This window comes from Dendrobates tinctorius, unplaced genomic scaffold (genome assembly GCF_039654945.1).
Source record: "Dendrobates tinctorius isolate UK_male_01 unplaced genomic scaffold, ASM3965494v1 ptg000159l, whole genome shotgun sequence".
Lineage (NCBI taxonomy): Eukaryota > Metazoa > Chordata > Amphibia > Anura > Dendrobatidae > Dendrobates > Dendrobates tinctorius.
In genome coordinates this window covers 12,558,196-12,818,270 of record NW_027361826.1, presented here as the reverse complement: position 1 = coordinate 12,818,270, position 260,075 = coordinate 12,558,196, and the positions used below count along the sequence as shown (strand labels likewise).

General features: G+C 45.4%; 2 protein-coding genes, 1 long non-coding RNA gene and 1 pseudogene across 6 annotated transcripts; 2 read left to right on the top strand and 2 right to left on the bottom strand.

Moving 5' to 3' along the window:
* Window positions 1-42,351: 42,351 nt before the first annotated feature.
* ANKRD54 (ankyrin repeat domain 54) lies at window positions 42,352-64,456 on the bottom strand. The gene is made up of 8 exons (XM_073549539.1): window positions 64,064-64,456; window positions 62,400-62,447; window positions 54,092-54,190; window positions 51,083-51,154; window positions 50,949-50,996; window positions 50,720-50,844; window positions 46,184-46,291; window positions 42,352-44,416 (listed from the first exon to the last, which is right to left on the bottom strand). Exons 1-8 carry the CDS (start codon window positions 64,239-64,241, stop codon window positions 44,342-44,344), a joined length of 753 nt encoding a protein of 250 aa, XP_073405640.1. The 5' UTR covers window positions 64,242-64,456; the 3' UTR covers window positions 42,352-44,341.
* On the top strand, window positions 64,229-181,437 carry LOC141052328 (uncharacterized). The gene is made up of 3 exons (XR_012220782.1): window positions 64,229-64,338; window positions 76,362-76,432; window positions 181,337-181,437. It is a non-coding gene; the product is annotated as an uncharacterized lncRNA (long non-coding RNA).
* LOC141052230 (SPOC domain-containing protein 1-like) lies at window positions 92,088-94,197 on the top strand (annotated as a pseudogene).
* Window positions 109,750-246,268, bottom strand: LOC141052323 (uncharacterized). Of its 4 annotated transcripts, none has more exons than XM_073549534.1 (9): window positions 246,097-246,268; window positions 211,777-211,878; window positions 170,198-170,264; window positions 164,398-164,441; window positions 117,144-117,213; window positions 114,252-115,600; window positions 113,868-113,925; window positions 113,404-113,455; window positions 109,750-113,133 (listed from the first exon to the last, which is right to left on the bottom strand). In XM_073549534.1, the coding sequence occupies exons 1-9, from the start codon at window positions 246,127-246,129 to the stop codon at window positions 113,094-113,096; spliced, it is 1,815 nt and encodes a 604-aa protein (XP_073405635.1). In that variant the 5' UTR covers window positions 246,130-246,268; the 3' UTR covers window positions 109,750-113,093. The 4 variants fall into 4 exon arrangements, with proteins under 4 accessions (XP_073405635.1, XP_073405637.1, XP_073405638.1 ...); XM_073549536.1 differs by lacking the exon at window positions 211,777-211,878 and adding an exon at window positions 165,578-165,711; XM_073549537.1 differs by lacking the exon at window positions 246,097-246,268 and adding an exon at window positions 165,578-165,711 and having other exon boundaries at window positions 211,777-211,847.
* Between the last annotated feature and the right edge of the window lie 13,807 nt (window positions 246,269-260,075).

The window sequence follows — 260,075 nt, the reverse complement described above, 5'->3', positions numbered from 1 at the left end:
TGTGTCCATGTACTGATGGATGTGATGATATCGGGGAGGAGGACAGTGACTGCTGTGCTCTGTGTCCATGTACTGATGGATGTGATGATATCGGGGGAGGAGGACACTGACTGCTGCTCTCTGTGTCCATGTACTGATGGATGTGATGATATCGGGGAGGAGGACAGTGACTGCTGCTCTCTGTGTCCATGTACTGGTGGTTGTGATATCGGGGGAGGAGGACAGTGACTGCTGCGCTCTGTGTCCATGTACTGGTGGATGTGATGATATCGGGGGAGGAGAACAGTGACTGCTGCGCTCTGTGTCCATGTACTGGTGGTTGTGATGATATCGGGGGAGGAGGACAGTGACTGCTGCTCTCTGTGTCCATGTACTGATGGATGTGATGATATCGGGGAGGAGGACAGTGACTGCTGCTCTCTGTGTCCATGTACTGGTGGTTGTGATATCGGGGGAGGAGGACAGTGACTGCTGCGCTCTGTGTCCATGTACTGGTGGATGTGATGATATCGGGGGAGGAGAACAGTGACTGCTGTGCTCTGTGTCCATGTACTGATGGATGTGATGATATCGGGGAGGAGGACAGTGACTGCTGTGCTCTGTGTCCATGTACTGATGGATGTGATGATATCGGGGAGGAGGACACTGACTGCTGCTCTCTGTGTCCATGTACTGATGGATGTGATGATATCGGGGAGGAGGACAGTGACTGCTGCTCTCTGTGTCCATGTACTGGTGGTTGTGATATCGGGGGAGGAGGACAGTGACTGCTGCGCTCTGTGTCCATGTACTGGTGGATGTGATGATATCGGGGGGAGGAGGACAGTGACTGCTGCGCTCTGTGTCCATGTACTGGTGGTTGTGATGATATCGGGGGAGGAGGACAGTGACTGCTGTGCTCTGTGTCCATGTACTGATGGATGTGATGATATCGGGGAGGAGGACAGTGACTGCTGTGCTCTGTGTCCATGTACTGATGGATGTGATGATATCGGGGGAGGAGGACACTGACTGCTGCTCTCTGTGTCCATGTACTGATGGATGTGATGATATCGGGGAGGAGGACAGTGACTGCTGTGCTCTGTGTCCATGTACTGGTGGTTGTGATATCGGGGTAGGAGGACAGTGACTGCTGCTCTCTGTGGCCATGTACTGGTGGATGTGATGATATCGGGGAGGACAGTGACTGCTGCGCTCTGTGTCCATGTACTGGTGGTTGTGATGATATCGGGGGAGGAGGACAGTGACTGCTGCGCTCTGTGTCCATGTACTGGTGGATGTGATGATATCGGGGGAGGAGGACAGTGACTGCTGCGCTCTGTGTCCATGTACTGGTGGTTGTGATGATATCGGGGGAGGAGGACAGTGACTGCTGTGCTCTGTGTCCATGTACTGATGGATGTGATGATATCGGGGAGGAGGACAGTGACTGCTGTGCTCTGTGTCCATGTACTGATGGATGTGATGATATCGGGGGAGGAGGACACTGACTGCTGCTCTCTGTGTCCATGTACTGATGGATGTGATGATATCGGGGAGGAGGACAGTGACTGCTGTGCTCTGTGTCCATGTACTGGTGGTTGTGATATCGGGGGAGGAGGACAGTGACTGCTGCGCTCTGTGTATATGTGGGTCGCCCTCCCAGGGCCGTGGGGTACTCGGTACCGGGTCGGTGTCAGGGGAATGTGTCACAGCAGCGGTGACCCGGTCCGTGGCCCTGGGCGCCCAAGTTATCAAAGGGAGTTTGTAATGTAGTTTAAGTGGAATGGAATAGTTTGTGATGCCACCTGTGGTGCTCGGCAAGGGAGGTGTTTTATGTATCTAAACTCCACCCACCTCCCAGCACATCCAGTTTTCCAAGCAGGGAACCACCAAAGGTGCTCTGCTACTCTCTAAGCATTGAGCCGCAATGTGGTTGTGCAGAACTACCCTGTTGTGTAGGGTGCGAGTGTTGGAGCGTGGAAAGGAGTTCCCACCTTACCTGGATGGTGGGGCACTACACCTTAGGAGAAGGTGCAGTACCTCTGTGGCTACTGAGCCTCAGGGGCGCCACATACCCCCCTGTTAAACACAGCACGTCCGCGGGTTGCAAGACAACAAAGCTGACGGTACAGGAACATACAAAATTTTATAATGCTGCATAAACATTTCTTATACTAAAACTTCCTAATATAGGAGGCATTGTTTCTTGAACGTTACAAACAATTCTTAATTAGCTAAATTTCAAGTCAAAAGTGCAATTTTTCATTCTAAGTGCTGTTCTCTGTGACTCACTATCACTTAAGTATTATTCATCTTTCCTTCTCTAGTACACGTTTCCTTTCTCCTTCTAGTGTACATTTTCTATTCTCTTTCAAGTGACACCTGTGATACCTGGTCACATTTTCAACTCTTTATTTAAATCTCTCATATCAAAACATCTCTCACTCTATATAAAAGCCATTTCCTAGTTGCTAATCTCATAAGATACATCATTATCAAAAATACTTTGCATTAAAACTTTCAACAATTATTCTTGTTAGTGCTGGACACCGCTCCGAGCCGGGATCTCTTGCAGTAGCCTTTGAGGTAGACATCATCTTCGCAAAGTGTCCTTATGTAAAACCAAGAGAGGGCGCCTAAAGAGGTGCAACTATTTACAGTAAAAGTTTTGGATCATACAGCGCTCATGATCTCCTCAGTTCCAAATGTAGAAAACGCTGCCAATCAAACAGGAGAACTCTGGGAAAACCAAAAAACTAAACCATGATGAGCAAACAAAAAGGCACAACAGTGCTAAACAAACCCTCCTGGGTCATGAGAGTTACAACTTATTTTTAATGCTGGTCCCCTCCTGGGCTTCTGGAAGCTAATTGGGTACTGCTACCAGATGTGAAGAATGCATTTACAGTCCTCAAATATTCCTCCTCCAGCGGGGTGAAGCTTGTGGCTTTCTGTACCTTTGGTACACTCTGACCAATGGGAGCAGTAGGTGGTTTCTGCCGAGATGCAAACAGCTTGGGGTACCGCAGAGGTGGGAACTGGTACCGGTGGGGATACACGCACTTGCTCCTTCAGGTACGTGGACAGTAAGTCCTCCGGGATGCGTACGTTTAAAGCGTATCAACCGCGTAGGCCCTCATGCCGGGTATCGGTGACATATTCCCCTGGCTGCAGGTCTCGCGCTGGGTGCCCCTTCCGGAGGTGAGACTCCACATCCCTCCGGCTGAAAAACAAATCTGAGATCCTCTAGGGGTCTGCAATGAATCCAAACCCCCGTTTCCGGTTCACATTGAGGACCTGTCCCCATCCAGCCGAGTCCCGGGGACCGTAGCGACCTGTGCGGGCCTTCTCTTTCCCATCCAGATCTGGGCCTAATACCACTAGCCACAAATATGAACCTAGCACTCAACTTAAAGGTATTTGTAAGGCGGTTTATTGTAGTACACGAAAAAAGACGTTTCGGCTCAGCCCGAGCCTTTATCATATTATCGCTTATTCCAATATTGGAGGTTTGTATAGGGTGAAGAAGGAGAGGAGAATCTCTCAAGAAGAAATACCAAGATAAATGGCTGATGTGTGCTGAGAGAAGGAAGCGCTCCCGCGCCTGTCAGTGGTCACCACTGACACCACTCGGGCTGAGCCGAAACGTCTTTTATTTATATCGCTTGCACTGTGTGCTATATTCCTGTTTGGCTCCCACATGTAATAAAATGAACACCTATTTGCATAAAGTCTGTTTGAGTGTGCGGTGAATTTAATTAACTTGTAATTAGGACCTACTGGTCCGTTGCACCTGCACCTCGTCTATATTTGACTAGAGTGCACGCTAACAACCCAGTTTTCCCCCTTGGGACTGGCATCCCGGTCCCAGACAAGGTCCAGCACGACCTGTCCTGCCGCTACTACAGGCGTACACCCCAGGGCCTTCCCAGGTGCAGGGGCTGCAGTCATACCTGGGACCTCCTGACGGTGCTACGGCTACGGTACAGGCCTGAGACGGTGGGCCGCTGCCGGGATATCCACCGGAATGGCGAGTCTGGGTGCTGGCGGTGGTGGAGCGGTTAATGGCTTCAGGTCCGCAGGGGCCTCCGGTGGGACCTGCGCAGCCGCGTCAGGTCCAGGCGAGAGCGCGGCCTCTGCTCCCGGGGCCTCCGATGACTCCTCTGGGCAGGCCACGACCAACTGTATGGACAGCGTGGAGGTGTACACCGGCGCTGCCTGGGGACAGTCCGGTGCAGCGATGGCAGGTACCGTTGGTGCAGGTACCAGGGCCAGAGGCGCCGGTGGTGTAGGCCCCTCCTGGGCGTGCGGCCTGCTCAACCTCAATAAGGCCTCCTGCCTCAGTCGCAGACGGCACGTCAGCTGGGCGATGTCATCTTCTAGTTGCTGGCGGCTCATCTCAGAGACGGGGTCGGAGCCTTCAGCCATGGCGCCGGGGAGATCCGACTTAACCTCCGTGCGCTCTCCAGGCCTCCTTCCCTCACTCTCCAAAATGGCGTTCTTCCTGCCACTGGCTGCTACTGCCCCTCCTTCCGGGGGCGTCGTCTTCTTCCAGCACCTCCATACCAAGCCAGTATACGAACCCCTCGGGGGTGGGCCATGTCGCTGCTACATAGTAATTCAGGCAGGGGAGGCCCAAGACTCTTTGCGGTCTTTTCCTAGGACCTCCTATCTCTTCACGCCCTTCTCCTCGCCAGCGGCCATTTTCAATATCCATGTCACAGTCTATTAAATTGGGTCTTCTGCACATCCTCAAAAGCTCAAAGTCCAACAAATCTCAGGCACACAGAACCCGATGGCATCGGGTCCCTTCATCCTGTTCGTGACGCCAAATTGGGTCGCCCTCCCAGGGCCGTGGGGTACTCGGTACCAGGCCAGCGTCAGGGGAATGTGTCACAGCAGCGGTGACCCGGTCCGTGGCCCTGGGCGCCCAAGTAATCAAAGGGAGTTTGTAATGTAGTTTAAGTGGAATGGAATAGTTTGTGACGCCACCTGTGGTGCTCGGCAAGGAAGGTGTTAAGCTGACGCTGCAGACAGATCCTCTGGGACAGATGGTAGGATGCAGCAGTGATGGTATAACCCTCCACAGGCAGGGCTGATGTCCCAGGGCAGTGTAGTTGTAATGGTTGTGGAAAGGCGCAGGCAGTGTAAAGGATGGTACCCAGGTGTAGCGGTGCTGGGTGTGTTGGCGCGAGAATGAATGGAGGACACCGAGGCTTGCAGTTCCAAAGCTTTACTCACAGTCTGTAGTACACAAGGGTGCCTGCCTCCGGGCCGTGTCCTCCGGGTCAGAGACTCAGCCAACCTCCAGGCCAGATGGAAAGCTCCTCTCCAACACTCCGCCAACATGTACCTTTCCTGAACGACTCCTCTATTGCGCCTTAAAGTGTGAAGATCTCCAGTACCGTGGTACTCTGGAGTTCCTCTTGTCAGATATTCCCAAGAACTCTACTCATGGCAGAGAGCTGTGGCCTGCTTTGGGGACTCCCTTCTCCTGAGTCCCGGCTCGCTATCCAGTTGCTGTTGTGCCCCAAGTCTTAGATGGGAGCAGTGCAATTACAGCCCGGTGTCTGCTGCAGAACTATAAGTGTCCATACAACCTCGGGGAGGAGGACACTGACTACTGCGCTCTGTGTCCATGTACTGATGGATGTGATGATATCGGGGGAGGAGGACAGTGACTGCTGCTCTCTGTGGCCATGTACTGGTGGATGTGATGATATTGGGGGTGGAGGACAGTGACTGCTGCTCTCTGTGTATATGCACTGATGGATGTGATGATATCGGGGGAGAAGGACAGTGACTGCTGTGCTCTGTGTCCATGCACTGGTGGATGTGATGATATCGGGGGGGAGAAGGACAGTGACTGCTGCTCTCTGTGTCCATGTACTGATGGATGTGATGATATCGGGGGAGGAGGACACTGACTGCTGCTCTCTGTGTCCATGTACTGATGGATGTGATGATATCGGGGGAGGAGGACACTGACTGCTGCTCTGTGTCCATGTACTGGTGGATGTGATGATATCGGGGTAGGAGGACAGTGACTGCTGCGCTCTGTGTCCATGTACTGGTGGTTGTGATGATATCGGGGGAGGAGGACAGTGACTGCTGTGCTCTGTGTCCATGAACTGGTGGATGTGATGATATCGGGGAGGAGGACAGTGACTGCTGCGCTCTGTGTCCATGTACTGGTGGATGTGATGATATCAGGGGAGGAGGACAGTGACTGCTGTGCTCTGTGTCCATGAACTGGTGGATGTGATGATATCGGGGAGGAGGACAGTGACTGCTGCGCTCTGTGTCCATGTACTGGTGGATGTGATGATATCAGGGGAGGACAGTGACTGCTGCTCTCTGTGTCCATGAACTGGTGGATGTGATATCGGGGGAGGAGGACAGTGACTGCTGCTCTCTGTGTCCATGAACTGGTGGATGTGATATCGGGGGAGGAGGACAGTGACTGCTGCGCTCTGTGTCCATGTACTGGTGGATGTGGTGATATCGGGGAGGAGGACAGTGACTGCTGCGCTCTGTGTATATGCCCTGGTGGATGTGGTGATATCGGGGAGGAGGACAGTGACTGCTGCGCTCTGTGTATATGCCCTGGTGGATGTGGTGACTGTGGCGCAGTAGTCAGCAGTGTTGTGGTCTGTAGGTCACACATCTTCATAGTTTCTTCTCTCTGGAGTATCCGTTCTGATCCCTTCCCGGGGGGTAAATGCAGGAATTTAGGGTTAAGTGACGACTTAGAGTTTTTTGTTATAGTATCTGGTTGGCATGGCCCCCTTCCTAGTTCCCTGTGTTCACATATCCTCATCCTGTTTGTTTTTTTCTCAGGCCTTACACAGACCCATAGTCTTATTGATTCAGACAGATTAGTTTTAAGAAGAGATCGACATCTTCGCTCCGTGAGGCTCGGAGCAGCTCCTGTTCTGTTTTGTGCATCAGACTCGGCCATTGAAGTCTATGGGGATCTGTGGTAAATGGATGACACACAGAAGGCTTCCTGCCTCAAAGGGTTGTCTGGTGTCTGCAGTCACTCTACACCGGGTGCAGAATTATGAGGCAGATGAGTATTTTGATCACATCATCCTTTTTATACTTGTTGTCCTACTGCAAGATGTATAGGCTTGAAGGCCAACTGCCAATTATGTAAATCAGGTGATTTGCATCTCTGTAATGAGGAGGGGTGTGGTCTAATGACATCCACACCTTATATAAGGTGTGCTTAATTATTAGGCAACTTCCTTTCCTTTGGCAAAATGGGTCTGTTTTGTTTTAAACATCTTTTTATTGGTTTAATAACATTACATGTGACTGATATGATCGAGCATTATTAGTTTCTCACATTTCCAGTTTGGTCTTACTAATCGTATAGTCACATCTCATATATTACTGCTTGATCCTTGTTGCTATGCAGTAAACCAGGTAGTGTCCGTCTACGTTTTATTGCTTAAACTCATGAGTCCCAGACAAAATCTTTGACGTAGATCCCTGGAAGAGATGTGCACATCAGTCATAACAAAATACAAACTTTTAACTGAGTAGAAAGAATAAAAGTTAGATAGAGAAGTAGAGTGGATAGAAGGGGGAGCAATTAAGGGTGGGGTGGAGTAGGGATTCCAGTCAGGGGGTGTTACTCTATTGTCTGAATGGTCAACCAATGTTGCTCCAAGATTAGTTGGCCTTAAGGCCCCGTCTCACTAAGCGATCTCGGTAGTGAGATCGCTGTGTGTGAGGGTATGTGCACACACTGCGGATTCTGCTGCGTTTCCGCGTTTTTGGCTCTGCAGAAACGCAGCAGATCCTGCTGCGTTGTACAGTACCTTTATTTCTTATGGAAATAAAAAAAAGCTGTGCACATGCTGCGTTTTTTGCCGCGCGGTTTTGCTGCGGTTTACAATCCGCAGCATGTCAATTGTTTGGTGCAGAAATGCTGCGGTTTTACACCTCATCCATTATGAGGTGTAAAACCGCAGGGCAAAAACGCAGAAAAAACACAGATAATCCGCAGCACTTTGTCCTGCGGATTTCCTGCGGTTTTCTCTACAAAATCCGCAGAGACTAAAAACTACGTGGGAACATACCCTGACAGCGATCAGCGAGCGGCCCCCCTGCCGGTATCGCTGATCGCTGGAAGAAACCTCTGGACATTTCTTTGATCACTGGTCTCCCGCTGACCAGCACGCATCGCTGTGTGTGACAGCGGGAGACCAGCGATCAGGTGTAAAAAAATAATAAAAAAAAATATAGTTATTCTCACCTTCCAACGTCCCGTTCAGCCATCCCGCCTCTCTCCACGCTCCGGTCCCAGTTAGGGCAACTTGATAAATTTTACTAAGGGTTTAGTAGTTTTAAGTATTGATCTGTTTCTCTAAAGATTGTCCACGGCGCCCAGGTCAATCTGAATTCACCTATCTTAAAGGTCGTGCTGGCCATTATTTCTTCTATGTAATATATTTGGTTCACCTTGTGCCACCATTCTGCCAGGGTAGGACAGTCCTGGGATAACCAATGTAAGGGGATAAGCATTTTGGTTGCTGCTAACAAATACATAAGACTTTTTTTATGTTTGTATTGTGCAAGATCGTTTGACCAGTTTAGAAAAATCAATTTCAAGGACGGGGGGGTTTGGAAGCTGACAAAGTCTTGTTGGAATTTTAAGCCCTTTCCTCCAGAATGGTTGAATATTTTCGCACTGCCACCATATGTGTAAATAAGATCCCCTCTCCCCGAAACATCTCCAACAATTAGAGGGTGCATCAGGCTGCCACTTCTTTCTAGTGTCAGGGGTGGTGTACCACCTAGTAAGGATTTTGTAAGAATTTTCTTGGACCCTCACACAGCCAGAAGGACCATGCGAGTTTTTACATATCTTTTCAACCTCCCAATCTTGCAATACAACCTCAAGGTCCCTTTCCCATTTCAATATAAACGCTCGTTTAATCGAGGTTGAGTGGGCCAGGAGCATCTGGTAAAGCTTACCCAACACGCCCCTTGGTTTATTTCTCTGAGTCAGCAACTTTTCAAAAGTGGTCAACTCTCTGTGCGGAAGTCCAGATTGTAAATACGATCTGATCGAGTTTTTGAGCCTGTTGTAATGAAGAAAGTTAATATGATAGTGTGGAAATCTCATTTGTAAATCTTGCAGAGGGAGGATCACACCGTCCTCCATGAAAGCATCTAGACTTCCGTTTATTTTATGTAGAGAGTCTGTGTCCTTAAGAAAAGGGTGATCCAAATAGAGGCCAGGTAGGTCCCCTACCCTTATCAGGGGTGATGGAAGTGGCATTAGTGAGGATAAGAATCTGGCCCAGGTCCTGATTAAAGTTTTTGTTATTGCATTTGGGGAGAGAACCTTCTTTATAAAACCCGTTGGCGAGTGAAGGATAGTAGAGATTGGTACTGACAGTGACTCGCTAGCAATCCCTGTCCAAAGTTTGTGATTACTCTCTCTCGTCCAATCGATTAATAGCGACAAAGTTGCCGCTGCGTGGTATTTTTGTGGGTCCGGTAATCCTTTACCCCCTTTATGTTTAGGTAGGGAAAGAGTATTATAGCTTATTCTAGGTCTTAAGCCCCCCATGTATACTTCCCAAAAAGAGATCGGACCTTCTGAATAACCGTGTCAGGGACTTTAATTGGTAGCATTCTGGATATAGAACTATACTTGGGTAAAATAAATCCTTTGAGATTTTTTCTTCCTACCCAGGAAATATAGGGTGCTCTCCACGACTTAATGGCTTCAAGAGTATCATCGAGAAGGGATACAAAGTTGAGTGAGAAAAGGGAGTTCCAGTGAGGACTCAGTTTAATACCTAAATACTTAATATATTTAGAGTTCCATTTTATTGGGAATTTAGCTTTCAAATTTTGGATTGTTGTATGTCGAATATTTATCCCCATCGCCTCAGACTTCTCTAGATTAATCTTAAAGTTCGATAACTCTCCAAATGCCTCAAACCTCTCCAACACCGCCGGAATTTCTTCTTCAGGGTCCGATAGGAACAAGAGAAGGTTGTCTGCGAATGCTGCTACTACATGTGAGGAGTCCGAGATCTCGATACCCCCTACTGCCGGGTGCTGTCTAATACTCTGAATTAACGTCTCAATGGTTTGGACAAATAAAGCTGGTGAAAGGGGGCAACCCTGACATGTGCCGTTTTTGATCTCAAAGGGTGGAGAAAAATCCCCGTTTACCCTGACTGTTGCAGACGGTGACTTGTACATTTGAAGAATGGCGTCTAGAACTGTGGGAGGAAAACCAAACCTCGCGAGAGTCTCACGCATGAATGTCCAGTCCACCCTGTCAAACGCTTTCTCTGCGTTGGTGCCCATTAAGACTAGGGGTTTGTGGTGGCTGTGCGCATGCTGCATCAGGTACAGTGCTCTAAGGGAGTGGTCTCTTCCCACCCTACCCCTGACAAAACCTACTTGCTCAGGTGAGATGAGTGTGTCGAGGATCAGGCCTGTCCGTGTGGCTAACATCTTTGCACATATTTTAGGTCATTATTTAATAGTGAGATCGGCCTGTAATTACTGCATAGTTCGGGGTCTCTACCTTCTTTGTGTATTAATGATATGTGTGCCGCACCCCCCAATACACCATTGCACAGCTTCAGTAAAAACGGACTCAACGTGTCCTGAAAAGTCTTATAATAGGATGCCAGGAGGCCATCTGGACCAGGACTCTTGCCCATAGGACAGTCCGACAGGGTAGACTGGAGTTCCCCTATCGTGAAAGGGGCTGTCAGTTCCTGTTGTGTTTCAGATAAGGGAGGTTTATAGATTGTAGGAATTCCTTTATATTCACTCGTCTTTTTTCTAACAGTTCTACATTCTCTCCCGGTCGCAAATCATACAAGGTGGAATAGTACTCACTGAAAGCTGAAGCTATCCCGTCTGGGTTTGTCATTTTGGCTCCATCCGACCCCTTTACCGTATATATAAGAGACCTAGCCTTACGCTTTTTAATCAAGGTTGTCATAAATTTTGACATTTTGTCTCCATGAGCAAATACCCTGTGTTTCCATCTAGTATAACTTTTTATTGAGTCTTTGATTAGTAAGTCTCTAAGAGATTGTCTCTTCTGTGAGAGGAGAGCTAAGGCATCAGGGTCCAGTGTCATTCTATGATCTCGTTCTAGTGTTTGGATATCTTTATAAAGAGTGTCGTTTTTTTCTTTTCTGCTTTTATTCTTATGCGAGGCCATAGAAACCAATTCACCTCTTATTACGGCCTTGTGAGCCTCCCAGATAGTAGAAAATTGAATATTTTCACTCAGGTTGATCTTAAAGTACTCTGCTGTGGGCGAGACGAAGACCAGGCAGCGAGTCGAGTTGAACACTCAGCTCTGCACGTACTTTGGCAATGTCGGAAGATGACTTAACTGTAAATCTCTTGCCATCTGCTGTGGTGAATAGACCGAATGGGAAAAGCCATCTGAAAGGGACTGTCTCTGCTTGAGGGCGTCCGTAAAGGGTTTCAATAAGAATCTCTTAGACAAGGTTGATGGTGCCAGATCCTGGAAAACACGAATTGTAGAGCCGTTATATTCCAATGAGCTTAGTGTCCTTGTCTTTTTGAGAATTTTCTCTTTCATGTGGAAGTCGAGAATTCTGCAAATTATATCTCTAGGGAATTCTGATTGTTTGGGCTTGGGTTTTAGTGCCCTATGTGCTCTCTCAATAATTAACATCTTTCCTTCTTCTGTGTCCAGCATAGGCAGAAAGCGTTCATAAAGAATGGCTGGTACATCCTCTCGGTCGGTCGCCTCCGGCACTCCCCGGACTCTGAGATTGTTTCTTCTGTTCCTGTTTTCAATATCTTCCATTGCAGTATAGAGGGAATTGATATGATCTTCCTGTTGCTGAAGGCCCGTTTTTAGATCCCCAGCAAAGGCAGACAGCTTCGACTGCGCCTCCTCCAGTTCCTCCACTCTGCTGCCAATCTGCTGAATGTCCTTTTTAATTGTAGATAAATCTTTTGCATGGGGGGCCAAGGCTGAGGACAAAATACTTTTAATGAAGCTTCTAGAAGTAGGTTTATCTGAGTCCGCAAAGTCAGAAGGATCCTCCTGCGATTCCTCCAAATCTGGGCCATCACCTGGGACCCTATACTGCAATGGCCCTTGTTTAGGTCCACTTTGTTTTGTGATAAATTTTTCCATCTTTTTGGTTGTTTGTGACCCACTATTAGCGTTTGTGTCAGCTGATCTACCAATCTTGACCATGGTCCGTTTTTGCTGAAAAAAAAAACTGGTGATGTAGTAAGTTTCGCCACTAAAAACCGTGGGCAGGTATCCGGACTGTTAAATATATCATCTCTCGGCAGAAGTGGGACGAGAGATCAGAGAGATTTCTCAACTCGCACTTTCCAAATGCACCACTAGATGGGGCTCACTCCCCTTTTTCTCACAAGCTTTTCAGTGGCCTAGCCACTAGTGTGCGTTATAGCATGGATAAGAAAGAAAAAAAAAATTGCCTAACAGCAGCTTGGCGGTTCATTCAGCAGTGAGCATTATTTTATGAGAGAGAAAGTAGCTCCCCTATGACTCATGAGAGTCCCAGGTCTCCCCATCTCCATGGAACTTTCATATATGTACCTCCCCGGTGGGCATAATGTCAGTTCTTTAAATCATGACAGGAACGGAAAGACTGAGCGGTTGTTCAGAGAAATAGTGCTTAACTAGGCAGAGATAGGTGTCGTGCATAGCGTTGCCTCTAATAAATGTTGAAAATGAATGCTCTTATTTGGAGCTTCCAGCTATGATCGCTGCTGCATATATCTTCCCCCAGGGGAGGGGGAGAGCAACTGTCGCTGGGGTGAGTGGGCTTTATATATCGCCATGAAAATACAAGTCAATTTGGCATCAGGGCCTAATGGTGGGTCTATTAGTGGGTCCCAGCGGCACCTGTTTCTTCCCACTTTACTCGGGCAGATTGTCGCCCCTCTGCTTCACCCGTCACCCACCTAGTGGATGTTGGTCAATCCTCTGTGTTTCTGCTCCTCTGTAAAGGCTGCGAGCAGGCAGAGCACAGTTCAGTAATTGGCAAAATGGGTCTGAAGAAAGATTTGACAGACTCTGAAAAGTCAAAAATTGTGAGATGTCTTGCAGAGGGATGCAGCAGGATAGAAATTGGCAAACTTTTGAAGCGTGATGACCAAACAATCAAGCGTTTCATGGCAAATAGCCAACAGGGTCGCAAGAAGCGTGTTGATAATTCATGGGCAGTTATTTTGCGCCTTTTTTTGAGGAAAATCAAGAGTGAAGCTGCCAAGATGCCATTTGCCACCAGTTTTGCCATATTTCAGAGCTGCAACGTTACTGGAGTATCAAAAAGCTCAAGGTGTGCCATACTCAGGGACATGGCCAAGGTAAGGAAGGCTGAAAAACGACCACCTTTCAACAAGAAGCACAAGATAAAACGTCAAGACTGGGCCAAGAAATATCTTAAGACTGATTTTTCTAAGGTTCTATGGACTGATGAAATGAGAGCGACTCTTGATTGGCCAGATGGATGGGCCCGAGGCTGGATCAGTAAAGGGCAGAGAGCTCCACTCCGACTCAGACGCCAGCAAGGTGGAGGTGGGGTACTGGTATGGGCTGGTATCATCAAAGATGAACTTGTGGGATCTTTTCAGGTTGAGGATGGAGTGAAGCTCAACTCCCAGACCTACTGGCAGTTTCTGGAAGACACCTTCTTCAAGCAGTGGTACAGGAAGAAGTTGGTATCGTTCAAGAAAAACATGATTTTCATGCAGGACAATGCTCCATCACATGCATCCAAATACTCCACAGCGTGGCTGGCCAGTAAAGGTCTAAAAGAAGAAAATAATGACATGGCCCCCTTGTTCACCTGATCTGAACCCCATAGAGAACCTGTGGTCCCTCATAAAATGTGAGATCTACAGGGAGGGAAAACAGTACACCTCTCGGAACATTGTCTAGGAGGCTGTGGTGGCTGCGGCACGCAATGTTGATCGTAAACAGATCAAGCAACTGACAATCTATGGATGGAAGGTGTGTGTCATCGTAAAGAAAGGTGGCTATATTGGTCACTAATTTGTTTTATGTTTTTGAATGTCAGAAATGTTTATTTCTAAATTTTGTGTTGCTCTATTGGTTTACCTGGTGAAAATAAACAAGTGAGATGGGTATATATTTGGTTTTTATTAAGTTGCCTAATAAATCTGCACAGTAATAGTGACCTGCACAAACAGATATCCTGCTAAGATAGCCAAATCTAAAAAAAAACCCACTCCGACTTCCAAAAATATTACGCTTTGATATCTATGAATCTTTTGGGATGATTGAGAATATAGTTGTTGTTCAATAATAAAAAGAATCCTCTCAAATACAACTTGCCTAATAATTCTGCACACAGTGTATGCCTCTCGATGTGACTGCAGACGTGTGAATTCTCACATCTTACCCACTGCGCGCTCTGAGGATTCTCCAGGGTCGGCGCTCATATGACCATAAGTATGAGATAAGCCTAATGTGAGAATTCACAAGTCTGCAGTTACATGGAGAGACATAGACTAACGGCAGACTTGTAGTTTTACACCAGACAACCCCTTTAAGCACTCAGGAAGCTTTCAAATGTCATGTCCCTGCCTTTGATGTGACTCCAGCGCTGAGCTGACATCTGTTCCAGTTGATTCAATCAGCCATATTATGTGCCTTTAAATGTTAATCTGTTAAATCCCACTGTCAATCACTGACAGTGGGATTTAATACTCCCTGGCCAGAAGCACGTCACCAATCCTGCCCATCGGTGCCTCTGTCACGTGATCTCGGGGCGCTGATACATTGTCATGACAGCCGGGGGGTAAGCAGGAGACACCCATGCCTGTCATGGTACTCCTGTGAACTTGGATAAATTGGCTGATTCATAGGAGAATGTGATTTCTGCTCCACGTAGTGCTGATGCGCAGCTTATCTGTGATGTGACAGATCAGCGATCTGTCACAGGACAGTGATGTCCCACCTGGGACAAGGTAATAAAGTTAAAAAAAAAAGTGTTAAAATAATTTTAAAAAAAAAATCGCCAAATAAATTAGAAAAAAAAAAAATATTCCCCAGTAAATTCATTTTTTGGAAATAAAAAAAACAAAACAAAAGTACACATATTTGGTATCGCCGCGTCCGTAATGACCTGCCCTATAAAACTGTCCCATTAGTTAACCCCTTTAGCGAACCCCTTAAAAAATAAAAATAAAATACGGAGCAAAAAATAATGATTTATTATCATACCGCCGAACAAAAAGTGCAATAACGCGCGATCAAAAAGACGCATATAAATATCCATGGTACCGCTGAAAACATCATCTTGTCCCGCAAAAAACAAGCTGCCATACAGCATCATCAGCGAAAAAATAAAAAAAAGTTATAGCTCACAGAGTAAAGCGATGCAAAAATGATTATTTTTTATATAAAATAGTTTTCATTGCATAAAACCGCCAAAACATAAAAAAAACAACCTAAATGAGATATCGCTGTAACCGTACTGACCCGAAAAATAAAACCGCTTTATCAATTTTATCGCACGCGGAACGGTGTAAACGCACCCCCCCAAAAGAAATTCATGAAACGCTCGTTTTTGTTCATTCTGCGTCCCAAAAATCGGAATAAATAGCGATCAAAAAATGTCACGTGCCCGAAAATGATACCAATAAAAACGTCAACTCGTCCCGCAAAAAATAAGACCTCACATGACTCGGTGTGTCAAAATACGGAAAAATTATAGCTCTCAATATGTGGTGATGCAAAAACTATTTTTACAATAAAAAGCGTCTTTTAGCGTGTGACAGCTGCCAAACATAAAAACCGCCATAAATAGTAAATCAAACCCCCCATTATCACCCCCTTAGTTAGGGAAAAATAATAAAATTAAAAGAAAATGTATTTATTTCCATTTTCCCATTAGGGTTAGGGCCAGGGCTAGGGTTAGGGCTGAGATTAGGGTTAGGGGTGTATTGGGGTTAGGGTTGGAGTTAGAATTGGGGGGTTTCCACTGTTTGGGCACATCAGGTGCTCTCCAAATGCAACATGGCGTCTTATCTCAATTCCAGCCAATTCTGAGTTGAAAAAGTCAAATGGTGCTCCTTCCCTTCCAAGCTCTGCCATGCACCCAAACAGTGTTTTACCCCCACATATGGGGTATTAGCCTACTCAGGACAAATTGCAAAACAACTTTTGGGGTCCAATTTCTCCTGTTACCCTTAGGAAAATAAAAAATTGGGGGCAAAAATATCATTTTTGTGGAAAAAAATGATTTTTTTTATTTTCACGCCTGGGCGTTATAAACTTCTGTGAAGCACTTGGGGGTTCAAAGTGCTCACCACACATCTAGATAAGTTCCGTGGGGGGTCTAGTTTCCAAAATGGGGTCACTTGTGGGGAGTTTCAATAGTTTAGTTACATCAGGGGCTCTCCAAACGCACATGACACCCGCAGACCATTCCGTCAAAGTCTGCATTCCAAAACGTCACTGCTTCCCTTCCAAGCCCCGACGTGTGCCCATACAGTAGTTTTATCCAACATATGGGGTGTCAGCGTACTCAGGACAAATTGGACAACAACTTTTGGGGTTCAATTTCTCCTGTTACCCTTGGGAAAATAAAAAAAATGGGGACTAAAAGATCATGTTTGTTGAAGAAATACGATTTTTTTTTATTTTCACGCCCGGTCGTTATAAACTTCTGTGAAGCACTGAAGGGTTCAAAGTGCTCACCACACATCTAGATAAGTTCCTTAGAGGGTCTAGTTTCCAAAATGGTGTCATTTGTGGGGGGGTTCCACTGTTTTGGTACATCAGGGGCTTTCCAAACGCGACATGGTGTCCGATCTCAATTCCAGCCAAAAACGTCAAATGGCGCTGCTTCCCTTCCGAGCTCTGCCATGCGCCCAAATAGTGGTCTACTCCCACATATGGGGTATCAGCGTACTCAGGACAAATTGCACAATAACTTTTAGGGTCCTGTTACCCTTGGAAAAATAAGAATTGAGGGTGAAAAGATCATTTTTGTGGAAAAAATATTATTTTTTAATTGTACGGCTGTATGTTATAAACTTCTGTGAAACCCTTGGGGGTTCAAAGTTCTCACCACAGAGCTAGATAAGTTCCTTGGGGGGTCTAGTTTCCAAAATGGTGTCATTTGTGGGGGGTTTCCACTGTTTTGGTACATCAGGGGTTTTCCAATCGCGACATGGTGTCCGATCTCAATTCCAGCCAAAAACGTCAAATGGCGCTGCTTCCCTTCTGAGCTCTGCCATGCACCCAAATAGTGGTTTACCCCCACATGTGGGGTATCAGCGTACTCAGGACAAATTGCACAATAACTTTTAGGGTCCTGTTACCCTTGGGAAAATAAAAATTGGGGGTGAAAGGATCATTTTTGTGGAAAAAAATATTTTTTTTTAATTGTACCGCTGTACGTTGTAAACTTCTGTGAAGCCCTTGTGGGTTCAAAGTTCTCACCACATACAGTGGCATGCAAAAGTTTAGGCACCCCTGGTCAAAATTACTGTTATTGTGAACAGTTAAGCAAGTTGAAGATAAAATGATCTCTAAAAGGCCTAAAGTTAAAGATGACACATTTGTTTTGTATTTTAGGCTAAAAAGTAATACACATTTGTCATTTTGTCACATTTTAAAAATTACAAAAAGAAAAATGGTCCGATGCTAAAGTTTGGGCACTTTTGGAGATTTGTGTGCTCAGATAACTTTGACCAAGGTTTCAGACCTTAATTAGCCTGTAAGGGATATGGCTTGTTCACCCTCAATGTTAGGAAAGGCCAGCTCATGCAGATTCCACAGGTTTAGAAACACATAGCCTCCTCTAACCTTGTGCGAAAAAACAGAGCCACCATGGGTTCTTTTAAGCAGCTGCCTAGCACTCTGAAAATGGTGGAGGCCCACAAAGCAGGAGAAGGCTATAAGAAGATAGCAAAGCGTTTTCAAGTTGTCCTTTCCTCAGTTCAATATGTAATTCAGAAATAGCAGTTTACAGGAACAGTGGAGGTCAAGATAAGGTCTGGAAGGCCAAGCAAAATTTCAGAGAGAGCTGCTTGTAGGATTGCTAGAAAGGCATATCAGAACCCCCACTTGACTGCAAAAGACCTTCAGAAAGATTTAGCAGATTCTGGAGTTGTGGTAATTGTTCTACTGTTCAGAGACACCTTATCAAATATGGCCTTCCTGGAAGAGTCATCAGAAAAAAACCTCTCCTGCACCCTCACCATAAAATCTAGCATCAGAGGTATGCAAAAGAACATCTAAACAAGCCCAATGCATTTTATAAACAAGTCCTGTGAATCGTTGAACTTAAAATAAAACTCTGTTCGCAATGATCAAAGGTATGTGCAGAGAAAAAATTGCATAGAATTTCAGGAAAAGAACATCTCTCCAACCATTAAGCATGGGGATGGATCAATCATGCTTTGGAGTTGTGTTGCAGACAATGGTACAGGGAACATTTCACAGGTAGAGGGAAGAATGGAGTCAATGAAATTTCAACAAATTCTTGATGCAAACATAACACCATGTGTAAAAAAGCTGAATTTGAAAACAGGATGGCTTCTACAAATGGATAATGATCACACACATCAAAATCCACAATAGACTACCTCAAAAGGCAATAGCTAAAGGTTTTTCAATCATCATTGAAAATCTGTAGCTAGTCCTCAAACTAGCAGTGCATGCAAGACGACCCAGGAATCTCACAGAAATGGAAGAATTTTCCAAGGAAGAATGGATGAAAATCCATCAAACAGAATTGAAAGACTCTTGGCTGGCTACTAAAAGCGTTTACAAGCTGTGATATTTTTAAAAGGGAGTGGTACTAGGTACTAACTATGCAGGGTGCGCAAACTTTTGCATTGGCCAGAGAAAATGTGTCATCTTTAACTTTAGCCCTTTTAGAGATCATTCCATCTTCAACTTGCTTAACTGGTCACAATAACAGTAATTTTGACCAGAGGAGCCCAAACTTTTAAATGCCACTGTATCTAGATAAGTTCCTTGGGGGGTCTAGTTTCCAAAATGGGGTCACTTGTAGGGGGTTTCCACTGTTTAGGTACATCAGGGACTCTCCAAACGTGACATGGCGTCCGATCTGAATTCCAGCCAATTTTGCATTGAAAAAGTCAAACGGCGCTCCTTCCCTTCTGAGCTCTGCCATGCTCCGAAACAGTGGTTCCCCCCCACATATCAGGTATCAGCGTACTCAGGACAAATTGCACAATAACTTTTGCCGTCCAATTTCTCCTGTTACCCTTGGTAAAATAAAAAAAAATTGAACCTGAAGTATTTTTTTTGTGAAAAAGTTAAATGTTCATTTTTTTTTTTTAAATATTCAAAAAATTCCTGTGACGCACCTAAAGGGTTAATAAACTTCTTGAATGTGGTTTTGAGCACCTTAAGGGGTGCAGTTTTTAGAATGGTGTCACTTTTGGGTATTTTCTATCATATAGACCCCTCAAAGTGGCTTCAAATGTGATGTGTGCGTAAAAATAAAATGGTGTTGCAAAAATGAGAAATTGCTGGTCAATTTTTAACCCTTATAACTTCCTAACAAAAAAAAATTTTGGTTCCAAAATTGTGCTGATGTAAAGTAAACATGTGGGAAATGTTACTTATCAAGTTTTTTGTGTGCCATATCTCTGTGATTTAAGGGCATAAAAATTCAATGTTGGAAAATTGCGAAATTTTCAAATTTTTTGCCAAATTTCCGTTTTTTTCACAAATAAACGCAAGTTATTTGAATGAAATTTTACCACTAGCATGAAGTACAATATGTCACGAGAAAACAATGTCAGAATCACCGGATCCATGGAAGCGTTTCAGAGTTATTACCTCATAAAGGGACAGTGGTCAGAATTGTAAAAATTGGCCCGGTCATGAACGTGCAAACCACCCTTGGGGGTGAAGGGGTTAAATACTGTAAAGTAAGTTAAAAAAAAAAGAAAAACAATAAGGCTGTGTGCCCACGTAGCGATATTCTGAAGCAGAATAAACCTGAGCAGAATCGCACACCCTGCTCCCGTGACAACGCATGCGTTTTTTTATGCGCTTTTGTAAGCGTTTGTCAAGCATTTTTTCATGAGTTTTCCTAAGTGTTTTTGCCCATATAATTGATGGTATGCGGAATCACGTGCGATTCCGCAAAATTAATGAACATGCTGCGTTTTTAACCGCTAAGTGTTTCCGCAGCGGTTAACAACGCACCATTGGAACAATGTGTGCGTTTTTCATTGCAAATAAATTGGATGCTTTTCTTAAGCGTTTCTGCAGCAGAATCGCTTGTCTAAAAGCGCTGCAGAAACGCTTAAAAAACGCTACGTGGGCACACAGCCTGAAAATTCAAATCACCCCTCTTTTGACTAATAAAAAAAAAGTACATTTGGTATCGCATTCAGAAATGTCCAATCTGTCAAAACATAAATTAACCGGATCAGTAAATGGCATAACGGGAAATACAACTGAAAGGCCAGAAAGATGACAAATTCTGAATCAGCATTTTGTAACTATAGACCTTGGAAATGTGACATATTATCTAAGAATTCAGGTTCAAATAGAAGATGGAAGCTTTCCTATAAACCAAAGCATAAAAATCAACTCAATTCTGAATCCGTTTGGAATGTCAGATGCCAAAGGTATATCACCCCCAATGGAACCTTCTACTCAACATTGGAAGGAGAAGATGATCTGTTACCTAAGGCCAGTTTCATACGTCTTGATATTTCCGGTACCAGAAATAACGGTACCAGAGCTGTCCGAGTTTCCGTGCGTGTAATACTTGTGGCACACATTTGTCATCCATGTGCCACATCAGTACCACACGCATCAGCTCCATGGAAGCAGCGGTACAGGTAACGCTGTTCCTCGGCACTAGGTGCCGAAGACAGCTCTCATCATTCTCCCCTGCTCTGCCGGCAATCAGCGCAAGCAGGGGAGAATGATGAGAGTTATATTCAACTGATAATAGTGACAGTAGTCATGGCTAATGGTACTACTACTCCCATCAGCCTACACCTGCTGCCGCTAATACCAGTGAGAGCAGGCGGCGGCTGATGGGAGTATTCCTCACCCGCCGCCTGCACTAGAAATAAATAAAAAAAATCTGGTGTATGTTCCCCTGTATTTTCTATAACCAGTCAAGCAAAACTCACAGCTGAGGGCTGCAGCCCTCAGATGTCAGCTTTAACAAGGCTAGTTATTAAGAATAAAGGGGTCCCCACGCCGTATTTTTTAAGGCTGGGGGGGTCAATATCTGTGGCCCCTTACCAGCCTGATAATATCATTTGTGTTAGGGCTGGCGGAACGCACCAAATTATAAAATAATAGTAGGTGCGTTCGCAGCCCGAGGTCCACCGTGCAGAGGTGGTACACTGCTGCTAGGTAATGGCGGGAGTATAAAGCGGTGTGGAAAGGTCACACATGGGTTAACGTCACCCAGTGTGAACAGGAGCGAACTCTTAACTCACAGAGCCGCACTACTGCTGAACATAAATGCCGGAGCCTGTTTAGCACACAGAGCTCGGCCAATGAGCGCACAGAAAGCAGTCACAGAACTCTGCCCCAAGGACACGGGGTCAGAGTCCCTCTAGACCTTCTGAGAGTGCGGCATCGCAACTGCGGATGCCGCTATAGACGCTGACTACGGAGTGTAGAGCACGTACACTGAGGCGTGCCGAGTCACTGATGGAGACTTATGCCTGTCTCAGATTCTGTCCTACCTTCACCTAAGCCTGGGCGCTTAACGGGCTAGGCTGCACAACACATGCGTATCAAGGGTAGAGGTTTCTTAAGGAGTCATTCACCAGAGACATTCATACATGCATACAACACTCACTTCTCATAGTCTGATAATGCACTCTATACTAGCGCATGGCCGAGCGGCCATGCGAACCTATTATAGCCGCGTGCTTCCGGGACCTTCCTGGCTTTTCGGATGGACCAATCCGAGCTGGAGAAGGATCTGAGCACGTGACCTTCGATCTCCATTGGGAGATCACTCCACGGGCATGCTCAGTGGACCGAAAGGAAGACTTAGTCTTTTGAGAGACTCGCTGCTGACCAGCATGTGTTGCTATAGTTGGGCCAGAGGTGGCAGCAGCAACCAAACCCACGGAGCTAGTCTGGGCAGAGCGCCCTCCTCTGTGGCTGGAGAGGAATGGGAGACCGCCGGAAGCAAGGCTCGGGATTCCCGCTGTGCAGCGACAGGAACCCGACGCCTAACAATCTGTCAGCTTTAACTTGGCTGGTTGTCAAAAATTGAGGAGACCCCACTCTGTTTTTTTAAAAAAAATTTTTTTATTTAAATACAGAAAGAAAACAATATATCCACGCTATAGGACAAAATACATTGATCAAACACAAAATATATATTAAATACCTGTTAAATGAGAGTGATGCTTGAAATTGTTTAGCAATGGGGAAGGTTGAATCAAAGATATGTGAGATCAGACTAGAATAAGGAAAAAAAGGAATATTCGTATAATCGCAGTGTGTTAGGCTGTGTGCCCATGTTGCGTTTTTTAAGCGTTTCCGCCCCATTTTTCCCGCAGTGGAAACGCTTAAACGCATTCCCATACAATCCTATGGGATTCCGCAGTTGCTGTGCCCATGCTGCAGATTTTTCCGCTGCGGAATCGCATAGTGGTAAAATCCGCAGCATGTCCATTTCTTACTGCGGAATCGCGGCGATTCCGCCGCCATAGGATTGCATTGAAATGCTCACTTTACGCATGATATACCTACCCTCTGTCGGCCCCCGGAGTTCTCCCGCCTCTCAGCCACGCTGCCAGCATCTTCCGATCCCAGGGATGCATTGCGCAAGTCACCTGAGATGACGCTGCGGTCTCGTGAGCGTGACGTCACAAAGGTCCTTCGCGCAAAGCATCCCTGGGAACGGAACGTACCGGGAGCGCCGCTAAGGACATCGGGGGCTATCAGCTGGTGAGAATAACCATATTTTTAATTTTTGTAAATATTTTTTACATTCTATCTTTTACTACTGATGCTGCATAGGTAAAAAGGTGGTCACATTTGTCAAGCACTATGCTTGATAAGTGTGACAAACCTGTCAATCACTTTTTCAAGCGATGCTTCAAATTGCTTTGAAAAGTGCAAGCATTCCGCAAGCTAAAAACGCTTGTGTTTTGCGGGAAAAAGCATGCGAATTCCGCATGCGTTTTACCTGCGACAGGGAGTTGTGGAAATGCTGCGGACATTTCCGCAGCATTTCTGCAACGTCGGCACATAGCCTTAGGGCACTATATTATGTCTTCAGTATATTGGTGCTCCCTTTAACAATAAAATAGTCATGTGCTACCAGTAGGTACTATTAAATAAAGCTTAATGTCTGTGAGATAACAACATATACCATAAAAAACACTTGGCAACCCTTCAGGTTGTGACTTATCAACATAGGGGAAGTACTACAAGTAGCAGAATTGTTTAACTGAAGACTCAGTACCTGTAGCAGAGGTACAGACGTGGACTGTTCAAAACCTTTCAGTCAGAGCTTGACAGTAGCAGTGATAAAAGGTTTAATTAGCTTATAGTCCTTATTTTTCAGCTTGCAGGCGGGTTCTGCGAGCGCTGTCCCGGCCAGTGACAAGCGCTCACTCAGCCTGGAGTGTAGAGATCCTTGCGCAATACTTGGTAGGACCATGCGACTTGTGGTTTAGGGCTTTACCCGCAGCAGACTTTAAGCGCTTACACTAGCGCTGCTATTCATCAAACCTATTCATTTAAATAATTTTAAAAATAGCGTGGGGACCCATCTGTTTATTTTACCAGCCTTGCTGAAGCTGACAGCTGAGGGTTGCAGCCCGCAGCTTCAGTTTTACCTGGCTTGTTATCAAAAATAAAGAGGAACCCACGCCGTTTTATTTATTTATAGCACAGGCGCCGGCTGATGAATACTCCCATCAGCCGCGCCCTGAACTCGCTGTTGTTAGCAGCAACAGGTGTAGGCTGATGGGAGTAATAGTAATTCTCGCTTGAATATAACTCTTATCATTCTCCCCTGCTCGCACTGATTGCCGGTTGAGCAGGGGAGAATGATGAGAGCCGTCTTCAGCACCCGGCGCCGAGGAACAGTGGTAATTGTAACATTGCTTCTCAGGCGCCTGGACATGTCACACGGATGACAGCCATGTGTGTTCTCCGTGTGCAGGACGTTTTGTGGCCCATGCTGCTGGTAAAAAAAAGGACATGGGCCCGTACAAGTCAATGGGTCCATGTAAACACGTACTGCACATGGATGCCATCCGTGTGCCGCATCAGTACCACACGGACTGCCGCCGGGGAAGAGCTACAGTAAGCGCTGTTCCCTGGCGGCGGGGGCTGAAGACGGCTCTCATCATTCTCCCTTGCTCTGCCGGCAATCGGCGCAAGCAGAAAAGAATGATCAGAGATTTATTAAAGTCAGAACAATGACAGCAGGTGGAGGCTTTTGGGACTATTACTCCCATCATCCAACACCTGCTACCGCTAATAATAGTGACAGCAGAAGCGGATGATCAGGGTATTCCTCCTCCGCCACCTGCGATATAACTGAATAAGTGAATGAAAAACCCGACGTGGGTTCCCCCTATATCCTTTAACCAACCAGGCAAAACTCACAGCTGGGGGCTGCAACCCTCAGCTGTCAGCAAGGTTGGTTATCAAGAATAGAGGGGTCACCACACTGTTTTTTGAATTACATAAGTAATTAAAAAAACAGCGTGGGGTCCCCCTCATTTTTGATAACCAACCCTGCTACAATGCACCGCTGGGGGCTGGTATTCCCAGGCTGGTAAGGGGCCATGGATATAGCCTCCCCAGCCTAAAAACAGCAGCCCACAGCTGCCCAGAAAAGGCGCATCTATTAGATGCACGATTACTGGCGCTTTGCCCGGCTCTTCCCACTTGCCCTGTAGTGGTGGCAACTGGGGTTCATATTTGTGGGGTTGATATCACCTTTTGTATTGTCAGGTAACAACAGGCCCACGGATTAGTAATGCAGAGGTGTCTATAAAACTAATCCTATAGTTACATAGTAAATAAAGACACAGCCAGAATAAAGCCCTTTAATTGAAAAAAATGACACAAACTCTATTAATATTCTCAATTAAACTATACTTATGACCTCACATAACTCCATCAAAGCCCTCAATCTCCTGTAATAAAAATAAAATAAATAAACAACAATATACCATACCTGTCTGTCGTTCTGTCCCACACCGTAAACCATGTCTTGGGGTGAAATAGTTCTCAACCTGGATAGTGCCAAGATGCAACCGTCCTGGCTGAGAACCACTGGTGAATGAGCTGCTGCAAGCGCAGCCTCATTGACCAGCGGTGACATAATCGAGGTTCCCAGCCGGCCTGAACTGCAGTGACCTCATGACCGTGGGAAATTGGCCCAGAAGGTCTTGGTTCGCGGACATTGTCAACCTTCTCGCGGACGCCCCCTGGAAGCTTCCAGACAGAACAGATCTGCTGTCTCAGGGACCGATTTGCCACCCCAATTCTCGGCCGCTCAATTTAACGGCGTGGCTGTTGAGACCGAGGTTCTGAAACGGGCAGGATTTTCCGACCAGGTAGTTCAGACCATGATCCGAGCCAGAAAGCCATCATCTTCCAAGATCTACTACCGTACTTGGAAGGCCTATTTCACTTGGTGTGAGACCAGTGACATCGCGCCCATGTCCTTTTCGCTCCCTTCAGTCCTAGCGTTTCTTCAGGCAGGATTGGATGCGGGCCTTGCCCTCAGTTCCCTGAAGGGTCAAGTTTCGGCGCTGTCCATTCTATTTCAGAAAACATTGGCTTCCTGTCCTCAGGTTAAGACCTTTCTTCAGGGCGTGGCTCACACGGTTCCGCCGTACCGGGCGCCCGTGGATCCATGGGATCTCAATCTGGTTCTTGAGGTTCTGCAAGGTCCTCCCTTTGAACCCCTCAGGGATATTTCCCTTTCTCTCCTTTCTTGGAAGGTAGCCTTTCTGGTGGCCATCACCTCCGTCCGGCGCGTGTCGGAATTGGCAGCTCTTTCGTGCCGCTCCCCTTTTCTGGTGCTCCACCAGGATAAGGTAGTTCTGCGGCCTCCGCCCTCTTTCCTGCCGAAGGTGGTGTCCTCGTTTCACCTCAACGAGGATATCGTGCTACCATCCTTTTGTCCGTATCCAACTCATCCCCGAGAGCGGTCCTTGAACAAGCTGGACCTGGTTAGGGCGATAAGAGTCTGTCTAGGACGACTTCCTTGCGAAAGACAGAGTCTCTTGTCATTATCCCTGATGGGGTGCGGAAGGGTCACTCGGCGTCAAAGGCCACTATTGCTCGCTGGATCAGATCGGCAATTTTGGAAGCCTACCGAGTTAAGCGTCGCGGAGCCCCTCCGGGGATCAGGGCCCACTCTACTCGGGCAGTGGGTGCCTCCTGGGCGGTGCGCCACAGAGCTTCCGCGCTGCAGCTTTGCAAAGCTGCAACATGGTCATCGGTTCACACGTTTGTGAAATTCTACAGAGTCTACACCTACGCTTCGGCGGACGCCAGCCTAGGTAGACGGATTCTGCAGGCCGCGGTGGTGAGTCCGCTGGCCTGATGGAAGTTTGTTTCCCACCCCAGGGACTGCTTTGGGACGTCCCATGGTCTCTGTGTCCCCCAATAAGGCGAACGAGAAAACAGGATTTTTTGGGTTGCTTACCGTAAAATCTGTTTCTCGGAGCCTTCATTGGGGGACACAGCACCCTCCCATGTTTTACAACTCCTGTTCTTATGGTTGTCGGTTGGTTACAGTTGAGTTGTCTGTTCTGTTTTCATTCTGTTTTGTTACTTCTCCTACTGCTTTCTCACTAACTGAGGAAATTGGTGCCGGTCGGTGGGGTGTATACTGCGGAGGAGGAGCTAACATTTTTTTGTGCATAGTGTCAGCCTCCTAGTGGCAGCAAAGCATACACCCCTCATCCTCCGAAAAACCTGGAGCTATCCCCTGAATCCTACCGGAAAGGTCAGGTGCGGGGGGAAGCGGCGGGGCATGAGCCCCGCGCTGAGGGGAGCTGGCTGCTGCCCACCGTCACCTATTCTGCTGAATAGGGTACGAGCTGGGGGAAGCCTGAAGTGATCTGCCGGCAGGAGATGAGCTCTTCACATGTGCGGCAGGAGAGCGGCCAGATGAGGGGAGGACTAGGCCCGATTAAGCCGGCCAAGACTAAAAGGGGTTTCCTCTTCTTTATCCCATCTTCTTATGCGAAGTTCTTTCCTAGGAAAAAATGGTACCTTTTCTCCCTGTGGTGTCCGACGTCCGGAAAAAGGTTTCAGGACGTCACGTCTCATCCAACAAACAGGCTCTGGTGGGCGAGTAGGTGGGAGACGAAGGGCCAGTACCGGGTCTGCCTCACCTAAGCACGCTTCTGTGCTAGGCGTCTGGGTCCTGCCGGCTAGACGTAAGAGGATACGGGGTGGCAGTACACGCTGTACTCCTAGTCTCTTGTGGGAGTACAGATGTGACTATTCACTCTGTATCCCTTCTGTACCTGAAAAGGAATGACGCACATTGAGGTAGATAGGGGTCTAATGAAAGACCCGTGTCCACCTCTTACTGACACTAAGCTAAACTGAACATCCTACTTCCTGTCGGAGGGGTGTACACTGCGGAGAAGGAGCTAACTTTTTTTCTGCATAGTGTCAGCCTCCTAGTGGCAGCAGCATACACTGTGTTGCAGCCCTTCAACAAGCTTTATTCGGGCTGCCGAACCTGAGTAGTAACATGAACTTACGTGAGAAATCTTTGTTCTGGTCCATAAACGACCACTAGGTGCTCGGGTTCACCCATCAGTATGTGAGAGTACAGTGTTGGAGGTTTTCTCCACAGGTTGGAATTGTCCATTTATAAAAGATCCACCATTTTCTTTTGAGGACTCCTTTTGGGTTCTCAATATGAATATATCTTGGAGCAGCACCTGCTTCTGTGCTTTGGGATCCTGCATGTCCCATGTAACGTAATAAGTATAGTTGAAGGACTTTCAACTTAATTCCCAGAGCTTAGGCTTCAGGAATTTTTTTTTCTATCTTTTTTTCTCTCTAATCCATATTTCTAAACCTGATACTGTATTGCCCAGGGCTGTGGCGTCGGTAAGCCATACCTCCTACTCCTCAATTTCCATGACACTGACACCACCAAAATGGGCTCCGACTCCACAGTCCTGGTATTGCCTTGGTCATTGGTTCAGTCATACATCACCCCAGTGGATCAGTTTTGCTTTTGGGTAGCTCCTTGATGCTGTGTGATGCACAGTGGTGCCCATTGGGCAGGGGCCAATCACTCTGGCTTATAGGGCAAATTAAGCCTCCTGAATGCACCAGAAAATCAAATCTGAGTCTGCTAGTAGGATTGAGGCGCACCTCCTCCCTCCCAGCAATTTCTAGATGGTTAGGATGGCAGGAGGAAGAGGTGTTAGCAGTTCCTAGCCAGCATTCGCTCAAATCATTTCTGTCTTCTCTATGCAATTGATGGTGGGCTCCCTGCACCTGCAGCCCCACGGTCTCTGTGCAGCTGCCAACTCTACAATGACATTATAGAACGTCACTGCAGGGTTATACAGTATGTCGACCTTCCAGACGTGCCAACATTTTAAGTCATTGGGTAGTCCACAAACCTATAGCTATTAAGATCCTACAAAGATTTGTGCAATATAGACAGAATAATAAAATAGCAATTGAAATATATTTTATTAGAGTATTTGATAAATAATACAATAAAATAGAACAGCTGAAATCAATGGAGTACGTTGAGAAATTATATGAAATCCAAACAGGATAATAGTAAACAAGCCAAAAATAGCCAAAATAAGACACCCAAAAGCAACATATAAAGATGGTTATATATATATAATTCATAAGAGCACGTCAATAAACGAACCACAGGAGTCTACCATGATGAGCAAGATATGCAAAAAAAAAAAGTGAAATTAATAAACTAAAATATATAATACATTTTATTTATTTATATATATATATATATATATATATATATATATATATATATATATATATGTGCAAAGCAATGATCCACAATAAAGTGACTGATGCAAATACTATTCCAGTAAAACAAAATAATCGAAATAAAGACGCAGTCAAAAGTTATAAACCAAAAGAAGCAATACAGCAATGAAAAACACGTGGGTGTGGTTACGTGGTCTTGTTTGCGCGTTGTCGTGGTGACGCCTTGGGTGGATGTAGCGGTGGCTCTGGGCATTTGCGCATGCGCCATCTCCACATTGGCGCACATGATATCTTTTATAAACCTCTAATTGGATAATGGCCCTATAAGTATTCATTATTCCCTGCTCATGATTGTACACGCCCCCCGGAAGAAAGCTAGCGCCGAAACACGTGTAGGGACCTGGCAGCACGTTTGATCTTGGTAAATAATGCCTTTTGATTAACCTTGCATACTTTATGGCAGCACCTTTAATTCATGTACTACAGCACTTTCAGCAGTGACTTTGGAAACTTATTCTTCTGGTATGGCTTCGGACAGAGTGACACTTGTAGCGTTGTATTATAGATAAGCCGGTTTACTTACCGGTAATGCTCTTTTAATGAGTCCACGACAGCACCCACTGGAGAGAGGGATCCGCCCATAGGAACAGGAAACCTACAGACATAAAAGGGGCGGTCCAACTCTCCTCCTCAGTTGGATTTCAGAGTACCCGGAGGACCACCAATCATTAGGCAATTATATCGTTCAATGTTTAATTTATCAATTCTATATCTAAGCAAGTTTACACACACTATGTTAACTTCTAGGGAGGGTAGTGAGTGGGTGCTGTCGTGGACTCATTAAAAGAGCATTACCGGTAAGTAATCCGGCTTTTTTGCTATTCGCCATGACAGCACCCATGACATTCAGAGACGTTCACCTGGGAGGGACCACCGTGCTGAGGACAGCTCTACCAAAGGCTAGGTCAGAGGAGGATGATAAATCGAGCCTGTAGTGGTTATAAAAGGTAGAAGAAGCTGACCAAGTTGCGGCCTTACATATAGACTCGATTGCGACGTCTCCCCTTTCCGCCCAGGAGGATGCCATAGCTCTGGCGGAATGTGCCGATACCCTCCGGAGGATCTTCATTTCTGGCAGAGTATGCCAGACAGATCGCGTCCCTAATCCCCGGGATAAGGTACCCCTCGTGACTCCATATCCGCTCTTTCGGCCCTGGAAGGATATAAATAGAGCCCTACTCTTCTTCCAGCTGCTGGACCTCTCACTGTATTTTAATACTACTCTTCTCACGTCTAGTGTATGGAATTTTTCTTCTGGAGTGAAGGGTCTCTAAAGAACGAGGGGAGGTGGATTTCTTGTGATCTGTGAAATCTCTCTGCTACCTCTGGTAGATATGAGGGGTCTGGTTTTAGTATCAACTGATCTTGGAATGTTAGTAGGAACGGAGGATCTATACATCGTGCCAGTATATCGCTGACTCTCCTTGCAGAAGTTAGTGCTACTCTCAGTGTATTGACAGATAGTCATAGATCTCTTCCCTTTTGTAGGAATTCTAGGATGGGTACTATCGGAATTTCTCTAGAGTCGGGATTTGTGTGGAACTCTAGGAATTTCCTCCATATCCTGGTATAGATTTTTGTGGTAGTCAACTTTCGACTTTGTAGGAGTGTGCTGACTAACCCCTCCGTGAACTACCTTGATCTCAACATCTGCCTCTCAAATTCCAAGCCGTCAAGTGGAGGCTGTCCACTTGAGGATGGAAGAATGGCCTCTGCAAGAGCAGCCTGGGGGATGAAGGGAGAACACAAGGATCTGACATTGACATGGTCTGTAGCCATGAGAACTATGGTCTCATGGGCCAAAATGGTGCTTTCAAAATTATCCTGGCCTTCTCTGCCCTGATATTGCTGATGACTTGTGGCAGCAGTATAGCCGGAGGGAAGGCATATGCCAGTTTGAATTGTCAAGGGGCTTGAAGAGCGTCTAGGATTTCCGGATCGTTCGTCACATTCAGGGAGGCGAACCTTCGCACTTGTCTGTTTTCTCTTGTGGTGAAGAGATCTATCTGGGGAAGGCCCCATAGTGACACGATGTCTTTGAGTATTTGGTGACTCAGACACCACTCCCCTTGCCTCAATATGTGTCGGCTTAGGAAATCTGCCTCCAAATTGTCTCTTCCCCTGATGTGGAGAGCCGAAAGAGACAATTGCTTTTCGGCTAAGGTAAAAATCCTTCTTGCGGAAGACATTAGGGTATGTGCACACGCTGCGGAATGGGGTGCGGATTTGGCCGCACGGATTTTGTAAAATCTGCAGGTCAAAAGATCTGCGGTTTTACCTGCGGATTGCTCTGCGGTTTTTCATCTCCACAATGGAGGAGATGGCAAACGGCAGCGGAATCCGCAGAAAGAATTGACATGTCAATTCTTTTTGCGGTTTCAAAACTACAGAAAAACCACGCGGAAAAATCCGCACAGTCTGCACTGCGTTTTTTTATTCCCATAGGGAATAATGGTACTGTACACCACAGCAAAAACTGCTGCGGACCCGCAGCGGCCAAATCCGCTGCGGAACCGCAGCAGAATCCGCAGCGTGTGCACACACCCTTAGACTGTCCGATCGAGTTCCGCCCTGCTTGTTCAGATATGCCACCACTGTGGTGTTGTTAGAGAGGATTCTCACGTTTTCTCCTCGAAGCTGCGGAAGAAAGTGACATAGCGCATAACTAACCGCGTTTAGTTCTTTTTAGTTTGAGGAATCCTGCAACTCTTCAATACCCCACCGACCTTGGGAGAACGTTTTTCCCATGTGAGCCCCCCATCCTGTAGGGCTGGCGTCGGTAGTAACAATATGGGAAGGTGTTATTACCCACGGGACCCCTCCTGATAGGTGATGGTCATCTAACCACCATGTTAAGGAAGTTAGGACTATTTAAGACAAGGTAATTTTCTTTTCAAGATGACCTTGTGCGCGAGTCTCGTCTAGGAGAATTTGGTGTTGTAATTCCTGGGTATGGAACTGGGCCCACTGGACTGCCAGGATACAGGAAGGGAGCCTAACAGGGTCATGGCTTCCCTTAAGGACATGCATGGCTTGTCCATTGCTGTTCTAACCTTTGTTTTGATCATTGAGACTTTTACCTGTGGCAGCAGACACTTTTGTTTTATGGAGTCCAGCTGAAGGCCTAAGAAGGACTGGATAGTTTGTGGCATGGTCCTGGATTTCTTGAAGTTTATGATCCAACCTAGAGCCTGTAGGGATGAGATCATATCAGCTACTCGGTTGCTGCATTGTATAGCTGAGTTCCCTACTATTAAAAAGTCGTCAAGATAAGGAATTATCAAGGTGTCCTTCTGACGTAGGAAGGCCATCACCTCCAGTATCACCTTTGTGAAGATTCGTGGCGCGATAGAGAGGCTGAAGGGCACCGCTGTAAACTCGAAATGATGTATGACGCCACCGAGGGAGACTGCCACTCTGAGATATTTCTGGCATCTGTAATGCATGGGAAAATGATAATAGGCATCTTTTAAATCTAAGCCGGCAATCATACATTTAGGGAAGATAAGCTTAATGGCAGATCTGATTGATTCCATCTTGAATCTATGGTTATAAATGAATGTATTTAGTTTCTTGAAATTGATGATTGTCCTGAATGAGCCATCAGGTTTAGGGACCAGGAATAGAGGGGAATAAAATCCTCTCCCTTCCTGTTCTTTTGGAACATGGATTAGTACATACTTTGTCAATAAGCTATGAATTTCAACTTCGAGGGCCTGCTGTTGTATTGGTGAGTTGAGAGATGTTATTATGAATGAGTCATGGGGAACATGATGAAATTCTATCTTTAACCCATGTGTCACGATCCATTTCTTGGATCTGTGTCAGATCTGGATTTCCTCATATAAACTTTTTTTCCTTTCAGGCCATTGGGGGTTAATGTCAGTTTTGCCCCCCCAGTGGCCGCTGGTGTTATTGAATGGCTGGTCTGTTTTGCTATGCAGGTGGTTGACCACTCCCAGCTTCCTTTAAAAGCTCACCAGGTGCTGCTGCTCATTGTTGGTGATACACTTGCTCTTGGGAGACCAACCAAGCTGGAGTTCAGGAGCTGACAGAGTTCTGTGGCGCTTCAGTTGTTTGTTGTTGTCAAGTGGCTATCGCTGCTGTCCAGGAGCATTGCAGCGTAGCAAGCTAAGTTTTGTTTTACCCTGTCTGTTTTATCTTTCCTTTTGGTTTTGTGCAGTACACTTTTTCCCTGTCTCACCTCCTGGGGAGGGGGTTGGGGCCTTTTAGCTTAGGGCTAAACAGGAGACAGGGACAGGTCGGGAACTTGGGCCTCACTACCTTAAGTGTACCCCCAAGATAAGGAAAGACAGGGCACGCCGTTAGCCTGAGGGGCAGTTCAGGGGCCCTGGTTCCGCATCACCTTTTTTCCCCTTACGGCCCCGTGAGACCATGTTTAATTATATTCAGAATCCAAGAACTGGCTGTAATTTTTTCCCATTCTTGGAAAAAGAACTTCAGTCTTCCTCCTACTGGGGGGGACTGGTTCTTCAGTATTTATCCTTACGGAAGGAGGATCCTTTAAATATGGCACCTTTATTTTTGTCCTCCTTCGTGGACCAACAATTTTGATTTTGTGCTGTTCTTCGTCTACCAAATGGCTGCCTTCTGAATGCTCTCCTATAAGATGGAAGGGAGGGGTTAGGAAAAGGAGATTTGTGTGTACTCACAGTAAAATCTCTTTCTCTTAGCCTCTAATTGGGGGACACAGAACCATGGGTGTTATGCTGCTGTCCACTAGGAGACGACACTATGCATAATCTGAAAAAGATTAACTATGGCTCCTCCTCTGCAGTATACACCCCTGGACGGCATCAGCCTTCTCCAGTTTTGTGCAAAAGCATTAGGAGTAACATAACAGAAACAACATAACCATGCCTGTAAGAAGGCTACTATGAACAAGCTCAAAGAACAATATGAGAACCCAACCATAACAACGGCCAATTAAGGACAACAGGGTGGAAGCTGTGTCCCCCAATTAGAGGCTAAGAGAGATTTTACGGTGAGTACACAAAAATCTCCTTTACTCTGTCGCCTCATTGGGGGACACAGAATCATGGGACATCCCAAAGCAGTCCCTGGGTAGGAAGCAATGGACGAATATTGTGCTAGCAGGACCCTAAACTTGGGGCATTGCCGCCTGCAGAACCCGTCTACCCAGGCTCGCGTCCGCTGAGGACTGGGTATGAACACTGTAGTGTTTCGTAAACGTGTGTAGGCTAGTCCAAGTGGCCGCCTTGCACACTTGTTGTGCCGAAGCCTGGTGCCGAATGGCCGAAGAGGCCCCTACTACCCATGTAGAGTGCCATGATACCGGCCGGAAGGATGGAACTGTTGAGTCGGTAGGCCTCATGTATGGTGGACTTGATCCACCTGGCAAGGGTAGCCTTGGAGGCCAGCAGGTCCTTGCGACCGCCTTCCGGAAGAATGAAGAGGGAATCAGACTTCCGGAAGGGGGCAGTCCTGGACACGTAAATCAGCAATGCTCTGACGAGGTCAAGCGTATGCAGAGCTTTCTCCACTCTATGAACCGGAACCGGACAAAGGGATGGCAGTGAGATTTCCTCATTGAGGTGAAAGGCGGACACAACCTTCGGAAGGAAGGATGGTACAGTACGGAGGACCACCTTGTCCTGGTGAAAAGCTAGGAAAGGCCTTCTGCAGGAAAGTGCTGACAATTCCGACACCCTGCGTAACGAGGTGATTGCCACTAGGAAAACCACTTTCTGTGACAGAACGCAGAGTGGAACTTCTTTAAGGGGTTTGAAGGGAGGTGCCTGCAATGCTGTCAAGACCAGGTTGAGGTCCCACGTTTCCATTGGACGTCTGTAGGGGGGAACCAATCGGGAAACTCCCTGGAGAAAAGTCCTTACTTGCGGTTTGGTAGCAATGCACCTTTGAAAAAGGACTGAAAGCGCTGACATCTGGCTCTTAAGCAAGCCTAGGGATAGCTTGGCGTCTAGGCCCAACTGAAGGAAACCTAGTACCTTCGGTAGAGAATAAGGGAGTGGGACCTTGTAACGGTTAAGTTATCTATGGACTGTGTCATAGACTGCGACATCTGAGTAGCCCATTCCGGCGTGGTATCCGATACTGAAGCATTGGTAGGGACTCCCTGGGGCTCTAACCCAGAGTTCTGGGTGCAATCCCGGCAGTGCGGATACGTGCTGCCACTGGGGAGAGTGGTTTTGCAGGCTGTGCAGCACTTTTCTTCATCTGTATTCCGGACGAAAAAAAAACGGAAGGAAAAAAAGGTGTGCCTCCTTGCGACACTAAGCAAAAACTGGAGAAGGCTGGCGCCGTCCAGGGGTGTATACTGCAGAGGAGGAGCCATAGTTAATCTTTTTCAGATTATGCATAGTGTCGTCTCCTAGTGGACAGCAGCATAACACCCATGGTTCTGTGTCCCCCAATGAGGCGACAGAGTAAGCCTTTTTTCCTTTCCTTTGCCTTGGTGAGGATTTCATCTAGGGTCTTTCCGAAGAGAAACTCACCCTCACAAGGGATAGCACAGAGCTTTGATTTGGACTGCGTGTCACCTTTCCAACTTTTGAGCCAGAGGGCACGCCTGGCATTGTTAAGCCCGCTGTCCTGGCTGCTAGGCGCAATGAGTCCGTCAGCTTTGAAAGCTGCAGCACCCTGGTTTAAGGAATGGCGGCTTGTAACTTGTCCCTGGAGATCTTCTGATCTATCTGCTGATCGAGTTTATCAATCCAGACCAGCATTGAACGGGCCATACAAGTGCTGGCTGTTGTGAATTCCCTGGCTCAGACTTCTGAGCTGAAGCCCCCCCTGCTCCCTCCGGTGGTTACTGGAGGTAGTGGAGCTGGCCAGATTGACAGAGGTCTGCCACCTGAGGATGATGACGACGATTGGAGATCTGGGGTTACTGATTGGAGTATTTAAGTCTGCAGACTTCCTGCAGTCCCTGCTGGTGATTACTTTCCTGTGCATTCTGAAGTCTGATGTCTCCTGCCCTGATCCTGCATTGTTCAGCTAAGTGGTTCATTTGCTAATCCTTTGCATCTGATTTGGTTTTGTCTCTCTCTGCTTGTTGTGCGGGTTCAGCTTCCTCCTCTGGGGGCTGTGCTGGACCACCACTCCATGTTACAGCCTGTGTCAGTTTGTTCAGTCCCGTTATATTGGTCTCTTTTGCTTTGCTTCCAGTTCATACCGGAGTGCTGATATAGTGGGGGCGAAGTCGTGTGACTTCAGTGCTTTTTTGTACATCAGACGTGTTGGATTTTTCAGGGTTTTTGCGTGATTGCAGACAGTGTCTTTTCTTTCCTATCTAGTCAGTTTGAGCCCCATCATTTGCTCAGTCTATTTTTCTGCCTGCGTTTGTGTTTCATCTTGTCTCACCGACAATATATGGTTGGGGGCTATCTATTCCTTTTGGGGTCTGTTCCGGGGCAGTTTAGATTTCACCTTTCTTGCTTTAGGCTTAGTTAGCTCTCCAGCTGTGCCGAGGCATCTAGGGCATCGTAGGTACGCTCCACGGCTACTGCTAGTTGTGTGGATAGCATCAGGGGTCTGCAATCCGCTTAGATACCAACCTCTCAGTTTTTCTGGTGGCTTAGCCTGTTGTTCCTGCCATCCTCCTCGGTGACCCATTCATAATTCATAACAGCTGGCCACTGCTGGCTTAAATGTGCCGGTAGCTGCTTCCCAAGCTCTTTTTAGCGAGGCATCTGCTTTGCGGTCGGGTCTTTTAATATTCCTGCATCCTCTACCAGTAAAGATGATAGCTTTGAGGTAGGGGTGACCGCTGCATCAACTTTCGGAACCTTAGTCCAAGTTAGCAGCTCCTCATCACTCTTTGAGGCTGAAGGGAGGTAACCTCTTTGGTCTTGTTTTTCCCACTCTTTTTTAATCAAGGATTTGACTGCCAGAATCACAGGACTCTTCAATGAGGAATCGGACGCTACTCCCTGATCATCCTCAGAGTCTGAGCTGGGTATGATCAGCTTTTTGTTTTTAGTGTGAGTAGGTACAATACTTGACTGGCTTAGGGCTTGTAACTCCTCTCTTATCATAGCCCGTATGTCTGTGGCTGACACCGCTGCTTGCTGCATGGTTTCGGTAATACATTTTTTACACAGCCTTTTGGAGTAGGAGTCAGGGAGGGGGCATCTACAAAGGGCACACTCATTTTTTGCTTTTTGTTTTTCCTTAGTCTTAGGGAAGGAGAGATGTAGCGAGAGAAGGGGAGAGAGAAAGAGAGAGAGACTGTCAGCTTGATAGGCAGAGCGACACACTCACCCAGTGAAGCTGTAGGTACTGGATCAAGAAGCTGAGGTACAGACTTGGCGTGGCTTCTGTCCGTGGAGCCCCTATTGGAATCGTCCTTGGACAAGCCTGCTGCAGTATCACCTGTTGGGGGATGCGTGCTCTGTCCTGGAGACGACATACTTGCACCCTTCAGCCCAGCACTGCTGTCCCACCTTCTGGTTAACCCCCCCCCCCCCCCCCGGAAGTTCTCTCAGCCTTTTTTTTTTTTTGGAGGTAGGGCGCTATACTGTGCGCACGTGCAACCCGGTATTCAGCTTCCCGGGCCCGCGCAGCGCTCCTTGGGAACTCCCTCTATAATCCAGAAATTCCCTCTTTACTTCCGGGGGCAGGAGCGTTTCTCTACATATGCGCGGGACCCTGCTGAAGAACCCACGGTGACCCGGAAGCTCTCCTTCAGCATTTCCCGCAATGCTCCCGGGACCGCGCTGAAGCCAACCAGGGGGCCGGAGGTCAGGATGGCCGGGACTGCTACATCCGGACCCTGACGGCGCGTCTCCAGTGTGAACCCTAGGTGGCCTCCCCCCGCGTTCAGCTACTGATCAGACGAGGGGGGAGCCGGACCACAGCACTCCCCCGACGCCGCTTCTAGACCGAAGCCCCTGCCGTTCTCACGGATACTGCACAGGCGGCTTGCTGGTCCAGGTACATTTTCTCTTGTAGGGAATATTCCTGCGGTTCCCAGAGGAATAGGAAACCAACTGAGAGGCGGACCGCCCCTTTTATTTCTGTAGGTTTCCTGTTCCTATGGGCGGATTCCTCTCTCCAGTGGGTGCTGTCGTGACGAAGAGTAAAATAAAATTATATACAGTGCCTACAAGTAGTATTCAACCCCCTGCAGATTTAGCAGGTTTGATAAGATGCAAATAAGTTAGAGCCTTCAAACTTCACACAAGAGCAGGATTTATTAACAGATGCATAAATCTTACAAACCAAAAAGTTATGTTGCTCAGTTAAATTTTAAGAAATTTTAAACATACAAGTGTGGGTCAATTATTATTCAACCCCTAGGTTTAATATTTTGTGGAATAACCCTTGTTTGCAATTACAGCTAATAATCGTCTTTTATAAGACCTGATCAGGCCGGCACAGGTCTCTGGAGTTATCTTGGCCCACTCCTCCATGCAGATCTTCTCCAAGTTATCTAGGTTCTTTGGGTGTCTCATGTGGACTTTAATCTTGAGCTCCTTCCACAAGTTTTCAATTGGGTTAAGGTCAGGAGACTGACTAGGCCACTCCAACACCTTGATTTTTTTGCCTCTTGAACCAGGCCTTGGTTTTCTTGGCTGTGTGCTTTGGGTCGTTGTCTTGTTGGAAGATGAAATGACGACCCATCTTAAGATCCTTGATGGAGGAGCAGAGGTTCTTGGCCAAAATCTCCAGGTAGGCCGTGCTATCCATCTTCCCATGGATGCGGACCAGATGGCCAGGCCCCTTGGCTGAGAAACAGCCCCACAGCATGATGCTGCCACCACCATGCTTGACTGTAGGGATGGTATTCTTGGGGTCGTATGCAGTGCCATCCAGTCTCCAAACGTCACGTGTGTGGTTGGCACCAAAGATCTCGATCTTGGTCTCATCAGACCAGAGAACCTTGAACCAGTCTGTCTCAGAGTCCTCCAAGTGATCATGAGCAAACTGTAGACGAGCCTTGACATGACGCTTTGAAAGTAAAGGTACCTTACGGGCTCGTCTGGAATGGAGACCATTGCGGTGGAGTACGTTACTTATGGTATTGACTGAAACCAATGTCCCCACTGCCATGAGATCTTCCCGGAGCTCCTTCCTTGTTGTCCTTGGGTTAGCCTTGACTCTTAGGACAAGCCTGGCCTCGGCACGGGAGGAAACTTTCAAAGGCTATCCAGGCCGTGGAAGGCTAACAGTAGTTCCATAAGCCTTCCACTTCCAGATGATGCTCCCAACAGTGGAGACAGGTAGGCCCAACTCCTTGGAAAGGGTTTTGTACCCCTTGCCAGCCTTGTGACCCTCCACGATCTTGTCTCTGATGGCCTTGGAATGCTCCTTTGTCTTTCCCATGTTGACCATATATGAGTGCTGTTCACAAGTTTGGGGAGGGTCTTAAATAGTCAGAAAAGGCTGGAAAAAGAGATAATTAATCCAAACATGTGAAGCTCATTGTTCTTTGTGCCTGAAATACTTCTTAATACTTTAGGGGAACCAAACAGAATTCTGGTGGTTTGAGGGGTTGAATAATAAATGACCCTCTGAATAAACTTTTCACAATTTAAAAAAAAAATTAAACAAAGAAATAACATTCTTTTTTGCTGCAGTGCATTTCACACTTCCAGGCTGATCTACAGTCCAAATGTCACAATGCCAAGTTAATTCCGAATGTGTAAACCTGCTAAATCTGCAGGGGGTTGAATACTACTTGTAGGCACTGTATATATATACACTCACTGGCCACTTTATTAGGTACACCATGCTAGTAACGGGTTGGACCCCCTTTTGCCTTCAGAACTGCCTCAATTCTTCGTGGCAGAGATTCAACAAGGTGCTGGAAGCATTCCTCAGAGATTTTGGACCATATTGACATGATGGCATCACACAGTTGGCGCAGATTTGTCGGCTGCACATCCCTGATGCGAATCTCCCGTTCCACCACATCCCAAAGATGCTCTATTGGATTGAGATCTGGTGACTGAGGAGGCCATTTGAGTACAGTGAACTCATTGTCATGTTCAAGAAACCAATCTGAGATGATTCGAGCTTTATGTCATGGCGCATTATCCTGCTGAAAGTAGCCATCAGATGTTGGGTACATTGTGGTCATAAAGGGATGGACATGGTCAGCAACAATACTCAGGTAGGCTGTGGCGTTGCAACGATGCTCAATTGGTACCAAGGGGCCCAAAGATTGGCAAGAAAAAATTCCCCACACCATGACACCACCACCACCAGCCTGAACCGTTGATACAAGGCAGGATGGATCCATGCTTTCATGTTGTTTACGCCAAATTCTGACCCTACCATCCGAATGTCGCAGCAGAAATCGAGACTCATCAGACCAGGCAACGTTTTTCCAATCTTCTACTGTCCAATTTCGATGAGCTTGTGCAAATTGTAGCCTCAGTTTCCTGTTCTTAGCTGAGAGGAGTGGTACCCGGTGTGGTCTTCTGCTGCTGTAGCCCATCTGCCTCAAAGTTCGACGCACTGTGCGTTCAGAGATGCTCTTCTGCCTACCTTGGTTGTAACGGGTGGCAATTTGAGTCACTGTTGCCTTTCTATCAGCTCGAGCCAGTCTGCCCATTCTCCTCTGACCTCTGGCATCAACAAGGCATTTCCGGCCACAGAACTGCCGCTCACTGGATTTTTTTTCTTTTTCGGACCATTCTCTGTAAACCCTAGAGATGGTTGTGCGTGAAAATCCTAGTAGATCAGCAGTTTCTGAAATACTCAGACCAGCCCTTCTGGCACCAACAATCATGCCACGTTCAAAGGCACTCAAATCACCTTTCTTCCCCATACTGATGCTCGGTTTGAACTGCAGGAGATTGTCTTGACCATGTCTACATGCCTAAATGCACTGAGTTGCCGCCATGTGATTGGCAGATTAGAAATTAAGTCTTAACACACAGTTGGACAGGTGTACCTAATAAAGTGGCCAGTGAGTGTATATATATATATATATATATATATATATATATATATATACACATACACACACACTCACTGGCCACTTTATTAGGTACACCATGCTAGTAACGGGTTGGACCCCCTTTTGCCTTCAGAACTGCCTCAATTCTTCGTGGCAGAGATTCAACAAGGTGCTGGAAGCATTCCTCAGAGATTTTGGACCATATTGACATGATGGCATCACACAGTTGGCGCAGATTTGTCGGCTGCACATCCCTGATGCGAATCTCCCGTTCCACCACATCCCAAAGATGCTCTATTGGATTGAGATCTGGTGACTGAGGAGGCCATTTGAGTACAGTGAACTCATTGTCATGTTCAAGAAACCAATCTGAGATGATTCGAGCTTTATGACATGGCGCATTATCCTGCTGAAAGTAGCCATCAGATGCCTGTTCTTAGCTGAGAGGAGTGGTACCCAGTGTGGTCTTCTGCTGCTGTAGCCCATCTGCCTCAAAGTTCGACGCACTGTGCGTTCAGAGATGCTCTTCTGCCTACCTTGGTTGTAACGGGTGGCAATTTGAGTCACTGTTGCCTTTCTATCAGCTCGAACCAGTATGCCCATTCTCCTCTGACCTCAACAAGGCATTTCCGGCCACAGAACTGCCGCTCACTGGATTTTTTTTCTTTTTCGGACCATTCTCTGTAAACCCTAGAGATGGTTGTGCGTGAAAATCCCAGTAGATCAGCAGTTTCTGAAATACTCAGACCAGCCCTTCTGGCACCAACAATCATGCCACGTTCAAAGGCACTCAAATCACCTTTCTTCCCCATACTGATGCTCGGTTTGAACTGCAGGAGATTGTCTTGACCATGTCTACATGCCTAAATGCACTGAGTTGCCGCCATGTGATTGGCTGATTAGAAATTAAGTCTTAACACACAGTTGGACAGGTGTACCTAATAAAGTGGCCAGTGAGTGAGTGTATATATATATATATATATATATAATATTTTTTTTTTTTTTTTTTTTTAGTTTATTAATTTCACTTTTATTTTTTTTGCATATCTTGCTCATCATAGTAGATTCCTGTGGTTCATTGAAGTGCTCTTATGAATTATATATGGCCATCTTTATATGTTGCTTTTGGGTGTATTATTTTGGCTTGTTTACTATTATCCTATTTGGATTTTATATCATATTTCTCAACGTGCTCCACTGATTTCAGCTGTTCTATTTTACTGTATTTATCAAATACTCTTAATAAAATATATTTCTATTTTATTCTGTCTTCATTGCACAAATCTTTGTAGGATCTTATTCACTTTGTGCTTGACATTTGATTTTATATACAATTTGTTCCATTTTGATAAAACTATCTATTGTAAAAATAAACCTATAGATATTGTAGAAAACAGGACAGATTTTTCTTTTCCTTTTTAATACAACATTACAGTGTAATTTTCACAGCACAACAAATTGGATTGTAGAACAAGACAAAAAAAAATGAATACATTTTCTCAGGATAAAAAAAAAAAAAAAAAAAAAAGCACACAGATATGATTGTTCTCAATGGTTAAACATTCATATAAAAAGAATAGTGCATAACATACAACACGTCCTGCGATCATTCATCAAGCTCAGCAATATTAATGCACAGTAAGAGAAAAGATTACCAGATTATCTCAGCGTCTGGGGAAAAGAAAGCCCTAACTGAATTCTAGTCTGGGGGGTGCTACACCTGAAGTGCTCTTACCCGATATCTCAGTATGAAGGTCAGCTACGTGAGGACAACAAAATAATACCTGTTTTATAGTAATCCAAGAGACATCAAGCTTTGAAGCCACATGCACGTTAGCCTCAAGTATGCTGGGGTGGTGTTGAAGCAATCTGAGTACCCCGACAGCCCCCGCTGCACTACCAGGCTAATTTGCATGCATCTCGAGAGTTAATTTTTCACCTCTGGCACACTGGATCACTATAAGGGTATGTGCACATGTTGCGGATTTGTGGGCGGATTTTTCCACGCAGAATCTGCAGGTCAAAATGCCTGCAGTTTACCTGCGGATTTAGTGTGGATTTCGCCTGTGTTTTTACACCTGCGGATTCCTAGAATGGAATAGGTGTAAAAAACGCTGCGGAATCCGCACAATGATTGACATGCTGCAGAAAATAAACCGCTGCGTTTCCGCAACATGTGCACAGCGGTGTTTGTTTTCCATAGGATAACATGGTACTGTACATCCCTTGGAAAACTGCTGCGGATCCGCAGGGCCAAATCTGCTGCCGATCTGCAGACGAATCCGCAACGTTTGCACATACCTTTAGGCGGGTATCATTTTTATTATTGTACGAGCACATATACAGACATAATAAGGTCATTAATAAAATAGTCTTGACAGATTCCCTTTAAGGTGATATTAGCAGAATAAAGAGAGAAATTCTTAGGTTCCGTGAAGAGTCCGTTGCAGACATAACTGCTCCTCGTCACATCCACAGCATGGAGTTTCCTGGAACAGTTCAATGGAGACTGATTAGCAGGGTTTATACAGGTGTATGACGCTGTTCACACTTACATTATGGTGTCCAACTGCTGGGCAGAATGAGAACTTTGATCCCCATAAGAAGTGAGTGCTCCTGCTCGACTACAGCTCCATTCATTCCCTGTGAGGCTGTGTAGAGCGGCACTTGCACTTTTCCTGCATCCTCATATAGAAGGACTGGAGCCACATGCAGGCATCCAATAAAAAGTGCCCCATCAGCATTAAAAATTAACTGTTCCGCCAATTGGTGCAGGTTCCAGCAGTAGGAATCCAATGATCAGTAAGTTATTACCTATCCAGTAAAAAGGTGATAAGTTATTTTCACCAGACAACCGCTTTAATGTCAGCTGCCTGGATAGGAGGCCCCATATCCATAGTGCAGCCTCCAAATGACAGGAAATAATTTACAGCTATAATGGATAGGGAAATAAGATGAGATTCCTGATTAATATAAATGGATACAGTAAAAATACAGCTGAAATGTGCAGAAATCCAGAGACATTTCTAAAAGAGACAGACCATCACATAGCACAAAGATTAAAAAAAAATGGAATTCAACAGAAATTCTGAAAATATATAGCACCGCCAGCCAGGAAAAAAATAGGCTTCAAAAAAAGAAGATTGTCAGAATAGCATAGGAGCTATGTTCGTCACCTTCAAATGCAAATTGGGACCATTAAAAGCAAAAACCTCCGTGATGAAGTTTTATGATGGACAATCCATGCAAGAGCGGTTACTCGTACACTGGGTGACCGTCAGATGTCAGGACGATGCAATTCTTGTGGCAGACTGGTTACATCAGGGCAAGATTGACACAGAGCAGATCCTGATGTAGTTACTCGGGTAGGGAGAGCTCTGCACTCCTGGCTACCTATTCTCCATGTTCTGCATCTGAATACTCAGTGATGTGAAGCTAGCCAGCAACTCTGTCACCTCATCCACCTGGAAAAGAAAGAATTATTGTATACCACAAGATAATGGATCTTGAGAAGAGTGAATGTAATGACTCAGCCGCATACTGAATACAACAACATTATTTTACAGGGAATCTGTCAGCAGATTTTTGCTATATAATCTGAGGACAGCATGTGGTAGGGGCCAAGACACCAGTTTCATCAATGTGTCATTTATTAGGCTGCGTGCTGTTTCATGAGTGTTTTATCAGAAGGAGATCATCACTTCTGGGACTACACCTTATGCGAGTTCTGGTCCAACTCTGCTCCCAGCACTGATTGGAAATTTACAAATAGCTACTAAAATTAGGGGTGTGAGCAGGGATTAGCTTTCTGAGCTCTGCTACATCTAAAATCTTTGATATACTGGGTGTAGCAGTTGTGATATAAAGTGACATTGCTGGAATCAGGGTCTCTATCCCTATATTATGCTGCTCTCAGTAAGGTAGCAAAACCCTGGTGAAAGATTCCCTTCAATACAGCAGAATATAACAGTGACATTTTCACCACAGAGTGTGACTGGCATTTTTCTAAATCCTATTCACTGCCATGTAATAGCTGCTTGCATTGGTACATTTCTGTCAAAGCCAACTGCACACCATTCTCAGCAGCTGAGCCCGTCAAGTTTGGCTGCAGTGGTGAAGCCACGACTACAACTATGTAGACGGCAAGAGCTGCTGAACGCACTGGTTGGCTGCAATGGTCATGCGTTTCGTAATCAAGATGTCACTGCTGCAGCCTGTCAACAAAGACAGCAGCAGCGGCCGAAACGAGGGGCTAGATCTGGGTATGGTGAGTAAAATCTCATAGGGTGAAATAAAATAACTGGAAAATCCCTTTAAGGCTATGGGCCCACGTAGCGTTTTAAAACGCACAATGAAAACCGGACTCCTTCCCAGAAATCGCAAGTTTTTTTCAGCGCGATTTCACCGCGATCCTGTTCGCGATTTTGCTGCGATTTTCTCAAGCACTTTCCAAGCGATATCGCTTGGAAAGTGATTGACAGGTTGGTCACACTCGTCAAACATAGTGTTTGACAAGTGTGACCAGCTTTTTACTATTGAGGCTGCCTGTGCGGCATCAATAGTAAAAGATAAAATGTTAAAAATGATTAAAAAAAAAAAGAACGGGGTATATTTACCTTCCGACGTCCCGCGCTGCCATCCCGGGCCTCAGCGTTCCCATCAATGCCTTGCGAGACCTGTGATGACGTTGGTCTCGCGTTACTATAGCGATCGCGCGAGACCGCTAGAGTCACGCGAGACTACGTCATCACAGGACCTTGCCGCAAGGCATTACTGGGAACGCTGAGGCCCAGGAATGCAGCGCGGGACGTCGGAAGGTAAATATACCCCGATTTTTTATTTTTTTATTCTTTTTTTTACAGGGGTATGGTACCCAGGGCCTGGAGGACAGTCTCCTCTCCTCCACACCGTGGGTACCAACCGCACATGAGACGCTTAACGTCCCGCATGGTGGGCATAGCCACATGCGGGAAGTAAGCGATTCTCATGCATTCCTATGGGTGCGGAATCTCGGCAATTCTTTGCGATTCCGCACAAAAGAATGATCATGCTGCGATTTTTTCCGCGATGCGATTCCGCCGCGGAAAAAAGCGCAGCATTAGTGCAGCATGCCATAGGAATGCATGGGGTGCGTCATGTACAAGATTTTTAAAAATTTTCGCGCCGAAAACGCTTAAAAATCGCATCGTGGGCACACAGCTTAAAGGCAAATATAAAGTGCAAGTCACAACCTGCTCCTTGGTGCTCGTTCTCTGCAGTCTGGAACAGATGTGGTCTAGCTGTTCGGTCTGCTCCTGCTGACCCAGCCTTTCCAGGTATTCTCGCAACATCTGAATAATCTACAGATGGAAAAAAAAAAAGAAGTCAATTCAGAGCAAATAAATATCCCAAATAAAACTGATCCTGCTAGTTGATTTCATATGACAGGCCTCCTATCTAACCTCTTCACGCTGTGCACAGAGAAGGTCAGCGCCTCAGCCTACTCAAGAAAATTGTATCTGACCCATCACAAATGAAAGGTTCTGCAGCAGAAAGCTAGGAGATGGACTCCATATTGGATTCCAAATTCCAACTCTTGTTTTCTGCAGGTTAATTTTAGGAACCTGAACAAGACGTTGCCGGCTGACAATGTTCCTGCTCATTCATTGCTAATTGCACGGAACCTTTAGGCTATGTGCACACTTGGCGGAATTGCCGTGGAAATTTCAGCGGCAATTCCGCAACTCCCTGCCGCGGGAAATACGCTAGAATTTTGCATTCGTAATTGCCGCGTTTTAACTAGCGTAATTAGCTTGCAGAATGCTAGCATTTTCCCAGCTATCTGTAGCATCGCTTGGAAAACTGATTGACAGGTTGGTAACATAGTAACAGTTTTGAAGGCTGAAGGAAGACCTTATGTCCATCTAGTTCAGCCTATTTTTAGTGCAGCTGTTTTGCATTGTTGATCCTGGGGAAGGCAAAAAACCCACAGAGTAGAAGCCAATTTTCTCCATAGGAAAAAAAAAATTCCTTCCCCTAAGCTGGGTCAACCATCTACCTATAATATTCTGTTATTCGTAACCATCTTCTATACTGTTACTCACAAGAAAAGCATCCATTCCTTTCTTAAATTCATTCAGTGAGTCGGCCATCACCACTTCCTCAGGAAGAGAATTCCAGAGCCTCACTGCTCTTACCGTGAAGAACCCTCTTTTATGCTGGTGCAGAAATTGTCTTTCCTCCAAACATAGTTTTTGACAAGTGTGACCAACTTTTTACTATGAGGCTGCCTATGCAGCATCAATAGTAAATAGATATTTTTAACTTTATAAGAAAAAAAAATAAATCGTTTTTTTCTCACCTTCCGGCGTCCCCGATCCTCGCGATGCTCCTGGCACGTTCAGTTCCCAGCGACGCCTTGCGACAATGACCTTTGATGACGTAGCGGTCTTGCGAGACCGCTACGTCAAAGGTCATTGTCGCAAGGCATCGCTGGGACCGGAAGATGCCGGGAGCGTGGCTGACAGGCGAGAAGGCTGCGGGGGCCGCCGGAAGGTGAGAATATCAAGATTTTTTTACTCTTTTTTTTTTTTTTTTAAACAGGGATATGGTACCCAGGGCCTGGAGGACAGGTCTCCTCTCCTCCAGACCCTAGGTACCATTCGCACATTTTCCGCTTACTTTGTGCATGGTGGGCTTAGCCACATGTGGAAAGTAAGCGGAACAATGCATTCCTATGTGTGCGGAATTCCCGCGTTTCCGCACAAAGAATGAGCATGGTGCGTATTTTTAAGCGATGCGATTTTGCCGCTGAAAAATAAGCATTAGCACAGCATGTGCGCAATGCCATTGAATACAATGGCTTGCTTATTTTATGCGTTTTCATGGGAATTCCGGACGTGTGCACATAGCCTTACCCTTTTGTTGTCAATTTTGTGGACAATTTTCTAGTGTTGCCCAACTCCGGTCCTCAAGAGCCACCAATGGGTCATGTCTTCAGGATTTCCTTAGTATTGCCCAGATAGGTGGAATTATTGCCTGTGCAGGTGATGGAATCACCTGGGCCATACTAAGGAAATCCCGAAAACAACCTGTTGTGGCTCTTGAGGACTGGAGATGGGGAACATTCTTTTATTTTTTTTTTTGTTTGTCAAAAGAAAAGAACATTGAAAATAAAAGATAAACGATACCCATACCCAAACCTATTGTACTGAAATAATGGATTAAAAGTTATGGAACGTGTGAAAAAAGTCTGATCCCAGCTGAGACTGCACAATAATGAACAATGACTACACAAGATGAATACCCTCATACTAATGTCTCCATGCACAAAACTGCGCAGATTCACCAGATCAAAATCTCTGCAATCCAGATGCCAGTATACAGCCATCATCAGACTACAGACCATAGAGGAACCAGAGTACTGATGATATACGGCACGCTGGTGTGGATAGGTTGGTGACTGAGTAGGGTTACAATCTTTAAGAGTAGATCGATGAAAACTTGGCACTCAGGAAGATAAAGTGAAATAAAACAACAAATAAGATTTCCGGTTCTGATCATGTAAAGATACGTCTCTCTGAGCTCCCGATATCCTCGCAGTCCAGAGCAAACCAACTGCCTCAAACACCTGAACGATATCTGTTGAGCAGAGGATCAAAAGCAAAAAGAACGTTGGCTGTGGTCCCAGCAACACAGGGGAAACATGGTGCCGACACACAGTATTTGGACATGGCCAATACTGCCTAACTTCTGGGGGCCAACCCCCCTTACTAAATTATTCCACTATTGGCCAAGAGAGTAGGCCAAAAAAAAGATGGCCCCCTGGTACATGTGATAATCCTGTTGGCCATAACAATGCTGTTGGGATGTTGGCGGAGACCTTCGATCTCAAAATTTCATTTCACAGAGAGATTAGACGCAGAAAAAATAAATAAAAAGAACAAATTTCTAAATACTTTTGACAAGTGGAAACAATTTAGGCTACTTTCAGATTTGCGTTCGGAGGCGCAGCGCAGGGCTGCCGCTAAGCTCCGCCCCCGGCCGCGCCTCCTCCGGTCAGCTCCTCCTCTGATAGCATGACGCTGCATGCGATCAGCGTACCCTATAGTTAGCATTGGGTACGCTGGTACACTTTTGCCGGTGCTGCGCCGAGCGCAGAAAAACGCACCGTGTTGCATTTTTGTGCGCTCGGCGCAGCACCAAAAGGGCACCAACGCACGACCAGCGTACCCAATGCTAACTATAGGGTACGCTGATCGCAAGCAGCGTCATGCGATCAGAGGAGGAGCTGACCAGAGGAGGCGTGGCCGGGGGCAGAGCTTAGCGCCGGCCCTGCGCCTCCGAACGCAAATCTGAAAGTAGCCTTATTGAGAATTTTTGTGACACAGAAGAAATATCACAGATTATTACATCGTTTATTGCATCCACATGGTATCACACCAAAAATACAAAATTGAATGGTTCTTTGGGAAAACTTTTACAGGATGTTTAAAGAAAGATGATTACAAGCTCCAGGTCTCCTAAAGAGATAATTGAAGAGCGTAAAATAAATAATAAAAACACGAGAACCCCCCCCCCCCAACAAAAGTTCAAATCACCCCCCTTTTTCCCCCCCCATTAAAAATAAAGCAATTTAATAAATTAATCTGATAGGTAAATCATGTAGCGAGAAAGGAAAATGCTAGAATTATGCTTTTTTTGCCTGCCACAACAATGCAATAACAGGTGATCAAAATGTTGTATCTACCCCCAAAAGGTATCAATAAAATTGTCGGCTCTGAGCACAAAAAAGATGGATTTTTGGTTCTTACCGTAAAATCTCTTTCTTGGAGCCTTCATTGGAGGACACAGATTACCAAGGTTTTCCTCCATTCACAGCCTGGACAGGGATTTCAAGGGAATCTGCGGGCATAGTGCCTTAATATCGGCGTTTTTATTGTCGTGAGTAGTTATCAGGCATGGGGCTGCGGCGACATCAGTTTCACTTTCGTTTCATGGCAAGGTAAAAGAGAAAGGAGCCCTGTCATGGGCTAGGAAATGCGCGAAGGAAAGCGCGCTCAGAAGCAGGAGGGAGCGCGCTGAGAGTGGGATGAAACGAGAGTGAAACTGATGTCGCTGCAGCCCGGTGCCTGATAACTACTCAGGACAATAAAAACGCCGATATTAAGGCACTATGCCCGCAGATTCCCTTGAAATCCCTGCCCAGGCTGTGAATGGAGGAAAACCTTGGTAATCTGTGTTCCCCAATAAGGCGATAAAGAAATAAGCCCTCACCCAGCCCGAAACTTGAAAAATGAATATGTTACGAGTCTCGGGAAATGGCAACAAAAACAAATTTTTTTTTAACAAAATTTCCAAATTTCTTTTCACCACCTATATAAAAAAGACAGAAATAATTATACATGTTTGGTATCTGTATACTTGTACTGACCAGGGGAATCATATTTGCCTGGTAAGTTTTACCATAGAATGAACATAGTAAATAAAAAAAACAAACAATAAAGCAATTGTGAGATTGCATGTTTTTGCAATTTCAAGGCACTCAGAAATTTTTTTTTCCTGTTTTCCATTGCATCACATATTAAAATGAATGGTTTCATTCCAAAGTACAACGTGTCCCACAAAAAACAAGGTCTCATACAGCTATATGGCCAGAAAAAATGGGACCTGGCCGACTGTTCCTGGTAGCAATAGATGCCATTTTTTGTGTCCCAAGTGATCTCTAAATCAGTCTATATGTAGAAGATGGTACAATTAATTGAAAGTTATAGTTCCCAAGAACTTACCTGTTTCACCTCAAGCCGCAGGGATTCCAAAGTCTGGGACTTGCCATCTTGTAATATGTTTAGCTTAGACTTCGCTAAATGAAGAGGGGTCCGGCCTGCACGGTCTAAAGCATCTACTCTGGCTCCTCAAGACAAAAAAAGAAAATGACATCTTCAAAATAAAAAACAACAAATAAAAATAATAATAATGTATATAAATTTCTTTCCAAAGCATGAATAAGATTCTTACCGCCCCGTAAAAGGGTTGTAATTACTGGAACATGACTGGTGCAGGCAGCTAGAAAAACAAAATAAAATGTGCAGCTCATACAATGTAATGTTAATCAATGTAGGAAAAATGTAGAAAATTCTAAAAACACTTACCCAAGTGTAGTGGGGTGTTCCCCAACCCATCTCTCTGATTTGGATCAGCACCATGGTCCAAGAGCAAATGCACTGAAATAATATGAGAAGAGGAAATAATACTAAAATTATCTTCTAACTTTGCACTAATTACATCAAGGGCAATAAAACAGTCATGTAAAAATTACAGGATTACTGCTACTCGTACCTGTTCTGCTGAAATGAAGACAATAAGTAGAAGATTTTGACCTTGCAAAAAGTCATTGTGACTATTTTACCTATTAAAAAAAACCATTAGGGTCACTGTCACGGTGATTCCATGGTACTCACCCAGGGGATACACCCTAATTGTACGCTGAATCTTCAACTTTTTCCCAAGGACTAAAATTCTGTGACAACCAATTTTCTAAAATATTGTCAGACAGATGTGGTGCCTCCGTTTTTCTAATACAGAGCCCGAAGTCCTCCACACAGGTTTCAACTTAAGGCCCTGTCACACTAAGCAATATTGCTAACAATATCGCTATAATGTCACTGTTTTTTGTGACGTTATAGCGATATCGCTATGTCTGATACTTACCTCCGACCGCTCCCCCGCTGGTTATCGCTGATCGCGAGAGAACGTCCTGGACTGTTTCTCGTCGTCAGCTTCCTGCTGTGGAGACGAGCGACGTGTGGACACGGGCGGGAGGACGCAGGATCGCCTCGTCTGACAGGTAAGTAGCGACCTCCGACACCTGCTATGTCGCTGGTGAGATCTGCCTGTGTGGCAGCTCACTAGCGACCACTTAGCGATGCACCAGCGATCCTGACCGCGTCATATCGCTGGTCGGGATCGCTGGTGCATCGCTAAGTGTGACAGTACCTTAAAAAGAACAAATCTTAAAACAATCTTTTATTTTAAACATGTTTAAGTCTTTGAAGATATTTTTTCTGGAAAATTGCCATACCGCAGGTCAATTATCGAGTGGAGAATTTCTACAAAATGTACAGGAGATTTCAGATCTGTGCCGCCATTATACTCCATGGTACATGTCGGACACAATTAGATGGACGTATGGGTACATTTTATGCCATGAAAGAAAAAGTAGAGAAGATGGGGTGCAACCTGGTGAAGTACTGTCAAATAAACATTCATCGGGCTATAGGGAGTCATCATCTGCCCACCTTAGAAGTGATGCATATACACACACAGTATATCTCATTTTGGGAATGCTGCCATCTCGCCCTTTACCTGACACTCTTGTGGGATTGTTGGTAGAATCATATGTACAGGAACATAAGCAGGAGCTTTCAGTGTATTTAGCATTACCAAATACATACTTACATTTTATTATCTTCGAATAAGCTATTTAAAGTGTACATATTCAAGTTTGGACTTTAACAATGAGAGTCAGGAAGTGCCAAAAACTCCTTTTGTTCCTAAGTGTCCATAGACACTGGATTTATGGCTAACGGAGTTGACTATAGATTTTTTTCCAGATGAAAAATCCGCAGTGGTACGCGTCTACACACCCATAATCCGCAGTGGTACGCGTCTACACACCCATAATCCGCAGTGGTACGCGTCTACACACCCATAATCCGCAGTGGTACGCGTCTACACCCATAATCCGCAGTGGTACGCGTCTACACACCCATAATCCGCAGTGGTACGCGTCTACACACCCATAATCCGCAGTGGTACGCGTCTACACACCCATAATCCGCAGGTTCTGTAAACATTCCTGCAGCGCACAAAGAGTTTGCGCTTTCATTCATTCGTTTTCATTTTTGGCTGGTCACTGGGGCCTAAAGAAAGGGATTGAACTTAACATTTGTATCCTATTACAATTACAGCCGAGGGGAAGCTCATTCCACAGCGCATCTACCTAGGCTGTGTGCACACACTGCATTTTTGTTGTGTTTTTTTCTGCGCAGTTGTCACAAAACCTGAAGGATTTTCAGCACAGTGAATAAGGTTCCCGATGTCTTATGCAGACGGTGGTTATTTTATCCATGAAGGTTTGCAGCAGATTTAAATCTGCAGCATGTCCTTTCTCTTTCATCATTTTTGCTGCAGATTTCACCAATAATGAGTGGGGAAAAATCTGCAACAAAAATGAAAGAAAAAAAAAAGGCCCAGATTCTAAGTTATTTTATGTCAAGTTTTTAATGCCAAGTGATGTTGAGGACGTTCATTCTGCAGATATTTATTGTTCAATATATTTTTATTAAACAGGTAAAATGATATTAAACATTACCATTTTGAATGCTCATTAGTAGAGTAAGGATATTCAACCCTCCCACCCTCCATCAGTAGTATCACCACTACTAAGATTCCCCATCCCATTTACATCATTATACATTCTCAAATGGCTAAATCAAGAGAAGAGGGAGACAGTCCAAGTATAATAGAGGAAAGGAGAGAGAAAAAGTAGAAGAAAGTATAGAGAAGAAAAAAAAAAAAAAAAAGAGAGAAAAAGAAAAAGAAAAACAAAAAAGGAGAGGAAAACGAGACAGAACACAGATATTGATAAGATTCCTGAGGTCTGACACCCCAGTATTGCTTCTTTGCTATGGGGGACAGGGTAGTGTCCCTTTTGTTAGCCAAGACTGAAAATGTTGTGACTCTTTAAATTGAACCCAACATTCTGCAGATATTTAAAGGGTTGTCTGATCTAAAATGAGAAGTCTGCAGTCACACAGAGTGACTGCAGACTTCTCAATTTAGACTGAACAACCCCTTTAACGTGTGCACATACCCAAATTAAACACAGTACAGAAGAGAAAATAGCTGCAATGCAATATTTTCCATCTTCTGGTTCCTTTACAGTGAAGCAGTAAGTTGTGCCTTCCCTCCGTGACCATGTTTGTAATTTATATCTACCCAAGACACCTTGAGTTTGGAGCAAGCAAAAGGTGCTTAGTGGAGGACATTTCTTTCATCTCTGCATCTTGCTGTGCAGTTCTTCCTCTTAGTTTCTATACCAATATTTATATTTCCATACAAATAAAGCTATAAACTACACATTCCGCCACATCCCATACCAATTTTATCATTTCCATTGCAAGATGCAAAGTGCAATGCTGTCCGCCCCTTGTCATCGGCTGCACAAGGATCTGCTCCTTCATCTAGCAGGCGTTGTACTGTAGAGAAAAAAAAAAAAAAAAAAGGACAACCTTTATGCTGTATTTGTATTAAAATGCATAATAAGCCGACCCATTATTTGACCCCTTAGGGAACGAGCCAATTTTGACCTTAATGACCAAGTCAAATTTTACCATTCTGATCACTGTCACGCTTCAATGGATCCTGGTGATTCAGAGATCGTTTTTTTTGTGACATACGGTACTTCATGATAGTGGATACAATTCTTCGACATGACTTGCGTTTATTTGGGGAAAAAAATAGGGATTTTTGTGTACTCACCGTAAAATCCTTTTCTCCGAGCCAGTCACTGGGGGACACAGACAGTGGGTGTTATGCTGCTAGCCACTAGGAGGACACTAAGTAAACCAGAAAAAAGAAAAAAAAAAAAAAGTTCTCCTCACCTGCAGTATACACCCTCTCGCTGGCTGAGATTTCTCCAGTTCGGTGAAAAAAGCAGTAGGAGCATAAACAGTCATAATAACCATAACTAAGTCAAAGCCTAAGAATGTTACAGTGAGCCAATAGGCTAAACCGGGTGGGTGCTGTGTCCCCCCAACGATTGGCTCGGAGAAAAGGATTTTACGGTGAGTACACAAAAATCCCTATTTCTCCTACGCCTCATTGGGGGACACAGACAGTGGGGCGTCCTAAAGCAGTTCCTGGGTGAGGAGCATACATCTGCTAATACCCCATGTACCACTGAGTCAACAGTGAGGTACTGCCGATTGCAGGCTGCATACGCAGAGGCCTGAGAATGAATTAGGCAATGTTTGTAAAGGTATGCAGACTGGACCAAGTCGCAGCCTTGCAGACCTGTTCTGCCGAGGTCTGGTGCCGAATGGCTGAAGAGGCGCCCACTGACCAGGTAGAGTGCGCCTTAATCCCCACTGGGACAGGCGCGTTCCTGATACAGTACGACTACTGAATCGCCAGGGGAATCCACCTGGCTAGCGTTGCTTTGACACGGCTAGACCCTTCTTATGCCCCTCTGGAAGCATGAACAGGGCATCTTGTGGAAGGGAGCCGTCCGCGAGATGTACTGTCTCAGCGCCCTAACCACATCCAGGGTGTTGAGGGCCTTCTCAATGCGATAGACTGGCGCCGGACAAAACGAAAGGCAAAACAATTTCCTCGTTGAGATGGAAAGAGACGAAATTGGGCAGGAAGGACGGGGGACGTCCTGAGAACTACCTTTTCCTGAAGAAAAATTCAGGAACAGAGAACGGCAGGACAGAGCTGCCATTTCCAAAACTCGTCTGATTGACGTAATTGCCACTAGAAAAACCACCTTCCAAGAGAGAACGGACAGTGACACGCCCTGCGACGGTTCGAAAGGAGCCTCCTGTAAGGCCCCGAGAACCAGGTTAAGGTCCCATGATTCCAATGGTCTTCTATAAGGAGGCGCCACATGGGAAACTCTCTGAATGAATGTCTTGGCCTGAAGTTTGGTGGCAATTTTGCGTCAGAAAAGCACTGACAAGGGCGAAATTTGGCCCTTGAGCTAGCTAAGCACGAAGCCTGATTTTAAACCAGATGGAAGAAATTCCAATATGGCCGGAATGGAAAAACACCAGAGGTGATGGACCATGATCCTTGCACCACGAAAAGAAGGTTGTCCAGGTGCGGTGAGAGATGCACATGGACACAGGCTTCCTAGCACTAATCATGGTGGAAATCACGCCGTGAGAAAACCCAGCCTGTGCTAAAATCCAGGATTCAACGGCCACGCCGTCAAAGACAGGGCCCCGGAGTACTGGTGGTAAATCAGGCCCTGCGAGTGTAGATCCATGCAATCTGGAAGTCGCCAGGGGAAGTCGGCAACTAGTTGTATTAGTTCTGCATACCATGCTTGGCCAATCTGGCGCGACAAGGATCACTGGTACTCCCTCCGCTCTGATCTTCTTAATGACCCTTGGAAGCAAGTGAAGAGGAGGGAAGATGTACGGGAGCCGGAACCGGTGCCATGGCAGAACTAGGGCGTCCACTCCTGTGGCGCATGGATCACGCGATCGGGCAATGAACCGAGGAACCTTGTTATTTAGTCTTGAGGCCATGAGAACCACATCCGGAGTCCCCCAACGATGACAAATCTGTTGAAAGACTTCCGGATGAAGAGACCACTTCCCCGAGGCAATGCCTTGGCGACTGAGAAAATCTGCTGGCCCGTTTTCTACGCTCGGCCCAATGGAGGATGTGACTCGCTTCGTGCACGGCTATCCTGCTCTGGGTAACTCCCTGACGGTTGATATGCGCTACAGCCGTGGTGTTGTCGGATTGGATCCTGATGAGACCTGCGAGGAGACGGTGGAAACTCCGTAGAGCCAATCTGATTGACTGCAACTCCAAAATGTTGATGGGGAGGCTGACTCTCGGGTTGACCAATGACCCTGTGCCGTGTGGCGACAAAAGACCGCTCTCCAGCCGAGGAGACTTGCGTCGGTGGTTACTACCAACCATCTTACTGGGAGAAAAGACCTCCCTTGATTCAGGGAGGACCTCAGTGTCCACCACCTGAGAGATTGCCTGACCAGCAGGGACAGAGGGATCCAACGGTCCAGGGAGAACGGGTACTTGTCCTAAGCTAACAGCAACGCGTGTTGTAAGGGACAGAGGTAGAACCGTGCAAATGGAACTGCTTCCATCGCTGACACCAACTTTCCTAGAACTCTCATGCGAAACGAATGGAGTGAGAAAACAGTCACGCTGCCTGTTGTAAGGCTTCGGTCTCTCCTGGAGGGAGAATGACCAACCCGCGGGAAGTGTCCAAGATCATCCCTAAAAGGGAAATCTGCTGAGCCGGTTTTGGGAAAGACTTTTCAAAGTTTATCTTCCACCCCAGGTGAGAAAGTTATTTACTGTTATCCATGGATTCCTCGCAGGCTGGAAGGGATGGACCCTTGATGAGCAGGTCGACCGGATACGGTAACACCACCACTCCTCGAGAGTGGAGAATGGCCATGACAGCCGCCATGACCTTGGTAAAGACCCTGGGGGCGGTGGCGAGTCCGAAGGGCAAGACAACGAACTGGCAGTGTTCCTTGTGAATTGCAAAACGCAGGAACTGCTGGAGGAACAGGCAGATCGTAATGTGAAGGTAAGCGTCCTTGATGTCGATAGATGCTAGGAACTCTCCTTTTTCCATGGAAGCGACAACTGATCGGGAGAAATTCCATTCGGAATCACTGTAGCCTGACAAACTGATTTAACAGTTTGAGATCCAGAATGGGTCACATCGTCCCGTCCTTTTTTGGAAACACAAAAAGTTTTGAATATAATCCTCTGAACCTTTTGTGATGAGGGACCGGAATGATGACTCCGGCCCTTAACAGAGCCTGAACAGCTCGAAGGAAGGCTCTTGTCTTTCTCTTGGGAGGAGAGGAAAGGAAAAACCGAGTTGGAGGAGGAGGAGAAGAAAATGCTATCTTGTATCCGGAGGACACCAGCTCCCTGACCCACTTGTCATTGGGTAGATCTATGAGATCTGGTTCCCCTAGATCCAGAAGCCCTAGGCCTGGCTTTCCAAGAGCGGTTAGGTCTGTATGAGACCTGGGAGCTTCTGTCTCCGCGCGGGGACCGACCTGATCCGGAAGAGAAGGTAGAAGAGGACCAACCGGAATTGTTGCGAGAAGATCGAAAACTTGTCGGCTGTTGATTGCGAAACGGCCGAACAGCCCCTATTGTTGAGGAAGGAATTTACTTCCCCCCCCGGTAGTATCAGAAATGAGTTGATCCAGTTTCTCTCCAAAACAACGACCCGTTTGAAAGGGGAGAGAAGACAACGATCTTTTTGGTGTGGCATCCGCCCGCCAGCCGCGGAGCCATAGGGCTCTTCTAATGGAGTTCGCATTAGCGGCAGTTTGAGCCGCGCAATTGGCGGCATCAAAAGAAGCGTCTACTACAAAGTCAGCTGCGGGAACTATCTGCCTGGCGACAATGGTTGCCTCCGGAGGAAGATTAGTACCTTGGAAGGAAGTAATCAGAACTTCTGCCCAAGCGGCCATTGCCTTAGTGACCCAAAATGCCGCGAAAGATAGAAAAAACTCTGCTCCTGAAGCTTCAAAAACTGAACGGGCAAGGTAGTTAATTTGACAATTGGAGGGGTTTCTGACTGAGGAGCCCTCAGAAACAGATAGGAGCATTTTAGAAGCAAGACGCGATACATTAGGTCTGGATGAAAAGGGTATTTAGCCTGAGTAGACTTTTGCCCTGTGAACCGCTCATGTGGCCGATCCCTATGTTTCAGGACGGCTGGTAAATAACGTGCGCACCAGCTAGGTTTTCTTAAATGAGCTAGGGTGTGCTGGAGCGAGAATATTTTCCTCATCCAACCTCAGAATCCTGTTGACTGATTCTATAAGAATCAAGCGACTCTTGATCAGTTGGGGGATTCTGAGGGGCTGACGTGTCAGATTCGAATTCAGAGCCGTGCTCGCTGTGAACCTCAGGAGAGGGCGAGCGAGAGACAGGAGTCGCCGATGCTGAGGCGCTGACCGTCCCTTGGACGAGTATGGCCCCTGCTGGGGGACAGTTCCTGGCCGACGCCAAAGCCCTCCTTGGGAGGTAAGGACGCTGTCTGCCTGGGTCAGAGACTCCACCGACCATGATGACAGGGACGCAGCCCACTCAGGGTTACTAAACGTAGGAGGCCCGTCAGCAGCGGCGGCGAGGGACATTGGAGCGCAGGTCAGGGCGCAGTGCGGGTCGCAGTCAGTGTATAACGGATTAGTCTGTGCACTGGGTAAGGCAGACTTGCAAGTGGTACACACAGTAAAAAACGCAGTGTGCTTTTTAACAGCCCATTTAGCCTCCTTAGATTGAGGCATAGCGCTCCTGAAAGGGTTAACGGCAGTCTGTCTGCAGCTGCAGGGAATGTGCCGTCAAGGGGTAAAGCTTTAATCTGAGGGCAGATGCAGCTTACCCGGTCCTGTGCTGGGTCCCCCCGGGAGGAAAAAACGGTGGCCTTGTGGTGTCACCCGGTATCCGGCTGTCCGGCAATGTAGCAGAGCTGGAGGAGGTCTTAAAGGGGTATACTCAATCGATCCACCCTGTGGTAGGGGGATGGAGAGCTCTGGGGCTGATTCTGGGCATCCGAAAAAGCGCTGCTCTCGTCCTTCTCCATGCACTCCTGTGCTACGTCTTGTTGCGCTTGCCCTCGTACCCGTGGAGTACCGACCATAAGGGAACTGTTGTCAGAGGAATCAGCCCCATTCGTCGCAGGAAAGTGTACGGGGAGGTATACTCCGAGTGCTTGCCTGTTGTTGGTTCGGGGGAGAGCGGGCCGTAGAAAGGAACCGTCGCCCCCTTCACTCCGTAAAATAAAAATTTACAGAAAATTAAAAAATAAGAACGGTGGGGTCTGAAACCAGACCCAAGTGCCTCCTGCAGACACTAAGCAAAGAACTGGAGAAATCTAATCCATCGAGAAAGTGTATACTGCGGGGGAGGAGCTAACTTTTTTTTTTTCTGGTTTACTTAGTGTCCTCCTAGTGGCCAACAGCATAACAGCCACTGTCTCTGTGTCCCCCAATGAGGTGTAGGAGAAAAGGATATTTTGCAAACATTTTGAAAATTTTGCAAACATTTTGAAAATTTTGCAATTTTCAAACTTTCATTTTTATGCCCTTAAATCAGAGCATTATGTCACACAAAATATATAATAAATAACATTTCTCACATCAGCACAATTTTTGAAACATTTTTGTTAGGATGTTAGAAGGGTTAAAAGTTGACCAACGTTTTCTCACTTTTCCAACAAAATTTACTGAAAGATTATTTTTTTCAGGGACCAGCTCACATTTGAAGTGACTTTGAGGGGCCTATGTGACAGAAAGTACCCAAAAGTGACACCATTTTAAAAACTGCACCCCTCAAGGTGCTCAAAACCAAATTCAAGAAGTGTATTAACCCTTCAGTTACTTCACAGGAACTGAAGCAATGTGGAAGGAAAACAATTAACATATATTTTTTTTCACAAAGGGTAACAGGTAAAAATGGACCACAAAATTTGTTGTGCAATTTTCTCCTGAGTACGCAGATACCCCATTTGTGGGGAAAATCTACTGTCTGGGCGCACGGCAGGGCACAGGAAGGAGCGCCATTTGCCTTATTGAATGTAAAATTTGCTGGAACTATGATCGGATGCCATGTTGCATTTGGAGAGCCCCTGATGTGCCTAAACAGTGGAAACTCCCCCAAGTGACACCATTTTGGAAACCACACCCCTCAAGGATTTTATCCAGTGGTATAGTGAGCATTTTGAACCGACAAGTGTGACACAGAATTTGATAACATTAGGTTGCTATATTGAATATGCCATCATCAGTGTTGAGCACAACTGCTCGCTACTCCAGTTTGCATCGGGTGCTCAGGTATGCACCAAATATCGTGCGTGCTCCAGTAACATGCTCGGTCCCTGCCCTCATGTTTTGCGACTGTTAGACACCAAGAAAAAAAACCATGTGGGGGATCCGTGATATTCGGTGCAAACCCGATGCAAACTCGAGTAGTGAGCACTTGCACTCAACACTAGCCGTGATATCGTCATTTTTTGTTTTACTTTTGAAAAAAAAAAAAAAAATTCTACCCCAACCAATGGAATAAAAAAGTATTTGTTTTAGCATTTTTATCTAACTAAGGGGCATTTGATTTACTAATTTTTTTTTTCCTTTTGATCACTGTGATAGACTCTATCACAGTGCTCAAAAGGGACCAATAATAAAAATTTCCTATTGTTGCGGAGTACCGGCCGACAGATCTTCTTTCTTCAGGAAGAGGACGCGGCAGGCCGAGGGATAGTGGAGGTATCAGTGGGTTTCGGAGGGCATCATTTCTCTCTCCTCTGACATGTGTATCATGTCAGAAGAGAGAGAAATCATTGTATCTGCGGGCACACTTTTTTGTCATCGCACACTGGAAAATCTGGCCCTGATTATGTTCTCCTGGGCCTCAGCTACTCAGATAGCAGAGACCCTGGAGATTTTTTGCCCCTTTGAGTGGGGCGGGGATCAGGGGATTTGCTACAGCCATATTCCCGAGCGCCGTTTTAAAACGGCAATGAGGGAATAAATATAATTGGCTGCTGCCGTTTTAATGCGTATCAGTGGTCGTTTAGGAGTTTAAAAAAAAACACTTAAAGGGGTTGTGCCATTATACACTTTTGCTGTTAAAAGCTCATAAGCAGGTATAAATGTTCACAGAAAATGTTTAGAGCAGATAAATAATAAATATGCTGTAATGAGGCAGGTATATAGTACATAGATCTGAACTCGTCTTTCCCTCATCTCACAGATCTTCCTTACCTGACCTATCACAATTCATGAAATCACGCTTTCCCCTGTACCAGAAGTCTGCTGCCTCGGAGTGACACTTGACACTGCCCTGTCCTTCAAACCACACATCCAAGCTCTTTCCACCTCCTGTCGCCTCCAGCTCAAAATTATTTCCAGGATCCGTCCTTTCCTCAATCTACCAAAATGCTTGTGCATGCCCTCATCATCTCCCACCTTGACTACTGCAACATTCCTTTCTGTGGCCTCCCTGCTATAACCCTCGCACCTCTCCAGTCCATCCTTAACTCTGCTGCCTGACTAATTCATCTCTATCCTCGCTACTCCTCCGCTTCTCCCCTCTGTAAATCACTTCACTGGCTCCCATTCCCTCAGCGTATCCAGTTCAAATTACTAATACTGACCTACAAGGACATCTATAACCTGTCTCCTCCATATGTCTCTGAACTAATCTCCCGATATCTTCCCTCACGTAATCTCCGTTCCTCCCAAGACCTCCGTCTCTCCTCCACACTTATTCGCTCCTCACCGAACCGCCTCCAAGACTTCTCCCGAATATCCCCCATCCTCTGGAATTCTGTGCCCCAACACGTCTATCAACCACATTTGGATCCTTCAGACGGAACCTGAAAACCCACCTCTTCAGGAAAGCTTACAGCCTGCAATGAATCCTGCTACCTCCTCACCACTACCGGAGCTGCCGCAACTCCCCAACCTACTGCCTCCTTTCCCACCATCCTGTAGCATGTAAGCCCGAAAGGGCAGGGTCCTCCCCCCTCTGTTTCAGTCTGTGATTGTTAGTTTGTTTATTGTAAGTTATACCTGTATTTTTATGTAATCCCTTCTCATGTACAGCACCATGGAATCAATGGTGCTATATAACTAATAATAATAATAAATGATCTAAGTAAACCAGTACCTGTGTCTAGATCATTTCCATTGGCCGCTTCTCGTAACTTGCGAAGAGCTGTTAAGAGATAAATACATTGTTAACCAAGTATAAAATTGTTTAACAGGTGGTGGGAATATAATCTTATCTCCACTCTGCGCCCCTGAATTTAAAGAGGATGTGTCAGCAGGTGTAAAGTAGCCGGCGTCTTCTTCCTTTCATATTTCTGCTGCTCCTTTGAGTATTTTGGGCTTAGTGTCTTTTGTTTTGTTTTTAATCTGCCATAGAGTTGCAGAAATCTGGGCCTTTTCATTTAGTGCTGATTTTCCTGGTCTTCACCAATTGTAAGTGGCTGACCCGACCCTTTGGGGGGTTTTAGGCTGTTGTGTGTAATCACTGAGCGCCCCCCTTGGAATAACATAACAAGCATCAATAGAACTGAGGGACCCCATATCGAGTCCTGTGGAGCAGGGGATACACAGTGCAGGCCGGCACTCCTCCCCTGGTGACAGCTCCCAGCACACTGCCATACATTGTTCTGGGGTCACTGCATACTGCCTGGGGGTCCGGGCTCTGAGGCCCCAGCGCGGCCCTGCTGACAGGACACTGGGGGTCCGCGCACAGAGCTGCTGACGGGACACTGGGGGTCCCCCCGCACAGAGCTGCTGACGGGACACTGGGGGTCCCCCCGCACAGAGCTGCTGACGGGACACTGGGGGTCCCCCCCGCACAGAGCTGCTGACGGGACACTGGGGGTCCCCCCCGCACAGAGCTGCTGACGGGACACTGGGGGTCCCCCCCGCACAGAGCTGCTGACGGGACACTGGGGGTCCCCCCGCACAGAGCTGCTGACGGGACACTGGGGGTCCCCCCGCACAGAGCTGCTGACGGGACACTGGGGGTCCCCCCGCACAGAGCTGCTGACGGGACACTGGGGGTCCCCCCGCACAGAGCTGCTGACGGGACACTGGGGGTCCCCCCGCACAGAGCTGCTGACGGGACACTGGGGGTCCCCCCGCACAGAGCTGCTGACGGGACACTGGGGGTCCCCCCGCACAGAGCTGCTGACGGGACACTGGGGGTCCCCCCGCACAGAGCTGCTGACGGGACACTGGGGGTCCCCCCGCACAGAGCTGCTGACGGGACACTGGGGGTCCCCCCGCACAGAGCTGCTGACGGGACACTGGGGGTCCCCCCGCACAGAGCTGCTGACGGGACACTGGGGGTCCCCCCGCACAGAGCTGCTGACGGGACACTGGGGGTCCCCCCGCACAGAGCTGCTGACGGGACACTGGGGGTCCCCCCGCACAGAGCTGCTGACGGGACACTGGGGGTCCCCCCGCACAGAGCTGCTGACGGGACACTGGGGGTCCCCCCGCACAGAGCTGCTGACGGGACACTGGGGGTCCCCCCGCACAGAGCTGCTGACGGGACACTGGGGGTCCCCCCGCACAGAGCTGCTGACGGGACACTGGGGGTCCCCCGCACAGAGCTGCTGACGGGACACTGGGGGTCCCCACACAGAGCTGCTGACGGGACACTGGGGGTCCCCACACAGAGCTGCTGACAGGACACTGGGGCCCCGCCCATCTCTTGTCTGCAGTATACACATACTGCGCACATAGGCTCCTGAGTGCGGTCTGCACACTGTAGAGGAGGGGTTCTCCGTATCTCCAGCAGTGACAGCCGCTTACCGTAGCTCTCCCTGGCCAGCGGGCACAGCCTGTGCCGATGCTGCCGGAGGGACTTGACGCGGCCTCCGGGACTCCTCCGGGGTTTCTCGGGCTCTTCCCACAGCGCCTTCAACAGCTCGGGCACTCCCGCGGCCAGCTCTCCGGGGAGAGACGCCTTCCCCTGCTCTTCACGCTCCATTCGCTCCACGGGTTCCAGTTAGTGATGTGTCGGTCGTGAACGATCCTATACAAAGAGCCGGCTCCTTGCTGTGAACGAAATGAGCCGACTCTGCAAGGTGAATGAGCCGGGTTTTTTTTTTTCTGGCGCCTGGAAGCAGTGAATCCTGACTGTGACTCATCTGGGGGGGGCAGATGTGAATAAATGCATGAGTTAACCCTTCAGTCCCAAATATATCCTGCCAGTTCCTCCATGGCACATATAGTGTGTGACTGTGTGTGAGAGGAGGGACGCAGCACATTGTCGTCATCATCATCATCTGCAATGACCTGTGCGTTACCTCTAGTCCCAAATAAAGCTCCACTTTCCTGGCCCCTCCTCCCTGGCGTATACATACAGTATATGGTGTGTGTAGGAGGAGAGGATCCGCACATTGTTTGGTATATCATCTTCTCACAGTGTTAGGCCGGGTTCACACTGCGTTTATGGCCCTGCGATCACCGGGATCGTTACATAGCGGCACTAACGCTGTAACAGATGAGGTAACGCCCCCATTGGCCGCAATGCTACTAACGCATCCAAGATCGGCCTGATGCGTTACTTCATGGCGCCCCCACAAATGCTGCAGACCGCGCTCCAGGGGGTGTCATGAAGTAACGCATCAGGCCGATCTTGGATGCGTTAGTAGCATTGCAGCCAATGGGGCGTTACCTCATCCGTTACAGCGTTAGTGCCGCTATGTAATGATCCCGGTGATCGCAGGGCCAGGAGGATTCAGGACAACACTACAGGGAGGAGGAGAGACGGCGGCAGTTGTTGCTGCTAACGGTTACACTCACTTGTGAGGGACGCTCGTGATTCTCGTACAAGTCTCTCGCATGGAAACCCGGCACTGCCACCAGCACTCGGACCGGAGCGTGTGGTTACATGTATTTCTATGCAGCCGCACGCTCCATTCCCAATGCCGGCGGTGGCAGCGCCAGGTTTCCATGCGTGAGACTCGCACAAGAATCGTCGGAGTCTCTCGCTAGTGAGTATGAGCCCTAAGGGTAGGGGAAGGAATATAAAGTGATTTTAGGTAAAACCTGTGGAGAGATCCCAGCCCCAATCATATAGGGTAAGCTGGTGTCGCACTTGCATATTTTGGCTGCACACGGATCCGTTTTCGTCTCCATTGACTTTCAGTGGTGACGGATGGGACTTGCGTGTGCATCCAGTTGTCACCGTTTTCCCACAGATCCGTGTGTCTGCATATTTTATCAGGTGCACAAAAACGCAACTTGTTGCAGTTTTGTGTCATCTGAAAAACACGCAGGCGCAGGGAGACGCACGGATCCGCGGCTACACGTCTGGAATTAACATGGAGCTCTATGGAGCACGGATCCAGGACAACACGGGTCCATGTGCTTCCGTGTGCAGGGATCGGCTTTGCGGCACTGAGCATGCTCGGAAGCGAGGGATGTGCTGTGTGGGACCAGTCTGCAGACATAATATAGACTATGCCCGCGTGCTGCTCTGTCATACAGTGATCTTTCCTGCCTCACTAGAAGGGCTTGTGCCCTGTGCTATGCTGTGATGATGATAACAAAATGTATTGGGAGCATGTATGGGGGCTCCTGGTTAGGGGCTGCATGAGTGGGGCTGCGTTCACACTAGTGCAGGGGCGGACATAAACTGTAGTGGGCCCCTGTGCAAGAAATTTTTCGGGCCCCCCCTCCCCCTTCATAAGGCAACAAAGTTATTTGCTATTTGTTATCTAATATTGAGTCTATGCAGCACTGGATATAATATCTGTATAGAATATAATGTAACCCCCCCCATAGAATATAATGCAGTCCCCCCCATATAGTATAACGCAGCGCCTCCATAGAATATATGGCAACCCCCTCATAGGATATAATGCAGCCCCTTATATAGTATAATGTAGCCCCTCCATAGAATATAATGCAGCCCCCATAGAATATAATATAATACAGCCCCCCTATAGAATATAATGTAGCCCCAAATAGAATATAATACAGCCCACCTCCCCATAGAATATAAGGTGGCCCCCCCATATTATATAACACAGCCTCCCCTTATAAAATATAATGTAAAATGTACCCCCATGGTATATAACACAGCCACATAGTGTATAGCCCAGCAACACATGGTATACAACCCACCATGGTATATAGCCCACCATGGTATAATACAGCCCAGCATGGTATATGGCCCCCCCAGCATGGTATAATACAGCCCAGCATGGTATATGGCCCCCCCAGAATGGTATAATACAGCCCAGCATGGTATATGGCCCCCCCAGAATGGTATAATACAGCCCAGCATGGTATATAGCCCCCCCAGCATGGTATAATACAGCCCAGGATGGTATATAGCCCCCCAGCATGGTACAATACAGCCCAGCATGGTATATAGCCCCAGCATGGTACAATACAGCCCAGCATGGTATATAGCCCCAGCATGGTACAATACAGCCCAGCATGGTATATAGCCCCCCAGCATGGTATAATACAGCCCAGCATGGTATATAGCCCCTAGCATGGTATAAAACAGCCCAGCATGGTACAATACAGCCCAGCATGGTATATAGCCCCCCCAACATGGTATAATACATCCCAGCATGGTATATAGCCCCCCAGCATTGTATAATACAGCCCAGCATGGTATATAGCCCCCCCAGCATGGTATAATACAGCCCAGCATGGTATATAGCCCCCCAGCATGGTAAAATACAGCCCAGCATGGTATAATACATCCCAGCATGGTATATAGCCCCCCCAGCATGGTATGATACAGCCCAGCATGGTATATAGCCCCCCCCCCAGCATGGTATGATACAGCCCAGCATTGTATATAGCCCCCCCCAGCATGGTATGATACAGCCCAGCATTGTATATAGCCCCCCCCAGCATTGTATGATACAGCCCAGCATGGTATATAGCCCCCCCAGCATGGTATAATACAGCCCAGCATGGTATATAGCCCCCCAGCATGGTATAATACAGCCCAGCATGGTATATAGCCCCCCCAGCATGGTATAATACAGTCCAGCATGGTATATAGCCCCTCAGCATGGTATAATACAGCCCAGCATGGTATATAGCCCCCCCAGCATGGTATAATACAGCCGAGCATGGTATGATACAGCCCATCATGGTATATAGCCCCCCCAGCATGGTATAATACAGCCCAGCATGGTATATAGCCCCCCTCCAGCATGGTATAATACAGCCCAGCATGGTATATAGCCCCCCCAACATGGTATAATACATCCCAGCATGGTATATAGCCCCCAGCATTGTATAATACAGCCCAGCATGGTATATAGCCCCCCCAGCATGGTATAATACAGCCCAGCATGGTATATAGCCCCCCCAGCATGGTATAATACAGCCCAGCATGGTATAATACAGCCCAGCATGGCATATAGCCCCCCCAGCATGGTATGATACAGGCCAGCATGGTATAATACAGCCCAGCATGGTATATAGCCCCCCCCAGCATGGTATAATACAGCCCAGCATGGCATATAGCCCCCCCAGCATGGTATGATACAGGCCAGCATGGTATGATACAGCCCAGCATGGTATATAGCCCCCCCAGCATGGTATAATACAGCCCAGCATGGTATATAGCCCCTCAGCATGGTATAATACAGCCCAGCATGGTATATAGCCCCCCCAGCATGGTATAATACAGCCGAGCATGGTATGATACAGCCCATCATGGTATATAGCCCCCCCCAGCATGGTATAATACAGCCCAGCATGGTATATAGCCCCCCCAGCATGGTATAATACAGCCCAGCATGGTATATAGCCCCCCCAACATGGTATAATACAGCCCAGCATGGTATATAGCCCCCCAGCATTGTATAATACAGCCCAGCATGGTATATAGCCCCCCCAGCATGGTATAATACAGCCCAGCATGGTATATAGCCCCCCCCAGCATGGTATAATACAGCCCAGCATGGTATATAGCCCCCCCAGCATGGTATAATACAGCCCAGCATGGTATATAGCCCCCCCAACATGGTATAATACAGCCCAGCATGGTATATAGCCCCCCAGCATGGTATAATACAGCCCAGCAAGGCATATAGCCCCCCCAGCATGGTATGATACAGGCCAGCATGGTATAATACAGCCCAGCATGGTATATAGCCCCCCCAGCATGGTATAATACAGCCCAGCATGGCATATAGCCCCCCCAGCATGGTATGATACAGGCCAGCATGGTATAATACAACCCAGCATAGTATATAGCCCCCCAGCATGGTATAATACAGCCCAGCATGGTATATAGCCCCCCAGCATGGTATAATACAGCACAGCTTGGTATATAGCCCTCAGCATGGTATAATACAGCACAGCTTGGTATATAGCCCCCAGCATGGTACAATACAGCCCAGCATGGTATATAGCCCCCCCAGCATGGTATGATACAGCCCACTAGTGTTTTGCTACGGTGCGTTGTGATGTGTAGCAATCCTGATGCATCCTGATCCAGATTAGATCCCTATACTTCACATAGGGACTCACGGACCTGCGTTTGCATCAGGATGCATCAGGTGCACCAACACACCTGCACCCCACACACAGGATAGCTCAGTAGGGACCCATCCATGCTTTATGCTGGAAAGGTCATAGGGTGCCTTTTGTGGTCCCTGGCTTCGTAACACGAGAGGTGCTGGGGAGGCGGGTGGAATTAGATATAAAAGAGAGGGAAGGTGTAGGATTTCAGGTCAGTCTGGGGTGAGTCCCAGAGAAGGAGGTCAGTCTGGGGTGAGTCCCGGAGAAGGAGGTCAGTCAGACGAGGGTCTGAGAGAGAGAGAGAGAGCAGGCTGACGGCAGGTCAGCCTGAGAGGAGCTCAAGGCGGAGGAAGGCAGTCAGTCAGGAGAGGCTGAGGACTGGTCTTAGTGGAACGAGCTCCCTAGGGAAGGAAGAGAAGGCGAAAGAGACGTAGACTGGAGACTACAGATTCCATAAGAGAGATAGAACAGATCGGAGCGAAGGAGAATAGAAGGACGGTGGGAAGCTGGTTGAAGAAAGATAGAGAACCCTTCCAGTCCAGAGAGCGCAAAGGCCGGGGCCTGGTCCCCGAGGTTGATTGGATCTTTATGTCCGGCAACAGACACCGGAGGAGTAGTGAGCCACTAACGCCTTCCTCCCATTATAGACTTGGGACACAACAGCAACTGAATAGAGAGCCGGGACGCAGTGAGGAGTCCCCGAAGCAGGCTACAGCTGTCTGTCATACAAGTAAAGACTAGGAACACCTAGAGAGAGGCATTCCAGGGTAACTAAGTACTGGAGTGCTTCGCACCTAAAGGCGCATTGGAGGAGTCGTTCAGTAAGGTACATGTTGGCGGAGTGTGGAAGGGAGAATCCTATCCTGCCGGGAGGTTGGCTGGAGCCCTGACCTGGAGAACACAGTACGGAGGCAGGCAGTTGTGTGAACTGCAAACAGTGAGTAAAGCTTTGGAACCACATACTCAGGTGTCCTCCAGTTATTCCCGCACCACTACACCTGGGTACCAGCCTCCATACCATTCTGCGCCTCTCCTCATCCATTGCACCTACACTGCCCTGGGACTACAGCTCCACCAGTGGGGAGCTATACCATCTCTGCTGCACCACACCATCAGTCCCAGCGGATCTGTATGCAGCGTTGGCTTACCATCTTATTTGCCAAACACCACGGGTGGCGTCACGAACTATTCATATAAACTTTAACACCATTAACATCACCGCCATTGATATTGGGCGCCCAGGGCCACGGACCGGGTCACCGCTGCTGTGACACATTCCCACCTTGACACCGGCCCGATGCCGAGTACCCCACAGCCCTGGGTGTGCGAAGGCGACCCAACAGCACTTACTAATTCACAAAGGACATTAACAAAAAATGCCAAAATACATGTTAAGACTACAACCGAGGAGGAGTTGGGGCCTGATCACAAGAGCTGACAATCTGAGGAAGCAGCAATGCTGAATAACAGTCTACACTGCATCACACAGGGGGAGAATGAGGCCCTCACTTCACAGGCAAAGACCTAGAACGAGGACTGTGGAAAACGGATTTCTATTTAAAAAAAGCCGTTTAAAGAGCCAAAAGAGCCGGCTCTTTATGGTGAGCGGAGCCGAATGAGCAGGATCACTAAAAAGAGCCGAACTTCCCATCACTCGTCTGATCATGTCTACAAAGTATTCAACCATCAGGCTTAAAGGGTTGACCCACTGTTTAGGCTGTGTTCACACTGAAGTTTATTTAGCAGGTTTTTACAGCTGTTCCACTCCGAATTCCTCTTCAGGACTGCTGAGAAAAGTTATTTTTTGATAGGAAACCCATTTTGCTTTTCATCTGAGTTTTTGTTTCCCCTAAGGCCTCTTTCACACTTAAGTTTTTTACAATCAGTCACAATCCGCCAGGTTTTGAAAAAAACGGATCCTCAATTTTCTTTTGAGGATCCGTTTTTTTTCCCCATTGACTTGCATTAATGGCGGATTGTGACGGACTGCTGTCCGTTGCATCCGTTTTATTTGAGGATCCGCCAAAAGTTGCTGTCCGTCATCATCCTCAAAGATTTCAAAATGGAGCTTGCAACGTTTTTTTTCTCTGGCGGATCCTCCAGGCACTCATTTAACCCGAATTTCTTTCTGGGTGCCGGACAAAACAAGAAAAAAATTTTTCTCTCTCTCTCTCTCTCTCGCCAGCAGTTACTTTATTTCCTCATTTTCAGGATCCGTCTGAAAACGGATCCTGTACCATCCGTTCACATCAGTTGAAAACGGATCTGCTTCTCTGACTTTTTGGCGGATTTGAACTGATGCAAAAAAACTGAAGTGTGAAAGAGGCCTTATGGCTACGTTTCCATCATGAGCTTTTGTTGAGGTTCTGACGCTGCACTTTTCCCTTCACCCATGACAGCACCACATGAGAGAGGGATCCGCCCCACCAGGACAGGAACCTACTGAAACAAGGGGCGGCACCTCTCCCCCGCTTCAGTTGGGTTCCTGTCCTGGAACGGGATCCCAGTCTGACAGCGGTGGTGCCAGTCATGGATGAAGATGGACCCAGGGCCTTCCCGGCGCGGGAAGAGCAGGTTCAGCTTTCTTGCAGCGCTGGCCGTCGTTATCCTGGAAGAGCAGTCCCCGGGGTTCCTCCTGCAGGCCCCGGGTTCGTGCGGGTGCGGTATGGGGTCCTCAGTGCGGGGCTCTCCTCTGTGCCTCCCCCCCCCCGCGCGCGCCAGATCCTTCCTCCCTGGGCGTCAGGGGAAGCCGGGGGCGGTTTCCGGCGTGTGGCGCGGTGCACATTGGGAATGCAACCGCTGATGTCACAGATGCGACGAAACATGGCGCCTGGTGCGGCGCCGGCCACAGAAGATGGAAAACGACCGGCGGTCGCAGGGGGGAGGGGTACCACTCACCGGATCACTCACCGGAGGCATCTATAAAAGAGAGAGCAGGAAGCAGGATGGCCAGGTGTGACAATGGAGTCTCAGGAGGAGCGTTCACCGTCTTCAGTGTCTCTGCCTCAGTCGCAGACCTCTGCACGCAAACATGGGAGCCGTTCAAGCGGCAAGAGCAGCAGCCGCCCGAGCCATAGATCGAGGGATTCCTCGAGGTCAAGAGAGCGCAGGCCGCATGCTCCAACACAGCCTCCGAGTCTGGTATTCGACTTCTGGGTCTCCGTGAATGTTAGACCAATATTAATAGGGTCCCTCTTGTGTGTTATTTTTTCCTTAAGGAAAAGGCAAAAAAGCAGTGAGCAAAATAAATAATAGAGAGTGTGCTATATGCGAGAGCCCCCTAGCAAAAGATTGGCAAAAGGACCTTTGCGCCAGCTGTATCCAGCGGACTATGGCGGAGGAGGTGCCGAGCCTGGCAACTAACCTCAGATCGGTCATAAGGTCCGAGGTAGAAGGCTCACTTAAAATATTATTAAAGAAAAAGGAAAAAAGTAGGAGAGTCTCCCCAAGTTCTTCATCAGGCTCTTCCTCGTCTGAATATCAGATTGAACACGGATCTTCCTCCTCCTCGGATAGTGATACGGGGGCTAGGCCATGTCTCCCAGTAGAGGATATAGACGCTCTCCTTAAGTCCATTAGGACAACCATGGGCCTACAGGAGGAGAAAGTAACTAAATCCCTAGAAGACAATGTTTGGGGGGTTGCAGGAAAGGAAAAAGCGCACCTTTCCGGTCAACGACAAAATCCAAGCACTCATTGAAAGAGAGTGGAGGAAGCCTGAAAGATGGGGTAGTCTTCCCTCCTCCTCAAAAAGGAGATATCCCTTTGAGCCTAAAGATACAGACATCTGGGACAAGGTCCCAAAAATTGATGCAGCTGCATCCAGATCATCAAAATAGTCAGCCCTGCCCCTAGAAGACTCAGGAGTACTGAGAGATCCGCTAGATAAGAAAGCAGGCTCCTACCTAAGACATACATGGGAAGCAACGGCAGGGGGCCTGAAACCGGCAATAGCCGGCACCTGCACAGCCCGATCCTTAATTATCTGGTTTCAGCTGCTGGAAGAAAAACTCGCATCCAAGGTGTCAAGGGAAAAAAATTTGGGAGAAATGTATCTGCTACACGGAGCAGCCGCCTTTTTGGCTGACACCTCTGCCGATTCCATGAGGTTGACGGCGAGGGCAGCGGGGTTATCAAACGCCGCAAGGCGGGCATTATGGCTTAAAGGCTGTCCAGGAGATATACAGTCAAAAGCTAAATTATGCTCTCTGCCGTGTGATGGACAATTTCTTTTCGGAAAAAAATTAGACATCCTCGAAAAAGCTGGGGATAAGAAGAAGGGCTTCCCCAGATTTATGGGAGATCAAAGAAGGCCACCCTTTCGGAGGGGAAAATTCAATAGAGTCCTTCCCCCGGGGGATCGGAAGAGATGGAAGGACAAAAGAAAGAAAGAATCCGTATTCATGTTTGGAGGAGCCACTTCATCCGCAAAAAAGTACCCTCAATGACGCCAATGTCCCTGTGGGGGGGGGGACTGATGCTCTTTTATCAGGAATGGGAAAATATATCTTCCAACACTTGGATTTTAAACATCATCAAAAAAGGCCTAAAATTTCCTTTTTTTCAACGGCCGAGCGCATCGTTTGTGGTGACCCCGTCAGGAAAGGGTTAGAAGAGCAGTCAGCCCTAGAAGCAGAGATCCTAGGTCTGCTGGACAAACATGTTCTGATCGAGGTTCCAAGCGAACAGGAAAGGAGGGGTTTCTACTCACCCCTCTTCCTAATAAAAAAACCGGATCATTCATTCAGAACAATTATAAATCTCAGAGGCCTCAACCAATGGATAGAAAACCAGACTTTCAAAATGGAGTCAGTCGCTTAGGCCATAAAGCTGTTACACCACAATTGCTTTATGGCCGTAGTCGACTTAAAGGATGCCTATTACCACATCCCGATCCATCCAGAGTACCAGAAGTACTTAAGGGTAGCTCTCTACATCCAGGGCAACCTCAGACATTTTCAGTTCAGAGCCCTTCCATTCGGCATATCCCATAGCCCCGAGAGTTTACGAAGGCAGTAGCAGAGATGACAGCCTTCCTCCGAATCCACAACACAATTATAATACCCTACTTAGACGATTTTCGAATTGTGGGCAACTCGGAACGTCACTGCGTAGAACAAGTGGAAAGGGTAACAGAGACCCTGCAGAGACTGGGCTGGATGGTAAATATCAAGAAGTCAAGGCTAAACCCCTAAAAAGACAAACATTTTTGGGATTCATCTTGGACTCAGAACAGCAAATTTGTCTCTTACCAGATGCAAAGGTGGAAAAGATGAGGAATATGACCTTGGCAACAATAGACCAACCTCACACGACCCTAAGAGGGGCAATGTCCTTACTAGGCACTCTGACAGCCTGTATCCCAGCGGTCAGATGGGCACAATTTCATACCCGTCAACTACAAGCAGAGATCCTATCAGCACAGAAATTTCTAAGAGGGCATTTAGAAGGAAGGCTGGAACTTTCCAGAAAAGTCAAAAACTCTCTCAGATGGTGGCTGGACAGAACAAACCTAGCAGCAGGTACATTGTGGCAAAGGCCAGTATCCGATGTGATTCTAACGGACGCAAGCTCCTCGGGGTGGGGAGCATACCTGAGAGGACAGGCAGCCCAGGGGTCCTGGGGACGCCAAGAACAAAATGCATCCTCCAACCTAAGAGAATTAAGGACAGTAAACAAAGCCCTAAAGACATTCATCCCCAGTCTAGAAGGTCGCAATGTCCGGATTATGTCGGACAACAGAGTGACAGTGACTTATATCAACTACCAGGGAGGGACAAGGTAACACTCCCTAATGAACAAAACCAGCAAGATCTTTCACAGAGCGGAACAACACCTACACTATCTACCGGTCTTACACATCAGAGGGGCAGAGAACATACAGGCTGATTTTCTAAGCCGCAACACGTTAAGACAGGGAGAATGGGCCCTAAATCACTTAGTGTTCCAAAAGATGGTACAACTCTGGGGAGAGCCAGTAATAGACCTCTTTGCCAACAAAAGCAACAGGCAGGTAAAGAGATTCTGTTCATTGAACCCAAAAGAAGACCCATGGGCAGTAGACGCATTGCAAATTCCGTGGAAATTCAAACTGAGTTACGCCTTTCCCCCGGTAGCTCTAATCCCAGCGGTAGTGAAGAAAATAAGAGAGGATCAGGCCAGAGTGATCTTGATAGCCCCGTTCTGGCCAAAAAGGCCCTGGTTTTCGCTACTACAGATGATGTCCCTCTCAGACCCGTGGGTGCTGCCAGAGATTCCAGACCTGCTAGCTCAGGGTCCGGTATTCCACAACCAAGTCAAGGGGTTCCATCTGACGGCGTGGAATTTGAGAGATCACTTTTTAAAAATAGAGGGTTCTCCCCGGGGTTGGTGGCTACACTGATGAAAAGTAGAAAGCCAGTAACAACCAATATATACGGTAGGACATGGAATAAGTTTCTGCAGTTCCTAGGAAAACCGTTAGCCTTGATCGGGGGTTCTTGATCTATCTTAGAATTCTTGCAGGCAGGACTACAACTAGGCCTAGCGGTAAACACACTCAAAGTACAAGTTTCAGCACTAGGCGCTCTACATAACTGTAATATAGCAGCAAACAGATGGGTAGCTAGATTCATTAAATCCTGCACCAGGTCTAGACCAATCCCCTTGCCAAAAATAGCTCCTTGGGATCTAAAACTGGTGTTAGAAGCTCTCACGAAGGAGCCAATTGAACCTGTCCAACAAATACCAGTGAAATACCTTACCCTAAAAACCATTATTTTAGCGGCCCTTACATTGGCACGTAGAGTGAGTGACTTGCAGGCCCTCTCAGTTAACCCACCTTATACCCAGGTGTACCAAGACAGGGTTGTCCTAAAAACAGACCCTGCTTATTTACCGTAAGTTGTATCAGATTTCCATCGTAGCCAGGAAATTGTCCTCCCCTCCTTCTGTGACAATCCAAAAAACCCGGGAGAGGAGAAATTCCTTAATCTAGACGTCAAAAGAGCCCTCTTAGAGTACAAATCAGTGACTAGCCAGTGGAGGAGGTCCCAGTCCCTATTTGTAGCCTTCCAGGGTGCCAGGAAGGGCTATGGAGTATCAAAAGGGACTATTGCCAGATGGATTAGGGAGGCCATTAGTGTAACCTACTCAGCTAGTGGCGTTCCGATTCCTGACGGCATCAAGGCTCATTCCACCAGAGCCGTGGCGACCTCCTGGGCTGAAAAAGCAGAGGTATCAATTGAGCAAATTTGTAAGGCCACTACCTGGGCCTCACCCTCAACCTTCTTTAAACACTATAGATTAAATCTATCCTCCTCTGCTGACTTAACCTTTGGTAGAAGGGTGCTGCAAGCGGTGGTCCCTCCCTAAGGTGTTTCGAAGTCTCCAAAAATCTCTCATGTGGTGCTGTCATGGGTGAAGGGAAAACCACCATGGTTACTTACCGGTAGCCGGTTTTTCCGGAACCCATGATAGCACCCGTATATTCCCCCCCCTTTTCACCGTATGGGTGTGCACAATAGTCGGGTGCATTTGTGTGATGTGGTGATGGATAAACGTGTAACTAACCGGGAAGTCCTCTCAATGCTCTGTAATCTAACTGAAGCTTATGTTTCAGTAGGTTCCTGTCCTGGCGGGGCGGATCCCTCTCTCATGTGGTGCTGTCATGGGTTCCGGAAAAACCGGCTACCGGTAGGTAACCATGGAGGTTTTTCTGCTCTGTTTCTGAATCTTATGTAAATTAGGTTACTTTTGTTTTTAGCTTGTTTAGTGTGCCTGTTGTTGGTTTGCCATGCTTTGTGTAAAGCTGCTTTGTTTTATGATGCTGAAGTTGGTTTCTTATTCAGCAATCTTTTTTTTTTTTTTCTGTTTTTTACAGGTTTAATGACAAAAATAAAACAATACAATAATAAAATACAATGCAGCAAATGTCCTGGTGTGAATATGCTTAAAAACCACTTCAAAAGTTATAAAATTGGCACAAAATTAGGTATCAAGGTGGGCACTGAAGGGCATGATTGAAAAGGTTAAATGACTTTGGACCACTGATGTTGCTATCTATTACATACATAGTGATGGTCCACATCAAATTCAGGTCTCTCAAGCATGGCCCATCTGTGTTCTGGGCATCAAAGTAACTGGTGTTTTTGAAGGGTTAAACGACTTTGTGCCTCTGATCTCACACCAGCATTATATACATAGTGATGGACTCTATCAAGTTCAGGTTACTCCAGCCTGGCCTAAATGGGTCCTGGGCATCAGAACAGGCATCAAAGTGGGCAAACCACCCCTTTCACAGATTTGAATAACGTGTTTTTCAGGGGTTAAATAAGTGACCTGAATTTGACGCTGGATATCACTATATATGTAATGCTGGTCTGAGATCAGTGGCCCAAAGTCATTTAAAGGGAACCTGTCAGCAGGATTGTGAACAGTAGCCTACACAGTGTCAGGTCACCACTGTTATACTGATTACAATGATAACTGGGGTAATATTTGTGGGGTTAATGTCACCTTTGTATTGTCAGGTGACATCAAGCCCACAGCTTAGAAATGAAGAGGCGTCTGTAAGGCCTGTTTCACACTTCCGTTTTTGACCATCAGTCAAAATCCGCCGTTTTGCAAAAAAAACGGATCAGTCATTTTTTTCCCCATTGATTTGCATTACAGGCGGATCTTGACGGATGGCCATCCGTTGGACCCGTTTTTTTTGCGGATCCGCCAAATTTTTGCGTCCGCCGACATGCCCGGACGGACCATGCAATGTTTTTTTTTGCTGCAGGATCCACATTTTATAGTGCGCATGCCCGGAGGAATGAAGTCAGCTGGAAATTTAACCCTGAAATCATTTCTGGCGGACAGAAAAAAAATCTCATTCCCCCCCCCCCCGGCTACGTTTCCTTTAAAATTCTTCATTCATCGGATCCGTTCACATCAGTTTTGCAACGGATCCGCCTTCTGCCATTTTGGCGAATTTTAACTGACACAAAAAACTGAAGTGTGAAACAGGCCTAAGACACCCATTCATTACTAAACCTATAGTTATCTAGAAAATAAAGACACAGCCAGAATAAAGTCCTTTATTTGAAACAATGACACAGACTCCTTTATTAATCTCAATTAAACCATACTTACAACCATGCCTAATTTCAGTGAAGCCCTCGATCTCCTGTAATAAAAATAAAAAAAACAACAATGTACCATACCTGTCCGTTGTTCTGTCCCATGCCGTAATCCATGTCTGGGGGTTAAATGATTTTCAACCTGGACTGTGCCAAGATGCGACCATCCCGACTGAGAACCACTGGTGACTGAGCTGCTGAGAACAGCATCATTTCTCCAGAAATGACCTCTCTTCTTCCTAAGCTTGCTCCAGCCTCCATCTTCTACTTGAAGGGTGTGTGCACACCTTGCAGGTTCTGCAGCGGTGTACAGTACCATTTAACTCAAAGCAAAATGAAAAACACAGTGCCCACGGTACGGAATTTTCCGCGAGGATATGCTGCAGTTTTAAATCTGCAGCATGTCACTTTGTGCGGATTCCATAGCGGTTTGGCACCTGCTCCATGACAGGTGTCAAACCGCAGGGGAAAACCGCAGGCTAATCCGCGGAAAATCTGCAGATAAACCGTAGGTCTTTTGACCTGCGGATTTAGATAAATCCGCGCGGAAAATTCCGCAGCAGATTTCGCAACGTGTGCACACACACGAAGGGGTCGTCTTGATGAAAGAGCTTAGTTCTCGGAAGCTTCAAGGTCTTGTCATGGGGAGTAGCACTTCTTAGGCCAGGGTCACACTAACCGACGAGTAATACGGTCCGTATTTTACATGTGTAATACGGAGAAATGTCCCCTAAATAGTGATCCGTAATCAAGGTGTGGTCACGTATTTTGCGTATGTAATCCGTATGCCGAGATTTTCTCGCAGGCTTGCAAAATGGACATATAATGGATCCCTATGACAGGTTAAAACCCAAATGAAAGAATAGATATATACACACATATTAGTAAAGCAGCGGCGTCCAAGCTGTGCAGAGATGAGGCAGTAACCCAGCAAGTTCAAACAAAAAAAATGTGTTTAATGTCCACAAAAAAAAACAAACAGTGCACAACATGCTGTATCCTCCGGATCGCAGCCGGGAAGCAACAAAACAGTCCGTGGCCAGTTGCCGTGAGCGACCGCGTTGCCCGGGTATGAAAGGGGTGCCAGACCTTGGCTCAGCTTGGCCCTGTGTTGCCTCACACAGGGAATGCTCTGCAGACTACTGCTCTCTCTCTGTGCAACTCAGAACTGACACACCCAAACCCTTTCTGCAGGTTTTTTTTTCCTTTCTCCAATCTGTGGCCATAGGCCACTTATAAGACCTGGGCTGGAGGAAACGGACCGGACCCCACTACCTTCCTGCAGTCCGTTTCAAAAATAAAAGCCCATGCCGGGTTTTCCTGAATAAACTCCTTGGTCCAAATAACTTGACCAGGCTCAAACTCACTTTTATTCTGCCCTGAGTCACAGGCACACTGCTGCGACGACAGGGCACTCCAGCGGATTTAATTAACTTCTGAGCGCATTCTGGGGGACACATAGCGACCCTCACATATGACTCCGGTCGCTGCCTCACATACCCCCCTCTGTTCAAGCTTGTGGGGTTGAACATTTGTCACCATACAGGGGACCCGTGACAGGGCATCCGCATTTCCCTGTGCCTTCCCCGACCTATATTCCACTGAGAAACTGAAGTTTTGTAGGGACAGGAACCATCTGATGACTCGGGCATTCCTCTCTTTTGCATTTCTCATCCAGACGAGGGGGGAATAGTCTGTTACCAAACGAAACTGACGTCCAAGCAAATAATAGCGTAGGGACTCCAAGGCCCATTTAATCGCCAAGCACTCCTCCACTATGCTATAATTTTTCTCTGCCGGGATCAATTTCCTGCTCAAGTAGGTGACTGGATGCTCATCCCTGTGCACCTCTTGCGACAGCACCGCTCCTAGACCTACCTCTGAGGCATCGGTTTGTACAATAAAGGTCTTTTTGAAGTCCGGGCTGATGAGGACCGGCTGTCCACACAACGCCGACTTCAGAGACTCGAATGCTTTTTCCGCCTGAGGATTCCATCGGACCATCAATATCCTTTTACCTTTTAAGAGGTCCATTAGGGGTGTTGATTCCCCCGCAAAATTGGGTATAAACCGGCGGTAGTAACCAATGATGCCAAGGAATGCCCTCACCTGCTTAGTACTTAAGGGCTTGGGCCAGTTTTGGATGGCCTCAATCTTGTTTACTTGGGGTTTGATCACCCCGCGTCCGATCACGTAACCCAAGTACCGAGCTTCTGTGAGCCCTATCGCACATTTCTTTGGGTTTGCTGTTAACCCCGCGACTCTGAGCGAGTCTAACACGGCTTGTACCTGGGACAGGTGGGTCTCCCAGTTGGTACTAAAGATGACTATGTCATCTAAATAGGCCGATGCGTATTTCTGATGAGGTTCTAATACTATGTCCATCAGCCTCTGGAATGTGGCCGGAGCCCCATGTAAACCAAAGGGTTAGACAACATAGTGAAACAAACCCTCTGGCGTGATAAATGCGGTCTTCTCTTTAGCCGATTCTGTCAGGGGTACCTGCCAGTACCCTTTAGTGAGGTAGAGCATGGTGAAGTACTGGGCCTTTCCCAGTCTTTCAATTAGCTCATGCACCCGAGGCATTGGGTAGAGGTCAAATTTTGAAACCTCATTCAACTTCCGGAAGTCATTACAGAAGCGTAACGACCCGTCTGGTTTCGATATTAACACAATGGGGCTAGCCCACTCACTTCGGGACTCTTCAATGATTCCCAATTGAAGCATTTGCTTCACTTCAGCCGCTATCGCTTGCCTCCTGACACTCGGTATGGTTTCATCCGTACCCTAACCTGGGGGCTCGGTGATAATGTCATGCTGTATCACAGAGGTTTGTCCCGGCAGCTCTGCGAATACATCCGTATTCTGCTGCACTAAAGCTCGAGCCTCCCATCTCTGCTGTTTTGTGAGGGCGTCATTTACTTTTACCTCACACCCAGCCGGGTCCTTGGCCATAGTCAGAGGAACCCCCGTTTGTATGACCGGAGTCGCCTCGTTAACCAAACATTCTCGGTCCTTCCAGACCTTTAGCAGGTTTGCATGGTACAGCTGCTCGGGTTTCCTTTTCCCACGTTGGAACACCTTATAATTCACTTCCCCCACTTTCCCCCGTATCTCATAAGGCCCTTGCTACTTGGCCATGAGTTTACTCTCTGGGGTGGGTACTAGTACCAACACCCAGTCTCCTTCTTTAAAGGTCCTGACCGTGGCCCTTTTATTATACGTGCGTCTCTGAGTGGCCTGGGCATCCAACAGATGCTCCTTTACTATGGGCCGCACGATGGCAATCCGATCCTGCAGTTTTGTCACATACTCAATGACACTCTTATGGGGAGTGGGCTCCTGTTTCCACGTCTCTTTGGCTACATCTAGCAATCCTTTTGGGTGCCTGCCATACAATAGCTCAAACGGGGAGAACCCTGTTGACGCCTGCGGTACCTCGCGAATGGCGAACATTAGATAGGGCAGTAACATGTCCCAATCTCTCCCATCCTTGGCGATTACCTTTTTTAGCATGGCTTAGAGGGTCTTATTAAACCTCTCCACCAATCCGTCGGTTTGTGGATGGTACACCTACGTGCGCAGCTGTTTGATTTGGAGCAGCTTACACAGCTCCTTGGTCACCTTAGACATAAATGGAGTACCTTAATCGGGAAGGATCTCCTTGGGTAGCCCTAAGCGACAGAACATGGCGAACAGTTCACGGGCTATTAGTTTAGCCGAAGTGTGGTGGAGGGGTATGGCCTCTGGGTACCGGGTGGTGTAATCTACGACTACTAATATGTGCTGGTGACCCTGGACGGACTTTACTAATGGCCCTACCAGATCCATCACAATCCGCTCAAAAGGTACCTCTATAATGGGCAGAGGCACCAAAGGACTCCGATAGTTCGTGGTGGGTGAGGTTAGTTGGCACTCCGGACATGTGTCGCAATTCCTTTTGACCTCAACATAGACCCCAGGCCAGAAAAAACACTGCAATGTGTGCTCTATGGTCTTTTTGGCCCCCAAATGCCCTCCCAGCATGTGAGAGTGAGCCATATTGAGCACCTCCCGACGATAGGGTAGAGGCACCACCAGCTGTTCTACCACCTCATCCCTGATTTTATCAACCCTGTACAGTAACTTGGCTGATCTCCATCCGGGGAAACTCCCTCTCTGCACCTGGTTGTTGAGCCACCCCATTTACCATGATTACTCTTTCCCTGGCCCGGGTCAAAGTGGGGTCCTGGAGCTGGGCAGTCCCGAACTTACCAGGTGACACCTCCAGCTCAGGAATCGGTGAGTTCTCCTCAAATTCTCCTGCCAACACCTCTAGGAGAAACCTATCGGGGTTACACTCTGTCCCTATGTTGGTGACCCCTACGGCAGGAATCCCTGACTCGGGATCTTCAGGTTCAGCGCCCGTAATACTTTATTTTTCATTGTTTGCGGCGTCCTTTTCTATATGAGTAGCCATGTGAATAGGACACCGCTCTTTCCCCTTCTTGTCCCGTTTATGAGGATTATTAATGCATATAACTTGATAAAGGATTGTCTTTTTGTATTACAGGTGTCTCTCTTTTATGTATAATATCTCTTTGCTTCTATAATCGATACATGGTTATATATATATCTGTCCAATATGTGCTATGGTTGATTGATCTCATTCCTCCCTCCCTTTCTGCCACCGGGCGGTTGCAGCTGCTGGGTGACGGTCTGTGTTTTTTGGCCGTCTCGCCTGCTGCATGACTCCCTGTAGGGCGGCTGGGGCGGTGGGGTTAATTGTATATTTTCCGATTTGTAGACGTCACTTACCCTTTCGTGGTTGGACACATTAGTCTCACGTGACTGTGAGGCGCTCGTGGGCGGAGTTCTTTCTTCTTGTCCAGCTGCTCTTTCTGGCGTGCGCCGTCGCTGGGTAACGGCTAGGCGCCAGCCGTCCCTCCGTCGGCGTCACTTCCGGTTGGGACAGTGAGGGCGGAAGTTCCCACTCCTGCTCTGAGCGCAGGCGCCATTGTTTTCCTCCGTGATTGGTCATTCGGCCCCTTGTGACTGTCTCCCTTGAGTACTTAATTGGGCACTGGTCAGTACTCAAGCCACGCCCCCCGAGAAAGCGGTTATACCGCGAAACGTGCGTCGGGGCTCTCCTGCACAGCGGCGGGTTGGAAGCTGCAATGATGGGTATGTTTCACACACTGTGAATATCTTGGGCTCAGTGCTTAAACCAATGGATTTTGTGCCCTTCACTCCACTTTGCTATTCATGTCGACTGCATCCACATGGAATGTCACATTTGGAATGTGGATTTTGGAGGGTATTCATTTTTCCTTTGTGTCTTTTTGCCTGCTCGTGATGTGTTAATCTATACACACCCTCGTTCGGCGTGACACCCACCTCTGTGCAGGGTGCTTTTTGTATCCGGTGATGATGATTATGCTATCTCATTTTAATCTATTCCAAGCCTGTTTGTCTTGTCTCCACAATGCTTTTTTCAATAAATTATATTGTTACATTGTAGCTTTAAGGCCCTGTCACACTTAGCGATGTACCAGCGATCCCGACCAGCGATATGACGCGGTCAGGATCGCTGGTACATCGCTAAGTGGTCGCTAGTGAGCTGCCACACAGGCAGATCTCACTAGCGCTGGGGACGGGGATCGCTACTTACCTGTCACACCAGGCGATCCTGCGTCCTCCCGCCCGGCTCCACGCGTCGCTCGTCGTCACAGCAGGAAGCGCCGCAGGAAGCTGATGACGATTAACAGTCCTGGACGTTCTCGCGCGATCAGCGATAACCAGCGGGGGAGCGGGTTGTAGGTAAGTATCAGACACAGCGATATCGCTAGCAATATCGCTATAACATCACAAGTTATAGCGATATTGCTAGCGATATCGCTTAGTGTGACATTCCCTATAGACTCTGTTTCTCCTTTTTTCATGATATTTATTTGGTACATCCAGAAGTCGCCAATGATAGACATAAAAGGTCTAAGTTAATCTACACAAGTGATGAATAATGAGGCTTCGTTGCAAGATTTTCAACATATCAAAAATAATTACACCTCCATGCAAAGTGTTCTTTTTCTGACCAAAACACTTGAAGATTTTTTTTTTTTCAAATGTTGGTGTATCAGACAAAGAAAATAATGTGGCTTCACGGAAATAGTCTTCTGATGGCAAATAGAAGCATTCAGTGAACTGTGAAACTGTAGGCAAAAATCGTACATAGCAAGATGGTGGACGTTACACAAGGCATGGTTCCAAAAAATTATTTTCAAATGTCAGAAAAGTGCGTTTTTCCCAAAACAATTACATTTCTCAATGTTCAAATAAAAAAATCACATAGAAAATCACACAGAGTGAATGAGAACTGACTGCAAGTAAAAAAAGGGAAAGAATATGCATCTTTTCCACCAAAACTTGAGAGTTGTGGCTGATAAAAATATCAACAAATAGTCCAAAAGCGAGTGAAACAGATTACTTTGAATCCTTGCAAGACTATAAAGTTTACTAATGTGACACAAAATCGTGTGTTTTCAGTTAAGCTTTTGAGAATAACCAACAATGCAGTCTGAATGACGTGATTGGAGACAGGAGACTTAAAAAAAAAAAAAAAAAAAGACCATGAAACCTCAAGCTGTCAAACCCTTTCTTGGTTTTCAAATGTTAATGGAATCCTGACAATATGTTGAGAGCAGGATGCACTACATTGAAGGACAATCAACTTTTTGTATTTTTAATGGTATGTTGGTTCCCTCTTTGCAGAATTTTGTAATGGATAATTTGGCTATTTTATTTGTAAGTTTTTTAAAACTAAGGTTCAGATACGGCTTTAAAGATGGCTAATACTTGCAATATAACTCTTTTTTAATTCAAAGTACAAAAATAAAGGACTAGTATGATTGAATAGTATGAGTGCGTACACGTGTGTATATTTTAATATACAAAGGTTAAGCACATATAGGGGTTAAATACATCTAATGATTCAGTATATATAAAGATTAACTACATACAATATAGTTACATCATCACCAAAAGGCTTTTAAACATCATCTGTCTGGAATATCAGAGAAGCAACACCAAGACAGAGAACCCCTGGGAGATTCAGTACACTGCCTGGGCGTACCCAATTATGCAGGTATGAACACACTGTACATGTACAGGTACTCCAGTTTTGGCATCTGTCTTTGTCATGTTTCTCTGGTCTTATATAGTGATTTACACTATGTAGTAACTCAAGTTTCACCCAGCCCTTCAAGTGGCCAGGGTTCAAGGTCAGATGAAACTGAGATATCATGTAGTCATCAGATGAAGAGCCATAAACGCTTCAGAATATAAAAGCCACAAGGATTTAGATAAAACCACCCCAGACAGAGGATAAGTAAACCGTAAAGTTAACCACTAATATATGGAAGCTTAGAACTGTTTGTGAAGTCAATAAACAAACAGTTCTCCAGATTGTAGCAGGATGAGATTTTTCTTTCACAGCTGTACATCTTTTACCAGAAATGCAGCCAATTGTCTGAATGCATTCTGTATATTTCAATATGGATTCAAAAGCGCTATTTGTATATTCGCACTACACTATTAACAGCAATCATATCTATAGTCAGCCATTCTTAAAAAACTGAAGCTTAACCCATAGACTACTATGGATAATCATGATAATGTTATTGACCAGTATCTATCGGTAAGTAATGTTAAAACTATCTGCCACTATGTATTCCGGAAAAAAAGAGAGAACTGCAAGAATTTGAAGTTGCTCTAAAACATAACTGTGATCATGCTCAATATTCCATAACTGTTCCGTTCTCATGTGTAGTAAATATTGGAGACTCAATAGATAATCTGACATCCTTTCCAAAAATTTCTTTACAGATAAAAACAGCATTTATTATTATTCCTGTTTAGTATCCTAGAAAGAAAGAACATGCAGTCTCCCTCATACAAGTTATCTCAGCCAAAAATTATTACATTACGAACTCTGCATCTACAAGCATTCAGCTGTCGCTTTTTGCTATTAAACACTTCCCATTTGATGCAGCCAAAGTAACGGCTTTCAATTCAAGAAAAGATATTGTGTCAAAAGATATATTTCTAGTTAGCTACTTAGCCAAATTAACAGCATTGCTTTATCAAAGTAATATACTGTATATTGTGTCCAATGTGAACAACCAGTCAACCAAAAACTGAGCTTTACAAGTGAAGTCTTTAAAGCACGAACAATTTCTGAAGTATTTGTAAACCAGGATGTGGTTTACACATGCGGGGGGTACCTTGGTAACAAATATACTCTTGTTATCACAGACATACTTGCCCTAAATTGTACTGCCTATAACAGCACAGAAGACGTTCCCCCTGGTCATCTATTGGCTGTTAAGGAGGAGACAGTGATTAAGGCCTCAGCAACAAGTGGGCCAAATGTAAAGGACCAGGCCTCCTACACTAGTAATGCCCATACACGCAGTGCATTGGCTGACAAACAATTCCCCATGGTGGTGAATTTTGTAACCAAAATTTTAGTACAATCATAGACACACTTGTCCAACATTGTACTTCCATAAACAGCACAGACCACGTTTACCCTGGTCATGTAGTCACAGATTACAGCTAGACATTGAAAAGGGTTCAGTACCAAATGTGCTCAAAGTAAAGGACCGGGTCTCTTAGAGTCATAATGCCCATACATGCAGTGCATGGGCTGTCAACCTGTTCCCAATGGAGGTTACACATTTGTAAATACTAAACTCTGGGCATCATAGACACCTTTGTCAAAAATTGGATTGCCAGAAAGGAAAAAGAAACAAAGAATCTGCATCTGTTCAAACCAAATTTGAGAACACTTCAGAACTTTTGCCAAAATACAACACCTAAATTGGTCAAAAAACTAGTGATAGATTCCTTTAAATAGTAGGAAATCTGGAAAGTAAAGTGCCAGAAAATTAGGGATGCTTTCATTAAAGCTGAACTGAGCCACCCTGCATGTATTTACTCCATTCACTGCAAGCAAGCAGCCTGAATGGTACAACTTCCCACCTCTGTTGCCTCTATTTCTCTGCTGCAATATATCCAAATGGTAAAACTCAGTACTTCTGTGGCTTTACCATTTTGCTGCATATTTTAATGTGCTTGCTAAAGCTTTGGCATAATTCATTTGTTGCACTGTATGTAATACTGCTTTAGATCCGTGATTGGGGCCTCTCTAGTTCTTATCAGGTGGAACGCGCTATAGCATATTGACACAGCATGGTCTAGTGCCTTTGATCTAACCATCCCCTGGTGTGCTGGCCCCAGCTGCCAAATTATACCCAACCAGCTCCCACAATCCCTCTCTCCTGACCCTGTAGTGTGGCCTATATATTTAGAAGTTCCTAAGGGGAAGCACGCATGTGTGGGGTGCAGCACGCAAGCATCCCATAAGCAAAGCATCACAGAAGCTAAGCATCATGAAAACGTCAGTTATACATGGCAGTTAGTCAGGGCAGGAGTCAGGTAATCCACACTTTGGTCTCCCTTATAACCATGTGCTTTATTTTTATCCTCCTGTGTTCCCTTGCCATCCACATTCACCACCCTATCCCCCCTCCATCACAACTGATAAACATCAGCCCCTCTATACTTCCCTCTCCCATGTACAGCTCCCATGCAATCCTCACCTTCCTGAGAAACCTCAGCCCATCTTGCCCAAACACATCGCAGAAAAAAACTACTTACAATTCCAACAACTATTTGCTCTTTATCTTCCTACTCATACTGATTTCAGGGGACATCTCCCCCAACCCTGGCCCACCATCCCCGAACCCCTACCTTACCTCATATCGAAACCATAATAATCTTATTAATATTACTTGCACTCCCTCATCTCCATCTTTTAATTGTGCCCTCTGGAATCCACGGTCTGCTTGTAACAAGCTTCCTTTCCTTCACAACTACTTTCTGAACCACTCTCTTAATCTGTTGGCCCTCACTGAAACCTGGATTCAGGATTCTGACACTGTCTCTCCTGCTGCCATTTCCTATCGTGGCTTACAATTCTCCCACTCCCCGAGACCCACAAACAGACATGGTGGTGGAGTCGGCATACTCCTGTCCCCACAATGCACTTTCCAGGTCATCCCCACAGTTCCATCACTCTTATTCCCTTCTTTTGAGGTCCACACAATCAGGCTCTTTCGTCCCCTTTCCCTCAGAGTAGCGGTCATATACCGGCCCCCAGGCTCACCCACCCACTTCCTTGACCACTTTTCAGCCTGGCTGCCGCACTTCATGTCCTAAGAACTCCCAACCCTTATCCTGGGAGACTTCAACATCCCCATTAACAGCCCTATTTCCACATCAGCATCCCAGCTTCTATCACTAACCACCCCTCTAGGCCTCTCGCAGCTTTCAACCTCTGAGACACACAAGGACGGTAACACCCTTGATCTGGTCTTTGTCTGGCTCTGCTCAATCTCCCACCTAAATAACTCACTGCTTCCACTCTCTGACCACAACATTGTCTCCTTCACACTCACAAATCCTCGCCCACCCCAGCTCACTCCTACCTACCACACATTCAGAAATCTACAAGCCATTAACCCTCAGACACTTTCAGACTCCCTACACTCATCACTGTCCCCAATCTCCTCTTTTTCCTGTCCTATTCTGGCTGTTCATCACTACAATGACACTCTTAGAAGCACCCTTGACCAAGTAGCTCCCCTCACCCTCAGAACCTCCAAGCACAGAGTTAAACAGCCCTGGCTCACTTCGCAAACTCAACTTCTCCAGCGATGCTCTAGGAGTGCTGAATGCCTATGGCGAAAAACCCACACACCAGAAGACTTCATTCACTTCAAATTTATGTTAATAACCTATAACGCTGCCCTTCACCTCGCCAAACAGACCTACTTCACCACCCTGATCTCCTCACTAGCCAACAACCCCAAGAAACTTTTTGACACCTTCCACTCTCTCCTCAGGCCAAAAGCATAAGCCGCTATCACAGACTTTTGTGCTGATGACCTGGCCTCTCACTTTACAGAAAAAATAGATAATATCCGTCAAGAAATCTGCTCCCAACCACCAAGTGCTGTGACTCCCATCCCTTGCTGCATCTCCCCTGGCTCACTTTCCACATTTGATCCCATCACAGAAGAAGTCTCCAGACTCATCTCTTCTTCTCGTCCGACTACATGCACTACCGACCCCATTCCCTCATATCTCCTCCAGTTTCTCTCTCCAGTCGTCACAACCTACCTAACTACAATCTTTAATCTCTCACTCTCCTCGGGCATTTTCCCATCCTCCTTCAAACATGCCATCGTTACTCCATTACTAAAGAAACCCGCTCTCGACACATCCTGCACAAACAACTACAGACCAGTCTCCAATCTCCCCTTCATCTCTAAACTTTTGGAGCACCTAGTTTACTCTCGCCTTACCCGTTACCTCCCCACTCACTCCCTTCTAGACCCTTCACAGTCCGGCTTCCGCCCCCTACATTCGATTGAAACTGCACTCAAAGTGACCAATGACCTTCTGACAGCAAAACGTAATGGTGACCACTCTCTGCTCATTCTTCTGGACCTATCTGCAGCTTTCGATACTGTTGACCACCATCTTCTACTCTCTAGGCTCCAGTCACTAGGCATTAAGGACACTGCTCTCTCCTGGTTCTCTTCCTATCTCTCTGACCGCTCCTTCAGTGTTTTGTTCTCTGGCTCCACTTCATCTCCTCTTCCTCTTGCTGTCGGGGTACCTCAGGGCTCAGTCCTTGGCCCCCTTCTCTCTCTACACAGCCCCAATTGGACAGACCATCAGCAGATTTGGCTTTCAGTACCATCTTTATGCTGATGACACACAACTATACACATCATTCCCCGACCTTACCCCCTCTATACTACAGAACTACAGAATGCCAGTGATGGTCTGTCCGCAGTCTCCAATATCATGTCCACTCTCTATCTGAAACTCAACCTCTCCAAAACTGAACTTCTTCTGCTCCCGCCATCTACTAACCTCCCTAAATCGGACATTTCCCTCTCCGTGGATGGTACCACAATAACACCCCGGCAGCAGGCGCACTGTCTAGGCGTTATGTTTGACACCAATCTCTCCTTCACATCCCATATACAATCTCTTGCCCACTCTTGCCGCTTACACCTAAAGAACATCTTTAGAATCTGCCCTTTTCTCACCGTGGAAACAACAAAAACCCTCACTGTAGCATTGATTCACTTCCGCTTGGATTACGGCAACGCTCTATTAATTGGCCTCCCCGTCACTTGACTATCCCCTCTCCAGTCCTTATTTAATGCAGCAGCCAGGGTTGTCCATCTGGCTAATTAGTACTCGGACGTGTCCTCTCTTCGTCAGTCATTACACTGGCTGCCCATTCATTACAGGATCCAATTCAAAGTACTTGTTCTCACCCACAAAGCTCTCCACAGTGCAGCACCCCCCTACATCTCCTCCCTCATTTCTGTCTATTGGCCTAGCCGATCGCTGCGCTCTGCAAACGACTTTCGACTAACCTCTGCACTAATCCGTACCTCCCACTCCCGATTCCAAGACTTCTCCCGTGCTGCTCCTATCCTTTGGAATGCTCTACCCCAAGAAATTAGGACTAACCACAATTTGCATAGTTTTAGGCGCTCCCTCAAAACACGTTTGTTCAGAGTGGCTTATCACGTTCACTAATCAAAGTCATTCTATGTGTAAGTGTGCGTGTGTAGCCCATTCACTATATCCATCCATCCTTCACTCCCTCAAGATGGCTGGACCTTCATTGTAAATATACAATTGTAAATACACACCTGTACTTTGTATCTCCCTCACCTCATTGTAGATTGTAAGCTCTCACGAGCAGGGTCGTCTTATTTTTTGTATTGTTAACGTTGTTACTTATGGCTTGTGTTTTGAAACTGTTAAACTGTAAAGCGCTGCGGAATATGTTGGCGCTATATAAAGATTATTATTATTAAGCTCATGAGAAGAAGCAACAATGCAGTCTGAATAACGTGATTGTGGACAGGAGACAGATAGTTTAAAAAAAATCTAAAAACATTTTTAAAGTGTACCCTGAAACCTCAAGCTGTCAAAGCCTTCCTGAAATTGCAAATGGTTATGGAAACCTGACAATATGTTGAGAGCTGTATGCAATATCTTCTTGGACGACAAACATTTCATAATTTTTTATGGTATGATGGGACCCTCCATGAAGAATTATTTTCAGGAGAATATGACAATCAACAGTAATCATATGTTTATTCATCGTTTCCAGAAGAACAGAAGCTTAACCCATTGAGTATTGGGGAGAATCATTACAATCAACTTTCCCAGGCTACACAGGCAAATAATGTACAAAAGAGCTGCTACTATGTATTCCTGAAATACAAGAGAGAAGTGCACTAATGTGAAGATGTTCATAAAAAGAACTGTGACCATGCCAAATTTTCCTTAACTGTTCCTTTCAGCTGTGGAGTAAATATTGGAGACACCATAGATGATCACAGAGGGTTTCAACAAAGTAATTTACAAATAATAAGTTTTATTTTCCTGATTATAATCCAGTAAAGAAGGAAAATGCAGTCTCACTCATAAAAGTTATCGCTTCAAAAGCATTCAGCCATCACTGTTTTGTATTTAACTCTTACCATTTGATGCAGCCAAAGTTATGGCTCTCAAGGAGATAAACAAATATAGTGGACAAATAAATATTTGTAATGAAATCCTGAGCCTACATAACAACATTGCTTTATAAAATTTATATGAAGTGTATTGTGTCCAATGTGAGCAACCAGGCAACCAAAATAGGAGCTTTTCAACTGAGCTCTTTAAGGTACATACGGTAAATGTTAGGAAGGAATGCGACGAGACTGGAGACTGAGCTCCTCTTACTGGCGAACCAAGAAAGAAAGATACAACATGGATACACGGCTTAGTGTGAACCCATCACAGCCAGATGATCCTGATAGTCACAGTCCACTGGGTTTGAGAAATTCATGGTGGAAATCCCTCCAGATCCTGCATCTTTTCCTGATCCTGATGTACCAAGAGTTTCAAAATCTCCTTCCACATGGGAGTCCAAACATGCCATGGTCACCCCAAATTCTCAAGATGTCAGAGCATCCAGCAGGGATAAAAGTGGCCTATTCAGGAGAATGCGCTTGGTGATGAATGCAGGCTCTGCTATCAGGAATAGAGCAGAAGATGAATCTTGCTTTCTGTCGGGATCCTGGAATGTAAATTCCAAGGTGTAGATGCTGGATGAGTTAGAGAGACCTTCTGACCAGCCAGCATTGGACCTTCAGATAATAGTACAGGATGTGTCCGATAATGACGATGTTGTGATTTGCAGAGAACACACATGTTATAAAGGTAAAAAATCTGGTTCACTCTGAAAGGTCAACTGACAATCTGCTGGAATCTGTTCCTCCAAGAAATTCAAAAGTGAAACTGGGAAAAAAAAGTCCAAAAAGCAGATATTTGATATAGAAAATCCACATGATTCTCTTACCCTGTTTTGAGCAAAGTCCCCTATAACTGTTTGCGGAAGCAGAGTACAGGCATTGTAGGAAGTCCTGATGAGAAGCTCGTTGCCTAGAAGACCGACCACTTCTTTCTGACTTGGTTAAGGAGAAAGAATCTTGAGTTGCCTGAGGAAACATTGAAAAACTGGCAGAAAATGATGAAGAAATATTTGACTTGTATTGTGATACTAGTATAAGATACAAAACTAAGTACAGAAGTCTTCTTTTCAATCTGAAGGACCCCAAAAATAAGGATTTCTTTCAATGTCTGGTATCAGGTGAGATCACCGCACGTCAGGTTCTGATGAGTCCTGCAGAAAAGGTTTGCCAGGAGCTAAATGACTGGAGAAACTAGGAGAGGCAGCACACATTGGAGATGATTCAGAAAGCAGAGGAGTAACTAAATCAAAATCAGCAAATGATAAAGCTCACACACAGAGGGTTGATTGAAATCGATACATCACCGGATCAAATGTTTACCTTGGAGGATCTCTCATGCACCTTGGAAAACCAATGATTCATTGAGTTCAGATATTAACAACATAAATGAGATCACAACAGATACAACAGCTCATCAGAAAACTTAACCTTATGGACCTCCACTGCCTCATTTTCATGGAAAAATCAAACCTTCAGATATGAATAATATGGGCCAATGGGCAAAAATCAACAATCACAAATGCCAAGGAAAAGAGTTATGGACAGAAGCTACTATCCTCACAGGCAGCAGAGACCATTGACTGCACGGAAAATGATGTCTTGGGCATAAAAAGTGAGAACGCATCCACATCTGAAACTACAATATGGAAAGGCTTGATTCAAATGTTTTCTATTAAGACGTTCAAAGTTACATCCATGCAAGTTTCGGGATATAGTGCCCACCTTTGTCAGAAATTACCAAAGAAGATCACAACTAAAGGCGTCATCTCTCAGGAATCAGTCTGGGAATATGTGGATCTCATCTGGCCTGCATGTACCAAGGATATGTGCCTCCTGCCCTCAGACCTGCAGTGATGAGGTGTTCTACAGTCGGCTCTATTCCTACATCAACCGCAAAGTAAGATATGCAATTATCAATGCCAACAACATGGAGGCCTTTATAATTCCACTTCCAGCATGCCTGCCAAACTTCGCCCCTTAGGGGGGCCAGGTCTTGAGGATGAACATCCTCATCTTTTACTGGCTCTACTTTTTCCAACCAATCATTCTGGTCTTCATGTCCCAGAAAGGTACCCAAAATTCAGAGAGAGGAGGATCAGGATATTTCTGATGACATTCACATCTACTGTATATTAGAAGATGTCGAAAGGGAGGAGAATTTGATGGCGGAACAAGGACACCCACCTGTAGGGCAGGAGATACCTGGTATGGGAGCAGTGGGCATGCCAGAGCTGAAAAATATTCTGACTTATCTGTCAAATAACCTGCAGAAAATTGCTGACCAAAACAATAATTTTCAGTCTACGCCCCCAAATTAACCAGTCAAACCCCATACCAGCAGCAGCCCGTTTGGCCATCATGTCCTATGGCACCCAATTTTCAGGCTCCTGTTTCTTTTGGCAATGATCCAGCTGCCATGTTTGATCCTTCGACCTTGTATGAGCTATCGGGCAGTAACCCTTATACTTTCTAAAAGCAATGTGGCAATAGTTTTCTAACACAATTCTTAAGGTTTTAGACTAGGTATATATAAAACTTTGTTCATGTTTTGAATAAAATTTATGCCTACAGTTTGAAAAATCAAAATTGTATTCTTATCACAGAGCTATTAAAAATTTCTAAAGATGGTTTTCATATTTTTCTGTTGGTTAATGTTTGTATTGTTCACAGAGCATATTAAAATATAAATCTCATAAATGTTATCAAGTCTTTGCCAACAAGGATGTGGTTTCACCAATGGGGGGGTACCTTTTTTAAAAATTATACTATTGCTATCACAGACCCCTTGCCCAAAATTCACTGGCCTATAACAGTACAAAACATGTTCACCCAGGTCATGTAGTATGAGATAAGGAAGAGGCATTGCAGAAAATCGAGTTGAGAAGTAGGTGCAATGTAGGGTCGTGGGTTTCTGAGGCTTGTAAAGGAGTGCATAGGCTGACAAACATTTCACCAATGGGGGGGTACCTTTTTTAAAGATATACTAGTGCCATCACAGCCCCCTTGCCCAAAATTCACCAGCCAATAACAGTACACAATACGTTCACCCAGGTCATGTAGTCAGAGATAACGAAGAGACATTGCAGTAAAATGATGTAAAAAGTAGGCCCAATGTAGGGGTGTGGGTCTCTAAGACTTGGAATGGAGTGCATGAGCTGACAAACAATTCACCAGTGCGGGTTCCTTTTTTCAAAATGTACTAGTGCCATCACAGCCCCCTCTTGCACCAAATTGAGCGGAATATAACAGTACAGAACATGTTCATCTAGGTCATGTAGTCTGAGATAAGGAAGAGACATTGCAGGTAAGGCTAGTTTCACACTAGTGTTTCCTGGAGCTGCGTCGGCTGCGCACGGTCGCCGCTAAGCTCCACCCCCTGCCGCGCCTCCTCCTGTCAGCTCCGCCTATGGGCGCATGACGCTGCATGCGACCTGCATACCTTATCTTTAGCATTGAGTACGCAGGCCCTGCAGTTTTGCATTTGCAGGCGCATGCATGCTTTTGACGGTGCGCCGAGTGCACCAAAATGTAACACTGTGCGTTTGGCACAGATCGGCGCACCGTCAAAAGGACACATGCGCTAGCAAACGCATACCTGCGCACGGCCTGCGTACCCAATGCTAAAGATAGGGTACGCAGGTTGCATGCATCATCATGCGCCCATAGGCGGAGCTGACAGGAGGAGGCGCGGCCGTTGGCGGAGTTTAGCGGTGGCCGTGCGCAGCCCGACGCAGCTCCAGGAAACACTAGTGTGAAACTAGCCTAACACAGTTAAGAAGGAGGCCCAATGTAGGGGTGTGGGTCTCTAAGATTTGTAATGGAGTACATGAGATGACAATTCCCCAAGGGGGGTTCCTTTTTTCAAAATCTATTATTGCCATCACAGCCCCTTCTTGCCCCAAATTCACCAGCCTATAGCAGAACACATTCATGTAGCTCAGGTAGTCAGAGATAAGGAAGAGACTTTGCAGGAAACACAGTTAGGAAGTAGGCCCAATGTAGGGTTGTGGGTCTCTGAGATTTGTAAAGGAGTGCATAAGCTGACAAACATTTCACCAATGAGGGTACCTTTTTTATAAATATACTAGTGCCATCACAGCCCCCTTGCCCAAAATACACCGGCCTATAACAGTACACAACATGATCACCCAGGTCATGTATTCGGAGATAAGGAAGAGACATTGCAGGAAACACAGTTAAGTAGGGCCAATGTAGGGGTGTGGGTCTATGAGACTTGTAATGGAGTGCATAACCTGACAAACTATTCCTCATTGGGGGTTACCTTTTTTACAAAAATAGACTATGGGCATCATGGACACCCTTGCAAAAAATTGGACTGCCTGTAGCAGCACAGGACACGTTAACCCTGGTCATGTAGCAGTGGACAATGAGACATACTGAAATTAAAAAACTAAATTACAAATGTGAAGCCACGTATGAAAGAAAATAACAAAACGGAGGGGTGAACACAGGTTCATAGATATCAAGGCACAATGTGTTCAACGAGATAGGTTTGTCCCTAGCAACAGCTCAGAGACAGTGATATAAATATTATCTAATACCCTTGCCAAAAGTTGAGTTACTTTTGCATCACGCAATCCCTTCGAGCTGGTGTTCTACTGGATGTGGATGATGAGGATAAGGAGGCTAACATCAAACAGACCAACCCAGGAAGTGGATAGATACCCATGTGTGCTTGTCAAGAAGTGCCTGTTAATGCCTCCCCAAAAAAAGACTATGCAGTTAAGGTTATATTTTGGCGTTCTCATTTGGAGGTGTACCGAAGTCTTGCCCAATCCAGCCCTTGTTCATTTTGATAAGGGTCAGCCTGTCAGCATTGTCAGTTGACAGGCGGATGCGCTTATCTGTTATAATTTCCCCAGCGGCACTAAAAACCCGCTCTGACAGAACGCTAGCAGCAGGGCAGACCAGGACCTCCAAGGCATAGAGAGCCAGTTCAGGTCACGTGTCCAGCGTGGATACCCAATAACTAAAAGGCACAGAGGAATCCCAGAGGACATTTGTACGATCTGCAAGATACTCCCTCACCATCTTCTTGTGACAGCACCCCTTGCCTCTGCGGCGGCACAATGGGATTTGGAGAAAATTTTCCCAGGACTTTGCCATTGTTCCCCTGCCTGACCTGGACTCTACTTCTGTCTCTCTTGCTTGGACTCCTTGGCTGTACAACAAACTCTGACGTCTGTTGCCAGCGTTCTCAAATGGGAATTTTTTTAATAATTCCGCTACAAGGGCCCTATGGCAATGCACTCTAATTAGACCCCTGTCTGACTCTGGAATAAGAGATTGAAAATTTTCCTTGTAGCGTGGGTCTAAAAGTGTCACCAACCAGTAATGATTGTCCCCGAAAATTTTTATAATGTGAGGGTCACGGGAAACGCAGCTCAACATAAAGTCAGCCATGCGTGCCAAACTACTAACAGACATGCCTTCCATGTCCTCACCAACAGGACGACTGACCATGGTGTCCTCCTCCTCCCTGTCCTCAGGCCATCCCCGCTAAACAGACAGTATGACAGCTGTGCTTGGAGTACCGTCTTCAGCGCATGAAAGTAGCTCCTGTTCTTCCTCCTCCTTTTCATTGTCTACCAATCCACGTTGTGATGACATGAGGCTGGACTGAGTGTAATCACCCGGTATGTTTCCTGGCTCAATGTCCTCGTGGTCTTCCTGCAATGCATCCTCTTTTATTGTGAGCAGAGAGGTTTTCAGAATGCTGAGAAGCGGGATGGTCAAACTAATTATGGCATCATCGCCGCTCACCATCTTGGTGCAGTCCTCAAAGATCTGGAGGACGGTACATACGTCTGACATCCATGTCCACTCCTGAGGTCTTATATGTGGTGTCTGACCTGAATATCGACAGCCTTGATGAAGCTGGTACTCAACTGCCCTCTTCTGCTCACAAATCCTTTGCAACATACGCAGTGTAGAGTTCCAATGTGTGGGGACATCACACACCAGTCGATGAGGCGGAAGCTGCAAACGCTGCTGAAGACCAGCAAGGGCTGCTGAAGCGGTCTTTCGAAAATGGGCAGACACATGGTGTACTTTCAACAGCAGATCAGGCAGCTCCGGGTAGCTTTTGAGAAAACGTTGAACCACAAGGTTAAGCACATAGGCCAGGCAAGGTATGTGTGTGAGCTGACCTTGCGTCAGAGCTGCCACCAGGTTCCGGCCATTGTCCCACACGACCATGCCTGGCTGTAGGTTCAGCGGGGTCAACCAAATATCTGACTGCTCCTTCAGCGCTGTCCACAACGCTTCTGCATTGTGTGGTTTGTCACCTATGCAGATTAGCTTCAGCACAGCCTGTTGCTGCTTGGCTGAGGCAGTGCTTCCAGATTCTGACTGATGTGTTCATTTCAGAGATGGAGGCTGAAGAAGAGGAGGTGGTGCAGGAGCTGTAGACTGTGGGAGCAACCCTGACTGATGTAGGGCCAGCAATCCTCGGCGTGGGAAGGACGTGTTCCATCCCAAGGTCCAACAGGGTTCTGGCTTCCACTATATTAACCCAGTGTGCAGTCAGTGAGATGTACTGTATCTGCCCACTGGCACTTGTCCACGTGTCCGTGGTTAGGTGGACTTTACCAGTTACAGCATTGCTGAGGGAACGGGTAATGTTGTGGGACACATGCTGGTGTAAGGCTGGTATGGCACAACGGGAGAAATAGTGGCAACTGGGGACCAAGTACCTTGGGACGGCCGCTGCCATCAAGTTGAGGAAAACTTCCGTCTCCACGAGCCTAAAAGGCAACATTTCGAGCCCAAGCAGAGAGATGTGCAAATTAAGTAATGTGGCCTGTGGTGCATTGGCTGGGTATTTCCACTTGCGTTTCAATGACTGGGGTATAGACAACTGAAGGCTGGGCTGGGACAAGGACGTGGACGGGCTTAATGATGGTGCTGGTTGACTGTGGGCAACAACAGGTGCAGGGCTCGAGGCATCTTCATAGACATGTGGAACTGGGTATTGGCATGTACGCAAAACAGTGAAAGTGCTGGCTGTTACCTGCAGAGTGTTCTTGGAGACTGTGGTTCTGCCCACAAAGTCTGGTGCTTTGCTGCCATGAGCCTAATCATGCTAGTGGGGGTCAGGCTAGTAGTTTTACTATCCCTGCTGATGCGGGCATGGCAAGTGCTGCAAATGGCCTGTTTGGGGTTATCGGCAGAGTCCTTAAAAAATAATCTGACTCGGGAAGATCTAGCACTTTCAATGGCAACTTCCGGGCTGTTTGTGTGACAGGGAACGGATGCACTCCTTCTGTCTGCGGCCACCACACTGCTTCTTCCTGCCTGTTGGGGTGATATGCCTCCTTCCCCATGTGTGCTGCTTTGCTCGCTCTGCATGTCCTCCTGCCAGGTTCGGTCAGTCACTATGTCATCTACATCGTCTTCCACATCCGCACCCTGCTCCTCCTCCTGACTTTCCAGCAATTGTGTCTCATCACCATCCACCTCAGGTGACCATGGCTGCTCAAAGATTTGTGAATCGCTACATGGACTATCATTTTGCCCCGCTTCAAGTGGAGCGGGCGAGAGGCACGAATCTACAAATGTATGACTGAACAGCTCTTCTGAGTGTCCAAGTGTGGCATCAGTTGTCACGGCACTCAGCATGGTGGAAGGAGGAGCAGGGTGAGTAATATCCGGTGACCGCTCACAGCTACTCAGACTTGACCATGTGGAAGACATAGTGGTGTTGGTGGCTAAGTGACTTAAAGCATTATCCGCTATCCAATAACCAACCGTTTCACACTGCTCTGGCTTCAATAGTGTTGTGGTGCGGTCCCCTAGAAACTGGGACAGGAATTTCCATCGCGAAGATGTGGGTCTTTGCTGTGGCCCACTGGAAGCTTTGCCACGGTTCGTCTTCTGCATGCACCATGAGCATCATTTCCACTTCCCCATCCCTTGCCCATTTTAAATGGAGTAATGAAAGAGGAAAAAAGCTGCCTACAAATGGATGTCTTTGGAGAACAAATGGATGTGGTAAGTACTGTAGGCCTGCAAAGCGAAGATTTTTCCACCACAGATACACAAGGCCTCTGTCTGAGATAACAGACTGTATTCCTTATTAATTTTTTTTTTTTTGGGGGGGGGGGGGGGGGGGAGACAAAAGACTGCTGGATATAACAGTGACAGGCAGGCAAAAATTAAAACAGCCATAAACTGGCCAAAGTTTGAGCACGCACAGATAATAGCTGGCACGGAGAGACCCCTACAATGAATGTATTGCTTTTTTATTTTGTGGCCTAAATTCTCGTGTATTTAAAGCAAATTTACAGGCAGCCCCCAAAAATAAATCAGCCGTAAACTGGCAAGAGTTTGAGCACACACAGATATGAGCTGGCACGCAGGTAACACTACAATGTTTGGTTGGCCCTTTTCATTTTGTGGGCTAAATTCTTGTGTATTTAAATCAAAGTAACAGGCAGCACCCAAAAATAAAACAGCCATAAACTGGCAAGAGTTTGAGCACACACAGATATAAGCTGGCACCAAGATAACACAATGAATGTGTTTGTTTTTTCAAATTTATTTTTGGGGCTAAATGCTGCTGTATTTACAAAAGGTACAGATAGCCCCAAAAATAAAATAGCGTTACAATTGCTATAGTTTTAGCATGCACAGATATCAGCTGGCACAAAGGTAAAACAACAATGAATGTGTTGGGTTATTTTTAATTTTTGGGGGGCTAAATGCTGCTGTATTTAAAAAAGGTACAGATGCCCCAAAAATGAAACAGCTGTAAACTGGCTATAGTTTTAGCATGCACAGATATCAGCTGCCATGGAGATACACCAAAAAAATGTGCGGCCTGTATTCAAATTGCACCTGGGGCTAGCTATATACAGATAATATAGCCCACAGATAGCAGCAGCACCATAAAACAGGAAGGGAATGGACCGTCTTAATGTATGCAATGCTGTATATACACACTTACAGTGCCTGCAGGCCTTGCACTGGTGTATAGAGCGACGTACGCTACCCCGCCTGCCTATAGCTGAAACCTATATACTCCGTTAATAGTCCTTAGAAGGACTGTGGGTTTAGCTGAATGTGAAGAGAGAATGCTAGAACTCACACCTATAAAGCACCAATTCTGACCCTATATCGGCAGCAGCTATTCCTACTCTGTCTGATTCCGGAGGTGACTGTGACAAGCATGGCGTTGCCCGGTCTCTTATACCCCTGATGATGCTGTGCAGCCAGCCAATCTCTGCACGACCACAACAAAGATGGCTGCGACGTTTCATAGCCTGGAAGACAATCCCTGCAGCGTGATTGGGTCTCTAAAGTCCGCCAAAATTGCTGGGCGGAAATATGAGTTCCTGCCGAGCTATCCCAGAAATGCTTGCTGCTCGCCGAGTACTTCGAGCAAACTAAGGGTATGTGCACACGCTGCGGATTTGGCTAAATCTGCAGGTAACTTCTGCAGGTCAAATGACCTGCATTTTACCTGCAGATTTTGTGCGGTTTTCCCCTGCGTTTTCCTATAGTGGAGCAGGTGTAAAAACGTTGCGGAGCTGCAAAAAGAATTGACATGCTGCGGATTTGAACCTGCCGAAAAATCCGTAGCATGTGCACTACATTTTTGAAAATAGGTTCACATGAATGGAACTGTAAACGCAGGAGATTCTGCTGCGGACCCGCAGGGCCAAATCCGCTAAGGATCCGCAACGTGTGCACATACCCTAATACTCGGGCGAGTAACGAGTAGTGGCTAACACGTTCGCTCAACACTAGCTCCCTATCATATTTTGGCAATCAAGTGGTCACACAGTGTTGGTTTGGGTGATTCATGGGACAAATGTTTGAAGGATGCTGAATCTGCTGATGTGGTTGCATGCTTACAGAAAGTGAAAGCGGAGAAAGGTAAAGAATTGAGCACTGTTGGTAGGCATAGATGGATCTTATTGTCTGCATATAGAAAACAGCATGAGGAAAGAATATGTATGTTAACAAAAGTACAGGAATTGGAAAAACAGTTGTGAGAGGCCCAGAATGCAATGTGCTATAACCAATGTCAGAATAAGTTATTAACCCCCTTCCCAACCCATGACGCCTATGTAGGCGTCATGGTATAAATCGCGTTCCTGCAGGTCGAGTGACCGGGGTCACTGAAAGGTCAACCGACCCGCAGGTACAGGAGGCCTTGCACTTCACCCCAGGGGGTGTGGCTTTGCCCCCCAGGGGCTACGATCGCTCTGATTGGCTGTTGAAAGTGAAACAGCCAATCAGAGCAATTCTAATATTTCACCAATGAAACTTGGTGAAATATTACAATCCAGCCATGGCCGATGCAGCAATAATTATCGTCTGGAGACCACGATCTGCCGCCGTCAGTATTTGCTCCCCCTCCCTTTCGTTCCCCCTGCCTTCCGATACTCCCCTACCTGCCGAGTCCCGGTGTCCCCACTTCTCCTGCCATGGGCGCCGCCATCTTCCAAAATGGCGAGCGCATGTGCAGTGCGCCAGCCGAATCGGCTGGCAGATTTATTAATTCCAGGTACATTTTGATCACTGTGATAGGGTCTATCACAGTGATCAAAATAAAAAAAATAGTAAATAACACCCCCTTTATCACCCCCATAGATAGGGAAAAATAATGAAAGAAAGTATATTTTTTTATTTTTCCCGTTGGGGTTAAAGGTGTGTTGGGGTTAATGTTGTAGTTAGAATTGAGGTGTTTCCACTGTTGGCACATCAGGGGCTCTCCAAACGTTACTTGACGCCACCATTGATTCCAGCCAATTTTGCGTTCAAAAAGTCAAAATGGTGCTCCCTCCCTTCCAAGCCCCGACGTGTGCCCAAACAGTGGTTTACCCCCACATATGGAGTATCAGCGCACTTAGGACAAATTGCACAACTTTTGGGGTCCAATTTCTCCTGTTACCCTTGGGAAAATAAAAAATTGGGGGCTAAAAAAAAATCATTTTTTTGAGGAGAAAGAAAATGATTTTTTATTTTCACGGCTCTGCATTAACTACTGTGAAGCACTTGGGGGTTCAAAGTGCTCACCACATATCTAGATAAGTTCCTTGGGGGGTCTAGTTTCCAAAATGGGGTCACTTTTGGGGGAGCTCTAATGTTTAGGCACACAGGGGCTCTCCATACGTGACATGGTGTCCGCTAACGATTAGAGCTTATTTTCCATTCAAAAAGTCAAATGGCGCTCCTTCCCTTCCGAGCCCTGCTGTGCGCCCAAACAGTGGTTTATGACCACATATGAGGTATCGGTGTACTCAGGAGAAATTGCACAACAAATATTAGGATCTATTTTATCCTGTTGCCCATGTGAAAATGAAAAAATGTAGGCTAAAATAAAATGTGAGAAAAAAAGTACTTTTTCATTTTTACAAATCAATTTGTGAAGCACCTGGGGGTTCAAAGTGCTCACTATGCATCTAGATAAGTTCCTTGGGGGGGGTCTAGTTTCCAAAATGGGGTCACTTGTGGGGGAGCTCCAAAGTTTAAGCACACAGGGGGGCTCTACAAACGCGACATGGTGTCCGCTAACGATTGGAGCTTATTTTCCATTCAAAAAGTCAAATGGCGCTTCATTCCTTTCGAGCGCCCAAACAGTGGTTCCCCCCCTCACATATTGGGTTTCAGTGTACAGGTAAAATTGGACGACAACTTTTGGGGTCTACTTTCTCCTTTTACCCTTGGGAAAATAAAAAAATTGTTGCGTAAAGATCATTTTTATGACTAAAGCGTTAAATGTTCATTTTTTCCTTCCATGTTGCTTCTGCTGCTGTGAAACAGCTGAAGTGTTAATAAACTGCTTGAATGTGGTTTTGAACACTTTGAGGGGTGCAGTTTTTACAATGGTGTCACTTTTGGGTATGTGGTCCCTAAAAAAAAAAAAAAAAAAAAAGTTTTGTTTTCGGAGTCAGTTGAATTCCAAATATCACCATCCCACTGCTCAGGGTTCCACTCTATTCCTACTTTGGCTATGGCAAAAGCTACTTTCTTTTTATTCACCTTCTCTTGCCTCCTTCTGTACTTATACAGACTCCGTGACACCGAAAAATTTGTGTAACTCAGTCATGAACCTGTAGTGAAGGAGTCATTCCATACCTCGACAATCCAGCAACCACATATGGTGCGTAGTATGCTTGACGTTGTGGCTATGGCATTGCAGCATAAATACCAATCTGAGGCAGACTGGCCGCCCAACGAAAAAACATGGTTTACATTAAAAGATTGTGCTCAGAGGTTGAAGGAGGAGGTCATGAAAAATTCTATTTCAGCAAGCACCTATGATGAATATATGCAAGTTGGTGTAAGTGTATCTCTTAGAAATCTTATCATTAGAAATGCCCCTCCTGCTTATAAACATATCATGATGACGCTAATGGCATATCTCCTCTATGAAAACAATAGCTAATACATTGGATGCAATTCGACAGTTAAGGAATATGGGAGATTGGGGTCCCAAATGGGTACTTTTCCCTCTGAAGAGCAGCATAACAATGTCAAAAAAGTCATAACAATCCTAGATCCCGTATTACCCGGAAATATGTTTATGGCCTTAAAGGGAATCTGTCACCTATTTTTTTTGTCTATACCACTGCCATTAGGGGCTTACCTACAGCATTACAGAATGCTGTAGATAAGCCCCCTATGTAACCTGAAAGAGAAGAAAAACAAGTTAGATTATACTTACCCAGGGGCGGTCCGGTGCCTCCTATCTTCTAGCGATGACGTCCTCTTTGCTGCCTGTTATGGCTCCTGCGCAGGCGTACTTTTTCTGCCCTGTTGAGGGCAGAGCAAAGTACTGCAGTGCGCAGGCGCCTGGCCTCTATGACCTTTCCCGGCACCTGCGCAATGCAGTATTTTGCTCTGCCATCAACAGGGCAGATAAAGTACACCTGCGCAGGAGCCACAACAGGCAGCAAGGAGGAGGACGTCATCGCTAGAAGATGGGAGACACCCATCGGGCCCGGACCACCCTTATGTGAGTTTAATCTAACTTCTTAAGATTCCCTTTGATAAAGGATGGCGTCCACAGGGATAAAATAAACAGGATTGGTACCGACGAGATAAGGAAATTGTATCAAAAGAGAGGAAATAAAAAGCCAGGTGTTTTACACAATAAAAAGGTTACAGTAAAAGAGTCTGAATCTCAACAGTGGGGGCGAGACAGGACACGGGGAGAGAGAGGGTCCACTCCCTCTTAGTCTCCGTCAAAGCCCACAGCATCGGGGTTTGAGGATCTTTATACTGAAGTCAAATCCCTGATACAGGATTTGAAAGCCCAACTGAAGAGGCTATCATTTTCTCCTACCAAGATGTCTCATCTGAAATGGAGGATCAATGCGGGCGGGGGATAAGAGTGATTGACTTGCTGGCCACGCCCCACAAATGGATAGACGCCCCCACGTAGATTTGGTGATTAACTGGAAAATTAAAAACAGGCAACATGTTAAAGCTTTGGTAGATACAGGGGCAGAGGCCAGTTTGATTTATGGAAATCCAAAACAATTGGGAGCAAGGTTATAATTAAAGGATTAGGAGGAAAGCAAATTGAGACAATTCAGAATCTGTTAGAGACCGGTGTGCTTGTGCCTACTACTACTGAACGGAACAATCCTGTAGTGTGGGGAAAAGATTTGTGGCAAGATATCTGGGCAATTGTACAAAGAAATAAAGTGACTGTGTTTCATGTTGATGCTCATTGTGCTTCATGTACTCTGGAAAGACTTCAACTCAATAGCAGATGAACATTCCAAAATATCAGCTCGGGCAAATATTAAGAGACCACTTCACAGTTTTATAAAAAAATCAGCTTCTCTACATGTCTGACAGCCATTCCATTCCAGTGTCAGTTGAATTCCAGAGTACACCTCATTCTACTTAATGTGCTTCTGATTAGGTGATCACCTGAACCAAATCTTGTTTAACGAAGAAAAGCATAAAAAACCCTGCTGTGGTGTTCATAATCCTCTTGCAATAGGACAAGCTGGATGGCAATACAAGTGCTAGTAATATCCCAAAAGTAATAAGAATGAAAAAAAATAACCATGCCAAAGGAGTTGAAAAGAAAAGTTTTGAGTGAGGAAAAGAAGGGCTCAATTCTGGCTTTACTAGCAGAGGGATAAAATGAGCGCGATTTTGCCTCCATCCTTAAAATTTCTAAGACGGCAGTCCATTACAACAAGCAGCAGACATTGAGGACAACCAAGATATAGACCGGCAGAGGGAGAAAACAACTCTCCACTGACTGGGATGACCATAATCTTATTCGAATGTCACTCAGCAACAGCAGGATGACATCAAGTGACCTACAAAAGGAACGACAAATGGCAGCTGGGGTGAACTGCACGGCAAGAACAGTTAGTAACAGGCTCCTAGAGGCAGGGCTCAAGTCATGTAAAGCTAGAAAATAGCCTTTCATAAATGAGAAGCAAAAGGAGAGCCAAGCTGAAGTTTGCCAAAGACCATAAGGATTGGACCATAGAGGACTGGAGTAAGAATCTTCTCTGATGAGTCTAATATTCAGCTTTGTCCAACACCTGGTCGTCTAATGGTTAGACGGAGACCTGGAGAGGCATACAAGCCACAGTGTCTTGCACCCACTGTGAAATTTGGTGGAGGATCGGTGATGACCTGGGGATGCTTCAGCATGGCTGGAATTGGGCAGGTTAGTCTTTGCGAAGAACATATGAATCAAGCCGCATACAAGGTTATCATGGAAATACAGTTGATTCCTTCTGCTCAGGCAATGTTCCCCAACTCTGAGGACTGTTTTTTCCAGCAGGACAAGGCACCATGCCACACAGCTAGGTGAATCAATGTGTGGATGAAGGACCACCACATCAAATCCCTGCCATAGCCAGCCCAATCTCCAGACCTGAACCCCATTGAAAACCTCTGGAATGTAATCAAGAGGAAGATGGATAGTCACAAGCCATCAAAGAACTGCTAAAATTTTTGTACCAGGAGTGGTATAAGGTCACCCAAAAGCAGTGTGAAAGACTGGAAGAAAGTATGCCAAGACGCATGAAAGATGTGATTAAAAATAATGGTTATTCCACAAAATACTGATTTCTGAACTCTTCCTGAGTTAAAACATCAGTATTGTTGTTTATAAATGATTATGGACTTGTTTTCTTAGCAGTATTTGAGGTCTGCTAACACTGCATTTTTTGTTATTTTGACCAGTTCTCATTTTCTGAAAATAAATACAAAATGTAGTGCTTGGAAATTCGAAGACATGTGAGTACTCAGTAGTTTATAGAATAAAAGAGCAATTTACAGTTTACTCAAATATACCTATAAAGAGAAAATCAGCCAAGAAAAAAAAACACAAAAATTGAGCTTGGTTTGAGTTGGTACACATGCAGCATATAAATGCATGTTCACATGGCCAAAAAGCATACAAAACCTACAAAAGAGAAAATGAAAAAACCCTGCTGTAATTAAATAAATAAAAAGCAAAAGTGCATCTAAATCATACAGAGTTCTTAGTAATACTGTATTTGATCAAACATAGCATAAAAGCCGTCCCACCATCGACAAACTGAAAATTTTGTAGTGGTCTCAATTTTTGCCAGAGCTGTATGTACTTAATCTTGATATGTTAAAATATACAAGAGTGTATGCAATCATTCTATCCCTTTAAGTTTGTGCTTTGAAATAAAACTGCGCACGTAGTATCGTTCTTTAAAGCCGTATCTGAACCTTAGGCCGGGATCACACTTGCGAGTGCAATGCAAGAAACTCGCATGAGTCTTTTGCCTCAATACCCAGCACTGACGCCAGCAACTCGGGACCAGAGTGTGCGAATGCATGTCTTTCTATGCAGCTGAATGCTCCGGTCCAAACCACCGGCAGTGCCGGGTATCTCGGATTGCACTCGCACGTGTGACCCCAACCTTAGTACTAAAAACTTGGCAATACACACAGCGATGGTATACTACAGTGACTGTCCACAACAGCAATATGACACCACAGTGACAGTACCTCTGTGCAATAGAACACCACAGTGATGGTACACTAGCGACTGCTCACCACAGAGCAATAGTACAGCACAGTGATAGCACCTCTGTGCGATAGTACACCACAGCAATAGTACAGTATTTATAGTATCACACAGATATTCCACTACAGTGACAGTACCTGTGTGCATTATAATACAGCACAGTGATTGTACACTACAGTGACAGTACCCCTGTACGAAAGTACACTACAGTGATCGTACCACACAGTGTTCCTATATACCTGCCTGTTCTGGCTCAGCAGGTGATTCTCCTGCTGCCTATAAGCAGGATATTGGTAGAGACGCCCTGTCAACAGAGGACAGCGGAAGAGAAAACTCTGCTCTGTCGACGTTAGTGGAACCCTTAGAATTGTTGGCAGTCCGTGACTGCTCTGTGGTGGCAGAGATCGGTGCAGAGCAGAACAGACTGGGAGTTAGCAACCATGCACAAAATAAAAGTCCCGTGTAACCCCATTAACAGCAACGGTCAGCTCATTTAAATGGGTCTCAACTTAAAGCCATTTATTGATTGGCTTACTTTGTGAGAAAATTTGCACTAATACTATTGCTACATTCAGATGGGCAGATATTTGGGGAAAGAGCATTCCTGGGAACAGTTGCTCTCGTCAGGCAGTCTAAACATGCAGCCAAAAATTAGCTTGAAAATAATCACTAGGCAGCACATTGTGTAAACAGGTGATGTCCTGTCGATAGCTATATTCTTTGCAATTAGAATTGTGATCAGATTGTCTAAAGGTCATTAAACAACCTCCAATTGGCATATCGATAGCCACCGGCCATGGTCACCACATGTAAACCCAGCATAAGAATTAAACAGCATTGATAAATATGCTTCATTGTTTTTTCAGCTAATCTGTTACATGCTACTCTTCGATAGGTGAGCATGAATACTGCAACAAAATGTGCCTTAAAATGGGTTTTCAGAACAATTGTTTCTAGTGTATTCCAGGTTAGTGGAGGAAATCCAATCTCTGGCTTCACAGGAATCTTTAGACTGAAGAGGTTTCTTGTTTTCAGTCAAAATCTTAAAACTTGGAGCTCTAAAAGGTGCCCATACACTTTCAATAGAATATTTAGCCCACAGTTACCCTCAGTGTGTGTTTTCAACAGGGAGTAAGTGAACAATGCATTTACACACTGAACCAAAATTCTAGGCTTTTTTTGGCATATTCATTAACATTACTATAAGCCCCCGTTTACAAGACTGAATTTTTTCTAGCCTTCATCTGCCAAGTATTCATCCATGAAAAATTATAAAATATCTATACAAGGTGGGCCATTTATATGGATAAAATGGGAATGGTTGGTGATATCAACTTCCTGTTTGTGGCACATTAGTATATTGGAGGGGGAAAACCTTTTCAAGATGGGTGACCATGGCGGCCATTCTGAAGTCAGCCATTTTGGATCCAACTTTATTTTTCTCAATGGGAAGAGGGTCATGTGACACCAAACATATTGAGAATTTCACAAGAAAAACAGTGGTATGCTTGGCTTTAACGCAACTTTATTCTTTCATGAGTTATTTACAAGTTTCTCTTTGCTTACAGCCATTGACATGTCGCAGAGGTTAACACGTGAGAAGCAGATAGAAATTGTGTTGTCTGGTGAACACAGTACCCGGGTCATTGCAGCAGATTTCAATGCAAGACACCCTACACAAGAAAACTGTCACCATTTCTCATTTTATTTAGGTGTATCCATATAAATGGTCCACCCAAAAAAGTTTGCCTCATCACTGAACATAATGTTCTGTGTAAACTGAGGGTCCTGTTGCAATTTTTGTTTTGCCCATTCTGCAAATTCAGGGCGCTGATCTGGGTCACCAGCCATTCCCATTTTATTTAGGTGTATCCATATAAATGGCCCACCCTGTATATCTCAAAAAATAAAGGGAACACTAAAATTCCACATCCTAGATATCACTGAATGAAAGATTTTCAACTGGAATATGTTAAGAATAATAAAACATAAAAATTGCATTTTTGTTAAGATTCTGATTTTTTTTTTTAATAAATAAAACATATCGACCTAAATATACCATTGTCATAAAGTCATGTGCCACAAAAAAAAATCTCTAAATCATTGGGATTTGTTGAAGCGTTCCAGAGTGACACTGGTCAGAGTTTAAAGACTTGGCCCAGTCACTAAGGGGTTCAGTGGAGCAAGGTTTCATGCAGGTACACAAGAGACAAGAAAAACTTTTCAAAGTATTTATTTCTCCTTAAAACATCAAGTATTTCTGTAAAACATTGTCTTGACACTTATAGACAGTAATAGTAAAACAAACAAAAAAACAATAAAACCTTTGTTTTAACAATTCAACAATTATACTCTAAAATCCGTAGAGCCCAACTGCGTTCAAAACCCAAGGGTGTGTGCACACGGTGCGGATTGTGCTGCAAATTTTTCCACCCGGTCATTTTACCTGCGGATTTCCCCTGTGTTTTGACACCTGGTAATTGGAGCAGGTGTCAAACCGCTGTGGAATCCGTACAAAGAATTGACATGCTGCGGATTTAAAACCGCAGCAAATCCGCGTGGAAAAATCCACAGCATGTGCACTGCGGTTTTTAAATTCCATTGATTTACATGGTACTGTACATGACTTGCGGATCTGCAGAGGCAAATCCGCTGCAGATCCACAGCAGAATCCGCACCGTGTGCACATACCCTCAGGATTCAGCAAGCTAGTGGGTCCTAAATTGTGCTTTTATATTATGTTCGAGTCTCTGCAGCTGCATGAATGGTGGCTGTTAGGAAATCCCAACATGTGTTCATGCTGTCTAAAAGTTGCAAATCATGCAGCCAAAGAGACTCGAACATAATATACGCCAAGAAGCTCTGAGAACACCCGAGTGTGCTTGGATAACATGTTATCTGAGCACGTTCACTCATCACTAGTCCTAAACAAAGTTTTCCACCCCAAATTGACAACAGTGAGAGATCAGTGTCCATTACAGATTACTTGTGCAGTCATAAATTTTCAGGTTTCTGATGTGCCGGTTTCACAAGTTCAACATTCATGTACTATGTACGGATCGCGATATCTGGACCGGCAGCTCGTCATTGGATTAGAGCTCACCAGTAGTGATGGGCGAGTAGCATCGTTGCTCAAGTCTCCCTGAGCATGCTTGAGTGGTCTCGGAGTATTTTAGCGTGCTCAGAGATTTAGTTTTCGTTGTCTCAGCTGCATGATTTGCGACTTTTAGACAGGCTGAATACATGTGGGAATTCCCTAACAGACAGGCATTCCACACATGTATTCAAGCTGTCTAGCAGTTGCAAATCATGTAGCTAAGGAGATGAAAACAATCTCCAAGCACGCCAAAATACTTGGGTCTCCCCGAGCATGCTCGGGTGGTCTCCGAGCAACGAGTATATTCGCTCATCACTACTCACCAGCCCTATAGAGATATGAGGCTGATAAAATCAGGTGACCCGCGACTAGCCCAGACACAGGCCATTAATGTTGGAAGTGTGAAATCAGCCAAGGTTGCAGTCCCTCTAGTGTAAAAAGTAGCCTTCCTACCCTCTATTTTAACAATGGCCATAAGTCCAGATAGACCAACTAATAAGCCAAGGTAACAATGCACCATTTGCTTCCGAGTAGAGCAGTAATATAGTTAACCATGTTTTTCCATATTTCTTCTCATAAGTAATCATTATTACGTGCATGGATAAGATCAAAAAGGCTCAAGGAGGATTTCTGGAATATAAGGAAAATTTTTCTTCTCCTTCCTGCTGGCTGTTTATGATGAAGCTGTGTAGTCCACAGTACTTCAGTAAGAATGGCAGAACAACTGCAGTGGGGGGGGGGTAGGCAGAGGTAATTGTTGGGTAAATATGGTACAAAAAATATATACAAATATATACATACACACAAACAGCCATATGGGATTGCAAAACAAACATTAAAGGAGTTGTCCACCACCCAGACAACCTCTTCTCAATTACTATATTACACCACGTAAAATAAAAAGTCTTTACCATCCTCCGACACTGGTGCCTTCCAGCAACGTTGACGTTGGGTCTACTGTGACATGATCATGTCATGTGAGCCCTGCAGCCAGTCAGCGGCACCTAATGGGTCGCTTCACTCTCACTTCCTTCAGAGGAAACTGAAGTGAGAACTTCTCCTGCTTTCTAACCTCCTCCAGGTGTCAGTTATGTCTGAAAGAAGTGCGAGTAAAGCAGCCCGTAAGTGCCTGCTGATTGGCTGCAGAGATCACGTTGCAATGATACATGAACAACTGGTGTAGCTGGAACGGCACCGGAGACGAGTACAGGCTATTATTTTACAAGAGGAAATACAATAATTGAGAAGGGGTTGTCCGAGTAGTGGACAACACCTTTAAAGTAAAATTACTTGATTTGTTTGCAAGATGATGCATCACAATCAACAGGCAACAATGCTAAGAAAAAAAAAGTTTTAAAATTAATATTTAGGGAAAAAAAAAAAAAAAAAAAAAAATCACTTAAGGTTTATTATGTGGCCATGTTATTTTATTTTATAGAAGGAGCCAAAGGTTGTGCAACTTTTTCTGCAGGAAGTGAGGCCTTATTGGTCATCACTAATGAATTTGCTTTTCAGCATCGGATGCTGCATTATTGGTAGAATAGGCCACCGTAATAACTGGAAACAATTGTAAACCTCTGGTAGTGTCTCCAACCTATAATTTGCTAGTATAAGGCCATTATTAGGTTTTGGGTAAAAACTCCTTTACAATAATAAACAAGTGTAGAAATCTTAAGATCAAGAATTTAAAACAAGAAAGTGCAACATTTATCAACTTCTCCATTTTTGGCATAACACAAGAAACCTAACTTTCAAAGGGAGTCTGTATAAAAGTTATGTAGGGGACTTAGCCACCAATACCCTAAACTGTATATTGTTGGCATGACATAGGGGCCAAGTAAAGAACTTTAATGTCTCATGCATAAGTGGATGTTGGTGCCACAAAGGCTCTTTGCAACCTTACCCCTCCTCAATTTGGATTCTTAGCACTGTCCCTGAAGAAGCTGAGTGGCAGGCACGCACTCACCCTTGGCTCCTGTCTTCGGCTGCTGCTTGATACACTTCAAGCGTGAGTGTAGTGAGCAGCGGCTATAGTCAAGAGCAAGGGCTTAGTGTGCGTCTGAACCCGCATTGTTTGCTCGCCACTGCGCTCCTTCATTGTCAGTGTACCGCTGTAAGAGTTCAGGCAAGCGAGCGTTGTCAATTCGACTACGTAATCAGAATGCAAATTGGGAAGTAACAGTGCAGAGCCTTTAGCCATGCCAAGGGGTGCAACGCAGATTCCTCATTTCCATATGTCATAAAAGGCTTTTGCGTAGCCACTAAAATGTATACTGTTGGTATAGCCAAGTTCACTATATCACTATTTAGACAATTTAATATGCGCATTGGGGCTGAAAGACTCCCTTTAAGTTAGAATATTGATATGGTATCTCAGAAATATTCCACAAACACAACATTTAAAACCACTGAACAGCTTTTTTTTCCTATCCTTTTGCAAAAAGAGATGCTTTAGAGACTTCTTTTAGTTGTCGTCGTCTTGGTAAGTTAGCTTCCTGTATATGCTTTATGGAAAAAACAGAAAAAAACTAAAGTTAACTAAAGAATAGGAAAATTAAGATGATACTGTTGCATCTTTATATTTATAAAATGTACAAGGCTAAATTGAGGTGAATCACAGAATGCTCCTAGCTAAAGCTCTAAATAGCAGTCAATTCCAAAAGGCAGGAAGAAAAATCCTACTAAAGCAATTCCTTCACTTTTGCCATATCAGGATGTTTCATCAAAACACTTTCCTGAAAAGATGAAATATACATGTATATAGTTTACAATACCATGCATTTGTTCTTTTAGGGCTTCCACCATTTTTTTCTGGGGAAATGGATCCTGTAAAAATAAAAATTATAAAAGCTACATAAATACATTGAGCCACTGTCAAGTGGTGTGAGCCTCCATGAGAGCCTTGCCACAAATCTTACTTAAGTCCTTGCTGGAGTAAGTTTTTTGGCATAGTAAACGCTGCCACTTGTCCTGAGCGGCAGATACCATGCCCCTGTCCCAGCTCCAGACACTTTGTTGGAGCCAGGTAAAAATGGCGCAAGAACGCTATGAATAGCCAAACTTTAGCACTCCCTTCAGTTGCAACCATATTTTGTGACTTTTCAAAGCTTTTAAGCCAAATTTCTGGTGTAAAAGTTTGATGAATTGGGCCCTGCATTTGCAATCTGAAAGGCGATTGCACTTTTAAAACACTATGATCTTGTTTTCACCCCTAAAAGACTAAAAAAAGTTTACTTACTCTTCGACTGCGACCCTGGACTGTGAGGCCACATATAAGCTGGAAGAGCTGAGGCAACCTGAAAATAAATGTTTAAAAGGGGTTAGGTTATCTACCATAAAAAACAAACACATAGAAAAAACAAATGACAAAATATTGCATATAAAGTATTTTTCAAACAGTATTCGTGTAGGGACAAAAGTGTAGTGTACATTGCTGTCAGAAATCCATTGCAATTACACATTCAACGCACAAAAAATGCTGTTGAAAAGCTGAACATACATGGTAATGGGGAGGTTGGGGCTAAACAGATCTACAGTAAGATCTATCTAGCAGACTCGCAAAACATCTGAGATATATTTGATTTACTGCAGATAAAGATGTCAAACATGAATAAGAACTTACTAAATGGCGCTGGGTACTGCTGGCTCCGGACCATGTCGGACTATGAGATGATGGTTTTGAAGTACCGATTATAGCTTCAGTTGTGCTCCTGGGTTTCTTTGACATTGAAAAGGTTAAATCATGACTTATTGGCCTTTTGGCCCTTACTGATCCTGGTGAATTGACCAAAGAAGCAATCGTTTTGGAGAACTCTACTTTGTCTTTACCCAATGCATAATCAGGCGAATATTTAGTCTGGCTTAACTTCTTATACTGGTTTTCAAACTCCTTATTTGGACTGTGAGCTACAGGAAGTCCAGAAAACGAATTTCTCCGAGTCAGACTGCCTGTTTTATCCACTCCCTGCTCAGTGTGTTCACTGTAGCATCCATGCTTTCTCTCAACGGCCACCAGACAATGACTGGCTAAGTATCTACTTGGGCTCCTGGTCATTTCGCTCATATTGCGATTTGCGCCGACAAACTTGTTTTTAGGGCTCTGTAACATAGAAGACACAGAAAAAGATCTCTGTCTGCTCGGAGTGCGAGTGTGTTGTTGCCTCGAGTCTTTGCCGTATGAAGACTTGGCTGTGTCAGCATGCATTTGGCTTTCATTGGTTACACGCCTTATCGGGCTAGTTGACATTTTGCAGAAGTCAGACGATGCTCTTGAGGTGTTACGACGAGCAGTAACACAACTTTCTTCTTTGTGCTGTTTGCAAGGAAGTGGACTGTCTGTGTATACAGTCTGATTATCTACAATATGTTCAAAAGGTTTATTACTGTTGGTCCTGTAGAGCTGATGATGTGTGAGTGAGACACCAGGACGGACTAATTTTTCTAAAAACAGACTTGGTTTGTGACTTTTAACAGAATCCCCTAAATCTGATCTGCTCAAACATTCATCCTGCCGCAGTGTGGAATCAAGCATATTGGCAGTTTCCTCTACATGTGGTGGAGGCAATATGGTGTATGTCTTATTCAGACACCTGTTGGTCATTTTTATGGTTGTTAACTTATGTTTACAGAACATTTGGCGTCTATAATGTCGGATAATATTAACAGCAGCCATGTTTTTAAAACCTGCATCCCAAATCCTGCTCATGTTCTGAATCATTTGAGGGTAAAAGTCTTCAAGCGTTGTATTCCCTGGCTCAGAAAAGCTGGTTTCCTCATTGTTGGAGATTTCACCATCATCTGCTATAAAAGCCACTACACTAGACCTTACAGGAGATTTTAAAAGAACTTTGTCGCTCATGTCACTAAAATTCTTCATGTTGGAAACGGTGGTTTTGAGAGGTAATTCAACATGAATGGTCTTGTTAAAAGCAGTCAAGTCACAATTTGGTTTTGATGAAAATCCTTTGCGGTCTGGAAAAAAACATATCAATGCAATAAATTCATAATGAAATGCGAGTTTAGCATTTGAAGCAAAATCATATATTGTCATACAAAGAACTAAAAAACTGCATGCACACATTTTTAAAGGAAGGTGGTCATCAGAAAATGAGATGTATAAGGTCACATTCACATGCTGCATTTTTTCAGTCAAAATCTGCTCTTAGTACTAAAAACAATGCATCCAAAACACCAGTTTTTAAGCGTTTTAGTTTTTTTGCAGCGTTTTTGGGTATGCATTAAATGTGTGCTTTGTCTACAGTACTTGTTTAAAGTCATTTTATGTACTCGCCAAAAAAAGCCACAAAAAAAAAAAAATTGCATTTTTACTGCATTTTTTTTTTCACTTTTTATTGGTTAAAAACTTCTGTACATGCTGCAGATTTAAAAAAACAAAAAAAAAACACTACAGTTCTCAAATTCAGTTAAAAAACAAGCGTGTGCATGAGATTTCTGAAACCTCAGCTTTTGGTTGTACGTGGCCTAAATCAGGTTATATAATTTTACCACAAGGATATAGGACTCCCTCAGAAACTTATGTAGTTGTATTTGAGAGAGTCTTGTTCACTCCACAAATGTGTAATAAAGACTAAAAGACTACCTTTATCATATCTACACACTTACATCCAGTGTTTTAACTCAGCAGCGCGCTTACCTAAATGGTCACCCACCACTTTATACTGGATCTGCCGGTAGGAGCACTTCTTCTGCACCGGCTGATTACACGGGTTTATACGGCTGTTGTGCCAACACCATCAGGTGAGCATATTTTTCACCCCTAAGGGCTCATACTCACTTGCGAGAGACTCGCACGATTCTCGTGCGAGTCTCTCGCATGAGAATCGTGCGAGTCTCTCGCATGAAAACCTGGCACTGCTGCCGGCACTCAGATCGGAGCGTGCGGCAGCAGAGAAATACATATAGCCGCACACTCCGGTCTGAGTGCCGACGGCAGTGCCAAGTTTTCATGGGAGAGACTCGCATGAGAATCATGCGAGTCTCGCAAGTGAGTATGAGCCCTTACCATTTTCTTCACCAAAAGTTATCACCTTATACGCACATATTAATTTAAATATTCATTATATTATATGATATACTGAAAAAAAATGGGGTAAAAAATGCCAAGTGAGTTAAAAAACAAAAATTATGCTGGCTTTTTTTGGGTAGGTATTGTTTTTCCAGTGCTCACTTTGAAGTACAATAGACTTGGTAATTTTTTTTTTCTTCAAATCAGTAAAGTTCAAGAAATATCAAATATTTAGTTTGTGTTACCACTGACAAGTTTCGTAAGGGTTATTTGAGGAAAGGAAGGCTGGTGATGAAGCCAAGAGTGCCAGCTGTCAGGATTGATACTGTGAAGAATCCAGCAGCTTGCACTGTATTGGGATAAATGCAAGCTTCAGGGAAAAAAAACCTGTTAAAATATAATAAAAAACAACTGCAAAAACATTTTATCCCACATAATACACACAATGTATTAAAACATTTAAGTTTATGGACAACTTTGTATATTTACCATCAGTATAAGGATTTTCTTTTTCATATTGCATTAAAGGAAAGGACGTTTGACCAGAAAATTGTTCAACCTAAAATAGAACGGCACATTTATAAGGAGTAGATACATACCGTAAAATTCTTAACTATTGCATAATCTGGACAAAATTAAAAATTAGTTTGTGCAACTTTATTTAATCTTTGTTTCAACATGGCTTACCAGGCGCATGTACAGATGATACAATTACCGTATATACTCGAGTTGAAGTCAACCCGAGTATAAGCTGAGGCACATACTTTTGCAACGGAAAACTGCGTAAACTTATTGACTCGAGTATAAGCTGGGCATGCATTGTCCCCTCATCCCTGTCCTGGTATGCATGCCTCCCCCGTCCCTGTCATTGTATGCATAGCTCCCCGTCCATGTCCTGGTATGCATGCATCCTTCATCCTGTCCCTGTATGCATGGTTCCTAATCCTAAAAAAAAAACAAACAAATATCCTACTCGCCTACCTGCGCGCCCTGGGTGCTGGCACTGCATCTCGTTCCGGCCGTTGGCGCCTACAGCTCTTCCTGCAGAGTGATCATGTGACCCCGCTCATTAAGGTAATGAATATGCTCTTCATGCCTATGGGAGTGTGATCGCTTGGCAGGAAGAGCTGCAGGCGCCGGCAGCTGGAACAAGATGCAGTGCCAGAACCCAGGTAGGCAAGTATGCTGTGTGCCGGAAGCCGGCAGCTGCGGCTGGTACTGTGCGCTATTACAGCGGCGGCACAGGCTTTCCCTCCCTTATCAGCTTTCTGGGACAGTGACTCGTGTATAAGCCGAGGGGGCGTTTTCAGCACAAAAAAAAGTGCTGAAAAACTTGGCTTATACACAAGTATATAAGGTATGCTGTCTGGGTTATGGATTACTACTTCTCACTTTAGATTTGCTATGCTGAATCAGAAAGAGAGGCGAGAACCTTAAATCTTTAGTGCATCTTCCATAACTTGTGTTTTCTGAGCTACATGTATTAGTAGGTAGAAAAGGTTACTGAAAAAACTAACTTGTACAATCTTACACTATTTCGGATTTCACTTTTCAAGTCAAAGCCAACACCTAAAAACAGCAAACCCCCAAATTAACCCCTAAACAGCACCAATACAGCTGAAAACTACTTAACAGTCAGAATTTGGCCTCTCGAAGAAGGGAAGGAAAAAAACTCCCAAAAAGTAGAAAAATTGGATTGTCTAAAAGGGATTAAAGGGAATCTGTCAGGTGGTTTTTGCTATCGCACCTGAGAACAGCACGACGTAGGCAAATAAAAGCTGAATCCAACGCTGTATCACTTTGATAACTTAGTTTTTAGATTTAGCAATGAAGAACTGAGGAAGCTAACCCCCCCCACCCCACACCAGGCTCTCCATATAGAATTTCTACAGACAGTGGAGTACTCTTCAAAGGAGGGGGTGTTGCTGGAACGGGAGGCACATGTCTGAGCAATGAGGAGCTCCTGGTGTAGTATAGATGGAGTACAGAGTACAAGTGCTGCCTCATTATACGGAATGGATCCCTTGGGGGTTTTGTCTGAATCACGTCATTTGGAGCACTAAGATGCAAACGCCAATGGAAGTGCTCAGCATAGAGCGCAGGATAAATGTGAACAGATTCAAAATGTTATGTAAATCATCATCAATAAAAGCTTCAACTCAATTCACAGAAAAGTACCCACTGAGATACGTCATCTGTCAATGGAAATAAAGGGGGCTTCCACGTTACTGGTACTACAAAGGCTCTGGAAAAGCTCCATGGCTCCTAGACCCTCAAAGGAAATCTGTGCTGCCAAATCCAAATGTCCCATTCCCTTCTGAGCCCTACATTGTGCTTAAACCACATTTAGCATCCACATGTTTGGCATTCCTGTAGCGATGAGAACCCGCCTAATTTACGGATGCATTTCTCCAGAAAGCACGATCTGGGCATAATCTACTGGGCCCTAAAACATACTGGGCACTACAAAGGCAGATTAGCAATTTTCACTCAGTAACAATGTTGCTTGTTTCTGGAAAACATACATGGAGTCAAAGTTGTCACTACACCTGTAGATAAATACCACAGGGATGTAATTTTTAAAACTGGGACCTTCTAAAATTTAAAAAAAAAAAAAAAAAAGCTTGTGGCTAAAAACATTTTAGATGTAAAAGTATAATTATTCTTTCTTCACCGCCCAATTTTATAAAATTCTGTAACACACCTGTGGTGTCAATATGTTCAATACACCTGTAGATGAGTTCATTGAGAGGTCTAGTTTGTAAAATGGGGTCACTTTTGGGGTGTGGTTCTGATGTTCTGGCACCTTAGGGGCTTATGCCAATGTTACATGGCATTCTGGTAAAAATTGCTGTTCTTTTGAACAGTTAATCAAGTTGAAGATGGAATGATCTCTAAAAGGCCTAACCCTCCGTCAGGAACAATGGATCTGACAGGCGCAGCTCTTCTACTTTCATTTCTCCCTTCTCACCAGATTTTCAGGAAACCCCCTCCCTCTAGATAGTCTCCTGGCTCTAGCTGCTGTGTGAAACCTGATACCACAATTGGTCTGCAGAGCTTCAGGAAGGAAGATATAGCTGTGCTGGCTTCTCAGGCTCATTGGTCCCGAGCACATCACACTTTATAAGGTTGGTATGTAATGTTTTTAGTCATTACTATTGTTTATTTAGCTTGTTTTATGAATGGATAGAGAAAGGTTTGTGGATATTTCATATAAATAAGGCAGATTTTCTTACAAATGAAAGTGTACTTCTCAGGAGTTTTGAAATTTGTGTATATCAAAGTTATTACTTTTATGTTGAGTAAATGGGTTTGTTTTGCACCTGATAATGTGTAGTCTCTTTTATTACATCCCTATGAAGGTCTCTGATCACTTTTAGATCACTGAAATTGAGAAAGTATTAAGTTACGTACCGGTAACGGTATTTTTCGGAAGCCCACGACAGCACCACGAGAGAGGGGATCCGCCCTTTAGGAACAGGAAACCTACAGAAACAAAAAGGGCGGCACCTCTCCCACGCATCAGTTGGATTACAGAGCTTGAGAGGCTACCATGGTTAGTACATAACATATAATATATACAACCTATCTACCCTATTTACCAGAAACATTCTTATACCATCTCCCACATACAGTAAATTGTGGACAATATTCTAAAGGAGTGCATCCCTATATGTGAACAAGGGAGGGAACTAAGGGTGCTGTCATGGGCTTCCGAAAAATACCGTTACCGGTACGTAACTTAATACTTTATTCGGACTCCCATGACAGCACCACGAGAGAATTACAGAGATGTAAACTAACTTAGGGAGGGACTACAGCCTGCAGCACCCTTAGCCCAAAGGTGAGATCTGAGGAGGCACCCATGTCTAACCGATAGTGGTTAAAAAAGGTGGAAGCAGATGACCAGGTGGCCGCCTTACATATCTGATCAATTGACACCTCAGATCTTTCTGCCCAAGATGGTGCCATGGCACGAGTGGAATGCGCCCTCAGGTTCTGCGGAGCTGGACCTCCACCTGCTGTGTAGGCAAGAGAGATATCCTCCCTAATCCACCTTGCTAATGTGCATTTCGATACTCTACAACCTTTCCTGGGACCTTGGAAGGATAGGAATAATGCATTCTCCTTCTTCCAAGGATCCGTGGCTGCTAAATATTTAAGTAAGAATCTCCTAATATCTAATGCCTGAAGTTTTTGCTCTTTAGGGTTGGTCGGATTAGGGAGGAAGGAAGGCAGAACTATCTCTTGTGTCCTGTGAAATTGTGATGCTACCTTGGGAAGGTATGCTGGATCTGGCCTTAGGATTACTCTATCCTGTAAGAACTCTGTGTAAGGGGGCAATCTGGAAAGTGCCTGTATGTCGCTCACTCTACGTGCGGATGTTATCGCTACCAGAAATGCTGCCTTAAGAGATATAATCTTTAGAGAGGCAGAATCCAAAGGTTCAAATGGACTCTCTGTCATGGCTGTAAGGACTAAGTTTAAGTCCCAAGGCACACATCTGTCCTTGTGTATGGGTCTCGATCTAGCCGCCGCTCTGATGAACCTTGCTACCCAATAGTTATTGGCAATATCACATGCAAACAAGGCTCCTAAGGCTGAAACCTGTACTTTTAATGTACTTGTGGAGAGACCCAATTCGAGACCTTTCTGGAGAAATTCCAGAATATGTTTCGTGGGAATTCCGTGTCTGACATCAAACTGAAAGGTGGACAGGAATCGCTTCCAGGTCCTAGCATAGATGTTAGTGGTAGTTAATTTCCTGCTTTTTAGGAGGGTATCAATTAAATTCTTGGAGAACCCTCTATCCTTTAATAGTGTCCTCTCAAACACCACGCCGTCAAATGGAGTCCCGCTACTTGTGGGTGGCTGACTGGCCCCTGGTAGAGGAGATCCGGAAGGTTCGGCAGTACCCAGGGATCGCATACCGACATGGTCCTCAACCATGCGAACCAGGTTCTCCTGGGCCAAAAGGGGGCAATTAATATAACTCTTGCCCGATCTTCCCTGATCTTCCTTACTACCAGAGGTAGAAGATTTAATGGCGGGAAGGCGTATGCCAGAGAAAAGTTCCATCTTATCAGGAGGGCATCCACTGCCAGTGGATTTTCCCTGGGATTCAGAGAACAGAACGATTTTTCTTTCCTGTTTTCTCTGGTGGCAAAGAGGTCTACCTCTGGCTGACCCCATCTGCGGACAATCCGGTGGTAAATATCCCTGTTCAAAGCCCATTCTCCTTGCTTTAGAGCATTGCGGCTTAGAATGTCTGCTTTTACGTTGTCCTTTCCTCTGATGTGGAACGCCGTTAAAGATAGAAAATTTTCCTCTGCTATCTGAAGGAGACGTTCTGTTATCCGCATCAGGGCGTCAGAGCGGGTTCCACCTTGGTGGTTGACATATGCTACCGCTACCTGGTTGTCCGAGAGTATCCTCACGTGATGGTCCTGTAGGTACATAATGAGTTTTTTGACTGCCCGCTCTATTGCCAATAGCTCTTTCTGGTTGGATGAGATCTCAGCATCAGAATCCCAATGTCCCTGTACCACTATGTCCCCCATATGGGCCCCCCAACCGAAGGGACTAGCATCTGTGGTTATAATACGGGTTATTTGCGTTATCCAGGGCACCCCTGAGGCTAGGTTCTCGTCATCGAGCCACCATCTAAGCGATGTAACCGCTGAGGGGCTTAGCAACACTCGACCTTGTAAGGAGCCTTCCAAGGCCCTACTATTAACCAGGACGTCCTTCTGAAGGGCTCTAGTATGGAATTGTGCCCACCTGACTGCTGGGATGCATGAGGTTAGAGAGCCTAACAGGGACATGGCCTGTCTGAGGGTCATAGAAGGATTTTCAATCGCCCGACGAACCTGCTGCTGTATTTTTTGTAATTTATCCAATGGCAACAGACACTGCTGAGTTTCTGAATTTAATAGTAGGCCTAGAAACTTCTGTATCTTTAGGGGCTGGAGTCGGGATTTCTCGTAGTTTAATATCCATCTGAGGTTTTCTAACCTGGACTTAGCTCTTTCTATCTGGGATATACAATGGCCCACCGATTTTCCCACAATCAAAAAATCATCTAAATATGGAACAATTAAGATGTCAACTTCCCGTAAATGAGCCATAACTTCGGCCACTATTTTTGTAAATACCCGGGGCGCGGTTGAGAGACCAAAGGGAAGGGCTCTATATTGATAATGACGGACTGTGCCGTCTACTGAAACCGCCACTCTCAGGAACTGCTGGAAATCTGTATGGATAGGTACATGATAGTACGCATCTTTCAAATCTATGACTGCCATAAAACACCCTTTAAACAATATTTTTATTGTTGTATTGATGGACTCCATCTTAAAAGTATGATTAACCAAAAACTCATTAAGGAAACGTAAATTAATAATCGTCCTAAATGTTTTATCAGGTTTTTGGATTAAGAATAAGGGAGAGTAGAACCCTCTTCCTCTCTCAGATTCTGGAACCTCTATCAGGACGTTTTTCTGGCATAAGCTCAAGACCTCCGCTTCTAAAGCCGCTTGTTCAAGGGGTGAAGATCTTAAGGGAGTTGGTTTAAAGGTATCCCGCGGAACCTGGGTAAACTCCAACCTAAGCCCGGTGGATATTACCTTACGCACCCAGTCACTATTTGTAATCTGTAACCATGCTGGGAGGAAGGATGACAGTCTACCCCCCACGGGAATTACTAGTCATTGATTCTGTCTCTTTTGATCTCTCGACGAGCGTCTGAACATGTATCCCGTACCTCTTCTCCTTCTATCTTCCCATCTGGGACGGTCTCTAATAGGCGAGGAATTGCGCCTTCTCCCCTGACCGAATCTCCTTCTACCAAATGGACGTCGGTAGGACGCAGACCAGAGATTTGGGAATTTTTTCTTGTCGTCCCCAGCCTTCTCAAGCAGTTCGTCCAAGACTGCGCCGAACAAATATTCACCCTCACACGGGATGGTACAGAGCTTCGCCCTGGACTGAATGTCTCCCTGCCAGCACTTTAGCCACAGGGCTCTACGAGCCGCATTAGAGAGACCTGCTGCCCTGGCGGCCATTCTTACTGCATCCGCCAAGGCATCTGCTAGGAAGGCTGCTCCCTCTTGGATTGTTGGTAGGGCCCCAAGAATTGTTTGCCTCGACATACCCTGTTTTAATTGCGACTCCAACTGGTCCAACCAGACCATCATGGACCTGGCCATGCATGTTGATGCCACTGCTGGTCTTAAGGACCCGGCAGCCATTTCCCAGGTATTCTTAAGGAAGGTATCTGCCTTCCTGTCTAGGGGATCTTTAAGGGATCCCATGTCCTCAAAGGGTAGCGAGGATTTTTTCGATGCCTTCGCAATAGCTGCATCTAATTTGGGGGCCTTGTCCCAAGTATTCACTGTCGGATCGTCGAAGGGATATCTGCGTTTGAGGGCTGGTGGTAGCGACCCTCTTTTATCCGGTTTTTTCCACTCTCTGTGGATCAGATCCTGAATCTTCTGATTTAATGGGAAGACTCTACGCTTCCTCTGCTCCAGCCCCCCGAACATGACATCCTGCATGGATAACTGGGGCTTAGGCTCCTCTACTTCCATTATCCCTCTGACTGCTTTGACCAGTTTGTCTACTCGGTCAAGTGGCAGACAAAATCGTCCAGAGTCCTCTTCTCCTGAGGATGAGGGAGATGAAGCCTGGGAGTCTCTACTTCTCCTCCATTCTGTCGAGGAATCGGACTCCACCGGGACCCCGCCCCTTAGACTTTCCGGCTGGGACAAAGACTTTAGAGTTTCTTTCATCTCGGCCCTGACTATGTCTCTTAAACTCGCTGCTACCGCGGGCGACTCTTCCGCCACTGTCTGCTGAATACAGGGGGGGCAAAATTTTATGGGGCATGAGTCCAGAAATGGGCATGCAGAGTGCGCATTCCCTGTGTTTAGTTTTACTTGTAGCCTTCTTCCCCTAAAATAAAACACAGAATGGGGTCCCCGTCACTGAGTGAACATTCACGAAGATCACTTACCAGTGCCACAATCAAGTACCGGAGAATGAGGGGGATTCTTTTCAGTCGATGCTCCTGTCTGCCTAAAGGAGCTTTTATGACTGGATTGGTCACTTCGTCCCGCACGCTCCTTACTGTCACGGGACTCTTTCTTTTTCTGCTTGACCTGCCGAAGGTCATCCAGGGGCGGCAGTGATGCTTGTCGCTGCTGCTGCCGCCGTTGCTGCTGCCGCTGCTGCTGTTGCTCCTGATCGCTCTCCATTACTGCTTACAATAATGTGGCCAAGGCAAGGCACCCTGCCAGGGTCCTGCCTATATACCCCTCCTCCGGACAGCAGTATTCCTGCCGTGCCCCTCCCCCAGCTGGCGCCGCACCTGGCCGGAGCGCCGATGCTTATCGGCGTTTACGATGGGTGTCGCCATCTTGGTTTCTCGCGCCTGCGCAGTGGTGCCGCCGACCCGGAAGCGCATCCTCCGCCCGCCCCCTGACGTCACCGCGACCCCGACGTGACCGGAAGTCACGCGGGACGCCCGGGCGCTCCGGAATGCAGCGCTCCGGAATGCAGCGCTCCCCGGTCCCAGCACCCCGCAGCCGCGCCGGCCCCTGTTGCGCCGCTGGAGCCGGGAGCCCCCGGGGGGGCATACTCACCGGCGGCGGCCTTACTCTGGAGACGGACCTCCTCCGGACGCCGCTCCCTGCTGCATACGCCACCGCCGTGCCACCCATCCTGGGCCACCGTGGCGTCCTCCAGGAGTCCCGCATCAGGCTGAGGTAGGAGACCCCCTCGCTACCTGTATCGGCCGGCCTGGGATCCGGTTTTCTGTAGGATCCCGTCCCCTCAGGTACAGGAAACCAACTGATGCGTGGGAGAGGTGCCGCCCTTTTTGTATCTGTAGGTTTCCTGTTCCTAAAGGGCGGATCCCCTCTCTCGTGGTGCTGTCATGGGAGTCCGAATAAAATTAGATATTCTAGGCATTTTTCTAGCCTGCGCTTGACAGGCACATTGTTCCATTACGAGTTAGTGCGAATATTGTTCCTGACGGAGGGTTTATTTTCTTTGTATTTTAGGCCAAAAAATATACTTTCATCTTTTACATTTTAACAATTACCGAAATGAAAATGGGCCAATGCAAAAGTTTTGGCACGCTGCATGGCAAGTACATAGTAGCACCCCCTTTTGAAAGTAACACAGCTTGTAAACGCTTTTTGCAGTCAGCCAAGGAGTCTTTCAATTTTTGTTTGAGGGATTTTCATCCATTCTTCCTTGGAAAATTCTTCCAGTTCTGTGAAATTCTTGGGTTGTCTTGCATGCAATGCTATTTTGAGGTCTAGACACAGATTTTCAATGATGTTCAGAGCAGGGGACTGTGAAGGCCATTTTAAAACATTCAGTTTGCACCTCTTGAGGTAGTCTATTGTACATTTAGGATCATTATCATTTTGAGAAGCCATCCTCTTTTCAACTTAAGCTTTTTTTTGTCTTACAGAGTGTTTGCATCAAGAATTTGTTGAAATGTCATTGAATCCATTCTTCCCTCTACCCATGAAATGTTCCCATGCCATTGGCTGCAAGACAACCCCAAAGCATGATCGAGTCACCCCCATGTCTAACCCCTTCATGACCGGAGGTATTTTCGTTTTTTGCTCCCCTTCTTCCCAGAGCCATAACTTTTTTATTTTTCCATGAATATGGCCATGTGAGGGCTACTTGTTTTTTATTTTGCTATTTTTTATTTAGCCTTTTTATTAAGTTCACTAAATGCTATAACTGACCTGCCATTTTGATTCTCCAGGTAATTACGAGTTCATAGACACCAAACATGTATAGGTTCTTTTTTTACCTAAGCGGTGAAAAAAAACCAAACTTTGTTGAATAAAAAAAAAAATAAAAATTGCGCCATTTTCTGATACCCATAGCATCTCCATTATTCGTGATCTTGGGTTGGGTAAGGGCTTTTTTGTCCGCGCCGAGCTGAAGTTTTAACCCCTTTCTGACATCCGAAGTACTATCCCGTCCACGGTACCCGGGCCCGTATGACCGTGGACGGGATAGTACGTCGAGCCCTTTAATGCGATGCCGCAACTTCAGTCTTGGTGATCGCATTAAAATTCTGATCCCATCTTACCTTAGGGAAGATGGTGTCGCCATCCTGGGCTCCGATCTCGCCCCCCCCGGCATCCAGAGCGCTGTGATTGGCTGTTCGCTCTGTGCCCTGCTGGTGACCTGGCCGTGACCTGCCTAGGAGCTCCGATCCTAGGCAGTTGCCATGGTCACCAGGGCCTGCAGGGATTGGTGGGATCGATGTAATCATTTGATCCCACCAATGACAGGTCACAGCAGTGGTGTGACCGCTTTGTGACCTGTCTCTGACCTGCAGGTGACCTGTATGACAGCTCTTCAGGGGTCCTCACACTAGCTGAGGATTCCCTACAGAGCAGTCATACTGCTGTTGGATGTCCTACTGTGCTGGGTATTGTGGTGCCACAGCAGCCTGTAGCACCACAATCCCTGCGGAAGAAAAACTACAACTGTGTTACCTGATCCCTGCCCAATATAGCCTCACCCCCCCTTTCTTTTTAACCCCTCCATCCCTCTTTGCACACATTTTCCATTTTTTTTCACCCCCCTTTGCACCACCTAAACTACAACCCTAATTGATACCTGCCCGATCTTTTTTCATCCACCCCAATCCCCCCTCTTTTTACCCCCCTCCACCCCCCCTTTGCGTAGCCGCCGAGCTTTGATTGGTGACGCAGTTCACCGATCAACACTCATGCTCGCTTTTTTTCTCATCCCCCTTTGCGCCAACTCCGAACACACATCCCGCAGCCGCAAAACTTTGATAAGTGACGATATTCATTTATCAGAGCTTGTGCCTGCCGTTTGTCCATTTTTTTAACCCCCCTTTGCTCCACCTAAACCACAACCCTAACTGATCCCTGCCTGATCTTTTTCCATCCACGCCAATCCCCCATCCCCTCTTTTTACCCCCCTCTGTGCAGCCGCCGGCGTTGATTGGTGACGCAGTTCGCCGATCAACTCTGCTCGCTTGTTTTTTCTCAGCCCCCTTAGCGCCAACTCCGCCCACATATCCCCCAGCCGCCAAACTTTGATAAGTGACGCAGTTCACTGAGTTTGTGCCTGCCGTTTTCCTTTTTTTTCTTTTTTCAACCCCCCCCTTGCTCCACCCCCGTGCGCACATACAGCTGCTGAATTTTGATAAGTGACGCGCATTTCACTTATCAGAGCTAGGGCCTGCTGTTTTAGACTTTTTTTTTTCCCCCCACAGGCATTTTTTTCTCCCATCTTTTTCTTTTCAGAATAGTTTACACCAATCACTATCCCCCCCACACATACAGTTATCAATAAAGTACAGCCAAAGCACCATATTCACACAAAAAATGTCCTCATCAAATTGGTCCCAACAGTGCTATTCAATGGAGGAGGCACATTCTTTCCTTGCCTCCGATACGGATAGTGAGGGAGAGGATCCCACATTTCTGTACTTTTCAGATTCTCCATCCTCTTCCCCCTCCTCGGGTCCTGCGGAACCGCCACGCAGACGTTCCAGGACAGAAGACGAGGCAGCGCCCACCATGCCCACTGCTGAACCAGTGCTCCCCGTATGGATCTCGCCCCCCGAAAATTACGAGCCACCGATTCCTGATTTTGTGGCAGAATCAGGAATGAAGTTTGACACAACCGGCCTCACAGAAATTGACTTTTTCAAAGTCTTTTTCTCTGAGGATTTTGTTAACCTCATGGTGGAGCAAACCAATTTGTATGCTCGTCAATTTTTGGAACAAAACCTGTGTTCATCATTTTCTAACTGGTCTCCTGTAGACGCAGTTGAAACAACGCAGTTTTGGGGCCTGGTCCTCCATATGGGGATCCTGAAGAAGCACGGACTTCGGCAATATTGGAGTGTTGATATTTTATATAACACTCCATTGTTCCGAATGGTCATTGCCCAGATGCGTTTTGAGGCCATCCACAAATTCCTGCATTATACCAATAATGCACAGTGTCCCGCACGAGGTGACCCCAACTTTTGTCTGCCTGTTCAAATTTCGGCCGGTCATCGAACACTTCAAGAAAAAGTTTGCTGAAGTGTACGTGCGGATGAGTTCTTGGTTCATTTCAACGGAAGGCTGATATTCCGTCAATACCTGCCCAGTAAGAGGGCCAGGTACGGAATCAAACTCTATAAGCTGCATGAGAGTACACCCACAGGTTTAGCGTGTACGAAGGGAAGGACACCAGGATTGTACCCCCTGAGTGTCCTCCTGTCCTGGGAGTGGGAAAATAGTGTGGGATTTGGTGCACCCACTGCTGGATAAAGGTTATCACCTCTACAATAATAACTTTTATACCAGCGCCCCACTCTACAAACCTGCGCAAGGTACCGCACCCTGCGGTACTGTCCGCAAAAATCAGAGAGGTCTCCCGAAGACGCTACTTGGGCAGATGCTCAGAAAAGGTGAGCGCAGAGCGCAATGTAGCGACCACCTGCTGGTGGTCAAGTACAAGGACAAGAGTGATGTCCTTCTCTTGACCACCATACACGGTGATGGCAGCGCTCTCTGCACTGTACAGGGTACCTCTACACAGGTCAGCAAACAGACCTGTGTACTTGGGTACAATAAAAACATGGGGGGCGCTGATCTCTCCGATCAACTCCTCTAACCGTACAATGCTTTGAGGAAGTCCAATGTGTGGTATAAAAAGCTGGCCGTGCACATCGTCCAAATGGCAATGCTCAACGCATTCCTGCTGTCACGATGTGCACGCCATACCCATGCGTCGTACCTTCAGTTCCAGGAGGTAGTGGTTAAGCCCCTGATGTTTGGCACTCAGGAAGGAGCGGGCCCCAGTACTTCTGGAACTGAAGGTGCTCGTATTGCACCAGGTCAGCATTTCCCAGGGTGACCCTGCCAACTGAAAAAAAAAGTAAGCCGCAAAAAAGGTGCCAAGTGTGTTACAAAAAGGGAATACACAATGACACCATTTATCAATGAGCACCTGCCCCGAAAAACCTGGCCTGTGTATGAAGGATTGCTTCAAATTGTGCCACACCTCCATGCACTATTAATTTACTTTACTGGAAACATTAGATTAGTTGGGGCACATCTAGATTTGTTCTTTGGGGGTCTAGTATCCAAAATGATGTCACATGTGTTTTTTTCCTGTTTAGGCACATCAGGGGCTCTGCAAACCGAACATGACGCCCTCAGACCATCAAAGTCTGCATTCCAAAATGTCACTACTTCCCATTCGAGCCTCGACATGTGTCTAAACAGTTTTTTCCCACATGTGAAGGTTTGATTTCTTTTATGGTTTTATTTTGAATGGGATGAAAAGGGGGTTATTTGCACTTTTTTTTTTATTTACACACTTTTACTCTTTGCCACGACAGCACCCACATGAGAGGAATCCGCCCATAGGAACAGGAAACCTACAGAAATAAAGGAGGTGGTCCGCCTCTCCTCCTCAGTTGGTTTCCTGTTCCTATAGGAACCGAAGGAGCAAATACCTATGCAGAAACTAAATACCTGGGCCAATACATGCCGCCTGTGCAGTATCCATTGAGAACGGCATGGGCTGTGGTTCCAGAAGCAGCGTCGGTGGAGCCCTGTCTATCAGCCTCCCTCCTCGTCTGGCTCATATACATGAGGACCAGGTCCAGGGTGGGACGCCCGGTCTCATGTGGATCACGTGGCGCGAGTCCAGTGTCCGTTTGAGGCTGCCATGGCTTGCGAAGGAACACGGTGTGAGGAGGGGGAGCGAGGGTTCGGGCACCGGCTGACCCCAATCCACCGTAAAAGACTGGTATCCTGTTGCGGTCCAGACATGCCCAGTGGACCGGTAAGCGCTCCTGCCCCGGAAGTGGCTGAGATGACTTCCGGGGGAACCGGAGGAGGCGGTACGTTCAGCGCAGGTCGGGATGAGGACCACACATGCGCCAAACAAAAAAAAACCTGGGTAGGTAACTATAAATCCGCCGGTGTGCTAAACATGTCATCCCCAGGTGAACAAGACATGCACCCACCAATGGTGGACGTGCAGGCGCAGAGTGTGGGCTAGACCAGAGAACGCTCCAGGGATGGAGGTTCCATGGACAGGAGTCAGAGAGGTGAAGCATCAAACACACCTAGGACTCGGACTGTACCTCGACCTCCAGATCCGGTACCGTATAAGCTTCACTGGGTGAGTGTATGGGGCTCTACCTATTAAGCTGACTCCCATTCTTTCTGTATAACCCTTCTTTCAGACCAAGAAAAAACAAAAGTCTAAACATAAGGAGTGTGCACTATGTAAGCAACACCTTCCTGACTCCTACCCCAAAAGGCTATGTCAGGGTTGTATTAGTGAAATAATACAGGGGGAGGCTGCGGTAACATCAACGGACATCCGTATGTTAATAAGAGAGAAACTTCAGGCTTTAGGTCAGACCAGCACACCTAAGAGCCACACATGTAAAAGGAAAAAAAAAGTGTCCCTCATCTCCAGTTCGGAGTATGATAGTGACCAAGGGAGGGCTTCCGGCTCCTCGCAGATGTCTTCATCATCTCTTTCATCTGGCATAGAGGGGTGTTCATGCTTTCCTTTTTTTTTTTAAACCATAAATTTTTATTTATAAATTGTGTCAAAAATTACATCACATTGACAATAAAATTCTTAATAAATAACACAATAATGTGGATGGTGGGGAAGGGAAGGAGAAAGGGGAAGGTGGTGACATTGCATTAACAATCCAATCACATTTTCCAAATGCGGATCTACATATTTACTTAACTACAGTATTTAAATGAAAGGATAGCCAGTTGTTGCATTTTTTATGAAATTGAGATAAATTGTTATTGGATGCAACAATTCTCTTTTCTGATAAACAATTCTCATTAATCAGTGAGACTATTTCAGATAATGAAGGGTTTTGGGAATTTTTCCAGTAGCTAGCAATATTAATTCTTGTCGCTACGATAATGTGTACAATTACAGTACGGAACTCATAGGGAAGTGAATCCATATCGATAGCGAGAAGTGCCTGCTGTGCGTTAAGAGAAACTGGTATATCACAAATCGATCCGGTGTGAATGTGCGATTAAGGTCTTTTTCCCACTTTTGAAGGTATGTGGATAGTGAGGGCAAGGAATTCTCTAGCATGCAGTCATAGCCTATGGATAACGCCCTAATTTGTGATGTCGGATTAATTAGCACAGAGTATACCGTATATACTCGAATATAAGTCGAGATTTTCAGCCCAAAAAATTGGGCTGAAAGTCCCCCTCTCGTCTTATATTCGAGTCATATACAAAGGGGGTCGGAGGGGACGGATGTGTCAGGTCATACTTACCCGTCCTGATGCTGTGTCTTGAGCCCCCAGCTTCTCCCCGTGCTCTCTCTTCCTGCCTTCAGCGGTCACGTGGTGCCGCTCATTAAAACTCATGAATATGCGCATATTCATGAGTTTTAATGAGCGGTACCACATGACCGCTGAAGGCAGGAAGAGAGAGCGCGGAGAAGCCGGGGGCTCAAGACACAGCATCAGGACGGGTAAGTACAGCGATACTCACCTGTCCTGCGTCCATGGCTGCTTGCTGCTGTCTGTCATCGGTCAGTGACTTCAGACAGCAGAGGGTGCTGTGACGTGGTTAGTGCGCGCCGCACCCCTGCAGTCTGAACGTCACTGCCTGATGAAATGGCAGATAGTGGTGAGCAGCCATGGAAGCAGGACAGGTGAGAATCTGACACCCAGCGACGGAGAGGTGAGTATGTCATTTTTTTTATTTTTACATGCAGCAGCAGCATGGGGGCAGCATATGGGGGAATAATCTATGGAGCTTCTTATGGGGGCAGCATATGAGGGAACAATCTGTGGAGCTTCTTGTGGGGGCAGCATATGAGGGAACAATCTATGGAGCTTCTTATGAGGACACCATATGGGGGAATAATCTATGGAGCATTTCCCACCCTAGACTTATACTCGAGTCAATAAGTTCTCCCAGTTTTTTGTGGCAAAATTAGGGGGGTTGACTTATACTCGAGTATATACGGTAGTTTAGATGTCGGAACAGGCACCTGAACCCTCCTTTCGGGTTAAGAGATGCCGAATCTGCAAATATTTGTAAAAGTCTCGCTGAGGGACCTTGTATCTATCCCAAAATAATGAGAAAGTAATTAATTCCTCCCCTTCATACAAATCCCCAACCGAGGCGACTCCGGAAGTTTTCCAATTTTTGAGTTTAAGGTCTAAAATGCAATGCTCCAACGTCTCTATGGGAGCCTTTAGAAACACGGTTTGTATAAGACCTAATTTATTAGTCAGCACCTTCCAAAGTTCCAGAGCTGCATCAACTGTTGGAGACAGGTTTACAGTCATATGTAAAAGTTTGGGCACCCCTATTAATGTTAACCTTTTTTCTTTATAACAATTTTGTTTTTTGCAACAGCTATTTCAGTTTCATATATCTAATAACTGATAGACTCAGTTATATTTCTGGATTCAAATGAGGTTTATTGTACTAACAGAAAATGTGCAATCTGCATTTAAACAAAATTTGACCGGTGCAAAAGTATGGGCACCCTTATCATTTTCTTGATTTCAACACTCCTAACTACTTTTTACTGACTTCCTGAAGCACTAAATTGGTTTTGTAACCTCATTGAGCTTTGAACTTCATAGCCAGGTGTATCAAATCATGAGGAAAGGTATTTAAAGTGGCCACTTGCAAGTAGTTCTCCTATTTGATTCTCCTATGAAGAGTGGCATCATGGGCTCCTCAAAACAACTCTCAAATGATCTGAAAACAAAGATTATTCAACATAGCTTTTCAGGGGAAGGATACAAAAAGTTGTCTTAGAGATTTAACCTGTCAGTTTCCACTGTGAGGAACATAGTAAGGAAATGGAAGAACACAGGTACAGTTCTTGTTAAGCCCAGAAGTGGCAGGCCAAGAAAAATATCAGAAAGGCAGAGAAGAAGAATGGTGAGAACAGTCAAGGACAATCCACAGACCACCTCCAAAGACCCGCAGCATCATGTTGCTGCAGATGGTGTCACTGTGCATCGGTCAACAATACAGCGCACTTTGCACAAGGAGAAGCTGTATGGGAGAGTGATGCGAAAGAAGCCGTTTCTGCAAGCACGCCACAAACAGAGTCGCCTGAGGTATGCAAAAGCACATTTGGACAAGCCAGTTACATTTTGGAAGAAGGTCCTGTGTACTGATGAAACAAAGATTGAGTTGTTTGGTCATACAAAAAGGCGTTATGCATGCGCTGTATTGTTGACCGATGCACAGTGACACCATCTGCAGCAAGATGATGCTGCAGGTCTTTGGAGGTGGTCTGTGGATTGTCCTTGACTGTTCTCACCATTCTTCTTCTCTGCCTTTCTGATATTTTTCTTGGCCTGCCACTTCTGGGCTTAACAAGAACTGTACCTGTGTTCTTCCATTTCCTTACTATGTCCCTCACAGTGGAAACTGACAGGATAAATCTCTGAGACAACTTTTTGTATCCTTCCCCTGAAAAGCTATGTTGAATAATCTTTGTTTTCAGATCATTTGAGAGTTGTTTTGAGGAGCCCATGATGCCACTCTTCATAGGAGAATCGAATAGGAGAACTACTTGCAAGTGGCCACTTTAAATACCTTTTCTCATGATTTGATACACCTGGCTATGAAGTTCAAAGCTCAATGAGGATACAAAACCAATTTAGTGCTTCAGGAAGTCAGTAAAAAGTAGTTAGGAGTGTTCAAATCAAGAAAACGATAAGGGTGCCCATACTTTTGCACCGGTCAAATTTTGTTTAAATGCAGATTGCACATTTTCTGTTAGTACAATAAACCTCATTTGAATCCAGAAATATAACTGAGTCCATCAGTTATTAGATATATGAAACTGAAATAGCTGTTGCAAAAACCAAAATTGTTATAAAGAAAAAAGGTTAACATTAATAGGGGTGCCCAAACTTTTACATATGACTGTATATTTCTATTGGGAACTGTATTGTGATGTGCATGGTAAAAAGCTGAGACGTTGGAGGTTCCCATTAAATATTTTTCAATTGTTATTCAGTGACGGTCATCCTCGTTATTCCACATGAATCGTAATTGTTCGAATAACACGGCTCTGTAATAACGGACCACTGAGGGGCATCCCAAGCCTCCCTTACTCATGGGAATATAAAGCGTGTCCGCTTGGACCCTGGATTTTTTTCTCTTACCAAATATATTTTAAGATCATTGCTTGGATCTCTTTTAAAACTTTCCTTGGGAATATAATGGGGAGATTGCGGAATACAATATCTGTGGGAGAATTAACATTTTAACTGACGCTATCCTGCCCAACCCAGATAAATCATGTTTCTTCATATGTTACATGTCATTTTGAATTTTCTTCCTCAGAGCCTCATAGTTCAATGCTAACATTTTATCTGCTGATAATGTAAGTCGAATACCCAGATACTCAATATTATCGTTCCCCCATTTAAAAGGGTACTTATTCTAAAAATCTTTTGAATATTTTACGGATGGAGTTAGATTCAGCACCTGGCATTTGGACAAGTTCAGCTTATAACATGATATTTTAGTAAATGAATCGATTATTTGCATTGCTGTCGGTAGTGATTCTGTGGGATTTGTTAACGCTAGGATGATATCGTCCGCAAATAAACCGATTTTATGTTCCGTTTTATTCACCTGGATTCCTGTTATTGTTGGATGTAGCCCGATTTTTTCCACTAAAGGTTCAATCGCCAAAGCAAAAATAAGGGGTGACAACGGACACCCCTGTCTCGTCCCATTAGTTATAAAAAACCTATCTGATATCATTCCGGAGATAGAAACCGACGCTGATGGATGAGAATACAACAGGGTGATTGCTTTAGCAATATTACCTGCGAATCCAAACCTGGATAGGACCTCAAACAGATATCCCCAATGCACCTGATCGAACGCCTTCTCCGCGTCCAATGATAGGAGCAAAGAAGGCGTCCTGTTCCCCCCTGCCGCATGAATAAGATTAATCACTCGTCTGGTGGCGTCCAATGTCTGCCTAGATTTAATAAATCCAACCTGATCCCTGTGCACCAGGGAAGGGATTATATTAGAGATTCTATTTGCTAATATTTTAGAGTATAGCTTAAGATCAGTATTTAAAAGGGATATTGGCCTAAAATTATTCGGATGATCAGGAATTTTACCTGGTTTAGGGAGGGGATTGCTTGTAACATTTCATCACGTATTTTACCCGTTTCAAATATGTTTTGGAAAACTAATAATAGATGTGGTGATAAAATTTGATGGAATAATTTCAAATATTCATTCGTAATACCATCCGGTCCTAGGGATTTGCTATTTTTGGTCTTCTGGATGGTTTGTTGGATTTCTTCTTGGCTTATGGGTTGGTTTATTACCAACAATTTGTCCTCTGGGATTTGGGGCAGGAATATGCTATTCAGAAAGTTATTAATTAGATCCGCGTTTGGTTGTGGGGTCAGTTTATCATTCTCCAGGTTAAAAAGTGAAGAATAGTATTTTGCGAAGGTATTAGAAATTTCTTTAGGATTGTAAATTTTGTTCTTTTGGGCGTCTTGTTTATAAGCTATTTTTTGTTTTGTTAATCTCGCTTTAATCTTGTTGGCAAGTATTTTACTTGCTTTATTCCCCTGCCAATAGTATTTTGCTTTATTTCTCCTCAAATTATACTCGTATTTGTACTGAAGTAACTGATATAGCTCATATCTTGCCTTATGTAGTTTCCCATATACCGCAGATAAAGGATTTTGTTTGTGGATGTCTTCCAATGTTGCTATATTTTTATTAAGCTCTTCTATTTGCCTCATTCTTTCTTTTTTGTGTTGCGCTGCTATCTGTATTAGTCTCCCTCTTATATAGGCCTTATGGGCGCACCACACTGTCGTTGGGGATATGTCAGGGGTACTATTGAAATCAAAATATTCTTTGAGAAGGTCATTTACTTGAGATTTTATATTCTCTGAGGATATTAGAAAAGTATTGAGTCTCCATGGAGACAAATTTGCATTATTGTACGTCTCTAATTTGGCAGGTTACAGGAGCGTGGTCCGACCAAGTTATGTTCCCAATTTTGGCTGATTGTATATTTTGCAGGAGCCATTTGTCCACTACTATTAGATCTATTCTTGAGTATATTTTATGTGGGTGGGAAAAGTACATGTAATCCCGTTCAGAAGCGTGAAGGAGCCTCCAAGTATCGTACAATTCTTCTAACAAAAAAACACTGGGACAGCGCATGGGATTGGGCCTTTTTCTTTGAACACCAGGATTTATCTATGTTGGGGTTCGGAGCTATATTGAAATCCCCGCAGAGTAGAATGGATCCTTGTTTTATTTTGGACAGTTTCGTTATAAGGTCTTTAATTAAAGTAATTTGACCTGAATTTGGTGCGTATATTGATGTAATTGTGTACACTTTGTTATTGATATTACAAATTAATATTACATATCTGCCTTCCTCATCCAGAACACAATCAATAAGCTGGAACGCTATGGTATCTTTTATTGCAATTGCTACACTTCTCTTCTTTTTCTCAGCGTATGACACATAGATATGGGGGTAATTTTTATGCTGTAATCTATGCACATCCTCACGGATTAATTGAGTTTCTTGGACATATATGTTCGCCTTAAGTTTCTGGGCTTCCTTCCAAAGTAACGATCTTTTAAAAGGGGCTATTTAGGCCTTTCGCATTGATGCTTGAAATCTGAAATACCATTAGTTACAGTACAATATAAAAGAATCAGCAAGTCACCAAATATAGGGACAACAGTTAGGAAAATAAAGGGGTTAACGTTGTTGACACCAACTACAACTACTAATACAATTTGAATAACTCAAAGTCCGGTTCTACGTGAACCAACTGGATACTCATTCCTATCCAGTATTGGGGGGTGAGAATAGAAAAAACAGTAAATGTTATTCTCAAGTCCCTTAAACCTGCCAGCAAAACAACAAAAAAAAAAACAAAAAACTAGCAGTGGGGTGTCCCGGCATAGGCACACAGAGGGTATGCATAGTCATGGTATACTTGCGTGGGGATTAGGTCCATTCTTTGCTCAGCGTCGGGGGTCTTTTCTTTAGCGGGGAGCTGGTATCTTCATCCACTGATGCCAGGGACCACTCCTGGAGCAGGGTCATGGCTTCCCTTGGAGATACAAGGATGTGAGTGACTCCGTTCTTCGTCATGATGAGCTTTACCGGATATTCCCACTTGTAGGTGATAGTTATCCCGCAGAATCTTGGTTGCTGATGAAAATTCCCACCTCCTGTTCAGGGTGGTTGCAGATAAATCTGTAAAGACCAGGATATCCCAGAATCTTTCCGGAAGATCCTGCTTTGCTATTGCTGCTCTGGTCACTGCCTCCTTGAAGTGGTAGAAATGCAGCCTGGCTATCACGTCTCGTGGTGCGGAGTTGGACGCCGACTTTGGCGTAGGGATCTATGTGCCCTGTCAATCAGCAGGTCTCTTTGGTCTGCTGGCGGTACTGAAATTGTGAAGAAATCCGTTAGGAACTCCTTCAAAGCTTCCGCCGTCACGCTCTCAGGAATTCCTCTGAAACGCAAGTTGTTGCGCCTGGAGTGGTCTTCTAAGTCTGCAAGCTTCAATTTTAAGGCCATAATTTCCTCATCCGCCTCATTATGCGCACCCACAAGATAGTTATGCGCTGTAGTATATTCCACCAATTTCCCCTCTATGTGTGAGGTTCTGTCGCCAATCTGCGTGATTTCTTTATTTAACATTGTAAAAGCCGTTGTGATGTCAGTATGGTTGACTTGTTTCAGGTCTCCCAGCAGGGATCTGAGTGTGGCTACAGTGACTGGGTCAGAATTGAGGTCTTTAATAAAAGATTGTGAAGGGGTGGTCAGGGCTGTGCTTTGTGACTGTGAATCATCAGTCTCTGGACCTCCAGCACTCCGCATGGTGAGAGTCGTGGCCGCCATCTTGGATCCGACTACCCGCCGCCTCAAAGATCTGCACCTTGCCTGGCGCCTGCTCCCTCCTCTTCCCCTGCGTGGCCGCCATCTTGGATCCGACTACCCGCCGCCTCAAAGATCTGCACCTTGCCTGGTGCCTGCTCCCTCCTCTTCCCCTGCGTCATTTTTACTATGGCTTGATCTCCGGTGTCTCCGCCGCTCCTGCCACCTGAATTGACCTCCTCCGGTCACCCTCCTGCACTATGAGCCGCTTTATTGTTGCTGGCTGTTGAGAAGCTCGGGCCTCGCACGTCCGCTCAGCTCCACATCCAGTCACGCCCCCCCGTGTTCGTGCTTTCCTATACATAGTATAGACAGTATAGACAATTTAGTCAAATCAGTCCGGAACACTATGGGGTGCACGGATGCAAAAGAAGCCTGAACGACACAGCATATGTTTGCAGAACGTGCGCAAAGGACCTAGTTAAGAGAGAATGGGACAAACAAAACCAACGAGCCTTCCTTCCTTCGGCCTCCAAAAGAAAATATCCGTTCAGTGACGAGGAATTGTTAAACTGGGCTAAAGTTCCTAAAGTACAGTCATGGCCAAAAATTTAGAGAATGACACAAATATTATATTTTCACATGATCTGCTGCCCTCTGGTTTTTATGTGTATTTGTCAGATGTTTTTATCACATACAGAAATATAATTGCAATCATATTATGAGTAACAAAAGGTTATATTGACAGTTAGAATGAGTTAATGCAGCAAGTCAATATTTACAGTGTTGACCCTTCTTCTTCAGGACCTCAGCAATTCTCCCTGGCATGCTATCAATCAACTTCTGGATCAAATCCTGACTGATAGCAGTCCATTCTTGCAAAATCAATGCTTTTATTTTGTCTGAATTTGAAGGTTTTTGTTTGTCCACCCGTCTCTTGATGATTGATCACAAGTTCTCAATGGGATTAAGATCTGGGGAGTTTCCAGGCCATGGTCCCAAAATCTCTATGTTTTGTTCCCTGAGCCATTTAGTTATCACCTTTGCTTTATGGCAAGGTGCTCCATCATGTTGAAAAAGGCATTGTTGATCGCCAAACTGCTCTTGGACGGTTGGGAGAAGTTGCTCTTGGAGGACATTCTGGTACCATTCTTTATTCATGGCTGTGTTTTTAGGCAAGAGAGAGAGAGCCCATTCCCTTGGCTGAGAAGCCACCCCACACATGAATGGTTTCAGGATGCTTGACAGTTGGCATGAGACAAGACTGGTGGTAGCGCTCACCTGGTCTTCTCCGAATAAGCCGTTTGCCAGATGTCCCAAACAATCGAAAAGGGGATTCATCAGAGAAAATGACTTTACCCCAGTCCTCAGCAGTCCACTCCCTGTACCTCTTGCAGAATATCAGTCTGTCCATGATGTTTTTTCTGGAGAGAAGTGGCTTCTTTGCTGCCCTCCTTGAGACCAGACCTTGCTCCAAGAGTCTCCGCCTCACAGTGCGTGCAGATGCACTCACACCTGCCTGCTGCCATTCCTGAGCAAGCTCTGCACTGCTGGTAGCCCGATCCCGCAGCTGAAACACTTTTAAGAGACGGTCCTGGCGCTTGCTGGTCTTTCTTGGGCGCCCTGGAGCCTTTTTGGCAACAAGGGAACCTCTCTCCTTGAAGTTCTTGATGATGCGATAGATTGTTGACGGAGGTGCAATATTTCTAGCTGCGATACTCTTCCCTGTTAGGCCATTTTTGTACAGTGCAATGATGACTGCACGTGTTTCTTTAAAGATAACCATGGTTAACAGAAGCGAAACAATGATGCCAAGCACCAGCCTCCTTTTAAAGTGTCCAGTGGTGTCATTCTTACTTAATCATGACAGATTGATCTCCAGCCCTGTCCTCATCAACACCCACACCTGTGTTAATGGAGCAATCACTGAAACGATGTTAGCTGGTCCTTTTAAGGCAGGGCTGCAATGATGTTGAAATGTGTTTTGGGGGATAAAGTTAATTTTCTAGGCAAATATTGACTTTGCAAGTAATTGCTGTTAAGCTGATCACTCTTTATAACATTCTGGAGTATATGCAAATTGCCATTAGAAAAAAGGAAGCAGTAGACTTTGTAAAAATTAATGTTTGTGTCATTCTCTAAACTTTTGGCCATGACTGTAGATGCGGTGGTAGTCTCCATTTCTAACAATCGGCTTTACCAGTAGAGGATGCGGGCATGTTATCAGGCCTCAATTAAAAGGACATGGGAAGCGTGCCCGGAGATCTTTAAGCCAGCCATTTCCAGCACATGTACGGCTAGGTCGATGCTGGTATGGATAGATCAGCTCGAGCAGCAGATCGAGCAGAAAGTACCCAGAGAGAAATTGTTATCTGCCATTCCTTTAGTCAGGGGAGCAGCAGCATTCCTGGCGGATGCATCGGTGGATTCATTACGCATAGCAGCTAGTTAATGCCGCCCGACGCACTCTGTGGCTTAAGAGCTGGAAGGGAGATAGGCAGTCCAAAACAAAACTCAGCGCATTCCCGTGTCAGGGTGAGTTCCTCTTTGGGAGTGTACTGGATGACATACTCACAAAAGCGAAGGAAAGAAAGAAGGGGTTCCCTAATCAATCAATCTCTTCCACTCTATAGGAGGACATGCAAAAGAACAATACAGCAAATGAATTCAGTTCACCTGGATGAAGCAGCGCACGGGGACTCCAGGTGCACTGGAGAAATCCAAGTGAAAGAAACTAGAAAATCCTGATAGTTTTTATAAACTGCAATACCTGTAATCTGGTATATCTTAGCACCTGTATATCATGTAACGTACAGAATGTGGGATATACTGGCGGACCTCTTAAAATTAGAGTGAGAAGACACATCTGATGCCACTAGTAAAATTATATCCAAAAGTTCTGCTATTAGCAAGCACTTTATCCATACACATAATGGCGCTACTAAAGATTTTAGAGTGGTGGGAATTGAAAGGGTTAAAAATTTGGTTAGAGGTGGAGATATGAGACAAACTGATGAATCGTGAAACCTGGTGGATGTATGTCCTTAAGACAAGATTCCCTCTAGGGGTTAACACCCGCCAGGACTTCATTTATCATTATTGACTTTCCACCTCCTGAAGTCTCTTGATATATTTTTACTATATAGTGCGTTCTTTCCTTCCCTCTCTTTTATCTTCCCCTCCCTAAGGCTAGGTTCACATAACGTTTTAGCAGACCGTTCAACGCATAGCGTTGACGGGCTGCTAACGGTATAGTATAACGCGATCGCGTTATGCTATACCCGTTAGCGCAGATGAATCATCTGTGCTAGCAGCTGAAGGCTGCGTCCGAGGCTCCGTCAGAGAATGACGGCACATCGCGAACGCGTGCCGCTATATGGCATGCATCGCGATGCGCCCGATAATGGGGCTCAATGGCGTCGTTAACGGACTGCGTTACACCGCGGTATAACGCAGTCCATCAACGGACTGCCTAAAACGCAGTGGGACACCAGCCTTATTGTAGTGTGAACACTCATGTCTTTACCCTGTTTAGTAGCTGAGACCTAATTAAGCTGTGCTTGTTTATATTGTCTGCAGCTGCTTGCTGTGTAGGGGGATGTTCGGTCCTGACTATATGAGACGCTCAGATTTTAAATGTTTGTGTTCAATGTCTAAAGGTACTGTCACACTTAGCGATGCACCAGCGATCCCGACCACCGATATAACGAGGTCAGGATCGCTGGTGCATCGGTAAGTGGTCGCTAGTGAACTGCCACACAGGCAGATCTCACTAGCGACATCGCTGGGGTCGGGGGTCGCTACTTACCTGTCACACCAGGCGATCCTGCATCCTCCCGCCCGCGTCCACACGTCGCTCGTCATCACAGCAGGAAGCGCCGCAGGAAGCTGACGACGAGAAACAGTCCAGCCTGTTCTCGCGCAATCAGCGATAACCAGCGGGGGAGAGGGTTGTAGGTAAGTATCACACATAGCGATATCGCTAGCAATATCACTATAACGTCACAAGTTATAGCGATATTGCTAGCGATATCTCTTAGTGTGACATGCCCTTAAGGCTACTTGTTAGCTGAAACACGTCTGAAGACATTTTTAATGATTTTTCTCGGATAGCTGAGACTATCTAGATGTTTTTTATTCTGCTCTACTCTCCGTGATCCAATAAAGGCATTTTCTTGAAGCTTATGCGTTCGACATTCAAAAGGCTTCTGTTTAACAGAAGGAAGACGTCGGAAAGACGAAACCGTTGGGCTAAGGAGGAAGTCAAACAAAGAGGTGCCATGTTTAAGGGTTCTTCTTCCCAGAAGGGTAGTAGGTACCAATAGCCCAGATCCTACGGTAGGAGGCAGACTAAAATATTTCCACCAGAAATGGAAGAGAATAACAGCAAGTGCCTGGATCTTGGACATAGTGAAATTCGGATTTAAATTGGATTTCTGTCATATCATAACATCACTCACCGATGCAGGAGATGGCTCTTGAATCAGAAATTCTGAATTTACTGTCCTAGAGGGTCCTTATAGAAGTTCCAATAGATCAGGAATGAATGATTTATTCCCCTTTGTTCCTGGTCTCTAAAGCAGATGGGTCGTTTAGGACTATTATAAATTTAAAGAAGTTAAATACTTTGTTTACAATCACAGATTCAAGACGGAGTCAATTAGATCCACCATTAAACTTTTATTTCCTAGATGTATGATGGCCGGATTGGATCTAAAAGATGCGTATTACCATATTCCCATACATGCCGATTACCAACAATATCTCAGGGTGGCAGAGATCTTTTTTTTTTATGAAAATCTTTATCAATTTTTCAAACAGCCTGTACACAACTACAAAAGACAATACTTTCCAGAGTATACAAATTAAAGTCACTTCGGTGTTTATGTGCTGGAGAGCGTAGCATACAGGTTATACAGGTCAAACAAGACCAACAAGACATTAAAGTAAACTTGACATAAATATGAAACAAAAGCAAATCAGGCAAGTGCTCTTCCAATATTATTGATCCTTAAAGGATCATTTATAAGTGAATAAAGATGTGACAGGTGAACTCACAATTAGGAAAAATCTGTAAAGGTAATTAAAAATTACATAAGATAGATTACACTGTTAGACTAAATGGGTTATTAAGTTGAGTAACGGACTCGATCACCTCGGCATGTACTACCATGGTAGATTTAAATTAAACTGATATCAATTTCAATTCAATTTGACCCCACCAGAGTATTGGAATCGGAATATTTCTTCCAAGGGAGCCATAAGCGTTTGAATTTGTCATGGGATCTGGTTTCCCAACTGAATAATTCTTCCAGTCGGTACAGGTCATGTACCTTTATTACGCCATTCTCCTATCATAGGGGAGATTTGAGATTTCCAATGTTAAGAAATCAGTTGTTTTGCCGCAGCTATTCGTAATGGAAGTAGGTCGTGTTTTCTTGGCTTAAAAGTTGTAGAGGGGAGTGACAATAAAACCTCCTGAGAAGTGAGGTCTGTTGGTGTCAACCCCATATGGCGAAATTAATCATTAATATCTTTCCAGAAAGTTGAAATGCCCGGGCAAAACTAGAAAATATGTGCAAGAGAACCTATTGCACCAGAGCATCTCCAGCACAATGGTGTATCGCTCAGACCTAGGTGGAACAAACGTTCCCGAGTTCTGTACCATCGGGAGAGAATCTTGAAAGCGTTTTCCTGTAATAGAATACATCTAGAAAACCCATGGGAGTTGGCAAGCACCTGGCTCACTTCCTGATGAGATAGAGCTATCTTTAACTCCGTCTCCCAATAGGTTATATAAGAGGTTTGAAGTTCTCTGGTGGTTTGATAAGATTAGCATATAGTTTAGACACCAATTTGGAGACTGGAGAACAGAGCTTGACTATAAGTTCCAACCATAATCAATGCACCTGCTGTTTTCCAAGAGTTCGTCAATGACATTTTCAGGGATCTGCTTTACACCTGTGTTGTTGTCTATCTGGAGGACATTCTGATTTTTTCTACTGACTTGGTTTCGCACCGCAGGCAAGTACGCCTAGTCTTACAGAGGCTAATGAGAACTGACTGTATGCAAAGTTTGAAAAGTGCCTCTGTGAACAATCCTCTTTGCCTTTCCTCGGTTACATTGTTTCCTTCACAGGATTAAAAATGATACAGAGAAGTTATCGGCTGTACTCAGGTGGCCTTGTCCATCTGGGCTGAAGGCTATACAGCGATTTCTGGGCTTCGCCAACTACTACAGACAATTCATTCCTAACTTCTCCACCCGAGTGGCGCCCATCTCTGCTCTGAACCGGAAAGGTACAAATCCCAAGGATTGGCCTCCTGATGCTGAGGAGGCTTTTGTTTCTCTCAAAAAGGCCTTTACTGTCGCACCTGTTCTTCATCGTCCTAACTCCAATGAACAATTTTTTCTCAAGGTCGATGCCTCTTCAGTAGGTGAGGAGCCGTACTAACCCAGAAATCGTCCACCGGACGAATGCACTCGTGGTTTTTTTTCCAAGGTTTTTTCTTCTGTAGAGAGGAATTATTCCGTTGGAGATCGGGAATTGTTGGCTATCAAATTGGCTCTGCAGGAGTGGAGGCATCTTCTAAAAGGAGCTCTTCATCAGGTAGTCATATACACCGATCACAAAAACCTTGCTTACCTCCAAACTGCGCAACAGCTGAATCCTCGTCAAGCCCGCTGGGCTTTGTTTTTTGCTCGCTTTAATTTTGTTCTTCATTTTCGCCCAGCTGACAAAAATGTCAAAGCAGATGTACTTTCCAGAGCCTTTCTACCTCCCGATCAAGAAGAAGAACCGCAGCATATCATTGAACCCTCAAGGTTAGTTGCTGTCGCTTCTGCTGATCTTTTCCTCAGCATACCATCCCCAGTCCAATGGACAAGTGGAGAGGACAAATCAAATCCTGGCCAGATTGCTGCGTCACTTCGTCAACACGCATCATGACGACTGGGTAGACTTACTGTCCTGCACCGAATTTTCCTACAACAATCAAGTAAGTGATTCTTCTGGGATGTCTCCCTTTCAGATTGTCTTCGGACTGCCACCCGGAATACCTCTTCCCATCGCCGGATCTTCTGGCGTTCCGGCTGCTGATACTTTCGCCGAAGATTTTTCTAAGGTCTGGAGGGACACCAAAACTGCACTAGAGAAAGCCTCCCAAACGTATGAAAAGGCATGCGGACAAGAGACGTTTGGATGTGCCTACCTATCGCCCCGGAGACAAGGTATGGCTCTTTTCAAAGTACATCCGTTTAAAGATGCCATCCTACAAATTGGGTCCCCGGTTCATCGGATCATTTGAGGTCTTGAGACAAATCAATCCAGTCTCTTACAAGCTGAAGTTGCCAGCTTCTCTACGTGTGCCTAACTCCTTTCATGTCTCTCTCCTCAAACCAGTAGTTTTGAGCCCCTTCTTTAAGGATCCGGGTACCACGCCTGACCTTGTCTCAGAGGATGATGTTTTTGAGGTAAAACATATCCTGGCCGTGAGAAAAGTAATAGGTAAGACCTACTACCTGGTGGACTGGAGGGGTTTTGGTCCTGAGGAAAGATCTTGGGAGCCTAGAGAGAACATCCAGGCCCCCCTTCTCCTTAAAAAATTGTACGCAGGCTTGAAGAAGAGGGGTTGTAAAGAGGGGGATACTGTTACACCCGGTCCCTGTCCTGGCGCGGCGCACAGGTCTGCTACTATTACACCTGGTCCCCGTCCTGGCGCTGCATCCAGGTCTGCCGCTGCTCCCCGTTCTGGGTACTCACCTCGTGCCTCGCACGCTGCTCTTAGGCAGCAGCCTGCCTCCTCTGTGTCTCATGCTGCTGCTCAGCATTCAGGTCGCTTCCCTGCCTCCACATCCTGGCGTCCTGTCGGCAGATCTGTAACTAGAGCTATTAGGGCCAGCCCGCATGCTCTCCTGCCTTCTTAAAGGGACAGCGTGCATTTTTCAAAAAGTGCAATTAGCCAATTGCAGCGCACTGGCTGCTATTTCAGGCCTCTCCTCCAGAGGGAGAGCACCGAAGCAACGAGTATCAATCTTTGCTACATCCGGTTCTCATGCTAACCTGTCTGCGCTGCGTCTGCAGTCTCTGTGGATAGTCTAATGCTATCTGTCTCCACAGAATATCTGTATCCTGTGCTTCCTGGTTATATCTGAAACCATCTGGGCGAAAGCCATCCCGTTCCGCCTACAGCCATCCGAGTCCAAGGACTGTGTGAAGGTCACTGGAACTGACTCCTTACCAACTACCCGGATTCAGGACCCGTCTCATTACAGACTCTGCTGTAACTACTGTTATCCCTTTTGGTCCCTCTGGGACAGCTGCCACGTGGTCGGGGTCTAACTGGAGGTAGCACCTGTGTCCTCCAGGTATTCCATTCTGACCCTGTTTGAGGGGATTTACTACGGGTACCCGGGGCTCACTAGTCACGCCCCCTTCGGAGCCCCCCGGACCTTGGTCCCGAGGTTCCACTTTAAAAATAAAAACGAATGTGAACTTCACCATCTCTGCCTCCGCGTCCATTCGTTACAATATGGCATGTAGGACCTTAGTAGCATTGTCTTTCCCTTCTCTCCCCTGGACAAAACCCACCTGGTTAGGGTGGACTAGTTTCCCCAAAACCCCATTGATTCTAGAAGCTAAAATTTTTGCCCACAGTTTAATATCGTTGCTTAGCAACAAAATGGGTCTATAATTGCTACAGAGGCTTTCATCCTTCCCCGTCTTTGGAAAAATGGCAATGTAAGCTTCTAGAGCTTGTCGAGGCGGTGGTGTTCCCATAAGGCCTGGATCACACTTCTGTTTTTTAAAATCCGTTTAAATCCGGCGTTTTCCGTTAAAAATCGGATCCGCCATTTTTTTGGCGGATCCGTTTTTTTGTCCCATAGACTTCCATTAGTGGCTACCGCGGATCCGTAAAAAAAAAAACGGATCAGTGTGCGGCAAAACGGAAACGGATCTGTTTTTTCACACTTTGGTGGATCCATGGGGATGCCAATAAACGGATGTGTGAAACAGGCCTAAGGAAGGAGTTGAAGAGGGAGACCATGTGTGGAAGGAGGACCTCAGAGAATTTCTTATAATAACCAGCTGGGAGGCCGTCTGGGCCAGGTGCTTTCCCATTAGGCACAGCTCTCAGGGCATCTTCAATTTCATTCAATGTAATTGCAAAAATTAGAGTAGTATATTCGCTAGTAGGGATAGTTGGAAGAGAGAGGGGGCCAAGAATTCTTGTATATTGTCTGCCGCTTTCACACAGTCCTTCATGGAATCTGGGGGGATCTAAGTTATTGTTAGGGATGGCGGAACGCACTAAATATAAATAATAGGAAGTGCGTTCGCCGACTGGGTCTCACAGGTCTCAGCTGGCATGCACACACGGTATATGGTCACAGGACACGGCCCAAGACAGAGATCGGTATCCGTCTTGACCTACCGTGCGTGCGGCGTCGCTACCGCGGACGCCGGTAAGTGCTGCTAACTGCAGCGCGGCAGTAACTACTGCCGCTATACGACAGTGCCGTGAGGCTTCACACTATCGGACGCTAGTGTAGCGGTGCGGTATGCACTGTGGCGTATGGCCTGCCACTAACTGGCGCTGACTATAACTCTAATTCCCTATCCACATGCGTAATATCAGAGGGAAGGGGTTTCATAATGAGTCAGTCACCAGAATCATACATCCGTCACCATTCACACACAGCAAGTATAGCCTATACCAGCGCATGGCCGATCGGCCATGCGGACCTTTTATAGTCGTGCGGGACCTTCCAGATCTCTGAGATGAGCCAATGAGATCAGGAGAAGGACCTGAGCACGTGACTCCCGATCTCCAATGGAATAAAGTCTCGTGAGCATGCTCAGTAGAGCGGTGGAGGGACTTGGCCTCTGGAGCGATTTGCTGCTGAGCAGTCTGCATTGCTATTGCTGACCCAAAAGGTGGCAGCAACAGCCAGACCCATAGAGCAGGTCTGGGCAGAGCGTCTGTGACGCTGGGATTGCTGACCAATCTCCTCTGCGGTCGACAAATAATGGGAGACCGCAGAATGTGAGGCTCTGGACTCCTGCTGTGTAGCCGCAGGAATCCGACGCCTAACATTACCCCCCCTCCTGGCAAAATTTTTTGCCACATACCACCTTATGACCCACAGAGGCGTAGGCCTCAGGCTCGTCCGCAGACCAGCCTGATGCCCCGGCAGATGACTTGAAAAACGAGGGACATGTGAATTGGTCCGAGAGAAGGCACGTGGAGGGCGTCGAGGATTGCTAAGTCGCCAGGAGCCGAAGTTGGAGTGGGGCGCCGAAGTGTGTCGGCGGGCGTCTTCATTCTCATTACAGAGATTTGAGTGATGTGCGGGGTGCGACCCAGACTGTCGCGGAACTCCATTGCCCGGTCTGCCACCGGCAATGGACACCGTAACCCAGCCGACCTCTGTTTAGAGGATCTACTCCGAGCACAGGAGGCGCATGCCTGAATATGTTCTTTAGTGTCCTGAGCCCTGTGCGGCCACCAATAAGAGCTAGCCAGGAGTTTTGTGGTACGCTTGTAACCAAAGTGACCACCCACCCTGGACGCGTGTGCCCATGCGAGAACCTTGGACCGCAGGTGAGGCGGAACAAAGGTTTTGCTCGGCGGCACTGGTTCAAGGACGACAGGAGCCATGAACTTCAGATTCCCAGTGAGGGGTGCGGAATGATCCGCGGGCACCTCCACAGAGGCTACTTGAACACTGCCCCCCATGCACCTCCCCACACAGTCCTTGCTCCAGCCCAGTATACTCCCCAAGGACCACTCAATATGGGGAGAATGGCAACGTAACCAGGGGAGTCCGAGAAGCACCTGGTCGATGCCCTTAGGGTCCCGTCACACATAGCGATCTCGCTAGCGATCTCGCTGCTGAGTCACAACTTTTGTGACGTAACAGCGATCTCACCAGCGAGATCACTGTGTGTGACAGCGATCAGCGACCGGCCCCCCTGCCGGTATCGCTGCAAGAAACCTCTGGACATTTCTTTCGTCGCTGGTCTCCCGCTGGCCAGCACGCATCGCTGCGTGTGACAGGCGGGAGACCAGCGATCAGCTGTAAAAAATTAAAAAAAAAAAAAAAAATATTGTTATTCTCACCTTCCGACGTCCCGCGCAGCCATCCCGCCTCTCTCCACATTCCCGGTCCCAGTGATCCTTTGCACGAATGACCGCGAGACTTTGTGATCCCGCGAGACCGTGACATTCTCGCGGTCATTCTCGCAAAGGATTACTGGGACCGGAGCGTGGAGAGAGGCGGGAAGGCTGCGCGGGACGTCGGAAGGTGAGAATAACAATATTTTTTATTTTAATTCTATTTTTTTACAGGGATATGGCATCAGCGCTCTAACGATCACAGCGATGCCGCGCACTCGGCATCGCTGTGCTAATCGCTGGTGAAGCTGTATGTTTGACAGCTCACCAGCGATCACATAGCGACTTACCAGCGATCATGTCACGTTGATATCGTTGTCGGGATCGCTGGTAAGTCGCTGTGTGATACTCCAGCTTTAGGCATGATGAGCAGGGACAACGTTTTGCGATGAGACGGGGAGATAGAGAACCCCAGGGGTGCTGTCTGGTGGGTAATCTGAGACGGTAAGGTAGATCCGTTAACCACCCTAACGGTCACGGGGTGAGGAAGTGGCACCAGTGGAATGGCGTGCTTTTGGGCAAAGGCTGAGGACAAAGTTTCCCTCTGCCCCAGAGTCCACTGTGACCTCTACCTCCCAGGAGGAAGCCCCGCTATCTAACATCCTTCGGAATACTGGTTTGGAGGAGAACGTTTTCGTATTAGGTAGATCTCCACCAACTGCCACCAGAGGTGAACGTTTTTTCGACCGCTGCGGACACCTATTAGCCAGGTGGTCCGACTGTCGACACAGGTAGCAGCAAGTGGGACCCTGTGCCGGACGTGGTTTCGGACCAGTACGGGACACGTCCATGGGTTCAGGAGGTAAAACCTCCAGATCAGGAGGCTCCAGCAATTCGGAGAAGCCAGGAGTCAACCTAAACTTCTGTCTGGATTGAGTACGCTCCAGCCCGCGCTCCGTTATAACGGAGGTCTATACGGGTGGAGATCGCCATCAACTCTTCCAGGCTGATGGGAACCTCCCTGGTGGATAAGGCATCTTTGACATGCTCAGCCAACCCTCTCCAGAACACAGGGATGAGTGCTCTATCAGGCCACTCGAGCTCGGAAGCCAGTGTCCGGAAACGAACAGCATACTGACTGACCGACTGAGCTCCCTGTGTAATCGCAACTAACTGGAGAGAGGTATCGTGAGTGACCCACGGGGCCAAAAAGACCTACTTTAGAGATGTTAAGAACTGTCCAAACTTCTAGGTCACCACGTTCCCACAGTGGCGTGGCCCACTCCAACGCCCTGCCCGACAGAAGGGAAACAAGGAACCCCACCTTAGCCCGTTCTGTAGGGAAACGTGCGGCCAGTAACTCAAGCTGAATAGAGCACTGGCTCACGAAACCCCTACAGGAGGCGCTATCGCCAGAAAAATTATCGGGCAACGGGAGGTGGGTAACTGTCGGTGCAGGCGTGGCCGTGGACACACGTGAGACAGCCTCTGCGACTGCCTGAGCAGCAGCCTCAGTAACTTCGCAGCGGAGGCGGCACTCTCGACAGTAGCCAACCAGCCCTCCAGCTGCTGAATGTACTGCTGAAGCTGCTGCAAGTCTGCCATTATTAGCCAGAGCCTGGCGCTAGTATAATGTTAGGGACGGCAGAACGCACTAAATATAAATAATAGGAAGTGCGTTCGCCGCCCGGGGTCCACCGTGCAGTAGGTGTAACAACCGCTGCTGAGTAATGGCAGACTCGCTATATGGAGGTATACTGCGCTCGGGTTAAATGTCACCCGAGGAGCGCAGAGCGGACTCTGTTAAGCTCACAGAGGCGGTGAAGCATAAATGCCGAGCCTGTTAGCTTCACAGGTCTCAGCTGGCGTGCACACACGGTATATGTCCAGGGCTAGCAGCGGATACTGTGTCCAGGTCCATACGCCTAGGCACTACACCTGCACGTGTTCATGTAACCTGATCTACTGATACAAGACTGTTAAAGCGTCTCAGGCATTAACCTCTTAGGCATAAACTCTTACAAGCATAAAGCCCCTAGAGACTTAAGCTCCATTGCCTGTTCCAATTTCTTCCGGATTCACCAGAGCACTACACGTGTTATAGACAGTTGGTCATTGCAGTAACCTCCAAAATCACTGCCTTGTAATACGATCTTATATAATTCTCCACTTTTAACTTCATCATCTGCAGCAGTCGGCAGACTGACGAAGGCCAATTGTAGGCCGAAAGGTCCTTTGTGACTGCCACAATAAAAACTTATTTTCAAAAAGGATCATTCAGTTGAGTGCCAAGTTACTTTATTATTACACACACGGTATATGGTCACAGGACATGGCCCATGACAGAGGTCGGTGTCAGTCTTGACCTACCGTGCGTGCGGCGTCGCTACCGCGGACGCCGGTAAGTGCTGCTAACTGCAGCGCGGCAGTAACTACTGCCGCTATACGACAGTGCCGTGAGGCTTCACACTATCGGACGTTAGTGTAGTGGTGCGGTATGCACTGTGGCGTATGGCCTGCCACTGACTGGCGCTGACTATAACTCTAATTCCCTATCCACATGCGTAATATCAGAGGGAAGGGGTTTCATAATGAGTCAGTCACCAGAATCATACATCCGTCACCATTCACACATAGCAAGTATAGCCTATGCTAGCGCATGGCCGAGTGGCCATGCGGACCTTTATTAGTTGTGCAGAACCTTCCAGATTTCTGAGATGGGCCAATGAGATCAGAAGGATCTGAGCACGTGACTCCCGATCTCCAATGGGAGATAGTCTCGTGAGCATGCTCAGTAGAGCAGCGGAGGGACTTCGCCTCTGGAGCGATTTGCTGCTGAGCAGTCTGCATTGCTATTGCTGACCCAAAGGTGGTGGCAGCAACAGCCAGACCCATAGAGCAGGTCTGAGCAGAGCGTCTGTGACGCTGGGATTGCTGAGCAATCTCCTCTGCGGTCGATAAATAATGGGAGACCGCAGAATGTGAGGCTCTGGACTCCTGCTGTGTAGCCGCAGGAATCCGACGCCTAACAGTTATATAATTATAAAAATGTCTGAAGGCCTCGGCAATCTCCCTGGACTCCACCACTCTTTTGTTAGGATTGATTTGAATATTTTTTATGAATGTCTTTTCCGTTTGCTTTTTTATCATTTGAGAGGTGAGAGCCACTTTTGTTACCATGCATGTAGAATCTATGTCTACTATACATAAAAGTCTTGGCCAATCTCACGTTTAAAACATCCTTTAATTTATATCTAAGAGTGGTAAGAACCTTGGGAGACTCACCCAACCTATTTGATTTATGAAGACGTTCTGCTGTATTAATTTGATGAAGAAGGGATTGAATCTCTCTCTCATTTTTTTCACATAAGAACCCATAGAAATGAGTTCCCCCCTGATTACGGCTTTATGAGCTTCCCAAATATTAGGTGTTAGTACCCCTTCAGTGATATTTTCATTGAAATATCGTGTGATGTTATCTCTCAATTTCCCTACATTGTCCGGGTTGTCCAATAGCGATTAATTCAACCTCCAATTCCCCACCGCACGAGGTAATGTGGTGATTTCAATAGTCATGAAAACAGGTGCATGGTCCGATATTGTTATCTCTCCTATATGAGATGATCTAATTAAAGTGAAAAGCTTTTGTTTGTACGGAAAAGTAGTCTAACCAATGATAAGAGCTGTGCGGAGGGGAAAAGAAGGTGTAATCCTTTGTAGTGGGAAATAAGGTTCGCCAGGGATCAACTAAATGTAGTGACTGCAGTTTAAGAATCTTTGTCTCAGTTTCCAAGAAATAGGGGAAGATCCACTAGAAGCGTCCAGGTTTGGTTGAACTATTAGATTCCAATCACCTCCCACTATTAACATACCCTCTTGAAAAAGTTGGAGGGTGTCTAATGTTTTAATCATCCATGAAACCTGGTTCTTATTGAGGGGCATATATATTTTCAAATGTCACCTTCGTGTTTGCCAAAAGACCTTTGACAAAGACGAATCTACCTTCCGTGTCACTTAAGCCATCAATAGTTGTAAAGTGGAAACCCCTTCTGAAGGCAATGCTCACCCCTTTAGATGCTGTGGAGGCACAGCTATTATACCATATAGGAAAATGAGAGAAAGACATATTGGGGACTCTACCAGGTTTGAAGTGAGTTTCTTGAATGAAAGCCACTTGTGGTTTTTTTTGTTTTTTTTTTCAGGCGTGTGAGTATTTGGCTATGCTTAGCAGGGGAATACCTTTGACATTATGAGTTGCCACAGTGATCGAGCCCGAACCCTTCCGGCTAGTCATTTAAAGTGTCACCAAAGGAGTAGGGTGGCAGTGATTTTGGCAGGGGAATTTCGCCATTCCAGTTCAAAGCAATGCCCTTTGGTCTCTCTATGGCACGAGTTTTCAGAAAAGTGGTGTTGGAGGTGATGGCCTTTTTACGTCAGCAGGATACGCTGACCATACCACATCTTAATAATTTTCTGGTAGTATAAAATTCGGGGGAATAATAACTGTCTACAGACGTCTTAGACACCCTGACCTGCTGGCTGGCTAACCATCTCTCTAGAGGTGTTCCATGGGTGATAAGACCATCCTGTATAATCACTACTGATGCTAGCCCTGAAGGATGGGGGGCCCATATGAGGGATAGCTGGGCTCAGGGACAGGGGAACAGTGGGGAATAACAGAATTCATCAAATTTGAAGGAGTTAAATGCGGTCAGTCTCGTACTGCATCATTTTCTTCCACAGCTTTGAGGTTCGCATGCAAGAGTCCTGTTTGACAACACCACGGCAGTCACATATGTGAACAGACAAGGCGGAACACGATCAAAAAGACTAATGTCTTCCGCAGTAAATATTTTCGATCTAGCCAAGACCCATTTACCTTCTCTCTCTGCCCTTCATATCAAAGGAAAAGATAATTTAAAAGCAGACTTCCTGAACCGTCATACGTTACGTCAAGGAGAATGGTGTCTAAATCGCCAGATATTCAGGAAGATCGTGAGATTATGGGGCCTTCCCCAAATAGACCACGAGAGAGAACAAGCAGGTGCAGAGATTTGCCTCCCTGAATACAGCAGATCATCCGGAGTTAGTGGATGCCCTTCAAGCTCCATGGGTCTCCACTTGACGGCATGGAACTAGAGAGGCAGTTAAGATTAAGAGGATTTTCGGAAGGTCTAGATAACACACTCCTACAGAGTAGGAAAGAATCTACTACAAAAATTTATAGTAAAGTTTGGAGGAAATTTCTAGAATTCCATACGGATACCAGTTCTAGGGAGGTTCCAATCACAGCTATTTTAGAATTTCTACAGAGGGTAGAGAGCTGGCCCTGTCCGTTACTACACTGAAGGTCCAGATATCTGTCTTAGGGGCCCTTTATGGTTATTATGTGGCTGGAGATAAATGGGTCTCCCGGTTCATTACAACATGTAAACATAGTAACCAGGTTCACATTTCTCAGATACCTTCCTGGGATTTAAATCTGGTTTTGGACACCCTAACGGGTCCCCCATATGAGCCGTTAGCAATATGTATTTTAGGGGGACAGATTCTAAAAAAAAGTCCTTTTGGTAGCACTGACATCAGCTAGAAGAGTTGGCGACATCCAGGCTCTTTCCATAGCTCCACCCTTTCTACTAGTATCTCAGCACAAAATAGTTAAATGCCGAGTTAAATGCCGCTATCAGCGTTTGACAGGGGCATTTAACGGGTTAATAGCCGTGGGCAGATCAGGATTCCATCTTCCTAAGGTGGCAAAGTTTCACAGGTCTCAAGAGATCTTGCTTCCATCCCTCTTTAGTGACCCTTCCACTCCAGAAGATGAAAGGTTTCACACCCTAGATGTAAAGAGGGCCGTCCTTAAGTACACAGGTAGATCTAGGGCCTGGAGGCAGAGTAGGGCTCCGTTTATATCCTTTCAGGGCCACCGAAGAGGGGTATGGAGTCACAAGGGGCACCTTATCTCGTTGGATCAGGGATGCGATCTGCCTGGCATACTCCATGAAGGGCGAAAATTTCCCGGAGGGTGTAAAGGTGCATTCAACACGAGCTGTGGCATCCTCTTGGGCTGAGAGGGCAGACATCCCAATTGAACTTATATATAAGGCTGCAACGTGGTAGACTCCGTCCACCTTTTACAATCACTTCAAGCTGGATCTTTTTTCTGACCTAGCCTTTGGTAGAGCTGTCCTCAGCACGGTGGTCCCTTCCAGGTGATGGTTCTCTAAAAATTTCTCATGTGGGTGCTGTTGTGGCAAAGAGTTAAAAAGCCGGATTACTTACAGGTAATGCTCTTTTATTGAGTACACGACAGCACCCACTCACAATCCTCCCTAAGTTAGATATAAGTAAAGCACGTAATGGTGGTTGTATATAGAAATATATATGTATTTAGTAGAATGTTTTCTTGGATATATTGTATTTGCCAAATACTTGGGTGGTTCCACTGATAATCTGAAATCCAACTGAGGAGGAGAGGCGAACCGCCCCTTTTATTTCTGTAGGTTTTGTTCCTATGGGCGGATCCCTCTAATGTGGTTGCTGTCGTGGACTCAATAAAAGCATTACCGGTAAGTAATCCAGCTTTTTGGCATGCTTCAATGGAAGACTAGAAGTTGCCATAACCTTAATTGGCTCAGCTACATACAGGCGATGATCAGATCGCCTCTATGTAGCAGAATTACTCACTTGCTATGAGCGCCAACCATTGGGCGGCGCTCACAGCAAGCCGGCAGTGACAACCATAGAGGTCTCCAAGATACCTCTGGTTGTCATGCCAACCCACCGGTGACCCTGATGGCCGGAAACGCGAGTTAAATGCCGCTATCAGCGTTTGACAGGCATTTAACGGGTTAATAGCCGTGGGCAGATCAGGATTCCACCAGTGGCTATTCCGGGCACTTGTCAGCTGTTCAAAACAGCTGATACGTTCCAGAAGAGATGTGGGATCACCGCCGGAGCCCACGAAGGGAGGGAGTCCGACATCGACGTAAATGTACGCCCGATGTCGGAAAGGTGCTAATGGTTTCGAGATGTTCTTTTCCTAAAATTTTGTGCCCTTTTACTCCAAAAATACCTTTGATAACTGTGGCCAAAGAGTTCTATTTTAACCTCATCGGGCCACAGGACTGGTTCCAAAGTGCATCAAGGTTGTTTAGATGTTCTTTTGCATACCTCTGACACTGAATTTTATGGTGAGGATGCAGGAGAGGTTTTCTTTTGATGACTCCTTAATGAAGGCCTTATTTGTGCCGGTGTCTCTGATCAGTAAAACAATGTACCACAACTCCAGAGTCTGCTAAATTTTTTCTGAAGGTCTTTAGCAGTCAAGTGCGGGTTCCAATTTGTCTCTCTAGCAATCCTACAAGCAGTTCTCACTGAACTTTTGCTTGGTCTTTCAGATCTTGACCTCCACTGCTCCTGTTACATGCTATTTCTTAATTACATTTGTAACTGAGGAAAGGGCAAATTGAAAACACTTTGCGGGCCTCCACCATTTTCAGAGTGCTATGCAGCTGCTTAGAAGAACCCATGGCTGTTTTTGTCACAAGGTTAGAGGAGGCTGGGTTTTATAAAGCTGGGAAACTTGCATCACCTGGCCTTTCCCAATGATGATGGTGAACAAGCTATAACCCTATCAGACTAAAGGTCTGAAACTTTGGTAAAAGCGAGCACACAAATCTTCTCATGCTGAGCGCCATGGCGATCGGGTGCAGATGTCAGCTTTGGTGAGAGCTGACACCCCGCAGCAATGCCCATGATCGGCGCTAGCACAGATCGCGGGTATTTAACCCCTCTGATGCCGCTTAGTATGACAGCGAAATAGAAGAGCATCGCAGATGGAGTCACTGTGGAAACCATAGGACCTGTGATCTGGCGGTGTCAGTCTTTTTAGGATTGCATAAAAGTGCCTTCTGCCACAGTTTTGTGCACTTCTGAAAAGACTGAACAGAGGCCAGACGAAGTCCAGAGTAACTCTGCTGCCTCATTATAGTAAATGGATCCATCGAGGGTTTCATCTGTCACATCACTCAGAGATTTAGATGGAAACCCCGATGCAAGTGCTCAGCATAGAGCGCCGGATAAATGTTATCATAAGTGTTATGTAAAATTTTCCCAATAAAAGCTTCAACTCAATCCAAAAAAAAAAAAAAAGCAAGCCAAGCCCTCAGGTCCGTCACTTGTTAATGGAAATATAGGGGGCTTCTACGTTAATGATAGCACCAAGGATCTGGAAAAGCAAAATGGCTCCTCGCCCCCCAAAAGAAATTCAGCAAATTCCCCAATCCCAAATCAAAATGCCTCCCCCTCCCTTCTGAGCCCCAGTGTGCTTAAACCACATTTTGCACCCACATGTTTGGCATTTCTGTAGTGAGCCCGCTTAATTTACAGGTGCGAGTCTCCAGAAGCACGAACTAGGCATAACGCGTACTGGTCATTACAATGACAGTTTGCAATTTTCACTCAGCAACATCCACAGCTGCTGGTTTCTGGAAAACACCAATGAAGTCAAATTTGTCACTACATGTGTAGATAAATTCCCAAAGTGTTATAATTTCCTAAATGGGGTCACTTGAGGGGGAGATTCTGCTTTTCTAGCACTTAGGGGCTCATTATATGGAATCTGCAAACTAGTCTAGGAAAATTTGAGTTCCAGGAGGAAAATAATTCTCCATCCCTCCAGAGTTTCTCCATATGGCCAAGTAGTACTGTGCAGCCACATACGGGGTAGTGCCACGTTCAGTAGAAAGTGTGGGACACATTTTACCCATGTGCCAGTATGAAAATCTAAAACTTGGGGCTAACACAATCTTGCTTGTAAAAATGTAAGTTATTTCATCTTCACTGCTCAATGGTATAAAAGCCTCTAACACTTCTGTTTTGTCAATAAAATCACTGCCCCCCCAGATGAATTCATTGAGAGGTTTAGTTTGTAAAATGAGGTCACTTATGGGGCGTTCTGCTGTATTTGCACCTCAGGCGCTCTGTCAAAATAACATGGCACCCTCAAATAAGTGCAGCAAAATCTGCAATCTGACATTTCTTCCCTTCTGAGCTTTGCACTGTGCCTCAAAAGTAGTTTTCAATGACACATGGGGTATCAGTGAACTCAGGAGAAATTGCACAACAAATTTTGGGGTCCAATTTCTCCTGTTACCCTTGTGAATATACAAAATTTGGAGTTAAAAAAAAAAAAAAAGATTTTTGCGGGAAAAAGTTACTTTTTTTTATTTTCACAACTTAATGTTATAAACTTCTGTGAAGCACCTGGGGGTTCAAAGTGTTCACATCTAGATAAGTTCCAAAATGTTGTCACTTGTTGGGGGTTTCAACTGTTTTAGGCACATCAGGGGCTCTCCAAACGAGATATGGCATCTGCTAATTATTCCAGCAAATTCTGCATTCAAAAAGTCTATTGGGGCTACTCATGAAGTGTAGTTTCCAAACTGAAGTCATTTGAAAGGGGGGGTTGCAGTTTTGGCATGTCAGGGGCTCATAAAATGTGACAAGCCATCTGCAATCTACTCCAGCCAAAGTTGCACTGAATTCAATTGGAACTTCTTCCCTTCCGAGCCCTGCAGTGCGGCCAAACAGTAGTTTTCCCACCACATGAGGCATCTGTATATTGTGTATCAGGGCAAATCAAGCAACAAATTGTATGGTCCATTTTCTCCTTTTACTCTTGTGAAAATGAAAAAATTTGGACTAAAACAACATTTGAGGGGAAAAAAAAAAAAAATTATTCACTTTAACGGCACATGGGACGCCCTCACACCCAGAGCTGTGGGGTACTCGGTACCGGGCCCGATGAACTTCAATGGGAGATGTTACGGCAGCTGTGACCCGGCTCGTGGCCCTGGGCACCCATTATAAAAGGGGGGTTGTTTTAGTGTGCTTGTGGTGAAGTTTATAAGCGATTCGTGAAGCCACCTGTGGTGTTCGGCAATGTGGATATAAGCCGACGCTGCAGACAGATCCTCTGGGACAGATGGTGTGGTGCAGCAATGATGTTATAGCCCTCCACAGGCAGAGCTGTAGTCCCAGGGCAGTGTAGGTGAAGTGACACGTAGATGGTGTGGTGTCTGGCGCAAGAGATGCAGCAGTGCTGGGCAGGTTGGCGCAGGAATAAGTGGAGGACACCGGGGCATGTAGTTCCAAAGCTTTACTCACAGCCTGTTGTACAAACAGGTGCCTGCCTCCGTGCCGTGTCCTCCGGGTCAGGGACTCAGTCAACCTCCAGGCCAGATGAAGTATTCCTTTCCAACACTCCGCCAACATATGTCTTTCTGAACGTCTCCTCTTATAGCGCCTTTAAGTGAAGTACTCCTAGTAGTGAGTTACACTGGAGTGCCTCCTGTCCGATGTTCTTATGAACTCTACTTGCACGGCAGACAGCTGTAGCCTGCTTCGGGGACTCCTTGCTACTAAGTCCCGGTTCACTATCCAGTTGCTGTTGTGTCCCCAAGTCTTGTGTGGGAATAAAGTGGTCACTACTTCTATTCCTCCGGTGTCTGCTGCAGGACCATTAGTATCCATACAACCTCGGGGACCGGGCCCCGGCCTTGCGCTTGGAACTTCTAGGAAGGGTTCTCTTCTAACCCACGTCCTTTGTTCCCTTTTACTCCTCACGTTCCGTACTAATCTTTCCTTCTATGGAGAATCAGGCTTTCAGTCTACGTTGTTCTCTCTCTTCCCTTCCCGTGCCAGCAGACCAACTGACCTCTCATCCTAAACTCTTCCCACTCCTTGTAATGTCAACTAACCCCACCCACCTCCCAGCATGTTTCGTGTTCCAAGCAGGGAGCCACCAATGGGTGCTTTGCTATACTCCAAGCAGGGAGCCGCTGAAGGTGTTTTGCTACACTACTTTGTGGTGTGGGGGTGCAGGTGTTGGAGCGTGGTCAGGAGTCTCCACCTTAACTCGATGGTGGGATACCACACCTCAGGAGGAGGTGCAGTACCTCTGTGGCGACTGAGCCTCAGGGGCGCCACACACAACCTTATAAAATTCTGTGAAGCATCTGTGGGTTCAAGGTGCTCACCACATATCTAGATAAGTTCCTTTATGTGTGTAGTTTCCAAAATGGGGTAACTTGTGGGAGGTTTCCACTGTTTATTCACACAAGGGGCTCAGTGCAAACGCGACATAGGATCCATTATTACGTAAAATTTTGTGCTTCAAAAGTCAAGTGGTGCCCCTTCCCTTCTTAACTCTGCCATGCGAATAAACAGTGGTTTTCCACCACGTATGGGCTATCCGTGTACTCAGGAGCAATTGAACAACAAATTGTACAGTTTATTTTCGTCTGCTATTCTTGTAAAAATGAAAACATTTGGGGCTAAAAAACCAAAATTTTAATTATTTCCTTTGCACACTGCTTCATGACCAGAGGACTTTTCGTTTTTTTGCTCCCCTTCTTTCCAGAACCATAACTTTTTTATTTTTCAGTCAATATGGCCACGTGAGGGCTTGTTTTTTGCAGGACGAGTTGCACTTTTTAACTACAATGGTTTTAACATATTTTGTGTACTAGAAAAAAAATTCAAAGTGCAATGAAATTGAAAAAAAAGTGGAATTCCACAGTTGTTTTTTGTTTTGCTTTTTTACTATATTCACTAAATGCCATTATGATTCACAAGGACATTACGAGTTCATAGACACCAAACATGTCTAGGTTCTTTTTTCTTTATCTAAGTGGTGAAAAAAAAATTCAAATTGGTTTAAAAAATACAAAAAAAAAAAATCTAAATTTTCCTATACTCGCAGCATCGCCCGTTATTTTAATGCAATGTCGTGGCGACAAAATAAAGGCAATTCTGGCGTTTTGACTTTTTTCTCATTACTCCATTTAGCGATTGGGTTAATTATTTTTTTATATTGATAGATCGGGCGATTCTGAACGCGGCGATACTCAATATGTGTATGGTTGAATTTTTTTATTGTTATATTTTGAATGGGGCAAAATGGGGGTGATTTGAACTTTTTTTAAATTTTGAAAAACTTTTTTTTTTTTCCTTTTGGCATGCTTCAATAGTCTTCATGGGTGACAAGAAGCTGCCATAACCCGATCGCCTCTGCTACATACAGGCGATGATCAGATTGCCTTGTATGTAGCAGAATTGCTGACTTGCTTAGGGCGCCAACCACCGGGCAGCACTCACAGCAATCAAGCTGCTGGAGACCTATGGTTATCATGCCAACCCATTGGCGACCAACGGTCATGTGACACGGTCGCTGATGGGCGGGATTTCCTGCACGCTTGACTGAACCGCGTTACATGCCGCTGTCAGTTTGACAGTGGCATTTAACAGGTTAACAGGCACGGGAGGAACGCGATTCCTCCCACGGCTGTTAGCGGCACATGTCTGTAAACGCTGTGGGTTGTACGCTGCGTACTTGAGCAGTGTCCCGAAGTTACAGCATAGTGGATGGGATTTCAAGAAATCCCATGTCCACTACGCATCCAGAGACGCCCATGGCTTATCTGCAGAGTTGGACATGTGGCGCGTCTTTCCAGACCGAGCATGTTTATTTATCTTGCGGAAACGTTAGCATGATAAATTATGCAATGTATTAGATGTGGCGACTCCACACAGTTCAATGAACACATGCGGATTCACCTGCATTCACTAGCCGTCAGCACTTTGGATGCAGCGGACATGTGCTGTGTCCAAAGCGCTGCCGATTCCTGAACGTGTGCACCCAGCCTCAAATGTGGTTTGGAGCACATTGAGGGGTGCAGTATTTAAATTGGTGTCACTTTTGGATATTTCTTTATCATATAGGGTCCTCAAAGTACCTTCAAACAATCGCGTATAAGCCGAGATTTTCAGCCCTTTTTTTGGGCTGAAAGTGTCCATCCCCTCTCGGCTTATACGAGAGTCATATACCGGGGGGGTGAGCCAAGGAGGGGGAACGGGGGGGGGAGATCATACTCACCTCTCCTGGCATGTCTCTGCAGCCCCCCCGTGCTTGTTCCATGTTCGGCGCACTGTTCTTCCTGCTTTTAGCGGTCACGTGGTATCGCTCATTAGACTCATGAATATGCGCATATTCATGAGTCTGAGCGGTACCACGTGACCGCAGAAAGCAGGAAGAACTGCGTGCTGAACATGGAACAAGCACGGGGGGGCTGCAGAGGCATGCCAGGAGAGGCGAGTATGACGGGGGGAGCCATATTCACCTGTCCCCCCGTTCTACTGCTGCGCGTCGCTCTCTTGTCTTGCGTCCTCTGGCAGTGACGTTCAGGTCAGAGGGCACCATGACAATTAGCAGGCGCCCTCTGCCTGAACAGTCACTGCAGAGTCGGCAACGCTGATGAGCAGCAGCAGCGACGAGGTGAGTATATAGGCTTTTTTTTTTCTTTTTAACTGAGGCAGCAGCAGCTAAATGACTGGAACACCTTACACTACCTGTGCAATATGACAATGCATTGGGGCCACTGTGCAGCATTATAAGGGGCCACTCATCACTGTGCAGCATTATAAGGGGCCACTCATCACTGTGTTTACTTATATTCGTATCTATTTTTATTTTTTAAATTTACCAGTAGCTTCGGCATTTTCCACCCTAGGCTTATACGCGAGTCAATAAGTTTTCCCAGTTTTTTGTGACAAAATTAGGGGGGGTCGGCTTATACACGAGTATATACGGTAATTTTGTTGGAAAAATGAAAAACCCTTTTAAACGTCCAAACAAAAAAAAAACAAGTTTACTTTACATCAGCATCATTTTTTTATTTGTGTGATAACCATCTAGTTTAAAGGGCATAAAAAGTAAAAGTTTGAAAATTGCGAAATTTGCACAACGCAAACGATATTGCCCAAAATTTGCCACTAACATGAAATACACGTCAAGAAAAAACAACCTTAGAATCACTGGGATATGAAAAGTTCCAGAGTTATTACCTCAAAGTGACACTGGTCAGAATTGTAAAGTTTGACCTGGTCAGGAAGGTGAAAATAGGCTCCGGGTTGAAGGGGTTAAGGACAATGCTCCTATACCCTGCTATTAGGCTATGTGCACACGTAGATTTTGCTCCTGCGGATTTTTCCGTGTGGATTTGTAAAAATCCGCAGGTAAAATATCAGGTGAAAAGACCTGTGGTTTACCTGCGGATTAGCCTGTGGTTTAGCGGTTTCACACCTCTACAATGGAGAAGGTGTGAAACCGCAGCGGAATCCGCACAAATAATTGACATGCTGCGAATTTGAACCCGCAGCAAATCAGCGTGGAAAAATCTGCAGCATGTGCACAGCGTTTTTCAGTTTACCATTGAAAACAATGGTACTGTACAACGCACCTAAATCTGCTGCGGACCCACAGCTCCTGAAACACTGCGGATCCGCAGCAGAATCCGCACCGTGTGCACATAGCCTTATAGTGCCAAAAATCATGTTCCCAATAAATCAGTTAAAAATAAATTGCCATCTCAATTAAGAAAAAAAAAAAAAAAAAAAATCCAATCTCAAGTTCTGAATAGAAATAATAGTATGAGATTCAGACATAAAGGAGCATATGTGGGGTTAAAAGGTAAAAATGCCCCAATGAACATGTTAGGACACAAGTAAAAAGATCTGTTTTTGGAGGCTTACTAGGAAAGAAAAATGTTGGTTGCATTTAATTGCATGCAAGATAAATATTTTACACAGTTATAAGAATACGTACCACATTTTCTGACATTACCATTTGATTGGTCCATGGACATCGACCTGGAATAAAAAGGGTTATGCATTATACCTAGTACTTAGTATATGCAAAGTTTAAAAAAAACCTTGCAGCATATCGTATAGACAAAAAAAAGTCCTCTTCACTTTTCAGCATTTTAGATTTGTCTCCTCCTATCTATCCTTCACTCTCCTACTGCACTGATCATGCACTCATTTCAATGCAAAAATCCACCTCGAGAGAGGCCGAGACAATAAGGATTTTGGTTTCACTGAAGGATCATGTTACAGAACTACTCAATTTGCTAAACTAAGTTTTTTAATATTTTAGGAGACAAAAAAAAATAAATAAAAGTAAAAGAGGTTTTTAATTTGAGCATGGACTTCAATTACAGATGGCGAGTCCCAGGCATTATCATGTTCTTTCCAAAATATACATCAAAGGACTTCCAGACTATAAAATACACCACTGTTGGAATGATGCAACATATTCCACACTATAAACTGTGGGAATATATGACCCCCCCCCCCCCAATCGTAATATCTCAACTGGAGAAGGAACAGAATGACTATGTGCAAACTTTGGCACTTGCCTGTCACGTTCATAAGAACTAAGTATTGCCACAACCAAGACTGTTTGCCTGGGAAGGCCACTCTGCAAGTCTGGAAGGGTCACTAATGTTCCCAATGAAACTGGATGTCTGTGGTAAAGATTGTGTTTAGGCATCGGACTGGGTCACGCTTAGCAGTGGGGTACCGCAGGGGTCGGTACTGGGCCCGCTTCTTTTTAACATATTTATTAATGACCTTGTAGGGGGCATACAGAGCAGAATTTCATTATTTGCAGATGACACTAAACTCTGCAGGGTAATCAATACAGAGGAGGACAATTTTATATTACAGGAGGATTTATGTAAACTAGAAGCTTGCGCTGATTAATGGCAAATGAGCTTTAATAGGGATAAATGTAAGGTCATGCACTTGGGTAGAACAACAAGATATATAATTATGTGCTTAATTGTACAACACTGGGCAAAACTGTCAATGAAAAGACCTGGGTGTATGGGTGGACAACAAACTCACATTTAGTGGCCAGTGTCAGGCAGCTGCTGCAAAGGCAAATAAAATAATGGGATGCATTAAAAGAGGCATAGATGCTCATGAGGAGAACATAATTTTACCTCTATATAAGTCACTAGTGCGACCACACTTAGAATACTGTGTACAGTTCTGGTCTCCGGTGTATAAGAAAGACATAGCTGAACTGGAGCGGGTGCAGAGAAGAGCGTCCAGGGTTATTAGAGAACTGGGGGGTCTGCAATACCAAGACAGGTTATTACACTTGGGGTAATTTTGTTTGGAAAAACGATGGCTATGGGGTGATCTTATTACAATGTATAAATATATGCGGGGACAATACAAAGACCTTTCTAATGATCTTTTTACTCTTAGACCTGTGATGGGGACAAGGGGGCATCCTCTACATCTGGAAGAAAGAAGGTTTGAGCATAATCACAGACGCAGATTCTTTACTGTAAGAGCAGTGAGACTATGGAACTCTCTGCCATATGATGTTGTAATGAGTGATTCACTACTAAAATTTAAGAAGGGACTGGAAGCCTTTCTTGAAAAGTATAATGTTACAGGTTATACAGTCATATGTAAAAGTTTGGGCACCCCTATTAATGTTAACCTTTTTTCTTTATAACAATTTTGGTTTCTGCAACAGGTATTTCAGTTTCATATATCTAATAACTGATGGACTCAGTTATATTTCTGGATTCAAATGAGGTTTATTGTACTAACAGAAAATGTGCAATCTGCATTTAAACAAAATTTGACCGGTGCAAAAGTATGGGCACCCTTATCATTTTCTTGATTTGAACACTCCTAACTACTTTTTACTGACTTCCTGAAGCACTAAATTGGTTTTGTAACCTCATTGAGCTTTGAACTTCATAGCCAGGTGTATTAAATCATGAGAAAAGGTATTTAAGGCGGCCACTTGCAAGTAGTTCTCCTATTTGATTCTCCTATGAAGAGTGGCATCATGGGCTCCTCAAAACAACTCTCAAATGATCTGAAAACAAAGATTATTCAACATAGCTTTTCAGGGGAAGGATACAAAAAGTTGTCTCAGAGATTTAACCAGTCAGTTTCCACTGTGAGGAACATAGTAAGGAAATGGAAGAACACAGGTACAGTTCTTGTTAAGCCCAGAAGTGGCAGGCCAAGAAAAATATCAGAAAGGCAGAGAAGAAGAATGGTGAGAACAGTCAAGGACAATCCACAGACCACCTCCAAAGACCTGCAGCATCATCTTGCTGCAGATAGTGTCACTGTGCATCGGTCAACAATACAGCGCATGCATAACGCCTTTTTGTATGACCAAACAACTCAATCTTTGTTTCATCAGTTCACAGGACCTTCTTCCAAAATGTAACTGGCTTGTCCAAATGTGCTTTTGCGTACCTCAGGCGACTCTGTTTGTGGCGTGCTTGCAGAAACGGCTTCTTTCGCATCACTCTCCCATACAGCTTCTCCTTGTGCAAAGTGCGCTGTATTGTTGACCGATGCACAGTGACACCATCTGCAGCAAGATGATGCTGCAGGTCTTTGGAGGTGGTCTGTGGATTGTCCTTGACTGTTCTCACCATTCTTCTTCTCTGCCTTTCTGATATTTTTCTTGGCCTGCCACTTCTGGACTTAACAAGAACTGTACCTGTGTTCTTCCATTTCCTTACTATGTTCCTCACAGTGGAAACTGACAGGTTAAATCTCTGAGTCAACTTTTTGTATCCTTCCCCTGAAAAGCTATGTTGAATAATCTTTGTTTTCAGATCATTTGAGAGTTGTTTTGAGGAGCCCATGATGCCACTCTTCATAGGAGAATCAAATAGGAGAACTACTTGCAAGTGGCCACTTTAAATACCTTTTCTCATGATTTGATACACCTGGCTATGAAGTTCAAAGCTCAATGAGGTTACAAAACCAATTTAGTGCTTCAGGAAGTCAGTAAAAAGTAGTTAGGAGTGTTCAAATCAAGAAAATGATAAGGGTGCCCATACTTTTGCACCGGTCAAATTTTGTTTAAATGCAGATTGCACATTTTCTGTTAGTACAATAAACCTCATTTGAATCCAGAAATATAACTGAGTCCATCAGTTATTAGATATATGAAACTGAAATAGCTGTTACAAAAACCAAAATTGTTATAAAGAAAAAAGGTTAACATTAATAGGGGTGCCCAAACTTTTACATATGACTGTATATACTAGATTCCTTGATAGGGCATTGATCCAGGGAACTAGTCTGACTGCCGTATGAGGAGTCGGGAAGGAATTTTTTTTCCCCCAATGTGGAGCTTAGTGTTGCCACATGGGGTTTATTTTGCCTTCCTCTGGATCAACATGTTAGGCTATGGGTTGAACTAGATGGACTTAAAGTCTCCCTTCAACCTTAGATACTGTGTTAGGCCGGTTTCACATTTGCGCTTCAGGGCGCAGCGACAGCCTGCGCACGGCCACCACTAAGCCCCGCCCCCTGCAGCGCCTCCACCGGTAGCTCCGCCTCCGGGCGCATGACGCTGCATGCGTCATGCGTCCCCTATCTTTATCACTGAGGACGCAGGCTGTGCGCAGTATGCGTTTGGCGGCGCCTGCGTCCTTTTGACGGTGCGCCGACCAGCGCCAAATGCAACCTGTTGCAATTTGGTTGCGCTCGGCGAACCGTCAAAAGGACGCAGGCGCCGCCAAACGCATACTGCGCAGGGCCTGCGTCCTCAGTGATAAAGATAGGGGACGCATGACGCATGCAGCGTCATGCGCCAGGAGGCGGAGCTACCGGCGGAGGCGCGGCAGGGGTGGGGCTTAGCGGCGGCCGTGCGCAGGCCGTCGCTGCGCCCTGAAGCGCAAATGTGAAACCGGCCTTACTATGTTATTAACTTCTGTATGTGACACATCTTATACCCAGGGAAGCTCCAGTGATTGTTGTCCCAAAATAGACGACAAGACAATTACTAGAGTTTATGACATACACATGGGTAATGAATGCCATAAAGTGGCATGTCATCCAAAGATCTTCATGGAATCTTCAATTCATACAATTTTTACATTATACTGTTGTAAGCAAGGTATAGTCTGAGGCAATTCCATACTTTTTTTTTTAAATTATTTTTGCTGTATACTTACCAGACATAGGCCAAGAGGACTCTACACAACCCGTCTCAAAATTATCTGCATATATATCTGGAGATTTTGACTGGTGCACGGTACGTAAAGAGAACAGCATGTAGTAAAAGAGACCCAGATTCCAACGATGTATCATATTGTTTACTAGGTGCAGCAGTTGTGACACAGTTTTTAGATGCAGTACGAAGCAGAACTGAGAAAGCTAACTCCACCCACACCAGGCTCTCTATGTACATAGTCTATTGACATATGAGCTGCTTATTACAGGAGGTGGCGGAGTGAGCCTAGCAAGTCCATACAATGTAGTCTGGATAATAATCACCAGGTGATAAAACCTCCATTGTAAGTAAACAGTAGGGTGACCGGATCTCATATGGGGGGAAAAAATGTTGGAATCTTGTCAGTCTGGACCCCACAAAACGATTCCCCTTTCCAGATATTGAGATAGCCAAAATTTGAGCTCGATCAAACGACGTTAACCCGTGCAGCTTGTTGCTCAAAGTTTGAAAAAATCCAAATTGAGGTTTTTTAAGATTTAGGTATTTTGCATAGTCTGTTAGACTATAAAGAATGTGACAACAACATTGCAGAAATAGCCCTGACCAAATTTTCGAACCATTTGTGGTATTTGAATGCAGAGTTGGTGGGATTATCGTTTTTTGATCCCACCATTACAGACAATGAAAAGTTGTTAATGGCTAATAAATTGCTCAGTAGCACAGATGAACCATCAGAGCACGCTAACCTACATGAGTTGATAATTTTACATAGTTATCTTATCTATTCTAGAGCTTTTGTTAAAGTAGTTTTTGAAACGTCAGAATATAATGCTCGGCATTTGCTTACAACTTGCAGGACATATTGCTTTTGTTCTTTATCTTTTGTCAGAAGGTCGTTAAAGTCGGTTACTTCCTACCTCTTTTAATTTTTCTTTCCTAACTTTTGGATTTACAACCCTAGCATGCTCTGATGGTTCATCTGTGCTACTGAGCAATTTATTAGCCATTAACAACTTTTCATTGTCTGTAATGGTGGGATCAAAAAACGATAATCCCACCAACTCTGCATTCAAATACCACAAATGGTTCGAAAATTTGGTCAGGGCTATTTCTGCAATGTTGTTGTCACATTCTTTATAGTCTAACAGACTATGCAAAATACCTAAATCTTAAAAAACCTCAATTTGGATTTTTTTCAAACTTTGAGCGACGAGCGGCATGGGTTAACGTCATTTGATCGAGCTCAAATTTTGGCTCTCTCAATATCTGGAAATGGGAATCGTTTTGTGGGGTCCAGATGGACAAAATTCCGACATCGATTTTTTGCGGTCACCCTAGTAAACAGCACACAGCAGGATAAGGGACATCTTTAAAAGGGACTGAGCACAGAATTAAGGTGGGAAGTTGTATTTAAATGTTTGGCTCTGCCATGAAGCACCGAGCAGCAGGACTTCGTTTGAACAGTCATTCTGTGCTGTGAGAGTCCCTTTAAATTGTAATTGTAGAATGTCATATACAGTTTAAACAAAGTGTAAAATGGTGAAGAAAATTAAATTAGACTCCCCCATAATGGAAAAAAAAAAAAAAAGTTTAAGGACAAAACCATGCTTACCATTATGTGTCTCATATGTAAGATCTTCCATAAATACAACAACAACATTGTCAAAAGGACGATTGTACTGAATTTAAGAAACATAAGAATACGTTAACATTGTATATCAGTGGCATAACAGACATGATCAGATATGACATTTAGAAAAGAATATTATATAATAGGCTGGCTAAAATACATTTTATCTAGCTCCAGAACAAGCGCTTGCAGTGCTGGTCATAAGCACAAGATGCAGATAAGGTTTTTTGTCCCAAATTAATAAAAAGGAACCTCTACGTTACCAAACGGACACTATAAAACATAGGTGCACCACAGGATCTTTTTAAAGGTAATCTGTCAGCAGGTATCGCTACTTCACCTGAGAGCAGCATAATGTAGGTAAAGAGAAGCTGAATCCAACGATGACAGATTACTGGGTGCAGCGATTCTCACACAACCAGAGCTTTTAAGGGTGTTTTACACATAGCGATATCGCTATAACGCCAACGATTTTGCGACGTTATAGCGATATCGCTATGTGTGATACTTACCTCCGACCGGCTCCCACGCTGTCCATCGCTGATCGCGCGAGAACGTCCGGCTCCATTTCTCGTTGGGCGCTTCCTGCTGGCGCCGACGAGCGACGCGTGGAGGCGGGCGGGAGGACGTCAGGATCGCTGTGTGTGAAAGGTGAGTATCGTGCGCTGCGTCGCTGCTGCATCACTGTGAGGTCTGCCTGTGTGACAGCTCACTAGCGATCATTTAGCGATGCACCAGCGATCCTGACCGGGTCGGATCGCTGGTCGGATCGCTGGTGCATCGCTAAATGTAAAGGGCCTTTAGACTTAGAATGCAGCAGATCTGAGAAAGCTAACCCCGCCCACACTATGCTCTCAATGTACCAAGTCCATAGACAGTGAGGTGCTTATCACAGGGATAGGGGGCATTGCCTGACTAGTGGAGTCCAGTGATATTAATCTCTTAGGAATAAATCCTTCAGTAAGTAGTAAACAGCAGTACACACTTTGACAAGTGACACATCCCTGAATTCGGTGTTTCACCTTCTATCTCCAGCTGTCTTCAGATTTACATAGCAAATGCATTTGGTTTGATCAGTCATTCTGTGCTGACAGATTCCCTTTAACAGGCCACCCGAGCTGGGGGGAGCCTGAGGCCAATACCCGCCTGGAGGCTGCCATGATGACCATGAGGACCTATCTAGATGTCGCTCTTGCTATCAACAGTGATATGACCAATCATGACTGAAGCAGGAGGAAAACCCTCCTGCAGCACCTGTCAGCCGGCTCTAGTCTTCTCGACGACAACCCTGAAAAAGATCAGAGCCAAGAAGATAGGCAAAACCAACCTCCTGGTTCATTGTGATTGGTCTGTCTGTAATGGCAAAGCAATTACAGTGAACGCCAGGTCATACCAAAGCAAATTGGTCCTGGGCCAACAAGCTGCATGTCTCATGAGTAGGAGACTGCACTCTTTAACTATCATTGCTTTAAAGTGTTACCACACGAAACTGCACAATCACATACATGTACGGAGGAACGTGGTATGGTATCGCATCCCCCATCGTACATGTACATAATTTTGCTTTACAGGGGTCTTTCTATGAACAAAGTTAATTTTAATCAACATTTTAAATCGAGATGTTTGAATAATAAAAATAATTTAAACAACTGGAGGTGTTTAACCCCTTAACCACCCATACGCCTTTTAACTGCGGCAGTTAAGGTACTTATTCCGGAGCGCCACTTTAACGGCGTTGAAAAATAAGGGTATAGCGCCCGCCAACGTTAGACAATCTCCAGGGTCCAACTGACATGATCAGGGCCTTTTTTTGACTGTTCCCTATTCGCAGCTATTAACCGAATAATGGCAATAAAAAAAAAAAAAAAAAGTGATTTAAAAATAATTTCTCTCTCCTCTGATATGATCTAACATAGAGAAAGGAGAAATGGGTTCCCCAAGCCCCCTCCGGTACCTCCTGATCTGTTCCCCGGCCCTCCGAGTCATCTCACAGGCAAAAAAAAAGTGGAAGGCGCATGTGCAGGGCACCTGCCGAAATCCGCTGGCCAGTACCCAGCAACAATAGGGAATTTTTCCTACTGGTTCCTTTTGATCACTGTGCTAGACCTTATCACAGTGATCAAAATTATAGAAACTATAGCAAAGCAAATCTCCTTTGTTACCCACTTAGTAAAAAAAAAAAAATAAAAAAAAATATTTTTTTCGCATTCTTTGCAGTTGGGGGGGGGGGGTTTCCAAAGTTAAAAAAAAAAAATCTATATATATATCTATCTCTATATATATATATATATCTATCTCTATCTCTATATATATATATATATATATATATATATATATATATATAAAAAAAGGGGAAACAGCACAGTACTTAGCTTCGGGTGCACGGCCCCTGGCAGAAAGTCCCGTTTTCAGCCACAATATCCAATATTCATTCCAAATAAAGGCAGGTCTCCATAGTAACTCTTTTCAAGTGGTAGTGAGTTTTATTCAGCCCACATATCAAGGCAACGTTTCGGCTCAACTGAGCCTTTCTCAAGCAGTGGGTGTTACAAAAAAAGTGTCTTTTTACAGACCATATAACAATCTCTTAATAGTGTCAATCATTTTATATTACAGAAATACATTTAAGTGCATACAATTTCTTTCATTATAGTCAATAGGATCCATATGTGCAAATAGTTCAAAAAGTGCTATGCGCTTGTCACAATCTTTATGCTTTATATTAAGCTCCATCTCAATAGTATTTATGGGATTGCTCATTAATCATTGTAAGAAAAGGAAACAGGATGGCCCTCACCGTTCTCTTGTAGCAATTTACTTAATCATTAATTGTACAGTACTACAGTGTCTCATATAATCCCTTTAGTTTACATACCACCACATGGAGGAACGCCATGAACACTGAAAACGCTGTATCTGGCATTCCTGTAGCTCTACTGCGCATGTGCTATGAGTAGAGTTGAGCGATACCGTCCGATACTTCAAAGTATCGTATCGGATGGTATCGGCCGATCTTTAAAAAAAGTATCGGTATCGCCGATTCCGATACCGGAAGTCCCATTCAAGTCTATGGGACTTCCGGTATCGGAATAAGAAAAACCCTTTCCTGCCCTTGTACAGCCTCTCTGGGGTCTGTACGGGCCTTTCGGGGGGCTGTGCCGGCCTGCCAGGGGGTCTGTGCAGGCTCCGGTGGTCTGTGCCGGCCTGCCGGTGGTCTGTGCAGGCTCCGGGGGGCTGTGCCGGCCTGCCGGGGGGCTGTGCAGGCCTGCCGGGGGGCTGTGCCGGCCTGCCGGGGGGCTGTGCCGGCCTGCCGGGGGGCTGTGCAGGCATCGTCCAATGGGACTACAAGTCCCATCGGGCGATGCCTGCTACCATGACAGTGATTGACACATTAGCCAATGATGGGACAGTAGTAGTCCCATCATCCGGCTAATGTGTTAAATGTAAAAAAAAAAAAAAAAAAAATTACATGCTACATACATACAACATGCATACTACATACATGCTACATTCATACTACATACATGCTACATTCATACTACATAAATACTACATGCAACATACATACTACATATATACTACATGCATGCTACATACATACTGCATGCTACATACATACCACATATATACTACATACATACTACATGCATGCTACATGCATGCTACATGCTACATACATAACACATATATACTACATGCATGCTACATACATACTACATGCTACATACTACATATATACTACATGCATGCTACATACTACATGCTACATACATACTACATATATACTACATGCATGCTACATACATACTGCATGCTACATGCATGCTACATACATACTACATACATACTACATGCTACATACATACTACATATACTACATACATACTACATATATACTACATACATACTACATACATACCACATACATAACACATATATACTACATGCATGCTACATACATACTACATGCTACATACATACCATATACATACTACATGCATGCTACATACATACTACATATATACTACATGCATGCTACATACATACTACATGCTACATACATACTACATATATACTACATGCATGCTACATACATGCTACATGCTACATACATACTACATGCTACATACATACTACATGCTACATACATACCACATACATACTACATATATACTACATGCATGCTACATACATACTGCATGCTACATGCATGCTACATACATACTACATACATGCTACATACATACCACATATATACTACATACATACAATACATTCATACAATACATACATAGGCATACAGTACATATAACATAGAGTAACATACTTACCAATACTTGTCACATTGTTCCCCGAAGCCATTGTCTTTTCCGGAATAAATATTAACATAACAAACCACAAAAATACTCACCCACGATCCGAAGCAGTCCACGAGTGTGTCCCACGACGATCTTGGGTAGAGAACTGCAGCATCAGCTGTTGCTGCCGTTCTCTATGGGCTGCAGGAATCCAATGACGGAAGGTAGGTATCCTTCCGCACTGTATTCCTCCGCCACTTAAAAAAAAAAAAAGTCCCTAGTCTCACTTTATGCCATTGCTGTGTGGGAAATTCCCACGCAGCAATGGCATAAAGTGAGACTAGGGACTTTTTTTTTTTTAAGTGGCGGAGGAATACAGTGCGGAAGGATACCTACCTTCCGTCATTGGATTCCTGCAGCCCGTAGAGAACGGCAGCATCATCTGATGCTGCAGTTCTCTACACAAGATCGTCGTGGGACACACTCGTGGACTGCTTCGGATCGTGGGTGAGTATTTTTGTGGTTTGTTATGTTAATATTTATTCCGGAAAAGACAATGGCTTCGGGGAACAATGTGACAAGTATTGGTAAGTATGTTACTCTATGTTATATGTACTGTATGTCTATGTATGTATTGTATGAATGTATTGTATGAATGTAGTATATATGTGGTATGTATGTAGCATGTAGTATGTATGTAGTATGTATGTAGCATGCATGTAGCATGTAGTATGTATGTAGCATGCATGTAGTATATATGTAGTATGTATGTAGCATGCATGTAGTATATATGTAGCATGTATGTAGTATGTATGTGGTATGTATGTAGCATGTATGTAGCATGCATGTAGTATATATGTAGTATGTATGTAGCATGTAGTATGTATGTAGTATGTATGTAGTATGTATGTGGTATGTATGTAGCATGTAGTATGTATGTAGCATGCATGTAGTATATATGTAGTATGTATGTAGCATGTAGTATGTATGTAGTATGTATGTAGTATGTATGTAGTATGTATGTGGTATGTATGTAGCATGTAGTATGTATGTAGCATGCATGTAGTATATATGTAGTATGTAGTATGTATGTGGTATGTATGTAGCATGTAGTATGTATGTAGCATGCATGTAGCATGCATGTAGTATGTATGTAGCATGCATGTAGTATGTATGTAGCATGCATGTAGTATGTATGTAGTATGTATGTAGCATGCATGTAGTATGTATGTAGTATGTATGTAGCATGCAGTATGTATGTAGCATGTATGTAGCATGTATGTAGTATATATGTATGTATGTAGCATGCATGTAGTATGTATGTAGCATGTAGTATGTATGTAGCATGCATGTAGTATGTATGTAGCATGTATGTAGTATGTATGTAGTATATATGTAGTATGTATGTAGCATGTAGTATGTATGTAGCATGCATGTAGTATGTATGTAGTATTTTTTTTTTTTTTTTTTTTTTTTAACATTTAACACATTAGCCGGATGATGGGACTACTACTGTCCCATCATTGGCTAATGTGTCAATCACTGTCATGGTAGCAGGCATCGCCCGATGGGACTTGTAGTCCCATCGGACGATGCTTGCACAGACCCCCGGACATCAGCACAGCCCCCCGGCAGGCCGGCACAGCCCCCCGGCAGGCCGGTACAGACCCCCACAGGGTGCACAGACCACCGGCAGGCCGGCACAGCCCCCCGGCAGGCCGGTACAGACCCCGGGCAGTCCACACAGCCCCCCGGCAGGCCGGCACAGCCCCCCGGCAGGCCGGCAGAGACCCCCGGAAGGCCCGAAATGACGGCGCATCATGATGCGCACACACCGCGCATCATGATGACGTCAGGCCGTCAATCAACTGAACTTCCGATTCCGATGCCGAATTCCGATATTGAAAAAATATCGGAAGTCGGTATCGGAATTCCGATACAGCAAGTATCGGCCGATACCCGATACTTGCGGTATCGGAATGCTCAACACTAGCTATGAGTCATCAGCTCTGTCATGTTTAGCCAGCCAATAGGAGAGCGTGTGTGGCATTTTCCTTCTCTGCACAGGCGCTTTGGTGTATTCATCACTTCAAAAACGCCATATTAGATGTGGCAGAAAGTCAAACAACACTACTAGTCCTTCATTATTATTGATATTATATATTAAATCCAGCGTTTTGCTTAAACCATGCAGCTCCATTATCATACTATCCTTATAGCACCTTTTGTCACAATATCCCTGCAAACGTTTTTAACCGCTGGTATTCCTTAGAATATTTTTTATACATATAAGTGAATCTATATAGCTGCTTTTATAAAGGGATTTTAATATTATTAGCTTGCCCTGGAACCCCGGACAACACCCTTACCGGGTTGCCTCCGGTTTATCCAAATAGCCACTCACGTCCGCCACATGGCCTTCATCAGGCCACCTGATTCACCCCAGTAACTAAAGGGCAATATATTAGTTATCCCCGCAGCTATAATAATCCACTAGTCATCAAATTAATAAATAATTGGCTGGCCTCATGACAGAACCATTATAAAAAAAACCTTATTCATAGAAAAAGCCTTTCAGTCAAAAAGTCACTTCACAAGAAAAGTTTTCTTTATATATATAAATTTTTTTTAACAAATGTCCATTCGCCCTCCATGTACTTAATATCTTCACCAGGGTAATTTCAACACTGTTACAAATAGTGATATATCTAAAAAAGAAAGAATGAAAAAGAATTAAAATCAGGGATAATCACAAAAAATTATTCCCTATGCTTCCATAGGTCTACAATATAGCACATACAGAGGAACTCTTTCACATATCAGTATGTATTTTAAATTCAGCATTTAACCCTTTTGGTTTTAGTGTATTCAGCTCATAGATCCACTTCAGCTCCTTTTTCTTAAGTATGAGTTCTCTATCCCCACCCCTTCTCTGTATAGGGACCATATCAATTATTCTAAATCTCAAGTCCCTCTCAGTATGATTACACTCAACAAAGTGTTTCAGGACCGGCAAATCAAGTTTCTTCTAATAGTATACCAATGTTGGTTTATTCTGGTTTTAAAGTCCCATGTGGTTTCCCCAATATACCACAATTTACAGGGGCATTCCAAGCGATATATCACGTAATCAGAGTTACATGTTGGAAATTGATCTATTTTATAGATTTTAGAGGTTTCATGATGTTGAAAGGTAGAACCCTTTAACATTAGTGGACAGTTTATACATGAAAAACATGGGTAGCAACCTGTTCTTTTATTACCAGTCAGTGTAACTTGTAGGTTTCTTTATAAAGATCCAATATCAGATTTAACTAGAAAATCTCCAATATTCTTATTCCATTTATATGCAAATAATGGTGGTACAGTTAGTTCCTCAACTTATGGTAGACACTTACCAAACATACCCCAATGTTTTTTTATTATAATAGATATATCTTTACTTTCCTCATTATATGTAGTTATAATTGGGATTCTTTTTAAACCTCTTCGCTTACTGATGTCCGACTTACCACCAATTAATTCTTTCCTATCTTTTTTCAAAATTTTCCTTTTTACATTCTCCAACATACATTGAGGATAACCCCTACTCATAAACTTTTTGATCATAGTATCCATAACCGTATCAACCTCATTATCCATTTTAACAATCCTCCTCACGCTCAACAGTTGACTTGGTGGTATTGATCTTATCATACTGTGTGGGTGTTGGCTGTCATATACCAATAAATTATTTTTGTCCGTTTCCTTGACAAACAGTGTGGTGACAAGTTCACCTCCCATTTGTTTTATTAAAACATCCAAAAACTGTAACTGTGTTCTTGAAGAAACCAAAGTGAATTTGATTGTTTCATCAATTGTGTTTAAGAACCGATGAAACTCATCCAAACCATCCTCTGTGCCAGTCCAGAGGAGAAAAACATCGTCGATGTATCTCCGCCACACCAGCGTATGCTGAAAGTGGGGAGACACATAGACAAAGTTCTCCTCTAGGACCCCCATAACAATATTTGTATAACCAGGGGCCATATTGGCCCCCATTGCTGTGCCACTGAGTATAAAAAACATCAGCAAATAAAAGATAATTTCGGTTCAAGATTATTTCCAACATTTTTAATAAAATGTGAAAGAGTTCCTCTGTATGTGCTATATTGTAGACCTATGGAAGCATAGGGAATAATTTTTTGTGATTATCCCTGATTTTAATTCTTTTATTCTTTTTTAAATATATCACTATTTGTAACAGTGTTGAAATTACCCTGGTGAAGATATTAAGTACATGGAGGACGAATGGACATTTGTTAAAAAAATTTTTTTATATATAAAGCAAACTTTTATTGTGAAGTGACTTTTTGACTAAAAGGTTTTTTCTATGAATAAGGTTTTTTATAATCGTTCTGTCATGAGGCCAGCCAATTATTTATTAATTTGATGACTAGTGGATTATTATAGCTGCGGGGATAACTAATATATTGCCCTTTAGTTACTGGGGTGAATCAGGTGGCCTGATGAAGGTCATGTGGCGGACGTGAGTGGCTATTTGGATAAACCGGAGGCAACCCGGTAAGGGTGTTGTCCCGGGGATCCAGGGCAAACTAATAATATTAAAATCCTTTTATTAAAGCAGCTATATAGATTCACTTATAGGTTTTAAAAATATTCTAAGGAATACCAGCAGTTAAAAATGTTTGCAGCGATATTGTGACAAAAGGTGCTATAAGAATAGTATGTTAATGGTGCTGCATGGTTTAAGCAAAATGCTGGATTTAATATATAATATCAATAATAATGAAGAACTAGTAGCGTTATTTGACCTTCTGCCACATCTAATATGGCGTTTTTGAAGTGATGAATACACCAAAGCGCCTGTGCAGAGAAGGAAAATGCCACACACGCTCTGCTATTGGCTGGCTAAACATGACAGAGCTGATGACTCATAGCACATGCGTAGTAGAGCTACAGGAATGCCAGATACAGCGTTTTCAGTGTTCATGGCGTTCCTCCATGTGGTGGTATGTAAACTAAAGGGATTATATGAGACACTGTAGTACTGTATAATTAATATGATTAATGTTATGCGGGGCTTAGGTCAAAGGCGGCTGACATACCCGGGGCCCCTGCGGAGTCCCTCAAACTAGGGAAAACCCTGTCTGACCCTCAACCCAGGGTTTTTGCTAATGGTGCAAATGCCTGAGCCTCCAGCCTTTCCTTATCTCCTGCTCAGCCCTAAGCTGAACCCTCCACCCTCCACCCAGTGAGTTGTCAAACCACCAAAGCCCACACAGTAATGACAGACAGGGAGAACTCAAACCACACCGCGCCGCAAACACACAGGACAATACTGTAATGTGAACAGGGCAAAACAAACCACAAATATAGGAAGGCGAAAAGGTAACAACGGATCATACGACACCAGATATGAATTTCTCTCTCCAACACCTCCTCTCCAGACCGCAACCACTTGGCATAAAACACAAGCTATAATCGGCGACGCCCACAGGCCAGCATGACTATTTAAAGACTGTGGGCATGACCAAACATCCCACCTGATTTCCAGCTAGATTAACCCCAGATAACCTGAGTAAAATCAAGCCGGCGCCACTGAGGTGATAGTGGACGGAGATGGAACTACCGCTGCCTGCCGGACGCTGTGGTGTGAATAGCGTCCGACATGACAATTAATGAGCAATCACATAAATACTTTTGAGATGGAGCTTAATATAAAGCATAAAGATTGTAGCAGGCACATAGCACTTTTTGCACATATGGATCCTATTGACTATAATGAAAGAAATTGTATGCACTTAAATGTATTTTTGTAATGTAAAATGATTGACACTATTAAGAGATTGTTATATGGTCTATAAAAAGACACTTTTTTGTAACGTCCACTGCTTGAGAAAGGCTCAGTTGAGCCGAAACGTTGCCTTGATATGTGGGCTGAATAAAACTCACTACCACTTGAAAAGAGTTACTATGGAGTGCTGCCTTTATTTGGAATGAATATTGGATATTGTGGCTGAAAACGGGACTTTCTGCCAGTGGCCGTGCACCCGAAGCTAAGTACTGTGCTGTTTCCCCATTTTTTCAATATACTAATGTCTGAAAATTTTTGCACAGTTGAAACGGTTTTTGATTTTTTTATTTTTGAATACAATCTCTCTCAAAGCCATTTTTTTTACCATGGAAAAGGAGCCCATGGGAACAGGGGTCTTCAATTATACCACTGAAGATGAGGAACATATTATGGGTGCCATAGAAGGGGATGCAGCCTTCTTAAAAACGCCGACTATAACTGAAATGAAACGCAAGTATGAGAGTGATGTTAAAAAGTTAGTTAATTTTCAGCTTCATTTAACTACTCTGGGCTAATATTTCAGAGATAAAAAAATTCCAAGAGGTTTGACGTCCAACATACGTTCGAATTTATTTGCTGGAAATTCTACTTTTTGTGCAAGATTTACTATGCTGTCTAACAAATATGCTTTGGACATTATATTGTTAAATATTGAATTTTTGCAAATGGAAGTTAAGACGTTACAATTGGTGATAATGAAAAAAACATACAAAGTATTTTGAAAAATGAGGATTGGATCCTGTTTAAAGAGAAGGTTGACAAGGATGTAACAAAATTTAGAATGGATTTGGAAGAAATAAAAAGAAAAAAATGGTGTAGAGATATGGAGGACTATGAGAGTGGATATGTTTACACTTGGCAGAAGGATAATATAAAACCAGGATGGAAGAACAGAGGTCAATTTCAAGATGATCAATATAATCTTGTTGGTTCTGGATACTTTACTAATGATTTTATTCCCTACAGATCTAGACAATGGAACAGGGGACCTCCCCGACGTAAAAGGAGAGGGGGCAAGCGCCACAATCGGAGCCAGAAGAAAATTAGAAAAGACCAGATTACAGCCAAGACCGAGGGCGTGACCAAACGTCCCACCTGATTCCCAGCTAGATTAACCCCAGATAACCTGAGTAAAATCAAGCCGGCGCCACTGAGGCTATAGTGGACGGAGATGGAACTACCGCTGCCTGCCGGACGCTGTGGTGTGAATAGCGTCCGACATGACAGTACCCAGTCTTCTACGAGGGACCCCAGGGCCCTCAAGACTCATAGGACCCGGCTTGTCCGGATGACGGCGGTGAAAGGAACTGACCAGCCGATCTGCATATATGTCCGAGGCTGGTACCCAAGACCTCTCCTCCGGACCATACCCCCGCCAGTGTACCAAATACTGAAGAGAACGGCGCAGTACTCGAGAGTCCACCACCTTGGAGACTTCAAACTCTAAATCGCCATCCACCATGACTGGAGGTGGCATCGGCGTCGTGTCCACAGAGCCTACCACCTTTTTCAATAAAGACCTGTGAAACAAGTTGTGTATCCTGTATACCGCAGGAAGTTCCAACCGATAAGCAACCGGGTTAATGATGGCAGCAATCTTAAAAGGGCCAATAAACCTTGGACCCAATTTCAATGATGGAATTTTGAGTTTTATGTTTTTAGTAGCTAACCACACCCAATCACCCACACACAGGTCCGGACCTGGCACGCGTCTAGTGTCAGCCACACGTTTGTACCTTGCACTCATGCTCAGCAATCGCTGTTTCACACTCCTCCAGACCGATGATAGTTGAACTCCTAACCGGTCCTCCTCTGGGACGCCCCCAGAGCCCCCCTGACGCAAGGTACAAAATTGAGGATGGTGCCCATAAACACAAAAGAACGGAGACTCTCCCGATGATTCTTGGCGGTGATTATTTAATGCGAACTCGGCCAAGGGAAGGAACGTCGACCACTCCTCTTGGTTGTCAGACACAAAACATTGCAAATACTGCTCCAGATTTTGGTTCATGCGCTCAGTTTGACCATTTGACTGCGGATGAAACGCCGACGAATGAGACAACTTGATCCCCAATCGTGAGGAAAAAGCTTTCCAAAACTTCGCCACAAACTGGGTACCCCTATCAGACACTATGTCCGACGGAACTCCGTGCAGTCTGACCACCTCCTGCACAAAGACCTGAGCCAATGTCTTCGCGTTGGGCAAGGAAGGCAACGACACAAAATGCGCCATCTTCGAAAATCGATCAACCACCACCAGGATGACCGTGTTCCCCCGCCGAGGCAGGCAAGTCCGTGATAAAGTCCATGGAGATTTCTGTCCATGGCCTACTAGGTATCCCCAGAGGCTGTAGAGTGCCAGCCGGACGGGTTCTGGGCGACTTGGCCCTGGCGCACGTGATGCAAGCTGTCACGTACGAAACCACGTCCTGCCGGATTTTTGGCCACCAGAAGCGGCGCGATACCAGTTCCAAGGTGCCCCTAACCCCTGGATGACCGGCCAGGACCGAGTTGTGGTGTTCCCCCAACACTTTAAGACGAAGATGAAGGGGTACGAACGACTTATTAGCGGGAAGTCCTGGTGGTACCTCCTCCTGGGCCTCGGCAATCTCCGCCTCTACCTCAGTCGTGAGAGCCGAAACCACTACACCTTCCTGGAGGATGGGTACCAGATCTTCCCGAGGTTCTCCCCCCGGAAAACACCTGGACAAGGCATCCGCCTTGGTGTTTTTAGCCCCAGGACGGTAAGTCACCAGAAAGTTAAAACGTGTAAAAAACAATGCCCAGCGAGCCTGCCTGGGAGACAGACGCTTGGCCGACTCCAGATAGAGCAGGTTTTTATGGTCGGTGATGACTGTGACCTGGTGGGCCGCCCCCTCCAAGAAGTGTCGCCATTCCTCAAAAGCCAATTTGATGGCCAACAACTCCCTGTTGCCGATGTTGTAATTCCGTTCGGCAGGCGACAGCTTCTTGGAGAAGTAGGCGCATGGACGCATATTGCTCAAGGACGAGCCCTGTGACAGTACTGCCCCCACTCCCACCTCAGACACATCGACCTCCACCGTAAAAGGTTTAGATACGTCCGGTTGCACCAGAATGGGGGCTGAAGCAAAACGGTTCTTCAGAAGCTCAAATGCACGCACCGCATCCTCAGACCAGATAGCGAGATTGGTACCTTTTTTCGTCATGTCCGTGAGCGGTTTGGCTATAGTAGAGAAATTCTTAATAAACTTCCTATAATAGTTGGCAAACCCAAGGAACCGCTAGAGCGCTTTTAGATTATCAGGCCGTTCCCATCGCAGCACCGCTTGCACCTTCGCGGCATCCATTTTAAACCCTGCGGCGGACACAATATATCCCAAAAAAGGCAACTCCTGAACGAAAAATACGTATTTTTCAAGCTTAGCATAGAGCTTATTCTCACGGAGCAACTGTAACACCTGCCTGACATGCTCTAAATGAGTGTCCTGGTCGCTCGAATAAATGAGGATATCATCCAGGTACACAATCACAAATTTCCCCAGCACATGAGCGAATACATCATTTATGAAATGTTGGAACACAGCAGGCGCAGTTGTCAACCCAAATGGCATAACTAGGCTTTCAAAATGACCCTCAGGGGTATTAAATGCCGTCTTCCACTCATCCCCCTGACGGACCCTTATGAGATTATATGCCCCCCTGAGGTCAAGTTTGGAAAACCACTTCGCACCAGCCACCTGGTTGAACAAATCAGGGATCAGAGGCATCGGGTAGGGATCACGGACCGTAATCTGGTTTAACTCCCGGAAATCCAGACACGGGCGTAACCCCCATCTTTTTTCTTAATGAAGAAAAACCCCGCTGCTACAAGTGAGGATGAAGGCCGGATGTGCCCTTTACTTAAACTCTCCGCGATGTAGTCTTTAAGAGCTTGTCTCTCCGGACCAGAAATACTAAACATCCTCGCCTTTGGCAATTTAGCCCCGGGTTTTAACCTAATCTGACAGTCATAGGCTCGATGTGAAGGTAGATCTGAGCAACCCCTCTCAGAGAATACATCCGCAAAATCCAGCAATGCCTCCGGAAGGCTGGACTTCACGGCGGACACACATGTGGCCAAGCAATTTTCCTGGCAGAAACTGCTCCACTGGACTATGTCCTGGGTTCTCCAGTCAATCACCGGGTTGTGCTTGGACAACCATGGGAAACCCAGGACCATTTGTGCTGGGAGATTATTGAGTACCCTACATGTAACCCACTCAGAATGTAAGACCCCAATGTGGAGTTTAACCTCAGCTACAAACTCAGTAATCTCCCCCTGTGGGAGGGGAGCGGCATTAATGGTAACCACGCGAATAGGATGAGGGAGTTTTTCGATCTTGAAACCTGCCATGCATGCAAACTCCTCATCCATGAGATTGGTGGTGGAACCGCTATCCACAAACACTGATATTGGTAGCTCTCTGCCCGCAATAATAACCCTGGCAGGGAGCATACATTGAGATACCATCATGGAGGATATGCATACGCTCAGTTGGGCCTCCTCCATACCCTCTGAGCTTACCAGTTTTCCGCCGGTGCGACTTTCTTTGGTAGCACAGGACAAGCATTTACATAATGATCTCTTACCACAGTAAAAACATGCTCCATGCTTCCTGAACCCAGGAACGCGACGCTGCACATGTGATACCCCAGCGATTTGCATAGGTTCCGTGGGCTCACCTGCAGCAACCACACTGGCACCCCTGCTTTCCCCCAGGGGCAGCGTCTCCTGCGCCCCTTGACGCAAATGGCGATCAATACAAATAACCAAACTCATGGCAGACTCTAACGATGCAGGAGTCTCATACATTAGGAGGGCCTGTTTAACTCTTTCTGAAACCCCATGAATAAACTGACTCCGCAGCGCTGGGTCGTTCCACTGTGTGTCTACTGCCCAACGGCGAAATTCTGAACAATAGTCTTCCGCCATATGTTCCCCCTGACGGAGGGCGCGGATTTTAGATTCCGCCAAAGCCAATCTGTCGGGATCATCATAAATGAGCCCGAGTGCTGAAAAAACATTCTCAACCGAATGAAACGTAGCAGAGTCGGCTGGTAAGGAAAACGCCCATGCTTGAGGGTCCCCACTCAGTAATGATAACACCAGACCCACCCGCTGAGCCTCATTACCTGAGGAGACCGGGCGCATGCGAAATTATAACTTGCAGGCCTCCCGAAAGATGACAAATTTGCTGCGTTCCCCAGAAAATCGTTCAGGCAGCGGAATCTTAGGCTCTGCACCTGCACCAGCAGAAGCCGCTTGCACATTAGCTACAACCAGGCCCTGCTGCTGAACTGCCCCCTTCAACTCGGTGACCTGTAAGGACAGCGCCACCAACTGGCGGTTTATGGAAGTCATGGAATCCATGGAAAAATATTAGGCCGATTATAATGTTATGCGGGGCTTAGGTCAAAGGCGGCTGACATACCCGGGGCCCCTGCGGAGTCCCTCTAACTAGGGAAAACCCTGTCTGACCCTCAACCCAGGGTTTTTGCTAATGGTGCAAATGCCTGAGCCTCCAGCCTTTCCTTATTTCCTGCTCAGCCCTAAGCTGAACCCTCCACCCTCCACCCAGTGAGTTGTCAAACCACCAAAGCCCACACAGTAATGACAGACAGGGAGAACTCAAACCACACCGCGCCGCAAACACACAGGACAATACTGTAATGTGAACAGGGCAAAACAAACCACAAATATAGGAAGGCGAAAAGGTAACAACGGATCATACGACACCAGATATGAATTTCTCTCTCCAACACCTCCTCTCCAGACCGCAACCACTTGGCATAAAACACAAGCTATAATCGGCGACGCCCACAGGCCAGCATGACTATTTAAAGACTGTGGGCATGACCAAACATCCCACCTGATTTCCAGCTAGATTAACCCCAGATAACCTGAGTAAAATCAAGCCGGCGCCACTGAGGCGATAGTGGACGGAGATGGAACTACCGCTGCCTGCCGGACGCTGTGGTGTGAATAGCGTCCGACATGACAATTAATGAGCAATCACATAAATACTTTTGAGATGGAGCTTAATATAAAGCATAAAGATTGTAGCAGGCACATAGCACTTTTTGCACATATGGATCCTATTGACTATAATGAAAGAAATTGTATGCACTTAAATGTATTTTTGTAATGTAAAATGATTGACACTATTAAGAGATTGTTATATGGTCTATAAAAAGACACTTTTTTGTAACGTCCACTGCTTGAGAAAGGCTCAGTTGAGCCGAAACGTTGCCTTGATATGTGGGCTGAATAAAACTCACTACCACTTGAAAAGAGTTACTATGGAGTGCTGCCTTTATTTGGAATGAATATTGGATATTGTGGCTGAAAACGGGACTTTCTGCCAGTGGCCGTGCACCCGAAGCTAAGTACTGTGCGGTTTCCCCATTTTTTCAATATACTAATGTCTGAAAATTTTTGCACAGTTGAAACGTTTTTGATTTTTTTATTTTTGAATACAATCTCTCTCAAAGCCATTTTTTTTACCATGGAAAAGGAGCCCATGGGAACAGGGGTCTTCAATTATACCACTGAAGATGAGGAACATATTATGGGTGCCATAGAAGGGGATGCAGCCTTCTTAAAAACGCCGACTATAACTGAAATGAAACGCAAGTATGAGAGTGATGTTAAAAAGTTAGTTAATTTTCAGCTTCATTTAACTACTCTGGGCTAATATTTCAGAGATAAAAAAATTCCAAGAGGTTTGACGTCCAACATACGTTCGAATTTATTTGCTGGAAATTCTACTTTTTGTGCAAGATTTACTATGCTGTCTAACAAATATGCTTTGGACATTATATTGTTAAATATTGAATTTTTGCAAATGGAAGTTAAGACGTTACAATTGGTGATAATGAAAAAAACATACAAAGTATTTTGAAAAATGAGGATTGGATCCTGTTTAAAGAGAAGGTTGACAAGGATGTAACAAAATTTAGAATGGATTTGGAAGAAATAAAAAGAAAAAAATGGTGTAGAGATATGGAGGACTATGAGAGTGGATATGTTTACACTTGGCAGAAGGATAATATAAAACCAGGATGGAAGAACAGAGGTCAATTTCAAGATGATCAATATAATCTTGTTGGTTCTGGATACTTTACTAATGATTTTATTCCCTACAGATCTAGACAATGGAACAGGGGACCTCCCCGACGTAAAAGGAGAGGGGGCAAGCGCCACAATCGGAGCCAGAAGAAAATTAGAAAAGACCAGATTACAGCCACAGATACAAGCCACCCTGAAGAAAAAGGACTAGATCTTGTAGTCAACATATCCACTAAGGTAATGACTGAGCCTCAGATCTCAATATTAAGTAAGGGCCTGTCATATAGCCGCGTTCACACACTGATTGGTTTGGACTTCAATTAGACTTGGAACGTTTCTTTAGGAATATCAAACTTAAAGAATGGTTTTATGGTAAAAATGATGTGAAAAAAATGAGGAAAAGTGAATTTGATTTACACCAAGTTAATTTAAGAAAGAAGGGTGATTTTCTGCCTCCTAGTAATTCGGCTGTCATTGAAGCTTTTGAGAAAGCAGTCAGGGGTGATGTTGAAAAATTGAGAAATTCTATGACTGAGGGTTTTAGACATCCGAATGTTACAAAGGGAATATAAGGCATTACAGGAACTTGTCCATAATGACGACATAATCATCAAGCCTGCCGATAAGGGGGGTGCGGTCGTCGTCATGGACAAGGATAATTATTTAAATGAAATAAGGAGACAACTTTTGGATGATGAAGTGTATTTAATAATGGATAGTGATCCAAAATTTAAAATAATGAGAGAAATAATGCAGTGTTTACAAGAAGCTTTGGATTTCCAAATAATTGATCAAGATTTATTTGATTTTTTGTTAGTTAAAAACCCTCGTACTCCTGTACTATATACAATTCCAAAAATCCACAAAACTTTAAAAAATCCCCCGGCTCAACCGATAGTATCAGGGGTCGACTCACTGTTTAGCAAAATGGGGATATTTTTGGATAAAATATTAAATCCAATTTCAAGGAGTTGTAAATTGTATATATTAGATAAGACGGATTTTTTAAAAAAACTGGAAACAATTAAATTACAAGAGGAAGTGATATTGGCGTCTTGACGTTGTGTCACTTTATACTTCAATAGACCACAAGCGTGGTCTTAGTTCAGTTCATGAGATGTTGAAACAGGCCGGATACACGGAAGAGAAGAATTTTTTATTAAAAATGTTGGAAATAATTTTGACCCAAAATTATTTTTTATTTGATGTTTTTTATACTCAGACGTGGCACAGCAATGGGGGCCAATATGGCCCCTGCTTATGCAAATATTGTTATGGGGGTCCTAGAGGAGAACTTCGTCTATGTGTCTCCCCACTTTCAACATACGTTGGTGTGGTGGAGATACATCAACGATGTTTTTCTCCTCTGGACTGGCACAGAGGATGCTTTGGATGCGTTTAATCGATTCTTAAACACAATTGATGAAACAATCAAATTCACTTTGGTTTCTTCAAGAACACAGTTACAGTTTTTGGATGTTTTAATAAAACAAATGGGAGGTGAACTTGTCACCACACTGTTTGTCAAGGAAACGGACAAAAATAATTTATTGGTATGTGACAGCCAACACCCACGCAGTATAATAAGATCAATACCACCAAGTCAACTGTTGAGAGTGAGGTGGATTGTTAAAATGGATAATGAGGTTGATACGGTTATGGATACTATGATCAAAAAGTTTATGAATAGGGGTTATCTTCAATGTATGTTGGAGAATGTAAAAAGAAAAATTTTGAAAAAAGATAGGAAAGAATTAATTGGTGGTAAGTCGGATATCAGTAAGAGAAGAGGTTTAAAAAGAATCCCAATTATAACTACATATAATGAGGAAAGTAAAGATATATCTATTATAATAAAAAAACATTGGGGTATGTTGGGTAAGTGTTTACCACATGTTGAGGAACTAACTGTACCACCATTATTTGCATATAAAAGGAATAAGAATATTGGAGATTTTCTAGTTAAATCTGATATTGGATCTTTGAAAAGAAACCTACAAGTTACACTGACGGGTAATAAAAGAACAGGTTGCTACCCATGTTTGTCATGTATAAACTGTCCACTAATGTTAAAGGGTTCTACCTTTCAACATCATGAAACCTCTAAAATCTATAAAATAAATCAATTTCTAACATGTAACTCTGATTACATGATATATCGCTTGAAATGCCCCTGTAAATTGTGGTATATTGGGGAAACCACATGGGACTTTAAAACCAGAATAAACCAACATTGGTATACTATTAGAACGAAGAAACTTGATTTGCCGGTCCTGAAACACTTTGTTGAGTGTAATCATACTGAGAGGGACTTGAGATTTAGAATAATTGATATGGTCCCTATACAGAGAAGGGGTGGGGATAGAGAACTCATACTTAAGAAAAAGGAACTGAAGTGGATCTATTAGCTGACTACACTAAAACCGAAAGGGTTAAATGCTGAATTTAAAATACATACTGTTATGTGAAAGAGTTCCTCTGTATGTGCTATATTGTAGACCTATGGAAGCATAGGGAATTAATTTTTTGTGATTATCCCTGATTTTAATTCTTTTTCATTCTTTCTTTTTTAGATATATCACTATTTGTAACAGTGTTGAAATTACCCTGGTGAAGATATTAAGTACATGGAGGACGAATGGACATTTGTTAAAAAAATTTTTTATATATAAGGAAAACTTTTCTTGTGAAGTGACTTTTTGACTAAAGGGTTTTTTCTATGAAAAAAGAATGGATCTACCTGTGGCAAAACATTTCTGTATCCCTGATCACAGCAGCGTGGATATGAAATTACTGGTATTGAAAGGTAACTTCAATTCTCAGAGAGAGAGACGAGTTTGGGAGTACAAATTTATGACGAACTTTGACACTCTCAGTGCTGGAATGAATGTGTCGCATGGATTTATGTCTTTTCACATCAATTAAGGAATTTCCTTTTAAAACCGTGTGGGGGCATCACAACACAGAACTAGACCCCAATCAGAGGACCATAAAACATCCGGACTCCTTATCTATGAACTGGTCCAATGTTTATATTTATGTTTCTCCCTCTCCCATATTGATAGTTCTGCTTCACGTCACTTGTCTTATCTATTGCATTTTTTCTAGGCTGTATTGTGCATAAATATGTGACTCTTCAGATTTTGTATTAGTCTAGCCTGATGAAGAGACCTGAGTAGTCTCGAAAGCTTGCAATGTGTTACCATCTTTTCAGTTAGCCATTAAAAGGTATCAACTACTGAGGACTCTCAATCCTGAATATTTTTCTATGAATAAGGTTTTTTATAATGGTTCTGTCATGAGGCCAGCCAATTATTTATTAATTTGATGACTAGTGGATTATTATAGCTGCGGGGATAACTAATATATTGCCATTTAGTTACTGGGGTGAATCAGGTGGCCTGATGAAGGTCATGTGGCGGACGTGAGTGGCTATTTGGATAAACCGGAGGCAACCCGGTAAGGGTGTTGTCCGGGGTTCCAGGGCAAACTAATAATATTAAAATCCCTTTATAAAAGCAGCTATATAGATTCACTTATATGTATAAAAAATATTCTAAGAAATACCAGCGGTTAAAAATGTTTGCAGCGATACTGTGACAAAAGGTGCTATAAGAATAGTATGTTAATGGTGCTGCATGGTTTAAGCAAAACGCTGGATTTAATATATAATATCAATAATAATGAAGGACTAGTAGCGTTATTTGACTTTCTGCCACATCTAATATGGCGTTTTTGTTTTTTTTTTAAATTCGTTTATTAAACCATAGGCAGTTTTACAACACACACATATAGTACAAGGTGTTAAGCTTGATACAAAACATACATATGTTCAGACAGCATGAAGACGAGGGGCAAAATATGTACATCAATTGTGTGTAAATAAAGCAAACATAATATCAATTGAATCACAGTAGCGTTGTGTTATTGTACCAGTAATAAAACCTGCCTAGCTTCTAAACCCTACCTACATCTACCAAAACAAACTATTCTGCAGCCTACTTCTATATAATGAGCAGTTTACTGTACGACATCTCCGCTCTGCAAAGTGAGGTGAGAGGAGTTCCCGCTCTCCCAAATCTTTTTAAATTTACCCGGGCACCCTCTATTTTGATACATTGTACGTTCATATGGGATAATCGAATTTACCAGAGTGATCCAGGACCCAAGAGAAGGAGGCGAATTTCCCACCCACCGTAATGTTAATACCTTCCGTGCTATGAACAGCGTCTCCCGTAGAAAAATCCCAACATAATGGCCCCATGCCGCCTCATCCCACACTCCAAACAGACAGATCAGTGGCTCAAGAGGAACTGGGGGTTTGTACCAAGGATGTTAGTAATAACGTCACCTCCCTCCAGTATTGCACAACAACAGGACAGCACCAGATCATATGAATAAAGACCGCATCTATTGAATGACATCTCAAACACTCCGATGACGAGTATCGGCCCATCTTAAAGAGTCGAGTTGGAGTCAAATATGACTGATTAATAATATATAACTGTATCATCCTGTTGTTGGCAGACGGAGATACCCATATTGGTGACTCCAGGATTTCTTCCCATTCCTCACCCTGTGTATCCGGGATGAGCCTCTCCCATTTCTTCTTAACGGAATCTAAGGCACATTCTGTCCCCACTGACCACATATATGTATATAGAGAGAAGACGAGACCCTGAGGGCCCTGTGATTTGAGAATCACTATCAGGGGTAGAGACGAGATGGCATTATCTATACCCATACATCTCACGTGCGCTTGAAAGGCTGATCTTAGTTGCAAATAACGGAAAAACTGGAATCTCGGAACATTGCGATTAACCTGTAATTGCTCAAAGGACACCAAAGTTCCACGATCGTATAGATCACCTATCGTAGAGACACTATACTGAACCCAGAATTCGGCGGATGGATGTTCACGTAGCACCGGGAGGTAGTCATTATTCCACAGGGGCATTTCAGCTATATCCCCAAATCTAACCACCCCCTTAATCTGTCTTCATATCGATCTTGCCAGACGAAGCAAAGGTAACAGTCCGAATACATTTATCTTCCTCATTTCTAAAAAACCCAGTGGGCAACTAGTCCCTGCAGCATGAAGAAGATGACTCTCAGAATTCGGGAGATGACCTCCAGGCATCCATGTACTTATGGCCTTGGCCTGTCCAGCTAGATAATATAAAAAGAAATCGGGTAACACTGCCCCTCCTCCCCTCCTCGGCCTTTGTAAAGTGGTTAATTTAAGTTTAGGCCTGGCTTTCCCCCAAATAAAGGATGTGATGTGGGAATTTAGATTAGCAAAAAAGGATTTGGGTACCACCACCGCACTATGTTGAAGAAAGTAACTGAGCTTGGGGAGTAGTATCATCTTCATTAAATTAATACGTCCGGCTACAGACAGTGTAAGTTTACCCCAAATCGCGAATTTACCTTTGACCATCTCCAGCAATGGTTGTATATTGAGTTGTAGATCAAATTTACTGCCCTTTGTGATATGAACCCCAAAATATTTAAAACTAGTTACAATGGGCAGTAAGGAGAGAGTCTCAAGTTGTGGCATTGGAGCATGGGAAAGAGGCATCAAAGCAGATTTCTCCCAATTTATGTATAGGCCAGAGTATTTACTGAATTTATTTATGGTAGCAATCACTCTTGGTAGGGTCTCCTCTGCTTTGTCCATAAATACCACCATATCGTCAGCATAGAGGCCTATGGTATCCGTCCGACCTGCTACTTCTACACCAGCAATGTCAGGGGAGGATCTTATACGAATTGCCAGCGCCTCAATAGCAAGAGCAAAAAGGGCCGGAGAAAGAGGACACCCCTGACGAGTTCCCCTATGCAGTGAAAATGATTCAGATATGGAGTTATTTACTATGACCCGGGCCTTGGGCTTCATGTATAAAACACTGACACATTTTTGGAATCTATCACCAAATAAATCCGTATCTCTGCAAACATGCACGGAGAAAAGGCCATTCAAGCGAGTCAAAAGCCTTGGCTGCATCCAACGATGCCAATGCCCATTCATTATCCGGTACCAGAGAGCTATATTGGACACGTCTGATATTTATGGAAGTGCTCTTACCCGGCATAAAACCCGTCTGATCAGGGTGTACAAGATCTAATATAACTGAATTTACTCTCTTGGCCCAAAGTTTTGTAAAAATTTTATAATCTACATTTACTAGTGATATAGGCCTGTAAGATCCACAATCTAAAGGGTCCTTCCCCTCCTTCTTAAGAACTATAATATTGGCCTCATAAAAGGACTCCGGCATACATCCCCCCTCCCAAATCCTACGAAACACTGTCAACAAAAGAGGCACCAGTACATCCTGATATTTCCTATATAATTCCACAGGGAATCTATCCGGCCCAGGGGCCTTCCCAGAGGCCATGTCTTTTATGGCATCCTCTACCTCCTCCAGAGTGAACTCAGCATCCATAAAGGCCTGTTGGGAAGGACCTAGCGCAGGAAACTATGTCTAGCAAATAATTTAAACACTCCGGGCCATCCACATCCGTCTTAGAATTATACAATGAACTATAATAATCAGAAAAGCATTTTAGTATCTCCTCAGTTGAGGAAACCATAGTACCACCCGAATCACGGACCTGTAGAATTGTATTAGTTGTGTTATGCTGTTGTACTAAGTAGGCCAGAAACTTACTCGCCTGATTCCCCATTTCGAAATAAGACTGCCGGGCAAAAAATAATTTACGTTTCGTTTTGGTGTCAGTGTACTGAGCATATAACCTTTGAGCGGTCAGCCATTCTACCCTATTACTATTAGTTTGATCCGATATATAGGCTGCCTCTGAGTCCTTCAGATGCCGCTCCATCTCGCCATCCTCCTCCGATGTCACCCGTTTAATGTGAGAAATCGTGGAGGATAGACAACCCCGCAAATAGGCTTTAAGAGCATCCCAAAATATATTGATATTTCGGGGTTCGGGGTGGGACGAGACGAAGCAGCGTAACTGATCTATTGTTCTATCAGGGGGTGTTATCAACTTCAGCCAAAAAGGGTTCAGCCTCCATGCCATTCTATTAGTCGATGGCCCATATTTAAGCTTAAGGATAATTGGGCTATGATCCGAAATCCCCCTGCCTCCATGTTTAATATCATCCACCCACGCCGCCAGACTGCCAGACCCAAAAATGTAGTCTATGCGAGACAGAGAGCGTTTAGCGGAGGAATGACAAGTATATTACCTCGTCTCTGGATGGCGCACTCTCCATAGATCCAGCCACCCACTACCCGCTATGAATTGTGACAGTTGGGATGTGTCCCTCCGCCCTGTACTCCATCACCCAATCTCAATCAAGATGGCTATTCATGACCATATTAAAATCTCCCATACAGATGACATGTGCGTCCGGGTAATTTAAAGCAATGCCTTCTGAATAATTGACATAGTGGCCGGAGGGGGATTATAAATACAAAGAATGACATATTTCTGAGAGTTAATCAGCGCATGCACGAACACAAATCGTCCCTCGGGGTCCTTCCGGGCCTCCCACCGAACATCTTTATGAATTAACAGAGAAACTCCCCTTGAGTAGCTAGTGTGAAAAGCATGTATAAACCATTGCACCCACAGTTTCTGTACCCACCGAACCGTATCTCTAGTAAGGTGTGTCTCCACCAGAGCCACAATGTGAGGACGGTAGTGTCTAATTTGTGAGAACACCTTAATTTTCTTTCGAGGGGTTTTTATGCCTCTCACATTCCAGGTCATACAAATCAGCTCAGAACCCATTCCCGTCTATCAAGATATGGTGCATAGTGGCGCCCAAACCAGGTGCAGAGAGTCGACATATATAACAGAATTTGGCGTCGGCTGCGGCCTCTATCTAAACAACTATAAAAATTAAAACTTTTGAAAAAGAAAAAGCAAAACAGGAACCTAATAACATAGGCGTACAGTCTTACGCCCCCATCAAAAAATAAACAAGGGGATACCATCACTGAGTACTGCGTCCAGTATAGCTGGTATCTGGGAACTCGACGGGAGAGCTCCAATTAGACCATTGATTGAAAGGATCTGAGGTAACAGCCGTCACATTAGGACTCCTTTGCAGGGGATCTCCCATGGGACCGCAGCCATTCAGTCGCCTCCGCCGGATATGTAAAAAATACGGAGGAACCATCATGGACAACTCGGAGCCGGGCCGGATATATCATCGAATATACAATGTTCCTGTCTCTGAGTCGCTTCTTGACCTCGAAGAACTGCGCCCGCTGTTTCTGCAGCTCCACGGAGAAATCGGGAAAGATGGAAACTACAGCATTGTTGAATTTAATAGGACTTTTCAGGCGTGCAAGACGCAAAGTGGTATCTCTGTCCTTGCAGTTGAGCAGGCGTGCCAGGAATGATCGAGGCGGGGCCCCCGGAGGCAGGGGTCTTGTAGGGACCCTGTGAGCTCTCTCAACGGCGAACATTGAGAATTCGTCCCCCAGGGAGGTCTTAAGCCAATCCTCCAGAAACTGCTCAGGATGCTGACCTTCCGAGCGCTCCGGTAGTCCAACATTACGGATATTATTTTGGTGCATTCTGTTTTCTAGATCATCCGCCTTCTGCTTCCAAGCGTTTATGGAGCCCGCCACCTTCGTTAATTTAGCCTCCATAGGTACAAAGGTATCCTCCACCTTGGACACCCTCGTCTCCACCTCCGTAATGTGCCCCTTCATGGCCTGCAGATCCTGACGGAGTCTCCCCACCTCCGCATAAACATCCTCGACTTTCTCCGTCAGAGATGTCCTGGTCAATGAAATAGCCTGCATCAACTGCTCAGATGCTTGTATAAGGGTCAATTCCTCCTGTTCCATCTCCTCCTCGCCCCCAGAATGGTGATTTTTGCGCTGAACTTGAGAGGTTGTACTCCTATTATGCCGCGCATTTTCAGCGGGGTCAGGTCTAGCGAACTCTTTCAAATTTTCCGCCGCTCCCGACCCTTTAAGTCGGCTCATGATTGTCTGCAGTGTGTTCTGATGAAGAAATTGAAGCATGTGGTCCAGGTATTGCCCACTACAGGTGGGGGTCACAGCGGGTCAGGCAATAGTTAATTATGGGGCTGGCTACAGAGAGATGTCTGCGGGATAACAAGGAGGGCAGCCAGGTACAGCCTAGATCTTTATGGCCCGGGGAGGGAGGGGGGTCCCGCAGAGGCAGCTGCAGTGGGGGGGATGGTGCACAGAGCCTCCCCCAATGATGACGCCAGCCGCCACAGTGAGCGGGTAGGTGGAGAGGGATACCACGCGGGGCCCGTTTTTCCAGGGCACTCACCGCGCGCTCCCTCAATGTAACAGCCGGTTTTCTTCACTGCCCGGCGGCGGTGCAGCAACAGAAGTCGGCGCTGCAGCTCTCAGCAGCTGAGCTGCGTGTCCAAGATGGCCACCGCCTCGTGGGGGAACCTGCCGCCCGCTCCAGAAGCCGTCCTCCAACCTGCCACAGAGTGCCCAGGGGGGTCCTGGTGTCCAGGGTGGTCCAGGCAGCTACAAGTAAGTCGCCAGAAGGGGGTCCATGTACCAGGATTTATCAGGATTATGAGGAGCTCTCTTCATCAGCGTCCTCTCCCGTTCACGGCATAGCCGCGCCCCGCTAATATGGCGTTTTTGAAGTGATGAATACATCAAAGCGCCTGTGCAGAGAAGGAAAATGCTACACACGCTCTCCTATTGGCTGGCTAAACATGACAAAGCTGATGACTCATAGCACATGCGCAGTAGAGCTATGGGAACACCAGATACAGCATTTTCAGTGTTCATGGCGTTCCTCCATGTGGTGGTATGTAAACTAAAGGGATTATATGAGACACTGTAGTACTGTATAATTAATATGATTAATGAGCAATCACAAATACTATTGAGATGGAGCATAAAGATTGTGACAAGCGAATAGCACATTTTGCACATATGGATCCTATTGACTATAATGAAAAATTGTATGCACTTAAATGTATTTTTGTAATGTAAAATGATTGACAATATTAAGAGATTGCTATATGGTCTATAAAAAGACACTTTTTTTGTAACACCGACTGCTTGAGAAAGGCTCAGTTGAGCCGAAACTTTGCCTTGATATGTGGGCTGAATAAAACTCACTACCACTCGAAAAGAGTTACCATGGAGTGCTGCCCTTATTTGGAATATATTATATATATATGTAAAAATTCATAAACAGTCTCCACCCCCTCCACTGTTATAAACAGTCTCCACCCCCATTCCCTCAGTGTTTTTCCAAGTACCACACCATGGATGATGCAACTGAACACTTTATTTACAGAAACATATTATGACATATGACATCATAAATTCGGGAAGGAAACTATCCGTGCTGTCAGGATGGACTCCTGGAAACATAATTACCGATAGGTCTAATGCCTATTTTCCAGGACGTCCCTCCTGACAGCACCAGGGAGAGTACCAAAGTATCCCCTTAGGGTGGGATGACTGCCTGGAGAACTATTCTCCCAAAAGCAGTTTGTTGGTTAGATAACACATCTAATTTATAATGCTTACAGAATGTGTCCAACCTGGACCAGGTTGCGGCCCTACAGATTTGGTTTACTGAAGCCCCTGCTCTTTCCGCCCAGGAAACTGATAAAGCTCGTGTTGAGTGAGCTTTTAACCCTTCTGGGGGAGGAACCCCCTGAGAGACAGGCTAAACTGATTAGCGATGTTATCCATCTCGCGATGGAGGCTTTTGAGGCTTTTCTCCCTTTGTTTTTCCCCCCAAAGAGTAGAAATAGGTTATGGTCCTGTCTCCAACCCTGCGTGGCCCCGATGTAATCAATAACTGCCTGGCGTACGTCTAATTCGTGCAGGGCCCTTTCTTTGTCATTTGAGGGTTTCTCACAAAAGGAAGGTAAAATTATTTCCTGGTTTAAGTTTTGGACTGACGCAACTTTGGGCAAAAAGGTTGGGTTTAATCTCATGATTATTCGATCCTCCCAGATTCAGAGATATGGGTCTCGGATAGATAGCGCCTGTATCTCACTTATCCGTTTTGCAGTGGTGATCGCCACTAGGAATGCTACCTTCATGTTTCGATGTGAGATGGGCATCTCCTGACTCTGGATAAAGGGATCTGAGCAAAGGGACCACAGGACAAGACTAAGATCCCATGGGGGGGGGGACTGACCTCCTGACTGTGGGACGTAACCTCTGAGTTGCCCTGATAAATCTTATTACCCAGGGATGGGAGGCCAAGGGGTAGTCAAGAAAGGCGCTTAATGCCGAGATCTGGACCTTCAGCGTGCTAGGCCTAAGTCCGTTATTAAAGCCTGCCTGAAGGAAATCCAGTATCTTTGGGATGTCTGGCTTTCCTTCCGCTGAGTCGGGCCTGCCACAATCCAGACAGAATCTTTTCCAAATTTTGTGGTATATCGCAGAAGTTACGGGTTTTCTGCTGGCCTGAATGGTCGATATGACCTGGTCTGACAGGCCTCGAGCCCTCAGGACCAGCCGTTCAGGATCCAGGCTGATGGGTGAAGTCTCCCTAGATCTTGGTGAAGCACCGGCCCCTGGTGAATGATGTCTTCCCTCTGTGGAAGCAGGAGTGGTCGATCTTCTGCCATAATCCCCAGGAGTGGAAACCAGCTCCTTTTCGGCCAATAAGGTGCTATCAGCAGCACTCTTGCCTGATCCTCCTGAATCTTCCTGAGGATGGCTGGAATGAGAGCTATCGGGGGAAATGCATATGCGAGAGTCTGTCCCCACTTCTGGCTTAGGGCGTCTACCCCTTCTGGATTGTCCAACGGATTTAGAGAGAAAAACCTGTATGTCTTCGTATTCTTTCTGGTTGCGAAGAGGTCTATTTGCGGTCTTCCCCAGCGCTGGTATAAGTTCTGAAAGATCTCTGTGTTCAGCTCCCACTCCGTGGGACAGATCTTCTGCCTGCTTAAATAATCTGCCACTGTGTTTTGCGAGCCTTCGAGATGGACGGCTGTTACTGACAGAACCGTATTTTCTGCCCAGGAAAAGATCTTTTTTGCCAGGTCCTGGAGTGCCCAATGCCTTGTTCCTCCTTGATGTCGGAGGAAGGATACCGCCGTCACATTGTCCGATAGAATCTTTACGTGTTGATTTCTTAGTTTGTCCTGATTTCTTCTTAGGCCCTCCCATGTGGCGTAAAGTTCCTTGTAGTTGGAGGAGGTGGACCACATGTTTGCCGGCCATTTTCCCTGAAGAATTCTGCCTTCTAGATGAGCCCCCCAGCCCCATTTGCTGGCGTCTGTAGTGATTATGATGCAGGGGGAGGTGATCCACTGGACACCTTTCCTTAGGTTTTGTCGCTGCATCCACCACACCAGGGATCTTTTTACTGCTGGAGACAAGGCCATTTTCTTGTCTAGGGAGGTCTGGTGACGATCCCAGGCGGCCAGTACTTCTTTTTGAAGGGTTCTCACATGGAACTGTGCCCATCGGACACAAGGGATGCAGGATGTCATGAGGCCCAGAGCGCGCATGGCTATTATGATGGAAACGCGGCCTTTTTGAAGTTCCTTCATGTTGTCCCGTATCCTTGTCTGTTTTTCTGGTGGTAAGAAGGAAGAGTTCTGCTTCTGGAGTCCAGTAGTACCCCCCCCCCCCAAAAAAAAAATCTTGCTTCTTTCTGGTACTAGGTTCGATTTTTCTTTGTTTATGATCCAGCCCAGAAACTCTAGAACCTCTATTGTCTTCTCCTTGTGTCGCCGTAGTTCTTCTGCCGATCTCGCCACCAGTATGAAGTCGTCTAGGTATGGAATGATTATTCCGCGATATCTTAGGAACGCCACCACTTCCGCAATTAGCTTCATAAAGACTCGAGGCGCCGAGGCCAAAGGGAAGACACTGAAATTGAAAGTGGCAGGTCAGATTCTGAAGTCTTACTGCAAACCTCAGGAATCTCTGTGACATTGGGTGAATTGGCACCTGATAGTAGGCACTTTTCAGGTCCAGGGTACACATCAGGGCATTCTTGTCTATCAAATGGACTGTGGATCTGATTGACTCCATTCGGAATTTTTTGTACTTGACCCAGGCATTTAAGGGTTTCAGATTTATAATGGTACGGGATTCTCCGGATGGCTTCGCGATGGCAAATAGGGATGAATAGTGGCCCACGAATAGTGGCCCGCCCCAATTTCTGCCTGGGGAACCGGAATTACCACCCCTAAGTTTGCCAGTTCTGTCACGTCGACCCACATCTGGGAGTAGTCTTTTATTCTGCGGGGAGAAATGGACCTTTCGGGGGGAGGGGATGAAAATTCTATTTGGTAACCCTCTGCTATTGTCCTCAGTACCCACTGATTTTTTGTGATCTGAGACCACTGGGAACTGAATTCTCTGAGTCGACCCCCTATGTTGGTATAGTCATGTTCTCCTGGATCTAGTACGTGATCGAGAAGGGGGGGCTCTAGATCTTCCAGCTCTAGAGTGGGTGCTACCATAGGAACCCCTCTGAGAGCTCCCCTGGTACCTATAGTACTGCTGCCTTCTATATCCCCCAGGTCTACGAAAGGGCTGGTCCCTAGACTTCTTTTCCTCAGGGAACCCTTTCTTTATATCAGATGCTTTTTCTAATATATCATCCAATGCTGGGCCAAAGACTTTTAACCCAGAGAAGAGAAGGGCACAGAACTTGTTTTTAGAGACTCCGTCACCCGTCCAGGTCTTTAACCAGATGGCTCTGCGTGCTGAATTTGACAAAGAGCCATTACGGGCGGAAATTCTAACAGATTCCGCCGAAGCATCGGTTAGGAAGGCTGTGGCTGACTGCATGATCGGAAGAGAATCTATAATTTCCTCCCTTGGGGTTTTATTAGTTAAATGTTCCTCTAACTGGCCCAACCATAAACACATAGACCTTGCTACCAAAGTAGCTGCTACGTTTGTTTTAATGTTTCCCAGGCCCGCCTTAGTAGGTTATCCGCCTTCCTATCCATGGGGTCCCTCAGACTAGACGCGTCCTCAAAGGGGATCGTTGTTTTCTTGGCTACTTTTGCCACAGGGACATCAATTTTGGGAACTACCTCCCATTCTTTAATGTCCTCGGGGTTGAAGGGGAGCCGTCTCTTAAAGTCCCAGGATATCACGAGACGTTTTTCCGCCTCCTCCCATTCCTCCAGGACCATAGCTCGCACATGGTCGTTCACTGGAAATACTACTTTCCTCTGCGCCCTAAGGCCCCCGAACATCATGTCCTGCCTGGACTGAGGTTTCTGGACCTCCTCAATCTGCACTGTGTATCTGACCGCCTGAACCAGATTGTCTGTATCATCCGAGGAAAAGAGGTATCTTTTCCCATACTCCGGTTCGCTAGTGCCCAGCTCGCCTTCTTCCTGATCCGACTCCGAGGAGTAGGAACCTTCCTCCGAACTAAGCTCCATCTCCTGTCTGGTTCGCTTAGCACTGGGGCCTGGACTGGCTGGCTGTGACAAGGTGGCCACGGAAGCCTGAACCTCCTCTCGAATCAGCGATCTCATCTACGATAGGAGGGACGGCTGTTCGCCTTTCATTTCTTTGGCTGTACAAGTGTCACACAGCAACTTCTTGTGCTTGCTGGGGAGCTTAACTCTGCATACGGGACATTTATTGGGCTTCCCTGGGTCTTTCTCCGCCTGTTTGGTCGTGGGAACGGGCGCTGTCGGTTGTGCCTTTTCCCCATCCGGGTCGATTCTGCCCTGGTTCTCCATCGCTGTTGAGAGCCTCTGCGAGGTCAGGACAGGAGGGTTCTGCCTGTCTCGCTGATACCGCGCTCTGCTCCTTCAGAGCGCCCGCCAGCAGCCTGTATTTCCGGCACTGACGTCACCGGAAGTGCGTCGCGGTCTCTCTACACGTGACTTTCGGTCCCCGCACTGCTGCCGGCGTCGTAGCCGAGAGCCTCCGCTGCGGAAGCAGCTCTACCCAGGGGGCTCGTCCTCCCCTGGTCTCTGTGGATGAGGGACCCCCAGCCAGGAGGGTTTCAGCGCCGGGGCTGCTTCACAGGAGGAAGGATTGGCAGGGCCGCCCGATCCCCTGGACCCCTCCGGTAAGCCGACTCCCTCCGTGCAGAGACAGGAAGAAAACACTGAGGGAAAGGGGGTGGAGACTTTTTAACCTCTTGTGTGCACTTCCTGTCCCTGCAAGGAGGCGAGGGACGTCCTCCCTGGTGCTGTCAGGAGGGACGTCCTGGAAAATTATGTTTTGAGCGAAAGTGCTCGCTATTTCAGTCTGCGTCGGTTATGCATGGAGCATCACGGATCCCCTTTTTTTGTGCCAAGAGCCACGAAACATGTGGGGAATGGACTTGAGCTTGTCACTCGAGCACCCAAGATGTTTGGTGCATACCCGAGCACCCGATGCAGCAATGACACCATTCAATATGACAACCTATTGTTATCAAATTGTGTTGCACCTGTGGGTTCAAAAGTCACGTCAGGGGCTCCCCAAACACGACATGGCATTCGCTCTATTGCACCAAATTTTGCGTTCAAAACGTCAAATGGCGTTTCTTCCCTTCCAAGCCCTGCCGTGCGCGCAAACAGTGGCTTTTCCCCCACATACTGGGTATTGGGGTACTCAGGAGAAATTGCACAGCAAATTTTGTGGTCCATTTTCTCTCGTTATCCTTGTGAAAATAAAGTTTGGGTCTAAAGTAAATGTTTTTGTGAAAGTTAAATGTTAATGTTTTCCTTCCACATTGCTTCAGTTCTTGTGAAGAAACTAAAGGGTTAGTAAACTTACTAAATGTGGATTTGAACACCTTGATGGGTGCAGATGATATAATTGTGTCACTTATGGGTATTTTCTGTCATATAGACCCCTCAAAGTCTCTTTAAATGTGATATGAAAAAAAAAAATTTGTGTACTCACCGTAAAATCCTTTTCTCCGAGCCACAGGACCAAGGGTGTTATGCTGCTGCCACTAGGAGGCTGACACTAAGTGAATACAAAAAGATTAGCTCCTCCTCTGCAGTATACACCCACACGCTGGCTCCAGTTGAAAAAAGTTCAGTGACAAAGCAGTAGATCATACACATCAAATAAGTGTACAACACGTCAAAGTAAAGAACAAGCCAAGCCATCAGCCTAACAGGGTGGGTGCTGTGTCCCCCAGTGAGTGGCTCGGAGAAAAGGATTTTATGGTGAGTACACAAAAATCCCTGTTTCTCCTTCACCTCACTGGAGGACACAGGGCCATGGGACGTGCTAAAGCAGTCCTTGGGTGAGGAACTGACATAGCAGATCAAACCCTACGTACCAACTGTCTAGAGATGCATTACCGTCGCCCGAGAGGTCCGCCTGCCCAAACCTGCATCTGCGGAAGCCTGAATGTGAATATTGTAGTGCTTTGAGAATGTATGCAGACTGGACCAAGTCGCAGACTTGAAAACCTGTTCAGCTAACGCCTGGTGCCGAATGGCCCAAGAAGTGCCGACAGAGTGGAATGTGCCCTAATCCCCGCTGGGATAGGCTTGGCTCTGACACGGTGGGACTCCTGAATAGCCGAGCGTATCCACCTGGCTATTGTGGATTTTGAAGCGGCTAGTCCCTTACTGTGACCCTCAGGAAGAACGAATAAGTCATCCGACTTATGGAAGGACGCCATCCACTAGACGCACCTTCTGAGAGCTCTCACCAGATCCAGAGTGTGAAGAGCCCTCTCAACACGGTGTAATGTTTCTGGGCAAAACAAGGGCAGGACAATGACCTCATTAAGGTGGAAGGAAGGAAGAGACCACCTTGGGCAAGAAAGATGGGGACAGCTTGAGAACCACCTTGTCCTGGTGGAAAATTAGGAAAGGAGCTCAACAAGACTTGGCGACTAGCTCTGAAACCCACCTGATTGATGTTACCGTGACTAGGAAGGCAACCTTCCATGAAAGTTGGGTTAGCCAAACGGTCTGCAGCAGTTCAAAGGGAGTCCTCCTGTAGAACACTCAGGACCAAGTTAAGGCCCCAGGCATCCAAAGGCGTTCTATAGGGAGGTACCACATGGGAGACCCCTTGAATGAAGGTCTTCACCTGCGGTTTGGAAGCGATCCTGCGCTGGAACAAAACTTATAAAGGCAGAGATCGGATGTTTGAGGGAGCTAAGCGCTAGGCCTGAGTCCAGGCAGGTCTGAAGGAACTCCAAAATAGTGGGGGATGGAAAAAGACGAGAGGACGACCACGGTCTCTGCACCATACGAAAAAAGCTCTCCAGGTGCGGTGATAGATGCGTAACGAGTTCTGGTGGAAAATCAGGCCCTGGAAGAGCAAATCTGGTCAATCCGGTAGCCGCCAGGGAATGCCGACAAGTTGCACCAACTCTGCGTACCATGCCCGACGTGGCTAGTCGGGACCGGCTAGGATCCCCTCCACCTTGATCTTCCCTATGACCCTCGGAAGTAACGAAAGTGGGGGAGACACATACGGAAGATGAAACTGACAACGGGAAACCCAGTGCATCCTCCCCAATGGCTTCTGGATCCAGGGACCGAGCTATGAACTCTGGCACCTTGGCGTTTAATCTTGATGCCATCAGATCCACGTCCGGAGTCCCCCAGCGATGACCGATCTGTTGGAAGACCTCCGGATGAAGTAAAAACTCTCCCTAGGTGAAACACTGACGGATGAGAAATACTGCCATGCCCGGGATGTGAACTGCTGACATGACTGAGTGATTTCTCTCTGCTCAGCGAAAGATGTGCTCCACCTCGTGCATTGCCGCCCTGCTGTGGGTGCCTCCTTGATGGTTGATTTCTGCCACGGACAAGGCGCTGTCCGATTGAATTTGGATAGGACAACCCGCCAGGAGATGATGGAACCGCCGCAGGCATAACCATGAATCTCCAGGATGTTGATCAGAAGGTGCGACTCTCGGGGTGACAAACACCCTTGGGCAGTGTGGTGACGGAAGACAGCTCCCCAGCCGAGAAAGCTGGCGTCAATAGTGACCACCAGCCATTGAACGGGGAGAAAACTTCCCCTGGGTGAGAGAAAACTACAATGTTCACCACCTGAGCGCCTGCTTAATCCGCGGGGACAAGCGGCGTAGCCGGTCTAGGGAGAACGGGTTCCTGTCCCAGGCTGCCAGAAGCGCATTCTGCAGAGGACGGAGGTGTATCTGGGCGAAGGGAACAGCTTCCATCGCTGCTAACATTTTGCCCAGGACCCCCATGCGGAATCAGATGGAATGAGGAGACAGGCGACAAAGTGCCCAGGCTCCCTGTTGAAGGACTAAGACCTTGTCTCGAGGTAGAATCACCAACCCTCAGGAGGTGTCCAGGATCATCCCTAAAAAGGATATCTGCTGAGCTGGAACAGGGAAGACTTTTTTTTTTTTAAAGTTTATCATCCAGCCCTGGCAAGAAAGAGTATCCAAAGTGATACGCACGCACTCCGCGCAGACTTGGAAGCACTGTCCCTTGATTAGAAGGTCATCTAGGTAAGGCAACACTACCATGCCCCGAGAGTGTAGAATGGACATGAAGGCCGCCATGACCTTCATGAACACTTTGGGAGCGGTGGCGAGGCCGAAGGGCAAGGCTGTGAACTGGAAATGTTCCTCGCCAACAGTGAAGCGCAGGAACTTCTGGTGGTGGTGGTGGGGAATCGGGATATGAAAGTAAGCATCCCAGATGTCAATAGGTGCTAGTAACTCCCTCTTCTCCATCGAGGTGATGACAGAACGGAGGGACTTTATTCTTAAGTACCGGACGTTGACAAACTTGTTTAGGAGTTTTAGGTCCAGCATGGGCCGCACCAGTCCATCCTTCTTCAGGACCATGAATAGGTTTGAGTAGAACCCCTCAAACCTCTCGTTTTCTGGGACCAGAATAACGACCCCATCTTGGCGAAGCAAATTGATAGCTCGGTAAAAGGAAGAACCGCGCCGGCGGACGGGAAGAAAATTCTATTTTGTATCTGGAAGACACCAGATCACTGAACCATTCGTCGTGAACGACAGAGAGCCAGGCATGATGAAACAGGAGTAGGTGACCACATATTAACAGTCTTATAGAGGGTAAGGCAAAAAACATCTGCTCACGAAATAAGTCTTATAGAGGTAAGACGATAAATCAAGGCATAAAGTTTCAAATTAAATCTTTATTAATGTTTGACACAAACGGTTAAAAAAAATGATAAAAATGATATGGGTCAAGCTTCAGGAACATGAAAAGAGTATGGGAGCAAGGAATCACAAAAGGTGGGTACCAACAAACATATGCACAGAGTACTCAGATGAACTCAAGTGAGATGGAAAAAACCTTCATTGAAAATGATAGGTTATATAAGGGATGGAAAAAAAAAATCAGGACTAATTCATAAATAAAGTGTAACGTGCAAACTGTAAATATTTGTAATGAGTTAGTAACATCCCAAATGGATATAATCAAAACCCATGTAAAAAATGACCAGTGCATGACAAAACCAGCCAGTATATACGCACCTTACAATGAAGAGATTTGCCACATACAAGTGAAAGTCAATAAGAGTCATGAACAAGCTAAACGAATGGAAGTGAATGACAAGGAGTACCTGTAAAGTGCCAAGTGCAAGAGATCCAGCTTCCAGGCTTCTGACCTGTGAAGCATTTGTCCTGCCACTCTCTATGCCGCCGAACTATGTCCTGAGACTCGGGATGGTTGGCAAACACCTTATGAGGAAGTTTGATTTTCTTGAAGGTAACCGCGTGATCCGGGGCAGAAAGTCCTCGTCAACCTTCAAAGTTTGGTTGACAGCCTCAATAAGAGTATCCACCGTCGTTAGTCCGGCGAATCCAGGTCGAGGAGTCTGTCAGACTAGTACTCAGTACTGTTTGCTGCGAATCCCTGGTGAGGAGGGAGCGAGAAACTGAGTGCATGGATGCAGAGGCGCGAGAGGGCCCGGTAATCGAGCTATGGGTTTGTTTTCTAGATGCCCGTGTAGCTTTTGACTGAGAACGTCCCCTGCAGGCCCACGGTTCCCGATGGTAGACATGCAGACGAATGCCCCGACCCATGGAGGGATCTTGAAGGTAAAGGTACTCAATTGCTTTAGCTAGTAACGCCATGAACTGCGTAAGTGAAGAAACCCACTCAGGGGGCTAGGTACACTGGGGTAGGTCGCGGCGGAGGGCTCCTGAGCGCATTCGGGATCACAGGCCATGCAGAGAGGTGTACTCTGTCTCCGTGGCAACGAAGTCTGACAGGTGGGACATGATGTGAAAAACACTGTTTTGTTAGCCCTCTTGGAGACAGTGACATGGTATGTCTGGAGTCTGCTAAATGCTCCAATAGAGAGAATCGTGGCCATTTCCCAGTGAAATACTGCAGAGAAGTGCCAAAGAGATGCCTATCCATATCGCAGCTCAGCCCTTACCCAGGTCCTGGGGGACAGACCTCCCAGTGCCCTGCGCTCCTCTGCACAGGCCCCTCCAGTAGAAATCCGGCTGGATGATGTAGGATGTCCGGAGTGAAAATGCAGCCAGGGAAGAATCACCGTGCTACACGTGCAGAAGCGTGGACGGTAAGAAAAATGGCTGACGGGAATAGCAGAAGCAGTCTCGTCTTGAGCGAGAAGCGCCAAGTGTGTGGGCTGAGCCGATGGAGCAATGCAATGCAGTGGGAGGATCTTCTGGGTGGCGACCTAGCACATACCGAAGCCGCAGGCTGTTTTCTGTGCTGGCCGGTTCGCGACCGGGGGGGGGGGTTATCTAGCAGGGATTGTGGTGTGCGCTACAGGAGCCCTCCTGCACATCCATGATCCAAGCCACACTTACCCGCCATAGAAGCTGAAGCGCAGGACCCATTCTTCTGCCTGGACTGCTCTGCAACCAGGTTAGCTGCTGCAGCGTGGACAGTGAAGGAACACTCCATCCACTTAAAGGTGTTTGTCAGTGGTGATGCAGTGGGGGCGCATGGATGCCATCAGTGCCTCAGTACATCCTAGAGGTTAATTTCCCCCGGGCTGGGACAGGGCTATTGGTCCGGCTGTAATAAGCCTGGCTGCAGAAGGGGGTACAAGGAGGCGACACTCAATGTTCCCATCTGTTGGTGTGGGGAGAGCGGTGCCCAGAAGGGACCCTTCGCCACTAAAATAAAGTTCAGGCATACTTTACAACGGTGCAGGAGGGGGTACGTGGCCACGTTCCTGCCTGTTGTTGGTTTGGGGAGATCGGAACCCTGAAGGGATCTGTCAACCCTGTAATCCTTGAAAAAAAAGATAAAAATCGAAAAATAAAATAAAAAAAAATTGTGGTCTGAAGACTAGACCCATTTGCCTCCTACAGACACTAAGCATGAACTAGTTCGGCTGAAGCCAGCGTGTGGGTGTATACTGCAGAGGAGGAGCTAATATTTTTGTATTCACTTAGTGTCAGCCTCCTACTGGCAGCAGCATAACACCCATGGTCCTGTGTCCCCCAATGAGGTGAAAAAGAAATTATGTTTCCAAAATTCTGATGATGTAAAGTAGACATAAGGTAAATGATAGTTATGAACTATCTTGTGTGACACCACGCTCTGATTTAACCCCTTCATGACCGGAGCTTTTGTCTTTTTTTCGTTTTTCACTCCCCTTCTTTCCAGAATCATAACTTTTTTATTTTTCCGTCACTATGGCCATATGAGGGCTTATTTTTAGTGGGAAGAGTTGTACTTTTGAACAACATCATTGGTTTTAGCATGTGGTGTACTCGAAAATGGGAAAAAAAAATCCAAGTGCGGTGAAATTGCAAAAAAAAGGCAATCCCACACTTGTTTTTGGTTGGCTTTTTTGCTAGGTTCACTAAATGCTAAAACTGACCTACTATTATGATTATCCAGGTCATTACGAGTTCATAGACACCAAACATGTCTATGTTTTCTTTTATCTAAGTGTTGAAAATTTTTTTCAAAGTTTGCTAAAATAAAAAAACAATGCAATTTTCCAAGACCCGTAGCGTCTCCATTTTTCGTGATCTGGGGTCGGGTGAGGGCTTATTTTTTGCGGGCCGAGGTGACGTTTTTAATTATACCAATTTTGTGCAGCTACGGTCTTTTGATCGCCCGTTATTGCATTTTAATACAATGTCACGGCGACCAAAAAACGTAATTCGGGCGTTTTGAAATTTTCTTCTCGCTACGCCATTTAGCGATCGGGTTATTGCTTTTTTTTTGTATTGATAGATCGGGCGATTATGAACTCGGCGATACCCAATATGTGTATGTGTGATTTTTTTTCTTATTTTATTTTGATTGGGGCGAAAAGGAGGGTAATTTGAACTTTTAATTTTTTTTTTTTTTTTACTTTTGGCATGCTTCAATAGCCTCCATAGGAGGCTAGAAGCTTGCACAACTCGTTCGGTTCTGCTACATATGGGCGATGAGCAGATCGCCCATATGTAGCAGATTTACTGCATTGCTTTGAGCACCAACCACCGGGCGGCGCTCACAGCAATGTGCCTGCAACAACCATAGAGGTCTCAATGAGACCTCTGGTTGTCAAGGTGTTATGGAAATATATATGTATATGTATTTCATATAGACCTCACTTGCCTGCTATAGGCTATATACTCCATATACTCATGTATTCTTATATAGCCATATGCATACAGATACATATTCACAGTTTGAACCTTATAACTAGTAGGTGGAAGTTGACCTGCTACCCAGTCAACTCATGATAGCATTGTCTTCTGACCTGAGAAATATCTAGCAGACATAGGGAATGAGGAAGTAAGGCCAGATGGTCCAGACGATATTGGAGACTTGCTGACGAGTGCAAGACTCCGGACAGTAAATCACATGGTGTCTAAGTAACCCCAGGTCAGACACCCATATATGTTCATGTATTTAAACTGACCAATTAGATAAGTAAAGCCTTTATGTTAATGAGTAACCACTCTTTTCTGTACAGCTGATAAAACCAAGTATATTCAATAAAATTTCCAGAGTTCTGCTGGAATGAGTTGTTGCTAACCAAGTGTAGCTTCCTCTTTTCCTTTGAGCGCTCAATAAGACTCTGTCTAATTAGGACAGGCCACAGTATGCACAGGGGTAAATTCACCCAGCCAAAAAATCCACAACAATGGCCACGCGTCGCCGACCCACGATCACGTGGCGGGGTCAGCGATGCGCTCACTTCCAGCCCGGCGGCCGGAAGCGGTAGTTAAATGCCTGCTGTCAGCGCTTGACAGCGTGATTTAACTAGTTAATAGACGCGGGCGGATGGTGACTCCGCTATCGTGGGCACATGTCAGCTGTTATGAACAGCTGACATGTCGCGGCTTTGAGGTGGGCTCACCGCCGGAGTCCACCTCAAAGCAGGGGAGTCTGACCGCTGCGTACTATCCCGTCAGCAGTCAGAAAGGGGTTAAGGGCACAAAATGTAAAAGTTTGAAAATTGATATGTTTTCTAAATTATTTCTGTTTTTTTTCCATAAATAAACACAAGTCGTATCGAAATTTTTTTTACCACTATCATGAAGTACAATATGTCCCGAAAAAAATTCAGGATCAGTGGGATCCGTTGAAGCGTTTCAGAGTTATTACCACATAAAGTGACAGTGGTCATAAATGTAAAAATTGGCTTGGTCATAAAGGTCAAAATTGGCCGTCACTAAGGGGTTAAAAAAATTGCTATGCTGAGATAATCTTCTAAATATTCCCCTGCTGTATACTGTGTAATGGTTGTGCCTGACAAGGCAGGAACATTGTCTGATCATACCACAGCTTCTAGCCAATGGAGGATGCAAAAGAGAGTACATAGACATCATAGCTGATTTTTTCTTTGAGTTAAAACATTACTTAAAAACAGGAAGTGAAATGTTTTGCTTCACGAAAAATAAGCTGTAATCCCATGCTGTTTTGCCTGAATCCTCTCTTTTGCTTCCTCCTTTGCCCAGGAGATGTGGTATGATCAGACCATGTTCCTGTATGGTGAAACCCAGCCATTACACAGTACACAGCAGGGGCACATTTGCAAGATATCTTAGCACAGGATTTTAATTTGTTTTTGTTTTTTTAAACACAACCAATTGTGGAACTTATTTTTATTGCATGATCTATTAATTACAATGTACTTTGTTCATGAGGAAAAACCCCTTTAAGGATTAAACTTTCACACTGAGCAGACGGTGTCTTGAGCAGTAAGCAAGCAAGCACATTTATGGCGCTGGAACCAGGTAAATTATACACGCCTCATGGCTCCATTCAAATCTATTGGCGTGCTGTATTACTTTCATGGGTATGAAAGTCCAATGGAGACTGCACTGATTAAAATTTCTGGTATATTTCTAGGAAAGGACAGAATCTTTCTAAAACTGAAAGTATGACATTTTTAAAAGCGATAGATATTATTAAGAAAAAGAAAAAAAAAAAAAAGATGTACTTGCTAACCTTTTTAAAAATGTTTTTCATTCTTGATTGAAATTCCTGCTCACTTCTGTTCAGACCTTTTATGAAATCACTTTCTTCGTCAATCTTGTTAATGCCACGAGTCTAGAGCAACGAACAGACACTGGATAGATATTGTGGTGTGGTGCTTGTCACAAGTACTTTTGCAATTTACTGCTCATTAATATTTGCATCTGTTCTTGAGTTAATACTTTTCTTTACTGCTAGCTGCTTAGACCAAGAATGGCTGTATAGCTTGCAAGCACTGCTCTAATGCTGGCCAGGATTAAAAAGGCAACAGCTTGCTCAAGCTATCCTGATCAATGTCATAAGTGCTTACAAGCTCAATAGAAAAAAAGCCTATAAGCACTGTGCATATTCTACTGTCAAGCAGAAGTGGTCGGTCTCCAAAGCAAAAAGCTGGAAACTAAAGAAAACTATTAAAATGGAACCAGTTACTAACTGCGCAACTGCGGTCAGGTACGTTTTGCTCTGAAATGCTGCAATATTTCAGAGAAAACGGCGCCCGGATGGCTTCTCCCTGCCCCAGTTAGGCAGCTTTTACAATTTTGCGGCCCCAATAGATTTCTATGGGGCTGCAAAATCGTCCCGCAAAAATCGAGTGCGGTTGCTCGATCTTTTATACGGCGCACGGACATGGCCCCCATTGTAATTCAATGGGGCCGCAAAAACAAACAGAAGTTTGTTTTTGTGGCGCACCGTGCCTTCTGGTTTTGTGAACACCGTCCCCCCCCCCCCCCCAATACTACTTCAATAGTACTGGAAAAATAAAAAAAGGCAATCCGCAAGATTTTTTGCGGCAGACAGTAAAAATTGCGGTGATACGGCCTGCAAAAACAGGCCTCAAAAACAGCGGTAAGTGTAAAAGCAGCCATACACACGAGACACACATACTTGGCTGCAATTGTGCAGCCAGGCTCTGATTCATGCTGAAACACAGGCTGCATGAATCTAACACTGGCTCTAACATTTTAGGCAGGTATGTTTTACTCTGAAATGCTGCGGTGTTTCAGCATACCTGCCTGAAATGACATAGCCGGACTGATTCAAGCGGCATGTAAATATGAAAAAAAAAAAATTTGAAGTCCATGGAAAAAAACACAATGTAACAAGATCAACATACCCAACTATTCTAATGTTTATATACTTGAATATGTAAAAAATTGTGGGCAAATTTTGCCTAATGGTACCCATCGTTTTACGGCAATGGTAAGGTAGAGTATAACCAAGAATGTTACCAACGGGTATTTTAATTTTACATATTTATCACATTCACTGACCAGCCCATAATGAGGGGTCCTGCACTCTCCATTTACAGCTAAAGCACCAAGTTGGGGGCTATACTCCTTGAGACATGCGTATCCTCTCTAACACGCACCCAAGATGCTTAAGCAGTGTGCTAGATAAATACCTAATTAATCACTGTCTCATCAGTGACCACCACTTTCAGAATGCACCTCACAAGGCAATTAGTTGATCACTTCTGCTCCCAACAACTCAGTATGTTAGGGAAAGCCACAGCTATTCAGACTTTTCTTTCAGTATTGTACAGTGTCCGTGTAATGGGTACAACTCTGATAAAGAAGCTTTCAGTTTTGGCTTACAGAGACGAGTCCTAAGTAGAAAACCACCAGTGATGTGCATATGCTCTGAAAAACATGGGGGAGATCTCATTTCTTGCCAATCAACTATGTTATCGGTTTGAAGCAGAGACCGGACATCTGGCTAAGCAGGTGGTCCAGCTCAAAAGATCCAAGTGACAAAGCTTACACTTTCAGCAGCCTAGCTGCTACCAAGACCTTCCTGGCAGGATGAACCCCTTGCCAGGAGTCCACACTATGTAACTGCTTCAAATTTCCCAGATGAGAGCTGTAATTTAATAAGATTATAGAGTTATCGCACATCCAAGCCATATACTGGGTAAATTGTCAAGTTCTCAGGAATGGACCGAATGCCTGCCAGGGTTTTGATCCATTCCAGCATACCAGGGATGGGAGATACATAGAACGGCTAGTACAAACCAGGTAGCAAAGCAATGTTTGATCTCTAAGCGCAACAGGGGCCCGGACGGATCCAATGGCCCCAAAACTGCTGCCCTATGACCTTCCGTTGAGAAGTTATGATCCATCATAGGTTTTGGAGTTTCAGCTATCAGAACCCAGGTGAGGCAAGCTAGGACCATCCCAGGGTCAGGAAAGGGAGTGACCGACCAAGGGGTTAAGTGCTCATGTGAAGCCGTGTGCTGTTTCGTTAATTTCTGAGGGAGGTCACGCCCTGTATCATGTTGAAAGAAACCGGAAACATCTGGCATCCCCCACAGCTCTCATATGGTTGCCAACCAGGGCTGTGGAGTCGGAGTCGTGGAGTCAGAGTTGGAATAAAAAGGACCGACTCCTAAAATATATAGCAAATTGGGTACAGTAGTTCAATGCAGTTTGTGGGGAATATTTTTTTTCATAAGATTTTGGGAAAGTTATGAAATGTCCTATAAATGTGTCCTATTCCTGATCTAAGGTCTAGACTTTTAGCTGAGATGAATCTTTGCTGCAGTTTATGTTCATGCTCAGTAGTGAAGCTCCTCCTCTACAGATAAGGGAAAAAAAAACCAATAAAACACACAGGGAAGAAAAGTCTAAATTCATCTCAGAACTTCTGGAGTGAACAGGAAAGCAGGATTAAGGCAAGTACTTATTAAAGCATATCTAAACTTTCAATAAACTGTGCATAAATCAATAGTCCAGTATATACTGTCTCTGTGTGCTTGAGGTTTAGTTTGCCTTTCCTCTTAGCTCCTGTTCGAAGAAATAAGCTGCTCTGTTGACTTATATACTGTACGCTATCCATTGAATATTAGGGGAAAAACTGTTTTCTAACATCTCAAATTTGGAAATACAGTAACAGGATCGATGAAGACATTTTTATGTGTGTGTTCTGTAATATGATTCAGCACAAACACGCTCCCTCTCTCCTCTTGATATACTGTGAGGAAATATGATGTGAAGCATTTAGTGAGCTGTACCCTGAGAAAAGCCTGATAATGAAAGTTCAGAGTAAAGCTAACATTTTACAAACTTTATACTTATCTGTCGTATTGATTTATGCAAAGTGTTTTATTTCAATCCTAAATTATACAGTGCACGATTCCCTTTTCTTGCAAGAATTTCAATATACCGTATATACTTGTGTATAAGCCGACCCGCCCTAATTTTGCCACAAAAAACTGGGAAAACTTATTGACTTGTGTATAAGCCTAGGCTGGTAAATGCAGCAGCTACTGGTAAATTTCGAAAATAAAAATAGATACCAATACAAGTAAAATTAATTGAGACATCAGTAGGTTAAATGTTTTTGAATATCCATATTGAATTTGATCAAATTATTAACCCCTTCACCCCCAAGGGTGGTTTGCATGTTCATGACCGGGCCAATTTTTACAATTCTGACCACTGTACCTTTATGAGGTCATAACTCTGGAACGCTTCCATGGATCACGGTGATTCTGACATTGTTTTCTCGTGACATATTGTACTTCATGTTAGTGGTAAAATTTCATTCAAATAACTTGCGTTTGTGAGAAAAACGGAAATTTGGCGAAAATTTTGAAAATTTCGCAATTTTCCAACTTTGAATTTTTATGCCCTTAAATCACAGAGATACGGCACACAAAAAACTTGATAACTAACATTTCCCACATGTTTACTTTACATCAGCACAATTTTGGAACCAAAATTTTTTTTTGTTAGGAAGTTATAAGGGTTAAAAGTTAACCAGTGATTTCTCATTTTTACAACACCATTTTATTTTTAGGACCACATCACATTTGAAGCCACTTTGAGGGGTCTATATGATAGAAAATACCCAAAAGTGACACCATTTTAAAAACTGCACCCCTTAAGGTGCTCAAAACCACATTCAAGGAGTTTATTAACCCTTTAGGTGCGTCACAGGAATTTTTTTTAATATTTAAAAAAAAATGAACATCTAACTTTTTTTCACAAAAAAAATACTTCAGGTTCAATTTTTTTTATTTTACCAAGGGTAACAGGAGAAATTGGACTGCAAAAGTTATTGTACAATTTGTCCTGAGTACGCTGATACCTGATATGTGGGGGGGGAACGACTGTTTCGGCGCATGGCAGAGCTCAGAATGGAAGGAGCGCCGTTTGACTTTTTCAATGCAAAATTGGCTGAAATTCAGATCGGACGCCATGTCACGGTTGGAGAGTCCCTGATGTACCTAAACAGTGGAAACCCCCTCCAAGTGACCCCATTTTGGAAACTAGACCCCCCCAAGGAACTTATCTAGATGTGTGGTGAGAACTTTGAACCCCCAAGGGCTTCACAGAAGTTTATAACAAAGCCGTACAATTAAAAAATCATATTTTTTCCACAAAAATGATCTTTTCACCCTCAATTCTTATTTTTCCAAGGGTAACAGGACCCTAAAAGTTATTGTGCAATTTGTCCTGAGTACGCTGATACCCCACATGTGGGGGTAAACCACTATTTGGGCGCATGGCAGAGCTCGGAAGGGAAGCAGCGCCATTTGACGTTTTTGGCTGGAATTGAGATCGGACACCATGTCGCGATTGGAAAACCCCTGATGTACCTAGACAGTGGAAACCCCCCACAAATGACACCATTTTGTAAACTAGACCCCCCAAGGAACTTATCTAGATGTGTGGTGAGCACTTTTAACCCCCCAGTGCTTCACAGAAGTTTATAACGCCCGGGCGTGAAAATAAAAAATTTGTATTTTTTCCACAAACATGATTTTTTAGTCACCATTTTTTTATTTTCCCAAGGGTACCAGGAGAAATTGGACCCCAATGTTGTTGTCCAATTTATCCTGAGTATGCTGATACCCCATATGTGGGAGAAAACTACTGTATGGGCACACGTCGGGGCTCGGAAGGGAAGTAGTGACGTTTTGGAATGCAGACTTTGATGGAATGGTCTGCGGGTGTCATGTTGCCTTTGGAGAGCCCCTAATGTACCTAAACAGTGGAAAACCCCCACAAATGACCCCATTTTGAAAACTAGACCCCCTAAGGAACTTATTTAGATGTGTGGTGAGCACTTTGAACCCCCAAGGGCTTCACAGAAGTTTATAATGCCAGGGCATGAAAATAAAAAAATCGTATTTTTTCCACAAACATGATCAATTAGTCCCCAATTTTTTTATTTTCCCAAGGGTAACAGGAGAAATTGAACCCCAAAAGTTGTTGTGAAATTTGTCCTGTGTATGCTGACGCCCCATATGTGGGAGAAAACTACTGTATGGGCACACGTCAGGGCTCGGAAGGGAAGTAGTGATGTTTTGGAATGCAGACTTTGATGGAATGGTCTGCGGGTGTCATGTGCGTTTGGAGAGCCCCTGATGTACCTTAACTATTGAAACTCCCCACAAGTGACCCCATTTTGGACACTAGACCCCCCACGGAACTTATCTAGATGTGTGGTGAGCACTTTGAACCCCCAAGTGCTTCACAGAAGCTTATAACGCTCGGACGTGAAAATAAAAAAATCATTTTTTTCCACAAAAATGATATTTTTGCCCCCAATTTTTTATTTTCCTAAGGGTAGCAGGAGAAATTGGACCCCAAAAATTGTTTTGCAATTTAACCTGAGTAGGCTGATACCCTACATGTGGGGGTAAAACACTGTTTGGGCACATGGCAGAGCTTGGAAGGGAAGGAGCACCATTTTACTTTTTCAACTCAGAATTGGCTGGAATTGAGATCAGACGCCATGTTGCATTTGGAGAGCCCCTGATGTGCCCAAACAGTGGAAACCCCCAATTCTAACTCCAACCCGAACCCCAACACACCCCTAACCCTAATCTCAGCCCTAACCCTAATGGAAAAATGGAAATAAATACTTTTTTTTATTTTATTATTTTTCCCTAAGGGGGTGATAACGGGGGGTTTGATTTACTATTTATGGCGGTTTTTATGTTTGGCGGCTGTCAGACGCTAAAATACGCTTTTTATTGTAAAAATAGTTTTTGCATCACCACATATTGAGAGCTATAATTTTTCCGTATTTTGACCCACCGAGTCATGTGAGGTCTTATTTTTTGCGGGACGAGTTGACGTTTTTATTGGTACCATTTTCAGGCACGTGACATTTTTTGATCGCTTTTTATTCTGATTTTAGGGACGCAGAATGAACAAAAACCAGCGTTTCATGAATTTCTTTTGGGGGGTGCGTTTACACCGTTCCGCGTGCGATAAAATTGATAAAGCACTTTTATTCTTCGGGTCAGTACGGTTACAGCGATACCTCATTTAGGTCGTTTTTTTTATGTTTTGTCGGTTTTATGCAATGAAAACTATTTTATATAAACAATAATTATTTTTGTATCGCTTTATTCTGCGAGCTATAACTTTATTTTTTTGCGGATGATGCTGTGTGGCGGCTCGTTTTTTGCGGGACAAGATGACGTTTTCAGCGGTACCATGGATATTTATATGCGTCTTTTTGATCGCGCGTTATTACACTTTTTGTTTGGTGGTATGATAATAAATCATTATTTTTTGCTTCGTTTTTTATTTTTATTTTTTAAGGGGTTCGCTAAAGGGGTTAACTAATGGGACAGTTTTATAGGGCGGGTCGCTACGGACGCGGCGATACCAAATATGTGTACTTTTATTGTTTTTTTTATTTCCATAAAATGGATTTATTTGGGGGAATATATATTTTTTTTTTTCTAATTTATTTGGCGATTTTTTTAAATTTATTTTTACACTTTTTTTTATTTTTTTTTAACTTTATTAAATAGTCCCAGGTGGGACATCACTGTCCTGTGACAGATCGCTGATCTGTCACATCACAGATCACTGTGACAGATCAGCAATCTGTCACAGGCAGTGCGGAAGGCTTCCTCATGCCTGCGCTTTGCAGGCACTGAGGAAGCCAGCTTCCTGCAGGCCCCCGACGCCATCTTGGATTCAGGGGCCTGCAGGAAAGGAGCCCCCCGCAGCAGCGCTGCACATTGCGCTGCCGTGGGGGGCTCAGGGAAGCACGGAGGGAGCCCCCTCCCTGCCGATGCTTCCCTTTAACCCCCGGTACACCGCGATCATGTTTGATCGTGGTGTGCAAGGGGTTAACGTGTCGGGGGCGGTCCGTGACCGCCCCTGACACATAGTGCCGGGTGTCAGCTGTGATAATCAGCTGACACCCGGCCGCGATCAGCGGCGCTCACCACGTGGGCGCCGCTGATCGCTGAGACGTACTATCCCGTCCATGGGCATAGGGGCCCAGGTCCCATGGACGGGATAGTACGTCGGATGGCAGAAAGGGGTTAAACAACATGTATGTAAGTACCTGGATAAGAATGAAGTGATTAAACAGAGTCAGCACAGGTTTGTAACTAGTAAGTCATGACAGAATCACTGATTGGGTGGATCAGGGTAATGCTCTAGATATAGTATATCTTGACCAGCAAAGCATTTGACAAAGTATCTCACACAATCCTTATTGAAAAAATGACTAAGTATGAACTGGACAAGGCAACTGTTAGGTGGATTCATAACTGGCTTAGTGATCGGACCCAAAGAGTGGTCGTAAATGGCTGCACATCCAGTTGGAAGGATGTCTCAAGTGGGGTACCACAGGGCTCTGTCCTGGGCCCTGTATTGTTCAACATCTTTATCAACAATTTAGATGAAGGAATTGAGGGTAAACTGATTAAATTTGCTGATGACACAAAGCCTGGAGGGATAGCTAATACTAGAGAAGAGAGAGAGAGGATTCAAAAAGATATAAATAAACTGGAGCAGTGGGTAGCAACTAACAGAATGGTTTTTAACAGGAAAAAATGCAAAGTACTACATCTGGGTAATAAAAATGAAAAAAAGCATATACAGAATGGGAGGAATAGGGCTAAGCAACAGCACATGTGTAAAAGACTTGGGTATACTAATAGATCACAGACTGAATATGAGTCAACAGTGTGATGCAGCAGCAAAAAAGGCAAATGCAATTCTAGGATGTATTAACAGAAGCATACAGTCTAGATCACGTGAAGTCATTATTTCCCTCTACTCCTCTTTGGTCAGACCTCATCTAGAATACTGTGTCCAGTTTTGGGCGCCACATTTTAAAAAAGACAAACTGGAGCAAGTACAGAAAAGAGCGACCAGAATGGTGACCCATCTGCAAACCCTGTCTTATGAGGAAAGGTTGCAGGATTTGGGAATGTTTAGCTTGAAGAAGAGAAGACTGAGATGAGACTTAATAGCTGTCTACAAATATCTCGAGGGCTGTCACAATGTAGAAGGATCATCTTTATTCTCATTTGCACAAGGAAAGACTAGAAGCAATGGGATGAAACTGAATGGGGAGACACAGATTAGATATTAGAAAAAACTTTTTGACAGAGTGATCAATGAGTGGAACAGGCTGCCACGAGAGGTGGTGAGTTCTCCTTCAATAGAAGTCTTCAAACAGAGGCTGGACAGTCATCTGTCTGGGATGATTTAGCGAATCCTGCTTTGAGCAGGGGGTTGGACCAGATGGCCCAGGAGATCCCTTTCCAACTCTACGATTCAATGATAATTCTCCATACAGTTCATGATGGGCCCCATAAGATGCGCCATACAGAACACACCCCATATAATGCTGCACAAAGGTTAATAATGGCCCCATATGCTGCTCCAAAAAGGTTATGGCCCCATAAAATGCTCCATAGATTATACCCCATATGCTGCCCCTATAAGATGCTCCATAGATCATGCCCCAATAAGATGCTCCATAGAATATGCCCCCATAAAATGCTCCATAGAATATGCCTCCATAAAATGCTCCATAGATTATGCTCCCATAAAATGCTTGATAAGATGCTCCATAGATTATGCCCCCATATGCTGCCCCATGAGATGCTCCATAGATTATACCCCCAAAAAATGCTCCATAGATTATACCCCCATAAGATGCTCTATAGACTATGCCCCCATAAGATGCTCCATAGATTATACCCCATAAGATGCTCCATAGATCATTATGCCCCATAGATTAAGCCCTCATAAGATGCTCCATAGATTATCCCCCCATAAAATGCTCCATAGATTATGCCCCCATAAGATGCTCCATAGAACATGCCCCCATAAAATGCTCCATAGATTATACCCCCATATGCTGCTGCCGCAAAAAAATAAAGAAAAATGACACTCACCTCTCCGTCATTGGGGGCCAGGTGCCGGTGTCCTGAGCAGGCTAAGACACCGGCGCGCTATGGGGGACAGCTACCGGTGTTGCTGCTGGCTCAGGACCCAGCATCTGAGATATTCACCTGTCCCCGATCCATCGCTGCTGTCTGCCGTGTCCTGTCAGTGACTGCTCAGGCAGCAGAGGGCGCGGCGCGCACTAACCAGTCATCGCGCCCTCTGCTGCCTAAACGTCACTGACAAGAGGATGCAGCAGACAGCAGCAAGCAGCAATAATTACCCCATCCTGGTGCGGTCTTTGCAGCTCCCCCCACTACTCCCGGTCTCCCTTCCTGCCTTCAGCAGTCACGTGGTACCGCTCATTAAACTCATGAATATGCACATATTTATGAGTTTAATGAGCGGTACCATGTGACCGCTGAAGGGAGACTGAGACTGTGGGAGAAGCGGGGGGGGGGCTGCAGAGATGCGTCGGTGGGGTCAGTATGATCTGACACCCCCGCCGGCCCCAGGTATATCACTCGTGTATAAGCCGAGGGGGGGGGCTTTCAGCCCAAAAAAATGGGCTGAAAATCTCGGCTTACACACTAGTATATACGGTACCTTTTTTTACAGGACAATTATTATTTTGAAAGCAAATTTACATAATTACATAATGTCTAAGAAGCATCTTATGAAGTCGGCTGTATTTGAGCATTTCACAGTGACTCAACATAAAAAACATTGTGTGTCAGTGTATAAGTGACCCAGATGAAAACAAATGCTGGGATGCCAAAATCTGCACACTCAGGCAGTGATAAAAATGCTCCTTCAAGAGCTTTCAATCTAAAAAGACATTTACAACGGTGACCACCCAGAAATTTACAAAGCTGTGATTGAAAGATCACAGCAGCACCAAGAAACCAAAGCCCAGCACTTCCCGCCAGGCAAAGGAGGAAAGAGCGTCTCAATCATCAGTTACAAAATATTTTGTAAGTGACAAAGTTACTATAACATTAACAGCAGATGTGTTTAACCCCTTCCCGACCCATGACGCCTACGTAGGCGTCATGAAAACTCATGCCAATATGAGCCATGACGCCTACGTAGGAGTCATGGTATAAATCACCCTCCTGCGAGTCGGGTGACCGGGGTACCCGACCCACAGACATAGGATCCTATGTGCTTCAACCCAGGGGGGTGGCTTCGCCCCCCGTGGCTACGATCACTCTGATTGGCTGTTTCACTTTCAACAGCCAATCAGAGCGATAGTAATATTTCATCAATGAAAACTGATGAAATATTACAATCCAGTCATGGCCTATGCTGAAATAGCATCGGGCATGGCTGGAGACACCGATACGACCCCCGCTCACGACTTTCACAGCTCTGCGTTAGAAACTTCTGTGAAGAACTTGGGGGTTCAATGTGCTCACCAGACATCTAGATAAGTTCCATAAGGGGTCTAGTTTCCAAAATGGTGTCACTTGTGGGGGGTTTTTCACTGTTTAGGCACACAGGGGCTCTCCAAACGTGACATGGTGTCCACTAACGAGTGGAACTAATTTTCCATTCAAAAAGTCAAATGGCGCTCCTTCCCTTCTGTGCGCCCAAACAGTGGTTTATGACCACATATGAGGTATCGGTTTACTCAGGAGAAATTGCCCAACAAAGTTTAGTATCCATTTTATCCTGCTGCCCATGTGAAAATGAAAAAAACTGAGGCTAAAAGAAAATGTCTGAAAAAAAGTACTTTTACGGATCAATTTGTGAAGCACCTGGGGGTTCAAAGTGCTCACTATGCATCCAGATAAGTTCCTTGGGGGGGGTCTAGTTTCCAAAATGGGGTCACTTGTGGGGGAGCTCCAATGTTTAGGCACACAGGGACTCTCCAAACACGACATGGCAACCGCTAAATATTCCAGCATATTTTTCATTCAAAAAGTCAAATGGCGCTCCTTCCCTTCTGAGCCCTGCCGTGTGTCCAAACAGTGGTTTATGACCACATATGACGTATCGTTGTACTCAGGAGAAACTGCCCAACAAATGTTACGATCCATTTTATCCTGTTACCCATGTGAAAATGAAAAAATTGATGCTAAATGAAAATTTTTGCTGGAAAAATTAAAATGTCAATTTTTTTCCTTCCACGTTGCTATAGTTCCTGTGAAGCACCTGAAGAGTTAATAATCTTCTTGAATGTAGTTTTGAGTAGCTTGAGGAGTGCAGTTTTTAGAATGGTGTAACTTTTGGGTATTTTCTGCCATATAGACCTCTCAAAGTGACTTCAAATGTGAGGTGGTCCCTAAAAAATATGGTTTTGTAAATTTTGTTGTAAAAATGAGAAATCGCTGGTCAACTTTTAACCCTTATAACTTTCTAGCAAAAAAAAAAAAAAATTTTGTTTCCAAAATTGTGCTGATGTATAGTAGACATGTGGGAAACGTTATTTATTAACTATTTTGTGTCACATAACTCTGGTTTAACAGAATAAAAATTCAAAATTTGAAAATTGCAAAATTTTCACAATTTTCACCAAATTTGCTATTTTCACAAATAAACGCAAAAATTATCGACCTAAATTTACCACTATCATGAAGCCCAATATGTCACGAAAAAACATTCTCAGAATCGCTAGGATCCGTTGAAGCGTTCCTGAGTTATTACATCATAAAGGGACAGTGGTTAGAATTGCAAAAAAATGGCCTGGTCATTAAGGTCAAAATAGGTTGGGTCATGAAGGGGTTAAAAGACAGCTCATCAAGCTTGTTGCGAAGGACAGTGTACCATTATCATTATTTGCACAACCAGCTTTTACAGCTCTTAATGGAGAAATGGCCTGAAAACTTGGTGTTTCTCTGGAAAGAGAAAGTATTAGAAATAGGGATTTTTGTGTGTACTCACCGTAAAATCCTTTTCTCCGAGCCAATCATTGGGGGACACAGGACCATGAGTGTTATGCTGCTTGCCACTAGGAGGACACTAATTGAACACAGAAAAAGTTAAAAGAGTCCTAACCACATCCAGGGTGTGGAGGGCCTTCTCAATACGATGGACTGGTGCCGGACAGAATGAAGGCAAAACAATCTCCTCATTGAGATGAAAGGAAGACACGACTTTGTGCAGAAAAGACGGGGACATCCTCAAAACTGCCTTGTCCTGATGAAAGTTCAGGAATGGAGGGCGGCAGGACAGGACCGCCAATTCCGAAACTCGATTACTTGATGTAATTGCCACTAGGAAAACCACCTTCCAAGATAGAAAAGTTAGTGGTACGTCCTGCAGTGGTTCGAAAGGGGCTTCCTGCAAGGCTCCGAGGACCAAGTTAAGATCCCATGAGTTCAACGGCCTTTTATAGGGAGGCGCCACATGGGAAACTCCCTGAATGAATGTCCCCACCTGCAATTTGGTGGCGATTTTGCGTTGGAAGAGAACTGACAAAGCTGAAATTTGACCTTTTGAGCGAGCCAAGTGCGAAACCTGACTAATCCGGATTGCAGGAATTCCAATATGGAAGGGATGGAGAACACCAGAGGGGGAACGGCCATGGTCCTTGCACCACAAGAAAAAGATATTCCATGTACGGTGATAAATGTGGATGGGCTTCCTAGCACTAATCATGGTGATTACCTCGTGAGAGAAACTAGCTTGTGCTAAAATCCAGGATTCAATGGCCACGCCGTCAAAGACAGGGCCCCGGAGTTCTGGTGGTAAATCGGGCCCTGTGAGAGTAGATCTATGCGATCTGGAAGGCGCCAGGGAACGTTGGCGAAAAGTTGGACTAGTTCTGCGTACTATGCCCGGCGCGGCCGATCCGGCGCGACTAGGATCACTGGTACCCCTTCTGCTCTGACTTTCTTGATGACCTTTGAAAGCAAGGGAAGAGGGGGAAAATTGTATGGGAGTAGAAACCGGTTCCAAGGCAAAACTAGGGCGTCTGCTCTGATGGCGCATGGATCGAGCGGTCGGGCAATGAATCGAGGAACTATGTTACTCTTGACGCCATGAGATCCACATTCGGAGTCCCCAGAGATGGCAAATCTGCTGAAAAACTTACGGATGAAGAGACCACTCTCCTGAGGCAAAGCCCTGGCGACTGAGAAAGTCCGCCGCCCAATTCTCCACCCCCGGGATGTGGACCGCCGAGATAGATGAATGGTTGGTCTCGGCCCAATGGAGGAGGTGACTCACTTCTTGCATGGCCATCCTACTCCGGGTACCCCCCTTGACGGTTGATATATGCCATGGCCGTGGCGTTGTCGGATTGGATCCTGATGGGGTGATCTGCGAGGAGATGGTGGAAACTCTGTAGGGCTAGTCTGATCGCTCGTATCTCCAAGATTTTGATGGGGAGATGTGACTCTCGAATGGAACAATGACCCTGTGCCGTGTGGTGGCGAAAAACTGCACTCCAGCCGAGAAGACTTGCGTCGGTGGTCACTACCAACCATCGTACTGGGAGAAAGGACTTCCCTTGATTCAGGGAAGATTTCAGTGTCCACCACCTGAGGGTTTGTCTGACCCGCAGGGACAGAAGAAACCAACGGTCTAGGGAGAACGGGTTCTTGTCCCAAGTCAACAGCAGCACATGTTGTAAAGGGCAGAGATGAAACTGTGCGAATGGGACCACCTCGATCGCTGCTACCATCTTTCCGAGAATCCCCATGCTGAAACATATGGAGAAACTGGTCGGGAAAGGGTCCACGCTCTGTTGTAAGGCTTGGACCTTTTCTGGAGGGAGAATGACCAACCCGCAGGAAGTGTCCAAGATCATTCCCAAAAAGGAAACCTGCTGAGCCAGTGCTGGAGAAGACTTTTCGAAGTTTATCTTCCAACCCAGGCGAGAAAATGTATCTACCGTGATACCTACAGATTCCTCGCAGGCTGGAAGGGACGGGCCCTTAATCAGTAGGTCGTTCAGATACGGAAGTACCACCACTCCCTGAGCGTGAAGGATGGCCAAGACAGCTGCCATGACCTTGGTAAAGACTCTGGGGGGCGGTGGCGAGTCCGAAACGTAAGGCAACTAACTGGAAGTGTTCCTCGCGAATTGCAGGAACTGCTGGTGTGATGGACAAATTGGGATGTGAAAGTAAGCATCCTTGATATCGATGGATGCTAGGAATTCTCCTCTTTCCATGGAGGCAACGATTGAATGGAGATTCCATTCTGAATCGCCGTACCTTGACAAACTGTTTTAACAGCTTGAGGTCCAGTATGGGCCGCATCGTTCCGTCCTTCTTTGGAACCACAAAAAGGTTTGACTAAAAACCCTTGAACCTTTCATCTTGAGGGACCGGAATGATGACTCCGTCCCTTTGCAGCGCATGAACGGCCCGAAAGGAAAGCTGTTGTATTTGCTTTAGGAGGCGAGGACCGGAAAAAATGTGTTGGAGGGGGGGGAATAAAATTCTATTTTGTATCCAGAGGACACAAGCTCTCTGACCCACTCGTCGTGGACGACCGCGGGCCAGGTCTGACTGAATGAAAGTAGATGACCGCCTACTTTGTCGGTGTCCGATGGATAACGCATCGAGTCATTGTGTAGAGGATCTATAGGATCTGGCTCCCCTAGATCCAGATGCCCTTGGCCTGGGTTTCCAAGAGCAGTTAGGTCTGTGTGAGACCTGGGAAACTGTCTCCATGCGGGGACCGACCTGATCCAGAAGAGAAGGTTGTGGAGGACCAACTGGAATTGTTGCGAAAGGGCCGAAAATGAGGTGGCTATTGATTCCGAAACAGCCAGACGGGCCTTTGTTGGGGAAGGAATTTACTCTTCCCCCCGGTAGAGTCAGAAATGAGCTGATCCAGTTTCTCTCCAAATAGACGACCAGTATGATACGGCAGAGAAGTTAGCGATCTTTTGGAAGTGGAATCCGCCCGCCAGTCATGGAGCCATAGGGCCCTTCTAATGGAGACTGCATTTGCGGCTGCCTGTGCAGCGCAATTGGCAGCATCTAAAGAAGTGTCCACTACAAAGTCTCCAGCGTGAACTGACTGGCGAGACTGGCTGCCTCTGGAGGATGATTGCTATCCTGGATGGCAGTAACTAACACTTCTGCCCAAGTGGCCATAGGCTTAGCCACCCAAGTCGCCGCGAAAGATGGAAAGAGTGCCACTCCTGAAGCCTCAAAAATGGAGCAAGCAAGGTAGTCAATTTGACGATCAGAGGGGTTTCTGACTGAAGATCCCTCAAACGGACAGAAGCGTTTTTGAAGCAAGACACGATATAGGAGGATCCACAGAAGGGGGACTGTAACCAATCCTTCATTAGTTCTGGAGCAAAAGGGTATTTAGCTTCAATAGGCTCCTGACCTGAGAACCGTTTATGTGGCCTGTCCCTATGTCTCTGGACAATGCCCTTAAACTCTGGATGGCTGGCAAATACTCTGCGCACACGTTTAGTCTTTTTAAAAGAAACGTGTTCCGGAGCAGGAATATTCTCCTCGTCCAACCTCAGAATCTTGTTGACTGATTCTATAAGAGAATCAAGCCATTCTTGGTCATTTGGGGGATTCTGGAGTACTGACGTGTCAGACTCATATTCAGAGTCATGTTCACTGCGAGCATTAGGAGAGGGAGAGCGAGAGACAGAACTCGCAGATGCTGAAGCACGAGCATGACTGGAAGATGCGTCATGGGTCCGCTTTCTAGAGACCTGACCATCTCTTGACAGAGTACGGCCCCTGCTGGTGGACGGTTCCCCACTGTCGCCAGAGCCCTCCTCGGTCGGCAACGGCACATTCTGATTTAAAGAGGTGTCCCGGAGGGAGTCTATAGCCTTGGTCAGTGACTCCACAGACCGTGACAGGGAAACAGCCCAATCAGACTAAATTCATAGGGCCCGGTAGCAGCGGATGGCGTTTGAGCACAAGTCGGGTCGCAATCCGTGCATAACAGATTAGTTTGGGCACTGGGCAAGACAGTCTTACAAGTGGCACAAGAGGTAAAGAATGCAGTGTGCTTCTTAGTAGCCCTTTTGGCTTCTTTAGATTGAGACATAGTGCCCCCAAAAGGGTTACAGAGCCTGGACTGCAGAAGATGTGAATGTGCAGAGAAGGGGTTAAGCTTTCTTCCTAAGGCAGATGCAGCTTACCCACGGTCCTGATGCTGTGTCCCCAGGAGGAATATCGGTGGCCCTGCAGCATCGCCAGGTGCAGTCAGTCAGTGTGCGCCCCCCCACAGCCGTCACAGAGCAGGCCCAGGTAAAAAAACATGGCCCCCGAGGCTAACAGGGAGCTTCTCGTTCAGAGCGAGAGGCGCCAAGGACGTGGGCGGCGCCATGCAAATTGCGGCCTAGTCCGGCCGAAAAGCCGGGGACTAAATTTCCGGGCCTGCCAGTGCTGAGCACCGGTTGAAAGGAAAAACGGGGGACCACGACCGATGTACCGCCGCTGACCCTAGGTCAGTGCTTCCCCCAGGGACCAGGACCCGGCCCCGTACCTCCAATCAGGTGCTCACGCAGGCCGTGCTGTCTGGGACGGCGGCGGCCCTCATCCTCCCGGGCGATGCAGCAGAGCTGGAGTTCTTAAAGGGGTATACCTCAATCCATTCACCCTATAGGCAGGGGGACGGAGAGGCCATGGGGCTAATTCAGGCCATCAGAAGTGCTCCTCAGTGGTCTTCTTCGTGTACTTGCCCTTTTATCCGTGCGGGGAGACCGGGACCGTGAAGGAACCGTCGCCCTGAAGAATCAGGCATGCCCCAGTCATCGCAGGAGAGAGTACGGGGAGGTATACTCCACGTTCTTGCCTGTTGTTGGTTCGGGGGAGAGCGGACCCTTGAAAGAAATCCGTCGCCCCCTTCACTCCATTAATTAAAAAATAAAAATTTACAGAAAAAGATTCAAAAAATTGAAATTAAAAACGATGGGGTCTGAAGCCAGACCCAAGTGCCTCCTACAGACACTAAGCAAGAACTTGCGAAATCTCAGCCAGCGAGAGGGTGTATACTGCAGAGGAGGAGTTAACTTTTTCTGTGTTCACTTAGTGTCCTCCTAGTGGCAAGCAGTATGACACCCATGATCCTGTGTCCCCCAATGAGGCGTAGGAGAAAATTAGTGATTGAAGAAGCCCTTAACCAAAAGTATGATCTCACAAAAGAACAGGTTCTTGCTATTGTAACTGATAATGCTTCAAACATAAGTACTATTAAACTGATGAATGAGAAAAATGAAGGTGAAAAGCAGCTAGAAGAACATTTCACATTCAGTACGTTGGAGATGGAAGGTCACAGTCCTGTTCCCATAATGGAGGAGCAAACAGATAATACTACAGAAGAACAGCAAATGATTCTTTACAGTTAAGTGATCTTGTTGAAGCTGCTTCACACCTCTTTCCTATTCATCACATGTGCTGTGTTTGTGCACACACTACAGCTGGCAATAAGAGAGTCTGCAAGAGGGACATGCTGGAATTCTGATTAGCAAAGTGAGGAAATTGGCTATTACTGCCAGAACCCCTAAAATTGATTCCATTTTGGAGACGTGCTGGAAAAGGGGCAATTTTGGTTCAAGCCACTTGGTGGGACAGCACCTATTTAATGATTGAGCGATTTCTTGAGCTGAAACCCTTCCTTGTAGATATGGCCAACCCTCAGGTAACACTACATGAATGTCAATGGACACAGGTGGCTGAATTGAAGGAATTGCTTCATCACCCATTAACAGTGACTAAAAAGTTACAAACTGAGGATTTAACTCCTAGCATTTTTATAAAGGAGTGGAAGAACTTGTTGTTTTGCATGTTCCAAAGAGGTTTCATCGCAGATGGTATTGCTGCTTTACTGAAATGGCGAGAGACACCGCTATTGGAAAATAAAATTCTTCTGGCAGCTGTTTATGTGGACCCGAGCAATCTTATATTGCAGAATGATCAACAGCTTACTAAAGGAAAAGAAGCTCTGATTGAGGTAGCAGGATGATTGGGCTACAGGACGGCCAAGAGCAAGAGGACTCGGGTCCTGCCAGTGCTGCTGCCGTTTCTTCATGCTCATCAGATGAGGAGTTTGATTTAGAAAATTATTTGGACGACATGGAGCAGGCAATGCGTTGCCGCGGGGGGGGGGGGGTTGGGGATTCCACTCTCATAGAAAACAGTGTCCATATTTCAGCAACATTTTTCTCTTGCTCTCAAAGTAGAAGAGTTCAATCGTTCATCAAAACTGACTGAACGAGGCAATTCCTCTACAACCTGAAATTGTTAGAGATGTTGCCCATGTGGTTACTGCTTTGTCACCAAAATATATTTTATGTTCTATCTAAATGACTTGATTATTGCATCATAACAATAATTAAAAGCCTGATGTTACCATTTTACTAGAGTAAATTTATCACTTAAACATGAATCATGTATAAGGAAATCGGAGTCATGGAAACTGAGGAATCGGAGGTTTACCGACTCCACAGCCCTGTTGCCAACACCAAGGCCGAACATCTGCTTATACATATTGTACTACCACCAGTATTGGCATATTTGACCATTGTATATAGTGTTTTGTTTATTGAGAATCTTTCCAGGTCCCATTGAAGCGGAGGAAGGCCCGAAATGGTTGTCATCCATTATGTGTTCTAAGAACTCTCCTGCATCCATGTTTTAACTTTATGAAACACCAAGGTTACTTACCGGTAACCTTTCATCCAGAACCCATGACAGCACACCTGAGAGCGGAATCCATCCTGCAAGGACAGGAAACCTACTGAAATAAAAGGGTGTTCTGTTCTCTTGCCCTCGTAGGAGTTGGGTTATGGACCATAAACGGACCTCTGGAATAATTACATACATAACCAATACCAAATCACCCAATCTATAGTGCACACCTACATGGTGAAAAGGGGGGGGGGGGGGACATATGGATTCCATCATGGGTCCTGGAAAACAGCTAAAAGTAAGTAACCTTGGTGTTTTCCCTTCACCTGACAACACACTTGATATTTTTGGAGAATTTAAAACACCTTAGGCAGGGACCAACGCTTGCAACATCATTCAGTCTGTAGTGCCTAAAGAAGGTAGATGATGACCAGGTAGCAGCCTTACAAATCTGATCAATTGATACCTCCTGCTTTTCCTGCCCAGGAGGTTGCCACTGCTCTGGTGGCGTGAGCCTTGATGCCTTCAGGAACCGGAGCACCACTCAGTGTGAGACAAACTAATGATGTTCCTGAGGGAGGTAGGGGTTAACACATACAAAGGTGAGGCTGCACAGTACATGGTGGGGCAGAAGAGCAGTTGGGGGAGCACATAGAATATCCCATCAAAAGGCTGCTAGTAGTGGAGGTGAGGAAGGGGGCTGCTGGACCCTGTATATCCAGGGAGATGCAATGGATAATTAGCTGCTCTCCCTGAACATAAATTGCAGTCCCACAACTTTCATTCCAATGTGAAAGGGGGCAACACAGGTGCTATGTCCTACTCAACACAGCAGACACATGATGCTGCCTCCCAGGTGGTATCTGGGCTCCTCGTAGGGTATGTTTCCATGGTCAGTAAACGCTGCAGATAGGACGCTGCGTACAGCCGCAGCATCCAACCCGGAGTGGCCAGATGTTGCAGCATAGTGGAGGGGATTTTATGAAATACCATCTCCACTACGCACACAGGGCCCCCTCCGGCTTCCCTGTATAACTGGAGAAGCGGCACGTCTTTCTAGACCGCAGCATGTCTATTTATCTTGTGAAGACGCTCAGTTACCGCAAGATAAATATCACCGTCCTATGTAAAGTGGGCAGCGCTTTGGACGGAGCAGACATGTGCTGCGTCCAAAGCGCTGCCAATACTGACCGTGGAAACATACACTTAGAAGCTACTTGCCTATTATCTACAGCAGAAGGGTGTTGTAGTCCCTGCTTTCTTCCTCCTGTTCTTACCGCTCTGCCTCCTGCACAGGTTTCACCAGCTCCGCAAGCCAGGAACTGAGCAACCCCACATCCACCAATGAGAAGACGGAGGCAGGGCTACATTTGGAATGACGATTCTGAGATCAGAATCATAGATCAGTCCATCTCCGGCACTCTGGCTGTGTCAGCGGTACGCACATGAACACTCAGGGAGCAGGATGTGGCGCGCAGGCCGCAGTTTGCCCATGCCTGCTCTAGAGGAAGCCCTGAAAATTCTACAAGTTTTTTTTTCCATGTTCTGCCATAAATCCTTGTTATTGGTTTTCTACTTTTTAACAAGGTGAAGACTAACCTTGGAGAAAACCCTTTCTGACTCCGTACTGCCCTCTTAATTACCACGCTTCTAGATGAAAGCCCTTCACTTGAGATTGGCATACTGGACCCTGGGCGAGTAGGCCTGGGATCTCCAACAGGATCCATGCATCTGACACTGACTTACCAGGGAAAACCATGTTCTTTTAGGCCAGAATGGAGCAACCAGAACTACCCACGCCTGATCCTCCCCACAACCATTGAAATCATCACTATTGTAGGGAAGGCATAGGCAATCCTGAAGTTCCAGGGGATCTGAAGGGTATGTATCTCATGTTTTTTTCCTGGGTTTAGTGAAGTCTTTCATCTTGTTGTGCTGTTTGTTGGCAAATAGATCTATATCCGGCTGCCCCCATGCGAGTACTTTGTGCTGAAAGATCTGGGAGTTCAAAGTCTTTTCCCCCCTCTTTTAGCTTTTTGCGGCTCAGAAGTCTGCCTTGGTATTCTTTACTTCCCTTATACCAAGTCCTGTAAGGGACAAAAGACATTGTTCTGCCAGCTGTAAGAGTCTGCTTGCTGCCATCATTAGAGGGTGGGAACTTGTTCCCCCTTTGGTGGTTGATATATGCAAAAGTCACCCGGTTGCCCGACACGACGACCCCGAAGGGAAAAATGCCTCTTAAAGATCTTTCCATGGCCCGTAACTCTTTCAGGTTCGATGCATGGTTTCATAGAGATAACCAGGTCCCCTGAACTGTGTGATTTCTCAAGTGTGCACTCCAACCTGAGTTACTCACATCTGTTGAGAGTATGTCATCTATTGGCCTTACCCATTTAACCCCTGATGTCAAATTTTCTCTGTCTGCTGAATCTGACAAAAGTAATAAAAAAAAATCTATGAAAATGAACAGATGAAAGTCAGACATTGCTTTTCAACCATGCTTCCACAGAATTTTAAAAAAAATAAAACTCATTAAATAGGCCTGGACAGAAATGATGGTACCCTTACCTTAATATTTTGTTGCACAACCTTTTGAGGCAATCTCTGCAATCAAACGATTCCTGTAACCGTCAATGAGACTTCTGCACCTCTCGACAGGTATTTTGGCCCACTCCTCAAGAGCAAACTGCTCCAGTTGTCTCGTGTTTGAAGGTTGCCCCGAGCCCCAGAAAATAAAGCCTCCTCCATGTTTCACAGTAGGGACAGAGCTCTTTTCTTGATATGCTTATGTTTTCCATCTGTGAACATAGAGCTAATGTGCCTTGCCAAAAAGTTCCATTTTTGTCTCATCTGTGACGTGACGTCACTGAGTCTGTGAGCGCTGCTTCCCATTCATTCCCCAGTAGTTTACAGTCCGAGCGGTCGCATTAGCACCGCTCCAACTGTAAACTTATTAACCCCCAGAGATGGATTTACGGCGTTGGAATTGACTGAGCGCCGGACAGGTATGCTATATTGGTTTGTTTTTTTTATTATTTTTTTTACAGGTGATCAATGGCTTCAAGATGGAATTAGCAGTCTAATAAAGATGTGAAAAATGTGTTGTATAATTTCATTAAAAGACTTTATTCTTAACTAGATGAAGGCCCGATGCCATTGCATCGGGAGGGTGGTAATGTCACGATGGGGGCAGGCTTTGCAGCGTTGAGAATCCCCCCCCCCCCCATGTGCTCACCCACCTATCCACTCTCTCTTTCCCCATGTGCTAACTTCTCCCATCTGTGCTCTCTTCTTTGACCTGTCTACCCATGTGCTATCCCCCCTTGTCTGCTCTCTCCTTCCTGTGCCGTGTTCTCCCCTCGTGCTGTCCCGTTTGAGCTGTCTCCCCCCAGTGCTCTGTCTCTCTTACCCCTGTGTCTAACCGTGTACAGAACATACCACAGCTCCTTGGGCAGGGGAGGAAGCAAAAGACAATACTGACATTACAGCAGGAGATCACAGAGGATACATTTTGTGAGGTAAAATATTGTTTAAAAACAGTCAGTGAAATATTTTACCTCACAAAATGAATCTCTGTGATCCCCTGCTGCAATGTCAGTATTGTCTTTTGCTTCCTCCCCTGCCCAGGAGATGTGGTATGCTTCGTACACGGTCAGACACAGACAATTTTTAAAATGAACTTTCGTTCGTGGGAAAACACCTTTAGGCTGTGTGCCCACGATGCGATTTTTAAGCGTTTTTGCCGCGATTTTCGGCGCAAAAATGTTTAAAAATCGTGTACAGAACTGACCCCATGCATTCCTATGGCATTCCGCACATGCTGTGCTAATGCTGTGCTTTTTTCCGCGACAGAATCGCATTGCGGAAAAAAAATCGCAGCATGCTCGTTCTTTTGTGCGGAATCGCAAAGAATTGCCGCGATTCCGCACCCATAGGAATGCATGAGAATCGCTTGCTTCCCGCATTGGGCTATGCCCACCATGTGCGAATTTAAGCGTCTCATGTGCGGTTGGTACCCATGGTGTGGAGAGGAGACTGTCCTCCAGGCCCTGGGTACCATACCCCTGTAAAAAAAAAAAAAAAGAATAAAAAATAAAAAAAATAAAAATCGGGGTATATTTACCTTCCGACGTCCCGCGCTGCCTTCCCGGCCTCAGCGTTCCCTGTAATGCCTTGCGGCAAGGTCCTGTGATGACGTGGTCTCATGAGATCGCTATAGCAACGCGAGACCAACGTCATCACTGGTCTCGCAAGGCATCGCTGGGAACGGGAGCGTCACTGAGACAGCGCGGGACGTCGGAAGGTAAATATACCCCGATTTTTTATTTTTTTATCATTTTTAACATTCTATCTTTTACTATGTTTGACAAGTGTGACCAACCTGTCAATCACTTTCCAAGCGATGCTTCAAGTCGCTTGGAAAGTGCTTGAATATCGCACGCGAAAATCGCGAACATAATCGTGGTGAAATTGCGCGGGAAAAACCGTGCGATTTCTGGGAAGGAGTCCGGTTTTCATTGTCCGGATTAAATCGCTACGTGGGCACATAGCCTTAATGTGACCGGCTTCCTCTGCCTGTAGACACGTTGTGCATCTGCAGCTGGGATCAGCCGAATGATTCACTGCATGTGCGCGGAATTTGCAACGGTGTTCAGCTGGTGGTACCACGCAAGAGGCTGTGTGTGAGTGCGCGAGTGTGTGTGTGGTGCGTACGGCGTATAGTGTGTGTGTTGCGACAGTGTTCCGCTAGTGGTACCGTGCATTAGGTTGGTATCAGCAGCAGTTTCCATATTGAGACACCCATCACATGGGTGTCCCAATATGGCGGTAGGTGAACTTCCTCCGCTTGGAATTCTGGGATACGGTGACATTTGGGCAGAGCAGGAAATGAAAACATTACAAGGCAATTATATAAATAGATGTGTGTTTAATTAACCCTTTACTTACTATAGGATTAGTAATGGATAGGTGTCTTAGTGACACCTCTCCATTACTAAGCTGGGCTTAATGTCACCTTACAATAGCAAGGTGACATTAACCCCTTATTACCCTGTATATGTGGCAAGTGGGGTTAGTGGGAAAAACCCGACAAAGCTCCAGAATAGGCGCATTTAATAGATGCGCCTTTTCTGGGCAGATGCAGGCTGCTGTTTTTAGACTGGGGGGGCCTATATTAATGGCCCCTTACCAGACTGAATAGCAGCCCGCGCCTGTATAGTTTTGCCGGGTTAGTTACAAAAATAAGGGGGACCCCACGTCGGTTTGTTTTCATTCATTCTTCCCTACTCAAGCTGTTGCCAGCAGAGCAGGGAAGAATGACAGCCAAGTTCAGAACCACATGCAGGGGAACAGCACTTACTGTAGCGCTACTTGCCCAGCGGCCGTCCATGTGGTACTGATGTGCCACACGGATGGTATCTCCAGTACCGTTTTTTTCCGGTACAGGAAATATCTGGACGTGTGAAAGAGGCCTTAGCAAGGATGGTTTCAAAAAATGGGGGGACCCCCATGCAGTTTTTTACTTTTTTTTTTTTTTTTTTGAACAGTTAAAAGAAAACTCGAGGGGACACCTCTATTCTTGATAACCAGCCTTGCTAATGCTGAGGGTTGCATCCCCCATCTGTGAGTTTTGACTGACTTCTTATCAAAAATAGGGGGGAACCAACGCAGTTTTTTTTTTGTTATTTATTTACAGCACAGGAGCTGCTGATGAATACGCCCATCATCCGCCACTAGTAACCGGAGGTAAAATTTATACCTCCGATCACAGCTGAGCGCTCACGCTGACTTTTGACATCGTGGGAACCGTGGTGGCTCTGACCGGTGGGGATGGTTTCACCGCCGATCAGAAGCGGTGTTTGCCACATTGTCATGCATATAACAGCGTGTCAAACACTGTATTGTCGTGCCCCCCCATTCAAGTGAATGGGGTTCGGGTCCGCTCTGCTGGATGACAGGCTGCATGGACGCATCATGCATCCTTCCATCTAGATTAGGGGTCTCAAACTCACGGCCCACGCGCCAACGGTGGCCCTCGGGACAATAGTTTGCGTCCCTCACCTCAGCCGGGATCACACATGTGAGAAACACGGCCGAGTCTCGCATGTGAAATCCCAGTCACAAGTAGTACCGCTATGACAACGTGAGAGCATTCTCTACAAAACTTATGTTATGGAAAGCCCAGATTCCTCAGACAAACCTTTGCCATTTCCCATCATGCAAGGCACTCATGGAAGCAGGCACACCATTCAGTGGTGAGGAGTATATGGATGTCATTTTGAAGCTACAGATTTGCAGACTTCAAGACACACAGAGACACATTTCAAATTTTTGCGGACCCCTTCTCCTTTGATGTGCAAGATGCCCCTCCTGTGCTTCAAATAGAGCTCATTGACCTGCAGTGCAACTCTGAACTCAATGCCAAGTTCAGAGAGGTGAGTGGAAAAGCAGACAAGCTCGGGCAATTTTTGAGAGAATTGCCCCCCAGCTTCCCTGAGCTTTCCCGAACTGTTCAAGAGGACCATGTGTCTTTTTGGGAGCACATACTTGTGCGAAAAGCTCTTCTCTACTTTGAATTTCAATAAGCCCAAGTACAGGTCCAGACTTACTGATGAGCATCTTCAAGCCCTACTGAGGGTCTCAACTGCTTCCTCCTTTAAGGCTGTGTGCCCACGCTAGCGTTTTTAAACGCTCAGGAAAAGGATCCCCTTCCCAGAAATCGCGCGTCTTTTTCCGCGCGTTTTTTGACGCGTTTTTGATGCGTTTTTTGACACGTGATTTCTGGGATCATTGGGGATGGCTAAAAACGCTCAGCTATGCGGAAATTAATGAGCATGCTGCGTTTTTAGCCGCTAAGCGATTCCTGAGCGGTTAAAAATGCATGCATTGGCACAAAAAGCCAAAAACGCATGCTAATTAATTTGATGCATCTTTTAAGCGTTTCTGCAGCGTCTGATCCGGCTCAAACGCTGCGGAAACGCTTAAAAAAACGCATCGTGGGCACACAGCCTAAGTGAAATGTGGCTCGGCTGTGTGAGAGTAAGCACTGCCAGATCTCTAGCAGCAAGAAGTAGGCAGAAGAAGCCATGTTCAAAACAGTTTATGTTCAATGTTTCATTCATGTTCAGAAAGTTAAATGTTAAACAACTGTTAATACAGACATCTGAATAATAATAATTACACTTCTCTAGTCAGCAACTATATGTGGTTTCTTCAGTCTTCTATATCTGCTGTATTATCATTTTCATTTTATTTATTTATTACTGATCGATTTGTTTTTTTCTTACGATTTTGTTAATTTATTTTTATTTTTTAACACAAAATAAGATGAAAAAAAGACATTTGAGAACATTGGAATGTTTTTGTAAGAGCTTTTCTTGTGGAAAGCCTGATGCGGCCCAGCCTCACCCAGATTCTACCTCCAGCGGCCCCCGGGTAAATTGAGTTTGAGACCCCTGATCTAGATGTAGCCGAGCTAACTGTGAGTGAGGTCGCCTTCTGCTGTCCTTGACTTTTCTGCAGAAAATACGCTGCAAAAAAAATTCAACCTGCGCATTTGCAGCATTTTTTCACCATCCATTCAAGTCAATGGGTGAAATACGCTGCAAAAACACTGAAAGCGACATGCTCTATGTCAAAAAAAAAAGCTGCAAAGCACAAAATCCTGATAACAAAAAAAAAAAAAACAACAATGTGTGTTGCATGAGATTTTTGATATCTCAGGCTTTGCTGGTACTGTAAAAAAACAGCTGAAAATTAGCATAAAAAAGCAAAGACACTTATTATGAACTTACCCTTACACATCAGTTTGTGTTATAAAATCCTGATGACAGATTCTCTTTGAATAGGTTGCTGATTACCGCCTGTTTCTCTCCAGCTAGATGAAGATATTTGGACATAAAAAAAGCCCTCCAATTGTTTATTTTATTGCCTAAACCTTTGCAAGTGTAGTAATATACTTCCCGTCATCCTGCGTGTTGCGTTCCAACCCTCTTCCGAGTGACACAATGGCAATTCACACTCTCCGGATATTACACTGCCCTCTGTATAACTGGAACGTGACTTTTACATTTACCGGCGGATCTTGACGGCTGGCCATCTGTTGTATCCGTTTTTTTGCGGATCCGCCAAATTTTTTTCCTCCGCCGACATGCCTGGACGGAGCCTGCAATGTTTTTTTTGCTGCAGGATCCGCATTTTACATTGCGCATGCCCAGAGAAAGGAAGTCAGCCGGGAATTTAACCCTGAAATCCTTTCTGGCAGACGAAAAAAATTCTCTCTCTCGGATCTGGTGGCATCCGTTCACATCAGTTAGGCCTGTTTCACACTTTCGTTTTTGAAAAATCCGCTGGTTTTTGAAGAAAAACGGATCCGCCATTTTCTTTTGCGGATCCGTTTTTTTCCCCATTGAGTTGCATTACCGGCGGATCTTGACGGATGGCCATCCGTTGGATAATAATAATAATAATAATAATAATAAATTTTATTTTTATAGCGCCGACATATTCCGCAGCACTTTACATTTCAGAGGGGATTTGTACAGACAATAGACATTACAGCATAACAATAATCACATACAGTAGATTATAACAAATACCAAGAGGAGTGAGGGCCCTGCTCGCAAGCTTACAGTCTATGAGGAAAGAGGTAGACACGAAAGGTGGGTGGTAACAGTTGCTCTGATTGTATGGACCAGCCATAATGTTAAGTGTTTAACAGTACAGACACAGAGGGCTAATGGATGCATAAAGCATGTGGGAACATGATGCTGGGAACCTGGTTATGGTAAAACTTTTGGCTCTGCCACACAGGGATAGGTTAGGTTAATGTGTTGAGGCGATAGGCCAGTCTGAATAAATGCGTTTTCAGGACACGCTTAAAATTGTGGGGATTGGGGACTAATCGTATTGACCTGGGAAGTGCATTCCAAAGAATTGGCGCGGCACGTGTAAAGTCTTGGAGACGGGAGTGGGAGGTTCTGACTATTGAGGATACTAACCTCAGGTCATCAGCAGAACGGAGGGTGCGGGTAGGGTGGTATACTGAAACAAGGGAGGAGATGTAGGGTGGTGCTGAGCCATGGAAGGCTTTGTGGGTGAGGGTAATAAGTTTATACTGAATTTTGGAGTGGATGGGTAGCCAGTGTAATGACTGGCACAAGGTAGAGGCATCGGTGTAACGATTGGTGAGGAATATGATCCTGGCTGCAGCATTCAAGACAGATTGGAGAGGGGAGAGTTTTGTAAGAGGGAGACCGATTAGAAGAGAGTTACAATAGTCGAGACGAGAATGAATAAGAGAAACAGTAAGAGTTTTTGCAGAGTCAAAAGTAAGAAAAGGTCGAATTCTAGAAATGTTTTTGAGGTGCAGATGACAAGAGCGAGCCAGTGATCGAATGTGGGGGGCAAAGGAAAGCTCGGAATCAAGTATGACCCCAAGACAGCGGGCATGTTGCTGGGGAGTAATAGTGGAACCACAGACGGAAATGGCAATGTCGGGTGTAGGTACATTAGTAGCGGGAGGAAACACAAGGAGTTCAGTCTTTGACAGGTTCAGTTTCAGATATAGTGAGGACATGATATTAGACACAGCGTTTAGACAATCGCCGGTGTTTTCTAGAAAGGCTGGCGTGATGTCAGGAGAAGAAGCGTTAATTGGGTGTCATCAGCATAGAGATGGTACTGGAAACCAAATCTACTGATTGTTTGACCAATAGGGGCAGTGTACAAGGAGAAGAGGAGGGGGCCTAGAACCGATCCTTGAGGAACCCCAACAGTAAGGGGAAGGTGAGAGGAGGAGGAACCGGCAAAAGAAACAGTAAAGGAGCGGTCGGAGAGATAGGAGGAGAACCAGGAGAGAACGGTGTCCTTGAGGCCAATGGAATGGAGCATAGTGAGGAGGAGCTGACCTTGGATCCGTTTTTTAGCGGATCTACCAAATTTTTTGCGTCCACCGATATGCCTGGACGGACCCTGCAACTTTTTTATTGCTGCAGGATCCGCATTTTACAGTGCGCATGCGTAGAGAAAGGAAGTCAGCCGGGAATTTAACCCTGAAATCCTTTCTGGCGGACGAAAAAATTTTCTCTCTCTCTCTCATTCCCGGGCAGCGGTTCCTTTAAAATTCTTCATTCGGCGGATCCGTCAAAAAAACGGATCCGGTGGCATCCGTTCACATCAGTTAGGAACGGATCCGCTTTCCGCCTTTTTGGCGGATTTTGACTGACACAAAAAACTGAAGTGTGAAACAGGCCTTAGTATTTTAACACGCTGTTTCGAAAACATCATGAGAATGCTTCCTAATACGACTGTTTGCATTACAGAGTGCTAAATAGGTGCAATACAGTCATGGCCAAAAGTTTAGCGAATGACACAAATATTAATTTTTACAAAGCCAACTGCTTCATTTTTTCTAATGGCAATTTGCATATACTCCAGAATGTTATAAAGAGTGATCAGCTTAACAGCAATTACTTGCAAAGTCAATATTTGCCTAGAAAATGAACTTTATCCCCCAAAACACATTTCAACATCATTGCAGCCCTGCCTTAAAAGGACCAGCTAACATCGTTTCAGTGATTGCTCCATTAACACAGGTGTGGGTGTTGATGAGGACAGGGCTGGAGATCAATCTGTCATGATTAAGTAAGAATGACACCACTGGACACTTTAAAAGGAGGCTGGTGCTTGGCATCATTGTTTCGCTTCTGTTAACCATGGTTATCTCTAAAGAAACACGTGCAGTCATCATTGCACTGCACAAAAATGGCCTAACAGGGAAGAGTATCGCAGCTAGAAAGATTGCACCTCAGTCAACAATCTATCGCATCATCAAGAACTTCAAGGAGAGAGGTTCACTTGTTGCCAAAAAGGCTCCAGGGCGCCCAAGATAGCCAAGCAAGCGCCAGGACCGTCTCTTAAAAGTGTTTCAGCTGCGGGATCGGGCTACCAGCAGTGCAGAGCTTGCTCAGGAATGGCAGCAGGCAGGTGTGAGTGCATCTGCACGCGATGTGAGGCGGAGACTCTTGGAGCAAGGCCTGGTCTCAAGGAGGGCAGCAAAGAAGCCACTTCTCCAGAAAAAACATCATGGACAGACAGATATTCTGCAAGAGGTACAGGGAAACCGGAGAGAATAGAGTCTAGGCTAATTTAGCAAAAAATATCAAAATTTTTATTAGTCATAAAAAAATGACATGACATATCAGTATGTGCAGAAAAAACACTGAACACAATATAAAGGCGAGCAGACAGTATAAGAAGGGGTACTTATATAATTAAAAGTGACCTTGGAAGCATGACGGGTAATTACACACTAGCAATGCACTTTGGTTGATTTATTGATCTCAGTCGCTCTGCCTTATATACCTTTTACAAGCAATGGATCTTTAGTCCCTTTACATACCACGGTGTTCGGTGCCCCGCCATATTATTCTAAGTGCTATTGGATTTGTCTACTTACGACATTGATTATAATTGGAGGAACTCCGATACCTGTGGTGTAGCATCATGCTTACTATATTTGGGACTATTTTGTCCATCAAGATTACCATGATCAGCGGCAGTATTCATATATCTGCGTTATCTCACATGTGCTAAGCGTGATTCCAGGACTTCTATGCCACGTTCTAGGGTTTTGAGGTCACTTTTAATTATATAAGTACCCCTTCTTATACTGTCTGCTCGCCTTTATATTGTGTTCAGTGTTTTTTCTGTACATACTGATATGTCATGTCATTTTTTATGACTAATAAAAATTTTGATATTTTTTGCTAAATTAGCCTAGACTCTATTCTCTCCGGTTTTCCTATGATCTAATGAGTTGTTGCCGCTATGCAATCTCCTTCTTAGTAATGTGGTAACTATGCCATCTACAATTAATTAAATTATGGTTTGGAGATTTGTTTTATTAAGAGGTACAGGGAGTGGACTGCTGAGGACTGGGGTAAAGTCATTTTCTCTGATGAATCCCCTTTTCGATTGTTTGGGACATCTGGAAAACGGCTTATTCGGAGAAGACCAGGTGAGCGCTACCACCAGTCTTGTCTCATGCCAACTGTCAAGCATCCTGAAACCATTCATGTGTGGGGTTGCTTCTCAGCCAAGGGAATGGGCTCTCACTCAGTCTTGCCTAAAAACACAGCCATGAATAAAGAATGGTACCAGAATGTCCTCCAAGAGCAACTTCTCCCAACCGTCCAAGAGCAGTTTGGCGATCAACAATGCCTTTTTCAACATGATGGAGCACCTTGCCATAAAGCAAAGGTGATAACTAAATGGCTCAGGGAACAAAACATAGAGATTTTGGGACCATGGCCTGGAAACTCCCCAGATCTTAATCCCATTGAGAACTTGTGGTCAATCATCAAGAGACGGGTGGACAAACAAAAACCTTCAAATTCAGACAAAATAAAAGCATTATTTTGCAAGAATGGACTGCTATCAGTCAGGATTTGATCCAGAAGTTGATTGAGAGCATGCCAGGGAGAATTGCTGAGGTCCTGAAGAAGAAGGGTCAACACTGCAAATATTGACTTGCTGCATTAACTCATTCTAACTGTGAATATAACCTTTTGCTACTCATAATATGATTGCAATTATATTTCTGTATGTGATAAAAACATCTGACAAACACACATAAAAACCAGAGGCCAGCAGATCATGTGAAAATATCATATTTGTGTCATTCTCTAAACTTTTGGCCATGACTGTACACCCTGGAGAGCTCTGACTGTTAGGCTAAGTGCACACGTTGCAGAAAATTTCTGCTCAAAAACCTGAATCCCTTCCCAGAAACCGCACCTATTTTTCCGCGGCGGTTTTTGCGCGGTTTTGATGCGTTTTTTCCGCAGCGGTTTCAAACCGCATGGAAGAAGCCAAAACCGAGGAAAAGTCCGCAAAATTAATGAGCATGCTGCGTTTTTTACCGCAATGCGTTTTTTTCGCGGTAAAAAACGCATCAATGTGCACAAAAAGTGCAAAATGCATAGAAATGACTGGGAAGCTTATTTTTAGCGGTTTTAAAGTGAAAACCGCAGTAAAAACCGCTAAAAAAAACGATGTGTGTGAACACAGCCTTAAGGTACTGTCACACATAGCGATGTACCAGCGATCCCGACCAGCGATATGACGTGGTCAGGATCGCTGGTACATCGCTAAGTGGTCGCTAGTGAGCTGCCACACAGGCAGATCTCACCAGCGACGCTGGGGTCGGGGGTCGCTACTTACCTGTCACACTGGGCGATCCTGATGTCCTCCCGCCCGGCTCCACAGGGAGCGCCGCAGGAAGCTGACTACGAGAAGTGGTCCAGGACGTTCTCGCGCGATCAGCGATAACCAGCGGGGGAGCGGGTTGTAGGTAAGTATCACACACAGCGATATCACTAGCAATATCGCTATAACGTCACAAGTTATAGCGATATTGCTAGCGATATCGCTTAGTGTGACAGTACCTTTATACATGGATTTTGTCATAATTTACAGTAAGTTTCCGTGGCATAAATTGAGGCTTCTGGTGAATATTTGGAAAAGCCGTCAATTTTGAAACCATCTATTCATCTCTAGTTTGTAGACGGACCTAAAACAAGCCCTAACCGACCGTGGACCCCACAAACCATCTGCTCAGGGAGGAGCGGACCCATGGATGGTTCGGGTTCAACACAACTTTAGTCTAAAGTCTGGTACCAGAACTCTAGCCAAACCCCATAGAAGTCAATGGGGGCCCAAACGCTCTCAACACTAAAACGTCCGGAAAAAGTCCAAGTTTGGAGTTCAGCACCGAACCCTGAGGGTGAGTGCACACGCTGCGGATTTGCAGGTAAAACTGCAGGTAAAGTGACCAGCGGTTTTCCCCTGGACAATGGAACAGGTGGCAAACCGCAACAGAATCCACAGAAAGAATTGACATGCTGCGGATTTTAAACCGTGGAAAAATCCGCAGCATGTGCACTGCGGATTTGAAATCACATTGGCTAACATTGTACTGTACACTGCGGATCCGTAGCGGTTTTGGTCCTGCGGTGTACAGTACCATTAAAATCAATGAAAACCACAGTACAGACAGTGCGGATTTTTCCGTGCAGATTTGCTGTGGTTTCAAAACCGCAGCATGTCAATTCTTTGACAGGTGTCAAACCGCAGGCTAAACTGCAGAAAAACTGCAGATAAAATCCGCAGGACAATCCGCAGCGTGTCCACACACCCTTAGGCTGTGTGCACACGCTGCGGATAAGGTGCGGATTCATCCGCGCGGATTTTGTAAAATCCGCAGGTCAAAATACCTGCGGTTTTACCTGCAGATTGCTCTGCGGTTTTGCCCTGCGGTTTTTCATCTCCTCAATAGAGGAGATGACAAACCGCAGGAGAATCCGCAGAAAGAATTGACATGTCAATTCTTTCTGCGGATTGAAAACCGCAGATAATCCGCACAGAAAATTCCGCACCGTCTGCACTGCGGTTTTTGATTCCCATAGGGAATCATGGTACTGTACACCAGCGGCCAAATCCGCAGCGTGTGCACACAGCCTTAGGGTATGTGCACACACTGCGGATTCTGCTGCGTTTCCGCAGCGTTTTTGGCCCTGCAGAAACGCTGCAGATTCTGCTGCGTTGTACAGTACCTTTATTTCCTATGGAAATAAAAAAAAGCTGTGCACATGCTGCGTTTTTTTCCGCGCGGTTTTGCTGCGGTTTACAATCTGCAGCATGTCAATTGTTTGGTGCAGAAACGCTGCGGTTTTACACCTCATCCATTATGAGGTGTAAAACCGCAGGGCAAAACCGCGGAAAAAACGCAGATAATCCGCAGAAAAACCGCAGCACTTTGTCCTGCGGATTTCCTGCGGTTTTCTCTACAAAATCCGCAGAGACTAAAATCTACGTGTGCACATAGCCTTAGGCTGTGTGCACACGCTGCGGATTCCGCTGCGCTTCCGCAGCGGTTTTGGCCGCTGCGGACACGCAGCAGTTTTAGCTGCGGTGTACAGTACCATTCATTTGAATGGGGAAAAAAAAACGCTGTGCCGACGCTGCGGAAAAAAACGCGCGGATTTGAATCCGCAGAAAGAATTGCATGTCAATTCTTTCTGCGGAAACCGCTGCGGGTTCCTATCTCCACCATTGTGGAGATAGTGAATCCGCAGGACCAAACCGCAGATAATCCGCAGGTCTTTGGACCTGCGGATTATCTGCGGTTTTTGCAAAATCCGTGCGGATTAATCCGCAGCGGAATCCGCAGCGTGTGCACACAGCCTAAGTGTCCGCTACCTGCCCCAAACTTTTCAGTACGCGGTCCCATCTCTGGTCCTGTTGCATCAGATTCTATAGTGTCAGTGACTATTCCCTACACCCCAATATAGCCCACCCCCACAGACAGGCGCCATGGTCACAACCGTCTGGCTGGCCTGTACTTCTCACACACTGGCTGCCCTGAGGGGAGGGCGCACGTCACATTGCAGACACCTGCACGGGTCTGACATGTTCTACACTGGGACTCTTCATAGGGTCTGTCAGTCCAGCGCTGTAGGCTCAGCGCTCCTCTATGTGCCGGGAGAACTGACCGCCACCATTACCTTGGACTCTTCTGAGATAACGCTCTTCTCCATGTCTGAGCTGTGACTGATAGTGATGTGTCGCTCGTGAACGATCCAATACAAAGAGCCGGCTCCCTGCTGTGAACGAAATGAGCCGGCTCTGCAGGGTGAACGAGCAGTTGTTTTTTTTTCTGGCGCCTGGAAGCAGTGACTCATCTGGGGGGAGGAGCGGTCAGGAGAAGAGGAGATGTGAATAAATGCATGAGAGTTAACCCTTCAGTACCAAATATATCCTGCCAGTTCCTCCATGGCATATATAGTGTGTGACTATGTGTAAGAGGAAGGACGCAGCACATTGTTTGTCATCTTCATCATCTGCAATGACCTGTGCGTTACTCTTAGGCTGCGTGCACACACTGCGGATTAGGGTGCGGATTTAGCAAAATCCGCAGGTAAATCTGCGGGTCAAAAGACCTGCGGATTGCTCTGCGGTTTTTCATCTCGTCGATGACATGTCAATTCTTTCTGCAGTTTCAAAACCGCAGAAAAAACGCGCAGAAAAATCTGCACCGTCTGCACAGCGGTTTTGTATTCCCATAGGAAATAATGGTGCTGTACACCGCAGCAAAAACTGCTGCGGACCTGCAGCAGAATCCGCAGCGTGTGCACACACCCTTAGTCCCAAATAAAGCTCCACTTTCCTGGCCCCTCCTCCCTGGCGTATACATACAGTATATGGTGTGTGTAGGAGGAGAGGCTCCGCACATTGTTTGGTATATCATCTTCTCACAGTGTTAGGCCGGGTTCACACTGCGTTTATGGCCCTGCGATCACCGGGATCATTACATAGCGGCACTAACGCTGTAACGGATGAGGTAACGCCCCATTGGCTGCAATGCTACTAACGCATCCAAGATCGGCCTGATGCGTTACTTCATGGCGCCCCCACAAATGCTGCAGACCGCGCTCCAGGGGGCGCCATGAAGTAACGCATCAGGCCGATCTTGGATGCGTTAGTAGCATTGCAGCCAATGGGGCGTTACCTCATCCGTTACAGCGTTAGTGCCGCTATGTAATGATCCCGGTGATCGCAGGGCCAGGAGGATTCAGGACAACACTACAGGGAGGAGGAGAGACGGCGGCAGTTGTTGCTGCTAACGGTTACACTCACTTGTGAGGGACGCTCGTGATTCTCGTACAAGTCTCTCGCATGGAAACCCGGCACTGCCACCAGCACTCGGCCCAGAGCGTGTGGTTACATGTATTTCTATGCAGCCGCACGCTCCAGTCCCAGTGCCGGTGGCAGCGCCAGGTTTCCATGCGAGAGACTCGCACAAGAATCGTCCGAGTCTCTCGCTAGTGAGTATGAGCCCTAAGGGTAGGGGAAGGAATACAAAGTGATTTTAGGTAAAACCTGTGGAGAGATCTCGGGTCAGCCCCAATTATATAGGGTAAGCTGGTGTCACACTTGCATATTTTGGCTGCACACGGATCCGTTTTCGTCTCCATTGACTTTCAGTGGTGACGGATAGGACTTGCGTGTGCATCCAGTTGTCACCGTTTTCCCACAGATCCGTGTGTCTGCATATTTTATCAGGTGCACAAAAACGCAACTTGTTGCAGTTTTGTGTCGTCTGAAAAACACGCAGGCACAGGGAGACGCACGGATCCGCGGCTACACGTTTGGAATTAACATGGAGCTCTATGGAGCACGGATCCAGGACAACACGGGTCCATGTGCTTCCGTGTGCAGGGATCGGCTTTGCGGCACTGAGCATGCTCGGAAGCGAGGGATGTGCTGTGTGGGACCAGTCTGCAGACATAATATAGACTATGCCCGCGTGCTGCTCTGTCATACAGTGATCTTTCCCGCCTCACTAGAAGGGCTTGTGCCCTGTGCTATGCTGTGGTAATGATAATAAAATGTATTGGGAGCATGTATGGGGGCTCCTGGTTAGGGGCTGCATGAGTGGGGCTGCGTTCACACTAGTGCAGGGGCGGACATAAACTGTAGTGGGCCCCTGTGCAAGAAATTTTTCGGGCCCCCCTCTCCCCTCATAGGGCAACAAAGTTATTTGTTATCTTATATTGAGTCTATGCAGAGCTGGATATAATATCTGTATAGAATATAATGTAACCCCCCCATAGAATGTAATGCAGTCCCCCCCATATAGTATAATGCAGCCCCTCCATAGAATATATGGCAACCCCCTCATAGGATATAATGCAGCCCCTTATATAGTATAATGTAGCCCCTCCATAGAATATATGGCAACCCCCTCATAGGATATAATGCAGCCCCTTACTGTATATAGTATAATGTAGCCCCTCCATAGAATATAATGCAGCCCCCATAGAATATAATAAATATAATACAGCCCCCCTATAGAATATAATGTAGCCCCAAATAGAATGTAATACAGCACACCTCCCCATAGAATATAACGTAGCCCCCCCCATATTATATAACACAGCCTCCCCTTATAGAATATAATGTAAAATGTACCCCCATGGTATATAACACAGCCGCATAGTGTATAGCCCAGCAACACATGGTATACAACCCACCATGGTATATAGCCCACCATGGTATAATACAGCCCAGCATGGTATATAGCCCCCTAGCATGGTATAATTCAGCCCAGCATGGTATATAGCCCCCAGCATGGAATAATACAGCCCAGCATGGTATGATACAGCCCGGCATGGTATATAGCCCCCCCATCATGGTATAATACAGCCCAGCATAGTATATAGCCCCCCCAGCATGGAATAATACAGCCCAGCATGGTATATAGCCCCCCCAGCATGGTATAATACAGCCCAGCATGGTATATAGCCCCCCCAGCATGGTATAATACAGCCCAGCATGGTATATAGCCCCCCAGCATGGTATAATACAGCCCAGCATGATATATAGCCCCCCAGCATGGTATGATACAGCCCAGCATGGTATATACTGTAGCCCACCCCCCAGCATGGTATAATACATCACAGCTTGGTATATAGCCCCCCAGCATGGTATATATCCCCCCCAGCATGGTATATAGCCCCCCAGCATGGTATAATACAGCCCAGCATGGTATATAGCCCCGCCGCATGGTATAATACAGCCCAGCATGGTATATAGCCCCCCAGCATGGTATAATACAGCCCAGCACGGCATATAGCCCCCCCAGAAATGGTATAATACAGCCCAGCATGGTATAATACAGCCCAGAATGGTATATAGCCCCTCAGCACGGTATAATACAGCCCAGCATGGTATATAGCCCACCCAGCATGGTATAATACAGCCCAGCATGGTATAATACAGCCCAGCATGGTATGATACAGCCCAGCATGGTATATACTGTAGCCCCCCCCCCAGCATGGTATAATACAGCACAGCTTGGTATATAGCCCACCAGCATGGTATATAGCCCCCCAGCATGATATAATACAGCCCAGCATGGTATAAAGCCCCTCCGCATGGTATAATACAGCCCAGCATGGTATATAGCCCCCCAGCATGGTATAATACAGCCCAGCACGGTATATAGCCCCCCCAGAATGGTATAATACAGCCCAGCATGGTATAATACAGCCCAGCATGGTATATAGCCCCCCCAGCACGGTATAATACAGCCCAGCATGGTATATAGCCCGCCCAGCATGGTATAATACAGCCCAGCATGGTATAATACAGCCCAGTATGGTATATAGCCCCCCAGCATGGTATAATACAGCCCAGCATGGTATATAGCCCCCCAGCATGGTATAATACAGCCCAGCATTAAATATAGCCCCCCAGCATGGTATGATACAGCCCAGCATGGTATAATACAGTCCAGCATGGTATATAGCCCCCCAGCATGGTATGATACAGCCCAGCATGGTATATAGCCCCCCCCAGCATGGTATAATACAGCACAGCTTGGTATATAGCCCCCAGCATGGTATATAGCCCCCCAGCATGGTATAATACAGCACAGCTTGGTATATAGCCCCCAGCATGGTATATAGCCCCCCAGCATGGTATAATACAGCCCAGCATGGTATATAGTCCCCCCCAGCATGGTATAATACAGCACAGCTTGGTATATAGCCCCCAGCATGGTATATAGCCCCCCAGCATGGTATAATACAGCCCAGCATGGTATATAGCCCCCCCGCATGGTATAATACAGCCCAGCATGGTATATAGCCCCCCCAGCATGGTATAATACAGCCCAGCATGGTATACAGCCCCCCAGCATGGTATAATACAGCCCAGCATGGTATATAGCCCCCCCAGCATGGTATAATACAGCCCAGCATGGTATATAGCCCCCCAGCATGGTATAATACAGCCCAGCATGGTATATACTGTAGCCCCCCCCCAGCATGGTATAATACAGCAAAGCTTGGTATATAGCACCACCAGCATGGTATGATACAGCCCAGCATGATATATAGCCTCCCAGCATGGTATATAGCCCCCAGCAAGGTACAATACAGCCCAGAATGGTATATAGCCCCCCCAGCATGTTATATAGCCCCCCCAGCATGGTATGATACAGCCCACTAGTGTTTTGGTACGGTGCGTTGTGATGTGTAGCAATCCTGATGCATTCTGATCCAGATTAGATCCCTATACTTAACATAGGGACGCACGGACCTGCGTTTGCATCAGGTGCACCAACACATATCACATGGTGATTTATTTGGTAATAAAAGCACTGCTATCGGGCAGCGGTCTCCAGTATTAAATATGGCCGCTATGGTTTCAGTCGCCAGTCCACACTGTAGATGACCGATGCTTGGATTTGTCGGCTCAGGAGGCCCGTCAGCCGTAATGATGGGAAGTTCGGCTCTTTTTAGTGATCCGGCTCATTCGGCTCCGCTCACCATAAAGAGCCGACTCTTTTGGCTCTTTAAACGGCTCTTTTTTTTTAAATAGAAATCCGTTTTCCCCAGTCCTCGTTCTAGGTCTTTGCCTGTGAAGTGAGGGCCTCATTCTCCCCCTGTGTGACGCAGTGTAGACTGTTATTCAGCATTGCTGCTTCCTCAGATTGTCAGCTCTTGTGATCAGGCCCCAACTCCTCCTCGGTTGTAGTCTTAACATGTATTGTGGCATTTTCTGTTAATGTCCTATGTGAATTAGTAAGTGCTGTGATATGTGTTGGTGCACTTGATGCATCCTGATCCTGATACAAAAGCAGGTCCGTGCGTCCCTATGTTAAGTATAGGGATGTAATCTGGATCAGGATGCATCAGGATTGCTACACATCACAACGCACCGCACCAAAACACTAGTGGGCTGTATCATACCATGCTGGGGGGGCTATATACCATGCTGGGGGAGGACTATATACCATGCTGGGGGCTATATACCATGCTGGGCTGTATTATACCATGCGGGGGGGCTATATACCATGCTGGGCTGTATTATACCATGCGGGGGGGCTGTATACCATGCTGGGCTGTATTATACCATGCGGGGGGGGGCTATATACCATGCTGGGCTGTATTATACCATGCTGGGGGGCCATATACCATGCTGGGCTGTATTATACCATGCTGGGGGGCCATATACCATGCTGGGCTGTATTATACCATGCTGGGCTGTATTATACCATGGGGGGGGCTATATACCATGCTGGGGGATATATACCATGCTGGGCTGTATCATACCATGCTGGGGGGGCTATATACTGATAGGAACTGAAGGAGTTAAATTGAGTTCTGTCTATGTTGCAATCTCTTGTTTAAAACCTTATCTGTTCTTCGAGGAGATGTCTCAGACATCTCCCTTGTGAACCAAGGTCAAATACCTCTGCTTTTTCGCCTAAGTGACTTTCTTTGTAGAAAACAAGTTGTAAAATCATTTGTACTGCGCATGTCTGTAAATGTCTAAATTCTTTACTATAAAAGACGGAAGCCTAACTGATAAGCCAGAGGCGTCTTGGCAGGCATCCCGAGTGGTATTATACAGCTTGTGTCTGTGTTATCCTTCTCGACGGAGCAATCAATTAGAGACATATGGTGCCTTACACCCAAGAACATCGGTCCTTCAGATCAAAGAGATATCTGAGGGATCCCGACAGTTTCCTGGCGCCCGAAACAGGGACCTGATATAGGCACCTCTCCAAGACTACCCGATCTACAGACCACTCCAGTTACTGATGAAATTGTGAACAGCAGACCTAAACACCTGGCCAGGTAAGAGATCAATTTTTCTCTTCTCTGCTCTTCATAATCTATCATTATAACTAAGGTCCGTATAAAGGGGAATCTAGTAGAGGAGGGGGCCGTAAAATCAGGTCCATATAAGAACTCTGAGGAAATCGGGTGTGACACGCATATGTAATTTCTGCTCGAATGAGAGGTTACTGTAGGTTCTGTCTGTGCACAGCTATTTTTAGAAAAAGAGCTGATGCAAATCAAAATGGGAGAGGTCTGACATTACGGAATATAAGGCTGGGTGAACAGTTCATACTGCGCAGCCCAGACGGACAAGTTTTTCACAATAGACGATTCCGCACTAGAAATAGAGGAGGTTGTTGAGTGACTGCCTTGATTTGAAGGACTGTGAAAAGTAGACAAATAAGCTGCACAGTAGGTATTCGTTCAAAGAGTGGTGATATTGCCTAACTGGGTCATGTGACAGCGTCCTTTCGGGGAGGTCACCGCCTAAGCTTAAATCAACACCCTTTACGAATAAACCTTGTGACAGATAAGAGTGTGACCGAATGAGCACAGGACCGTGAAATGAGCCTGTGACAGGATATGACTGAAGAACCCCGATAGATGGACACTTTGTTTACAATCCTGTGTGTTGTGGGAGTATTTCTGTTCGGATGCTACATAGCATATAAGTACACGAAACACGTAGTACACCGAGGAACAGACACTCCATTTAGCCTGTTAGCACCTTAGGAAGAAGGTAACGAGGTATAGTAGAGCCTAGTCTTGAGCTTACCCAATACACCACCTAAGGCAGGGGACTAACAGGAAGACAACAAGAGAAACAGGATAAGAATAAAAGATAAAATGGGGAACAGTCAGGGAAAGACACCTGAAGAAGGAAATCGGTTATGTGATATAATTGAGGATAGATATGGAAGTAGTGCAGCAAAGAACCTGGAAAAAGTATTAATCAAATCCAAAGTGCAAGATAGGCAGGCTGTGTGAATCCTTGTATATACAGTATGTCTATGAGAACCTCTGAATAAGATGAGAGATGAGTAATTGAGTATAAAAAAAAATAAAAAAAAAAAAAATCAGTGAATGAGCACGTATGAATGAATCATCACACATCATTTTTGTGTCAAGAGATTTGTGACCTTTCTAGTTGTGGTGGAATCCCGGACAGATGCGTTATAGATATTTCAAATCTACATCTGAGACTGAATGAATTGAGTAATGATATAGTTCGTGTTATATGTGGCATTACATTGTAAAGTTTCCTGAATGCATTTGGCCAGAAAAAGGGCAAGACATGGTTAATCTCATTATACAGTTATCTGCCCTTACAGTGAAATCCCGTGATTTTGAGTTTCTTTGTAGAAATTGATTTTGATAAGTCTAAAGAACTACAGAATTCTGTGAAGGACGACGCTGCATTCTGACGGGAGGGGTGAAGGATGGCGCTGCGCAGTTTTTCTTCTCCCTTCGCTCTTATCTCTGCTGAGTGTGAGCTGTGCTCAAAATTCTCTGTAATTCTATCCTTAAGGTACGCGCTGAAAGATTTGTGCATTTTAAAGCAACAGTACTTAATTGAAGATTGGAAGTTAAAAGTAAGATATGGTGCCTAATTTAGAAGGGAATTGTAAGTGATTGCTTGGTCATTAATGTGTTTGAACCTGCTTCTAGTTGTGTGATTGATTTGTATAGCAAATTGTGTCAAATTACAAGAGACAGAGAAGGAAGGAAGCAGTAAAACAAGTGGGACAAATATTGAAAAAGGCAAAAATACCAGAGTGTGAATGTTTGGATGTACAAAAAGGCACAGACAAGGGAAGAAAATAGCAAGTGAATAAATGATGCTTGAGAATGTGCAGCAGTGTGGAAGGTGTATTATGAATGTTTGATTGACAAAGTGTAACCAGAGACCCAGACAAAACAGATGGACTTGTAAACACTGTGGTCAGACTCAGACAAACCCAGACTGAATAGCTACTAGTGTTACCTGTGCTACTGACCTAAGCGAATTGCACTAAATCCTATCCAGACAAGATCATAAGAAGCTGACATAATAGTGTGGATAGTGGGTAGTGGGGACATTGGCCCTTGAGGACTAAGCTGACAGTAGACATCAGACGACCAACCCCATCAGGACCTAGAAGTGTGACTAGAATAAGAAAGATGCAGGTGTATTATCCCTGGAGCCCCTCTGACCAGCTAGCTTTGCTGAAGCAGCTGCCTGCCCCTGAAGACCAACCATTCCCGTTTTACAGACACATAAAGGAAGTACAGCAGACATAAAAGTGTACCTGGGCAGACCTAGAGAGGTTGATGAGTTTAAAGGCAGGTGACGCACTAGATCATATAATTAAGACACACAGATGTGACAAAGAATCAGGCTTGGGGCATGGATGATAAATCTGCACAATCTGGGGAGACGTACTGTGAGTCACTAAGACAATGGGCTGCAGTGGAACAATCAGAGCAGTCTGTACTCCTGACTAATGTGACACAGCAAAGAGGAGAGAGAGTAGAGATATACCTTGGATGGTTACAGCTGAAATGGGCAGACATGGGGTACATTTGCATAAACCCACTTGATGTTAGAATACTGGTGGATGCATTCATTGACGGTATGAACAAAGACTTACGAGACGCAGTACAGACAGCCAGACCTGAATGGAGACATGTAGATCCGAAAGACCTCCTTAAGGTAGCTAAAGAAATTGAGCAAACAAGGACAATAAAACGACCTGTCATGTATGCTGGAGCACAAGGAAAAAAGTGGAGACGTAATAGGGAAGGCATGTGAGATGACACTGACGTTTCTTTTGACAATCTATTCCCCACATGACATCCATGCCATACTCCTACAAGTTCAACCAAAACATCTGTCTATGGCCAGACAGCTCCGACTTGAGTGTGCTCTACTAATTCCTGAGTATGTCACTCCTCAAAAGATGTAACGTTCTGAATCCAGCCACCCTCCTGCCTGTGGATTCAGAAAAGGGGGAATTGGTGACCGTATTAGCGAGTGAGGAAGGAGACTTTGACATGACGCATGAACATGTCTGCATAGAACTGATGAGTCAGGAGACAGTTGGGTTTGCACACATTCATGAAAAACCTGTTTCTAATGCAGACTTTGAGTTTCTTTTTTGTAGATGGCCCCAGATACCACCAGGATGGACGATTCTACACTGGATATGCAGTAGTATCCTCACATGAGGTAATCCGAGCGGAACCACTCTCTCCTCACATGTCGGCGCAGGAGGCAGAGTTGAAGGCACTCACTGAGGCGTGTAGAGCCGCTGCAGGTAAAGTCGCTAATATTTTCACAGATTCGAAGCCCATTAAAAATGCAGAGCTGGTGAAACAATTGATGGAGGCATTGATGTTACCAGTCCAGGTTGGCATTGTCAAGGTAAAAGCACACACAAAGGTGACTCCGTGGAGGTAGAGGGCAATAGAAGGGCGAACGAGGCTGCTAAAATAGCACAAGGCGGCCTAGAGAGAGCAGTGGACGGTGGCGGGGAGTCAGCGTATTCCAGCCACATTGGGTCTAGATGTCCTGAAATCCCTCCAGCAAAAGGCTGCCCAAACAGAGAAGGTACACCGGGGGAGACTGGGAGCTGAGCTGAACTCAAATGGAGTATGGGAGAATAAGGATAAAATGTGCCCACCAAAGTCCCTGTTCCCAATCATGGCGCAAGCAGCACATGGCCCCAATCACACCTCAAAAAGTCACATGTGTGCCATGGTAGATGCCTTCTGGATCGCTCCTGGCTTCAGTTGCGCAGCCGCGAAACTTGTACAATCATGCCTCATCTGTGCACAGCACAACCCAGGTAAAACAGTAAAAGTCCCTAAGAAAGCGACACCTAGGCCTCTCTACCCGTTTCAGAGACGGCAGATTGACGACATACAGCTACCAAGGTAGGAGTGTATGCAAATATCCTAGTATGTGTAGATCTCTTCTCTGGATGGCCAGAGGCCTACCCGGTGAAAACGGCTACAGCTCGAGCCACTGCAAAGAAACTGGTGATGGAACTAGTACCACGATTCGGTGTCCCTGAAACAATTGAATCAGACAGAGGTACACACTTTACTGCTGAGGTAATGCAAAATGTAATGCAAATGATAGGTGTAGAACAAGCATTTCATACACCCTACCACCCACAGAGTTCAGGGAAGGTAGAGAGAATGAACGGGACACTAAAATTGAAAATACAGAAAACCATGGAACAAACCCATAAACCATGGCCAGAGTGTCTCCCATTAGCATTATTCTCAGTAAGGTACACACCCACGGGGAAAACTAAACTGTCACCCTTCGAGATACTGTTTGGAAGACCACCGAACACAGGGTTGTACTACCCACAGGTCTTAACACTCAATGTGGATAATTTGACAAGTTATGTAATCCAGTTGCAAAAGCATTTAACTCAAATGCATTCTCTAGTTTTCTCTTCCATTCCAGATCCAGATAGTGTGGAAGGAACTCACTGTCTACAACCTGGTGATTACGTATATGTCAAGAAACACTCCAGAAAGACCCTTGAACCCCGATATCAAGGACCTTACCAAGTACTCCTAACAACGCCTACTTCTGTTAAGTTGGAAGGACGACCAACCTGGATCCACGCATCGCATTGCAAACTAGCCACAGGAATTAACAAAGCATAAGAGTGCATAATGTTTTGGTTTGGTTTTGTTGCATTATCTGTAATAATGGTAGCTGCGTGGGACAATCTAAATTCTCCAATGTCCTTGAATAATAAGTTTATACAACATCATGAAAAATTACTGAATGATTGGTCAAATCATTTGCTGGATCTGCACACATTCACCAGTATCAGCCACTAGTATTCCGTTCCTTGTTATTCCTATGCCACCCGAGGAATTATTTGCCTGGACCAGTTGTTCTGATACACTTGCTAATAATGCCACAAATAATGTGAAGTTATGGAACACAACTGTTGGAATACCTATTGTGGGATGGGTAGGATACCCTTGGTGGCAGGGTAATCTTTCAGGAAGTAATACATACCTTCAATATCTGGCATATAAAGGGGGGGCTTGGGTACCCAGGAATAGAACTCGATTAACCTACCTGGGGCAAATTCCAATGTATGGCCTACAAGTTAGTTTTAATGTAACTTCCCACTCTACTGATGCCTTCAAACCAATACTGCTAGAAAGAAGGTTGCATAACACGTCCTGGGAGTATTCCAATTTATTTCCCCAGGGCAATAATGAAACTTGTTTTAATATTTCAGGTAATATACCTTGCAACGAGTCATCTGGATATGAGAAAGGAACTCCCACCTGTGGAAATCCCGATGTAGGGTATTGTAGCCCTTTAGGACAACTTCCAAATTGGTGTATGCTTCAGAATGTATCTGCGTTCATAGATTTAGTTCATAGACTGGTATTACAACATTCAGCCCTATGGGACCTACCTAGTGACATGTACTGGGTATGTGGAGACAATGCATATAAATGGTTGCCAGTAGGGGTAAAAGGTGCTTGTACTCTGGGTCGTTTGACTCCAGCTACCTTTGTTATTCCGAATGACCAGTTGAATACTCAGAGCATACCTAAACACACGTTGTACAAAAGAGCTGCTGACAATACACCTCGCCTCTCTGGGAGACCACATATAGTGCAGATGAGTGTGGCTAATAAAATTGTCAGTTCTATTTTTATTTATCCTATGATTACTCAAATGTGGGATAAATTAGTCAGGGCTACAGATTACTTAGATGACCAAATATGGGATATATTGGATATATTGAACACCACCGTTGCTGTCCAAAATCAGCTCATCATAGCCACTAATCAGCATACCATAGTATTAGATTATTTAACTGCAGCGCAAGGAGGTATGTGTCAAGTCATCGGACCAGCTTGCTGTCATTATATAGATCCCAACAGTAGTTTAAAGTTAAAATTGAAAATAGAGGATGTTCAAAAACTTAGAGATCAGTACGATAAAGACAATGATCGTACTAAGGATAGTTGGTGGTCAGATACATTCTCCTTTCTTAATCCAGCTAATTGGTTTAAGGGTATTGGAGGCTGGATAGCTGGGATTATACTAAGTCTATTAAGTATTGTTGTTTGTATCTTCGTAATATATGTATTTTTTTAAACTTGTTTTTTGGTGTATCTCTGTATGCAAGAAAAGATGTAGAAATAGATAAGGAAGTTTGACTGTAAACAACAAGAATTTAACTATTATTCCTTTGAGTCCTAGATTGACATCTCATTTCTGGCATGAAGGAGCGTACTCTTGCAATGATTGACGTGGCTTCAGTATCTGGGGGATGGAGAAGGTAGAAGACCTGTCTCCCTTGGGCAACCCGTCGGCCTGGGATAGTACCTGGTGAACGAGCCACTATCCGCTGTTGTTGCAGGATCCAGTGTTCCAGATTGTGGAAAATGAAGATGTCAAAGGGGGGAATGATAGGAACTGAAGGAGTTAAATTGAGTTCTGTCTATGTTGCATTCTCTTGTTTAAAACCTTATCTGTTCTTCGAGGAGATGTCTCAGACATCTCCCTTGTGAACCAAGGTCAAATACCTCTGCTTTTTCGCCTAAGTGACTTTCTTTGTAGAAAACAAGTTGTAAAATCATTTGTACTGCGCATGTCTGTAAATGTCTAAATTCTTTACTATAAAAGACGGAAGCCTAACTGATAAGCCAGAGGCGTCTTGGCAGGCATCCCGAGTGGTATTATACAGCTTGTGTCTGTGTTATCCTTCTCGACGGAGCAATCAATTAGAGACATATGGTGCCTTACACCCAAGAACATCGGTCCTTCAGATCAAAGAGATATCTGAGGGATCCCGACAATACCATGCTGGGCTGTATTATACCATGCTGGGGGGCTATATACCATGCTGGGCTGTATTATACCATGCTGGGGGGGCTATATACCATGCTGTGCTGTATTATACCATGCGGGGGGGCTATATACTATGCTGGGCTGTATTATACCATGCTGGGGGGCTATATACCATGCTGGGCTGTATTATACCATGCTGGGGGGGCTATATACCATGCTGGGGGGGATATATACCATGCTGGGGGGCAATATACCATGCTGTGCTGTATTATACCATGCTGGGGGGGCTATATGCCATGCTGGGCTGTATTATACCATGCTGGGGGGTCTATATACTATGCTGGGCTGTATTATACCATGCTAGGGGGGCTATATACCATGCTGGGCTGTATTATACCATGCTAGGGGGGCTATATACCATGCTGGGCTGTATTATACCATGCTAGGGGGGCTATATACCATGCTGGGCTGTATTATACCATGCTGGAGGGGCTATATACCATGCTGGGCTGTATTATACCATGCTGGGGGGGCTATATACCATGCTGGGCTGTATTATACCATGCTGGGGGGCTATATACCATGCTGGGCTGTATTATACCATGCTGGAGGGGCTACATACCATGCTGGGCTGTATTATACCATGCTGGAGGAGCTATATACCATGCTGGGCTGTATTATACCATGCTGGGGGGGCTATATACCATGCTGGGCTGTATTATACCATGCTGGGGGGGCTATACACCATGCTGGGCTTTATCATACCATGCTAGGGGGGCTATATACCATGATGGGCTGTATTATACCATGCTGGAGGGGCTATATACCATGCTGGGCTGTATTATACCATGCTGGAGGGGCTATATACCATGCTGGGCTGTATTATACCATGCTGGGGGGGCTATATACCATGCTGGGCTGTATTATACCATGCTGGGGGGGCTATATACCATGCTGGGGGGGCTATATACCATGCTGGGGGGCAATATACCATGCTGTGCTGTATTATACCATGCTGGGG

What these genes read in the sequence shown, in the direction of transcription:
- LOC141052323 (XM_073549534.1), bottom strand. Translation starts at nt 246,129, where the DNA reads ATGGAGAAGAGCGTTATCTCAGAAGAGTCCAAG. An exon ending in TGGTAATGTCAGAAAATGTG is followed by an intron (nt 117,214 to 164,397) that starts GTACGTATTCTT and finishes GTTCTATTTTAG; the next exon opens with GTTGAACAATTTTCTGGTCA. An exon ending in TCCAGGGTCGCAGTCGAAGA is followed by an intron (nt 113,456 to 113,867) that starts GTAAGTAAACTT and finishes TTATTTTTACAG; the next exon opens with GATCCATTTCCCCAGAAAAA.
- ANKRD54 (XM_073549539.1), bottom strand. Translation starts at nt 64,241, where the DNA reads ATGGAGCGTGAAGAGCAGGGGAAGGCGTCTCTCCCCGGAGAGCTGGCC. An exon ending in TGCGGCTTGAGGTGAAACAG is followed by an intron (nt 46,292 to 50,719) that starts GTAAGTTCTTGG and finishes TTCCATCTGTAG; the next exon opens with ATTATTCAGATGTTGCGAGA. An exon ending in GAACGAGCACCAAGGAGCAG is followed by an intron (nt 44,417 to 46,183) that starts GTTGTGACTTGC and finishes TTTCTTTTCCAG; the next exon opens with GTGGATGAGGTGACAGAGTT.